Genomic DNA, 245,347 nt, shown 5'->3' with positions numbered 1-245,347 from the left:
GCATTAAGGCGAGACATGCTGTCCTGAGAGCAATGGCGTTACTGATTTGCCTCCAACGTAAGGTCTCAAATCTTTCCAGCCTTTTATGTAGGTCATTTCTCCGTTTTTGTGCCATTGCATGCTTGGGGCACTGCAATACAGAAAAACAAATACAATGCTTTTTTTTTTCTTCCCCCCCTCTACCCTCTTCTGCCCTACGTGCATGACCTAGATTAGTTCGCAAGCAAAAATTAGGGAGCTCACAAATGGAAAAGCTGCAGGTATTCTCTGCTTACTGCCTTTATGGACTCACAGACCTAAAGCTTCCTAAAGAGGCTCACAAATCCACATGGGGTTCCTAAACTCTGCATACTGTATTTGGGTCATTGGTTAGCTGAAAACAGTTTTGAAGTCACATACAGGCAAACAGCTTCCTCTTGATTAGGTAGTAGAGAAATATCATATGATGTGTTTATTCCTGGCTCCATATGGGATAAGTAACAAACACTCATCCGGACCTGCTTGGTTGTTAGAAGCCAGCTGAAGGGGTTGGGAGGACGTGCTGTGGCAGGGGGGTCTGTGCAGGGATGATGGAAGTGGTAAAAATGCTTGTAAGGAAAGAGTTCTCCCTTTATGGGGAATCCACCGAGTGGCCCATCATCACAGCACTGCCATAGCCTACAAACTCCTTGCAGTCTTGGCTGCTGGTCAGTCTGGCATGCAGTGTGGTAACGAGTGGACTCATCCTGTCCTTGTTCCTTTCCCTCACTCACACTGCAGGTAATCCCCTGCAGCCAGCTGAACTCGGCAGGGCTCCCTGAATGAGCCTGGAAATGGCTGCTCACAGCTTGGTTATTTTCCATAGCCCTGCTCGTCCTTTGTCCTTTAGCAGGGACTGAAGTGTGATTGTTTTAGAGACTCTTGTGTGAAGCGGGGTGTGATTGCCCTATCTCTAGTGGGAACTTCTTTCCAGAAAGGGGGAAGAAACACCACAGCTTTGTTGTAAGCCCGTATCTGCCCCGTTCATCTGAGAGAAGCCTGGGAGACTTTGTACCAATTTCACAACAACGACAAACCACAGAGCTCCTATTTTTCAGGAGGAAAAAGAGGGAAGGTGGGAGGGAATTTACACCCCAGAAGCCAGGAGACTGCACTAGACTTTGTTAGAATATAAAAATTTGCGATCTTGAGATCAGATCCACGTACAGCAACCTTTTAAAAACGGCCACTGTCAGAAACATTTCTGAAGCACTAAACTATCGGTGACTTAAAGGTGACATCTCACATGCCACCACACCAGAACGCAAACATTTCAGGGGTGCAATATGCTTCCTTTACCCAACATCGGCACAGCGTCTATGCATTCTGTAGGACTGCATTACACTTTTTCACTGCTGTCCCCCTGCCCACTGCGGTTTGCTTCAGCTGTGGAAACAGGAACTGCTGAGTCAGCACGCCGATGAAACTCACACTGCTTTCACACATCCCTGGGGAGATGGCTGCAGCGAGGGGGATGGCAGCAGCTTATATCCTGGAGAAAAAACACACACTAATTATCTTAGAGTTGCCTGAAAAAATAGAATCCTTTTTCTTAAAAACTCTCAAACTGAAGAGAGGTTTCAGAACACAAACACTAAGTTTTAGCTGAACGTTCAAAGCTGGCCCATGCACAGTCATGATCAAGCGTTTGGAGTTTACTGAATGTCATTTTTCTGCTTGTTCTGTTGATCAATTCAATTATGTTTTAAAAAGCTAAGATGCAGCTGGCTGAATAGACAGAATAAGGCCATCAAATTTAGCTCATCTGCCTGGTGCTGACGGAGAACAGCAGCCTGTTCTGATTACAGACTCACGCAGAGGTGAAATTACTCCCTTGGAACCAGTACAAGGTAATGGACTTTTAAAAATTCAAATAATCCCCTCAGAAGGGTAAGGGCTCCTGAGTGGTACGAGTGCAAAAGGGGAAAGAGATTTGGGATGACTGCATTTCGGAGGGTAAAATGTCCGTGGCACAGCAGAAAGTAGCTGAAGGTCAGCTAAAGGAACGTGAAGGGGAAAGTTAATTGCCAAATTGTTTAAAAATTGGAAAGAGCATCAGAGTTAAAAAGATGGAGACGTTCCAGTGGGCCATTCTTTTAAAGACATAAATAGGGTGTTATCCACAAGATCAAAGTGAACGAAACCACCTCTAATAGCAAGAAGACGGCAGTCAAAAGAAGGACAAGGTAACTGCTCAGAGAGCTGTTGCTGTCAAGACGACACCTCACCCAGCAGGCCTGCAGGCTGCCTTGAGTTAAATTAGGTCTGCGTACTGCAGAGCCACGGTACTTGGATGTCATTATTTTTTGCACTTATTAGAGAAAGTTCACAGTGAGTAAGCGAGGCCTGTTTCTCATTTTGCATATCAGTAGAACTGCTAGTCAAGGTTCAGAGCCAAAATTTGCCTACTGAATGCAATGGGGCAGCAGAGATGCACATGCAGGTCACCCAGGTCTGTGAATGAGAAATCGTTAGACAATTTGTACTTATACATTGACAGCAAATTAGCTTTGACAGTGACCAAGACAGCACATATACAAGCTCTGAAGCTGCTATTTTAACAGGTATGCAGACATGCTGACAATTTTAAAAGGACAGTAGCAGATGAGAAGACATAGCCTGGATGTAGGTATTCTGTTTTAATGGATGGATAGCAGTAGCAGGGGCTGTCAGTGGTACCTTAGTGTACCTAGGAAAAACATTACCACAAAGGTGATCTAGGAACATACATTAATGGCAGCCCAGACAGTCTGAGTATTCAAAACAAAAAAAGAGAGATGTAGGTAAACTTCCTCCTGAAGTGTCCTGTTGATGTTTGGAGGACTGTCTGTATGGGAAGTCAGAATACAGTGCCCAGATTCTGCAACTCAAGGAGGGAAGTTGTTTGCTGTTCCTCCCCCTACCCCCAGTGCCACATCTTTTGAGACGTACCTAGTTTATCAAGGCTCAGAGTGATACGAAGGCAGAAGATTTACTGTGCCTCTAAGACATATCAAACTATCACAAATAAAAATAAAATAAATTTCAAAACTTTTTCTTTAGAAGGAAATGACTGACAGGGCAGCTAGTTGTGTATGGAGAGAGCCAGAGCTGGAGAGGTGAGCCCATGCACACAGGCACACAAAGAGATGGGACTGGGGGACCAGTACCCTGGAGGTGTTTCGAGGAAACTGAACAAGCCTACTGCAGATGCTTACCACAAATCTTGTTACTTAATGTTTATTTTTAATGCTAAGATTCAACCACAGGTTCTCCTAAAAGGATTGTCCTGCCACATTAGTGCCAGTCACAGTCTCCCAGTTTAAGCATCATAGGCACCATTACATGGCAACTTAGCTCCTCGCAAGCTGGGGAATTGCTTGGCTCCATCCAAGAGCTGAGAACTTACTGAAGATAAGCAGAGTGGCAGCAGGCCCTCCGTCTGCCAGCAGGTTTAGCCCAGCATACATCTTCAGCCATCGATTACGAGGTTGATGATCATCCACGGCGGCGAAGATTACCAACATCAAAACCGTAAGAGCCGAGCAGAGCGTTACAAGTGATTGACTGACCAGCGCAAACCCTTTGCTTTAGGCAAGTACTGCACCTCACCAAAACATTGCCCAAACAGCCCCGCTGCAGTAAATGAACTATTACACAAGAGCCTAATTTTCCCCATAGTGTGTTTCAAATGCCCGTCCTCCGCAAACATGACACATTCCTGTAGGACATTAACATAATGCAAGTTATTTTATTAAACTCACAGCAAATTATTTACAGATGTTAGCAAAGTAGTCTTATTGGCATGGGCAACCAGCTCGGAAAGATGAGTAACTTGTATTCTTTGCCCCACCTCTGTTTATTTATTTTTCAGAAGAATAGACAGCACTGCTGGAACTTCCACACTGTGTTATTGAAGCAAACATAAGCTTGTTGCCTGGGTTGAACATTTACTGAAAAAAACAACCCTACAATATCAAATGTCTTTGGACAAAAGCAGCACTGCTCGGTTTTGTCACTAGAGTGAGCTGCTGCTCAACATTTGAAGAAAGCTTGGTTAATTCAGGCGATTGAGGGGTGGAGGTCCTATCGTTCTGTCACATGGAGTAGAACCAGTATTCACGCTTTCCATAAGAATATTCTTTGTGATGGTGTATCTGACTTTGATGCTCATGATATATTTCAGCAGAGCAGGGGACAGAGAGTTGTGTTTAAGATGTCATACTAAACACTCAATTTGAAGCTGCCCCCACAATTACTCATCACTCAAAATGGAGAGTGGATACCAAGGTGTGATTGCTCTCTGTCTGCAGCTTATTTGGGTGGCCACAGAGCAGGGCTCAGTGATAAAAGAGGGTGAAAAATCCTCCTCTGCAAGTCCTTTTTATCATGGGCCTGAATAGCAATAAATACGTGCGAGAGCCAACTGGCTGTGGATCCTTCCCACAACAAGGAACATTCCCTTCTCTTTGCTGGACCAGGAGTTTCTGTAGGTAGAGGCACACACGACACTCGTTTCAGGTTTGTACGTGAAAATCAAGTGCTTAACCAAGGAGTTTGAGACATTTCTGCTGGTTACAGCCCATGTTACAAGGAGAGTCATTTGTGACATTGCCAATACAAAAACCACAGAGCAGATATTGAAACCAGCTTGGAAGCTAAAGCTGGATAGAGATTTACTGCTCAGCTAAAGCTTATTACTGCTATTGATGTCACTTGAATTGTGTCTGTGGGTTACAAAGTCAGACAGTCTTATTAATACGTTAACATTTCTAATAAATGGTAAAATGGACCAAAACCTGGCTGACAGCCATTCGGTCTAGCAGTAGCGCAAGTATGTCTTTTGGCAATGAAATGGCACCAAGCAGCAGCTCAGAAGTGCTAAGTATGGAGCCTTACATTTTATTATCCCTGCTCATTCCCAGGGGAACTGAGTCCTGCCTGTGAAACTTCCAGGGGCTGGCCAGGTTTTGATGGTTAAGACGCTTTCAGATGCTTACCAGGGCAGCAAATAGTTTCCATCTGATGTTCATCCTTGCTGATTTAATTCAATCAGGCGACCAGCAAATACAGCCAGTGTTCCAATAATACAGACTAGCATAAATATACCAAGGAGAAGATGATCGATCACCATCGCAACAAACTTCCACTCTTCTGCAGCCTGAGGAAGAAAGAAAGGAGATAGTAAAATCTCTGCAGAAGTGTGCCTGCTGTGGACATTCTTGTAATTTACTGTCTTGAACAATGGAAGGGCTCTTCAGTAAGATCCACTAGTAGGCAAAAAATACTCATTTTCTTTGCAAAATCAGGTCAGTGATTCAGAAAGCCTAAGCTACCTAGAAATACAAGTTTCAAGACTAAATTGTTAAAACGCCTGATAATTTGGTGAACAATTTCATTTTAAATAATGCTGGAAAGCCTAATTTTTAGTCAAATGGTTGCTTTTGAAAGACAGCTTAAAAAAAGTAGGAAGCCAAACAGTTAGTTTGACCCAACTGGCTTTGTTTTCCTATTGCCTTTTCATTCTAATGGGATGCCTAAGCAATTACTGATTAATTTAGCTCCAGTCCCTGCTTTCCATGCCTACCATGCACTCTAAGGTCTGGGACAGCCTTCTCTGCAGCTCCCTTAGTCTTTTTCCCCCTCGCAGATCATGGCACAAACCAGCAAAGGGTGGGGCATGGAGCGCAGCAGGGCCGAGGGCTCGGCATTCCCACCCTGCAACTCTGCCCTACGACCGAGGCGCCCTGGCCTGAGGCACCCTCTTCTTTTGCCTCAGGTGCACCACGAGTAGAAGGGGCTGCTGTGAGTCATCTAGAGGAGGACACTGTTACCAATACCGCTTCGAGGTGGTTCATAAGCAAATGCAATGATGTGACAAGCCTTCAGGAGCCACAGCCTGCGGTTTATTTTTGGAATTTGATTTTTGAAACCCTCTGGAAGTGGTGCCTAGATGACACAAGCAGCTGGGCTCCACTTCCGAAGGGAGCACTTGCCAGTAACTGGAGACCCTCCTTGTAAGTACAGGAGGAAGCAGAGGCCAGAGGCACTGAAACCACGCCAGCCCTGCTGAAGGTAGCACTTTATCTGCCGAGGAGCCATTGGGAACACGAGACTACGGCCGGAGCCATCTCACACGCTTCTGGAATGTGGCCACAGGAACAAACACTGGGGTGTAAATTCTGCCCGAGTGGAGGAGAGGCCAAATTATTGTCCCCAGGAAGTCCCTCCCCATCTGCAGGCTAGCTGTCACCGCCAGACATCCACTTCTCGGCAGGAAACAGCTGATCATTTAGAAAGGTGAGGGACTGGTACTGAGTTACCTGTTCAAAAGCTGTGTGAGCTGCAAAAATTGAAATGAAAGAGGGGGTTAATTGCATTGAACACGCTAGGAGGAGGCAGAGCTAGGTTTTCCTGGGGAACACTGCCATATGTGACTCTACACGCAGTTATCCTTCCTTTGGCTTGCTATGTGGAAAAAGACAGTAATCGGAGTAGCTCCTGATGTGTTTCACTTGCAGAGACTACTTGTAGCTTTCATGGATCAACAGAAAATCTTATCAAAAGGGGAATTATCATTTGGAAGTCACAGTGGCTTCTCAAAACTACATCTGAATTCTGCTGTTGGGCTTGCTTCCTGGCTTGTTAAGATTGCTTACCACAGGGGGAAGATGCCCAAGCTGGGGACAGGAGGGATGGTTCTTGGAATTGCTAACAGTTCTGGAATCTGCGTTGCTACTCACACTCCAGCTCTGTGGCTTCACATACCACATTAAGAAAACCATAGCACTGCTACTTTATTATTTTCTCTCTTTTTTTTTTTAACTGAGATTCAATTGCTATCTGTGACTATTACCTGTAACTCCTCAAAGAGTGAATCAAGGGCAGAAGACTGTCCCCTGCTAAAGCCAAAACAGGGTTTGGAGTGCTGCTTTTTTTTTTTTTTTTTTTTTAAGAGTCATGGATATTTTGCCAAAAAATGAGATGTAGGAGTTTGAAAGCAAGAAATGAATCATGCACAAAGAATGCCTTACATTACTGGATTCTTGGTCCGATTTCATCGTTTCCGCAATGTATTTGATTCCCTCTATAGCATTTTTCACATCTGGATTTTTGGTAAGCGGGGAGTAGAAGTTGACAGGCATAGGACCTGGCTTCCCAGAAATTTCAGAAATATCAATATCTTCTGCAAAAATCCTTTTGTCTGGTTTATCCCTGGATGGTCGTTTCATTGTAGAGAAAAACATGATGTTTGGGATTGTGTCAATAAAGATCTGAAAACAAAGAGGCAGAAGAGGAACGTTTCTGTTTGGAGGGGCTGCTTTGCAGATGCAGCTCTGCAGTAAACAAAGGCAAGCTGCTCAGGTCCCAGATAACTTCCTGTCCTGGGCTCACTAGAAATTCCACTTTGGAGTATGTCACACCACATGCTGCATTCACACTCTGTCTGTGTCATCCGCAGGCCCGTCACATGCTTTCTGGAAGTGATTTTGCTCGGCCGTGTAGCTGGCAGAGGGTCTCCTGGCTACTTTTGCCTGACTTTGCTATTCCAATAGTTTGTTATTACAAGCCTTATAGGCACATGTAATTTCCTTTGGCGCAAGGGAGCCTTACTTCCAGATCAGTTTTAAGCACATGCAGTGTTTGTCATTTGAAATCTCTCTTCTGCAGCGTTCTTTGTGCTGCAGAACAAATCTGATGTAAGCTGTAGCCTTAAAAGGAAATCCGCAGAGCAACCTCCTGTTCATGTCATGGCTTAATATGAACCTAGGCAGGCTTATAGAAGATAAGAATAACTGGCTGGGTCCCCTTTGGTACTGTCTGCCTGGTAAAGAGCTCGCAGTAACGGACACCCAATTATTTCTACACCTCGCGGTCACCATTTAGGCCGGTGTGCAAACATCTCCTTGCTTCCCAAGGACTGCAGAACTATTGGGAAAGTACAGAGGAGACCTTGGCTCTTGCTAAACTGTCTTTTGCAGAACGGGAAGCTGAGCACAGCTATCCCTGGCAACCTTTGCGCTCCCAATTCACACGATCTGACGGGCCTGGCCCTGGGCAGGCAGAAGTGGATAATTAGACTAGCAACATCCCTCGGGCCCAGCTGGCCAGCTTTCTCCTCCCTGTACCCTAGCTGCCCATGCTTTGCCTTGTCCGTTCCCTCCAGGACTTTACCCAGTGGGCAATTCTGTTACGTAACGGAGCAACTTGGCAGTCTTGTTGCCTTTACACACAACTAAGTAGGAAACGCTGGCTCTTGTGCCTGGAGAGATCTAACATGATGCATCTACTTCCCTGATTCATGCTGACTTGTAGGAGAAAATCCTCCAAAAAAAAAACCCCACAAACAACACACACACAATGCTCTGTGAAAACCACAGAACATGCAAAAGCATCGAGCTCACCTTCCTGACCCAGTGCGGCATGGTGTGAGTGCTGGGGGAGCGGTGGTGGGTGTTGATGACGATGACCGTAATGATGATTGAAGCGATGACAAACACCATGGTAAACAGCATGTATTTGCCTATCAGAGGCACTGCGCTGGAGGTGGAGGGAATCAGCTCCACAATGACCAGAAGGAACACAGTCAGAGACAGCAAGACAGAGATGCTGAGAGTCATTTTCTCACCTGCCATGCCAAAACACAAAACCAAACAAATTATAATAAAAAACAATACCACTGCTCTTCGTATAATTCAGAGCTGAGACTGTCAATCTGAGAAGTTCAGATGTGGATGATGGCTATCCACACACATGGATTTTCATGCACCTGGAGCACTATCAGCACTCCCAGCACCCAAAGTGGTAATGAATGCTGCTGGCCAAACCCAACTGCCTCATACAGCCCCAGGTCCAGCAGTACAATGGAAGTCACCAGACATGACTAGGCTGAGGTACAGGTGGTGGGTATGGAAAGCTTACTTGCCAGGAGCACTTTATGAGCTGTGGGATTTGAATGATGGAGTGCATGCACCTGATTAATGCCTGCTCCAGAGTCTCCTGGGGTCCACCTGCCTCAGCACAGCATGAGCCTGCCAGAGCGTAAGTGAGCGGACAAAAAAAAAAAAAAAAAAAAATCACATCTGGCACCAGAGGTCAGCTGCTATGGGGGACATTTCAGTACTTAGGATGTCAGAACTGAACCACAAATCATGATTCACACAGCTTTTTTCTATCCACTTCAACTTTCTGTAAAGTTCTCCACCCAAAGAACTTGCGTTGGAAGTCTTTCACAGAAGGGGCTCAGTGAAATTAAGCAGTATGAGAAGCTGGGCAAGGCAGAATGAACAAAGCATGAGACGTGGTAGCAGGGAGAAAGAGCTTTCTTCAGCAGAGCTGCTCAGCAGGGACAAAGCAGGCCAGAAGAGGCCAGAATTACTCCATGTCAAACAAGCCAATGTGTGCACGCAAATGACAAGGTGGCTGCTCCAGCACGGTGCAGAGGGGCCTCAGGCCCCCCGCTTGCTCACATACTGTGCGACGTACAACTGTACTAAAAGCCTGAGTGACAGAATAAGAAAGTCAGCTAGGCCAATCATTGTTTTGCAGAAGTAAATTAACTGGACAGTTAATCAGTGTTTTCCATAGGAAATCAGCCCAATTTGTCTGTATTAATAGTTTCAGCTTTCAGAGCTTACCTTTTATTTGCAGAATGTTTAGACCTGTTATTTTGAGCTGAAACATCTGTTTAGCAAGCACTACCCCTTGGGTTGGGTAGTGGCTTCAGATGCCCAGAATTTCCCCAAAACTTGTTAGAAGAGCCATCTTTATGGCAGTAGAATGAATAAATTCACATACCTGAATCCGTGGGCAGATAAAAAACCAACCCAGTTAAAAACGAGAAAAGCAGGCAGGGAATGATGACATTGACGATGAAGTAGAGCGGCAGGCGCTGCATGAGGAAGTGGTACGTGATGTCCAGGTAGGGCGTGTCGGGGCAGCAAGCGTAGTAAACCCAGTGCTTCCAGCCCCGGTAGTCCTTCATCACCCACTCGCCGCTCTCCATGAAGTTACTCAGGTCAGGACGATCGCTCTCCTGACAGAAAATAAATAACAGAAATAGAGTATTAGATGTTCTGAACAAAACCTAACTTGGCAGTCACTCAGGAGCAGAATTTCCAATAAGTCAGGCACTTTACGCATCTTTGTAAGCAAAGCAACCACTCTTATTTATGTGATTTTGCTTTAGAACATCATCCTTTGCACAGAGTTCAACTGAATGTTTTAAAGAAGGAATCAGGGATAGTTCACTGAAGGGAAAGACTAATTAAGTATCTACAGGTTGGAGACATATCTGAAGAGACAGGGAAAGAGTCCTTGTAAACAGAAGGTCACAAGCAGATAAAAAGTTATCCCCCCCAAAATAAGGAAAACAAAAGCAGAATGTGCAGCACCATAAGGAGTGGCATGAAGCTGTAAGAGGATAGGCAGGCAGGAAATTTGGGGAAGACATGGGAAATAAGTATACTCAGAATCTGAGAAGTCAAACTGGGCAATTTTTGTGATCGATTTATAAACGGGGCTTCTGTATTATACAGGTAGTGTCTGCTTGTTTTCCAGTCAAAGCACAGTTATTTTCCATTCTAAATCTGAGATTTCTCTAAGAAAGTACCCAGGTCTTTACTGCTTTTCCCAGTTACCAAACTGTTGCTTACCGGGTTAATAACCACCACCGTACCATCATACGTCCAAGTTCCCAGCTTCATGCTGCAGTTCTGCTGGTCAAACGGGAAGTGCGTGACTATAATTTCACAGTAACTTTTAAAAATGGCAGGTGGCGTCCAAGTGATCTTTCCTGTGTGTTCCAGAAGGACTTTGGTGTATTTAACAATGGCAAAATCACCGTCTGCACTGTGAAAGGAAGGATGTTAGCAGCTACCCAGCGGCTTGGGAGCAGCCTAGCTGTCTGTGGAAAGCAGTTGGTGCTCAGCCTCTGGTCCTTGCAGTGGGATGGGATTGCTGTGGGACAGGATTAGAGAGCAGGCAGTGCAAAAACACCCTCCTGTCTCAGTTTTCATAAAGGTTCTACTGGGCAGAGATGTCCTTTCCTTCCTACACTGCTTACTTGTTGTAAAGGACAAGGTCCGGGCGCCAGATGTCATCTGACGGGATGCGGATTTGTTTCACGCCGCCGTAGTCTTCTGGATTCCACTTCAGGTTGACGTCTGTCCATTGCTGCAGAGGGAGGAGTTCAGCCAGGGAAAACCTCTCCCAGCACTGCTTGATACTTCCTAGAGACACCCACCTCCCTAGCTTCGGGTCGTGCAGGTAAGCATCAATATGTGTTACTGGGCCCCACAGATTTCTGGTTGTTTTTAACATTAACTTCAATATTGGTTTAAGACACTTAATCCAAAATAAATATACCCAAAGCCTACTGTTTGAATTGCTATCAGAGAAGGAATATTCAGGTGCAAAATGATTTTCTTAAGGCCACTAGTGTCCAAAGCTTTTTGTTCTTGAGGCCCTCGAATGAAGAAATACTCCACCAGCTGACCCTTTGGTCCAAGTTGCCCCCGAAAGTAGTTCATTCCTGGCTGTCTAGCATATTTATTTGAACAGGACAGAATAGTTAGCAATATTTAGTTACCTGCTTCAGACGTACGTTGGTGGTTACAATTTGATTTACTTCATCCTTAAAAAATAGAAAGAAAGAAAAGGAGACACCAGCAGCAGACACCAGGATTAGAGGAGAAGGAAAGTGATGGCATTTGGCGATACCCCGTCAACCAACAGTGACATGTGCACCGTGCCACACGCCCATACCGTACCACGTTAATAAGCTGAATGAGCTGCAGCCCAACCGTGACGACAACGGCATCCCGATGGTCCTCGACAGGCCGCACGACCTTGTTGTAGTCCCTGAACAGGTCCTCGACGAGGCGCGTCTCATGCTCGTAGCACAGGGCCAGCCCGGCTGCGAAGGGCAGGGAGGTGTCAGCGGGATGGGGCGGGGGACATGCTGTGGGGCCAGGCGCAGGGCAAGTGCCACCAGAAGCTAGGCCCCGTGGCCGGCCAGCGCCAAGCCCACCTTGTGGCTCCTCTCTCAGTTCACCTGTGTGCTGCAAATGCCACCAGCAGGAGCAATTGCTTATCTGACTGCAGGTCAGATCAGGATGAAGGCAGCAAGAGCTGCCAACATGTAGATGGCAAAAACAAATGGCCGTGACTGCGGAAGTCAGACTGTGCTCTAGGAATCAATCCCCTGCAGGCTCTCCCAACCCACGGCTGTGGTTGGGCTCAGCATTTACAGACAGTTTAGCACAGAGGATACCCATCATCAGGGATTTCTTATGTCGCTGCCCGGTCTGTCTTTGATCCTATGGTCCTGCCAGTAATAGTGATGTTAAATGGGGCCAACCTCAGCCATTTGGGTGAAAGCATCATCCAGGCTCTTCCAGCTGAGGCCTACGCAGAACAAGATCCTTCTGATGCCAGGAGCCACTCCGGCAGCACCCAGGAGGGCAGAGAAAGAAGCAGTTCACAACTTGTGCTCATATTTCTATGTCCTGTGCTCCCTTGTCTGCTGAGCCACCTACCCCTCTTAATGACAGCGAGAGGCGGTGGAGAACAGCTGAGCCTCACCACAAGCACGTTTGGAAGATCTCTCCCTTGCCTCTTTGTCTCTCAGTACAGGTCCCGGGCTGTTGAATTCAACAAGAATTTTGCTGCTGACTCCAGACTGAGCCAGGATTTCCCCTTATTTCCTAACTGCCTTTTCACCAGGTCCTCTCATACAGCTAAGCTGAGATGCCAAGGATTCTGTCTCAGCCTTGTCCTGTCACCAGACGCTATTAAAATACCTGGGTGTCATTGCAAAAACCCTGTGTGGGCCCTGCGCAGCCGGGCACTGCTCGCTTCCCGATGGCTGCTTTTGCTTCCTACGCTGTGATCATAGTGTCACAGCTAGGTTAAACGTTTTGCTATGCTTTATTAACCCAATTAAAATCCTTCACACTGTTACCTTCTGGAGGGGCTTGGTAGGAATTTGGTATACTTCTTGATTTTGGTGAAAAAGGTTTAGGATCACAAAATCCTTATTCTTTCAAAGGACAATTTACAGAGAATTATCCTGGTACAACATATACAGCTGCAAAACTATTCTGCATCTTTGTCAGTAGTCCTGAAACTAGTGAAATTTTACACTTCAAAACATGTTTGCTAGACCCTCATACACTGGGAAATAAATTTAGCACTAGAGTAAATGAGAGCATGGCAAAAAGATAGCAAACACACAGAGAGGAAAACAACTAAACACAAACTTCTCATTTCAAACTGTCTGAGGGCTGAAATTAGGAACGTTTTAGCTGCTATCAGAGCATGCCAAAGCTCTTATTTGAGCGATACGGCATGTCATAAAACCTCCTTCTGGACAGGCTGCTCCCAGAGCACATGCATTTATACAAATGCATACACAAAGCTGTGCTCCCGCACCCTCCCAAGGACCCAGCCCAAGACAATCGCTGAACCACGCTTGTTTACCTGTGGAGAATACGAGGAGGAGCACGCGACAGACCTCCATCACCTGGGCTCCCTCCCGCTGCAGCCCCACGGAGCCCAGAGCGCACACAGTGCCTTTAACATCTCCCGGGGGGGGCTGGACGGCCTCCTGCCAAGGGGCCGGATTGATACAGCCACCGAGGTGTTGCCTTACACCACCTGTTTTTGGGAATGACAGCTGAGGGCCACCGCACCGGCTGGGGAATGGGAGCACAATGTGTTTCACCGGTCAAGTATCTCCTACTGTTTACAGAAGGCCATATTTTCTAAGTGGCACTGTGATTTGTGTTTAATAAATAAGAATGGACTGTCTGTAACGTAGCAGGGCGTCACAGCGAGACTGCAGAACCTTCCCAAACTGGAGACCAGGCCATGTGTGCATCACCCTCTGACCGGAGTGACTCGCCAGATTTGGGATTTTATTCCTCTCAGGGAAAACAGCTCGGTCACTTATTTCTGATGTACCCTCATTGGCATACAGGCTGAACTCTGGGAATCGGGCTGCTGTTCCTATTGCTTTACAGGTGGATCTGTGAAGACATGAAAAAATACATTCAAGAGAGATCCATCACCTGGAACCTACTGGGATGTTCAGAAGGTACTGGGTAGTGTCCCTACCCTGACAGCTACAAGCTAACCTAAATAACTTGGAGTAAGAGAGAAAGCCTTCCCATAGGTAAGCTTACTGAACTGTGGAAGGGCAAACGGTAGGGATATGTTTCCATATCTCCAGTCTCCATAGGATTGGTTTCCATAGCAGGGTAGATCCAGTGGATTCCTCCAGGGCATGCTGATGCCTGCTTATTAGCACCATAAATCACCTGGAAAAGGGGTGAAGAGCTAGGTGTTTGCTAATTACAGTGGGAGATATGGGCAAGTAAAGACAAAGACCATCTCTGAAGAATTATATAAACAAATATATAAAATAAACAGTGACTTCCTCCGAGCTCACTGATGTCACGCAGGATCAAAACCACGAGACAGACAGTTCTGTGAAAGGCTCAGCTCGGTGCTCAGCAGAGTGAGGAAAGACAGCCTCTTGGTTCCCTGGAAAGGAGAGGAAGCAACAAGGAAAGACAATGTTGCTATAATCATGGTGTCCTGAGTGCTGCTGGCAGTTCTGGTCCTCTGATTTCAAGGGGAGAAAATTGCAAAGACATCCAAGGCAGTGAATGGCTTCCGTACCAGGAACAAATAGATAAGAGTACGGCCCTCCAGCTAGAAGAGAAGCCAGAGGGAGAAAGGGCTTTGGGCAGGGTCTGTAAAACGGTCTGGAGAAGACAAAAAACCACAGCTAGATCAATTAGCTTCACGCTACTAAATACAGGAGTGATTCCTGTCACAGAAACCCCATCGTCACAAGGCACAGGGGGCTGGCACTGCATCCCGGGGAGCGCTGCTGGACGCAAAAAAGCACTTCTCCCTGGGCACCTGCTGTTCGGAGACGGGCTGCTGGTCTGGATGGCCAGCACAGCCACCTGTACGCAGCGCTCTGAACGTCCTTTTCTGGAAAACATTCCCCACAAAGAGCTTCCTTCGCTTCGCCTCTGGGTGACACCAGCTGCACTTTGTATGTCTTACGGACGTCCTTTGTGCTGCCTGTCAGCTGCGTCAGTGCTTCATGATGGATGCCTTAATTTTATTTTGTTTTATTTGCATTTGCATTTCTTTTTAAATCACTCCCCCTCGGCCACTCTCCTCCGCTAACCCGGCACTCAGCCTCCAGGTTTGCATTTACCCTCCATCCAACATAGCTCGGCAGGGCTCGTGTTCCAGCCGGCAGCTCCCATTGTCCCCGCGATCTCATTTCAAAGGGGCGGCTGGCTGCTCCCCAGCCTTGCCCAGGGCCAGCAGCTGCTGCACAGCCAGCCGCAGGCATTGCGGCGACACCAACAACACCCTTGGGTCCCACGGGCTCCATAACGCAGTCCCTGCGTGCAACGCAGCGCCGGCCCGTCAGCTCCTGAGCAGATGCAGGAGAGCAAAACCACTGCCTCCAGCAAATGGTAGCTGCTGGGTGACACAGGCTCGTGTCCCTCGGAAAGGTCTGGCTGTCTGCAACAAGCAGGGTGGAGAACCTGCAATACTTTATTTAAAATCTTCGGATTATTTATATGTAATTCCCACATAGAATAGCCTTTTCACATACATTTAGCTCCAAGGTTTCTGGCATGGTTTGTGAAGCCCTCCCCCAGATTCCAGGCAAGCCTACTCCTCACAGTGCTAGGGCAGAACAGGTTGCACTCACATAGATTAAAAACAAAGCAAAAGACCCACAACTCCCTGCTATCCAAATTCAGGATATTGCTTCTATAATTTGCACATCAGGAACAAGCTCTGCAAAGGGATGCTGCCCACTCTAGCCTGAAGGAAGCCAGCCATGAACAACCACCTCTGCAGATAAGTCTTTTTGGCAGGGTGACACCACACAGCCCCATTACAAGCGAGCAGAACGCCAAGTGCTTCTGACAGCGAGGAACACAAGATTTTGACTGAAATATTTGTCATGAGTTACAAGCACAAATGCAATTCCTGAGTAGAGTGGGGGAAAGAGCAGGTGCAGGAGGCTCTGATGTCTGCAGGGGCCGCGCAGGGGAAGCGGGAGTGAAGCTAACAAAGAGAACAGAGATCACCTTGAACAACGCTGCCAGTAATGGCACGCTTACACCCCTGTTCCCCACACTGCCCACCCCATTTTGTGGTGCCTTTGTTCATTTACCCTTTGCAGAGGGTAAAGCCACCTGCGCCTCAGCCGTCCTCTTGGGGGTACGTGCGCTGCTGCGTGGGGAGCTCAGCTGCTCATCACGATAGACTTGCGTTTCGAATTCCACTTGGTGGATGTTATATCAGGGAGAGTAAGGGCATAACAGCTGAAAATATTAGCAATATTAGCAGCGTGTTTTATATATCTATAATTTTAAACTTGCAAATACAGTAGTTGCAGATTATAATGCAGTTTGGCGTCAGAAGAGCGGCATTGCTGGTGACAGCAGCTCATGGCCACGCTGGATAGGAGAAGGCAGCTGGCTGGACATCGTGCGGGCTGGCCACGTGCTGGTTACCCCTCCAGCTGCAGGCAGCAGGACACCCATCCCGCTGGGAGCAATCTCCCACAGCCAGTCGCTCGTCACAATCACCACCAGGTCACGACAGGTGAGCAACAAGGGGCAGTGGGCACAGCACCGCGTTTCAGAGGCTGCTGTTGCAAACCATCTCTTGGCAGAGCATGACAGAGGGAGGAAATATTTTCAGTACACTCAAGGAATTAACAAATCCTGAGATCCTAACGGACCGTACTTCTGCTTAGCCCAGTGCACATAAGAACATGCTAAGCATTTGTAGATATCAACACGTATGGCATGTAGGATTTAAATCTACAATATTAAGAAATTCAGAGTTGCAGCTTTCCATACTGAGCCATCCCACAAATGTATTTTATTCCCACTGATGTTTGTAGCAAATTGTTTTCAGTGTTTCTTTTCTTTGTTTTTTACTGCACAAGCCAAAAGAATTAAAATACCAAGAACTCATGTCAAAAGCGTGGTCGTAGCCTCTGTGGTTACAGAGCTGACATGTAGCACAGACACAGTGCACATTTACCTCATCAGAAAGAAGCATGCTTCTGGAAGAGTGCTGTGAGGACAGCAAAGGGCTGACACGTCCCCTCACAAAGACCTTCCTGCACTGCAGGGCTCCTCAGACACTGCTGGTGTGCTCAGGGAAATCTCAGTTATGCTTGGATGGGGTTGGGCGACACCTGTACGAAAGTTATTAAAGTCCCTGCCCCTTCCCGGCAGGGCAAGTCTCCCTCTGGAAGCCTCCTACACCTCTGCAAAATGTACTCGGCCTGACACAAACCACTGCTACCGCCTGTTGCTGCAGAAAGGTCCCACGCAAGAGACTTGTTCTAGAGAGAGAAATACAGAGCAAACCAGCCATTGGATCTGAACTGTTACTCTACGACTGAAGCAGGAAGCCCCTCACCCCTCTGCCCAGAAGCTCTGTTCCTCCAGTGCCCAGACAAACATCACACAGCTGTACAGGCCAGGCCAGCAAGGCAGAAAACACACCCAGGCTTCACTCGATTTAGCCTTATTCGGATCGCTGTGACAAACCGGTGCCAAGCCAAGCTCAGCACCCCCAAAGCCATCCCCAGGGTTTGTTCTGAGCTTCACCTATAGCCACCAAGCAGAAGTTCTCTCTCTGCAGACATAGAAAACCCTGCAAGGCACAGAAGTGACAGACGAAAGTAAAACTGGACAGAGAGTGGCCCAGGGGTGACCCGGGGGCCCAGTGGGCGCTGCCAGCCCTGCCACGTGCTGACCGGGCAGTCACCTAGGCAAGGGTTAATCAAGCGTTGGGCACCTGAGGGCTCTCTGAGATCCATCTGCCTCAGGATATGGCCTTGTATCATTATATTATGTTTTGGGTACATATCTGATGCAAATTTGCTTTTATAAGTACAAAGCTGAGTTACAACAAGTGCCGAAAGCAGAGCTTGGCACTGCCTGACTTCTGGAAATGCATCTATCATCTTACCTGCATGCCACTGCATACAAAAGCTTTCACAAGAAAGGCAGCATTTGACCTGAAGGAGCTCTCTGGATGCTCACATTGACATGTTTAAATACACATCTGTTTTAAAATAAGGATTGATTCTCTGTTGGAGTAACTGCAGTGCAGACCGTTCACTTCAAGCACGACACAAAAGCAAGCTGCTTGTTCAGCTCCTGTGCGACCTGACACGTTTCGGCCCGTGTGCTGTATTTCAGAGTTTTCCTAGAGACATTTTGGGGGAGCTCCACCGAGAAGCCAGTGGAAAGGAGAACTGGCAGTGTGGGAAGCATGTTTCACTGCTTAGCTCCTTCTCTTACCCAGTCCACCAGAAAAGTCACATCATCCCAGCTCCCCACTGACGAGCTCTTCCGAGCGCAGGCCCACAAGGACAGCACTGGCCACAACCATCCCTACCAAGCAGTGAAGCAGCTGGCTACCGGAGCACCCCACAGCACATGTCCCACACGGCCAGCTCTGGCTGGGAGCCCTGGAGGGCTCCACACCACAGGGTGCTCGCGCGCCACAGCCAGAGCCATCCCCATCGCTCCCGGGGAAAGCGCAGCAGGATAAGATTTACAACCTTGCAAAACACCTCTGTGAGCCTGCAGGAGCCCCAGGGCACCTCGTTTTGTGCTAGCAAGTCTTTCATGGCCCGTGTTAGCTGAGTAAACACTGAGCAAAGCACGTCTATTTTATTTTTAGTTCTGAAACTACCTGGCAGAGCACTCTCCCTTCTTGCAAAGGGCTCCCCCTCCACACACCCTCTCTGGTCCCAGAAAGCACGTAGCAGGGATATCTGCAAAGCATCCATCTCACCTACGGCTGCGGGTGAAGGCAGCACCCCCCTCATGGCAGCAATTGGGGCAGGAGGCTCGGCTCCCCAGCCCCGCTGCCCTGTGGCTCCCAGGGGCCGAGCCCTGCTCCTTCCCATGGCAGGCCTGCCTCTGTGGGGTGTACTTCAACAGCCACTGACTCCGTGCCAAAATACGCACTTCTATTGCTTACCTTGGGATCTTTGCCAGTACTCGCACAGCTTTTTGTTGGTAATGAATGGAAAATACTGGCTTCTGTGGTTCCTGTTGTGCAGCTCTCACCTGCCACGCTCCGGGTTTATTTTGCCCCCTTGCAGGCTGCAAGCTCTTTGCCACATTTGTCCTCTGCACTGGCCAAGAGTGAGCTTACAGGTTGTGTTTATAACTGATGAAGGGGGAAAAAAAACAAAACCAAAAAAACTCTACTGAAGAAATGCTTTCAAACAGATAGCCAAAGTGTTAAAAAAAAAAAAAAAAAATAACTACACCATGCTGGAATACAGGCTGCAGTGAGCAGTGGCTGCGAGGCCCGGCAGCCCCATGGCTGGAGCCATGCGTGAGGCAGGGGCCAGGAGGTCATTTCCACTCCGTTATGTCCATGCTGGCTCTCTGTTCAAGAATGCAGCTGAAGCTAAATTCCTGATTTCCCTGCTTGCTAGTATTTGGGATTTGACAGAAGCTCGAAACGCCCCATTCAAGACAGTTGGGGAAATATCTTAGTAAACACCCAATACAGCACGGGGAGCAATAGCAGTGTAACATAAGCAATGCAGGAGCAAAAACAGCACAAGAGAAACTGGCACTGAAACAAAGAGGTTTACCAGTCTGAATAACGTCTGTTTTTCAGATTAGCCTAACTGGGAAGTTTGTCTCCCTAGCAGACAATGGCTGCATCCAAGGCACTTTCTGCCAAAGACTTGGTGGTCTCTCTCCTTTCTCCTCCTCCCACACCCTCTCCATGTGCAGGTCAGCGACACTCGGTGACGGACACCGGGAAGGACGCGGCACTGGCTGCTGTCGCTCCAGTAGGCCATGACAGCACCGAGAGCCTCATTCCTCTGGCTGCTTTCAGCACAGTTACAGTGTAATGAGGGGGAAAAAGGAAAAAAAGTCACTGTTTGTTACTCAGGCCACACTGCAGAGTCCAAGAGAAGACAGCATCTGTGCTCCTGGTTCTTACTGTATCTCTTCACGGAAATAGAAGCAGACAAAGAAACAAAGGTGGCTTCTCTGACTAGAGCCCAGCAAGCAGCAGCAGTTTAGCTAGGCCGAGGCTCGCTGTTGAAGTTGCTCAATAACAGAAGACTTGGGGGTAGATGTCACAGCAGAACAGTTTCGTGCTAAATTCTTCTGGGCTTAGTGAGTGATCTTTCCAGTGAGAGCTACAATACACCACCGTATGAATATCAATGGAAAAAAAAAAGAAAAAGGTAATTTTAATAATTTGGACTGTCCTATTTGCATTGCTTCTTTTTCCATGCTGCATCAGCAAAGAGAAAAAGCTCAAATTTCAAATTCTAAAATTCATAGCAAGAACAACAAATTGCAGGCAACGTAGCTCTTGAAAATGAATCCTGGTTGGCTGCCAAACGTATTTTTCAAAACAATGCCTAATTGCCTCAGGAAATACATTAATCAAAGTGTCCCAGAGGCCTGAGAATCATTTTCTGCAATCCACTGAGGCAGAGTAGTGATAAAGACCTGAGTAATGTGAGGAGCTACGCATGTCCTTGAGACAAAACACTTACGTGAGGGGTAGGAAAGGATGCCCAACTAAGAGGTCTTAAACAAATTCCTCGAGCAGCTCATTGACATCACTCTTCAGAGAGATCAAATAAGAACAAATAGCACTCCAGCCACAAAGCCAGGAATAGAAATTAGAGCAGCTCATGACTCGTGCATGTACAGAAGGTGGCACCAAGAAGCAGCCCGTGCAGGGAGTGGATCAGGCCAGCGCGGAGAAGCCCTCAGCCTGCGCAGGGGCTCTGTAGAGGCAATCAGAGGCATACTGCGGCCTGGTTGGCAGCAGCGGGGAGCCCAACACCCAAGCTCGAGGCTGACCGGGGTGCACACTGGCATGGCCAGCCCCATGCGCTGACCCAGCTTTCCACAGCGTGCTCTCTGGCACATCTCCTCAGCCGTTCGCTTGTGCTGCTGTTAGCGTGCACCCAAGGCACAGCGAGCTCCTTCCTTACACAGCTTGCTCAGCAATCATTTTAATCCACAACATGCTTCCTAACCCCTGTTCTCTTGCATTACATAAGCTTTCTAGGTCTAGTGTGCAGTTGCTAAGCAGTAATTTTGCATGACTAAAAAAGAAATCCATGATTGCTAGGTTTACTAAATGTTTTTTTTTTCCTCTTTTTTTTTTCCCTTGTTGCAATATAATTATAGCCGTAATGCAAACATTGCAGAACTTTCATCAGCAGGCAAAAACAAGGTTGAGAACAGGGTGAGCACATCATAGCTGCCTTGTAGGAGCCTTTACTTCCTACTTAGTCATTGGGGCAGGAAAAATTTGGTATAGCACAAAATCGTTTATGATAGGTTTTCCACCCTGCCAGCTAATCTGGGACAAGCAGTAGTGCCCATCCGTGTGCCAGAGGCAGCTTGCTTCCCCATCCCCCTGGTGCAGGGCACAGCCAGTCCCAGCAGTGTGCATTCATCCAGGCAAGCAGCAGCCCCACACCACTCAGCGTCCTTGGGCACCAGATGCATGGGGACCTCCAAGTTTTCTCCTCTGCTAGGAGCGCCAACCCGTCATCACCAAAAGATGTTTCCTTTCTCACACTGAAGCTCCCAGTTATGCCCCATGCATCGCCCTAAATATTTTCCCCCAATAGTTCCAATATTTATTTTTTATAAGACAAAGTCATTCCCTGCCTCATTCATTTTTAATAATTAATTTTATCTTCCTTTGTCCTCAGTGAAAGGTCTGTTTTCCCTCAGACCCCGTTCAAATCCCTTGACCACTACCACCCTCTTGTACTTGCTTCCAATGCTCCTCATTTCTTCATTAGAAGTCCAAGGAAGGAGTTTTTCCTCAGGTCCCCCCGCTTCCCCCATGCCCTTTTTGGTGCCAGCGTGGTGGCTCCAGCACCCCCGCAGAGGTGCATCCTGTGCTGTAGGCACACACCATGCCATCAGGTACAGGTCCTGCAGCACTGGATACCCTGAAGTCAACTACAAACGCTTATTCATCATGGAAGTCAATTCATTTAAAGAACAAATTGAGTCATCGATGACCTTTGCTTCTTGTGGACCTAGGTTATTTTATCTTCGTTTAAATACTGTGAATACCACAAGTATTAGCTTTCTGTATTTCCTTAAAAAGTTGAATAAGTTTAACTTAACATAATTGACTATATGCACATGCAAAATACCTCCCTGGTTGGCCAAAAGAAGTACTAAGCCTACTGCAACATTTATTTGGGCACTACCTGCTTGAATGGTTACCACTCAGGAAAATACAAAATTTCCTTAGGATAGTAACTAAAATGATAACAAGATTGAAATGGGGGCTCTAACTACACGCTTAACATGAAATGACAATTAAATAAACACAATTACTTTCTTTTTAGTTGAAGCAGCAGTGGATGGGGACACTCAGGGCCATCAGACAACACAGGGGTGAGGAAACACATCCCACGTTGTGGGGACAGGGGGAGGGAACGTGGGGGTGGCTTAGAAACAAGGCAGCAGGGAAGAGATGGGGCTGCTGGAAGGTCCCAGGCAGATGTGCCTGGGGAGCACAGAGTGACAGGGGGAGCAAGGCTGTGGTCAAACCTGGCTGGTATCCAGCTGTGCCAGTCCATTGGGGTAGATAAGGTAATAACGTGCCACATGCTGGGCAGTAGATGAGGTAATGATGTATACATGAGTTATAACAGTAAGTCACTTCCAGTAACACCAAAGATTAAAAAAAAAAAAAAAAAGCTAGGGGATGATACTTTCCATCCTCTGAAAGCCTCTCCCTGCTCTGCCCCTTCTATCAGCCCCACAGCAGCCACCCAACCCAGAGCACTGCTCACCATGCGCTTATCCTTGGGCATCCCCAGCTTCACCCTCTTCCTTCTGGAAGCCTTCACTGCCCACTTCCAGGAGGGCTGCTTCTCCCCCTTCCTGGCGAGGTGTGCACAAGCATGGTGTGGTGCAGAGAGGCTACTTACTGCTCACAGGAAGGGAGACCAGCTGGTTGCAATTACAAACTGATTCCTCCTCCTCCTGGTGTCTGAGGGGAGGGAATAGGTGAAACCTCCGAACAGCCTCACCTGGCTGCTCTCCTCTGGAGCAGGTGTTAGGGAAGGTGCCCAACCAAAGCATCTCCCTAACCTAGGATCTCATTGTGTCCTTCTTCCACACGGGTCCCTGCTTATGTGCCCCAAACTGACTCACTCCTTTCTCCTTTTTCTCTTCCATTATTACCAACCCTTCAACCTCGGGCTTTGGCTTCCATGTTCCTGGAAGCTGCTGTTTCATCCTCACCCCAACTTCAGTGTGAAGCAAGTACTCTGTGAGGTATTACATTTGGAATTCGGTGCTGTATCCATCTACTCAGGGCATCTACGTAATGGTAAACTGCAATGCCAGTTTGTATATAGTTAATTACAGCAGTATACATCATTTATGAAGGAGTAGATGGCTTGATGGTACCTTTTTTTTTGGTTTATTTAAGAATTCTGAAGCATTCTGTAGAAGCACCCTGGACAAAGAAGAAAGAAAATTTCAAACGAAATATAAAGAGAAATTCCTGGGAACCTTAACGAAGCATCAGGCTCTGAAGTATTTAGAGCAGAGTGGTCTTGACAGAAATTGTAAAGACCTAACTTGTTTCTTTTAATTCAGAGGCTGTTCAGTGTGAAAGTTATCAATGTGAACAGTGAAACAAACAGTATTTTTGAAACACGTTCATTAAGTAAAAATAAATAGCTTGGTGTTAGAGTTCTAAAAGCAAAATTTAATAAATTAATATATGCATGCCAGATAAAAATACAAAATTACAATTGAAATAGCAATCATAATAAAGGAACACTGCTCAGCATTGCAGATTTCACTGCAACCACCATAAACATCATGGAGAATTACTTAAAGTAACATTTAAAGTACATGTTTTGTTTCTGTTAAAAACAAATTACTATATGATGAAAAAACTGAACGAAACCCAAGAACATATCAGCCAAAAAAGTGGCAGAGAATGATATGAAGTGTCAATAAACTGCCAGAGGCTCAATTTCACATAAGTCGGCCTTCTTTTTAGTATCAGAAACCAATTACATAGAACATAAAAGCAAATTCACAACAGGTTTACACTGAGAAACATGCTGAATTACAACCACAAACTATCCAGAACAAAGATGCTGCACCAGATCAGTTGTTTTCTTCATGGAATGATTCTCACCAGAGCAGGGAGAACAGGGAGCAAATCATGCAATAGCTGTAGGCTTCTTGTTTTTTATTTTCACATGATAAACACCCAGGATTACTAGTACTGGAAAGTATGTGTTAACCTTTTTCAACATCAGCTGAATGGCACTACAGAAATGACAAAGAGTTCCTTCATTTTTATCCTGAATACATCGAAAGCTCTAGCAAATATGGAATTCAGCGACAAGAGCCATTAAATTACTTTAAAATATTCCTTCATCCATAGAACACTGTTGCTTCCTTTTTTATTACAAAACCCCCAAAATATTCAAAATAAAATGTCTTCATTTTTTATAAGCATCTCCACCACAAGTCTCTGATAACGGATGTCATTCAATGCAGCCATCGCATCCAGTTCTGGCGCTCTCATAAGAGTTGGTCCAAAAACTATGCCCAGGTTCTCTGCACTCATGAGATTTTCCTTTTCATGAAGTGTTACTCTGTAAGAAAGGACAGAAAAGTGTTTTTCACTGACTGAAAGACGCCTTCTGTGCCAAATAGTACCTGCATAGGCTTGAAAAAAAAATGGGGAGGAGAAGCTGGAAACATCTTTCTGCCCTTCTCCCAGACCTGCAGATATACGTTGAGTCAGACGTCTGTGTCCTCCTACCAGGCACACAGACCACGCTTACCTCCAGAAGGGTTACAGTGTACTGAGTGAGGGGGCTGATGACTGCTTTCAGTCGAACTGGGACCATTTTGCTTTTGCTCTTTAATCTGCAGCACTTGGAGGCTGCTCCCCTGGGAAGCAGGCTGTGCTCCTGGAGAGCCTCTCAGAGCTGCTACGTGAGCAGCTGAGCTCACCAGAGACGCATGATGTGACTCCATGCCACGTGGTCACACTGCCGCTCCCTCACGCGTGCAACTGCACTGCAGGCGAGGCACGCGTGAAGGCACTGCCTTTACGCATTACACGCTAACTGCGCTAAGTTGGCCTGAATGCACCTCATTCCCCTCCAGTACAAATTACGTCCTGTGGCTTGTACTAAAAAATGAAATCATCACTTTGGGGTGGCTTTGAAACCATGAGGATCTCACTAGAAGCTCATTTTCACAGCATCTGCCGCATGCTATGAAGTCTGTGCTCTGACAGGCCTACTCCCACCCCCCCGCCTCTTCTTCTGTGGACCCTAACATCTGCCAAGCAGCTGAGCCCCAGCCCATGGTGGGCTCCTGCTGCCCGGTCTCCATCTGCAGAAGAGGAGGGATGGAGGGAGGCCACGTTTTGCTGCTCCACAGGAACCTGACCTCATCAAAGCCGTGGGCTGAGGCCCTGCTTCTGGGCAGATGTGGAGGCTGCCTCCAGAAACTAACTCCTGGCCAAGAACCATACCCACAGGAGAGGCATTCTCTGCCGGGGCCAGTGCAGAAACACGTCTGCTCAGCCAGTGCCAGCAGCGTCACTGCTGGACAGCTAGGATGGTCTCTGGGGTCACAGGATGGTATTTCTTAGTACAGCACCTTGTGCTCCTCTGTGCTGCTCTGCCTCAGCATGGGCAGCATCGGCACCACGAGGGGTGTAGGAGGAGAACGGCCTGGCCCCGAGCGGCCCATTACTGCTGTCCGCTGCAGTGGGTGCGGGAGAGAAAAGCCTGTCCCAGAGCCGAAGCTCCTGCCTTGATCCATCCTGGTGAATTGCCTCAATTGAGGAAACAAATTTGTATTATGCAAAAGTTTAAATATACACTATTGTTTTATACAAAATGAATCTCCGTAAGGATTCCCAGAAACAACTACGTATCCAGGGGCAGTAACTGAAAGCTTGGTTATATTATTTCTCTTTTCACTGCTCTGGCACTTCTTTTGTTGCATGAACAAATCCGTTGGTGTGTATACATAAAGACAAGCTTTTTCTCCCCTTTTTGTCTTCTGCTTTAATTTTTATTTTAAAACAAGTGGGATTGATGTTTCTAAACTTCTGTGTCTTCAACTAGTAGTTATCTCAGGTAAAGGAGCTGTGTCTGATTACCTGAATTCAGTAGCAAGACAACAGCTTTTCCAGCACCACAGCCCATTTTAACAAACATACTAAGGGGAAGTTTAAAAATGAGTGAATTTTGTCACCCTTCTTCCTTATTGTTCACCTATACCACAAATATGATGTGCCAAAGAAACTTGCTAACTGGAGCAGCAATTGCAACTCTTGAACAGGGTAAGGAAAAATGAACTTCATACTTGACAAGCAGTAAGCAGTGTTTTTTTTTATTTCTCCCTAAGTCTTTCATCCCTCTGTCTGTTCTAAAAGATACATTTGAAATGTCACTGAAATAAATGGACAAATCAGGCAGAAACCCTGTAGCTGAATTTTGCCTGAGGTATTCAGCAGAGTCAACGTATTCCTACTTGTACAAGATCTATAAAAGGAAAAAAAAAGAGCTTAAAATCAAGTCTTTTTCTAAAGAAAGGGAGTAATTCTTATATATTGCCAATAAGTTTGAGTTATTCGAGAAGATGAAATTGATACCCTAACACGTCATATTGATTTTTTCCCCCTACTTTCCTGAAATAAATAGGACCTTTGCTGCTGCACTGGATATTCATCCGTCAATCTCTATCTAGCAATTTTTAAACCTACTGACCAGTTTCAATCACATCTGAGGGTGGTGGAGAAACCACACACAGAACTGATGTTCCTAGTTTTGAGAGTGGCATCTGGCATGGGGGTATCCATGCTGGCAAACCCCACTGCACCTGGGGCTAGATGGCCCTCTGTGCCCAATATCCACCATGTTTTTTAGGGTGTCAGGGATGATCAGGTTAGATGAGACAGCAGAAAAAGCCACCAATCCATAGGCGTTAAACTGTATTATTTCCTTGCCCGGGGAGTAACTTATTACTCCCAGCAATACTAAAGACTATTTTTTTCTTTTTTCATAAACATTCACTAACTTTAAACATAGTGCAAATTTGTTAGGCAGGTGACTTTTGTGCTTCGAAACTGTGGGCTTTTTTGACTTATGTCCTTCAGATACTTTGTGAATGCTTAAAGTTGGGTAAAAAACAATGTTTGGGTATTTACCACTGTGCAGTCTATCATTCCCCACCACAGCCAGACTCCAGGAGCAACTCTTAATTTGCTTTGCAGAATTTGGTGGGCCTTGCCCAGGCTCTTCCGAAGGTCCTAACATGAACTTTCCTAAGAACAAGTTTGGCTTAGTTCTTTCCAGACAGTCCACCTACCTCTTCAAATGTGCCATGAGATACCTTAACGTTTCACAGTGTGCAGGCGGCAGCAGTTTCAGCGCCTCATGGAGAATTTCCAGCTGTTCATCCGGATCGGTGGTTTCTGAAACACAGATGTTCACGGTCACCACATGTACAGCCCGAAGTCACGCATGGAAGGACAAGAATGGTGGCCTGCAGAGGAGAGCAGGACCTCACAGCTCTGTTGGATTACTTATTTACAGAACCTATCCAAACCTCTTTGTGGAGGATTTGCCTATCCAAAGGTGCTTAGAGCACGGTCAGGACGTGATTGGTTTTAGACAAAGAAAACTGCCTAAAAATTACACTCCAAAGGATTCCCTGCAGCCTACTAAAAAAATTCCCCTAGCAGCCCCTGCTGACTGGACTAGTTTTGCACAAACAATCTACAGGTGCAGCCCTGGAACAGCAGAAGGTACTGGGAACTTTGCCATCAGTTTCCTTGGTGGTGTCCACACTGCTTGAAAAGAGCCTTCTCCAGAGCAGTGCCAAGCCCAGCATCTGGCCCTTCTTTTCTACCCATGGCCACCCCAGACCTCTCGAGGCGTGCATGGTGTGCCTGTCGAGTCGCAGAGCTGCTCCAGGCAGCCAGGATGCTTGGCAGAAATGTTCCAGCTGGGCTTACTGCCATGCCTGCAGAGGCCAGCCCTGACAGTGGCCTTAGGATGGGCACTTATCAGCTTGTAAAAACACTCAAAACGGACATCTCTAGAAACAAGTGGCTTATCTTATTTCTAAACATTTTCATAAATCACCTTTCTAGCAAGACAAAAGCAAAGACTTTAAATGTCACTATCCAGTATTAGGGATTCACACAACACAGGCAAAACAATGCAATCCATAAATGTGAGGAAAAGGAAGCGTTCCTGGTGACAAAGGGGAAGAAGAATGTACCCACAATTGTGTGGTACCATGTGATTGTGTTGTAACGTGCAGCACATATTTATTCCTTGATCCTTACTAAATAGAACATGCAGCAGAAGAGTTGCTGGGACAGAATATGTCAATAGGCAAGTCGTGCACAAAAAGAAGAAAAGGATGAGAATGAAGAACAGGAGGAAAATGCGTTATACATACTTGCAGACTCTATAAACTTTGGGTAGGCATCATACGTGATGAGTGGAATTGGCAAATCCCTGAAGTACAGTTTAAGTGCACCAGTGATAATATTGATATCTTCATACATATTCACAGAAATATCAGCTTTCTCCCCATCTGTGTGGAGAAGGCATTGACATTAAAGCCTTGGAAATGTAAACAGATGTAAAATAGTATTCAAAACAAAAATAATACCTTGCTTAAGCAAACATTATTAAACTAGACACGATTATACATTTTGGATTTATAAGCAAAACAGTGCATTACTGGGCTGTGAAGTTCATCATTTCACAGTTAAAACCTCAAGCCTTTTTACACAGAAACTTATCCTTTCTTCATTTCAAATGACTATAGAAAATGAAGTGTTCGGTTTTTCTAGGAAAAAACTGCTTGCCTCCTCTAGCAGTATCTATGTTGTAGAAACGTGTGGAAGTTTAGCTATTTCTGTACACATTGCATTGCCAAACAACACGTTTGTCAGCACTGCATGACAAATTAGGGAAAGTCTGAGAAAAAAAAAAAAGGTAAAGGAAACCAACTTTGTCCACAGCCTCCCTGTTTTATAAGAAAAACATGTGTTCACCATTTAGCTACAGCGTACTACCTACTCCTGACCGCAGTGGACATGGATTCAAAACTTGGCTTCTCCAGCACATCCCCACCCTGCTAAGGCTGCAGAGGAGGCAGATGTTGTGTGAATAGGTCCAGTTCTCTGCTGAAACAGGAGAGAGAGTTTCCAGAATGGATTTTGGCCTTGATTTCTACTGGGACAGGGGGACTGCAGCTGGAAAGCCTTTAATTTTCCTACTGCCTTTTGCCAGAGAGAAGAGTCTGTTCTCACTGACTTCCTTTAGACTGTAATAATTCAAACTTTGCGTGATTGTATTTACCTTATTATTTTGGAGCTTTCATCCAGAAAGATGAATTTAAATTGCACAGTCCTCTTAAGGCACTTCACTGCTTGCCCTATCCTTCCCCCACCCCCCCGAGCGTAGTTTTACTTGCAAACCAGGGCAGTAGTTCAGAAAGCTTTACCCTTTCCTATGTACATCATCACTGAAGCACAGACACTGATGGAAGGAGAAGAGCAGATTTTGGTAATAAAGGCCAAAGAAAAGCTGATGTGCTTTTCTGATGGGGGAGACTCCCCCACTCTTCTGCCAGAACAGCCCCCAGACTCCTTCAGACCGCCTGCGCAGTGGAGCATGAGACAGGCAGGGGCTGTGCAGAAAAAACCGTGTCTATTTAACACAGCAGCACGAGGGTACAGCATGCAGGAAAGAACGTACCTCTGTCAAATGCCATTTTGACATCTTCAATAAGATCACTAAATCCTGAGACTCTGTACAGTCCCTCAGAATTAAGACCTGCAATGAACATTTTAACAAGATTAAAATCAGTATTAATTTTAGTTTCCTTCTACCCAGTTCTTTTTTTTTTCTAGGTTCTTCATTTAAGGGAGAAAAAGCAGACCGGTTTTAAAAGCCTTATCAGGCTTTCCTTTCAGAATGAAATCTCACCCTGGCCTTTTAACCCTGACCCTTGCATTAGCTGCCTTGTTAAATCAGCACTAAATTATGTTTATGCAAATGATTTCAGAGCTGAAGAAACATATTAAGCCAATTACAACGGATTTAAAAATAACTGAGATTAGCATGTGAGATGTTTAGTCATCATTTCAGAATGAAAACAAATATTCTAATTCTAGAAAAGGATATTCTGTGTGCTAGGGGATCTAGCAAGAGGAAACGTCAATACTAACTGGCTTTGCTTTAGCACATTCACTTGATTTTTTAATAAAAATATTACTGGAAAGATAGGTGCCATGATGTGACTATAAAGCAGTAATTGTTCATTAAGCAATTTCTAGCAGAATCTATAAAAATTATAAATGGGTACGAACCATGAAATAATACGAAGTATAATATTAACAGTGCAGGGTAATTGGCAGTCATAAAATGTCTTGTGCAAACCTGTTTTGAGCAATCATACACTCAGCAGAAACCCAGATGACCCAGATCAATCTAAACGGATTATCAGTAAAGCAACGAGAGCCCATTAACTACGCCTTACCTCGGGATTCAATTTCCCTAATGCACATGTCTACTACCATCGGTCTCTTTGTGAAGTGTGCTTTTACTAGCGTGGTAAGGTCACAGCTGTACACTTTTTTGACATGCTTCAGGTCTGGCTTGCAGTCATTTGGGACCATCTTGGAACACTGCTTGTGCACATTTAAACCACAATCTGAGAGAAAAATGAAAGGACGATTAGGCTGGTGTTTGGTGAAGATGTATCCCGAGGTCACCGCTGCTGAGTGCACGCAGATCCTGACGCCATCCTGCAACTACTACTTCTGCAGAGACCTCTTAACGACCAAACGCACGAGGCTGGGACAGACTTAAAGCAACGTATTTTCTACCCAAGACATTCCTTCCACGCCTCAAAGATCCAACATGAACCGATAAACTTTCCCCAGGGCTTACCGAATCAAGGTGTAAGAGCCAGTCGTGTTCCCCACCAGTATTTGTGTTGCTACCATGACCTAAACTTTCCTTCCAGGTCGTTGCGGATATCCAGGCGTGACAGCCCAAGCACAGCGTTGCTGGTGACAGGGCCCTTTCCCCGGCATGGGGAGCAGACATGCAGCCGCAGAGTCTCCGTGCTGCCGGGGGCATTTCACGAGGACTGCTCTAGGGCTGCCCCTCTAATACAGGCTCATAGGCTGTTTGTGAAGCAGTGCTGGCAGTCACCAAAACAGTTCTATGTATTTTAAAAGTGGCTTCGGGAATATTTGTGGGTTTTGTTTTTTTTAAGCATAAACAAACAACTCCACACCTTTATTGCGAACATGCTGAGAATGAGATTTAGTTTAAGTGAAACTTAATTGAAATCAGATAATCAGATTAAGGAAAAACGTTTTCTCTCTCCAAAACCACACGAAACATACTAATCAGGGTTTGGAAAAAAAAAAAAGTGTAGGAAAACAACACTAATTACACAGTGAAGATGGGCAGAGCAGTGCAGTCCCTTTTAAGCTAAGCACACACTGCCACCAGCAGCAGCCCTGGTGTGCCCGGCCAGCTCCTGCACTACCCACAGAGCCAAGGGCAGTGCCCCCATTTTCACTACAGTTTCTCCTGTTTTGTAACAAAGACTCACAGACTTCTGTGAGAAAACAGCAGCGGGCAAGAAGCATGGCATGGTGTGGTCAGGATGTTTGCCATGGTCTAACCTGCACTTAGCATTCACTGAGACTCCAGCCCTGCATGTCTCCGGTGCCACACACAGCCCCCTGCATTTCCACAGCAGCAGAATTAAAGGATGTAGGCGCTTGAAGGATCAATGGAGGATCAATGGATCCTTGATGGAAATCCATAACTTCCCACTGCAGTACTGAATAGCTAGCTGCGTGTAGAGATTCCCTTTGGATTTTTGCCAATACCCATATTTTCATTAATGCTCCATAGATTATTTGACTTTGATCTTTACAAAACAGTAAAGCCCAGAAGTTTAATTTCCACCGCGTCAGCTGCAGCCTGCTGCTAACAGCACTGTGTTAACTCAACGGGCCTGTAAAGCCACCAGCACTGTCACTCGGGCTCCTCTATAAAGCATCCCCTCTCTGCTTGCAGTTCAAGTTTGGCACGTCACCTCAATCACCTCAACCAGCCCTGGGCCCCAGCTCCAGCCTGATTAAAGCTCCCCTCAGCTTTCTGTGCAGGAACGCCCCCTGCCCTGTGAGGGTGACTAGTGCCGAGGCCAGGGAGCTGCCAGCTCCTCATTTCACGCCTGTTTGTCGGTTTGTGTGGCGAACACACCTCGGGCAAAGCCATCAAGGTGAAACCTGCTCCCTGCAAGCAAGCGGCATTACCGAAGAAACTCTGAGGGCACGAGTCAGCGGTGGCAAGGGCGCCTCTACCCATGTTTAAATACCACCAGCACTCCTTGTCTGAACTCTGGAAAACCAGGTCCCAAAATTCTTTGGAAACGTGCGACTTGAATCCTCCAGCATCTCAGTGCTTCAGCTGTGAAATGGGAAGGAGATGATGTTCCAGCTTTCTCTGCTGCTGTAGAAATCCCTTAGAGGTTTATGAGAACGCAGAGGAGAAATTATTCATCTTTGGAGTACGGTTTCAATACTGTGCCCTCAACAAGCCCAAAGGCTACACTTTTAACATCAAGGAGAAATAAAAAATACTAAGTAGGTGCTGGTAAGCAAGTACCATCCGTTCTGCTTTCAGACCAAGGATGAAGTGGTGGAGTAAAAATAGCATGTAGCCAAATAATTAGGGGCAATATCTCAATGCACACACAGAAGGGAAGCGAACTGATACCCCAGAGAAAATCCTAATTCTTGATTTCCTTTAATTTGAAACCCTAAGTTTGCAGTAGTAATAGTATTTATGAATGCAAATTAATTATTGCACGTTGATTCCTAAAACCGCTGCAAGAAGCACCTATTCCAGCACAGATGAAAAGTTTGAAATATTAAAATATTTATCAGAAATGCTCTAACATGTCTATCAAAACTATTGTCTACAGGACTGAAATGGCTGCATCTTACAAGGACTCACTAGTAATTTTGTGAGTACAAATTAGCCACTTCACATAGATAGCAACGTAGCTCAGAGTTACATCTCTGGGAATCCAAGGCTAATTAAGACCAAAATATATAAAAATAGAAAAAACATGCTTCCAAGTATCTTATACTTAAAGCAATTACCACATTCGCTGAGATCATCCTAATTATATTTATATACAAGAAAGTTTTATTTCATTAAAATAGCTAACTTACAGAGATGTTTCCAATGTGAAAACCTTGCTTCAGAAAATAATTGTGTTGTTGCTAATCCTACAGATTCAGATTGGCTTTGGATCTGACCTCATTAATGCCAGAATAATAATTACAAAAGAAAAAGTCAACTTTCCTCTGCTGTCTTTTGTTCTTCCTTTACACTCGATTGGATTTTATGCACCATCCCACTGCTTAAGGGCTTACAAACACTCCTGAGAAACATTTAAAACCTAGAAATATTTCAGATAGTTAATGCTTACAAAATGCATGAGCACTATGTTTGGTATTATTGGGCTGCGCGATACCTTTCTAACAAACAAGGCTCTTTACCTCTTACGTAGGAGATCACCTTACCTTAGCAATTCAACATCAGTATACAGTTCTAGGAGATTTTGGTGAATTTGCAATAGGAAAATAGTATTTGCTTCAATAAATAAGCTGAAATTCCCCAATGCTATGATTTCTATGAGGTGGGTCCCTCTCCTGCGCTAACAACAGTCATGTCTCAGTCACTAGTCCCTGACTAAGCTGACAAACAGAGTCACATGCAGATGAAGGATGATCACCTGTCTTGCTAATGCAACGGTAAAAAGCACGCAGCCAGGAGGTCAACCCTCTGCTCCACATTGCTGCGTGGAACCTTCTACTCTAGTGATATCCAGCTTACTTGTTAGTACTAAAAGACAGGAACTACACCGCAAATAAAAATGCCCTCTGTTCTTATTGGAGGATCTTCATGAAAGCTTTGAAACCCACTGTCTGAGACAGTGGAACTAACACGGAACAGGAAAGCCTCGTCCCAAATCTTCGTGCTTCCACATAGTGAAGCCTTAGGACTGTTTGCTTCCTTCACATGTGATCTTCATGATTTGGCTGGGTTCACTGAGTAAGACCAAGAGATTGACTTCAAATCTAAGACCTATTTACTTTCAGTTATATCAAAATAAATCCAGAATAGCTAAGTTGGCATTAGCAACTTTACTCCTGATCTACTCTAATGTAACAAAGAGCCCTACCCATTTCTTACAGAAGTTCATCAGAGCCTATCCCCTGACTGGCTAAAAAAAAGTCCCCCTAAAGCACCATATCTGCCGATAAATCCTATAATAATACAGGGCAGATTTAAAAGATCTCTCATGACCTCTGGCAGGTCAATAGAAAAACTTCTGCTGACTTCAGTTAATCAGAATTCCACCTTTACAGCGATGATTTCTCAGGACTAGAACTGTAAGTCATGCATACCATTCCTTTTTATAGTGCTATCAAACTGTGGCCACCTTTCAAATACACCAAGTATGGCTAAAAAAATACAGCCATAAATTCAAAAGCATATAGGAAGTTTGGAAATCTAGCGAAAAAAAAAAGTCATTTTAGATGACAGCTTTAAAAGTCTGTGATAAGCTACCCTTACTTTAATAGCATATTGATCTAGAAGCTCAGGTGGGCTGTGACATTGCTCCTATGAGAGGTATTAAATTTAAAACCAGCCCGACAATACTTTCTTATGATGCCCAGAAAAAGGTTTTGCAATGTTTTAGAAACAGCAAATACTGATGTTCGTCCACTGAGCTGAAAGACAAGTAAGGCATTCATACAAACGCATGAGCAGAACCAGAAGATGTATGTACTTTAATACTGCCCCATGAGCACACATTATAAATATTTGCAGAGTCTAAAACACACTTAGCTGTCACTTTTTGTTATCCTGCTGATTTGATTTTAGGCAGTTTTAGATTTCCTCTGGTTTACAATTTACTGGTTAACATGGCTGCTGATCATGCTCCGCTGGAACAATACCATATGCTATATACATCACTCTAATTGTGTTTTTCAATTATCCCAAAGAAAAATTCATGCATTTGATCACTCCGATGAGCAGCTTTAAGAGCTAAAAGGTAGACGTACATTATCTGCAAAAAGCATGAAGCATTCTTTAGAGATTTACGGCAAGCGTGGGAGTGGTGGGAAGCGCAGAGCTGCTGGCACTGGAGCAGCGCGATGCCCTGGGCAGGACCACCACAGCACCCGACAGACGAGACAATGCTGCTGCCTTTGGTAAGTTACCCAAGATGCGAAGATGATGGCTTCTACTCGAGCACAAATTATTGGTGTCGTTACTTTTGCAAGGGTGAAAAGGTTAGAAAGGAGTTTGCTCTCATAAATCAGTCATGAGCTAGTAACTTCCCTTTAATAATTTAATGCTCTTCTCTGGAGTGGAGAAAGCAATGTTTCCTATTCTCTTGGACCCAGTGCGTGTCAACAGGCACGCTAATGCAGTCACCCCAGCGGCACCACGAGCTGCGCTGTGTGCTTCCAAGCATGTGGCAGGGCTGTGCTGTGAAGGTCTGCCCTCTCCAGGAGGGCCGTGCCAAGCAGGTGACTGGCAGCCACGCTGGGCTGCTAGCCTGCCTCACGCATGCCTTTCGTTAACCTGCAACTCACATCTGGGAGCAGCCTTAGCCCCACCACAGTCCTGAGCACTTCATTACGCAATGTCATGGCAAAACTGCTTCCAAGCACATACACAGGCTCCCCTAAACCTGCTAACAGCCATACCACTACATCATGCACGATTGGGTACATGATTCTTTAGGAAAGAATTTCTAGAGGTCAGCTAGTTACTTGGCAACAAAATTTCTAACACTACAGAAAAACCTGGGCTTATGAAATACAATAAGAAAAGAAGCCTCCTAGAACAAGCCAATTCCCCCTTATTCCCAATGAAAAGAACATGTATTTCTGTGCCTCCAAGCAAAATGTTCTTTCAACAGAATATATCTGGTGGAGGTGGTTTGATTGTATGGTAGTTTTGAACAATCACAGATATAAGTTTGGTCAGAAACTTCCCTGGCTCCCTGCCACGACACCTGCCTACCTCCTCAACAGCTCCCTTAGTGGGCCACTGGCTTGCTCGAGGCTTCCAGGTCTGTGTGGGCTTGGAGATAAAGACATTTTTAGGACTTACAGTTTCAGCTTCCCCATGGGAACGGCTCTGAGGCACTGCTCCACTGCCTGATTAGCATTTCAAAATTTTGGAGCTCATTCCTCACAGGAACACCACCAGATCCCGAGCTGGTGGAACAGCCTGTCAGGCGGTGTGCATCTCCTCCAACAGCGTCTCCACCTGCCTGAGGTGGGCAGGGGCTGTTCTCCTAACAGTCCCCTTCCCACAGCCCCTGACCCTGAACCCTGCCTCTGTGGCTTTGCTTTGCTCTTGTTCTGGTTTGGGGCTCTGTCCATGCTTTACACAGTCAAGGAAACCACTAGAACCTGGGTACCCGCCTCAGAAGTCTGGATGTGTTTTTAATGAACAGGTGTGGGTCTGTTCTAAAAAACATCCTGACTAAATCATTTCTTAAGAACAATAAGCAAAAGGGTATAGACGAAGGAGGTAATTATAGAGAGCATTGAACAATTCTGATGGGCTAAGGAGGGGCAGGAAACCCGCAGCCCTTGACAAGTTGACCACCCTGCTGGTCTGTGAGTCTACTTGGGCCATGCACCAACACAGCGTGAATGCCCTGCTCTAGGCTCTGATAACACACCAGTCTCCATTAATGTTTCTGAGTCTTAAATGCTTATATCATTCATAAAAGGAACTCCCTGGTGCTTTCTTCAACTTTTCTTTGGATATTATTCTAGTCTCTTTCCTGAACACATTCTGGGGAATGGGATGAGCACTGTAAGCACAGGGAGCCTTGCAAAGGGGGCTTATATTCTTAAAAATGTAATTAAGAATACTTTATTTTTTATTTTTTAAGTTTATGCATTGGATTTGGAACTGAGCTTCATTAGCTTCTGCTGAGCTTCAATGTTTACACAAGCTGCTGGCATTATAATTTCAAACACTTCTTCAGTGATTTCTACTTATGGCAAAAGCCCAAAGGAAAGCATGCTGGAGATGGAGCACAACATCAGAAAAGGCAGATTCCTTGCATATAGATGAGCTTTCAGCTCAAAGCAACTTTAAGGGCCTGTGGCTAGGATGTAAAAATTGGAAGCATGACCCTCTAAGGCAGGAGGGCTGATGATGCCTGTGATAAGGATTCACTCTAATATAAGCAAACCTTGCAAGCAAAAAGACATACTCTTCCTTCTTTGTCTGCCATAAAGCCTGACCAAGTATGTGCTACGGACAGCCCATCTTCCGGAGGCTAGTTATATGGGACGATGCCCAACACGGCACTGAACACACTCCAGGCTGTATTTTGGCTGAGGGGACACATTCAATCATGCTGGCCTGTGACAAAGCCCGAGTCAGGGCAGTTCAAGTTGCTAAGGCATCCTTGCTGGTTGCTATTGTGTGGGTATGGTTCTGAGCGTTTGCTTCTGGTTTATTATTTTGCAAAGGACTGGCTTGCTTGTATAACAAAAGCCAATCTACCAGCCATTACAAATAAGCTCCACTTTTTCCTCCAGCTTCCCCTCTTCTGCTCTGAAATGGATGACATTTATCTCTGTTGACCAGTCTTGGACTGTCCCACATGCCTATTCTTGCATGTTTTTGTGCTTCTGCTGAGAGGATTTTGTGCTTCTGCTGATTGAGGAAGAGCTGAGTGTAGCCCAAACAGTAAGCCATTATATTTGTTAAACTTCTCACTTCTGTACAGCTAACAGATTCCTCTTGAGATGTGCAACTGTCTGGTATAAGAGCAAATACTTTAGAAAGTCTAAAATTGCATACGATCAGTGCAGTTTTGCTCATAGGTATTCCCAATAACATGATTACACAGACCACAAAACAGATCTTGTGGATTTCCCTGGAGTGACGTCAAACCCCATGTGAACGCAAGTGAGCTGCCTCCTGCTAAAAGCTGTAATTTTTTTGAAGTACGTATCTTCTCTGGAAAGCAATGGCCTCGTGTGGCTCCCTGTGCACAGTGCCTCACTGTTTCCACATCAAAATGGCTCAGTTCAGCAGCAAGATGATTACTACCTTCCCCCCCCCCCCCCCCAACATGCAATCTCACAGCCAAAGCCACGGCCCCCAGGCCTGGGCTCTTGCACACTGCTCTGGGTCCGGTGGCCACCTAGGCCCTGCCACACTGCGTGTCTCTGCCCTCATACCGCCATCTCAGTGCCGCTCTGGTGGGCTGTGCGGCCTGGGCTGGTGGGCCTGTGCAGTGCTGCGCGTCAGGCACAGGAAGAAACACGGCAACTCAACCATCTGGGTGACACAAAAGAGCACTAAAACAAACTCAAAAATCCAGCCAAAATCCCATCAAACGAAACGCTAAAAACCTACAATCTAGGCTAAGCCATGCTGATTAATCAGCCCTCCTCTGCTGATCTGCAAAACAAAAACATGGAACCTCCAAACCAAAATCTCCTCTGCCCAGCTGCTGAGCTTTATGAAATGTATGAGAATAAAATTATCAGCGAAGCCCCTAATTCTCTGTCAGGTATTGCTGAAGTTGGCTGGCAGCTAGAAGCTAGCCCTGCAGTGAGGGGAGGACAAGTGAGAGGGCAGCCCGCTGGGTGGACAGGCTGCAGATGACGTCCTCAGGAGAGCTGGTCCCTCAATCCCAAAAAAGCCATGCAGGCCACACACAGGAACCAAATCTGCTAGGCTGGGAAGTGCAGCCTTCATAAATCTGCTCTTCAGAAAACCATGCTTAATTAGCACTTTTTTTCATGGAATTTGAAAGCATCTCCACACCCACAATGACACTCAACATGTGTGCTGAATGCCCTGTTGCGTTTCCTCCACATAAAGCTCTCCCATCTCAGAGTGTGCCTTCCCTGGTCGCCACTCATCACACTGAGGAGGACAGGATTTGGCCTCTGCTCAAAGGACACGGGCCCTTCAGTGGCTGGAGGGCTGGCTGAGCAGTACCTGGGCCACCTCTCCCACCTCAGTCACCCGGCGCCTCAACCCCCACAGATGCTTCAGCAAGCAAGCGTGGTCGGATGATGTGGGATTTTAAAATATGAATAAGATCATCGAAGATGCTGGAAGCTACCAACACCGATATGAAACCTTACACAAGATAGAAAGCCCTAATTATAGTTTCTGAAACTATGAAGTCATCTAATACACATATGTTCCTCTAGACTGTCAAGGAGGAAAAAAAGAAGGCATGCGGTACTTATTACCATTCCCATAAGCAGGAAAGAAAACCAGTCTTTGGAAGTTTTTAGAAAAATCTGCATAAAACCAGAGAATCAGCTACATTATAGTTATATTTAAAAAAAAAAAAAAGAAGCAGCACAGAATCGTAAGCACTTCAGATTTAATTACAAAAGCAGTATTATTTGTTCATTCCACATTGCCATGTAGCATTGTGAGCCTTCATACTGTTTGGTTTTATTGATCTTCTGGATCAATGTTATTTATCAAAAATCTGAAAATATTTAGTACTTCTTCTAAACACCAAAACTGGGGACTCTACATCAGGTGAGAAAGGAAGATGGCACATTTATTGCCTCGTGTCAACAAAAAATAAATGCTTTATTCAGAAAATGATTCAAGAACAAAATCAGGCTTCCTCTTTCTCTTCTAGCACTGTACATATACCCCGTGCAACATCAAATGCAGTAACTATTGAGTCTTAACTCATCAGTGAAGGATATGGCTGCAACCCTAAATACTCAGAACAGGGAAAATACAGAGGAAGTAAACGCCATTTTTACATAATCTTCTCTTAAAACAGAGCACTATTTAAAACACAGTCTGGACAGTGCAGAGCCTATTGATAACAGAATACTGCATTTCAAATAATTCTGATGGAAGCATTTTAAAATATTTCAATCACAATTGGCTATATATTAGTTTAAATTTTATCACAGAACTGCAAATAACGTAAAGAGCTCTCTTATTTGTTTGAGACAAGATTTCAAAAAGCTTTAGACAGAGCAGATTTTCTTAAATTAGCTTGAAAATTCAGTTTCCAGGGCAACATATGCAGGTCTTTATACATCAACATTTCTTTGCACCATTTATATAAATGTGGCTGCTAGAATGTCATAAAATACATTTTAAATACAGTAAACTATTTTGATCACTTTGATCCTTTTTTGCCTTTGAAAAGAGAAGACTGTCCTTTCTTTTCAGAAGAATCACATCAATAAAACTGCCGAAGTGTTTTACTTTGGAGAGGCTTAATCCTAGAAATGCCTACAGTGACACCCATGCGTGTCATACATTTATATCAGCACCTGCATATTTATGCAACATTTCTGTACACATCCCTTATTCATCATCCTCTTTCTTAGTATTATTTCAAGTTTGCAAGTTTGGAACATGATTTAGGGTCTATGGCACACTGGGAGTTTGCTGGCTCAGAAAGAAAATGAACCCAAGTGTCTGTTTTCCAGCCACAATGTGAAATTTGCAGATTGCCCACCTTGCACATTGAGACCCTTGGCGAGTCTCTCACACCTACCAATACATAGTGCTATACAGGAAATAAAGGTAATCACACATCTACCTATTTTCCCCTCCATTCTGAAAGCAAAAAACCAAAAACAATCAATGATTGCTGTCATTTCCCCCCAAGAGCACTCGAGAAGTGCTGTGCATCCCCACAGCGATATTATGAACATGGGGACACCAGCAGCAGAGGGAACACATCTTCCTTGATTTCAACAAGGGACAGATCAGACCCTTGCTGCATGGGTTTACAGTGGAGCAGACAGCAAATTCAATCGTTACAACATTGGGAGTGACTTAGGAAAAGAAGACAGAACGAGTGTTACCTGCACATTTTACTCCCTGAGCAATGAGGCCCCACATAAAGTTGGCGCAGTATTCACACCAGTGCGGGCCCCTGAACGTATGCACCTGGAAGACAGTAGCAGAAAGGAAAATTATTGAAAATGACCCAACTGTTTCACAGACATCAACAGCAACGTGTCTAAACAGCCAGAGCTCCTCTTCTTAGAAGGCACTGCATGCACATTTGCTGGAATTTTACCACTGCAGGAGAGGAAGAAAAAAAAAAACACAGAAAGATTTAATTGCCATGGAAAGGCGAGTTGTCCGTTCTGCGTCATCCAGAGCAGCAGGACTGGGACTGGGGTCTGCTCCCGCTCTGTGCTGCTGTGGGACATGGGAGCAATTGTGGTCGCAGCCCCCCTCCCTGCTCCCGGCACCCCTCTGCCTGGACGGGATTCCAGCGCCAAGACAGCGATGGTTCAGGAGTTCACCTCTCTGAGGTACGTATGAGGTGAAGTACGTCTCTCTGCTGGGCACTGTGTGACTGCCTCAGGCAGAGATGGTCGTGCCAGCAAAAGCACCAGTGCTGCACAGAAGTCCTGGAAATGCAGCTGGGGGCTTTCCAGTTCAGAATGACTCTGAAAGGAAATTAATTCTCTCCAGACTAATGCCACATATTGAAAATATAAATGAATCTAGTAAATGGGAACAAGAATCCACTGACCCAGGAAGAAATTCAAAGCTAGGGAAGAAAAAGCCAGTGCTGCTTTCAGTCCTGGCTTGCACATGAGCTACAAATCCTTCAGACACCATTAGCTGCTCGGGATTTTATTCTGATAAAGCGCGTGCTGTAGGAAACCACAGGGTGCTTTGCAGAGAAAATCATCGCTTGCTTAAGCCAGTGTACAAGGCTTCGAGTGTCTGTTTAGAATAGACTGGCAAAAAAATTGGTAACTGGTGATCATAAAGTAATGAAATTTGCAGTGAAATGTAATAAAAATGCTTTAGGCTTAACTCAGCCAGTTCTCCAGTCACTCAGTGGTACCAGCACAGGCAGTACCCTCACAGGCATGCAGCGTCCGGTCACACCAGCGCAGAACAGAAGAGGAAAAGGGCTGCCTGAAACGTGTCTGTGTTTCTGGTTTTAACCACAGTGCTCTGCTAGCAGAACGTGCCGCACCTAGCTGAGGAGGTGAGCGTCCCCTCTGCCAGCTGTACGCAGCAGCTGGATCCCAGGTGACACCTCCAGCAAGCGACAGCCCGGAGCAGCACCTAGCAATGCAGGCAGGGTTCCAGTTTTGGCTACAGGAAGGTCTGCAGCCTCCCCTGAAGCTCTGCAGCATTTGCTGCCCGTGAAGCAGCAGCAGCAGGCAGATTGCTGCATTAGCCTGCAGAGCTGCTCTCAAATGCACCTAGTCGTTCAGGTGGTGCCCGTGCTAAGCCAGGCTTACAGTTGCCTCTCGCCCTACGCTGTGCCATCTCTGGAGGGAGCGGAGGGGTGCAAGGTGCTGCTTTCTCACAGCCTGGCACCGTCCCCGAGCAGTGCCAGCTGCCACCCTCACTGCCTCCCACTCCTCTGAAGGTGCAATGTGCCCCCTTCTCCTCCCAGCTCCAGCTGACTTCTACGAAGCAGATGATAAGACTGTCAGCAGCTGCAACCTCCATTTTCTTGTTTCTTCCTAGCACAAAGAGATTTTTCACACTTTCTTCTCCATTACCCACCTGCACTACCCACATCCTCTTGGCTTTCTTCCTCAGCCCTGTGCCTTTTTTTTTTTTTCCCTCCAGGTCTTTGGCAGCTTTCCCTTCCCAGAATAAGCACATTCTAATATCCTCAAGCAAAATGCTGTGCTTTAATGCCTGCAGGACTAACACAACTTCTGCAGGAAAAAAAGAAAAAAAAAAAAGGCTCCTTTCAGTCACCTTTTTTTTTTTTTTTTGGTCAAAAGAACATTCCTCCAAAAACACTTCTTTAAAATACTTCTCAAAACTTCTGTTGAGGAAAACTGAAACAAAAATGATGATTCAAAAGTTTGAGTAAAACCAACCTTTTTTCAGAATTATTTTCAGTGTTATAAAATAATTTTTATATGTTTTTTATTATTCTGACTGTAAAGGATTCAGACTTTTGTCTTGTTCCTTGGAACGTTCTGACACTTTTAACTACTTTCTTTCCTAAATAAAAAGAATAAAAGAATCTTTCGCCAAAATGACGCTAGCCTGTACTTCTCCACTCACTGCTCTCCATCAAATTCATGGAGCATGCCACATGCAAATGTGTTCCTAACACCTCCCTGGTGCTGGGGCCCTGCTCTGGCTCCCCAGGGCTCCCTGCAGCACCGGCATGCCCCGAGCCCCACCAGCAACTTAAAAGGGCAGGGACAAATCAGACTCCCCTCTTCCCTACCAGTACTGCATGTATAGGTCACTCTTCACGAGACCAAGACTGACTTTGCTTTCAGGGTCATTGTCTCACGATCCCCATTCTCTCATCCCCTACATCCCAGGCTCCATCTACACACAGAAATGCCTTGCCACATCGATTTCTTAAGAAATTAACTTCTCGTGTGGAACATTTGTCCTGAGATGGCTTAGCTTTACACTGCTCCATCCAAATTACTTTCTTATCCACTACTCTGATTGCAACATTTAAACAAATTAAAAGCTACAGGTAGTTTTTGCTATTTTTTGTAATGCTTTATCTTGCCTTGACTTTTATCTGACGCGCTCTGGGGATGTTCTCTGGCAATATTAATTAGGACGCCCAAAGGCCTATGATGTCCTTCCATCCCTAGTATCTGCAACCCCGCGGGATCAGCTCTGAAGCTGCTTCTGGGGTTTGTAAGCAGTGCTGTCTTTTCACAGAGCGTGGTGGTGCCAGAGCGTTAATCTCCCCACTGCCACAGAGCAGAACTGGACAGCTCTGAATCTACAGCACCTCTGGAAATGAAATCAGAGTAAGTGAGCCATGCCAGAAAACTGCAGAAAAGTGGCCTTCAGAGGTCAGAACAGCCCTCTAATCCCATTTCATCCTGCAGAGCAAGGCCTGGCAGCATGCTAAAAAGGAACACGTTTGCATCCCTTCGCTAGTTAGAGGGCCAGCACCTGCAAACAATATTGCATTTATTACATGACCCTTTCATACAGCACTCCGATTTTTATATTCAATTCCCCATTCTAAAAACCTGCCAAGTGGCTTGCTTATTTTCAAAACTAAAAGATGCTTTCCCAGAAAAATTTCTGAAAACACACCCAGCAGAATTTCAGAGATCCTGACTTAAATTACAAGGGGTGTCTTTCTCCTTATAAAAAGAGCATCTGCCACATGCAGATTTTACTGTCTTATAAAATGTGAGAGCACAGAATTGCCAACTGGGGCTTTATATCTCCCACCCCTTCCATTCTCACTCCCGCCCCAAAACCATTTTTCTCTCTCTCTTTCCATAAGGCTTCAAGCATACGTGATTTTTTTTTTAAGAACGTGGAAAATGGGAGAGCAGGAGAGCAAGATAAACTTAATCTTAATTTGTAAAATTCCAGGGGAAATATGAAATTTAAAAGAAAAATCTAATTCTAGATAATTTTAAAGGAAAATACCTACTTCAAAATCTAGATAAAATACAACTACTAAGCTATCCTGCAAGCCTGCAAGTCTGAAATAAAAGGACAGCCTCACATTGGATTTACACCTTGGCATTTCTATTTTGAAATCTCCCACAAAATCAGCAAGGTATAAAAATAAAGACTGTGATCTTATGTAGAAGTGGTTTTTTTTAGGTTTAAAAGACATTTTCTTATGCACCAGGAAAATGTGTTACCTCTTGTGATTAGTAACTATGCATTACAGAACTGCATTTAATTTTGTTCTGAATTTAATAAAATATTGCTTACAAAAAGAGACAAACTTTTAAGAGAACCAAATTCAAATGACGACTGGCAATAGATTATACCACAAGCTGTGAACTCCTCAAGCAGATCTCTCTCAGATATTTCTCAGACTCTGTAAAGGTCACTGCTGAAGTTACCTGTGTATCTCGTAAATCCACTTATTTTTAATACTTTTTGTTTTTACTAGGCAGTTCTTCAGCTAGCCTTGACTGCTATCTGAAAGCCAAGAATGAACCAGCAGATAATTAGCATTCGTAACTGGGAGACCTAAATTATGTAACTTGTCAAGGCAGGGAGGAGAAGAATGAAGGAACATCAGCAAAGTGCTTTGGAAACGTGATGTGAAAGAACATGATGGATCTGCAGAGCTTCCACGCAGCCACTGCTGTGAAGAAAGCAAGGCTGGATCTGACAAATTATGTATATGCAAAATAAACACTGAACACAAAAAACAGGCCTTCTGACAGCACACACACAAAACTTTCCCTATTTAGAGGCTGCTGCCATGGTCTCCCCGAATGGCAGCTCTAACAGGACCCATGATCCATACAGAGTAGCGTAGCCTCTTGCATGGCCCTCCACGCTGAGCTGCTGGTAAGAACAACAGGTTTTGGAAAACCTGTGCACTACCACCTGTGCTGGGATGAAATATATTGACTAGAAAAAGGATGGGAAAAATGTTGCAGCTTTACCTTCTTCCAGAGTCCTACGCTCTGAGTAGGAGCCTCGGTGGTGCTCAGGGAGGAGCCCAGGCCGGCTGGGGACTGAACAAATGACACGCAGCCAGCACTCACACCGCGTGGCGCCCCAGGGGTGCAGTTCTGCTGGCTATGCCACCTTTCAAACTCATGCCTAAGGATCATGGGGCACTGCTGATGGAGCCTGTCAGCTCGGTGGTCCTCACTGATCTGCAATTCCATCAACCGAATTCTGCCTGCTGGGATTCTACCAGGGTTTTAATTAGATATGGGAGATGTTGTAAGTCTCAATTAAAACGATGAACTCAGCCTGTATTATTAATGTCTGTCTCCACTGTCACTGTTGATTTTATCAGGCAGTGAGCGTGCTCATGCTGGCACCCAGTAGGCATGTCCTCTTTATCCATCCCTGGTCCAGACACATTGCCTGGATGTGAAGGGTACAGCAGAAAGATTGGTGAGGAAAATCAATGGACTCAACTATCAGTTCAGCCAATGCTTCATTTCAATCTTTACACATATTATGATGATTAGATAGGTCCTCTAAAACAAGAGTCTCGAGCGCTCCAAATATTACAGAACACGACTTTCCTACTGTGAGACAAATACTGCTGCTGATGAGTAATCTCAGAAGCAAGACGACTGCCATGACAACACACACGGCAGCGCCGCAGCTGTAAGATAATCTGCTTTCATGTGAGGATGTAACAGAAAAGAGAGTAACTGAGAACATTGGAACAGATCTTCTCCAAAACCAGAGATGATTTTGCCTAAACTAGATGTCGTGTTACCTGTGGGGGGCCAGTGGTAATGACTTTGTCCAGCAGCTCAAAAGGGGAGGACACTGATTCAGAGCACCACGTACAAATACCGTCATTACCGGCAGCGAATACACTGACACAAACGTTGAGCAGGCGACCCTTCCTCCAGGTCCTCGCTTGCTTGGAGCCAGAAGCGCTGTCACGTCTTGTAGACTTTCTGGTTTGAGCTGAGCATGTCAGCAGAAATGAGAACAACTGGAAATTGGGGTTAGGTTGTGCTCTACGAGAGCCAAAGCAAAAAACAGTAGAGGAAGCAGCAGGTTGTAGGCTTTTCTTCCTTGTAAATTCAATGAAAGTAGTCACCTTTCTTTCAAGATGGAATAGCAGATTTTCTTTAAATTGGTATCTAGAAACTGGAACATTGCCCATTCCATTCCATATACATGCCATATATACTACACGTAATGATATAAATATAATACAAGACCCTAATAGATTCCTAAGAGAAATGCTTTTCTAATGATGCTACAAGCTAATTTGGAAGAAAAAGTGTTGATGATGGGAGTGCACAAGAAGCACTGCAGGCTCGCGAAGGCAAATGCCCAGCCTGCCCCAGCAGTGCGTTTCCACCAAGGTCATGAGCTGGTTCACCCTTGGGGCTGTGCACATGGAAGACTCATGAGATCCACATCTAAGGACTTACAGAACTACTGGTAAGGTGGGAAGGAATCACAGCTTAAATAAAGAATTAGAGAAAAACGTTTTTTTTTTAAACCAAGGAAATCTTGAATTCAGGGACTAGCACTCAGAAACCAGAGAGGGTTAAATAATAATGGACTATTTGGAAGCTGCTTTGGAAAAGCCAAGGCTTTTCCACAAAAATTTTAAAAGTAAAAGTAACATTAAATACCTTAGGAGAAAAAAAAATCCATCAATCCCTAAAAGCTTTTCTGGCTTGAACTGCCTTATACTACACTATGAGTTTCAGGAGCAGCTGTGCAGAACTGCTGAGATCTTCTGAGAAGTTTTGTGGAGGCTTTTCCTCCCCTTTTGTTCTCTAGATATTTTCCATGCCTTTGAACATTTTTCCCCAAGTATTAGGAGTCTAAAAGAAACCTAAAATTTCCTGAGGTTTTCTTATCTCTGAGTACATGCAGAGGCTCTCTCGGGGGAATGTGCTAGAGGCACCCAGTTCTCCTGCATATTCATTTGAGTGCAGTGACTCATTTAAAGATGTTTTGAAAATATGTTCATTGCCAGGGCTGGACTTGATGAAAAGTGGCACACTCTTTACAGTGGAGCTAGACCGATTTGCCCCAAATCGGCACTTGCCCCACTTTTCAGAAGATCAGAAATAGAAATTAGTTCATCTCACAAGTCCCAGAAAAATGGCTCTGCTCAACATTAAGAGTTTGTTACAGCTTTGGGTCTTTTTGCAGCGTTTCTTCTGCAGTGTCCATCTTCCGGCTCTTGGGGTTTAGGCACAGCTCTCATGAGCAGCTCTTGTTAAAATAACACCATTTGGCGTGGAATTAATTTGTTACGACTTTTTACACTGGTAAAACACCTAGTACAGATGCAATTACATCAGCAAAATCTGGGCCAGGGCCAGGTTAGCTTACTTGTTTCCAAGAAATAACCCTCAGTATCAGCAGCGTCTCCACAAAAGTGATGCTCGAGTCTTTCTATACCAGCAAAGCCCATCTAGCAGAGACTGCTCCTCGACGAGTCTTTGCTTTTGCACAGACGTAAGGCAGCTCTGCCCCTTGCTCCCTCTGGCAAAGCTCGCTGTCTCTGCTCCACAGCGCAGCGCCCGCCCTCCCAAGGGGGTCACCCTCCAAGAGGCAGCAGGAGACTGCTTCAGCCCAGCGGAGATGGGCAGTCATAACAAACAAGGCTAGTCCGCTGGCTTGGCTTAAGCAGCAGTGGAAAAACATCTCTGATCTCTGTAAGAAGCGCTGGTTCAAAAGGGAGATACGTTCTGAATGTTCACTGGTTTACCAAGCAGCCTCACAACTGTTATTTATTACAATTAATCAACTGTGCCGCTTCGGGCGTTAGTGAGATAGCGACTAAGAAACAGTGCGGCAGTGCCGAATGCTGCACAGAAAGGCAGCAGAAACCAGACTTCCGGGGACATACAAATTATATGAGGTGCAAAAGAGAAGCAAGACAACATCCTAGGAAACGCGATGCGAGGAAACACGGACCTCAGCCCAGCTCTGACAGGCGCAGACACCTCCCTGCTTCAGCGAAGCGCTGCGGTGCTAATCCAGGCAGGAGAGTGGCTTCGTGCCCGGGACTGTCGGTGGTTAGGAACACCTGCAGAGCTCTGCTGGCTGAAGCCCCTAGGGCCGGCGGCGGCTGAAGGCACACCAGCAGCCAGCCACCACAGCAAAACAGTCCCCGGGGCCGTGAGCCACATGGGCTGGAGCTGGGTAAAGACCTTCAGGGTGCTTTGTCCACGCGTATTTTACATTTGCCAAGTGATGGAGAGGTTACTGCGCTGACTAAATTTCACTGCCAGGAAGATTTCCTGCTGTTAATCTCAATTTTCTTCCCTTTTCTCATTCGGTGTGCTGGATTGCAGAAAAGCAGAGTATGAAGAGGGAGAGCAAAAGAAATGAAATACGCAGACAGACAGACCCAATCAAGTCCCACTCCCAGATCTAGCTCACCTTCAGATCCTGTTATTCAGTTAGAGCTAAATAAAATGTTGTGTCAAACAATGAAGACTACAATTTCTATCAGCTGGTATGTTTGAATTAACAGAAAATTAAATTTTTATATTACATTTATAGAGGAGGTTTTGTTAGCACTTAAACACTAATAGAAGCTTTTTATAAATTAGAAAAAAACAAATACACACAAAAAAAAAGTCAAATGTTTTTAATGTCCAGCTCTCATCCTGAGGAGTATGCATTAAAAAAGTGGTCAGACCTGCCATCTGCAAACCATCGTCCCTTTCCTTACTTATGGAGATGAATTTAAGAGAACCCAGCTGCTGCGTGTCCATGCTCGAGACGTGCTCCTGGTGGCCGAGCGCTCCCCGCCAGGAGAGCATTACGGGGCTGAGGAGCGTGCTGCCGGCCAGCCCTGCTGCACGTGCCTGCCCACCCCGGCCAGGCAGGCTGCCCACGCCAGGCAAAAGGCACCTCACGTGCCAGCAGATTTAAATAAGATCAAAACCTCTCAAAAACTACCAACCCTGTCAGCACCCCTCGCAGGACTGTCCTTATGTTCTTCTTTCAAACAGCCCTCTGAGCAAAACGTAGCTGAGCAGACCTGTTAGGACAGCTCGATGGCTTCAGAGTTAAAACCAGCCTTCGTGCTCACCCCTTCCCTAGGTGTTCCTCTGCACCATGTAAGGTTTGCTGGACGCAACAGCCGGAGGGTTTAAAGCCCCCCCATGTCCCTGTGCCTGCTCTTTCCCTGGCCGCCACTGCCCATGGGACACAGGGTGCAGAAGCAGAGGATGAATTTGGGTCTCCTCATCTGTGCCCAAGCCCCTCTGGCACTTGCTAACCCAGACCTTCTGCAGAGCAGCTGCTCCTGTCTTCTCTTCCTCAAGACCCAGTGCTAGTTGCTGTACATTAACGATTTTCCATTTCTCCTCCCTCTACCAGGATGCTAGAGCATTTCCAGTACAAAAGGATTTCTAAAAGCCCTTTATTTGCATGGATAGTGATGTGACTGACCATAGAAGCAGTCGGGAAGAGGTTTGAGGTCCCTCTCTGCTGCCTTGTGCCCATGCAATGAAGAGGACATCGGCTGCGGAAGTACGAAGCAGCGCACGTCCTCCTTTTTGCTGGTGGAGCCCCTGGGGACAGCAGTCACTGTTGGTTAGCTGAACCCTACAAACTCATTTCACCCCACCCCCCCGAAGCTTAGCTCCAAAGGAAGGCCTGGAAAGGATTCTGGGACTGACATTTCCTCCTTTCCCACATGGGTGGCACATTTGCTGCTTGGCAGGCGACCTAGGATACTTATTTAGACATTTAAAATGATGACGTCTATACATTTGAGAAGAAAAATTTGACAGATGCAAGGAGCAATAAAGCTGAGAATCAATGAGCCACGCTCATTTCAGGTCCGTAACCCAGAAGGGATAACCCTGAAGGGCTTATGGTTATTTCTCAAAAAAGGGACGGGTGCACGGGTAGAGCTTGTTAAGGCAGCAGCACTCCTTGGGCAGGCAGGCTGGCTGCTGCACACCCCTTGAGGTGCAAGGTCCCATTCTTCTCTTTTACAGCAAAAATTATCTGTGCAAGCTGACTTCATGGCACTGACTTGAGAAAACAGTTACTTTTAAAGGTATATTCTTCTACCAGCTGTACGTAAAAAGGGACTACAGTACAACCATTATAAAGAAAATAATCAGTGTGCAAAGTTTGTGCTGTTTGTGCTGTGACCTTGGATCAGACATGTTTGATTTTGAAAAAAGAGATGGAAAACTCACAGCTTCAAAACTTTCCAGCAACAGTTTTGGGGAAAAAAAACACAAAACCAAAACCAAATGAATGAAAATTGAGTTATTGGATTATTTTCAAAACAGATTTGTTTCAGACAGCTAAAGGAAAGCAACTAACAAGTACAGATGTATGTAAAATTAAATACATACTATCCTGCACAGGCTGTAGCATATGGAAAATCGCTATCTACTGGCATCTACAAGAATTATCTTTACATTCTAAGGAACGATTGAAAGTTGCAAGATATTTCAGATCTCTATGACACCTCAGGATCCTGTGGGGAAAAAAACAACCTCTGCATTTAACTGACAGACGGCAGGATTAGATCATGCCAAGAGTTCATATTAAATGCTACTTTCATGTAGCATTTTGTACATGGTTTTCAAATTTGTGCTTTTATTAGAGAACTCAAGTCAAACAAAACATCCTGATCATATAAGCTTTCCATTTTTTGTGATCTGCACTGAAAAGACAGAAGGTAGTTTAACCAAACAGCCTGTAGGTAAATATACATACGTGCATGCATGTGTACATTCACACATGCACATGTGTGATGGAAATGAAAACTAAAGATAATTAATAGATGCTTCTATCATCAGATACCTATATGATATTAATGATTTCCCCTTCTGCTAAAATAAATAAAAGCAAAAGATATAAAGGGAAAAAAAACACATTAAAAATAAAATCTGGGCTTCAGGTACTGTATATGAAGTTTGTGCTGTCATCTACAGGAATTCAGCATGACATCAATTTGCTTAGTATCTGAGAGATACAGGCTGTGTATTATGCAATGCATTTGACTGCCAAAAGGTTGAATTACTGAATCTTTACTGGACAGTTATTACAGATGTAGACACGAAACATGCATATGCTGTACTGACGTGTCCTAATAAAGAACATAATTTATTTTAAAAAATTAAAACAAGAATTGGAAGCTACATAGAAGAGCAAGTAAATTTTTATTACAGCACAAGGTGGCTAATGTCAGCAGCTCCAGCAGCCCCACGGTAAGCCATGCTCCTTTCGTCACACTCAATTCATTAACACAGGAGAAAAGCCAGAAACGAAGGGAAATGCAGACCATCTGCTCGATCCAGATGCAGCAGAACATGCTTCTTACCTCCAAAGCTATTTACCAGCCACAAACCGAGATAAGATCGCTTTAATCCTCTAATCACAGATCTAAACGATTTTTCACCATCGCATCGTCACAAGTAAAACTGACATACGATCACCTGAACTAGAAAGAAAACTTTGACAGCTTTTCTCACCATCAGCATGCCCTGGTACGGAACAAGTTTAAATAGAACGGATAACCTAGGTGTGACAAATATTAGCGAAACAAATACATACGTGTAAGCGACCCGCAAGGTCCTCATTCCACTGCTGATATGATCCAAGGACGCCTAGTTGGTCTAGCTGGCCACGGGATTTAACTGAAGTGTTTAAGTTCCCAGGAAGTCACAGCCTGCACAGGTACGACTCCCTTGCAGTGCCGGACCCGTTTTAAAATAAATACATCAGCCTCGGCGCCGTAAAAAGCAGCGAGCAGCGCGATCCCTTACCTTGAAGTTATGAATCTTCTCGTATTTCGGAACATGCTCGTTTTCCTTCAGCGTTGCTCTTCTGACAAGCGACGTCAGCTGCGAATAAGCAAAGAGTTTAAGAGGTTGCCAGATCGTCACGGACGACTTCTGAGCCCCCAGCTTCATCCCCAGGGCCGCGAGCAGCAAGTCCTGCTGCCGCCTCTCCTGCTTCGCGCCGGGGACGGCGGCCCGGGGAGCTTTCGGCCCCGGCCAGGACTCTCCGGACGGCATTTTGGGACGGGAGGCTCCGGGCTGCCGTCTCACACTCGCCCCGCGGCCGCGGGCAGCGGCATGGCGGGCACCGAGAGCGCTCCGCGGGCCGGCGCGGGGGCGGCCGCGCAACTTTCCGCCGGCGCGGCCGAGAGGCGGCTGGGCGCCGGCATGGGGCGAGCGGCGGGCGGGGAGGCGGGCGGGGAGGCCGGGCCCGCAGCCTCGCCCTCCATCGGCGCCCGGCCGCGGCGGGTGCGGGGCCGCGCGCCTCCCGCCGGCCCGCGCGGGGCGGGCGCTGCGCCGGGCGGGGGCGGCCCCGCGGCCGCAGCCAATGGAGCCCCGGCGGCGGCTGAGGCGCCCCCCGGGGGGCTGCCGGGCCTCGCTGCGACGCATCGCCCCCCCCCCCACCCCACGTTATTTAGGATCTGGGATCAGCTCGACCCTGTTCCGTTAGTTACACCTTCCCCTGACTTTCACGCCGAGGACGCCCGTCAGGCTCACGCCGGGCAACGGCCTCCTCTGCTTGCAGCACACGCCACCAAAAGCCCACCGCATGCCCCCTCCTGCCAAAGACCCCAATGCCCAGAAGCTGCGGTGCCCTCCTTTAGGCCTTCGCGAGCCCGGACGGGAGGCGAATGGTGGGGGTCACCTCAGGCTGGATACCACAGCCGGGTCTGAGGATGAAGCGAGCACAGCACAGGATGACCTGGTCCTGGCTGCCCCTCGCCCAAAACGAGGACACACCATCCCACACAAGCACCACCGGCACAGTGCAGTGCAGCCCCAGCATAACGGGACCCCCACGGGGTACCACAGCCACCCCACTCCTGCCCTCCTCCTCCTAGTGCTCCCCAAACATCTATGAACAATTCGGAAACGGCAAACCCAGACTTTTGGTCTACCTACAGCTGTGACCCACACCATGGGGCTGGCCACTGTCACCCCTAGGCATTTAGGTCCCCTGAGGACCACTCCATGGGCACAACCTGCCTGCGGAAGGGCCCAGCCCTCCCTTCCCTTTGCACAGGCTGCAGCACCGCAACCGCTCTCCCTTCTGCAGCAAAGGTATTTTTATCTCTCATGACTCAGTGACAAGCAAAGACGAGCACAGTTTGTCGCAGGCTTCTGGGTGGAATTGGTGTGTTTTGCAGCTGGATTGCGGCGTCACCGTTTAGCTCAATCATGAAAATACAGCGAGAGAAATGCTCACCATGAGCCTCCCCTGTTCCCTTGCACAGCCACCGCTACCCTCCCTCCAGGTTTTAGTAATCTGCTGTCTTTCCACACAGGAGCAAATCGCAGAGATTAAGGTCCAACATACGTGCTTCACCAACCATTAATTTGCATTGCAAGTCAATAGCTAATAACTGAAACCCTGGCTAGATACGATACAGGGTGAAGCTGTCAAGCGTTAGTGCCTTACACAGGCCTTAGGAGTACCCAACTCACTTCACAGCCCCATCACAAACAGGAGGCTGCTCAATCCACCTTGTTAAGAAGCCATTTTTCATCAGCTACCTCAATCTGCCCGTCCCGCTTTCAACCACTCATGTCTGCAGCAGGTGAGTACCTACACGTCCCTCATGTTTTCTTGCACGTCCCTCTGGTAAGTGTAAGTGGCAATACGAAATGAAGAAAAAAGAGCTGAGCAGGAAGAGAGCCCCAAAACTGACCATCTTGTTTATGTAGATGTGTGAGAATAGCAGGGACACAGGGGAGGAGGAAGCAGGCCTTCAGGCTCATTCAATCCTTTCTTCCTAGCTGAAGTCATTTCATGGTTTCATTCCCAAAGACTACAGCAGGCAGAAGTCCTTGTGGAACAAGGTGGACCTAAACCTGACCCAGAGGAGCTGCCCTCTCCAAACTGCTTCAGGTGACAACAGGCTCAGGAAGCAAATTGTGGAGTTTTGGAAACACGCTTTTGTTACATACTTCCTTGGAACCCCAAATTCCTCTTCTTTTAAAGGGAAAAAGAATAAATCACCAAAAGTTGGTACTAGGAAATAAACCCTTTGAAAATTTAATTTGTTGGAAATAAATAACCCAGCCATTTCCAAGAATACATTTACTATCAGAATCAACTCATATTAGTTTCTATATAATATCACTTAAGAAGCAAGATAAAGCATTCTGAATTTTCCTTTCAGTATTTTTTTCTTCTTTTAACATGCTTATTCCTTAATTGTCAGCTTTCTTTTTCCTAATTCTGAAGAACTGATTTATTTTCAATTGCACTTTAGAGTCACATTAGTAGAAACCGATCTCTGGATCCTGGAAAATTAAATCTTAAGATTGACAATAAAAGGGAAAGCAAAACTACCCAACAGGGAAAGGTCATATCTCATGGCTGTAATTATGAAAACATGTTATAATCTGAAAAGTAGTTATAAGATTATGAATTTTAATTCTAACATCGCTACGTGTTAGAGTGATCTAACAAGGACTGCTTATTGGTTTTACATAAATCAGTTTGCCACTGTTCAGTAGAAAGCATTTTCTGCTGTACACAACTAAAGGACTACTGCATATACCTACACTTACAGCCCTTTTCATGTGTTATATGCACTGTATTTGTGCACACCAAAAACCTGGACTGAAAGAGAGTTAAAACCATAAAGTTTTTTTTAAAATATATATTTTTTAATGAAAATTAATGAAAAATAGAATGTTATCTGTTTCTTATATTTATTTCCCCAACATAAACTAGTGTTGTAGTTAAAATTCATCATCCTAAAACTGCTTTCAGATGACAAAGTCATTGAACACATACATCATTCTTCTGCCATTTCCTAACTTTGGACGTTTGCTGTTGCAAGCCAGTGCTCTTAACACAGCCCTCTTCCTTTGGTTTGAAAGCAGAATTGGAAAACACAATTTGTTGTATACACCTAGCTGGCCATCATTTGAGTCCCCAGGCAGGTCCAGATCTTTAGATTATCTGTTCATGAGTTACTAAAGTAGCAGGGAGCAAGTCCCCGTCCTCCAGGTGCTCTAGCCACTACAGGTGGGTCAAAACCATTGAAAGCACACGAGAAATAAAGGAGCTGTGGGTTCAGCTCAAATCCTTGCAGGATGCAATTCTCTTCTGAGGCTCTCGTTGGCTCTGGTCACCCTATGCTGTCCTCATTCCCAGCCTGCAAGCCCTGCTCTTCTTACATCCTTGGCTGGCTCCTGATTCAACGCCTGCTCTGTCGGTGGCCCCTGTACGCCCCACCTACCAGCCTCCTCGAGCACTTCCATTCTCCAGCAGTTGTCTTCAGAGTTTGCTCTGTCGGAAGTCTGCCTTAATGGGGACAATTATTAGAGACTGTCCATTACACATGGGATGAAAAAGAGGTAGGAATGTAAGGAGGAAAGTCTTCTCCCTTCCACTTTTCAAAGTAAAGTCCTGATTTTATGTTACTTTTTAATTGGTTTGTGACAGACATGCAATCATTGCATGTTTAGGAATCAGTATACTGGGCAGATCACAGGAGGAAGGGGACTGTAGGACTTTTTAAAATTTAATTTAAGGACATGATTTCACAGGGTTGAGGTAAACCAAAACCAGAATGACTGGAATTAATAGCCAAGCAAACTCTCAGCAGAGCACGCAACTGGAACAGACTCCCAGTCCTGTACATTTTAGTGACTTAAAAATCAAACAAACAAACCCAAGCCCAGCAAAATGTCAACCTTTAAACCAAGACATCTGTTTAGAGGTTGTACATTGTACATATGGACTAAAGGGAGGGAAGAAAAAACAAAACAAAACAAAAACCCCAAAGACTATAACCTGCTGTTTCAAATGTTCTAATTTGTCCTAAAACCTCAGCCATAACAGTGGTTCAGTCTGGGGTCCTACTGTGACACCGCTTTCCTTTCTTCCCCATGGAGCACTCCTTCACATGCAGTAGAAGCAGCTATTTTCTTGAGCACTATTTGTTCTCGGTGTTATTTGGATAATATATGCATATTTTATGGTACTAACCTCACAATCAGTAAGTCTTATTATGAAGACTCCACAGAATTGATTTTAAAGTCATTCATGGCTTGCAGTAAATTCCAATTAGTCACTCTCTGAAAGTCACATTATGCAAGTTTAATCCAGTCATATAATTCAGTCAACATCAGACAAATTATCCTTCTAAAAAGGCAAATCAATGCCTTTCCCATTTGTTGAGTAATAAACTAAAATTACTCCAGGGAAAAAACAAAACAAAACAAAAAACAACAAAACCCTCTGAAGATTAAAGCATCGGGTTAATCTCACAAGTCCTAAAATGCTCATGTTAGGCTTGCTCAGACATCCTGAACCCCATGTGCATTTCCAGCTTAATATAGCGTTTTGTTTCATGAGCACCTGGCTCCTCCCTCAAACACAGTTTCATGTTTCCTTCAGTCTTGGAAATGCACGTGCAGTACACCGCAGGTTTTTTGTTCTCATATGGCATTGTCATGCTGCAATGACTAAACATGCCTTCATTGTTTCAGGCTTTATATGTAATACAATCTCTTCCCTCTAAGGAATGCATCTTAATAACCGAATTAACCAGCAGTCATATTGCATGCATTTTTTGAAAACCAAAGACGATGGCCTATTGTATACATCTCAAGGAGCAACATATTTGAAAACCGAACCTGGTTTTCTATGCAGTTAGCCACTGTGTATTTTGTCATGCTGTTTCAGTGTATAGTTAACCTAGCCAAATGTATACGCTCAGAAAATCCTTCCTTGCCTGAGCCCTTTATGAGAATATTTTATGGGCTCAATATACAGTCTACAAAACCTAATCAGTCAGATTGTGAAACTGAGCCCAATTTCCTCAATACCGTCCTCGTTGGGGGAGGCCTGTTCCACGCTGCATAGGTTGTTCCCCGTCATATCTTTTACTGAATTATTACTGGGGGAGGAGGGAAGCCCCAAAATTTCCCTTTTTATTTAAAATTGGAGACATTTAGAATTGCAACACAGCACTCAGCCTGATGGAGACCCTCGTTCAATGTGCATCCCCCTTTTCAGTTACCCACAGGTGAGTTTGTGTTTACGACAAAGTTGAATGATGGAAAACTACTGCTGAAAAAATCTATTTTTCATAACAAAATTCTCCAAATGGACTGGCTTCTAATTAAATCAGACTTTTTTTTTCCCCCAATATGCTTACTGCAAAGCTAAAGAAATGGCTATTTTTTAGATTTTAATGATTTTAAAAATTATGTTGGATGATAAAAGCAAACACTATTTCCACAGCAGGTAATGTTAAGAAGCATTTTTATATCTAGAATTATTTCAGAAGTTAAAAAGAAACACAAAATTTTAATTAAAACCTTAAATAAATAAATTCATACAAATCTTTGGCTTGGTTTAAAGTAGGATAGTTTAAAAAAATATCTAAAGTTTAAATTAGGGGAACAAGTTGCCCAATGGATAAGCTGATATAAATTATCGCATAAAAAGTGAATTAGCTTGGTCCCGTATTGTGCAGCACAGAGTGCAGCAGCATTATTTGCGAAGATTTTATGTTTGTACTGATGTCTTTCCAGACACACCCTGAAGGCCTTGTCTTCATAACAAGCGAGCAAACTCTTAAACAAGCGGCGAGACCTCTGAGGAAGCCAACAGAGCCACTCTTTGGCCATAGCCTCAGTCCTACACCTGACCAGCCACTGCGCCCGATTCGGACCTGGGTCGGCCTGGTTACTCCTCGCTGGTGCCCCAGCTGGCTGTGGATCTGCTTCCCACAGCTACTGATGCGGGCCTTCTGGCAACGGTACGTCGACACTGCGCACCAGCGAGAAGTGCTGCTGTGACCATTTATCTCTCAGTAACTGACAAGACAAAAACAACTAACATTGTTGGTCTGGATAGCGATGCAAGCAAGGCACTTTTCAGTGGCAAACAACACATTTCTTTTCCTAGGGAAAATTATGTACCTACTTTGGTGTATAATCATGGATCTATCAATGGTAAAAATAATAAAAAACCAACTCGGAGTACCTCCAGAAACAAGCTCAGCTCTTGTTCTGGTTCTGGAGGACATTGTTAACATCCTAAAACTTCACATTTAGCAAGGTCAGTAACCAGACCCGGTGTCCACTGAAGCAGGAGGGTTAAGACTAGGGATTTTCTTCATACTCAGTAGGTATAAATATCCCCAGGGCACTATGTTGAATATGTTTAAAATTAATGTCACTCAGCGCTACAGGGGCACATGTGGACACGTGCGAATGCACAGGCAGGGACATGGGTGCTGCAATGAATAACAATGCTAAGATGGGTTTTGCAAGCACTAGCCACAACTTTAGGTATGTTGTAGAAATAGTAATATGATTCCTGACGGCTTGTGTTGTGGGTGAGATGGACTGACCAGTCCTCCTCTCCTCCCGGGGCTCCTGCTTTGCCTTGAACTAGCTGAAGCCCCAAAGCTCTTCCCTGCAAACACTGTCCCCACTGCCCTGACGGCATCTGATAAAGTAATCAACTGCTGCAACTCTTTCTGTAAAGCCAGAGACCACCAGCCTGCTTGGAGGGCCAAGATAGTCCTGCATGACAAAAGCACAGCAGCTACCATGCTATGGGACACTGAGGCAGGGCACGTCAATCAAACACCGTGACAAAAGCTCTCCAGAAAGCCAAGAAACAAGATCTTTTCATTCCTGACTCTTACCGAGGTGAGGAAGCAGGCTCCTCATGACAGTAAGCTCCTGCTGAGAAATCAGCCTCAGCAACCCTCTCTCTCCTTGCTCTGCCACAGCTCTTTGCCACCACCTCTTTTTTTTTTTTTTCCCTCAGGAAAACAAGATGAATTAAAAGGGGACTGACCCCAGGCAAACTTGGTAAGCACAGAAGGGGAGCAAGGGCAGGTAGAGCCCAGAAGGTACCATCTCGCTGTCCCAGGAGGCTGGCAGCATCAGGGAGAGCACGTAAGACAGCTGCAAGAGCGAAGAGAGGAAGCATCAAGAAACAGAAGAATTTGTCTCCAGGAAATCCTACAGATGAAACCTCTCCTTTCCAGCTTCGCTTTTAATCCTTTGCATCTGCCCTCCTGTCCTTCACAGATCTGGTTGTGGTCCATCCTATCCTGTCAGAAGCCTGGGCCAGGGAGGTGGTGAAGTGGATGAAGAATTAATGCAGCCACCAGCATCGTGTGCCCCTCTCCAGGGGAAAGGCAGAAGCAGAGCGACTGCAAGGACTACTCGTGGGGTTTCAGCCTACCTTTACACCAACAGGCATTGCTAGATCAGGGCTAGAGCGCAGTACATCTTGCAGCTATGAGACCTGTAGGAAGAGGACTTGATGGAGCAAAGAGGTCGGCTTGTGGCTCCTTGCTGGCCTACAGGGAGCTGTGCCTTTGTGACCAAGATGTTTACTGCAGCGAGGCTTCACTCCAGCAAAAATCTCTTGACTTGTGGCACTTTTTATTGCAAAAAGAACTTCAAAGTCATTTACAAATGCTCCAAGACAATGTGCTTTATAGGAGTGATCATAGTCAAAATGTAATGCAAATTGGCAGCTGCATAAATGTTACTCTTACGGCAAATGCTTTTTGTTACTAATATACTACATTTAAGTATCGTAAGGAAAAACAGGCTGTTAGACTAATCTTCTGAAGCTACAGTTAGTTTATTTCTTATCTGACATAGACTGCTATGAGGTTTTCCTCAAACTGAGAGAGAGAGAAGGCACATAAGAGGCTTAATCAAACCCTTTGATGTGGGACCTTACCTGTCTCCTAGCAAGGGAATGTTGATGGTGGCTAAACTTGATGAAATAAATAATTTACTACACTTCCTTTATCATACCCATTTAAGAATCATATTGTTAAAAGTAGGTTTCAAAATAAATCTTTGTATCTTTTTGTATCTGAAAATTCATACCTTTAGGGATAATCATGAAATCCACAAGGTCCTTCTATTACCATATTTATAGGGTTTTTAAATTTATTTCTCATGGAATAGGAGCTGTGGATACTGGTATGACATAGGCAAGCAGGATGGAAATTTCTTTTGTCTGTAATATTTTCTTACCTGATGTGTAATATTCATTTCACATTAGTCTTCTCTGGCAGTCTAATGCCTCTAATATTAGTATTTTTTTTTTAATTCTACACAGTAATGCAATTTGGAATAATTCAATATATGTTGTAATTAAAAACTGCAGCTCATTAATTTTTAAACACTCTTTGTATTTCAGACCACACCTGTTCCTCTGGCACATCCTCTATTTTCAATTCATCCACTTCTTCCTGAATAAGCTATGTTGCTATGATACATGTGCTATCACACTTTCTTTCTTCAACATACTTCCACCAGACCATAATCATACTTATTTAGCAAAAATAAGACTGAAAGTGCAAAGCGTCCTAATCTTTCTTTAATTAACACTGTATTCAGCTCCGCGAATGAAAGGTGAAAACATCTTTTACTCTGAAAGAATAGCAGAGTTGTGACATTGAAAGGAAACATTCATGTAAAATTTGCAATGCTAAAAACCTACTTATGGACAACCTCACTGCAGAAAAATTACAAAACGTGGTAATCCTAAGTGCTAATTAGCACTTCTGGCAGACCCCTATCAACAATTTTCTAGGTGCATGTATGTCCATGGGCAGAGCTGCACCATTGCAGTGGGTCAGGGTCTACTTTCATTTTATGCGATGTAATTAGGCAGAAGGAGAAAATAAGGAAGGCTGATCATCCTTCACATGAGTCTCTCATGTTGGCTCCCAGTTTCTTTGCATAAATAACTATTTAAATCAGGACTGATTTGAAACCTGCAATGAATGAAACCAGAGAGAAATTGGTAGTGGAATTACACTCTGAAAAGTCTCAAAGTCAAATGACCCGTTTATTGCCACTCATAAAATCTTTGAATCCCTGGTTAGATTCTCAGAAAATAATTGGTTTACATCCTGTTGACCAGTGTTCCAATTTTCCCATTTTTCCTTTTCCACATATGGTTCATCTTTCCTATTTATTCCCTCTAAGTTTCCTAATCAACATTTTTAAATGCCTCTGTCATGAAAATTTTCATGCAAGGGCAGGAAGCATCCCATTTCCTATAGGAAGTTATAGCTGTTAAAATTTCTTACTTGAGAGATACATTCAAAAAAACATTGTCTCAAATGGTCAAAATCATTCTGAATGTTTTACAGTGGGGTTGGCAATGCAACTCCCCCTCATAAATTTGGGCTACATAGATTAGTTACCTTTTAGGGAAGAAGCAGGAATCAGCATGATACAGGTTATACAACTTCTGTTACAGAGGACAGACTTTGCTTTATTTTATTTTTTATTCAGCAAGTCCAGCAGTTTTTTGCAACGTAATTTTCAGCTGATCTCTATTTTCAGTTGAAATATGCTGCTCCCAGGTCCCACTCAGTAAGTCAAAGATCTGACAGTTGGGATTTCAGAGGCATATGATCTTTGGACAGAAACTCTTCTGAGTATAGGGTATGTTAAACTTTAAAAAACAACTAAGTTGGGAGTATATTTCAATTTCTTAAATTCAGTTATTGACAATAGACGAGGAAATCAAATTATTTACAATGGCAATGAAATATTTATCCAGTATAACTGCTTACTTCTTAGTCACATTTTTCATCTCACCTTAAGGGGCAATTTTTTCTTTACACTGCCACCCTCATACTACCACTTTAAGTGGCACTGCTCAGAAGATTTCTAACGTTGTTTGTATTTTCAATGATAAGAACAGCCCAAGAGAAGGCCCACAAAAAGTTAGCCTGTAAGCTCCCAGTACTGCCAGCCTGCTGAGCAGAGAGCCTGCCTTGCACACCAGCATATGATAAAAGTGACTGGCGGTTTCCAAGCACCAGGCTGCAGCTCTGCGACAAATGCTAGCAATGATTCGGAGGCTAGAGTGAATGAGAAGCTGTCACTTAAGAGACTGAACGCTTCAAACTCTGCGAAAGATAAAAACACATGATACTTTCTGCAATTTTTGTGCATTTGTATTAAGCACATTGTTAGTCTAATCATCAGCCAATTCACAGAAATGCCTGAATGCAAATGTAATTCACTATCATATTAACTTTGGTAAATGCTTCAAGACTTTTCCAGCAATGCAAAATCACCAGAAATCTTCAAGCAATAAGCTATTTGGTACATGAAATAAGGCCTAGAGCTTTTCAAATGTTTTACCATTACATGCAGAATAGAAATTGGGAATAGCCTTCCATATTTTCACAGTATTCATCTCCTCTCCTCTCATTTAGGAAGGGGGAAAAACTGCTTGCCTTTAAGCAGCACTACTAATCTAATTCACAAATTGGAAGCCATAAGAAAATGTACTAATTCAGATAGTTTAATAAGGTTTAATACAGGACATTATACTTTGCTATACTAGCTCTAATATTCCTTAGGCAAACTATTTCAACTGCTTTAGCTCTATACAAATGCAATAAAAATCCCCACGTAAAACAAGATAGTCTAAGTGTATTATAATATGGTCTGTTAGAAACACACCATCCCGTAGTTATCTTTGAAGTTGTGAGGATGTTGGAGGAATACTAGTGCTAAGATGACAAAGTACAGAGCAACAAGAGATTTTTCAACTTGATGGTTCTCCTGTTGCATAAACATTAGGACTGTAGTAATGGCGAATGCCAGAAGCAACACTGTTTCTAACTGCTGATGCCATGCACAAAAAATGTTAAATATGGAAAAGTTTAATGTTCTAAAAGTTAATGATCTAAGGAAGACTTTGCAAGACTGTCAAGAGTTGATGTCTTCACTGATGACTAGTGTGACAGGTTTGAAGCAATAAGAGCAAGCAGTTTTTTGAGCTTAGCAACAAAACTGAATTTGAACAAAGTAAGAAGAGCAGAAGAGAAAAACATTCAGCTAGAGGCTAAAACTAAGCATGAGGAATTTTATCTGAAAACATCTTTTTTCTTGTGAAAGACTGGAAGTAAAGAAAGAAGGGTTGGAACAGATCAACTTCTGCAGCATTAACCACAAGACAAAGGACTGCTCTTTTTTTCTTTCATAGTCCAATGCTTCCAAATACTTCTAACTACTTCTCCTTCTGCTACCACCTCTAAAACACGCACTTCACTCTTCAGCAGTCTTATGGATTTGGTAACCACTTATGAATGGGCAATTATGAGTGCAGCAGATGTGCCTGCCTGTCATGGGACTGACTATCCAACTGAGCAGGGAATGACACCAGACCTCCACGGCTCCTCGCCCTTTCAATCTTTGTACAGAAGTCATCTGATATGTATATGTACTTGTGAACACATAAACACTGACCAATGCAAAATGTTTTCCCCCCGTCATCTAACTAATAATAATAAAAAAAAACAACAAATAAACCACATCCCCAAACAGCAACCCTAATTGAATAGGGATGGAGGTAAGTGGAGAAAATTCCTGGTAATCAGACCCTCAGCACGGAGTCATGCAGGGTACACAGAACTGCAGAGGGAATAAAACACAAGACATCTTGGATATTAATTCACAGCAAAAGGTGCTACTAACACCACTTCCTGCAGCCCCAGCGCTGCCTTGGGAGTCTCATATTCAATGAGTGACCAGACCTGACCTTGCCTAGTTTATAAGATTAGACACAATCGTAGCCCAAGGTGATTATCACCAGCTATACAGCGTCACATTATAAAGTCTCAGTGAGGTAAGAAACTTGTAAATAACAAAATTATCCTTTTATAGGTCTCTTAATTCAACAGTCCAGTCTGTTTCCTGTAGAAGTGATTAGTAATAGAAAATAATTAGGAGATGCCAGATGGGAGGAGGAGTTTAAAAAAAAGACCCAAAACTCACACAGCTATGGAAACAGAACAACAAACGGCAGAGCTGCCAGCTAACAACCAGCCCACTGCAGTCCCTCACCGCCCGGCAGGCTTGTGGCATAAATAATAAATAGCAATCATGTGCCTGCTCTGAGAAAGATCCACCAGCTCCTTTCTGTAACCACTAGAAAAAAAAGTTGTGAGGACACATAAAAAGTCAAGGGAAACATTTTTTATTTTTTATCTAAAAAAAAAGGCCTTAATTTATGAGGGGTTTCCCTGCTATACATCTAGGCGGTCTTTTTGGAAATCACAAGTATAAGGCCCACAGTGATGGGACGCAGCCCTACTCCTGTTAGGGCTGAAGCCATGAGCTCTACCTCGCTCATCAGGAGTTGAGCTGGACCTCTCTATTTCCACGCCCCACACCGTAAGGTCCACCAGAAAACCTCTCCCCCCTTGAAGAAAGCCCAGACAAAGCCATCCTCTCTGGCTCTTCACGAGCTGAGGGAGGTTCCTCCCTCTGCTTGGCTATGCCAATGAAAAAGGAAGGAAATTTCTGTCAGTAAACAAAAGAGAAGCTAAGGCTAGATGCTAGATTTTAGAAGGCATTAAAAATGTAACCAGATCCAAACCATCAAACATCAGTGACCCTGGAAAGAACCGCATTTTACTGGTGGGGGCTTCACACAGACTTACCTCTCACAACGCTGAGAAACGCAGAAAAAGAACAGCACCTTATTCTTTGCTAATGGCTTCACTTTATCAGTAACAACACAGCCAGTATTCTTCAGGCTTAATTGCACAGCAATCATACTGCTTTACAGCCTTTTTAACAATTTTGTTCAGTATTAATTTTACAAAGGCTTGAACAGGCACGGGACACGCACCGAGTGCCATTACTCCCCACGCCTTTGCTGAGGGTCTGGTCTGTGAGCCTGAGGGACTGGCCCCCTGATTTCACATGGCAGACGGCCACCTCGCTGTAAGTAAGCACTGGACTTGACAAAGACTCCACCTCTGCGTATAAATCTCACATGCCAGACCACGAAAAGCCACACTTAAGTGACAAAGCAGAAGGTAATGTGGAAAGTCTTCTCAGCAGGCAGTCAAGTGACTTGCACCTACGAAACAAGGCTGAAGTGGGATGCTGATCCTCAGCTGTGTGAACCCACAAAATGGTAGCAAACATCTCTGCAGCACAGTAACATGACAGGAGATGTGCTGTGTGCATTTGAAACACAACCTGACCCAAACCACTCTTCACTTTCTGAAATTTGTGCAGCCGTATTTATTTTTAACTTCATAATACTAGACCAGCAGTATGCAGTCGGCTACCAACACAGGCATATGACTTTCACTCCACAGTAATCCCCCGCATTATTGTGTGGGCATTAAATTAATGTTCTTTGGAGGCACAGGCCCACACAGAGCCAGCCAGGCAGGTGAGGTCCTGTGAGGTTAACTGGAATCAGCTGGGATGCCTTTTGTAATGCACAGGGACTAATAGGGCACAGCTGAACACTGACTGTAGTGGAAAGGAGAGAAGAAGAAAGGGTTTGCCCTGGAAAACCAGGAAAGCCAGGGAGCCATGTTCAGCACTGGAGCTGAGCCACAGGTCCAGCTAAAAACCCTTGCAATCCCAAGGTTTACCCTCTGCAATCACGAGGCACTGACAGGAGAAAAGCTAGATATTCTGTGACCTGGGGATTCAATTAGCAAAGTTTATGCTTCATTTGGAAGCTCTGAATCTTAAAACAAGATCAGTTTATATAATCTTTTTAGTATATCAATTTTACTGCCACACTGAACATAAATAAGGCCCTAGGTTACTCTCAGCGGCCGTGAGAGCAACAAGCACTCTGCAGTTTGTAGAAAATAATCCTCTTTGTGCTGATGTTTGCACGCTGGACAGCGCATACAATTAGCTTGCCTTTCTCAGGTCTTAATAAACATATAGTTAAGCTAAAAACGAATGTGCTTACAAAAAGATACCATAAGCACTTGCAGTCTAATTTTGAGCTGCATGTGCCATGTATAATGGTGTATGTAATACAGCAGTAGGTCCGTACTGCCAGAAATGCCAATGCACAGAAGAGAAGACGAGGAAGACTGAGGCAACCTCTGCGGAGTACAATGTTGCCGACATGCTGCAGCAGCCACCTAAAAAGCAGACTCGTCCTTCATTCTGTTAACTTCCTTGGTATTGACAAAATTGTCTGTGCTTTGAAGTGCCTGCTGAAAGATGGTCTAAGCCCAGAAGAAATAAATAGAAGTTTTTGCCTTCAAACATAACACAGAGTTATGTTTTATTTATAAATTACATTAAACTTACAGAGTGATTGTCATGGACACCCGCGCAGGGACTGGGAAGGCACATTTGTGAGAAAAGAGTTGACAATCTCCTCAAGTTAACCCCTGGGAGTCTTCAGTGCTCATCCTCACGTGTCTTTAAATGTACTTCAAGGTAAACATTAATAAGCAGTATGTTTAACAGCATTATTGCTTTGTCACTATCCTTGTTCTAGATACGGCTTGTCTAGAGTTTTACACCTTACACACCCATCTTTTCTGAAAAAAAAAGTTCATTTGATTAAGTGGAAATATTTCAAACAGCCTCCAGAATCAAGATTTATTCACTCCCAAAGCACACTTTCCTCTCTGACCATTAAGATCCTGTCTTCTTTCCAGTCCTTACTGCTCCCCATGTTGGCATTACTGGGTGCCAAATCACATTCAAAGCTGTCTTCCTCCATCACAGACCTCGCTAAGGGGGATTATGACAACAGACTACTCTAACTTTCTTGGCTACATTTTCTGATATCCTTTCCCTGAAGATAAAACGAGTCTTGGAGAAGGAAGATTTTGAGCAGATCTCACCAACATATTTCACTGAGAACAAGAATAGAAAAGTATTAGTGTCCTTAATGAAGGTATCAGTATCACCTCAAGGTTGGGAAGTGAGACCGGTCCCTCTGGGAACAACAATAACTGTGACCCTTGATTTTCTGTGTGGAAGCTGGTATGAATCCATTAGAAATGTACACAGAAATTGCAATTAACTTTGTGCTCTGGATTATCTTTGGAGGCAGGCTTAAAAGCATGTTTCCTACTAAAATGACACAGATTTACATTTCCAAATCTCCTTGAACAGAGTTGCAGACAATCAGCCTTCATTACCACGGAGGAAAAATGGTATCACCACTCAGACCATTAAAAATAGAACAAAAGGGTGCTTTTGTTGGATGACTGCTGCACAAACCTCTTCTCAGTTCTTTCCATCTTTGGGAATTGAACTGAATGTAGTACAGTCTAGAAGGGGGTTTTAATTGATTTGCTGTTACTACAGTTTCTTGAAGAAATAGCACTTGTCACCAGTGTAAACAAGAATAAATGCGATTCAGTTGCTATCCTAACATTAACCTCAGCACTTCATTCTGAAAGACAGGACAGATCATAACTGATCATTTTGTTTTCTTATAACAGATGTTAAATCTTGGATAAATCACTCATATACCTTCTTACATTAATATCTCAAAAGCATGTCAAAATCAAAAAAAAAATAATTTCATGTTTTGCAGGGCTTTCATGAAGGGCTTTGACATAGATATCTAGATATTTATTAATTTTCGAGAGCTACCGTTTTTATAAGGTATTTAATTGAATCAAGTCATCTCCTCCAAGGCCATAATTACCTTTGAGAGAGGAAAACGTTCAGAGATCCATCAGTATTCAAGGCACGGGAGGAATAGTAAATCTTGTGATAGTGGGTATTATTTCCACCTCCACATTAGGCCATACAGACTGAATCCACATGGGAAGCTCCCTTTCAAACGAATCTCAGGCCTCTGTCTTAACACACAGACCATGATAGCTGCACAATTGAGTTCTGAACAATCTGCAGACTGTTTTGGGAACCAGCATTACCTTTTTAGCACAGCAGCTAAAATATCTATTCAGGGCATTGGAGCTTGACAAGCTCTTTCCTGTTTTCAATCTTTACTCCTCCAGTTATCTCTGACTATTTAATTCTTTCATAGCTTATGGAAATCATAAATCATTAAGCAGTAATTTTTATTTTATTTTTAATATATACTCGTACAAGGTAAGCAGTCAAAATCCTTCTCATAACCAGTGAAGCTCATGCTGGGTAGTGGATTATATTCTCATGTTTTCCCTATTAAAAACTGCATCTTAAATCACACCACAATATGGTCTTTTGCAGGACTAAGTACTTAGGAGTATTGTGACTTGTGTCCTACAGCCCTCATCTAAAAATTGTGTAATTTTCGTCTTTTAATCTTTTGCGGTCTATAATCCTTCCCCTTTACTAAGGCTCTTTTTTAATGTATTGCATATGACAAGTCATCCAACATACAATAAATTCTTTTACTATGGATTAATAGCTGAAATGTAGTATTAGTGCATACCAGGAGGCATCCAACATACATTAGTGGCATTCCCTGCCACAGCCCCATACCAAATTCAAGGCTAGGAGAAGTGCTCTTTAATATTTCATCCTCAAGCTGGAGGTGTGTTCTCTGGCTGCCCAATTTCCTCTACTTGATTTTATGTCAGGAAGTGAAATTACATTCCCACCAGCTGTTCCCCAGTCAGCGCCTGTGTGTCTCTCCTTTCCTTCTTCTGAAGGATTTATCTTTTATACACCACTCACACAGGACTGGGGAACAATCACAAAGCTTGGATTTGAAACTGAACAACCATTCCTGCAAATCTGGGAATGTATTTTGGCACAGGGTGACCAATGCCCAAGACCCAGACTTTTTCCTCTGTTTACAGAGGAGGAATGTACAGTGAAAAATTAGGGAAAATCTCCCTGACTACTGTATAAAACTGATAAAGACGCATTCATTGACAAATACTGTACCTTGCAGAAATGTTCTTTCTCATCATCCCTGAGCTAACGTTGTAGCACACAGATTTTGCTATTTGGATGATAGGACATGCTAGGACAAGGGTGTTTTTTTTCCTTGTTGGGTTTTGGACAATTTTCTTTGTATTCTTTGTTAGACTTGTCAACATTGATTCAGTGATATTCACTTCATATTGGACAACAGGAATTATTCTTCCATCCCTCTAACCAGAGACAAAGAAAAAATACTTGATCTATTAATCAATGTCCTACAAGAAAGCTTTCTTACACCTTGGTTACATTATTCAAATGACTGTTCATAATAAGGTAAGTAGTGTGTGATTATAAATTGAAGTTTTCATGTAAATATCAATAAGAAGCAGCAGCCTACACAAGAAGGGTATAATGACGTTCCAAGCAACTTAGTAGAGGATATATGCCTTTTTCTTATGTTATCTATAATTTTATCAACAAAAAGTTTATGATCTCGCAAAGAGATCCGGTATTCTGTTTAACTGCATCCTTGCTGCTAGGCTGTTACCTTTTTATAGTAGGGAGGCTTTTAAAAAAGTCAAGACAACTATTTCCTGCCGTACAGTATCAGACTCTTGCTTTAAATGCAAATTATGTCATACAAATATCCACCTCATGATTTTAGTGTTTTTTTTAATCAAATTAACTGAGACTGGAAAAGTCCCACTAGCTGTGATTCAGTCACAGGGCTTGCAGCCCACTAGCTTGCCACAGTCACATTCGCCCCTCCAAACCTGAAGCAGCTCTCCCAGCTTGTCGAGGGGGCGGCTTTGGTGGGTGTGCAAGTAGCCAAGCCCCCTGCAGAGTGACAGGAGCGCTTGGGAGAGCCCTCCGAGGTCTCCTCTCCCCACCACTCCTATGGTGCGTCCTCCATGAGCCATCCGGCAAAGCCATCACCACATTTTCCCCCCTCCCCACTTCCTACGCCTTACAGAGGAGGGAGGAAGGATTTGGCAAGCCTTAGCTGGACCCTGGGGCTCATTTGAAGTGCTGAGGTTGCTGCCAAGATCAGGTTCTGGTCATGGGATTTGCTGTGTGAGGTGACACTCAGGACTCTGTGTCATCATCCAGAAAAGGTGCTGAGAGGTGTAAAGGCTGCAAAGATGTGGCCTCTGCACCACCCCACAGCAAAAGGGCCACACCGTGCCTTCCCTGTGTAGCCAAGGGTAGCAATCTCAGTTGGTGATGACTTTAAATTAAATTGAAATCTCCACATTTAACTGCACTGTGATGTCTGTGTGCCCCACTGTGTCCACATCAATACGGTTCCAAGATAAATACAGTGAAAAGATTCAAAAGCTGGGCTTCAGGCCAGTAAACACCACTGCAGTTTAACTGTGTTGCAGATGAGGCAACTTGAATTGCTTATAACTTCCAAACAGTGTGGGATGTTGCAATTACACAGCTAACCTCTGCAAGGAGTTTTCATCTACAATCTCAGCCTGTTAGATATACTTAATAGTTCTTGAGCTATTTAATGAAACATGCTTCAAAACTATTTGTATACTTTGTTGACATATCATACTTTGACATAACACCACGTATTCTACAGAAAAAAAACCCACAATATCCTTCAGTAATAATCATCAAAATCCCTTTACTACAAAAACTTATTCATTAGCCTAAAAAATGTGACAGAACAGTCGTGTCATCACTTGAAAGCTACCAAATGCAGCAAGAGTTAATTCTACCAAACAAACCCGAAGTGGTGACTTACAGAACTCTGACAGATTTTTACGCAGGTTTTGCATTGCAATGAACCCTCCCTGATAACAAGCAAAGAAATCCTTTTGAAACAGCATGCTGCAAGTCAGCGGCTGCCAGGAACTGTCACACCTCTACCACTAGTACTTAACAGGCAACAAATTGAATATTTCATGTGGTCAGCTAGCACCAATATGCCTGCCAATATTTCTTTTGTTGCATGGTCTGATCGCAGGAGGACAAACAGTGAAGATTCGTGCTTTAAGCTAGTTGGGTGCTTCATCTCTCAGCAAATTCAGTCAGGTCTGGTGCTCCAGAATCTGCTGGAGAAGGATTTGAAGGACCAAAGCTATGACCTTCCCCTCTCTGTGGGCTCCGTAGGGAGTTTGGTTTCTTTAAGATGGTCACATATGTTGGGAATCGTTAGTGAGACCCTTCCTTCCCCTCAAGACAAACTGAGATCACAGACATATTTCTGACTGGAAAAACAAATAAATGATCCAAACTGAGGTTAGTATTTCTTGTAAGCAATATAAGCATATTAGATACTCCTATCATCACTGTGACGTTAGTGAGGTAGCGGAGCATATCAGAGTATTATACATGCATTCACATGTAAGCCTATGTAAGAGTGCACTTTAAAAAGACTTTCACATGCTAGCTTTTCAATAAACAAAGTAATTAGTTTAACATGACAGAATTTACATTGTTTTCTTTAAGCTTAGTCTCTATCACATGAATAAATGTTCAGGCAGCTGTTTTGTCTGCCTGATACTTTCCCAACCTCCTTCAATATTCCTGTTGTCACTGGTTCTAAGATTTCTTTGTTGTTCGTTTTTCTCTTTTAATCCAGGACGCAGTCAGTTCTCAGCTGATAACGCAACTCTCTGAAGAGAGCAATCCTTCTTCATAAGTCTGGCTGAGGCCAAAAATAGCTCTGTCAGCTTCTGACAGGCTGAACTTAGCCAAGTGAAATGTTTTAACATTTTATCATCTTAATGAACAGGCTTATTTATAATGTGGACAACTTTACTGTCATTGTATGCAGACTTCTGAAGAGATTATGGAATGCATTTTGTTTGGGGAATAGAGAATATATTAATATTATTTTTTTGACCAACAGGCACTTGTTTTAGACACTGTAAACAATTTTAAGACAAAATAGCCTTTTTGACATAAAGGAGTGACTTAATGGCAACATCTGTAATTGTGAAAAAAAATGAAGAAAGGAACCTTACAATGATAAATAACAAATCTCTGAATGAGAAATTTGCAATATGCACAAGTACCATTAAAAAAAAAAACTACAACAATTTAAAATATTACTATTAATGCAATACTGGAAATAATTATGTAGACTAAGTATCTACAGATACTTTTAGGATGTGGGGGGAGGGGATAAAATTACAAAATAAAAAATCTATCAGAAAAAAAAAGAGCGTGGGTTAACAATTGCTTACCCTCTTTTCTGCTACCTCATCCTCTCCTGTAGACTCTTTGCCATCATGTGCATCTCTCAGGGTTGGCATATGTTTTTTGTGTGCTGGCTCTCTGTTTAAAGTTGTATATCCTATGTGTTCATAAATTGGATTTATTGTCATCTTGGCAATGTATTCTGCTGCCTTGGTTTCAATATAAAGAGTAATCAATCCATCTGTCACCAGGTCATGGATGGACTCAAAACGTTTCTCCCCAACAAAGTGCTTTCCATCGTAGTAGAGTCTGAAGTTTCTGGTTTGACTTCCAAATCTGCCTCAATGAAATGGGAAAGTATTTTTTTTAAAGAACAGTAAGCAAGAATAAGAAAGAGTAATCAAGCCTTTGCAAACAATTAAAAAAAACAAACACAAAAACTTTATCACTTAAAGCTGTGACTATGCCCTGTGTTCAGTCCAGACGCGACTGAAAAACCTCAACTACTACTTAGCACAGATAGGAAGGGGAGATTAACAGCTACAGACAGATAGCCAAATCAGTGACTGTCCCAGAAGGAGCTGTTTGTTCCTGCATTCTTTTGGCCTCTCCATTATCCTGTGGAAAAACTGAAAATTACTTCACACTCTTTATGGCTTTTTTTAGTACTTTACTACTGCATCGCTGTAGTCAATTTGCCTGGCTCTGATATGAAGAGTTCTCATAACAGGGCCCTCTATTACAGCTGATCAATACGGAGTTTTGATGCAGTCTCAGACCTCTGCACCCCTGCTTTCTTGCAGGAAGAGGCCATTCAGCGCTCAGCTCAGCTTCGGTGCCAACAATTACACTGAAGCAGAACTGCTGCCAGCAGTGGAGCAGCACAGGACAAAATGGCACAAGGGCAAGCATTCTTTATTCCTGGCTGAAGGCCAAGGACTAACTCTTCAAGCTTTGTACAAAAGTCCTTCTGTGTTATGGTTGTTAAGTCTTGAGCTTCAAGCAAAGCTTTGTAACGTACAGGACATGTAACGCATAAGCTATCTGATGCTAGCAACTCTGCAGCCTGGGTGGAACAGAATTTTGACAGTCTTTAGGCAACCATAAGCAAGAACACCAATGCTACCTGACCATTAGCACCTTTTCAAAACCTACTTTGAACCTGTAACGTTTTGCTGCCTGAAAGCAATCTCAACTTGTGAGAACACACCAGTGCTTGCGCTCGGCAATAACCAACACGTTTCCTGCAGAGAAGATGGAGGCAAAGAGCTGCCTTCACAGCTCGCTTCTGGGTCACTCCCTGGTCAGACAGCAGCAAGGGTGGCTGCTCAAGGCATCGGGCCACTTTGTGAGGTCAGATCAGCCAAATGCATATTAAAAACTGAATTTGAAAGGATGAATTATTTTTATTTCACAATCAAAAGCTTCATAGGAGATGTTAAGGAATAAAATAAGCACTGGTGCTTTGCTGAAGTGATTTCTTTTCAATGGGGCACTGCCCAGTAGCAGAAAGCATATTATTAGACCTTGCCTCAGGTGAAATACATGCATTCTTCCTGCAAATATGGGCAAAATCATTTGTCTTGGGATGTATATTTTTTTGGGATGTATATGTTTTTCAAAATGCCAAACCAAACCATCCCCCCTACCAATAACCTGACAGCGACTGTAATTTTGGGAGGTGCTATTTTTAAAGAAAACTTAAATGTGAAGCAACACACTCCTGGGGGGGCTCTCAGGAATCCACATGTGGCTCACTAACAAAAGAGGACACCATGTGTAGAAACTGCAGGGGCATTTTTTTGGAAATGAATTGGTACTTGTATTCGCATTTTTACACCATACAAATTAGAAGTTCACTGAATCAAACCGAAAAGCAAGAAATTACAAAACAACAGGAAAAAGAAGCATTTTTACCTGATGCTAATTTGATCACAAGTTGCAATCCAGAGTGAACACAAGTCACTGAGAAAGTAGAAAGGTAGCGTGCTAACCTGCAGCCTAAGTGGTAGGAACGCCTACCTACCCCTCCTGCTGTAAGTTAGGACAAGTGAGGGACTAGGCTATACTAGATATACTAGAGTGGTATGGCAACATAATAGATACAGCAACATAAATACTTTACTGTACAAAGTGGCAAAAACTAGTCAACTTAGTATGTGGCAAACGAGTTTTCACCATGAGCCATATTTCTTGCGTGTCCTCCACTGTCAGTAAAGTCAATACGAGCTAAGAGTGCTCAGTACCTCACGGTGCCAAAGTGAGCAACCTTCACTGCATCCTGCTAAAGTCAGCGGGAACAATGCACACGGAGAACATACAATGTTAAAATTTCACAAGAAAAACAGAGTGAGTCTGAAGGTGAAAAATAATATATCTAAATGATAATATGCAATAGAGTGATTTTTATTAGGAGATGCATCAGGTGAATTGCTGTTCTAATCAGTAACATATGCTCTGACTACTTACAGCAGTTTTATAGAAGCAGAAGGTCACTTATTATTCTTAGCTTTCTCTGAGAGAAAGTATTATACTAATCTTATCAAGGGAAGATAAGGCACAGAACAGCTCCTCAGGGCCTATCACTACACACGTTGTCTTGATTTCAATAACATCCTTCCAGAGTCTAAAACAAAGTTCTCAACAACAAGACGGCCAAATGCAGAGAACCACTGAAAGTTTTAAAGGATTTATTCTCTTCCCATCAGGGTCAGTAGGTGGTCCTGCCCCAGCAGGTTTTACGTTGTACATCTATTCAGACTGCTGCCCATAAAGCAGGACAGATATTACAAGGAATAGGATTCCCAAAAGAACATCATCTTTATCCCACACTCCCAACCCCACATTTCAACAAATATCTCATAGAAAACATCCCACAGTTTTAATTCTTTAACAGCACTCCATGCCTAAACTCATCTTGTAAACCTCAGACTGAACCTTCTTCCTACTCGGATCTGGGGAACTGAACATCAATTTCTTTCTGTACACATAGCCTTCTGAAGGCCACATTCCATGTTCTCAGTTTAAAATACATTAAGATAATTTAACAATTAGTGCTTAAAGAAAAGTATTTAAACAAACACGTTACTCTAGATCAGTGCCATAATCACTTGGAAAAGGTGCTGCAAGGGGTGAAAATTGAATGGTTTGCCTTTATCTGTTTTTCCATTTGTTCCAGATCGAACCGTTTTCTCTCTATTCATTCCTTATTGGATATGTTCCGGGGAAATGTATTGTTTTTCAAATTGAGTGGTATTAGCAACAAGCAAGAAAAAAACCTCACACAAATCAATGCACCAACAATCTCTAACAAAGATTGTACCATCAATACCATGTCTAATAATCCTCCATTTTATTTCTTTCAAACTCATTTAAATTTCTGGCCACACAATGGTAATATTTTGATCAAATTACAATATAAATGCAAACATACACATCCATTTGCAAATAATCGATTCAAATTTAATCTTCAGTCCCTTCAGTCTTATTTAATATTATGGTTTAATTTTTTCCATTAGCAAGAGGACTTCCTTATGTTTACCTTCTATAACGTTACTGCAGCCTAGCTAATTATACATCACCGTGGAAACTAAGTAGAGCCAAGATTTGATATTTCAACTTCCTGATAGTCTCTTCCTAAAGGCAAGCATTAGTACCAGCTGTTTTTTGTTTAAGAAATAGAAAACAGGGCACAGATAATGTATGTTCTCTTTTGGTTTAAAAAGGGGAACATTAGATGTTTTTCCAAGAAAGAGAGATAGACCTCTGACACATCGAACGGTCTCATTGTGTCTATTGTCCATTTGTTTGCAAGCAGCAGGGCTACAGATAAAAGACTTTTCTTATTCCAAGTTGTCTGAAAAGCAATCACTCTGTCTAGTCCCCTTGGTTGCCAGTGGGGCAGAGTGGATAACAACGTGGGAAAACGGATTAAATGGTAGAGCAAATGCGGGTAGTAATAAAGGACTGAGGAGCTGAATTAGGTATCATAGCATGAGAAAGACGGGCTTCAGACTCTGCCACCTACTCTGTATGCAGCATTCATTGATCAAACAAAAGGAAGAAGTGAAGGACTGAGAGCCCATCCGCACTTTCTTACCATTTAAGAAGATGGATTTTACAGTCCAAATAAAGACTCATACAGTAGCTATTCACCTCTTCCTTCCTTCACAGGCTATTTTATGATCAGGAAAGTATCTAGCCACAACCTAAAGACAAAGGCATTATTTAAAATGCAAAGCTGCTGTGAGACCACAAAGTTAACACCCCACAGGGCTACTCATATCCTCATAAGTTGTGAGCATCTTCATACTTTGAGCTGGGAAATCTTAAGTTCTGTACATGTGCCTGAAGGTCACTTAGACTTCATCTTCCCTTGGAGAAAAAGTGTCTTAACACACTTTGAGGCCAGAAGGTAGAAATCTCGCTTAAAATTAGGTGTCATAATTTCAGCTATAACTTCTGAAAACTCTCACCAAATACTTAAGACTAGAGTCTTGACACTCCATAAAAAGCTACAGAAATGTAAGCAATGTTGCAACCAGGAATGTCTCCTGATCATGCTGTGTCCATGCAAAAGAAAACAAACGATCCCACAGATCCTCTTTTGGCCATTTTCCGTGTCAAAGAAGTACAAGTATTGCACGCTGCCAAAACCTACACATTTAACCCAGAAGGTCTCTGACTCCTGAGAGAAGCTTACTTTTGGTTTTATTTATTAATGATTTCTTATTAATTGGCAATATATTCCGAGGATGGCCAGAGGACGGTGGGACTTGCCATCTTCCCAGGGTACCTGCCTGAGGAACGGCACTTGCTCCGAAACCTGAAAGTCAGCAGTAGCTTGCAAGAACACGAGACGTGTAAATGAAACCAAATACATTAATTCTTAAAAGTAAAGGTGCATTTTATAAAAAGTGGACACAAAAAATCCCCATTGTCTGATAAAACTGGGATAAGTGGCAGAGTACTGTGGCCAGAGAGAATTTTCCTGTGCCATTTGGAAGTGCAGTATTTACTGACTGACTTAAGTATGGCTTGATGAATATTAATTAGGTGTAAAGTTACCCCTAAAACCTCATCAGACCCATGGGCTGGGTGAACGTATGATAATTAAGTTTAACGTGGAAAAAAAAATGTGGCATCCTTCAGAAAAAATAAATAAATCTCAGATTTGGAACTGAAACGTGGCAACCCCATGCCAACGTAGACACAACCTCCAACTCACTTGATCAGGTAAAAAAAATAAATCTGAGCTGGTGCTGCATCATTGACAATAACCTCCCAGCAGCCTCTCTCAACTGAGACTGAAGGCTGTTTCACTGCATCATTCCCCAGACTTCCTTGTCCAAAAGGGAAACAATATTGTGCAAGGAGGATGCTGCAAATAGCAGGCAGGGAGGACCAGAGCAATGGCACCTTTACGTAGATGATGAGCAGTGTCAGGGACAACACAAGTGAGAGACAACTGCTGTACGGCATCAGCTGCTGAGAACAATGAAGTCTGGAAAGATTATCAGCCCTTGGTACTGTAGTGGTGTGCTTTGTAAATAAATCTAAGAAAATTAAGAGAGAAAAAAAATTGTCTCAATGTCTTACTTTAACAGCTGATTTTAACCATCTCAAATTGTGAACAAAAGTCAGCTGATCAATAAATACGCAGTAAGACCACTTAACACTTTGGATCACACAATGTTTTTGATGAGTGATAGATCATTTGAAAATAACATCCGGTTTTGAAATGAAGCTCCTGTACGATACATTCTTAGTACTGTGCTTGCATGCCCTATTCCATTTAAACTCGTTAAGAAGTCCCTGGGATTGCTGTGATGATTGGATCAGAATCAATACCAATATTTTGGGTAATGTTTACTGCCTTCTCTACCTGATAAAACCTTGGAGCTTCCTGGGAAAAGAATCATTGTGGTTAACGATTAAGACACGTTTAAGCCTCTCTATATATACATACATGGGAAAGCAATAAGAGCCTAATATTTTCTCTTTAAAAGAAAGTATTACTTTAGAAACCTGTTGACATGCGTGAAATAAACACCTTCTGGAAACGTTACTAGTGGGAATGTTAGTAACTTTCACAGCTTCACATTAAGCAGATAGTTTTGTTCCTTTAACAAAAATTTTGAAAAAATGTTCTCTATGAGTTACTTCTACAGCATGACTCCATGCTACTGAGATCTTTTGTATTCCTTTAAAGCAGAACTGGGTTTTAATTTTTCTAAGCTAAGCTATCAACTCTCACCAGTGTCTGCTCAGTAAATTCTAACTGTGCATGCAAATTTTACACATCCCAAGTATAACATTCTTACTGTAGGTTATACCCAATGTTTCTTTTCTGGTAAATTTAGAAGTAGAACAACGTCGGGTCTGGAATGGAAATTTCACTATAATCATTACAACTGAGAGAGAACTGCCACAACACAATGCTCAAACACGATCATTTTGGTTTCATTTACAACACTTTTTTGAGGCTTAAGTTACTTATGAGCCCCTTAATTCTTTTTGCTTGTACAGATGCTCTCATACTAAAAGTAACTTGCTTTTAATTGATCTTGACAACACAGTATTAATATTTTTATTCAATATATCAAGAAAACTTGAGTGCAAGACATCAAGTGAAAACCCAAAGAAATCTTATCATTAAATAGCTTTTCAAGTGCAATTAACTTACCAATACTTATGCCATTCTGTTACCCTCCATTATCTGCTAGGATGAAAAAAAGACTACACTTTTCTGGAGAGGGGAGTGGAGAAACATTGCTTTGTTATTGTTCCTACATTGTTTTTGTCTCTAAATATAAACTTTATAGGATATTATTCAAGAACTCAAAGTTTATATTTAAAAAAAGGGGAGGGGGGGATTATTTTTAAGTTTCCTTTAGATTAAAAATAACTACAGGAAGATTTCTTTTCCAGAGAAATTTTGTCAAACCTGATTTGTCTTAAACCACTGTTGATCCCAACCTTCAAAGCAGGCTTACTCAACTTACTTAAAGCTATTACACTATTTGCTACTTACTTAAAAGCTGTTTTCTCAGTGTGTTCTACCTCTGATCTTCTGGTAATCACTCACCTTTTTTTTTTTTTTTTTTTTTAACAACAGTGACATTCACCAACTGCTTTCTAAACTGATTTTTCCTCAAAGCTACATTCCTTAACGATGAACAGGCATAAATATACAAAATGAAAAATTCACCAACATTTCTAAAAGGCAAAAAAGTGAAGCTTTCTTATTGTCACGTGTAACAATGCAACCTATAAAACAATGTTTGTGTGTATGATAATACAAAAGATTCACCAACCTAACAAACTATTAACTGTACGGTCACTGAAACAACTAAAAAAGCCATAGGTGACTCACTGGCAGCAACATATACAATTACTCCTAGGCTCAAAATCTCCCATGAAGATCTTTTGACACCTATGGCAACATCTGATGGCTCACAAGGCAAAAATCCTTTGTGGAGAAGACTTGTGAAGACTGGATTGTACAGAAAATAAAAGGTGTTTAAGTCCTAAAATAGAATTTTTTCATCTACAGATTTCAGTGCCTGCTGCCTCCATTTTCCCACAAAGAAATGGAGTGGTTAAATGAATTGACCACAGTGACAGGTGGGTCACCAACATCACAGTGCAGCCTCCCTGGTTCCCACACGTGCAGTAAAGTGCTGTTAGACGTGCCCAACCCGTGGTGCACACGTACAACCACTGGTACAACCACTGGCACATCCAGGCAGCAAAGAGACTTTGGTCAGAGCCAGGAACCAGTTCTCTGATTTGTTAGGGCACGACAGTGCACAGAGGGAGGCAGCATATGGGGCACTGACTGCGTATTATGATGTGTAACATGACATCTGCATGCAGTACGCTGCATATACTACAAAGAATTTAGGACATTACGTGCTTGACAGTTGTTCAAAGGAGTATAAATTGTCCTGCATAGTAGCTGTTAAAAAATAAAATGCTTTATACTGGGAAATCTTTTCAAATAAAGTTTCATTTGAATATACCAGACTAAAATCTGTAAACTTTTTATGGGAATGTTTTCAATGTTGTGTTATTTTCAAAACAGCGTTGTGTTGCTAATGAATAAAAATTAACTGTTCTACATGGGCAACTCCCCTTAATGTCTCTTGACCATGACTACATAAATAAATGATAGAAGAATAGTTTATTAATATATTGCAGCATTTCCCCATCTATAAGGATTTAGTTCTCTTAGGGTGATGCCTGATCTGCCATTAAAATGCTTTGTGAATTAACAGTGGGAGAGAACAGATGATAAAAACTCATTGTAAAATAATATTCCCACTAAAATTATGTATCATACCATGGATTTTTCATTTTAATAGGCCTCAGTGAAACAGAATAACTTTAAAGATTCCATCCAGCTGCTGCCCTACCTTTCTGAAAATGTACATAATACATACAAAAAAATACATGTGCACACACACCTAGTTTGTGTGTTTAGGTATTGCCCGAAATAACAGAAATTTCTGGGCCACTAATAGATCAGACTAACAACTTTTCTATTTTTATATTCTGGTTTTCTAGAATATAATTTCATCCTTGGCACAAGTGCAGTCGTAAGTGGGGCAAACCTCAATTTATTACTGAAACTGTTAGACTCCATTTACTCAAGTTATAAATGAAAAAAAAAAAGCTTGATGCTCTTCCTAGCACCTATGAAAACAGGACGAACTACACTAAACTCAGAAAAGTTACATCAAAGTAGAAAAGAGGGAAAAGGAAGAGGAAAAGTGGGACAGATAATGTTTATTGCTGTCAGTTCTTTCGGTGTTTGAATAATTCATAAATGTTGTGATGAAAACAATTATGAGATTAAACAACAATATGAGGCTATTGTGTGTTATTTTGAAAACCTATTTCTAAAGCATCCATAGTATCTACAGCTGGAGGACTTTTTATGTTTACTGATGAGGCACAGGAAAAAAGTTGTTTCTCAAAGCACAAAGGTTTATAAATATGTATATCAAAAGCATACAAAAGAAGAAGCCAACCAAAGGACTAACTTGAAGATAGGCTTCTATCACTTTCTAAGAGCAGTAGAGCAGAAAGGCACTCCAGTAGAACCTGTGGATGACAGAAAAGAAATGCATCCTTTTGAAAGGGAAGGAATGGGGGAAAGGAGGATCGAACAGTGTATGCTATGGACACAGATACACAATTTGATTTTCAATTGACCGCATTATAATTTGAAATTTTTGCTTCAAGTCTGATAGCACCTAGAAGCTTCAGCCTGGGCAGACCCTAAGAACAGCACAGTACAATACAGGTTCTTGCTCAGGAGCTCTGACTGAGGGTGGTCTGGGAGATGGGGCTCAATTTCCAGTTCTTTGTCTAGGCTATTTTTAAGAGATCCTAGGCTGATGTACTGAACAAACATGTGAGACAACACAGGAAAGAAAATACTCTTCCTAATGGAGAAGGAAGCAAAGCATGGAGAACAAAAAAGCTTTGAGCTAGGTCATATGTGAAGCCAAGAAGTGAACCCAGATCTGAGCTCCATGACGGTGCCTCACCACAAACCCAAATACCTTCGCTGTACACCGGGTTACAATAGATCTTCGTGGCTCAGCAGAAGCTACAGTCAGAGGTGAAGGACATGGCATAAAATGAACATGAGTTACATGCACTGAATGCAGACAGCTCTTGGACAAGCTACCAAAAAGTTCACTCCGCTACCAAAGCAGTACTGAAGTACCTCTGAGAAGTACTGAACTTATACGAGCAGGAGAAAGTCTGCAGCAAGCTGAATTGCCAAAGATAAATTAGACACTCTAGCCAAAAGAAAACAGAGCTGACAACAACAACAGATGGGAAGAGGAGGGAAGGAGAACAGGAACACAGCAAGAAGACATGAACCATAAGGAAAAAAGCATTCTAATCTGTGGGAAGGCCTAGGTAGCCAGTTAATTACTCATTAAGGTTAGTAGCTATTTATTATTATTCTAAATACTTAAGCGAAGACATCTCGGTAGTGCCCAGCTGCACTTACATAAGACAGACAGCACACAGGACAGCTTTGTTATTTACTGGTAGCTGAACATTCCACTTTACTGACAAAGTAATAGAGTATATTATTCAGTACAAAATTTTATATAGAAAAATAAACTTCTTTTACATGGAATATCATTTAAATAGAGGTCCAATTGTTTTATTTCAGAGCATAAAAGCGAGCTCCAAAATTTATCAGCATGCTCCTTTCCCTGGGGCAAGCTCTAGCTCATACGATGTTTCCAGCCAACAGGATGACAGCTTTAGTTTCAGTAGAATTTAAGCCTTCATAAAAGAAATATTTGGCTCTTCACAAGGAAGAAAAAAAAAAGCCCAGCATATCAGCTGGCATACCTGCTATGTTAGCCTATTAAAATAGCTTTAAGCATAAACCGTTTCCTCCATCTAAAAGAAGCTTTAGATACCTTAGTGGCCAATTTTTGAAACACTCACCTGAATTCTGTGCCTATGCAAGTGTAACGGCCTAAGCCTCCGGGAGAAAGAAGAGTTCTTCCCCGAGAGCTTCAGCCCGCCACAGAGGAAGCACTCTTTCATCATTTCACACAGAATAAAGAAAAATGATCTGATTAAAATGGGCCAGGCTGAAACAAACGTACCCCACAGATATGTTTGGTCAGGTTTTGGAGCAACTCTACTTAGCCCAGCTAAGCTTTAAGGTTGTGTGTGTGCACGTGTGTGTATATACACACAGACACTTATGTGGACATAGTTTCCCATGTTTCTAAGCTGGGGACCAAGAAATTTTGTGTAAATATTCTAGAAAGGTTCCTAGAAACTGAATTCAGCCCTTGCTACTGCCAATCAATGCCTGGTGCAGAGCTGCAAATTGGGTAAAAAACATACAGAGATAGAAGGATGTGCAAAGTTTAGCGTTGAAAAGGGTCTTTGTATTTTTTTTTCCTACCAAGCGACATGATGTCAGAATACTGTTACTAAGGTAAAGTGAAGGGATGCAGTCAGCTACCGTTTTGCTGGGTTCCCTCTCTCAGACTACTTAGAGATCATCTCTGGATTCAGGATAAGGTATGACCAAATTTTGCTACATTGATAATTAAAAAAAAAAAAAGTAATTCAGCTATTAGCAACGAAAGTTTTTTCAAACATTTCTCTTTCCCCAATTTCTCTCCTGTGTCCCAGCCTGTATAACTAGGCTTCCTAGCAGAATGCAGGCATGCAGTTTTGACCTCTGAAGTCAAGAAGCCTTTTGCAGATGTTGAATTTTAGATGGGTAAGTAATCCCAGGGCAATCAGTGTATGTTCTGGAAGGGAACTACACACGTGTCCCAAAAGAGCCCACTGAAAACGGACAGCATTCAGCTATCAAAGCGATTGTCCCCTGAAATTAAAAAGGTTCATTTGCAGCATTATACTCTAATAGCCTGCCAATTATGACTCCTTTTAAAATATTAGTGGCTAGTTTCTTAATGCAATTTCATAATTTAGGAAGAGAGGATATATGTATCAATTTCTTGCACAATACATGCAGTTGGTTGACTAAAATAAGGATTACTAATTTTTGACATTTATTTTGCCTTAAGAATTCTCTCTTGGTGCCACATAATCTTTAATATGCCCTAGCCCCCAAACATTAAAAAAATAACCAAAAAAAAACCCATGACTCATAATCACGGCTAACATTATTACCTTTTTTTAATCCTGCTGCAGAACCTTATTTCAATTCATTCTCAGTATCACAACAATAGAATTTGCAGGAAGGGAAACCATGGTAACCAACTAAACGTGCTACAGCAGATATCTGCTCAAAAGAACACGCAGTACCATCACACTTCAACGCCTACCGCTAGTACAATCTCTACCCATTTCCTCTTTATCCTCATCCTAATTATTAAACAAGCTCTCAACCACAAAAGGCTACATTGCAAACCATGTCTTATTGTTACTGTCATTTGCTATACGTCTTAGCATTAAGCACTGTACTACTGTTTTGCCACATTTAAAAGCAGATCTAATACCTCCAGGAGTTAATTAGGAATTTTCAGTTTTCATCCATTTGGAACATCTAATTAACAATAAAATGTATTTTATACGTTTTATAGTCACAGAGATGTCCGGATATATACGGACACACGTGTATATCTAAAATAATCTTATGACAGTCTTTTTTTTTTTAAACCTCAGGGATGCAAAAAATTTTCATTAGCATTCTCTGATTAATTAAATAGTAAACATTGGTGATTTCTGTTGTGCCTTTTTTTTTAATAAACTGCAAAAAAAATGCATTCATGATTAAGTACATGCGTTAAAAATAGGGTGCCAATCTGATGCTCTCATTTGTGTTTACGTTTCATTCTATTTCATTCGGTTTCTTAACTGATACAATTTCACTGGCCCTCTTAGGCCCTGCACATGAATTTTATCTGAAGGACAGCTTTGGTTAAATATTCAAACTCACACATTAAAAAAAAAATAAAAATTAAACTATCATTTTCTTTTTCCATAACAACATACTTCTACCTCTGTTACAAATTTTGAAAAATTTGTTTTCTGAAAACTTCTTTTGTTTTCTGAAAACCTCTTTTGTTTCAAATTTTGATTTAAAAGGTACTCTACCTTTAAATCATGAAGCAAACTAATTGCACAATAACGGTCAAAAGTGGACAAAAATAGCTCATCAGATGATCAAACTGCAGCTTCTTATGTAAAAGGCAAGCATATTTTATAGTAACTCACAGGCAACATAACTGAGAAGTTTTTTTGGGGTGAGAATCACTTGTTCTACCCTATTAAAGAAAAATAAATATTCAAAATCTGAACTCAGTTAACCATTCCACAACACTGCACTAAGAACATCCGACTGACTTTGTTAAACCTGTGAAAGCTATTATTTGTCCTGTCCTACATGAGATCATTTAATCTGTGCTAGGCTACGTCTGTAGCTACTGCAGCTCAGGAACAAGTCCTTTAGATTTACTAAAGTTAGTTCTATAAAAGCATCAGAGCCTAATGTTCCATAGTGGTCCAAAAAATCATTTGGAAAGGCTTAGAGAACAAAGAAAGAAAACTTCACAGTCCACTTCATCCTGAACAGGATGTGCAGTTCTGGTCCCCTCACCTCCAAAAGATCATCACAGAGTAAGGGAAAGGCACACAGAAAGATGAGAGAGATGATGAGAGGTATGGAACAGCCTCACTACAAAACTTGAACATATAGCCTCGGGCTCATTGACCTGTCAAGAGAAGAATAAGAGGGACATGACTGGCATGGAAAAAGTAAATGGGGATCAATTGTTCACTGTTTCTCATAATACAAAAACTAGGGAGCATCAAATGAAGTTATGAGATGGAATCCACAAAAAAATGATGCTTTTCCCCATCAAACATAGTTAAGGCATAGGACTTATGCTACAGTTGCGGACAGCAAGATCTATGAGAGTTAATGCATTCAGAATGCCACTATACCAAAAAAATAAAAATAAAAAATCTCCATCGAGATCCTGAAAGAATAGCAAATGTAACAGTTCTGCTCAGAAGTCCCTGAACAGCAATCTTCAGAGACTGAGAGGGCACAGCACACCAGAGAACTACTACTATATATTCATCTTGTTTGCATGCTTTTCTTTCAACATCTGCTGTTAAAAGGTATTAGAGAGTGGATACTGGACTGGACTATGTACTGTATCCAGCCCCGTGTATTCATAGTCAGAGAACTTGCTGATATAGTTACAAAGGTGTGTAACTGGGGATAAACTCTTTGCAAAGAATTAACCAGATCTCTTCTCAAATCTGCTCCGTTTATGATGACTTAAGGTATCCCTTAGAATAAGCTAAAAAAGTGAAATGCAGAAGAGCTACGCTAGGAACGGAACGGCACCTCAGAGAGCTTCATGCACCAACTGCATTTGGATTCTGAGCTCTTTGGCTGTAGCTGAGCGCTGCAGCTTCATGTGATTGTCCAATCTGTTCCAGATTTCACAAAAACATGTTTTTATGTCTGTGAATTCTGTCTGCCTACAAACGAGTTATGATTTGTGGTGTTAACAGTTTATCCGTTATCTTCTAGAAAGATTAAAGCTGTTTAACAAGTGGAAGTCTTCAGTGCAGAGCAAAGACAATCCAAGTACTTCTGGAAGATGCCCACGGTAAGTACAGTCTAGAAGGGAGCAAGCAATGAGGATAGACACAAAATAAGAGAGAAAGTGGGTGTTTTTCCCCTAAAATATACCCCTCTATTACATGATCTTGTATAGTAATTTCAGAAGATAAACAACCACTTCACAAAGATGAGCTAAGATACATTAATCTCTATCAATTTGCAGCATAGAGAGTAATGCACTCAAAAATATGTTCGGATAGTCATAATAAGGAGTCCTACCTCTATCTCTTGGTGTAGCTTGCTTTGTAGCCAAGATTTTATTTGGTGTTTTTTCTAACTTCCAATTAAACTACTTCAGTAACTTTACCCATATAGCAGATACCTGATGTTGAAGTAGATTAGGTATGATGTGTTATAAAATAAGTAAATCAATCAAACAACAAACACCAAGGTATTTTTGACAGAGTCAGAACCACGCTCATTGGGAATATTGTTATATTCTGAGTATCTAATTCCAGGGAGAGGAAAAATGGAACCTCAGCAAAACTCTGCCTTCAGCCAGAGGGAATGCAGACTCATGCCATACTTCTCAGTAGAGAGAAAAAAGAAATCTCTCTACTGCAGTTCACAGAGATCTTCCACCTAAAGTATGAAAGCAAACAAAGACCCTCACTCATAGATGTTAAAGGCCAACAGCAAGACAACACAGCACTACTTGCTGTGAAATGGAAAGCAGCATTCTAGAACACAACCCCTAATATATGTGTAATCAAGCTCGAGTAATCATGCCTGTGCTCAAATGTAATGAAATGGCTACAGCGTGTTGCAGGTTCAGGTTGAGGTGTTTTGCCAAATGCTGAACTTCTTCAGAATAAGGAAGTAACAACACCTTTGCTATCATTTCAAACTATTTCCCAAACTGATCACCAACAGCTATACATTCTCTATTATATTGGCTATAAAAACAGTTTTTATGGCTTTCAGAAGGGTTTTCCGGTTTGAAAAAGATACCATCAAACCTAGAAAAGACCCGTCTTTTGTCTTGCTGGACTGGAGGAGCATTTGTAAAACAAACTATGCTAGTGCATCCTGCAAGATGCTCAGTAGCTTCACCAGTCACAGGCCCTGTGCCTTCTGTATCATCACCAGCAAACAGCAGGAGTTCTTTGCCTCCAAGATCAGTGTTAAGACAACTGTTTTCTTTTTAGTTGTGAATGAATATTGTAAGAGCAGAAGTAGAGGTAGTATTAGACCCTAATAAGCAATACCAATTCATTCACATTGCAAATGCAAATCAGTATGAATGTTAATAATGTTTCTATTTGGAATCTGAATACTACAGAAACAAGTATCTTGGTACAACATACATTTTCTTTTTTCTGAGAAAGAAAACTAACTTATGTCAACTTAGTATTCCAGGATATTTTTATTTTAATCATAATCTTATTTTACCTACATAAAGCTTTCAGTAACTGTATTTTCTCTTTCAACGTTTTCCTGTACTACTTCAATTTAAAACAGTGTGGAAAAAAAAAACATTTCCCATTTGACAGCTCAGACCAAAATAATCTCAATTACTTTAAAAGTAATTATACTATTTAAAATTTACATATTTTAAATATGTAAATATTTATTATCTGATACTATCTGATCTACTTGCTAGAGTTTTGCAGAATGAGGAAAGAGATCTGCAAACACTGCTAGTTAAGAGGGGTTCAGACAAAAAATCAACTGATTTATTGGCCACTCTGTAGAGGGACTAGAAAGAACTAATTGTTCTTCAGCAACAGCTAGCTAGCTAGCTAGCAACCCACAGAGCCGACCAGTCATGGGATCTCATAAGATTCCTTCTACTTCTCAACTGCATGCTCCCTCAGTGTCTACACATGGGGTCTCATCTGGAAGGTACATGGAAAAAAGCAAAATGAAGGACAACCAGCAAAAACACAACTGCTATTATCTTGGCAGTGCAAACAACAAGGAACGTTAGCACTTCATAAATGACTAAAGCACTTCAGAAAGCTAAAGATACCAAATCTGTAATAAGGGTAAAAAAAGGTTCAAGTTCATTAAATGCTTACCATGATTTAAAAAAAATATTTAAAAAATCATAAGGAAGTTTAAGCATTAAGGCCAACACAACAGTATAATCTTTTAAATATTTTATAAATTTTAAAATGAAATATTAATTACCAACCTTAATGCCAAAGTGTAGGTTCCAGGTTGCCGTTGGCTTTCACGAATGAGATAGCTTCCCTCTGCAACACTTAACAACTGGTCAGCTTCCTCCCTTGAGATCATGCCATGGAATCTGAGGAACAAAGGCATTTTGAAACACATGCCTTTTCACTTTTAAAACACCTTTTCCTCTTCTTGTAAAAAAAGACCAACTATGGTATTTAAAAAAGAAACTAACATAAAATGATTGTTTTACAGGAGCCTACATCTTAAATCAGCCTCCCTTCTCCCCATATTTGAAGTCACTTTAAATGGTTTAGGAAGGCTTCTCTTCATCTATGAAACAAGTATATTGCTTTTACAATCTGCAACCATCTATTTCATATGTAGAAACAAGCCCATTTTCTCCTCTTGGCTTCACATGCTTTGTGCCAGAGGCATGCAATCCAGTGCTTCTCAGCATTCAGGGATATTATGGCAACTTGCTAAAATGTTAGGGATTGCATATAATCTTAGCAATTACTGGTGTAAGAACCTAGCAATGCCACACATCTTTTATCAAAATATACACATCAGATCCGTTTTTTTCCCCACACTAAATCTAACCATGTTTGCTGCAGCATTCTGAAGACAAATACACATATAAATGTTACATATATATTGCATTTGTGTTTCAGATTTTTTTTTTCTGCACACACACATCTTTTGCAAAAGTCAATTGAAGGGTGGCGTAGAAAGAGACAACCCTCTAAAAGAACAGAAAAACATCGTTTTCTCACTTAAGGAATCACTCGATAATATTTATAGCCATCAGAAAACGCAGCTGCAATTTTAGGTAGACAAAAATGCTGCAATAATAATCTGATGCTCACACAAGACACAGTGCAAGGAAATGGAGCAAAGCCCCTTGTTGCAAATGCGTAAGGAGCAGCCTGGCAGAAACAACAGGGCTGAGGTGCAAATGCAGTTCTGCATTGCAGGACTGACTTTTCATGGTTCACCCACCAAAAGGCAACTCCTGACCTTGCCAAGGTCCCAAACAGAGACAGCTGAGCAGCTACCGGAGCAAAGTACTGCAAAGCCACCTGCTGCGAAGGAAAGCTGCCTGTGAAAGGGACAGCTGTCATGTCAGGCCCATGTCCCTCTCTGCAAAACAGGCTGAAGAAACAATGTGCCCACAGCAAACACTTTCAACCTTTTCTGTAAATATTATCCACCAACATGTGGAGATAAACCACGCTGAGATGTATGTTACTTACTCTCTTCCATAATATTTGGGTCTGTTCTCTACCTAGAAAAAAACAAATGGAAATTGTAATGTTTCACGTTGACATAGAAAGCACACTGTAACACAGAATTAGAACTAGGAAGTGAAGTACGGATCAAAATCATTTTCCACCCTAGCATTTCCCATGTGAGTGGAACAGAAGGAGAGCTAAGGCGGAGCTTCAGGAGAACACTGCACTTCTGAATGGTTAAAATGAGGTGAGAAAGAATGAACAGCTTGGGTTACTTGGGCAGCGAGCATTGCTTGTGCAAGCTGTCAAGAAATGAAATAAAAGATTCATTTCACATAAATGTACTGTATTAAGTGCATTTACACAGTGAAACACCTACAAAACTCTTAAATGTACAGGCTATCGTCCATCATAAAGCTGTTGCTGTCTCTGCTGTGAGAAATTCAACCACTACCATATCCCATCAGAGTGAGGGCAAGAGGCAGATTAAAGGATCATTAGCAAGTGCCTAATTATGCACTACTTGACTTCACTGAAATGTGTGATCTGCAGTATCACCTAAAAGACCTCAACATCACATATGCATATGTCATGCTATGTAACAGAAGCCAGTCCGTGATCCAGAGATCGTACAGTGTCAGGGTGTCAGAAGACAATTTGCCTGCTATGTATTTCAGATGAAGTAATTCATTTGCAATTGTCCAGGAAGATTTCTGACAATTGCGGAACTACAGAACTCCCACAAATCAGCACAATACTCTAAACCACCATATTATCCTTCTTTGCTAAATTTATAGGCTGAAAAATTGGGGGGAATAAAATTCGACAATTATACAGCCTGAACTGCAAGAGTCTAAAATGACCCAGCTATAATAAAATACAAAATACTTACAGTAAACTGCCACTTCAGTTCCCTTTTTCCATCTTTTCAAAAGATGCCTATTAAAATCAGCACTTCCCTCCAGTTATCTCAGTGGAGTATAAAGATTTCAGATGTCCAAAATGTCAAAAAATATAACCCGATCTACAGTCTAATGACAACTCTTCCACACTCCCAGCAAACAAAAGTTGTTTTGATGGTTCATCATTTTTGAAAAAAACATTCAATCACTGGAAAGATTAATCATGTTCTAAAATATTTCCTTTTCCCACATGAAAACAAACAAGAGTTAACCAGTGTGAATTATTTTCAAAGGTCCTGAGGAGACTGGATCATTTCAAAAAAAAAGAAAAAAACTCTTACATATTTCTGTTAAAATCAGACTAGTTAATTAATAGCAAGACAACAATATGAAAACAGAAAAAGTGAAAGTATTTTATTATTATTATGATATAAACTTGCAACAGTTCCTATCTTTGCACAGCTAACTTTACAACTCTCAAGAAAACGCAACATTCTTTTTTAAAAACTGCCTGAGACTAGTGTTATGAATAAGATTTTGATGTCTGTCTGTTGTGATTTTATATTTATCTCAGCAATACAGCGAATTTATATGATAGAACTAGAAAATATACATAGGCAAAAGCATTACATTTCAGCAGTGGACTAGTAATGTGACAGGTCCCACTCAGAATACCTGGAAATCACACGACAAATTGTAATACTGCCCTCCGTGCAAATGACTTGAAAATGTGAATTGGCAGAAGACTGGGGCAAAGCAGCAGAGCAAAGCTCCAATGGGCTCCGAGGTGATTTTAGCTTGGTTTGCAGCTCGTCTTGGTGGATGATGAGTTAAAGAGCAAAATAACCGCTTCTGTTAACATCGAGTCTCTCCTGATCAGTTTTACAAACTGTTCAAAAATATCTATATAAATGTTGATGTGCAAAATGGTTAGTTTGTATAAACCCCTGCGCAACAGGAACCCATTTCAGACTGAGGCTAAACAGAATTCACTTAGTTTTATAGCCTGGTTTTCTGTATTTTATTTTTCCATAACTTTTTTACTTTTCATAATATTAGCTTTTTGTCACCTAGATTGAATGTATGCATTTAGATTCGAAGGCAACTCCATCTGAACTCAGCAGGGGCCTTCTCATTCACTCAGCACTAGCTGGGCTACACATTTAGTGCAGTCCATGTGACCTTACAAAAACAGAGATCCTGTAGGCCAAATTTATCATGTAAGACAGTAAACACTGTGCTTCAGCTTTCTACAACGCTCCCTAGGAGTATCGTTACAACAGCTTTACTCATAGCAACTTAGGCATAAAAGAAAGCGCGCCATTTGCTCTTAGTTAACAATATGCAACGTTTCTGGTTTTTCATGTCTGTTTGGACTTCCTGCCACACCATGTATGTAAATTACAGCTGCAGGTACTCGCATATCTTCCAGTTACACGTGAGCACCGAAAGCCAAAAGAAGCCAGCACCGAGGCTTTGTTAGCCCCTGACCCACACTGGGTCAGCCTCAAGCTCAGGACACAAAACCAAAACATCCAGCTGGACTGGAACTAAAACCCACCTAAGGAAGGAAATATGTTCTGAAATAAAATCGAAATAGCAAGAAAGCGGTCATTTTAATTAAAGCTGTTAGCTGAAAACATAGCCCAATGTCCTCTGCAGTTTGTCTGATTTGGCAGTGCTTTTGGACCAGAGTGTTGTTAAGCATGAGTAAAAGCAGCCTTAGCTACTTCATTTACCCTGTATGCAGCAAAGACCAGCTGAATGCTATGTCCTTGGACTTCTCAGAAATTTTTATTTATGGGAAAAAAATCCTATTGCTGTTTGTTTAGCCTATGTTTGGCACAGTTTTAATATTGCTTCTTACTTAGAAGAAAAAAAAAAAGCCCTTATTCATAGGGCCTCACAGAGTTATTGGAAGTTTCACCCACAAGTCGGATGGGAAGTAGCTGCATTAACTGTGAGATACTGGCTTTCAGTTTGCTTATTTGTATTGTACGTGCACTGAGGCCACAGGAAAATGTCAGACCTCTCTGTGATACCTGCAAGAAACACAAAGGTGAATGAAGTTATCCACCATTGCTTTGTTTCTGATTTTTTTCCCCACAAACTGAGGTGAAGCCAATAAAACCAAGTGAATAAACAGATAAGTGGGTCAGACTTGGCAAGCACCTTACAGTAACCATTCCTTTAGAAAAGAGTCTCCTTACCATGAAAGCTGGGACGTTGTTCTGGGTGAATGTGACATAGATTAAGCCATCTCTGCAAAGACCTCTAACAACGATGTGCATTATATATGCCCAACCTCTGCTGTGCTTCTTGACCGCTCACAGAGGCCATTTTCACGAGGCTACGCAGAGATGCTGTTTAACTGCTTGTTAACTGCTTGCACTGGATCATGATGAAGCCTTGTTACAGGGCAAGAAAGGGCAGTGATTTTAACTGCCCCCATCATCTGACTGTTTGATATTTTTTTCTACACATAATTATTTAAAATTTATCACGGAATGCCTTCAGATGGCAGTCAAGGATACCCTCAATATGCCTGTGTGCACACACACATGTAAATAAAAGATTATATGCACAACAGACAGAAATCCCAGGGAGGCACTACAAGATTAACTGGACAAATGGCATCACAATATTGATGGAAGTCTCACACAGAAATCCAACGTTCTTCAAAGCTGATGATTCCATAACATTCTAAGTTTACAAACGAGCATTATGTAGTGTTAAAAGCTTTGGCTCTACTGCATGTTCACAATAAAAAAATTCCCAGTGGATGCACTGTTCTTTCTAGCTCCATGTAACTCCACAGAACTGCGCGTTGCTCTGATACAAAACTGGTGTAGCAGAGCAGAAACTCAAATCCTCTGTATTTGAGAAGCATTTCATGTTAAGTAGGTCATTCTGTTGAATACAGTATCAGCACTCGTACACCACGTGCCTTTGCACCTAAAATAAAAGACTGTGTGGTTTTTCTTTTTTGCTGTTGTTTTTTACGTTGTAACTTCCAACTATTCTTTAACAAGTGCTTTTTCCTCTAATCATCACTCTCACTCTTGCTTATTTCAATAAGTGGAATACAATAATGCAAGGGGAGCAATTTAGGTGCTAATATCTTACCAAATTACACGTTGTTCCCTCCCACTGACCTCTTTGATGTTCTCTGGACCAAAATTCTCATCCTAATATTTATGAATTTGTTTATACAGCTGGATAATTCAACCACTTAGGAAAAGACTCTGCTCCCCACTGACTCATGCATGGCTGCTAATAGAAACCCAGCTGAGAAAGAGCAGATCACAAAGCTCAGCACTAGCAGGAGAGGCTGAGACCACAGAGAAAGGTTAAACATGTTACTGCTCACTGAATATATTTTCACATCAAATCTGAAGCAGCTGCATAAATTGTTCAATATTTATAATGAAAAACACTTATCTGCATTGTAATGTATTATTTCATTTTTACCTTTATTAGGTAAAAATAAGCTTCAAAGACTTTTTATATAAAAGGATACTTTAATGAGAAAATGTGTACTTAATCTGTTCTGCAGCAAAATGTTCTGCAGCTATCTGCAACTGACTGATTTTTTCCACATCTTTTACTTAGTCCAATTCTTACCAATTTCTAAACCCTGTAAACCACCTCTATCATACCTAACAAATTTTATTTTTATAATTATCAGTATTAAAATTAAGATGAGAGAATTACAGTGGTCAGCGTAACTTGTATTTGAAGTAGCTTTATACAGATGCTTTTGTATTTGCCTGACATGAATAGGTCTCTTCTCTTGTTTGAGAGGGCAACCTGGATCTGATGAACAGCTGAAGGATCTCCATCAGTCCAGAGGGAGGAAACATTTTCAATATGCAGATCCTATATATATATATACACGTTTATACCTCTGCTTATTTGCCTGGATAGGCTAACAGTATTCTAAGAATACTATGATGGAGAACTCAGTATAAAATCTGCTTGTGATTTCATATCACCCAGGGCAAAAAGACCCCAGAACAACTCTCTGCAGTTAAACTAGTCTGGGATAAAATGGCAAGAGATCTTATTAGATATGCTGGACGCCTTTATGATTTTACAGTTTCTCTCTGAATGTCAGGGACATATGCATTGTGCTAGACAATAATTACAATCATGATGTTATCTGCTGTGAGATTTCCTTAGTACAAAAGTACTGATATTTTCCCACTCCTTACATTTCTTTTTATTATTTTTTTCCAAAGAAGCCAGGAAGTATATAGAAAAATGAAGGTTCTAATTCTGTAAGCATTAAAACCATCACACCTGCAGCTCTCAGAGCATCTAACTGAAGAAACTGAAGAATAGCTGCTGGGCAGAGGGCCCAGCAGAGGGCCCAGGCAACTTTATGAGCATACATTATGAGAAAGGCTGTTGTTACAAGTAAATAACAGCAGAGCTTTGAGATAAGACTCAGCAAATAAAAGACTGCAGTGATTGCAAAGGCATAGTGTCAGCGCCTCGCAAGGAACAGTGTCAGAAGACTACCAAAAATCCTTCACACATTTTAAAGCATGCATATATACATATACATACACACATACTAGCAATTCTTCCACCAGTGAAATACTTTTGGACAGAGGAAATAAAAAGCAGCTATTCAACCACACTCAACAACACTAAAGACATGGGAGGCAGGGAGTTAAGAACTTCATCCTAGCCAGGTGAGCACAGGCACGATGGAGTACAAAGGCAGGTTGCCATCTGATCGAGCCACAACAGGCTGGCACAGCTCTCAGCACTCTACTTTCTGTCAGCGTTTTTGTAATAATTGTCCTCTGAAACATCCTTCTGCTTTCTCAAGAAAAAGTGCAAGAGGGAAAAGTGGGAGAAGAATGACAATATGGGCCATAATATAGAAAAATAAAGAAGAGAGAAACAGAAAATTATGCCCCCCTCAACAGTGTGCAAAGTTCCAGCTGGCATGGGGTCCATGTCCATTTTGCCCAGCGGTTGGCCTGGACACGATAAGATACAACAAAGCTTGCGAACAGATTGGCCATGAATAGTCCCACTGAAGTCAATGGGAAAATCTCCATTCGTGCCAAGTTATTACTCTGGAACTGGAAATAGTCCTGCTGCTAAAAGTGGACATTCAGCCTCCCTAGAATTACAAGCCCTTATTACAAGACTTCAAATATTTTGTATAGCAATGTAATGGAAAACCCTAACAGAAAGAACGCACAAAATAGAAAATAACCTTCATAACGACATTGCAATGTGAGTAAAAAACTTTTTTCACAGCTCAGAGCTTCTACAGATCTCTTCCTCAAATCTTCATCCCACCTTATTTGATGTACGAAAGATATCTGCTCAACAACCTTAACAAGAGTCTCCCTGCTTGGACCCTCATTAGCAATGGAAACATTAGTTAAAGGGAAACTTTTTGCTACAATGCTTCTTGTAAAATTAATGTATTGTTCTTTCCTACAGCTATGTCTTGCTTAAGTGCAATCAGCTGTTATTACAACTTTAATAAAAATACAAATCCATCAAATTAACAGAAGACAAGAGTGCTTCCTCTAAATGAAAAATTTCATTTCTGTTAAATCTCTGCCTCTTATCTTAAAAATTGACAGACTACTTTGTAGAATCACAATTGGGCATTTAAAAAGATGACAGCGAAATGCCTGTTTAATTGTGTATAGTAATCCTCTTTCTGATCTGAACTGTAAGCTATTAGTGTTCCCGACAGTGCTATGTCCCTCTATATTTAATACTACGTCAAAATGACTAACATATTTCAAGGATTAATTCCCTTTCTCTTGGCACATGATAAAAATGCTCAGGTTTTATTGCAGCGATGTAATAACTTCCAGTGGTTACGCAGTTGTGTTTCGTAACACTGTTTGACATGTTGAGCCTAACGTTTTGGCATTTTTGTAACCGAAATTAATGTTTCCCAGGTTCCTAACTGAAGCTGCATGAGAGATACAGTTCTAAACAGACACTTGCTGGCAGGGGTGTTCGGTACTGATGGCACCCGCCAGCATCACAGCCCCAAAGAGGTGTGGGTCTGCTGCAACAACGAGCAAGGCACCTGGCCATTCAGGGTCTGCCTCAGCACCTGGCCCCGTGAGCGTCTATCTTGTTTTTACAAAACTCAGTGATTTGTATCACTGCATCTCAACAGGGTCCCATTGTTTCTGTGCGGGTCCTTAAAAGCTGTGGCTCGGCATAGCTTAGCTACTAGAATTAATGAGTTGTAAGTACTAAGACTCAAGTAACAGAATGAGAAGAGGTTTCAGTCTTCTGCCTGCTGATTTATTGCAGGCATCTAGCAGCAATGTGCGTAACAACAGGTGCGTGTCCCCCCTCTACAGCTCTGCTCTTGCTTCTGGGAATTTCTGTCCCCAAAAGGAGAGAAGAGGCATGTTTCCGTTTATGTAGGAATAAGTGAAAAAACAGCAAATGATTCTCAGGTATATACAACAAACTCAAAATGTATTTTAATTCTATTTTTAGATGAAGTGCCTTTCCAGGCACCACTGACCCCCAAGGCTACTTACTCTGATCACAGCGCCATACCTGCCGTGGAAGCACTGTTGGGGTTGCACAACACTGAGAAGAGACTTGGAATTACTGGACTCTATAAAACAAAATGTTTCATAATACCTACCTCGCAAGTGCAGGTAATTCTTCTAGGATGGGGAGCTTCCTGTTGCAACTGATACACTGAGAGAAGACAGAAGTTAAATTTTGATTAATACAGAATCACTACATCAATTAGCCATTTTAACATTAAATTTTTCTGTTTAAAAAAAAGACGACTTGCTGTGAGATTTAAATGCGAATGTACATATATCAAAAATTACTTACAAGATGTCAGAAAAGAGAATGTTCCTAGCCAAATCAGGATCATTGATTATTTTTACAATTAATTGCTCAAGTACTAGGGAGTCTCTGGCCAAGCTTCCATCAAGCAGATCGGAAAAGGAATTAGGATAAATGCAAATTAAAATTTATAATATGTCAAATCAGGCAGCTAGCAGTTTTTTTTTCAGTAAGCAGACGGAGTCCCATCCTACTATGCTGGGCACACTTGGTGACCTGAAATATGAGAGCTTACAGGAGTCATTCAGAACTTTGCACAATCAAACCCTCTGCTTTTCTCACTACTCAGTGATGACCTTTCTGAACAACAACAACAACAAACAGACCTTTGCATTTACAGATCTAACAACATCAGGAGTCTAGTAGCAGTTAAGTTCCAAATTACAACCTAAACTTACTACTATCTTCCAACTTTTTTTTTTTTTTTTTTTTAATATAAGCCTTATTAAACCACTATAATTCACAGGAGCTAGCTGTAAATTTAATGGTATTAATGTATGGACTTTCTTGTTTAGTAAGCAGATGGAGTGACTTCCAACTCCTAAAACAAAAAGAGTTTGGTTTGGCAAGTCACCTTCAAAACAAGGCTAACAACACCACCAAATTAGTAACTGAACAGTACTCTAGAACAAATAAAATGGGCATTTGGAACTGTAATCTTTTAAAATTAAATTATCTTTCAAACATTAGTACTAACACCAAGGTCTAACAATGTGTGCTGTCACCTTCTTCAGGTAATAAAACCACACATTAACTTACCCAATAAGATCTGACTTCATTACACTTCTCATTTGATGATGAGTCTTCCCCACTGAGAAATACATTATTTATGTGCTAAATTACATGAGAATGGAAAAAATGGCAAAATGCCCAATGATATGGCAATCACAAGATCGACTGGAAAAATTTACTCCCTTTGTTCCAAATAAAAAAGCCAATGTTTTTTCCTGATGTTACTAAAATCAATCCTGACCATTCTCTATTGGTATTACAAAAATGATTTTTGCAAGTGATGAAAAACAGCATACACATATAAAATAGCAATCTTCATTTCAAGCATAGCATGACCATTTATTTGCCTAGCGCACAGATCCTTTAGCTTCCATTGTAAAAGCCCTATTTGATGGCGCTGGCCCTTGTCCATATCCAATTCTGAGAACTGTAGAGTCAAGTTCAAATGAAAAAAAATCACAAAGCGAAAATGGATCTCTCTGAGTTTCACAGAAGAGCACTGAAGAATCACAATCAGCATGTTCTGCAGAAATTGGCCAGAAGTTGAGAATTGTTTCCCACCTTACTTCAAGCAAGGTCGAAAAGATTTTCTGGAAGGAAATTCCTCTTCTCAGAAGACAGTACCTTTTGTCCTCTTCCAGTCAGAAGCACAGCAGGTAGAACAGTTAAGTGACAAAACAGGATGCCTATTCCTCCTCCTCTAATTGATGTGTGCACTTCAATTTGTTCAACACCAGTTCCTTCGCTGCACTTATCACCAGGGAAGTCAAGCAAGCCATTCCTCCTGAGCAGTCAGGAGACAGAAATACAAGCAAACCCCATGACCGCAGGCTTAATTCTGAACTAGAGGAAAGGCTCGCCGTGGTGAACCACGGTGGTGCAGGAGAGTGGGTGCACACACACTGCATGCACCCGAGCCTTCAGCTCCTGGCAAGCTACCCATGAAGTTCTGGGATTAACAAAGACCGGTCGCCCCTATTCCTGATCGTGGCATGGAACGAACTGCCCAAACAGGCAGCATTCCCCGAGTTCACGCGAGGTACAGAACTGGGATTCATATCCAAAAGCAAAACACACAGAACTCGGTAACAAGCACAAAAACGTATTGCAGTTGTGACTAATGACGTTTAATGCCAGGCAGCAAAGTGTCTCAATTTTATCTTTTAGCCATCCACTGCAAGAAAAAAGCTTGCTCAAGTCACATTCTTTACTATTAGGCGGCTGACGTGGCATACGACAAGCTACTGGTGCTACACACAGTGACTCAAAAGGCACAAACAGGCTCTGCCACTAGATTCAGAGACTCAGGCCCCAGCCATCTCTGTTATATGACAGTTGGTAGGAAACCAGGTCTTTCTCATCAGGCCTTCAGAAAACATAATTTTGGTTTCACGGTCACTCTGGGCCACACAAATGCTCTCATTTTACTGCATCAGCAAGTTCTGAGGAAAAATGATTTCTTTTGAGTTTTCCTAACCAGTTCCAGTCTCAACTCTACTGATGCAAGTTACTAACACAGAGGAGCCCTAAAAGCTTACCAGTGTAACCTTAAGGCAAGAACGGCGTTTGTGCAAGCCCCAGCCTAGGCAGCCCCACCAGTGCCAGCCAGCCCCACGCAGGAGCACCATCCCTCGTGTCAGTGAGGTGCAGGGAACCTGCCCCATCGAATAATCTGCATTTGTTAGCCTTGAGGATAAACAGCTGCATCTCTCTCTAATGGTAATGAACGCTTTCACTTCTGATGCTGGTAAAATCACAGTCTAGTGAAAAGAAATATGAGTCTTTTTTTTTTTTAAAGCACCACACTGAAACTTTTTCAGCTCTGACTTAAAGAAGGAAAAAGAAAAAAACCCTTGAGATACTTACAGTAAGATTTCCAAACCGGTGGTCTGTATTCATCAGTATCTGAAAGAAAAATGTCAATTTTCAGTGTTGTGTTAGAAACGTTTTAAGACAGAAACAACCCTCCAGAAAGCCCCTGCAGATTTATTAAGATAAATACTGCACCTAAATTCTATAACCGTTTTTAATAATGAAGTACAGAGCAACCTATTAAAAGTTCCCCCTCCTTACTTAAACAGAATACATGAAAACGTATTTTCTTAGAAAACCATTTGCAAAATGTGAAGCCAAATGATTGGAGGAGGCAAGTAATGCATATTATTTTATTATGTACATATTTTCAATTCCTTTTTAAGTTACATTAGAAAGATTTTTTAATCTCAATTTATACTCTAATAAATCAGTCTTCATCCAACTCACTCCTGCCGTTAGCTTTTTCCTATTCTGGATAGCAATTAACAACCCCTAAAAAAAAAAAAAAACAAGCATGGAAATACTATGCAATGTTTTGCAAAAAAGGAGGGAGTTTTTCACGCTGAATACACACACTGCTTGGAAGTGGTCAGTGGGTATTAAAAGTAACAGTGTATTTCTAATCCATAATTTTAATACTAAAAAAATAAACAATAAAGAGCCAACAGTGTTTTCTGTGTCCCTTATGAGTTGCTGACAAAGCGATCTGACATATTTGCTCAGGGCTCTGTCACCAACTCCATCTCTGATCCACTATTTTACTTCGACCAGCGTCAGGCCTGATTCTGCAGGGTACTGAGGCTTCCTGCAGGGTGCTGAGCTTTTCTGTTACCTGCCCTGAAGTGAATGGAGTTACTCAGCTCTCGCTGTATGAAAATGAAAAAGCCCAGAGCGGCAGCGGCCGGGCAGCCAGGCAGCCAGCCTGGCTGTAGGAAATCTTCTCACCGAGGTCTTCAGTTCTGAGCTTTCTCTGCAACCGTCTGCTGCCTCCACACAGCCCCGATTTGTACTTTTTGCTGTGAGGTTATATAAATGTCTAGCAATCTGGGGACCTGTTCCTTAATTTCAGCCTGTGACACATCTCCATTCCAGAGTCCCTAACGCCTCCAAAACCCAGCCTGAAGCTGGGAAAGGCTTTTGCTCTGCCACCCCTCAGGGTAAAGCAATCTGCCCTCCTCAAGCTCTTGTCTTAGCCCGTTTCTCCCACCTACAGTCATGTCCAAATCTCTCTAAACCAGAGCTCAGCGGAAGGAGATATTTTCCAGTTTAATTGGCACAGACCCTCCCCAGGCCCACCCCAGCACGCTCGCTAACCTGTCCGAGCTAGCATTTTGCTTGACTTTTTACCCTATTATTTCAGTGGTGAATGGAGAAGGTGCAGTCCTTGCGGACTGCCTCGGCGTTAGCGGGGTTTATAAATACAATTCACTATTACTTTAGCATTAAGGCGGCACTCGGTCAAACTGCCACTGCCCAGAACATTATTTTTTGACCTTTGGAAGGCCCTGCAGATGTGCCACCGTGTCCTGGGGACCTGGCACACACAGAGATCTTCAGCTGCCCACACTACGCTAGCTCAGTGGCAGAAAATCAGCAGCGACAGATGCAGCAGTGGTTACTCACTCCTACTTGCATATTTTTAATTAAAGCGCTGCAAGTAGATTCATTTCAGAAGCATTGCAATGTAATCCCTTCGCACTGTAGTGCCACAAGGAAAAATGGCAAAACTTGAAAGTAAAAGTAATGGGTTTAGTCCCAGAAGAGGATTCTTACCCCACCAACTGAATTCCCTTTTGCTGTGGCTTATTTTTGGCAACGTAGGCACCAGTTGGATTTACAAATAAATAACTTAAGTGAAGGACAACATGCACCGTATTTGTAAAGTATGAGCTGACTGCTATGAAAATACAAATATCTTGGCAGTCTAACCCATATTTGCTTGCACTCAAGCCATATAATTGTTACGGCTAAAGGCAGCACGATAATAAAACTGAAAAGCAACAATATTTGTGCCAAACAAAAACCAAAAACCAAACCTTGTTAAAGTCAGACAAGAACAGCAGTAACTTTCATATAACTAACATGTAACATTCAGAAATTGGAAGGAATGATTTATGTTATGCAGCTGTGCACAAGTATTTTGTTAGAAAATCTGTCTGTAAGCTTTACTGCCTTACCAGTGTTAGAATACCCCCAGGCCATCCCATATGAGCTAATGAAAATACAAAAGGTCATTTCTATTGTGATTTAAAAAAAACGTTATCTGATACAAACACTGTAGCAGCAAGTACAGGGTGCAGTAACAATGGTGAAGGAAGGGGCTGCAGCGCTCCTTTCTGAGCAAGGATGTTTCTAGTACCCGAATCACTCTGCTACACAAGGATAAAATAAAACGAGTATAGGCATTGGATTGGTCTGTTAACTACCTGTTTTTAAGTACTAATTGATATGGTCCCGTCTACCAAGTCATCAGCATTTGGAAATGCATTATTATGATTTTCAGACAGTACAGGCTTCTGTGTACAGCATCTCCAATGAGGTGTCCAAAGTACCCGAAAAGCACTTTAAGGCATGATTAAAAAACACAAAGATGCTAAACCCAAAATACATTTTCTCACTAACGCTGCACCACCTCCTAATTAACACAATAAACTCCACACTGACGCTTCTCAGATTTTTATACAGCTCCCATCAGCACGGTATCTCAGCTCTGCTAAATGCTTCCATGATAAAATTGAATAATTTTCTTTCAGATGTGCATAGTGTTTTATCTTAACTGTGTTTTCTGCCTTAAGCGAGATGCAATTCAACTTAAAGCTGCTCTTCTCCCACAGTCTGGAGCACTGCGGAAGACATAAATGCATAAACCGATGCTGCCAGCTCTGCCCAGATGCGATCCTACCAGCATCGGTGAGACTTCTGCCAGCACGAGGGCCACTCTCACCAGCGAGGACATTTTCAGATCAGGCACACTGTCTGTGTACAGAAACAGCAGTTTCAAACTTGAGCTGGCAGGTGCTGGAGCTGAACAGTCTCCCCAAACTTTAAAAATGAAAATGTTTGATAATTTCCCACTATCCCAAGCAACGACAGCTCTTGAATTCTTCAGAACTTTGCTTTGATTTGAAGGGTGTAAGATTTTAGTTTTATATCATAGGACTTGTTCAAATTCTCTACCCTGAATCCATACTGATCTTTAATAATTTTCCAGCCTAGAACAGATCAGGAAAGAAACAGCTGCCTGCCCCAAACCTGTACTTTTAAGTTCATCAGAAGACCATCAGAGAATAAATATATATGTATATGTAAAGAAAAGAGTAAGAATATGTTAAATTGATAAAGCACTTTAAATCCTAAAGCAATAGGCAAGGTAAAAGGGTACAGGGAAGTAATGCTGCAAGATATGTGAAAATAAATGCACAGCCCTTTACCCTGTAGATTGATTTTTACTCTCGAGCCAACAGCAAAATCATACTACTCTGCAAAGCCAGCACCTCGCTGCAGACCTGTAAGAGCTGGTGAGTCCTGAGAGCTCGCTGCGGTGCCTCTGGTTCAGGCAAGGACCTGCATCCCCTGTGCACCCTAGTGTCGTGCTGTCTGTCTCTGCCTCTCAGCGCATGGGTTGCCGGCCCCCCACTCTCTCTCCAGTGGAGAAAGACAGCAGAGATCGCTGACTATTTCTGCTGCCCTGCTACGACTCACCCAGCCAGCCCGCTCTACCTGCTCAGCGACTCGCCTCCCCTCTACTCAAGGCTTCCCTGAAATTTGCCTGAACTCAGGCAGAGAGAAGAAAGGCAGAAGAAGCCAGAGCAGCCCAGGCAGCAGACCCTTCGCAGGCAGAAACGTCTCGGTGGAACAGGAGTATTGCTGTCTGGGCCCGGCCTACCCTCCTTGAAGCACACTCACTAATGAAAGAAAAAGGAAACTACCCAAACTTGTGCATGAAACACCTGCAATCCAGAAGTGAAAAGCACAGGATGACTGTCAGAAACCCGTGCTTGCACCAGAAAAGTGTTTCTGCCAATAGAAAAACATGCAGCAACTTAGGAGAAGTTCATATACAGACACCAGTGCCATGAAAGCATCTCTGATTTTTCCATAAACATAGATTTGACTAATTGTGGCATTACAACGTAGCATTTCCCTTCATTATTTTCCTCTTTCTTACCCACTGCCATTTTATCCATTATATAAATCTGGACGACTTTAGTACTTTCCGAGTGCACGTTTTAACTGTAGAAATGAAAACTGTTACTATTGCCTCAAACTGTTTAGACTGCTTGTCTCTGTGTATTCCTTTTATAGAAAGAATAAAAGTGTTTACCTCTGCTTGAAATGGTTCTTGCTGTCTCCCCACTGCAGACCAGCCAGCTCTAGGGCAGAGCAGCAGCAGCGTAACCATGCATGGTAACCCCATAAAGCAGTCAAGGGCTTACTGTGAGGTTTGCTACAGGGAACTTGATTTTGGTTTTCTTTTACCGTATGTCATTCCCTGCAGCATGGTGATTTGTAACATCATGCTGGAAATTAGTTTAATGCTGTCTGGAAGGAAACAACCAGCTCTCTGCTGGCACAGCAGCTCTTGACCCAAACCTGGGTTGTATTCAGCAATATCCCTGTCAAACACTGGTGAGGCCTCCCTCAAAAACCTTGTGGAAGAGGCCGATCCTTAGCTATGGGGACCAAACCTCAGCACGATCAGGAGAAGTAAATCTAATTTCAAGTTTTCTGAACAGCTATAGGACCAAAGAATAGCATAAGTCATAAATAGGAAAAGATGCAAGAAAGTATAAAACCTTCTTCTGTATGCTATGGCCTAGTAAGTATTAGCATGTGTTTTTAGATGCTGTATCTTGCTTTATTTGGCAGCAGCATGCATCAAATTTGAACTCCCGGAGAGATGGATGACAAGCAGCCATGGCCATTTGCTGACCCATACAACAGACTCCTTCTTGTGCCCAAAAAACAACTTCTAGAAAATCCCTCCTCAGACTAAAAATGTTGCTTATTAGCACCTTCCATATGCCCAAAGGGCTCACATAAGAGCACTTGACTTACAGAAACAAAGCTATAATTTATATTGCTGGTGAGATTCTGGAGCCACAAAAACATCAAAGTTGAACAGAAAATGTCATTTCATCTCTGTTTTCAGAGAGCAAGTGCCAACAGCATTTCAGAAACTAAACTCAAGCCATCGCAAAATGTTTCAAGCGTCAGCCAAACAGGCCCCAGCATTTAGGGCTTTTATGCGCTCCAACCAAAACACAACTCAAACAGCATCAAGGTAATTAAAGGATGAATGCAGCCACCGCCCGAGGCAGCAGTAGTAAAACAGATGGACTACAACACCACCGTTTCAGGGTAGATAGGAGACGCAGGTCTCTGGCTGCGCCAGCACAGAGAGCGTTTTGCACAAGTCCTCGTGTGCACACTGCGGTACGGAGGGAGCACACCATGGGTCCTTCGTCACTGCCAGGTGAGACCTAGGGACCCGCAGCTTTTTCCCCAAGGACCCCATCCCTCCACTACCCCCCTGCTACCCGCAGCCGCCTGGTGTAACCAAGGGCAGAGCTGTGGTGCGAGGAGCCAGCCGCAGCCAAAGGCTTCGGGGGCAGCTGCTGCAGCCCGTGGTCAGGCCTCGTGCCTCGCGCCAAGTGTTCTCCTACGGACAGAGACTTCTTCAGCATGTGGCTCCTCATGCCTTTTAAGAGACCTCAAGCAACTTTTTGGTAGGTTCCCTGTCTCTTCAAAACTACTATGTTATCATGTTACAAGAAATGCTCTCATTTTATTTGGGGCTTAAAAGTGACTCAATAAAAAAAAATGTTAATCTAAGAGAAATGCTGCTCTGTTAGTTCCTAAAAGCAGACACAAGAACAAGGACCTTGGGGTACAGATGACCTGTACCCACCTGGCAAACACAATGGGTTTCATGACTACTGCAGCAGGGCATCAGAGGATTTGCCAAGGGGACAGGAAGATCACTGCAGGGCCGAGGCTATTCCTGGCATCTTCTCATCTCTCCAGAATATCCAATACGCTGTTTGACACTCAGCCACGATGACTGACACTTCTAGACTGTTACTGACTCTTTGAAGCTATTTTGATGTTATTCTTGGCAGACTAATTCTTTTGAACTAAGAAAAAAAGAAAAGCTTAGAAAACTTGCAGACACGTCTTGCTCTTCCCCAGGCAAGGCACTGTGACGTGCTGAAAGGAGCCGCAGCGCAAAAGCTCCTACATAAACCACCATCGTTTTTCTCCCTTCCAACACGCCTAGGAGGCCAGGCAGCACAACACCCCATGGCGGGGAGGTGGGCTTCAGCCTGCATGCCCCGTCCGAGGAGGAGCTGCTCCTGTCTCACACAGCTCTCCTCCCACGGGACGAAGGCCTGGGCAGCCGAGTTGGCCACAGCAAAGCAGTTCCAGGCCTCCGCTTGCCGGCACGTGCCCCAGGCCGCAGGGCAGCAAGCAGGGGCACTGGCAACAACTTGCTATCTGCAAAGCCTTTGCCTTGATCCCCAGCCCATCAAACCCCACGCACGTGGGCAGGTCTGGGCTGTTAAACTGTGCTTGAGTTACATAAGCAAGAGAACGGAAACAGCTGAATGCATTTTCTCCATAGTTCCCAAAGGCATTCCCGTCTGGGAGGAGCGTAACAGTACAAAACAATTTGAGGGAAAGTTACAAACAAGTGAAAACTGGAACTCAAAATAAAGCATCCCTTTGGCTGCAGCATGGCACCAAGTCACACAGGCTGTGCCCTGGGAATGTTTTAATGCAACAAAACAATTATCTTCCTCTGCCCTTTTGTCCTCACGTGTTTTTGCTCATACCACTCCAAACAAGTGTAAGTAGGTTTCTAATTTTTACTAGAGCAAAAATGATTATGACAAAGTGAGTGTGAGCAATACCCAAGGAAGCCACAAGGGCTACTTCCATTTCTCTAATGCGACCAAGTGATTGCTTTACTAATTAAGCACTCTCAACAAAAATGAAGGGGCTAAAAGAAGGCTATGCTCTGAAAATTGCATCAGCCTTGATGGTGGGGGGGTGGGGAATCACACTACCATCCTGGTGTCTCTTCTGAAGATGATAAATTCAGTGGAAATGCTTCTAATGGGGTTGAACGAGACATCCACTGAACACAGCTAGAGTTCAGTGCATTTTATTATCAGGTCTCCTATTACTGCCTCTTTATGAATAATGGGAAAACTTTAATGAGTAATATTTTGCCTATCATGGGCACTGCTGCTGTTAAATGAATTCATCTGCTGTGTGATTACAACAGGCTGCAGCTGATCTGTTTCTAGATCTTCACTAAACTGAAGCAAGGGAAGCAAGTACTTGTTCTTCCTCCTTTTTGCCAGACAAACACAGTCACATCTGACTATAAGAATGACATATAACAACCAAAAAGAAAGAAAAATAACAAAAAAAAAATAAATTTTACTTAGATGTTTTTAACAGCTGGAATTTTCATGTCTGCAATAACAAGCAAAGTATGCAGTTGCTGCTTTCCTTTTCTTGACTGAAGTTTAATGGGGGAAAAATACACTTCCCATGAAAGCACGGTTAGATGACTGTTTAAGAAAAGTTCCAAAACCTCTAAAATTATTTCTCAGCGTTGCTGTAAGCATAAAAAAACAGGCTTCAGAGAGGTAAAAAGATGCCAAGTGCCACCTTGTGGACATTTAACAAACACAGAATTTAATTTTGATTTCAATTTACAGTAGTCTCTCTTCTGCCTTCAGACAACAGGCTACAGGGAATTTACAGCATTTCTGGAAACACCATCTTCTCTTCTCAATAATAGTAATTTTTTTTAAAAAGCCATACAATGGGAACAACTACCTAACATGGCTGTGGGTGCTGACAGGGGTGCCTGACCACCAGTTGTCCCTGACCCTCCGATCTGTATCACCATAAGGTTGATGATAGCTCTACAGACCCATAGGTATCCTGAAATGTCTGGCTTACATGGCAGACATCTCCTAATTGGTAATGCTATCAAAATCAAATTTGCCTCTTTAATTTCTCCATTTCAGAGAAAAAACACCTGTCAATTATTTATTTAACCCACTGAAGTAAAGCTGAATGCATTGTCTGCAGCCCCAAGGCACTGGAAAAATGAGTGGGGCAGTTCCCTGTAATTCCCTAGGGGTACGTGAAAGGTCTTCTGCAAACAAATTTTGCAAGTTCGAAATTGAAAGAATAGCCTCTCTCGGATGAATCACATCTTTTAGATTTGACAGATGCTTCGTTCAAATAACTTCTACATTAGGACAGTAGAGTCTCAGAGCAGTTTCGATTAATGCCTGGTAACAAACTCAAACACTGTAGTCAAGCTTCCCTACTGTAAATCCAGGCTGGTTTTCATTATAGACACTGTTTTGATCACGGTCAGGTAAGTTTGCTTGGAAATGAGCACCAATACCTGTCAAAGCTATCACTCTTACCCAGTTTTCATTCCTAGCAGAGCGAGTCATAATGTAGGAGAAAATATTTGCCCTTCTACTTTTCCTTTCATATTCTTTGTTTCCACAAATCCTCCTTTGTCCCATTTTAAAAACGTTCCTGCACAGAGACCAAGCTCATTTCCCATCACTTGTTTTAGTTCTTCCAAACATTAATAGCACCAGCAACGGCACATCAGTTTTACTCTAACTTCCAGCCAGTGACAACTTCTATAATCACAGCCTAGAGGCATTCACAAAAATACCTTTTTGTCTCCATTTCTCTAACATATCCTCCAAGAGGGAATTTTGAGTGGAGCTCGATTACACAAATATTCTGACCGGTCACCCTAATAATGAAAAAGAACAATATGATATGTTATAAAAGTGTCTTCTAGCCGTAAATTAATCCCTTCCCCTGAATAAGAAAACTGTCCAGTCAAGGTTGAGCAGAGGAGACCCTAAATAAAGGAAGAGCTTTCAGGCACTTTTGAAATACAACCCCTCCATCCATTGCATAATGCCCTAATTTACTGAATGGGGAGGAATGTTTTATCACTTTTTGCTTGGATGCTTTGAATGTTTTTCACATCCAGCACCGAGATAATGAACATACATTCACTTTCCTGTTCTAAAAAGCATTTTTAAATACAGCGTTGTGGTTTTACTAAAAGCTGAACCACAACAAAAGAGCACAATGCTGACCCTGCCTCCCCATGCATTGGTAAAAATCTGCTGAGAACTTGTCCTCCCTTGCATTTCAGACCAAGATAGCTGCTGTGAATTCATTAGCCTCCTGTGGGAAAAAACAAACAAAACAAAACCACCCATTAGCAGCCCAGGCAAAACCAGAATCACCCCAGAGAAAATTAAGAGCAGATCTGATTTCTGACTGCCATTACAAGCAATCTCAAGACAGACTCAGTGCTCCAAAGCATCTCTCTCTCTCTCTTTGTCATGGTCTAATAGACGCTGTTGCCTCTCCTTTCCCAAACTTGACCCATTTACATTCTTAGACCATCAGAGTTATAACAAACCAATTATGATTCTTATTACAAACAGATTTTTCATTTTCTAAAACAGTCGTCAATAACACAAGCCATTGCTTATGCAAAAATATGGCTTGCATTTACGTCCTTATTTCCAGAACAGATGCAATACATCAACACTCACGGATGGAAGGAGGAGGACAGACTACCAAGTAAAGTACCCTTGCCTGGAACCAGCACTGTTTTATAGTATTATGAAGGAAACTCCTAAAACACATTATTGGCAGGGTCAGAGGAAGGGAAATGGACACAATGTGGTGGGATGCCTTTTCTTGAGTTGGAATTAGGTTTTTACTCCAAATTTCATTCTCCGGTTGCTGCGAGCTATTCCCCAATCCAAAAGCTGGAGGTGTTGTTCCTTACCTCTGTTCTCATATAAAAACTTCAAGAGGCCTCCAGCGACGCCAAATAGGATGTTCCAGGTAGAACAGATAAAAATCTCACATTCCTGCTGGGCAATTCCATGGCTTGCCAATGTAACTATAGTCAAAGAAGTAAGGCAAAAAATATTTACCCATCAGCCTCTCCCTGTTTATAGCATTAAATACTTCTTTTCATAAATCTTTCCCTCCTCTGTAGATACACCTGCTGCTCTGCAAGCCTGCGAAGCACGAGCCTGCATGGGCTCTGCATTTGTCCTTGGCTCCAGCTGTGCTCCCGAGGATGAAGGCTGAGCTCTGTGAGCACGGAGCAGGCTGCGGGCAGAGGAGCTCGGCACAGAGCTCTGCCACTGCCCGGTGGGAACAGGAGAGATGTCGGGAGAGCTCCGTATGATCAATGCTCGAAGATGACCCTCAAGTCCTTTCCTGGGTAACTCCTTTGTTTTTTGTTTTTTTTTTCCTCTCCAAGTACTTAATTCCCATGGCTTTCTTACCTTTGTTTTGACCTTCTTTCTCCCTTTTTCCACTAACTACAAGAACAAGAAATTGGTCACCAAATAATGGGAGCTTGGGTTTATCACCTCTCACTTTACCCCAGCACCGTGTTAAGCAGGAGGTCTTCAGCAATTATTAGATGCATTTCTGGGATATTGGCCCATCCTCAGTGGAGCTGAGAGCCCATGGCAATGTCCACAAGCAAAAAGGAGACTGTGTCCTACAGCACATGATGTCTAAACCGAAAATACAAACAGCTGCTGGCAACAGCAGCAGAGGCCCGCGTAGATGAAGTCACGCTGTAGATCAAAGATTGGCATCTCTGTTCCCCCGTCTTGCCAACCCAACAATCCCCTAGGCAGCACTGCCTCTCTGGGTAACAGCTCTTTGGGTGTATTTAGCTCTACTTTGGCTTTACAAAGAAAGCTTTATCGTGGCAACTTGCAGCCTGGGAAAACTCGAAAAACAGACACTTGGAAAGCTGTAGCATGTGACTGATCAGGACTCCAGATTATAGTTTAAAAAATGGTTCTGGACTACCTACGTGACTAGATGGGGACAGCTGCGAGGCAGAACGTTCGTGCAACTGTCAGAGATTGTGATCTACAGGATTTCCGTACAGAGACAAGGGCAGATGTAACACAGCTCTGAGACATGGCAAGTCCTGCCTGGATCTTCCATGCCTGCTTTTGCACAGCAAAAGGAAGAAACCTTCCAAAAATAGCTTTTTTACTTTTCAGAATGACAACTAATAGCAGGACTAACCCAGCAAAAAAAAACTTAAAAAAAAAAAACAGAGAAAAGCCCTTCCTGCTCCTCAAAGGCCTTTGCAGGAGGTGGAAGAGGTGCCACCAAGCTCAGCAGTTCCTCACACGTGGGCTCTCCATTCAAGCAGCCTGCAACCCGCCATCCCAAAGGCTGCTCTGGCAGACCCACCCGTGCCACATCCCAGCACCGCCATGTCCCCTGTCCCTGCCCCAGCGCCTGCTGTGCTGCAGCGTGGCAGGGACACCCAAAATAATCCAGGGACACCCGAACAGGGACCCATGTCCGAACCTGCAGAGAAGCGCGTTAGGGCAAGGCGACCGTCCTGAGCTGATGCTGGGTCAGAGCAGGCCTGTGGCAGGGATGTCCTCTTGTACGGGGTAGTTTCAGCAACAGCCAGGGGATAAGGGATGCTGCACTGAGTTATGGACGAGCTTGCTGCTCTGCCACCGGGGAGGGAAGGGGCTGTGACCACAGCCAGCACCGACACCAACAGCAGTGGGCAGATAGGTGGTGCCGCCAGCACAGGATCTCACAACGGGAAAAGCCCTCGTTAGTTCTCTCTCCTTCCTCTGTTTTTCAGGTCGGTAATTCTTCCTTACATACTTGCAGCCGTTCTTATGCTACAAATGTTATTTCTCAGATAACAAGTACCTGATGTAATTCCTCTACCATGTAGATTTTGGCATTGAAATAATATTTAGCACAGAATTTCCAAGTATTTTCTCAACAGAAAGAAAAATCTCTGCTTTATTTTGAAATATATCCCTGCTTCTGTTAAAACGCTGAAGGTTGTTTCAACACCTTCAAGTCACGTTTTGAAACATACTCTTTGGAAAACCTGAAAAGGAAATCGGTAAAATTAATTGCTGTGTCAAAATCATGCTTCCTTTATTGTGTGCATGTTCAGTCCGTAAGGCAGAGGCAAGGAAGAGCTACATCCTGTTGTGTTTTTTTTCCCCCCCAATGAAAAATGATCCAACATTGCACTGAAGTATTGTGTCCAGATTCATATGGAAGCCATAAAGCACAGATGAAAACGTATGGAAGATTGCCCCTACCAAATAATTATCAGCAACTTTTATAGTCTGCTCTGGACTGTATACTTATCAGGTACTAACTCAGCATTGAGGAGACTGAGTTGGACCCTGCCAATGTGAGAGCCAGGAGCTGTCAGGTACTGTGCTAAAACTGGGTTTCCTTTTCAGACCTCTTCCATTACTCCATTTTTCACAGTCCACCAACTGCTCTGCACTCAGAATAATTTGGTAACTTTTTCCACGGCTGCAGCAGTTCTCTAAGACTTTGCTACGTGATGCCTTATTGCATTTGCTGTTCAACTTAGATTGCTGCAATTGCAACTCTGCCGGCCACTGCAGCACACACCAAGCAGCGTGCAACAAAAGCACCTCCTGTATTTAGGAAGCAGTCTTTTACCTTTACTTTTGTAGCCAGCCCCAGCCACACGATGTCTTGGGCAGAGCCCGCTGCTGCCACCTGCACCAAAGGTGAACGCGACCGGGGGCTCCCCACAGCGGCGCCTGGGACCCCGAGTGGGGCTGCCTGCTCGTCGTCAGCAGCGAGGTCTTGCCTGCAGCCCGGCCAGGGGGGCACGAGCAGAGGCTGCAGTTTTCCTAACACATTCTCCCAGGGGACCGACACTTGGGCATGCAAAAAGCCAGACCACAGCACCACATCCTATCAGCATTAAACACAATTGCAACCAAAAGCTCTGCCCAGCCCTGCCTGTCACGGCAGCCTCAGATCTCCCCGCAGCGCTTATCACAGAACTGCTAGCCAAGACACAAAAATAGATTGGGGGACCAAGGTATCAAAACATGTCGTGGAAAACAGACTCCCACAGGAATAAATAGGATTTTGTGAGCATGTTTTCCAGAAATTCTGAAATCACTTCAGAAATTCTGTGTTTTTTTTTTCATTCAGATATAGGTTGGGAAATATTTTGAGTGCTGGAAATGTCAAATGTCAATCAGCTCTTTCACATTCGCAGAGGCTGTCACACATCCAGTGAACACTGCAGGCTGTCCAGCGGGGTGTGCCCACCCCAGTCTCGCACTGGGACAGTGACCAGGGCTCCACCACCCATCTAAACCCTTGCGACCACCACGGAGAACTACGGGAACTCCTCCCAGCACCTTCCTGCATCTGGCCAGAGGGGATGCTGCAGTCCCAGATGTCAGGCAACTACAAGGTCCTACTAGGATTGTTAAACGCTTTAGAAGACCAAATATTTCTGTGACTTTATATTATGCTTTTCTTAGTTTCAGGACAGAATTGAAAAGGCAAAAACTAGAGGGCTATTTTTCTGCCATCATTTACGAAGATGTGCAAGGCAGAATCTATCAGGCCGAAATGACAGATTCTGAATATCTGCAAAATTCTCACACAGGGACCTTCGATTTTTCATGTGACATCAAGCTAGTTTATGATTATATTTGTCAAATAATTACAAAACAGCCCTCTGGCCAGCTCCTGGGTTTGCCTTGTTCTGCTTCATCTGCCAACACGCGTCTGCAGAACTGCACGATCTGCCCACAAGGTGGAGCAGCTAAATAGCTCGAGATGCACACGCTACGCCCCAAATTCACAGAAAGAAAAGAAAATCATCTGACAAGGAATGGCGCTTTTTTTTAATTACCTGTGCCTGTACTCTGGAAGGATTCTGATTAACATGCTTGTATTTTGCACAAATAATATGGTCTTCCAAAAGGTTTGTACTGCGTTTATGCCTTGAGTTTACTGATTAATACGGTATTTAACTATGGTACTCCTATTATTATGTAAACACATTCTTGACACTGAGACACGCTTTCTATCATATGGAAATCTTTTAATACATCTCAAAAAAAGCAGCTAAGAACTCTCGGAGAGAGGCAGTGAGAAAATAAAGTCCCCAAACCCAACAAGGCAGAAAGATCAGAGGAGTCCAAAACAAACCAGGAACACCTATAGATACATCAGTCCTCAGCTGCGCTGGAGTCTGTGTCAGTGAAGCCTGGGAACTCCTCCTTGATCCTCTGATCCCAAGGACATTTCACTCTGACACTGTTTGGTGAGATCCCGTGCTACGCAGACGTCTCCAGGTCCAAGCGGGTCACCCAGCAGCAAGGAGGAAAGGGGTGCGTGTGTCCTGCGCTGTGCCTGAGCTGGCTGCATCGCGGGAGGGTTTCTATCAGATAAAAGGCTGGCTGCAGACAATTGTTAGGAGGGGACAAATTCAGAGGGCTCGTGCTGATGCTGACAGGATTTTAAATCTTTCTGTGCTCCATTTTAGTTACCCATGTACATCTTCCTCTCTTCCTTATTTACTTTCCTTTAGTAAAAAGAAGGCAAATTGTTTATTACACACAATTCTTGACTTAATTCTAGCCTACGGTTCCTGGGCAGGTGTTTTGATACATTCCAGTAAGAACAGATATATTCCTGGAGAGCACAAGGCAAACCAATAACATACTCTATTGGTTAGTAGAAATTTCTCTCTCTTTGGAGAAAATTCCCAACCCCCATATTAATTACACGTGCCCACAAGCTTTCCAGCTTCAGAAACAATCCCCACACCTCTGCTTTCTCAAGATTATTCTACAATATTCACAATTCATAGAAAATACGATTTTATACTAGCCATTGCCTCAAGCACTAAGCTGAGAAGCCATGACTGATGTTTTTCAACCTCATTTATAAGTGTTAGTGTCACTTCTCTGATATTTTGATCAATTGATACCAATTTGCCAGTTAATAGATCCATCTTCTTTTTCTAGTTCCTAAGCAGGTTTCCCTTTCGATTTTTTCTTGAGACTGCATTGCCAGCAAAAGCTTTTCAAGGTTGCTCTCCTTATTTGCTTCATTAGGTTCTGTAAATTAGGTAAGGTTAGGACAGCAACTAGGAGAAAATAATCTTATGATTCTCAGCACTTGGCCACTTTCCATCCCAGATACATGAATGGGAGTTGGAAGATCAAGCTCACCTCTAACATGGTTTCCGTCTGCGCTCAACAAATCACCTTCACTTTTAAATCTTGCTTAAAAAACAAAACAGAGAAAAAAGACAAAAAACATTGCCCTTACCTATTGTTTTGTTTAATTAAAGTATTTCAAGTTCTCATGACGACTAAATGTTAACTTGCTTAAATCTCCCTTAAAATTAGTCTGTCTACTATTCCTATAGCACACCACACATATTTCCTATAGTGCCAAAAGCCCTATCATAAACGCACCAATGCTGTAAAAAAACGTACATCTCCTATTCCCATGAAGGAATAGGTTCAAAAAAATATTCTTCTGGTACAAACTGTCCCTTTGGTTAAGTCGCTCTGTTGGTAAACTTTTACCATCACAGCCAGCCACAAGTTTTAAGAGAAGTTCAGGGCTACATCTGAAAACAGAGAGGGGAACAACTTGAATTGCACGTGAACTGTTTACCTCCCGTTCTGTACAGACAGCAAGAAGTAAGCAGATCCACTTCTGTGTACTTCCTGCCTGCAGCGACTCCACGTGTTGGATTACGTGTTGGTGAGCTGCTTTTTAGAGGAACTTTGACTGGCCACGTTCCTTTGACTAAGCCAGCCAAGCACAGTAAGATTTACAAGTCTTCCCCAGGCAGGCAAAACAAGTATTTAGAGAACTATGGCTGATTTCACTTCTGTACGATACCTTTACTTTAAGGCTGTCCCATTAGGAAATACGTGCTCGTGGCAGCGTAAGCACAGCCAGCTTTTCGAAGCAGCAGTGAGACAGTCCTGTTTGGTGGAGAACAGTAACCACAAATGCACAGAGCTGAACACAGCCAGTTGTTAATTAGCATTTCAAGTATGGCAGAACCTATTTCAGAGGATTGCCTCATACCCACGGCAATAGATAGATTAATAGAAAATTACTTTTGTGCAGCAATACACCAGAGCTCATAGTTGTGGAAAAGAATTCTGTTAAGCAGGCAAATTAATACTTGGGTGCCTTTTCAACAACCTATGCGCACCCGAAATGAAGGCATAATCAGCTGCATTGTCCCTGCCCTTCCTGACTACATTGCTTTCTTTTCTTTTCTTCTGGTATTTTTCCTATAAACTTCTCTTTAAACTGTCCTTGTTCACCATCTCCTTAACTAACCGTATCTGTCATTCTGACTACAGCTCCGTCTCTAATCCCATTCATCTGCAGCCACTCATCGGAGAACAAGCACTTCGCATATTCAACGGGAATCATTTCACTTCTCATTTCTTCCCACCAGTATGCAGGAGGGAAGTTTTCAGCCACGGGCGTGCTCTGAGCAGGGAGGCAGTAGCATGAATAACTAATGATACGTATGGTCACGAAGAGCTCTCCTGGCCATTTTGAAATGTCTTCCTTTGTTCACGCAAGACAGCTGATGAGCAAACAAACAAACAGAAAGTGAAGTGATAAGCACTGAAAGCACGACGAAAAAACATTTTTCTTTCAAAGTACGATGTTGACTTGCTTTAAACACTTCTCAGGACACCCAGAAACAAAACCCCTCTTAGCAAACAGCTGTAGCAATGGGACGACTTCCCCCTTTTTCCTCGACATTGTTATCTTTCCCGCCCTTGAGTTATCCCAGTGGAATGACAGCAGGCTGGACACGAAGCCACTGACGGTGGGCTGAAAGGACAGGGATGGACACAGCTTGAACTCCGCTCCAGCTGCTGCAGCAGGCAGGAAGAAATGGTTACGGAGAGAAAAGGGGCTACATGTTCAGCGACCACAACCTGAACGTGTGGTGAAGCTGCCGCAGGACGCAAAACAACACTACATTTGCACACCCACTCCAGTAGCCAAGCTGGCTGACAGGTAGTAGCGGCATGTTCTCCGCCAGAAACTTCCATGCCTTCTCCTCTCCGACTGCTTCCAGCAGGGGCTGCTCTTTCTCCTCTCCCTCGTAAGGTGCTGAGGGCTGAAGCTGCTGTACCCCACATCAAGGGACTGCGGGCAGCCCCCCACCGCCACCCACACAAGCAGCAGCGAGCGCAGGACACCCTGGAAGGTCACAACTGGGTGGACAGGACAGGATGAGGAGAACTTTAAAGTAACTAAGGCTGAGAAAGTGACGGGTCGTCACGTTTTCTTCCCATGTTGCATAATAATCTGGACAACTAGATGTAACTGCAAAGGAAGAAGTAGTCAGGACAAGGGAAACAGCCTCTTCCTGGGGAGGAAAAGCGCTGCTGATACACCAGGAGCTCCTCTCACCAACCAGCCTTCCGAGAGCCACGGGGTGCTGCCTTGAAGGTGCCAACCGCAGCCAGTAGCCCAGTGGCAAAGGGCGATCTCCTGCAGAAACAGACAGCTCCCGACCTCTCTGCCAAGGATAAAAGACGTGGCATGCCCGACCTCCCAGCTGCCTGATAACCAGGCGTCCGTCTTCATCTGGAGCCCTGACAATGTCACCCTGCTCTTGCCCTGTCCCCTCTCAGCACAGGCTTTTGACTATGCACTGAAACAGCCATAAAGCATCGGGAGCATGGAGAAAGCACGTTATGACACTTCCCATCCCTCTCCTCTCCCTCTTGCTGTGCTGACACGTTGAGAGGAACCCTGCAAACTTGGTGGATTTTCCTCCCCAAGCTGACAAGGTAATTTATCTCAAGTTTTATATGCTTTATAGCACATCCTATTACAAGCAGACGCAGAACGTCTGAAGTTTCAAATATACCATTATGGGTTAGAGGAAAAAAGGTGCTATATCGAGCCTAGAGTTTATGTGAGCGCACAGAACCAAAGCGAACAGGTCCTGAGGGAGGTGTTTGCTCAGGACAGTTTTACTGGTATCAGAGAGGTGTGAACTTAAAAGAGCACAATTACAGCTGTTTAATCTCTCAAACAGATATATTCATTCAGGTACATTTTTTTCCCCGCCTCTTCCCACACTTGCTGATGTTGCTTTGGAATAAAGAGGCTCACGATGAAACTAAACAAAAATATTCTTTCATGGCTCACATGTGCAATGAGTTACTACGGGTCAGCCGCGGCGTGGTAACTGGAAATGTGCCCACCCATAACCAGCCAAAATTCAAGATAAAAGCTGAAGGCTGTTCTTTAAGTCTAAAGCAAACATGTTTGGTCTGTCTTTGTTGTACACTAAGAGGCAAAGTGTGGCAAGCTAAATCAGCTCAGGGGACACAGAGCAACACAGGAAGCCACGATAACTCAATGGTAAGTTAATCACAACTTCATCTGCAAATACACTGCGTGCTTTCTGCCTTCATGCAAATCCCACTCAGGCTCTTGCATTCACGGTTTAAGGTGTACTCCAAAGGTTTTACGTTTATGAAGGGTTTCACATTAATTTATCAGCAGAGGTTAGTCTTATTTGCTGCATCATTTTATTGTAACTTTTTTTTTTTTTAAAAGGATGAAGTCCTGAGTGTTTTTTTTTTTTACCCTTGGCAAGACTTTATTCAAAAACCAGGCACAGCAGGGCACCCCACTCCATCTTCTGTTTGCTCATTAGCTTTTACATGCATCAATGTCATTTACTCTAACAGCAGATGTGATAGCACACAAGCATCTGATTCAATTTACTTTGTAATGCAAATTTATATTAATAGAAAAACGTCATTAAGTAGATAAAATGCACATGAATTAAAAGCTGATCAGGTAAGCCTAGAAAACAGCTACCTGACTTATAAACGTCACGTTATTTAGAAGCTGGCGTTAAAACAGCCTCAGTTTTGCAGCCGAAGATCGCAGTGACACATTAGCTACGCACAACAGAAAAAGCGCGTACGTTCAACAGCATTTGGGCTTTTTGTTCGGAAGAACTACAGCGCTTGCCCTGAGCGGCCGTGTAAGAAGCCACGCTCTGCCCAGCACGCCCAAGCTCCAGTGACACGACACGGCAGGCTGCAGGATAACCGACACCCGCCGTGGGAGTGCCCTCTCTCCGTTCACTCGCGCTCCTCGAGCACCCGCTGTGCGCAGGGCCCCGAGCCCCCCGCGGCACGGAGCCGCTGCCCGCCGGGGGGGAGCCGCTCCGCAGCACGTGCCGGGACGCGCACAAGCGGCAGAACAGGTGGCAGCTTCCAAGGGGCAAGAGGCGAAGCCGCGCTAGTTCTCTGAAGGAACTGCACCAGCCCGGGGACCCCGAGATGGGCGAAAGCCAGGCGGCCGCTTACGGAGGGGCGCCCCGCCAGCCGCGGGTCCCACGCAGCCAGCACACGGCCGGCCCCCGCAAGTCGCTCCCGGTGCCCGGCCGGGACCTGCTGCCGGCGGGGACCGCCCCGAGCCCTCCGCCGCTGCCCGGCCGCTCCGGGGCAGCTCCCGCCGGCCTCCGCCCGGCCCGCGGACCCCGCCCCGCGGCAGACAATGGGCGCCGCGGCCGCTACTCACCGAACAAGGTCAGAGCCATGGCACCGGCGGGGGCTGGCCGGGCGGCGCGGGGCTGGCATTGGCGCGGCGGCGCTCACGGCGCGGCGGCGGCGGGCGGCGGGACGCGCCCGCGGGGCGAGGCGAGGCGAGGCGAGGCCGCGGGGCTGACGCCGCTGGGGCCGCCCCGAGGGGGGGGGGGGGGGGGGGGGACGCGCGGAGCCGAGGGGGCCGCGGCGGGGCCGGGCGCGGCCCCGCTGCCGCTGCTCGCTGCCTGCCCGCGCTCTCAGCGCGGCCCGCCGCCTCGGGGAGCCATCTTGCGCCGCCGCTCGGCCCGCCTCCTGCCGCCCGCCCGGCCTGCGCCGCCGCCGCCGCCCGCGGGACGGTTGCCGTGGCAACGCGGCCGCCGCCGGGGCACAAAGGGAAGGAGCCGGGAGCGGAGCCCTCGGGCCCCCCCGGGCGGTCGCGGGGCAGGGGGGCGGCCCCCGGGCCCCCGAGGCGAGGCGAGGCCAGGCCGGGCCGGGCCGGGCGCTGCCCCCCCGTTATCGGCGCTGCCCCGTGAGGGGAGCTGATGGCGGGGCCGCCGGGCACGCCGCGGGCGGCGGGCGGCCTGCGTCCCCTCAGCCCCCTCCTGAGGCACCGCCTCGGAGCTGCACGCACCCGGTACAAAAGAAAGAGCAGTCTTGTCAACAACCACCGCTTTCTTGTGAAAAAACAAACAAACAAACAGCTTTTTAGAGCAGGGTGGAAGGCCAGCGAGTATTTCCAGTAGCGTGACAGCGGGTGCGCGGTCCTGGGCGGAGAAGGGCGCTGTGGAACCCCCCCCTCAGAGCTGTTCAGGCACAAGAAGTTTCAACCAGCCCGGCTGCCATCGGCTTTCGCTGCCCACGACTGTAAATCCTAGGAGTAAAACCATTTGAGTGAAAAGAGAGCATCACGCCCGGTGTGACGCTATGCCACAGTTCGCGTGTTTAGCCCGAAAACAAATGCTTAAAGCAGCAGTTAGCACCCGGCAGACCTTCCCCAGCATCCGGACGGTCAGAGCTGCACGACGCGATGGCTCCCGACCTGTCGGCATCGCTTCGCCATGCAGGCACAGCCGGCGTGTGCTGAGAATTCAAATCCAGCCCGGGCGTGAGCAACACAAAAAGTTTCCCCAAAGCCAGTTAATTACAGCTGTGCAGATCCCACAGCCCTCAGGGGAAGCGTGGAGGCAGCGGTGAGGGCACTGAGGAGCAGCGGGCAGCCTGCGGGACCTGTGCCGGGACCTGCAATACGTTTTCTTTCAAGGAGGTGACATAAAGGTCTGTCTGAAGTATCAATGCTTTGTGCAGTGAGGCACACGTGGTTTTGTCACTCTAAATTCTACCTAGCCCATTTGTAGAGAGCAAAAGGGAGAGATTTTGTAGGAAAGATGTCAAGATCTTTGAATCTTGCTTTAAAGGTCATTTGAGGGCAGTCAAAATATTTGAAAACGTGTTTTTTTGGTGATATACTTTGCTTATCGTGCAAAGTTTTGGTTTTTTTTTAAATAAACATTTCATCTCAACGCAGTCATTTCCTCCCTTTTATTTCTTCCCAAATGAATAGTAGTAGCACGACAGACCTGATTTCATAAAACTTTAATTTTGTAAGTATAACGTGTGAAAGTTTGTTGAGCAGCTGGGCTACTGAGAAATAATGAGATTAAAATAGATGGAAAATGGTTTGGAAGAAGCAACACAAATAATCTTTGCCATTCTGCCTCCACAATTCAATCTTTGTATGCACAGAGTGTTTTGCTTTCCTTATTTTTGAAAGGAGTTAAACCTTCATACTTTTTTTTTTTTCCTACATTTCCTGGAATTAAATAGCAAGCTTTCATGTTAATTTCCCTGAATTAGATAACCAGCTTTTATTCTTCTACTACTCCAAAATCTTTATCGCTATCTTGTTTACATTAGAAATGTTTTCTTGTCCAGAGAAAGTAATACTGTTTTTCATAATAAGCGTTATCAATACTGCAGTTGTTAAGGTCAGCCCGAGTAATTTGATCAGTCATTTCAATTGTCTAATCAAGTCTTTGGTATTAATGCAGTTATGGCTAAGATTTAAGGAAGTGTGTTGGTCATTCCACACTTAGTTGCTATCATCATATTTTACTGTGCCAGGAAGAGTTCTGCAGCTGATCTGAGTTTTCAAAACAAATTGAGCTGGATCATTATTTCTTATTAAATTATTTGCATGGCTCAGGAGCGTGCTTTGGCGTGCAAAGAACAGCAGCGGCTTTGGAAGGGACTTTGCGGTCAGCCTCGTACCCAGAGCTCTCCGCCTGCCCTGGTAGGTGGTGGCACGGGCGGCGTGCACACAACGCTGTCCTAAAACTACATCATGCCTCACCAGGCCAGCACATCTTAGCGCACCCGTAATAAAGTTTTAACAACTCTGGGGATTTCGTTAGAGAGCTGGAGCTCAACTCACTCACTGTCTGCCGCTGGGGTGAGGAGGGGAGGAAACGCTGAAGCGACCCGCACAAGGCCCCCTCCTGCTGCCGCCCAGCCCCAACGCTGCGGCTGCTCCCTCACACAGAAGAGGACCCAGTTTGGCACTACCGAGTAGTTCGCCACTGATTTAAAGGGAAGCAGTGACGACCTGGGTGTTCTGTTCCCCTCGATCTGCAGCCCTTGAAGAGCCCTCCTTTTAAAAACTGGTTTGTTAGCATCGCTTCCCATGGGAAAAGCATTGTTACACTTGCCACCTGGTAGGAGTGTTCTGGGGTGTATTTACTGAGATTGTACCTAAGAATAAAGCCTGCAGAAGAGTAATAGAGATGTGAGATGCTATCCTCTGGTCTGCTCGTTGTCTTTCAGTTGGTTTCTTGCCTTGTCCCCTAAGCCTCATGGCTCTTTAAATCCCACGGGCAGTTTCTACTGCTTCACTCTCCGTGTTAAATTTCCTTCCTGGGATTTAGGGCTGGTTTCCAGTGTTTAGATCTTCATCTTGGCCCCTGTCCTTGTGCCCCCTCACTTTCGATACTGAGCACAGAGCGCAGTGGCCCGCTACCCACTGCGGTCTTCCTTTGATCCATCACCTTGTCTGAGGGTCTGGTACAAAATTGCTTCTAATTACCAGACATTTATTCTTCAAACCTTAACTAATTCACTAATCATATGTTGATAAATGAGATTTTAAAATTAATTACTGACATTTATAAAGATTTATACACAACTGTAAAGAAAGGTTTCCAGTTTGTAAATACAATATTGTGTGAAGGAAAAAAAAAACATAAATTAAAGCTGTCCAGTATTAATGGGAAACAGTAAAAATGAAGACGCGGTGAAATGTTACCTGAATAGGGGTAGCATCTCATCACAGTTACTGTCTTCGTGCAACAGACCCCCTTGACAGCAGGAAAACAGCTCCGTAGAAGCCTTGTCATGTGCAGAATTTAATTTAGCTTCTAATGTGTAATTGCTGGGAGTGCCTGGAGCAGGCGGGGAGCAGCCAGCGGCTGCGTTACTGAGCGCCTTCCCAGTTCCTCTTATTTGCAACGCAACATTTACTCCTTGGAAGACAGTGAGGCAGATTTCTACCACTTGCTCGGTAAGATAAATTCAATTGTTCTATCTAATTTAAAAGTCATCAATAAAAAGTTGGAAGACTGACTACCAAGCTTTCTTAAGCTTTCTAGTTAAAATTAATGTTTGTGTAAGCGACAGCTACTTCGACGTAACATCAAGCCTATCGCCAAGTACAGAACTGGCATTGCACGTTACCAGCATTTTTATGCCACTGTTGTTCATTACTAATGGCAAAGTCGTTTAAACCTAACATTATCCAGCACTGTACAGGCACACAGGGAGGCAGAATCCCTGCGCCAAGTACAGCAGCCACAAGCAACCTTTGCAAACCAGACGTGTTCGGCGCCCTGCTCGGATTTGCGCCAGTCTGTAGATTTCTGCGGCAATAAAATCTTTTTTCCTTTTTAAGCTGTCAAGATATTTTTTCTTTTATCTGCAGGGTGCAGACGAGCAAAGTAACAGTTACAGGGAGAAACCTGCTCGTTGAATTTGATGATCATTGCCAAGGAAAGCAAGATACGTGCACCATATCCACCGTTCTTTCTGTTTTAAATCACAACCACAACATTATAAAATCACTTCTGGCATCCTGTCCTAATCAGTAGGCATTGCACTCTATCTTCTAACAACTTTACAGTGGGTGATGTACTTCAGTGAAGGGAAAAATGGGCTTAACAGGACTGCTTTTGGCTCTCTGGGTCATGAGAAATGTTTAACAGACTAAGTGACATCAGCAACCTTTAGAACTAGATTTTTTTTTTTTTGGTTACCCCAGAAGTGAATGCCCCAAGATCTAAAGGGAAGCAGCACAGGAACATGATCCTAATTTCAAGACTGAACTAAACATCTTAAACTTAACATCTAAACTATTTGCTGTGTTTAGATTGCTGCTATGGGACATCACACCATTTTTGACTGACTTTGACAGCATCAAAGGAAAAAAGCTCACTCTTCTCTATGCTGCCTGAGCAAACCCCTTTTCAAAATAATTCTTAAAGACTTCCACATTACGGCTCCCACTTAATGGGATTTCCAAGGCATCTACACAAATGTGATGAGAAATACATCAAGAAGAGATAATATGGATAGTAAAACTATCTATGGATCTTGAGAAAATCCTATGATCTTAATCTTTGATGTAATTTCCTTTAAAAAGAAAGCCTGCGTCCGAATTCCTCTTCATAGCCAGCTTTTCCCATGCAACAGATGGAAACAGCAACACCTTACAAGAATACCCACCTTTGCCCCCTCTTTGCTCTAACACCGCTGACGCTGGAGCACCAAGGATGCTGGGCTGGCTGGATCTGAAGTATGCCTTCTTTTGCTCTGAATTAGGTGGCTACCTACAGCTTCTCAGATAGGTAATTCTTCCCTGCCATCCAGTTCAAAGGTTGTTTTCATATCAAGAACAACCTCATTCCCACTTTTTCCCCATGCTTTCACCTTCAGTCCATTTGATTTTAAGAGTGCTGTAAGGGTGAAATTAAAGGTGATTGTCATGCATAGGAATTAATGAGGCAGAATCCTAAAATGATCTAAATGTTTTGGGTCTCTCTATTCAATAAGCATCACCCAAACTCCTCGAATACTTTCAAACGTGAATGTAAAAGTACTTCCAATACTACAGCCCTGCAGAAGAAAGATGGCTCTTTCTAAGAGCAGGAGCTGGAAAAGCATTGAAAAACAAAGTGTGCTATATGGAAAGAAAAAACCTCGAGCTACCCAAATTTCTTTTATAATTGCTATTGCATAGATTGCTAGATGTGACCAAAACTAATTGAGACTTCCCTCCCATTAAGCTATGATCTCCCTGCGGGTGTAAGCACACGAACGAGGTGCTGGAGCTCTCACTGGGAAGGCGGTTGCGCAGCGTGTTGGTGCTTGGAGCCCAGAAGGACCGACGGTGGCACTCGGAGCTTCACTCCCACGCCAGTTTCCAGGTGACACTGACAGCAAGCGGTATGAGAACGGGCAAGTGACCAAACTACTTAGAGCTGCTAAATAGTATTTTTATTTGTGGTCTGAATGTACTTTAATGCTAGACCTGCAGCAAGCTTTCTTATTGCTTGTGTGTACACTAAGTTACGTTTTTAAGAGTTCTGCATACAAAACCCACAATATGTTTTTGATTGCTTGCTTTATTAAGTGAAATGAACAGGGTAATTAAAGAAATTCCAGGAAGTTTCTGCTTTCTGTCTCCCAGGGACAAGCTTCAAGTGTCAAAGGAGATAATACTGATGGCTGTAAAACACCCAAGTGTGTTTATATTGCTTCAAAAATGCAGCTTGTAGCTTCTATTTAACTTTCATAATATTTCCTTTTTATACCATGTTTAAAAATACATTTTAAGGCATTAGTTGAAATAGAGCTTATATGTATTTGAAAAAATCTGGTAATCACAATTTAAAAAGCATAAGGCAAGCCATTTGCAAAGCAGTCTTGGGAATAAACTGTTATGAATATAATTTTATCCATAAACACTGAAAATCAAGAACAAGCAAACCATCAGAAAATCTTCAAGATATTTCTAGTCTTGACTTTCAAAACATCTTTAACCCCGAGCAGATGAGCTCCTACTTGACACCATAAACTATGCCACAGAATCAGCAGTGGTCTCAGTGCAGTAAATCAAGACTTCTAGATCCACTGCATGGCTCTGAAGAATTACTAAAGATATTAAACTTTATCATAAGCAACCCAGACCTGCAGTTCTAAAGTGCTGCTGCGTAGAACATCCACAAGGGAGAATTATTTTGTACCAGATCTTCAACTTGCAGCTTTTATTCCCAATAAATTATGAAAAATTCTGATTACTCTTTAACTACTTTAAGACCACATTCTTTAAAATACTTCTTAGTGCAATTATTTGATTTTCTAATACCAGAGCCCTCTAAATTATTTCTACATTCTTAGATAATCTAATATTACCAAAGCCATTCAAAAATAAAAACAGAATGTTTTTAATCAGGGAATTAGTTATCTGGCAGTTCTCATGCATCTTGCTTCTCAGAGCTGCATCGTCTAGGCTACTTAGGGTTCTTTGAAAGAATGTTCAAGCTTAAGAGCACATGGAATGTGTAAGGGTATTTTAAAGCTCAGTAACTTGCTCTGTATGAATAAGGGTGGGTAGGCCCCGGCAAGGCAAAATTCAGCTCCTAATCTGACGCAGTTTTTGTGGTGTTTTAGAAAATGGTCTATATGAGTGAGTATTGAACTTTAGAAATGTTCTGAGAATTTCCTACTCTATTGAGATATGCAATCTAGTTGTCAAGTGGAAACATACAACAGCCCTTGTAGAATGAACTTTAATGGGGTGAAGATGCTCCTAAGTTCAAATCTCAGAGTGTTTGGATAGCAAAAGCCTTAGATAACTAATTTGTAGTTCAGCCGTGTTTCCCATACCTTCTGCCAGGAAGACTTTCGAAGGAGAATATAAAATCTTTCAAACTGAGCGAGCAAGCATATGCACTGCTGGTACCGTTCAGCTTTACTGCACTTATCACAGCCAGCTCTGCAAGCACTCAGGTAACAGCAGCAGAGCACAAAGAGAAGCACGGAGTAACACTGGAAATAGCTTTCAAGACCAGCATTAGCTCTTCAGGATCACAGGGAGATGACATTAACCAAAGCAACTTCAAAGAGCTGAAATAGATTAAAGTTTTTCTCTTAATGATTTTAAAGTGTTATTGAAGGGATCAATAGCTTTTCCTGTTAAACAAACAAGCTGTTTAAATCAAGTATTCCTGGAGAGGAGACAAACCACCCTTGGAAGTAATAGTGGGATTTAATTAGGATTTGAGATTTTCACTGTTCATTAATTGATCTGCCAGTCTCAAAATAGTTCTAGTGAAGGCGAGTTTACAGCAATGATTCCTTATGAAAGGACAGGATTACCTGATCCCTTCTAAGCCCTTTTATCTGTGCCAAAAGGCATGATTTATCATGTGCTTTCCATAGAGAGAAACTTTGCTGTAACTGATGCCACCGTTTTGCTGGGGAGAGGAGGGCAGAGAAAGGGGAGAAAAGAGTGTTATTTCCCCGTCCTTTAACAATAAAACAGTTGCATCCCTTGACTGCGAACATTTCGCTCATTGTCAACTAAGACATGTGAAAAGCCCCTCACAAAGCAGAACTAAATTAACAGATATCCAGGTCCTAAATTGGCAGTGCCAGAGACAATTACTAAGACTTGGTGTGTTATTGATTCTCTTTATAGGACTATAAAATGTATCAGTTACTTGGACAACTCTATACAACATGAGGAAAGCGTGGTTGTTGTTAGATGCAAGAACAGCTGGCTATTGCCATGACAATCTGTGCGTTACCAGAATTGCAAAAGAACGTGAGGATTTCTGTTCCAAGGCGTCAAAGCAACGCACTATGCTACAAGCAAGCCCTGTAACTAGCATCCGTCCCTGTAAACTGATCCACCTTGCTCTTTCAAGGAGGTGGAATTGTGCTGGAAGTCTGATCCTTATATCCAAGGTACGCCCCGTGGGGACCAATGCAACCAAGTAATGCCCACCCCAGCACTGCAGGTGGCAGCTGAATCAAGTTCAGCTCTGCAGCTGAAGCTCTCCGGACCTTTGCACTGCAATTGCAAAGCTCATGTGGGTGGAAGGTGTGGTATGGGGCTGGGACAGACCCCTCGGAGCTGAGGACTTTGACTCTCGTCAGCTGTTACTGCCAGGAGCCAAGAAAATGCCATGTGCCTGCTTTTTCTAACACAGTTTGCTTTGTACCTGAAAAATCTTCACCAAAGAAGGAGGAGAGAAATAGAGACAAGAAGTGTGCCCGTACAGGCAGGGAATAGGAGGGAAAGGTAGGACCCCCCCCCCCCCCCCCTTTCTAATGCTGAAATCCTGGTTCTTCCTCCACCCCATCGCCTATAAATGACCTCCCATTTCCCACACGGAGATCCTGAGCCCTCAGTTCTCTCCAGCTCTGTCATCCCCAGGCACCGCTCCTCTGGCACGCCAGGAATTCTGACCCCATACCTGGGTGATGGTCATATTGATTGGTGAGGAGAACTAAAACACACAGCAGGCACTAGCACTTCTGTTGGCAGGCCTAAAGAAGCTCATCTCCCACCTCAGTTTGTGCCTTTCGCGCTGTTGGGGCTGTTTTCTCTTCTGAACCCACTTTGGCATTCATGTGGCTCACGAGGTGAGGTCTGAGGTTTTCCCCGAATTCAGCAGCCGTTCGGTGTACTGCTGGGCTGGGATGCTGACCACAGGCAGCAAGAGGTCACCGTGTGTCTACAGGCTCCTCGCAAAGGCAACCCTGCCACCACAGTCACTTAGTTTCGCTCTTTGTTAGGAAATTCCTAAACTGCAGCTGGGTTAACCCCAGGCAGGACAGAGTTCCTCACACAGGGGGTGGAGAGGATGAGATGCAGCTGGCTGGCTCCTCTTACAGCTGTGCATGTGGCAGTTTTAATTTAAGCAAAATCAGAGGTCAGCTTGCACAATGGGTCTTGTGATCTGCATATCACTACACGAACCTCAGGCCTGTGGCTACATCCAGGACGCACTGCTAACAGGAATTTTGGGCAAAGTAGGGTTGGTGGGGCAGATGCTGTGAGCATCTTGTGTTGAGACAGGGTAGTGTGAACCAGTAGATGGAGAAATTCAAACTGGAAAAAAACAGATGCATTAGCAAAAGCAGAACCCGCCCCAGTCACAATGAAGCACAAAACCACTGGCAGATGAAAGACTGCAGCTCTGTCTTCAGTCAGCTCTGCTTCTAACATGGGAGTACTCCCATCAATGGGCTCAAACCACAGGCAGGGTATGACTGCTGGGTCCAACCTCCAGCTCACATTCACAAATGCATTTAAATATAATTTCAGGGAAAAAAAAAGTATTATTTTTTCATGCTGTGCAAGCAAAGCCTGCTATTCAACTCCAGCAGTTAGCTCACAGCAGCAACAGCTTCCAGGAGTGTATTTGAGAGGCTAAATTTCAATTTTGATGTGTTTTAAAGCTTATATTCTCTAAGGAGCCAAGTAGGCAAATTGTGCTATGAAGGGGCTCGTACAACTAGCTAAGAGGGAACAGTTTCCCCTTACCTCCTTTGGGAATGAAGAACCAGAGGGAAAAGCCCCCTACCAGCAGAGGGACAGGTGAGCGTGGAGTCGGCAAAGGCAGCTTTCAGCTTCTCTTCATACAGCATCAGCCAAATTAATGTTTTGTCTGCTACTAGTTAACAGCGAGATGCAGCCTGCCAGCTACGTCTGAAAGTTTGTCCAGCCCCTAGCAGGGGAAAGCCCGGCTGCCTGCACCAGGAGCAGAGGAAGGGAGGGAGTTTTCAGCAGCGCAGCCCAACGGGGGATGCAGGCGCAGACTCATGGGAGCTGCGCCTTTCCCCAGCCTCTCCATCTTCCTCTCTCAAGCGCTTTTACAGCTCAATGTGCTGTAAAATGCAGGAGATCAGCAAAAATACCTACACATTTTATGATAATGTAAAGAATGTACTTGCTCAAAACATTTAGCAGTTACCACTAGATGGCATTTCGTTCCTGAGAAACTGGAAACTCCCAGATTTTGAATTACTTGTTACAGACAGCAGGAAATAGTATAAAATGGAATTACCTCACTCCGTTAATAATTCATTATCCATTGTCTTGTATAAGCAAGACATCACTAACACAAGATAATTTTACTTGCCAACTTATAAATCCCCTTTGTTTAACTATAGATTGCAACTCCTCTCTCCAGCCCCCTGCTCGGTAGGCAGGGAGCTGAGCTGCAGTCAGCACTTACCAGTCTTCTTCACATTTTTAAATGAAAGACAAATGTAAGCCAGTTCACAGACTTGGAGTGTGCCATGGACAACTGCCAGAAATGCTTTGCTCCAGTAACTGTGCACTGTATTTCCTGTGCTATTTTTGGATAAACCCTCAATACAGACTGCAGTAGAAAAAGTAATTCCCATTCAGGACTAGAGCTGTTACAAGCCCCAGTTATGGATATTATACTTTGTGCCAGGACATTTTAATTTCAACATGTACAAGCAAGCTGTGATGTACACGATGACATTTCCATTCTTTGTCTCCGCATGGTACAACACACCATACTCCGAGGTGCAATCAAGTTCTACTTTGCACACCCTGGAGTTGTACGGAGGCGTCTTGTTTAGCGTCTGCAAGCTGCTCAGTACTGGATGAGAACAAAACAAGCAAGAGGATTTCCCTTACTGTGCAGCAAAATGGAAGACTGAGAGGTGAACTATTAACTTCTAAGGAGTAAGGGACTAGAGCACAGTTAATTTTTACTTATGGAAAGTCAAAACAGCTCCAATAAACGTACTTATTTAATTTTGCATTTATACAAATCTACATATGTGGATATTTTTTTCTCATTAGATGATCGTTAAGTACCACTGCTCCAAGTATATAGGAACCTGGTCAACAGTTCATCAGAGCAAAATTAACAATCTGAATATCAACGTAACACCCAGCACTTTTATGAGAAAACGTGTGAAAACCATCCATGTAAGAATGATTAAAAATACCATTATTTCCATTTTCTAAGGAGTACTGCAGGGTCAAAAATGGGATTGCACACTGACAGGGTGATCTGCATTAGCATACTTGCATACAAGAGGCACAAGCTGTGCTACTTGCAGCTAAATGCTGAAGACTAGAGACTTGCATGTCTAGAGAAGCTGTTTTGAGATGGCTCTTGCACCATTACAGAGATGACAAGACTAGAAAATGTATTTGCATCCTATTTAAGCTTCTTTGTTTATGGTTTACTGCTCTGTGCCAACTTTGTACACTTTTGTGAAATACTTGCGCAGTGCTGCAGATCAGTGGCACAGGACTTAGCTTGAACTAAAAGCTTTTTCTTGGTACATGTTGTGAGATGGACAACTGAAATTGTAGGTTTTTTTGTTTCTGTTTTTGTTTTTTTTTTAAGAAGTTATTTTCAAGTTATTGTTATCCCAAGTACCTTGATTCTGATCATTGTGAAACCAAACAAGAGGATTCAGTATGAAGGCCAGCACACTGACAGCGCTTTAGGAAGGTCAGAAAAACTTTGGAGAAGATTCTCAGGAAGTCTTCACCCCTACCTTTGCAGTGCAGCACAAGCACTGCTGGAGGAGAGCCATTCGATGACGACGCAGAACCCGCAAAGGAAAGAAATGCAGCACGGGACAGGAACAGGAGGGCTGCTGCTGGAAGCCCAGAACTAGCTAGGCTGCAATGAGTTACCAGGCAAAATTAGGAGAAAAAAAAATAATTTTCTGGATACAAAGCATTTTAAGCAAAAAGCAATCCCCAAACCAAACTTTTTATTGACTACATAAAGCGTTGTAAAGACCAAAGCCTAGGTTCTCCACACTGTAAAGACCTGCTTAGGCACGTCTTACATCCTTCTGCTTACGCCCATTGTCCCTCCCCAAGGCTGTGCATCTGCCCCATGGAATTGCCTTCTGGTCAGCACAGTTCCTAGTCCCATTTCTGCAGTTAACTTCATTTTCCACTGGCATTCTGAAAGAAAAGCCAGCCCAAAAAATTCCCAGACAAAACCCAAAAGATACTCCACATATGCTCTGTGAAAAACAAGTGAGGTTCCTGTGTAATGTAAAACTGCATACCAACATGCTTCAGAGAAACACTTAACTCTCAGGTGTTTTTTGATATATACTTAATGTATCTAAAGTATACGTCTCACACCAATGTCTCCTGCTGTTAACAGCTCTTCAGCTCCACTGGCAACAGCCACAGTAATTGCTGCTTGCCACGGACAAGGGTCTGGATGGCTGTGGCTAGATCAGGTGAGTTCTCCATACCTTTCAGGGTGGAGCCTTATGGCAGCATTCAGAGAACCCACGAACACTAGTATCATGGATTTTTGAGCAGCTGAAGATCTGAATTGAGAAAATATTCAGGAAAAAGCTTCCCTGTTAGGCTAAGCTACTGCAAGGTGCTAGGTATGACAATGACTTCAGAGGAACAATTTCAGCCTTGGAAAGATGCAATGTTGGGTTACAAGAAAAAAAAAAAAAAAGACACACGATCAGTAGGTCACAATACACAGAAATAGTCATTTACACTCACGTTTCCTTTGACTAAATTATTGTTTACCAGCAAGACAGAAGCATAGATGGTGATTAGCAGCCAGCTAAATCAGATTCTGTTCTCCTATTTGGGAAAGCCTGATTACAGAAGGTGCTTTAAGTTTAATATTTTAAGATAATGATGTACTACAGAATTTTAAGTGTCTTTTTGGTTTAGTAAGTATATATTTTTTTTGTTGTTGTTGTTTTTAAATTTAGCTTAATACTATTATTCTCAAGAAACATGAGCTGGACTGAAATAAATCAGCAGACATCAAAACTAAAGTTTACATTCTCCAAAGCTGTGTGTTTATGCCAGTTTAACTATGTCAAAGTAGCGACGCTTTCTTAGGTAGACAAGATCCACGGTATCTTAAGCTCTTAGTGCCTGGCATATTTTAACAGCCATTTCTGTTCTGTGGGTGTGTGTACGCTTATCTGATAGGTGAACACATCAGGAAAAAAAAAAAGTAGAAATAAATATACTTGCATAATCACAAGACTTTTATGATTAAATATTAATTCTCAGATTAAATTCTGCTATATGTAGTTTATTTTAAAACTTAAGAACCTTCTCTCTCTTCTTCCCCCAAAATGAATAGGAAAAAAAAGTGCTTGGAAAAACATGCACCATTATAAAAATGATTTACAGTAGACGGACAGAGACTTTGAGTAAGATTTAAACTGGATCAAGTTTACCTGTCTTGTTATTCTACTGACAGCCATGCAATCAGATTGCAACTAACCCCCTGCCTAGGAAATGGGAAGCTCTGAAGGTAGTTGCACTTTGCACAATTATGAAGCCATCAGCATACAACCTGTGCTCCCTAGTAGTGCTCCTGACTTCTGCAGAGCATCTCTAACTTCTTGAAGTAAAGGCTGCCATAAAAAGCAAATATAACCAGGGAGAAAGCAACATGCGAAACCATGACATTCCACACTAAATACATATATACACTTTCCTGGGCTCACCAAACAGAAAAATATTTTGGAGAGGAAGCAATTGAAGAACAAGAGAGGTCATGATCTTAAATTTTGGGAGAAAAAAAAAAGTCACATTAAAAGCTGGAGTTAAAAGGACGAGAAACTTTTTTTTTTTTTTAATAAAAAGATTTTTGTCATCTAGACCTACCCCTACACAGTGTTATATAAGACAGGTTAAATAAATCATACCTGTACCACTGTTGGCACAGTGGTTAAAAATAAATGTAAAGAAAATACTACTCTAAGGTATCTTACACTTACTGCTCTGCAATGTAAATGAGTGCAGTTCAAATTATTTCTCCACTGAGGGAGGCAACAGGCAGCACATAAATGCAAACAACCTTCATTAGACACATTGTCATGAGTATATTAATCATGTCAAGAAGCATTGCTGGAGTTTCCTTCAGCATAATTTAACATACCTTACTTTATTAGGATGCACTTAATTTCACTATGTTTTCCCCTCATTATCATTTATGATGACCAATTAAAATGTTTGTGTCTGTCTCTAAGCAAATTACTTCTGTAATTCCAGTAGCTGAAATCACCACTCATCCAACACTTGTCATCTAGTTCCATCAGTGTAATATCTTCATATCTTTATTTGCCCAGCCTATATTAGCATTTTAAAGAGAAAAAGCTTACTTGGATTGGATATTTACATATAAAATGATTTTTTTTTTTTTTTTTTTTACAGTGGGGACGGTTGGTTGTTTTCTTCCCCTGCTGCCCTGTTATGTAGCCTTCAAGCCTTTTTCCTCAAAATGACAAGCATAACTCATATAGTTAGGAAAAGAAAATAATGAAGGAACAGTGCTTGGGCACTATTCCTATATTGAGCTTACAGTTGCATGCAGTTTAAATTTAATTTCCTTTGGTCAATACATGCAATAATTGCATGTACACAGCAACTTTACCTCCTTTTTCCCCAAAAATCCTCCACATCAGAGTCTAGCCAAGAGCTTTTCAAACGATAACAGGATATAGCGCCTCACAGATCATGCTTTCTACATTTGTAAGGCCAAACTACTTTTAATATTCTAACAAACATGAGGGCATGATTTCTTCTCAACCTTTCACAACAAAACTACGAGCAGTTCATCTGACTGCATCTGTAATTTCCTAGCTTCATCTATATTAATTTGAGGTTAAGATACTTTGAAAGTTAGCTGGAAATGTTGATTACACACAACACTTTTGCTGTGGCACTCACTGTAATCAGAAAAGGCTGAGCAAAGCTTGTGATCACCAAGCTGTCTGTGAACTCCTTCTGTGGATCACCTTAGGCTCCCGGACCTGAAGACCCATGGCTAACTCCCCAGAAGGTGCTGCATCTCAACTGCAGAGCAATGGGATTAGGCTTAATTTCTAAAGAATCATACGTGTTTTTACACACATAATGTTATTTTTTATATTATAGTAATGACTTCCAGAAAAATGCTGATAATGGCAATGATGAAGAAAGAAGTCCGAAGACAGCGCTGCCTTTTAGAACAATTATAATTTCATTAAAATAGGAACATAACTTAAAGATAGATTTTATTCTCTTTGATGATTTACTCATGCAAACTGCACATAAAAGAAAACAGTACAGTTTGTGAAACATGTCCAATGTAAAGACCCAAAATGCTAAGTACAGAAGTAGTGTGACATACGTCTCGAAACGGAATCCATGGTAGTACGACTAATAACTTTTCTCTATTTGCTGAACACAGATTTTAATGGTTCTTTTTCCAGCCCCACTGTTAAAGTCATTAACTGTTTACACGTCTCCTATACACTTATGTACTTATTATACAAGCGCGACAGCTTTGTTATAAAAAAAAAAAACTCCACTTATATAAATATGGTTTAAAAAGCCTTTGTGTTTAGGAGAGCAAATTATAGCATAATCAATGAGGCCTTATCTAGTCCACCAAAACTACAATGAAAAGTGACTGTATAGCTTTCTTGCAGAATTCACATTTTGTGCCTTTGCAATTAATTTCCTTCTCACAAGATGTCCATTGTATTCTACCATCCCCAAAACACTCAAGAAGTGTTATTTTTTTTTCTTTGAAATTGGGAACATAAGACTTTAAAAGACACGAGGTTATCAACTCAACTTTGTTTTAAAATACAAAATATTTAGAATCCTTATTATTTGCATGCTTAAAGCCCTGCAATGATACACATATGACCTAGATATTTCTTTGTCCAGTTTTCATTATAGCATGGTTGTATATATATTGTAGAAATTATGATTTTTCCTGTGGATCAATTACATTTTTTAGATTTAAAATTGAATCAAATAGAAATTTGATGGCACTGACACTTAAAAACACATAGTATAGTGTGGAGAAGGAAGAGCAAATGAACTACACAACCCATTATAAATGCATTAAATCTTTGTTATATACATAATGGAATCCTGCTTTACTGCCAGTTGCTACTATGCATCTGTTTTTGCTATTATACAAAGTTTTCCGACCCGAAAGCACACATCTAATTTTTTTTAAACAACTTAATCTATTGTAAAATATTGTACTGTATTTTGAACATGAGTACAGAATCAAAATAGATAATGGCACATTTAAAAAACTCAATATCCTACAGATGATTGGATAATGAGAAAAAGTGTACCTACAATCATTTCATCAGAAACAAACTACATCATGGAATGTTAGTTATCCAAGTTCGCACAGTAAATAACATTTTAAAACTGCAATCACCTATCAGCCAGCATCACATTGAAGGCATCTTTAAACATTCAAGCAAAAGACTGCTGGCATTAACTACTGAACCATTCTCACGCACACACCACACACACCACATTATAATTACATTGTTTCCAAGATACGGTAGATACTGATTTTTTTTTCCACAAGAAAGGTATCAAAATTTTTGCTACTAAAAGATGACAGTGCTTACACAAGAATTAAGTACAAGTTAGCTTGCAAATACAAGACAATGACAAAAAAAAGTCTTGAGTTGTCTGAAGAAGGATTTTAGGCTTTTCTGGCATCCAAAACCATGAGTAAACTCAGTCTGCAACTCAAAAATCCACAAAATATCAACCTACCTTGGAATACTAAGTATTCCGTATTTGATAACCCTGTATTTTACAATATGCTTGCTTACTGGTTTCAGCCTAGCAACAAAGGGTAGTTACAGATATCTAGCTAACTGGAGAAATAAAGCTCTCCTCCTCCCCTAATGAAAGTGTTGGAGGAGGAAAAATAACCTGACATCAATTTAAAAAAAAAAAAGGAAAAAAAATCTATTTAGTAATGATCCTCACCTAGGATAGGTATGTGCATAAGAGTACTGTATCTCATATACTGTACTGGCCCTATTAAACAAATTAAAAACCCCAACGGTTAAAAAGTCAACCAAAATGCTATACATAAAACAACCCAAACATTTTTCTCCCAATGTTCTTCCTCTCATAATGTGCAAAACAACAAAAAGGCAAAAAGAATAAAAGCAAATTTACTGTTACTGTCTTTCTCTTGCCTAGTGCTTTATGACCTTGCTAGCATTGCAAAGTCAATAGGGACTATGCAGAACTTTGGTATAAAATGTCACATAATATTACTATCACAGTCTGGGGGATGACCTTTAGTATTTCACCCCAATGTTTGTTGAAATAATACCAAATTAAAAATGAAATAAACCACATTGTACTGTACACACACTTTACACATTAAGCACAAAAAATAACTAGTAAACCTAATACTTCAAAAAAAAAAGTCTTTGCAAAGAGACTAGTAACTGGTGTTCTGTCTCACCTTCACCTGCCAATTGTTAAAGCCAAATTTGGGTTTGATTTTTAAAAATGACTAATTTTAAGCTACAATTTCTCCTAGAAGGAGACTGGTCTTTTGTTGATTTCCCTTTAAAGTCACAAACGTATATCTAAGAAACTGATGCAATGCAAGTTTTTAATCAACTTCCTGACGGCTGCGACTGGGAGGGAGGCGCCATGACGATCTGGGAAAGCACTGGCTCTGTGCTCTGGTCCGCCATCTGGGTGAGAACGGAGGTGGCCACCGCTTCGGCCTTGGAAGTGGAGCTTACGCCGTTGGAGGTGCTGACAGAACTGTGCTGAATAGCTTCCGTGTGTGGACTGCTTGGCACCGATATGTCTTCTGAACTGTCATCTTTATCTGCAGCTTAAGAAGAAAGAGTTATTTATTTTTGCCCCCTCACGATGCATACTACTTCCAACGTAACAGCAATCACCTCCCAAATAATTCAAATTCACAGTATGACGTAGTGCAGCAAATTGCAAAACAATCTTACTTTCTTTTTTTTTTTGATAAAACACTACTTCATAAGCAAAAATATGGATTGCATTATGGGGTATTCAGGAAACAAGAACATTTTCACATTGTCAAAATCACGACTAATATTGTCTGATGTCCCCCCCTAGTACATCAGTAAATCAGCTGATGGGTGCGACGCCTAATTCTAGTGATGAACGCTCATGCCAATAAGCAATATTTATAGATTAAAAATACTACCAGATCTCCTAGTGCTATATGAATTCGCTTTAGATTTTTAACAAGTGCTACTTACTGCATTTGCTTAGTAATCAAACAAGAGGCTAATTCTATGTTCAATAATACTTGAGATTGCGAATACCATCTCTGGAAAAAAATGTCATTTATAGCATTGTATTAGTTGGACAATACTTCCACAAGTTTTCAACCCACATTCTTGTAACACAGTAAAAGTTCAGTAACTTCTTTAGTATACAAATATCGTTTAATAAAATTTAAAATTATTTTTAAGATCAAAGTTGTAATATCTTTAAGAAGGTGTTCTCCACAAAACTGAGGTGAATTAGCCCTTCAGTTGCATCATGTTTTCTCATGACAAGAGTTAAAACAGATAAAAAAAATTATTACTCTACAAAATTAGAATATACAAAATTAGCATAATTTAAAATGTCTGTCACACAAACATCCTAGCCACGCTAGCACATTCCAGTCATCTTTTTTGCCCACCCTGAGAACTGCAAAAGCTAGCCAAGGCATTATGCAAACACTGACAAGCAGAACTCTGAATTAAAGACTAAAAAGCAGAAAGAAATACACCGTTTTTCAATCAAAATTAAGTCTGAACACCTAATTTAATTATAAGTTTTCTGTATCGCTTTATGCTACTTAGTGTTTTTCAAGGCAGTGTATAAAACTTTTGTGAAAAATACTTAAACCAAATATATAGATGGAAGATGAAGTCCTTTTTAAAACACCACTGTCCACTGTGTAATACAACAACGTAGAAAGAGACACACAGACATAGCCAGGAGACGCACAAACCATTTCTGGTGACATAGCAATAGAACACAGCTTGGAACACTACACTTGTCACTATGCGGCAATGGAAGACTATACTAGTCTTTGCAAACCCTTTCAGGTTTGCTTGAGATTGGCCTACAAGTTCAAGTTATCCAGAGAAGAAGAGAAGGGAAAGGATGACACTAACACTAAAAGCTATCATAGCCTCATTTCCATACAAAACCAGGCTAATAGCAGTAACTGAACTGCATACAAAGCAAGAAAATACAATGATGAAATGAAGTTTATGATGTACTGAGGTTTGTAAGTCATACTATAAAATTCACTCAAGTCCACAACATAAAGATCTTCGAAGCAACCCCACGTATACTAAGAACCCACTCCTCATCATAGCCTGAAAGTAACAGTTCTATTATTGACTGTTTCTGGAAAAGAACGGTAAGGTCAAAGAGGATGTGTTAGTCAGTGAAACTGCATATTTCTTTCGAAGGACTACTGCCTAGATGGACAAGGTAACAATTTCTCTTATAGCCCTACTACAAGGGCAAGTACACAATCATTTGAAAGCATCATACTATTCTTATCCACAAGGCTAGCTATTTTCCAGATTTATTTATTTTTTTCTCCCAAAAAAGAGATCTTTCAAACTTCATATGCGTTAGATAGATGATATTGAGCTAGGTCTGCTGACAATTACCAAACCTTAAGATTACATAGCAACTGAATACAGCAAGAAGAAAACTAAAGTACTTCTGAAATATGTTTGTAATCCTTAGTAGGATTTGTCCATTCAAGAACAGAAAGAATATAAATGAGTGCCAATTCAGCTCACATTATTCAATAGGATTTCACGTTTGCTACACTTCTACTGAGACCTGCAGGATCTGATGTGAAAATAAATAAAAAGGAACACAAGCAAACTTTCTTAAAAACAGAAGAACTCTAGTGCCACTTCCTGAAAAATACTGAATCACTATGAGAGCAGCATATTCTTCCCCTAAGACAGAAAGAAAAAGTACTGAGTGGGAAATCGTGTATCAAACAGTCTCCCCACTATCACATCTTTTCCTCCTCTTCAATGCTGTTCTCCTATGAATCTCAACCTAGCTGTTTTTTGCTGTTTGTTTTTTTTTTCCCCGATTCTTGTTGGCCATATCATCCTTATCCTCAAGAAAAAGATGAGATTTAAACGCTGTAAGCCAGAGACAGAGAGGAAGTAGTAGATCACCTTTCAGCCAGAGAAGGAAGATCTTCCATTATTCTATATCCTTCAACATATACATTATTACCGCAAAAGAAATTTTTGTAATAACATCACAATGACAAAAAACGTGAAAAGGGCTTGACTTCCTGATTGTGCTCGGCTCCAGAAGACCATACAGACAACAGAAGAAACAGTTATGAGAATACTCATGACCACCAACATACAACAGAAGATTTTTTTATCATTAAGCAGATGAACATACTGTGCTGAAGAGATAAAAGCACGTCATTCAGGTATTTTCAGATGCTGGGGTTGTGGTGGTGAGCCTACAGCAGGCAGATGACCATATGAGATACAGACTTAACGCTAGTTTATAATAATGGGTTTGACTGAAAGCGTAAATACTTGCAATAAATGCGAAGTAATATTTAGAAACAAGGTGCTACCCTAAAGAATAGCTGGTGTGATTTCCTTCATAGTCCTAAGCTTACAGGAACAGCAGCCAAAAACTGAATACAAAACTCCATTTGAATACAGAACACCAAGCACTGACATAATGGGATCCACAATTCCTTTCGGTCCCCTGATACCTCTAGAAAGGAAGGCCCATGGTAATTGTCAACTACAGAGGGACTCACTGGAAAATTGACATTTCTAGGCTTCAGTTGGCCTTTGTGAATACTCCTTGCAGTTGTTGAAGGACTGTTGCCTATCTAGAACAGGCTGTAGGAACACAGTGGTTTGAGTTACCTGAGGTCTGAAACTGGTTAGTCAACTTCTACTGTTTCTTTAAAACTAACTAGAGAAAAAACACAAAAACACTTATATAATACCACCTGCACTACAGCCTCTATTTATCTTCCTTTACATTAAGTTTTGTACACCTGTTCTTGAAGATTATGATGTCCTTTTGAAAAATATCTAAACCATTTTTTTTTGCAACTGGAATTTTCACAACACATTTTCTTCTCATAAGTTTTCACCTTCTTCCTGCTCTAAGTACAGAAAAAAAATGAGAAAAAAATGAGTATGGCAGATGAATTTTAGAAATAATCTGGTATTGAAGAACTCAAATGAAAAATAAATGAACAGCATTTAGATTCCTCCTACATATTACATTACATGACACTCCCCCCCCCCCCCCCCCCCCCAAATAAAAGAAGTGTTAAAAGATAAATTCAGAACCAGTACCATTCTTGCTTTGGGAAATAAAAAAAAAAAATAAAGTATCCGAAAACTCAAAAACTGCTACAGAATTTCATTCATACTGCTTCAAAGCGCAATAACCATTTCTCTATTTTTTTTTCCTGTCCTAATGATGCACTTTTTTGAAGCAGGCTTTTGAAATAATGAAAATATGACTCCAAGAACAATTTTCAAAGAAAGGATATCTTCATTGTTGTGCTTTTTACTTGCCCTGAGGCAAAAACATGCTTGGAAAATCCAGAAGATCTTGAAAGTTATGTAAGTAGGTGCCAAAAATACCCTGCAAAACAATAGATTATTTCTGCCTATTTAACTGCACCATAAGTGAAACCCCATTAAATTGTGGACTTAGCAGCTAAAAGACAGTCTGCATGGTATAAACTAGCACCGTCTCAGCAGTGCACAATATTCAGCACTGCAGGAGCTCTGTAATCTGGTGTCTTCAGTTTCTTCCACAGAGACTGTTAAACCACTTGGTACTTTTCCAAAGCAATTGGACTTACATGACATGATGAACATAGTATCTTTATTTAAAAATACTTTCTTTTAACAGTATTTTCATGAACGTATTATCTGAAACTATTATTTCCTCTCATAAATTGTACTGTGGGTAAATCAGTCAGCCAACGTGTTTTCCTAACAGTATTCACATGAAGACGATGTGACAAGATTCTTCCAGAGGGATGTCATTGCAACTATCATTTGTGCTGAACTTTGACTTTCAAAAGGCTTAAAAAAAACTAGGTGAGCTATGCCTCCAATTTTGTTGCTTACTATTATTGTTTTCTAAAATATAGGCTTTTCCCAGTGATATGTATTTTAGTACTTATTCATTTTGCTTTCCTTAGTAAATTAGGAATGTCATAATCCTTTTCCGAGGGCAGAAAATAAACACTATTACTAAACTGTCTGCCATTAGTACTTCAACAAAGAAATCCTTAGCATATAATTAGCTTGCCAGACTTATGTTTAAATATTTTTTATGCAAATTCAGGAACATGTATCCTCCAAACATCAACGTTCAAGAAACCTGCATTTTTTTTATTTTAAAAAAAGAAATCCTTGCATGTATAATGTTATTCCCTAGTAGCTTCTGTATGAAATTATGTTGTTCTGTCAGATGGGAGCCATAATGGCCTCATCCCTGCAGCAATCATTGTTAATATAAATCCCAAACATATTTCTATACTGTTCCAATTTACTCCAAGATGCTATTTTCTGTCTTGTCAAAATGACTGGAGATCAAAGGACCAAGATTTATAAGCTCAAAACTGACAAAATCAGTATTCTAAATATATATGGCAATAGAGAGTTGCTAAATCTCCTGAATCTTTTAAATTAAAAAATATTGCCCATTCTGATGAAACTGCTTACAATGACTACAAGTAAAGATGGTGGCCATTAAGTTTTATCGCAAGCACCTGAGGATCTGTTTGCATGCAATACAAAATGTTCCTTTATTCTCCTGAATTACTGACACTAGCAAATTAAAATGAAGTGGCTACATATGGCAGAAACAATCTTCACATTTACAAATATCCTGAAATATCACTAAATCATAAAAACGAAAGCTGTGGGTTATATATTATGAATGTTGCCTAATGCATTCCCGGCTCAGTTATTTGTAACAAATTTGTGTACAATGGACAAAATTGGCCATTTATTCTACAGCAGCAGCAGCTGGTTCTGGCACTGTGTATCATATCCAAAAATGAAGTTACAAGTCAGGAAAGCATAATTAACCTTTAAAATGCTGGAAGGATAAAAATCAAATGACCAACTTTCAGTAAAAATATGTTTGAGAAAAGAAGCATTACTGAAATTCTCAGTATCCCCTTCAGTATTGCAACTGCTTTTAAAATACCCTGTATATAGAAAAGTAGATGCTTAATGTGGAAATAAAAACAACCTAGAAGACATTGTACAGTACGAGCCATGAACCTGCATCTGATTATTTTAATAGCTTGACTGATCCTGGATGTTATGGTAAATGAGGACAGCTGTTATATTACCTCTACTGAAATCTCATTACGATAAAGAAAAAACCCACAAGGACCTTTCACTGTACTAGGCTAAGTATAAAAAAAAAAAAGCTTTATCATGTGCTCTTAATACTTTAATCATATTTTCCAAAACAGGTGTAGTAACCTATAGTCTGTAAATGCTAATTACCATATGCATTTATTAAGCCAACATAAAATCTTCAATGATATATAACACATCAACTGAAATGATTTAAAAATATATTTCTAAATATCCCATATTCATTCCTGCCTCGCAGTAACCTTCGAGATTTTTTTTTAAATCTTTAATGTAATATTAGAACTGCACTTCTCATTTTTAATGCTCATTCGGTTCACTTTGGCAGTATTTCATTGATGCAGCCTAAGGCTATAGGTAATGGAACATTACTCACTATGATAGCCAGATTTCTTCTGCATGGCGGTTACAGGGCAATCTTTATGAGCCAGAAGAAGCTGTTTCAGCTGTGCCACTTCATTTCTCAGCAGGGTGACTTCATTCTAGAGGAGAAGAAAGTTATATACTTTACCAGGCTCAAACTACATACATTTTGAAGGTAAGTATTAAGTTTTATAAGATTTTCAGTTGTTCATTTAGGGGTAAATAAAATTCAAGAAGTTTCCATTTGGTCTCTATATAGCAAAAACGTATACATTTCTTTTATCTTAGAATATTAAATCTTATCTAAAACTTGACTAACTTTATTTTATTATTTTTTTAAAATTAGGAAATGCTTTTATGGAAAATACAACATTTACAGTTTGCAGATGCAGAGTCTACAAATAGTCTCATTCACATGATCCAGCTACTGTAAGACTCTTCTATAGGGTTTTATGAATTCTAATCAGAGTAAACCTAGATTTAGCTAGCCACATTTTAACAGATGCCACAGCCAATGATAAAAAAGTTAAAAAAAAAAAAAAAATCAGCCAATGCAGAATTGTTTTTTGGGAACTATATTTGTACTTGGACTTTGGAAAAAAATCTCAAGTGGTGGAGAAGAATTTGGAAAATGTCTGTTGATTTTTACGTTTCTCTTTGGCAACCATGCATAAACCAAGTGTTGTATGAAGGAAAAATTAATAATGATGACAAAACCCTGAAGTGTCAGTCAATACCACTAAAATGGAGTGTAATCCAGGAGACAGCACTTGCAGAATCTAGTGACAGGGCTCATTCCCAGGCTGTGCCTTTCCACTACCGGGTGACCTTGCGCAAGGTCATTTTTCTTCTTGGCACTTCAGTTTTCCCATTTGTAAAATGGAGGACGATACTTACCTTCCCTGTAAAGCTGTTTGATATCTACGGATGGGAAACAGTACATAACCGCATTGACAATCCATACTGAGAACAGCATGGCATTGTGATAGATTCATTTTCATTTAGAACAGTAGAAAAGCTTTAGGTATCTACAGAATCAGCTTATCTGAAATGCTTTTTGGTCCCCATATCTTGTCATGATATATGCTTTTCACGGGTTAATTTCTTTTAAATCCAAGTCTTTTCCATTGGTATGAAATACTTGAAGTTACTTAAACTGTAAGAAAATCTACATGAGTGTAATACATACCACACATAACATAATTGGTAAATACATATGTTTATGCATTTGGGAGCAAGTTAAAGAAAAATAAACATACAATAATTGGATTGAAAATACAATTATGTAGGAAAAAAGATAACTAAAAAGATTCTAAAATAATGAAAATATTTTTAAGAACAGAATTTATTTGGTTTAATTACACTAAGTAATATGATTTATAAATACTGTAACTGAACTATCAGATTTTCAAGACAAAGCTTCTCTTCATGTCCTATCCCTCCATTTAGAGGACAAAAATGTCAAGCCTTTATACTTGCAAAATCCTCTTAAAAAACTATTAAGGGCTAATTTTCTGTTCAGTCATTTTATTGTGCCAAATATCCCTTGTTGAAACTTTATATTTAAAACAAAAACAAGAGCTGAAAGAGAGCCAAAAAACTGACTTCACTGATGTTTCTAATAAAAGAGAACTGTGATTACAAACAAAAAAGGTCACAATGAAAAAAAAAAGGAAAAAACCCCCACTCCCAAAATCTCTACCAGCTGTAATTACATATCCTGAAATCTTGGTTTGTTAAGGAAGCACTCTACTTCTACCTCCAGCTCTCAGTCTCATCTTAGTTCACCATGTTATTTACTGAGGAGCCACAAGTCTGGGTGCCAAGGAGGCAGCTGCACAGAACTGACATGGAAAAAAAATGCTGATGTAGTTTTGAGACACTTCTTAATAACGTACAGGAGCAGCAAAGTCCAAGAATATGAAATATACTTCTGTTAGTTTATAGGAACATTGGCAAAATAAATGACCAAATCAGGAAAAAAATTTCAGAAAGTTTCTACCTTCATCTCTCCCATTTAAGGGAGAATTTTATACACAACAGGATATATAAAAATGAAGTAGCTGTTTACCACTGCAAATAAATCTAGTAATTATGAAAAATGGTTGAAAAGGCAGCTTATAGATTAATCTCAGTTGTATTACAAATACTAAGAATTTTGCTAACAAGAACATAAAAAGCAAGTATATTATCTTACATTAAAGCAAATTTGAAAAAAAAATGGAACAGCATTGCTATACTAAGTTAAAAAGTGTTGAGGTATACTCATTAAATACATAGCTAGGACTGTTAGCAACATGAACACTGTGTGCCAATAGTGCCATATTCAATTCACAAATGACTCCTGGAAGTAGAAGCAAACACACAAGGTATATGCAATGTCACAGAAAGGCAAGTCAATGGTCGCCATTTACATGTCACCAGCACGGGCCGCTTTTCACAGGTCATAAAAGGAGGTTGACAGAACCAACTTCCATATACTTTGTAGTTTTCTCATCATGTATGTGACAATATTAAGTCTCTCCAACTCATTCAAAATACATTAACGTGATCTTCTTTACAGAAAACAGGCTAACAAGAAGCAGCATATGGAATTAACAATTCAACAGTTGGCATGAAGAAAGATGTAGAGTTTTTGTGCAGGACAAACAGTCCCCTTCATTTTTCAGAAATCAAGTCAAGAGTAGTCATTAATGTTTCTTTAAACAAGCATGAAATATACCTCACATACTAAAGGACTTTTTATGTTCACACGTTTCAACAGCATGTTAACATTAGAAGGCAGGTTTCTGGAGGAAAGCATATCTGTTTTTACCTGTACTCCATTTTTCATAAAATATTTTCCCTTCTGCAATCTAACTAAGGTATACCACGCTGTGTACAATATGTTTTTTGTATCTGCCGTTTTTTTCCTGGATTCAAAATGCACTTGGAATCAGATTAACCCTTACACTAAGCAAGGTGTTGGGCAACATTTTGAGGTATATTTACCAAGACTGTTAGCAGAGACAGGCAGATATGGGGATAGTGGATCATCTGCAGCTGAGCTAAACACCAGTCTTCCTGTTTCTTTTTGGATAACTTCAACAAGATACCCCTTTGTGGGAAAGGACCTTTACTTAAGTGCATTTCTTTCTTAACCTAGCTTTCCTAAAGCAGCTTCTGCAGCATTGGTACAAACCACCACTGACTGCTGATAACAGAGGTCTTCTAAAACCTGAAAAGACCTCCTAAGGAAGACAGGGCATTCTTCTAGGATGCTAAAGTAACAATAACTAATACTTTGCCCTCTAAAGTTACTAAAGCAACAGTGACCAAATAGAGACCATGTTGCACACTTCAGTATCTGACACTGCAATACAATTGGGTGGCCACTGGGGACACATTGCCAACAGTTCCTTAAGAAGGTGTTACATAGCATACCGTATCTTGCACAAAGGCAAGACAACAGGGTATATAAAATTTAAGATCAATAAACAAATCAACATATGAGTAGAAAACAGTCCACAAAATGCAAACAGTAAATAAACTTGAAAAAGTTGGAAGCATGAAGTAACTTACGTAGCGTATAGTAAAGACCAGTAGAGGCCAATCTAACCTACATACGCTATTGACAGGACGTAATTGATTAAAATTATCCTTTAAGCAAAAAAAAAAATGCTTAAAGAGAAAATCACATTCAAAAAATTTAAAGTAAGGAGCTACACTTTTCTCATACAGAATTTCATCTACAGAAAGCTGAAAACTATGGAACAGAAGAATATACATAAACCAAGTAAGGCTCTTCAAAATTGCCATGTACTATTAGAGAGCTTCCAGTCTTAAAAATCTTGACGTTTACCTTAGAACCTTTGACACAGACATTACAAGAAAACTACTGTATGGAAAAAAGTCAAAAGTGTTGTGTGAAGCACTGCAATGCAATTTCTAGTCATTTTTGTATTAACCTACTTTTGGAAATACAACATCTCAGCAAATTCAGCTGAGCAGGTCGTTTAGATATTAAACAAAATATGAACTGCTAAACCCTAACACTCAGTCCATAAAACTGTACTAAGGCAAAACTCCAAACTTATTAAATTTACTATTAAATATAACATAAGTAAGCAAGCATGGGTCATTACTGCCCACTATGCTGATCAGCTATGTTAGCCTGTCAAGTGAAGAATTATTATGGAAATAGGGGATTGATTAATGTTTTCACATAAAATACAATTTAATTATTTCTCTGACATTCAATATTCTTTACAAGTCATTCTGTTCTTCACAGTTAACAGCCTTGCTTTTGGCAGACTGTGAGAAAATTCTTTTTTTTTCAGTTAACTATTCCTTAATTAATGCTTGGAAATCTGGAAATCTTTTGGATTCCAGATATGTAAACAAATAATTAAAAACCACAATTAAAATTTAGATGCAACTATAGGTTTAAGCAATGCACACTGTTAAATAGAACAATACGCTACATGGACAGCCAGTTATACTAATAGTTTAGGAGACATTTAAGATCACTGTCAGTGTTCCATGATGAAATCATGTTTTAGTGTCTGCTGTGAAATGAAGTGTAAAACCTGATTTCCTTTCTGACTTTAGATTCTAATCTCATTCTTATTTCAGAAAAATACTGTTTCTTATTTCCAGCAAGATTCCAGCAAGATTGTCATGGCTTTGGTTGGAATACAGTTAATCTTCCTCACAGGGGCTTGTATGATGCTTCTATGATGGTGTTTTGGACTTCTGATGAACGAGTCAAGGACTTCACTGCTTCTTTTGCTGCCCTGTCAGAGAGGAGGCTGGGGGTGCACAAGAAGTTGGGAGGGGATGTGGCCAGGAGGGCTGACCCTGACTGTCAGCATAACAAAACAAACAAAAAAAACCACACAAAAACAGTACCTGCTACAAACAGCAACAGTAATTTAGAAAAACCACAACTGTTATAGAGGCGAAAATCTACGTCCTTCTTTATGGGACAAAGCTTTTTTTTTTTTTTTGCCTGTGCTATTAGTGCTGCTACTGCATTTCTTAAATAAAAGACATTAGCTTTCTTCCTTGGCATTATCAGGTAGTAAATTTGCATACCTCTAGATGACTGCATTATATTAAAATATCTACAAACAACTCTAATTCTATATTTGAACATGCACAGAGTATTAAAAAGCTGGATTCTTTTTCTGCTAATTAGAAGCAAAAGACTACTATGCTATCTTGTAACTAAACAATATTAATATTGGTATTACAGTAACAGCTATAGTAAATAAGGTGTGTGACAATTTGTTATCCATTACAATATAGTACTTAAATCATTTTCAGTTAAAAAAAAATAGATATTCATAAGTTAAAGGCAGCTCCTATCTTACCAGAAACTACTTTCACTAAGAAAACCGAAATATGGCCAATCTTTTTTGTTCTTTGCTTTTCTTCCTGTAAGTCTACGTTCACTTGTTTCTTAGATTTAAGTTATAGTGCTACATATCATTTTGTAATTAATGGATTTACAGTGAGGGCTGTGACTACATTAAAGGAAAAGTCCACAGACTGTGAACAGGTATGAGAAGACTATGTATTTGCAAGTAATTTAAGTAATGCTATGATGTCATGTCAAAGGTCATGATTCTTAGAACACAGGAAATGATTTCACCTTGTGTACTTAGGTACGAATTTCTCGCGTTTTACAGATTGGGATGCTGAGTAGTTTTAAAGATAGACTAGATATTACGAAAAATTTCTTTACTGTAAGGCTGGGCAAATACTGGAACAGGCTTCCTAGTGAGGTGGATGGTGCACCAGGCCTGTCAATGTTCAAGAAGCATTTGGATAATGCCCTCGATAACATGCTTTAACTTTCGGTTAGCCCTGAAGCGGTCAGGCAGTTGAACTTGCTCTTTGTAGGTCCCTTCCCACTGGATTATTCTAGTCTATTCAGAAAGCTAAAGATGATTGATACGTAGTAATTGTGGTTACACAATGAAAAGTAAGCTTGCATGCCCTACTCTCCCTGTTGGTTGACCTTGGATGTCTTCATCAAACAGCATGAAAGAATACAGAAGATCTATGAATACGACTCACTGAACAACTCTGATGAAACAGCAAGGTAAACTTTAAAATATCAAAAATACTTTCCACTACATTTTCTAAATGAATGTTTCATTTAGGAAATGACATCAGTTTCCCTTTCTTTAATTCTCAAAATACAGCTTTTAAATTTTTTATTTTGAAACAATACTTTGTGCCAACTCTTGTGTGCTGCTGGAAAACATTACTACTAAATGTTAAAACATATTTTCTTAATTTAAACAAAAGGGTCATGGATTGTTTGAAACAGAGAAAAATGTGTTCACATGACAGCTTTCCAATGACTGATAACCTCAGAAGAGGTGGAAAAATGACTGGCAACATACACTAGACTACTATCTTACAGTATACATCCCTCCCTATAGGGTTTATGCACACTCAGAGGGCAGCGTGGTGAGATTTGCACTGCCACTGCCTGTGCTGTACCTGTTCTGTGCACAAAAGAGGCCTTCAGTTTCCAGTGATGTCAATCTGGCACCTTTCACGAGCACTACATTCACTTTAAAGGAAAAAACAGTGAAGTTAAAAAGAACCAAAGGAAATCAAACCAAATGTTATTTAAATAACTCAGACTGTGATAGAAATTAAGAGCAAGGCATTTTTTAAGGTAAAACTAGTAAGTGGGCTATTAAGCCTTTTCTCAACATATCTTGTCATCCTCATTTAATATCACTGTCTGAAAGTTATTTAAAATTGAATAAAGGATAAATGGGCATGATCCTAAAGTTTACACATCTAAAAATCTGAATATTCTTTTATATTCTTATTTTGCTGGTATATTCAATTTAATAGTGAATTTTCAATTCTTATGTGACCCATAAAGCCATTTATATTTCAGATTTCATGCAAAGTTTAAGTTCCATTGATCCACAATCACTGTCCAAGAATGGTAAAGTTTAATCATTTTTACTTGTAACAAAAAGCATACCTGTAACTGGCCATTTAGCGAGCTCAAGTCCTCAGCTTTTTTCTCCAATGACTGTACCCAGACTTTCCGCTTCTGTCGGCATCTGGAAGCAGCAGCCCGGTTTCGCTCCAGAAATTTCCTTCTTTTTTCATCAGGATCTTCATTAGCAGCTCTTCTTCGCCGACCACCTGTATTTGGCGTTTGTGGTGTAGGCTGAGCTGGTGATGCCTGAAAACAGTAAAAAGCATTCAAGAAGTTGTCAGTGTAATACTACTCACAACTCAAACTGCAGCACCAGTATAAATACACAGCACATCTTAAGAAAAGCATTCATGACACTTCTAAATATATTCAAGTTATACAGATTTCTTTTGCAGAAAGCTATGTAATTTACTGGCACAACCATGGTTTAAAAACTTTTACTGTATTTACACTCCTTACTTACCATGTAACATTAACATTTAACATCTTAATTGTGGCTTTATTTTTGGTTTAAAAATTGCCAATGTCAATCACTTCATGAAGTTAAATTTATGTGACATTTACATTGGGCATATGAATAAAGCACAGAAGCAATACCAGTTTAGATGGACTCTCTCTTTACCAATTTTGATGACACATGATGACAAAGTGTTTACAAACAGTCAACTTCTTAGAAGCCTTTCACCCATAATAAATTTGAAAAGTTAGATTTGGCAGGAAATATATTCTCTACTCTTTACTTTTCCCAAATACCCTTCACTAAAACTTAATCACAATTGAAATACCACAGAATTATTTATTTCCAGTACACAGAAACTGCCTGACAAATGCTCTCAGTGCTGACAGTTACTGATCCCTAGATCTCCAAACAGCCATTTCCTATTTGTTAATGTAGTGTTCCCAACCACTGCACACCAAATTCCCTTATATCCACCCACATACAGTGACAGGATCAAAGTATTTCATTACCTTAGACTATATATTATACTCCCTTCATAGGCGTAGAGAGACCCTAGACAAGGATTTAATGAATTATGGTAACAACATAATGGATCTTAAAATTCTTTCAACAGATAGGACAGACAGAACATAATTGTTTATATGGTATCTTCACAGCTGTACCTGTGCACCTGTACATTCAGTACAGCACAGTAAGAAAGTTTTAATTTTAACTTAAAACAAACAAACCCACAAACATAGCATCTGGCATATCAATTTGCCATAAATTCTAGACAGGTAACAAAAACTCTGGGAACTCCTATTAGATTTTTAGGAATAGAACACTTGCATATTTATTTTTTTTAATACTAGATATTAAGTAACAAAAAATAAGTGAATAACAAGCTTTTCATTTTGAAAATGCTGCTTCAAAGTATTATGACAATATTCTTTTAAAAAACTTCAGGTAGTAGGGGAAAACAATAGCATGAAGAAGGGAATCATCTTCCAATGGCTAATATCTTTCCCTCTTTTGCTCCAAACATTTGTTTTGATATATTATTTGATTACACTGACCAATCTATTAATCTACGTGCTTTCCCTGCAGCTGCAATTTACACCCATGGCTACAGGCATAAAAAGGTTCAGTCCTTCGGTTTCTGGGCCAAGTATATATAGGTTTTATAAAATTGGTATTATAGAATCATAGAATTACTTAGGTTGGAAAAGGTTCTTAAGATCATCAAGTCCAAACATCAACCTACGACTGCAAGTCCACCACTAAACCATGTTCCTAGGCACCACATCCACATGTCTCTTAAATACCTCCCGGGATGGCGACTCACCACTTCCCTGGGCAGCCCCTTCCAATGCCTATCCATCCTTCCTGTGAATAAATTCTTCCAAATGTCCAACCTACACCTCTCTTGGTACAACTTGAGGCTGTTTCCTAGCATCTTATCACTTGTCACCTGAGAAAAGAGACTGACACCCTTCACATTTATCTTATTGGTCTTTTACTTAGGAGTAGTGACTACTTCCACTGTCACCCATAATTACTTTCTTAAGAAAACACTTTTCCAACAAGTTTCTTAGAAGCAGAACAGCTGCAGTCCTCCAGGATTCACTCCTGGAAACAGCTCTTTTCTCCAGCAGGGTTCCCACTTCTACTCTGAGTCAGACCTCTTGCCCTTTATTCTCCTGTTCTCACCTATCACCCCAAAAGGGGAAGACTACCAACCCTAGCCTCACAACCCTCTTTTCAGCACCTGGAAGGACGTTCTGAAACTATTCTTGTAGCAGAGCAGAAAATATCCCTCAAGCAAAGTAACACAACCATGATCCCTGAGGCAGTTAAAAAAACACTAAGAAGAGCGTTTATGATATAAAATATTAGACAGATGCAATATAAATGCAAAATAAAGTAAGATTTCTTCAATTATATATCAACCAGCTGTACAGTTTTCAGTTACCACAAGATTTCCTGTTAATGCACTCCAGAAATCATGAGTTAGTTCTAAATCTAAACAAACAGATAATAACTATTTTGAAATTATCATCTTGAATGACACGTTCTAGAAATATTTAAGGACATCACAACAAACATTCTATTGCTACAGAAATATTGAGGTAATACGCCAGCAAAACAAAAACAGTATAGACTTAGCAACCTCTCAAAATTATGTATAGTCATAAGCAGATAAAATACACCAAGAAAAAACAGTCTGCTGCATAACTACACACTGAGATTCTGCCAGCATTTTAGCAGGGCAGTCCATTGCTCCCTCAAACTTCTAGGTCCTTTGAGCTAGTAGTCTGTAGCACTTATTAAACTTTTCTGTCTTTACTGTTGATTTGTAAAGTAAAGATCTATTTTTGCATAACAATGAAGGAGGCAGGAAGTACACATCCACTGTGTTGTCATACCGGTGTTTCAGTTGTTGAAGTTGCAGGCTGTTGTAGTGATTGTGGTCGTGGTTCCTCTGACTGAGTCCTAACCAGCCCACTTGGATGTCCCTTGGCAGTGTCTCCATTTGTTACCTGAGGGTGCTGCTGGGTCAAGGCTGCTTTCAATCTCTGAAAGAAAAAAAAACAAACAAAAAAACGCATTTTTTCCCCCACATCATGGAAATACTGTAACAATTATAGCATCACTGGAGGAGTTGTGATGTATGTTATTAGTTATTTTCACTTTGCCAACAGGAGCTCCATCTCTAAAATAGCTGTATGCCTTTTTATAGGCTTTCAACAGTGATCTAGACATACACCTACTAGCAGATGACAACTTGCAAGCATCATAAAAGCATCTCAGAAAGAAGAGGACCGTATGCTGCATGGAGAAGTAAACAGAAAACTGTCTTTGTGATGAATCTTGCCCACAAACAGGTGACTTGAAACCATGAACAAATAATTGTTGAAACTGGTATTACGCTTGCAATGACATACATAAAAATTATATGAACCCCTGAGGGTACCAGGAATACCAGCATAGTACTCAGTAAGCCATGATACTTTGGTTTGAAGCTAACAAATTTCAGTTCCTTACTTTAATTTTTGAGAATTTAATAAAAATAACCATTTTCTTCCACATCCGTTACGCCAAATACATTTGTGTGTAGTTTTAATTAACAGCAACATTTAACTGTTTTTTTGATGAACTCTTGTATCATCATGTTTTAGAGTATGAACAAAATATTGACAAAGTACTAACTATTAATAGAGTGTCTTGATAATGTTAGAGCTAGGCTGCATTTGGCCAGCTCAAAATAAGCAGAGGACTTTGCATCCATTTATGTAGATACACCCTATCAACTACAGCATTCCAACAGCTCTCAGCAATTAAGCCACTGGAATATAGTGACAGCTCTCTCCTACCTTGACAGGTTTCCCTGGCTCCTGTTTTACAATTAAAACAACAGATTGCAAATCCACCTCTGCCAGAACTGCAAAAAACCTGTGTCTGTGATATGGCAAATTGACTCTCTCTATATTTGAATGTAGCATCTAATCACCCACCAGCAGACGTCCCATTTGAAAACTACACAGAGAACCAATAAAATCCTAAAATTCCTCTGCTGGTTTGCTGGTAGGGAAGCTTCAGACAGTGACTTCTATACATCACTGTACTAAGTCTCTTCCATAGTGATTGCTCTATATTGAATGGGACAGCACACATTACCCCAGCTAGGAGCTGCTCAAGTTCTAAGTGCTCTTCTCAAAAACAGCAATGTAAGAGATCCCTATAGCCCTGTATGGCCACTGTGTTCCCATACATATATATATATGTATATACATCCGTATATATCTTCATATACATTTCCATCAAAGAGATGGTTGGCTCTGACTGATAACCCTTGAAGTGAAATCAATAAGTGGAACTTTTTCAGGGCTTTTTTTCCCCTTTAAGAATACAGGATGTTATATACTAGCAAAATATAACATAATTCAAAAGCTTGATTTTGCAAATTATCAAGTGCCCACAAACTCAAGTAAACTCTCTTTTCCCCATGCATTGTGAGAATTTCAGATTTCAAACAACTTAGATTTTCAAACAACAAAGCCAACAATACAGAAGTATAGAAACAGTAAAGTTGTGGGAGTTTTTTTGTTTGTTTTTTTGGTGGTTGAAGTACTGGAATAAGACATTAGTTTGTCTACAGACTTGCCAAAACTTTCTTAAATAATGCTGGTTGGGACTTAACATACAAAGGAAAAGAGAACAGGTGTACATTACGTGTGTAACTCATAATGATGGCAGTTTCTAAACACTGAAAGGTTTGTAATAATTGACCTGGCAGCAGCACTGAAATAATTCTGAATACAAACGTGTACATAAAAATTCGGTGTTAATTAAGTTTTGTTCCACACTTCACTTTGTATTACTTTTGTAAGTTTCCAAGAACAGGAAATGAACATTTAGAAAACACAAGAAATTTACAGCAATTCCCCCAGTGCTCAACTCTAACTAAAGGAATTTAGAATAGTTGCAGACTTTAGGGCAAGATAACAGCATTTTAAAAGACAGTTAAAAATTTTAAAAAGATGGATAATAAAAATGCATTTTAAAAAAAATATACCTGAAATTCTTAGCATGCAAACAGTACACTGAAATTCCTAATGCCACAGATACCTCTTAACGTTTTCTTTACTGCAGTAAAGCAAACTCACAGCATTCAACTTATACCTTCCTTGTACCTTCCTAACTCACCTCAGAAAAACAACTAATGAAAAAACTCAGTCCCTGTCTTCAGTTAAACAAGAGCAGAAAGGCCCAAGTGCTTTGTTTTTAAGCAAAATTACTATACCCAAGCTCTATGATCTAAGTACAAAACTGGAAAGGTTGATCTGATGATTCCTCGCCTTTTAAAATTCAAACTAATTCTGGTCATTAAATGGCATAATTTCCATAATTACTACCAGGACTACCACAGAGACACATCACGTGCAAATCACTTTTTTTTTTTTTAAAGGGAAATATAACGTATTTAATGTTTTGTCGAATATCCTTTCCATAAGTTAGCACCTGTTTTTTTCACAATATATTTTCATTTACTATCTGAATTACTTCAGCAGTATTTCTTGCATCATAACTTGCTCTTCAGCAGGACACAAAAAGCATACAGTCAAAATCAAGACTAGGGAGTTACAACAAATTAGTTACGTTGTCTGTATTTCAACTTCTACTGAGGCTTTTAAGGGCATGATCTCTATTTCAAGCCACCACATCAGCAGGTTCTGAAAAGTTACATCTACCAAAAATTACTCAGCCACGACATAGCAACTTATTATATATAGGCATTCTCCTCTTCCACTGCCATGAGAAGTAAAAAGAGTAGATTTCATCCAATTTAACCAGCTATATACGTAAATTCAGTAACAACTAACTCTAACCTCTAACCTCTTAGAGGTTAGCTAACCTCTAACTTCATGGCACTGGAGCACAAAGATTTACACAGTATCAGTACAGCCAGTGTGCCTGTTCAACTCTGCTTGCGGCTCTGTGAGCAAGCCTTGATAAGCATCCTCCACAACAAAACGAAGTCCATGAACTGTTAGAACTACTTTATAGTATTTACTTAAAGCCAGCTATTTTATAAAGTTTCATTCTGCATATCCATTTCCTTAGCGAAACAGTGTGCAAATTCAGAAAATTTGGGAGATGAAATAAAATTAGCACTTGGGTGGTTTTTGGTTTTGCTTTTTTGTTTTCCCCACATATGGCAAGTAACTTATTGTCTAGGTCCATTCTTTCTATCTCTTCATTTCTGCATTACAGAAATATTTGCAAAGTTAAAAAAAGAGGAATTTAATGCTATTATATTTATCTATTGTACGTTTAATTTGAAAGTGGCAGAAGTGAAGGCAATACCACAATACTACTAACATTATAAAACACGTATCAGGCATAATGGATGTGCAAACAGCTGAAATAGGACTTTCCACTGTAATGATAACATTTAAAAACTACAGTTTTGTACATTTCGAAGTAAATAAACTCCTTTTGAAAATTAGATTGTTAAATCTAAGTGTAGGTTCTCTGGAAACTAATGCAAAATAATTGGCTTTAGTTTTATATCATGGTTTCAAACTTAAAGTTTCAATAGTTACGATTAGAACTAACCACAAATATGGAAATACCGTGAAAATCAAATATTTTTACAGATTTGCACAAGGAGATATTCAATGAATGTATTTTAAAAGATTCCTATCTCAGAAGGCAATGCTGTAGTAAAATACTACATGGATGTTGTGCTTCCTGTGAGTAGTGAGATAATCACACCAAACACTACGGGAATCTCAGTTTTAAAAATCAAGTATATTGAAACAAATATTAGAATAAATGGATATAAGGATTAATATGCGGAGAAATTATGATAACCAAGGCTTGACATTATTTGCCTATTAGAGGCAAACTAAAAGTGGTATTTTCAGATAACTTAATAGCTTTTAAAGTCTTTATTAGCAAAGTTTTATTGTTCATGTATATCCTTGAAAACAAATCCTCACCGCATCTGTCAAAATTTGGTAGGACTAGATCATTCCATCAAGAGCTCACAGAAACAAGACAATATTCTCCAGAAACAATTTATGAAAAACTCAGATCCATATTTCATATCTGCCACAAAAGCTCATCAGAGTAATAACCCTCCTTCTCCTGGGTGTTATCCTACCATCTGCTGCTCTATTACTTATCTTTATTTTGCAACTAATTAACAGCATAATCTTCTAAATTCAGCAAGTTAATTATCATTATTGTGGTCTTTGCAGCATCATCAGTCCTTATGAAGTCTTGTCTCTCCACCCCCAGAGAACATATGAAAATGAAGTAGGTTGTGAGAGGGTCTGTTTCTTTAGAGTAGGCTCATTAGGTGTTTGCTGATTAGCTCGGCATGTAGAGAGACAGGTCAGAAGAATTCTGCTGAACACAAGGTCCCATGCCAGGCTCAAGCAAGTTAATGTAGGTTTCTGAACATTTGCCAAGCTGCCCTCTGTCAGCCCTCAGTAGAAACCTCCTGCAGAAAGCCTCTGGGTTGCCCACTGTGTGCAAGGTATTTCTCAGTTTGTGACAAAAGGTTTTATATGGGGAAGAGGAGAAGGCAGGGGGAACATTCAGTGTAAGTTAAAACATTTTTTAATTTCTTAAGAAACTTCTGCAATCCACACAGAAGGGTCTGAACATTAAGCTTGCATCCACAATCCATACATTCAAAAAACAGAGATGTGTTACAACTAGGAATAGTTCATGGCTCATACATGGAAAGCAGGTCTTCTCACAAACAGATTAGAAGCAACTCTGTAATACTTAGAATTATGCATCCTTATCATAGAATGGTTTGGGTTGGAAGGGACCTTTAAAAATCATCTGGTCCAATTTCTGACCACCCCCTTCCTATCTGAAAACATTTTTTTGTTAAACAGAACTATTACATTTACTTTTAAGACTCTCTAAAATACCACAAAACTGATCTATGTGTTTGATTTTAATAAAGTATGTAGAACTTAGTATCTTCAACACAAGAAATACAGAATAGTGATAAAAACAGATAATTTATTTTAAGTGTTCTGAAGAAGTTTGGAACTCATTTTCACTCCTATTCTGCATCATTCTCAGTAAAAGATAAAAAGATATAAACAAAAGAATACCAGTAAAAGACAGTTGTGCCTGAATGAAATCTCTAGTCATATCTCACTTGAATTCTGCAAGCAACAGGAGGAAAAGGATCCAAACACTTTCAAAACTGTAGTTAACAGTGCCTGAAAACGTTCTCTAGGAAGGTGTCCCATGCCCATTGCCAAACAAGTCTGCCAGTTATTTTACACTTTAGCTTTCAGAAATCATAATGTCAATTTGTTTTTACTGAAGTTCACTCATAGTTTTAAATATAAAACCGCAGGGTGTTATATATACAATTTGGTATATGCAAATCACAAGTAATTCATCAAAATGGAAGAAAATTGTGATTTTTTTACATTAATAAAAATGTAGAGATTATGTCGCCCAAACCCACATTTAAATAATTAATCATCATGATTATCAGGAAATAATAGCACCACAAACTCTAATTTTATTTTTGTAAAGGTCAAAGTTCTTGCCTTCACTTTAAAGAAAAAAACTTAGGTCTATATAACAGTAGCCTTTTGTAAACAGGTAAGAGAAACATAATTGAGATGAGGAATGAAATCAAAGTACAGGTTACTTTTCTGATGACAAAACTCTAAAACATGTTAGAAATCAACTGCAGAGATGGCTTCTATAAAGAAAGGCACAAGGTACAAACGAAGGGAAGTATCTGTTTCCCTTCTTGGTTTGTACCAGGTATTTCATCCAAAACATACAGACTTGTGACTCCTACTTATGACAGCTCTATATCTGGTAACAATTCAGCAATACGGGGTTATTGCATCTTCAAGTAAAAAAAAAAAAAAGTTGTTTTAAACAGTTCAAGAATTTTATTCAATCTCTGAAGCAGGTAGATCTGTCTTTAGAATACCTTGAAATAGTATTGTCATACATGTGACAGCAGGAAATGCAGAATACTGTATTAGGAAAGAATGATCTTTAAAGAAAAGAAGGGTTTAAACAATGATGACCAAAAGTGTTTATCACAAAACCCTCTGGAGTTAGAAAACAAACAAACAAAAAACCACAACACATAAGCTTTACAAATATTGTATCCCCTATATTATAAAGCTTACCTTAATATCTGAGGATGTTAAGAAACTATCTGAGCATGTTGGTTTTTTTATATATATATATTTGTTACATACTCTATTTCAACATTTGATAATGCAATATGAAAAAAATCTGAGAGACTAAAAATATATATCTATAAAGAACAGCAGAAAATCTCCAACTAATAAATAAAAATGCAACATCCAATTGAATTCCAAAGATCTAGATTGCTGAGAAGGGAACATCACAGCTCCCTCCATTCAGTTTTCTGCTCAAAAGACAGTAAGAATACTAGGCTGACAAACTTCATCCCAAAATGAAGCAGAAGAGAGAATACGGTACACCAAAGGATGTAAGAAGTGTTCCTGCCTCGTGTTTGTTTAAAACATACTAGTAAGTCCAAAACTGCAGTCTCCTGTAAATAGATGGAACATCTATTCCATCAACAAATACATCATTTGTTTGGTTATTAAACTTAATTCAATAAAATAGCTTGTATTTCACCTTCAGAAGTGAACTACTAACGAAATAAAAAGTAAACAAGTAGCTGCAAAAAAAAGATGTCTTCTTTTGGCATAGCCAAGAGCACAAATGAAAATAAAACTGATTACCACACCTTTGCAGAATTTAGTATATAGCAAGTAAAAGTATTTTTCAGGAGATAAAAAGGATTTGGCATTACCAGAAGTTTAATTTTTAAGATTAAATGGAACTTTACAGTTAATAAACCATGACATATATATCAACAATGTATTACATGGCATAGTGAGTTAGTCTTTCTTTTGGAAGCTTTTCTGCATAATCATTAAGTTTCTCATTAAACTGCTTTTATTTTAGTAGTGATAAGAAATTAAGTTTTTTATTTTTGTGGATATGCACTATATAAAAGTAAATGAGCATAAGAAATATACATAATTCTGATATTCTTGAATTCTGTTCATGCTTTCTATTAGGAGAAGAGGGAAATAAGAAATACTGCAAATACACTTTTTACAGTCTCGTTTAAAAAAAGATAGGCAATCACTGAAGTGCATATATTAGCTAAATTCTAACGAGAAGACTAATGAGACTGTTAAATTTTAAGTCTAATGATCTTTGTTTTTCTTTGCATTTGAGTGATTGATTCTTCCAACGTGAGATCAAAGTATTCACCACATACATGTGTCTACTTCTCCTCTTTAAAACTCCGTAAGAACAGACCACTCAGTAATATGCTTATGAACCCAATTTCCTTCCCAACTTAGAAAACACTACTTTCTCCTTGATTTCACAAAGCAAAACATAAAAACATTACCACATTCAACCGAGGAGGAAAATGAAGGATAACCTGACAGAACTTGGAAGAGTCAGTGCACTGATGACTAGCTCTTCATAATACTTTTACTATGTGGTGAATGTGGAGTAGTGCTACCACTATACTGGAACCCCATTACTCCAGAGAATAGATGCAAGCATTTTGTCAATATGTAATTATTGTTTAATAATAGTTTCCTATTGCTTCAGAAAAGTTGGAACAAACAAACAAAAAAAGACAGCAATAAACAGCAAAGCAACTACTTAATGTAGCAGATTTTTTTTCAAGTTAATTCAAACTACCACCTTATGTGATCACTAACTTTTTTTAAAAAACCTCTGCCTGTTTTAGTCATGATTTTCCCAAATTACTCAGTACCCCACAGAAACAACTTCCACACAATACAATCTCTTAAGTATGCCAGTAATGCTAATTACAGAAAAAAACTTGCAAAATGATCTATATTTGAGATAAAAATACAGACAAAAAAAAACACACTTTTTTTTTTTAACATCACATCATTTAGGAGCAACTATATTCTGCTTCTTTGAAGGTGACATTCACCACTTAAAAGCTACTAATCTTGTCTTTATTTTAACTGTTTCCTACCCTTTTATACAAAAAGCAAGAAGAACAGTTGAAAATCTAGTTCACTTAAAAGAATAATAAAAAAATAAGACCAAAACGACCATTAGCAACAGAACTAACATATGCTGGAATCTGAAATAACTATAAAATAAATGCAGCTATTTTTCTGCTTTTATTAAATTTGTACTTGCAGACTTTAGACTAACAAAAGAAAACTAAAGCCATTCTTAAGAAGCAAAAGAATTTAATTAATTTCTCAAGTTAGTCTTCTTGAGGAATAATGGAGTTTTTCACTTACCAATTTAGCCTCAGACTGCACTGGCTGTGGGGAGGAAGGCCCTGGGATTCCTGGGATACTAGGCACCATGGTGACAGGTCTAACAAGCTGACCAGATAAAGTATAAAAATGAAGAAAACCTGAGTATGTTATCATAATACAGAGCATATGACAGCACTACCCTCTGAAGCCAAAACAGCTGTTTAAAGTTCTATGCTGCACTTATGCAAACCTGCTAAACTTTCAAATTAATATAGCATCATGCTTACTTACTGGAACTGCAGCAGGGACATGCACATTAGAATTTGTGATAGATGCAGGAATAGCAACAGGCATGGTTTGTCCATTAGGAAGATGTAACAGCAGAGGAAAAGGACCTGGAACTGGACTGAAAAAGGAATGATGTATATAAAAGAAAACTTATCCTGAGAAGAGAACAAGCTTTTATATTATATAAATATATGTATATATCTATTTTAAAACAGTTCTAATGTAATATTTATTTAGCAATTAAAAATATGAACTTAGTGATGTGGAGAACATGGAATTATATTTCACATGTAGTGAAAGTTGTATATTTTGTATGTCGTGAAGCACCACATTACACTAAAGCACCTCAAAGTTGTACATTAACTCTAGAAACAGTAACGGACAGTAAACAAGACAAAACAGTTTCAGAAGCTGTAAGAAACTTGACTGAGATTTATGTAACTTACACTATTGGTCTGTTAGAAGATGGAGCCTGGGTAATAACAGTACTAGATGTTGGTGATGGTATTGCCTGCTGAATAATAACACTTGAGTCAGAACTTGTAAGCAGTACATTAGGAACCTGTAGCGATGCTGGACGAACTATTGTTGATGTAGGCTGTGCAGTCTGCTGTAGTGACACTTCCTGAGGAAAAAACAAAGATCAATGAGTTTGTAAAATACAATTATTGTTAATTCAGACTGTGAAAGGAAAACAATAGAACAAATGCATAACATCATGCAAAATCAGTTATACAACTAAAAAAAAATCAAAAAACCCTTTGGAAGAATCATTTACGCCACCAAAATGAAAGTGTTTGTGTTATTTTAGCTTTATGAACTATCCTGACAATCTATAATAAGGCTACTGTTACTAACAATTCAATTTTGATCAGATATTAAGATTTTTTAATGCCAAGAAACCCGTGGCACTATTTGCACCATCATGGCTACCTAAACTGAACAAAGAAAACATTTTATGGTGTCTTTATGTACATTTCAGTTTCAGTCCATTGTTGCACATTTAAACAAAAACAAAATAGGTTTATTTTTCAGTAATAAGGAAAAAAAAATCCCTCTTCTTTAAGCCTCTAACCCTGACTTGTATATACTTAACTAGAGTGCTATTACGTAACTGATGCCAAGAGTGATAGCTTTGCAAAATATCTGGTTATCCTGATACAGCAGAAATGATGTGAGCACAGAAACTGAATTTCCTCAGTTGCAACTAAACAGTAGACATAACAGACTATAATTCTTAGCTTAGCAATCAGGTAAAGTACAATATGAATTAGAATCTAGTACCTGTATTTGCCGTTTCTGAAAGCCTATTAATGCCTTACTAAAAACAGTGCTCTCCTTCTCAGGAAACCCTTCATATTGACAGACTTCAGATTTACCTTCACACAGGATTTTTCCAAGTTATTTAGTCCTTTGACGCTAACTACTGCAATCAAAGGTACAGAGCTACGATCTTGAGACTAGCATTTTTAGTTGCTCTATCGTTAAACAGCATTTTCCAATCATTCCTAATCATTTTCCTAATTATTTCCAATCAGCATTTTCCTAATTTTCCTAATCATCCTAATATCCTGGCAGGAGGTTTAGCTTGGATATTAGGAAAAACTTCTTTACTGAAAGGGTTGTTAGGCATTGGAGTGGGCTGCCCAGGGAAGTGGTTGAGTCACTATCCCTGGAGGTCTTTAAAAGACGTTTAGATGTAGAGCTTAGTGATATGGTTTAGTGGAGGACTTGTTAGTGTTAGGGCAGAGGTTGGACTGGGTGATCTTGGAGGTCTCTTCCAACCTAGACGATTCTGTGATTCTGTGATTTCAAATGGAACATATCATACTTGTAACACAAGTCTACCTCGACTACCATTTGTACTGAATTAAACTCAAGTTTTGAGTATTTTTGAATATTCATCAACAAAGCTTTAGGTTGTAGGATCTTAGCTATCTTGCAGATATCCACTGGAAAATGAACAAGCTCCTCTGAGCACTCCACAGAACTGTAAATAGGCTGGCAAATTCTGGGCTTTAAAAAATATAGGTCTTCGGCTGATAAAACTTGTTCCCCTCAGAAGTTCAGAGACTAGATTTGTCATTAAGGTTTATTAGTTTGTTCAGGTTTTTCCCCAAGGATCTAAAAGATTCTATTTACACTGAATAGAGCTTTTGGAGAGTAACAGAGAACTACACTGAGAAAGCCAAGAATTATTTCTTCAGTATCAATCTAGCAAAATTATACGTTATAACATTTGAACAGAGTTCCTAGGATTATGGATGAGCGTACAGTCAACAGAAGAAATACAGCATGGAATTGCAGAAACAAAAAAATTAGAGAGGTGACTAAGGCATATTCTTAGGACAGGATTAAACGCTCCTTTGCAAATAAGAAATCTGGTGTAACAGCTATACAGGTCTTACTCTGTGAGAAGAGTCACAAGAAAAACATAAAAGAGACTGAACTTCATGACTGAGAAATTAGAGGAAGGCATACGGAGAGAATATTTGCCCTGAATCTACTTTAGCAATAGTGAATTGAGAAATGAGTATTGTGCCATTCTTCATTAGTTCCAGCTTCACCCTTTCCTTTCTGCTGTTCGCCACTATTACCTGTTATTGTTACTGCAACCGAGTAGGTTAGCATAGCCACCAGAAAGTCCATTCCTGTTGTAGGGATCTGAATCAGGAACACCCATGTTTGCCCCTACCAGGGCCAACATAGTTATAAGAGCGTTTTTTTTTTTTTTTGTTCTTCCTTTCATGTGAAATATTTACATACATGTGGCAACCACATACATATGTATAAAAATAGATGTAGATATGTGAATACCACAAATTGAATATCCATGACACAGTAACGCCACTTTATATAAAAAGGCGGAAAACCCAGTTAGCTAACAGCAGCCACAACGCCATGTGTAATAGCTTTAAGACAAAAATGTAAACTAACCAGACATTCATACATTCTCAACAACAGTAATGCCAATACAGCCCCTTCTTTATGGGTTTGTGTGAGCAGCTTTTGTAAGTGCCTGTGTGAGCAGAAAGGACAATAGCAACTAGAATAGAAAAGGCCAAAGAGAGAAGCATGTGCTGAGAGGCAGCATGTGAAAGTCTCCCAAGAACTGATAAGTTCCAGTGAAAAAGGGCCCTGTTGAATTTGCAACAATGCGTGAACTCTGAACACCAGCTGAATCTGTACATAGTCACCAGCGTGCACACACACGCAGTCAACATGCTGTATCATTCCAATAGCATCCAAGAACACAGTGGCTGCTATGTGCAAGCCAAGACTACAAGATTACATACAGACTTGCTGAAAGAACAGACTCCCTTAAGGACTTTCCAAGCACCTACCTAGAACTAACTGGCATGTCAGCACAACCTCACATTTCTGAGCAAACAGCTGGGATTGGCCTCTCAACTTCTGCTTCAACCAGGTAACTATGTGTGAGTAAGTTACAGCGCTGTGTGAATACTTATCGGCTATGAATAACAAGAGCTTCATTAGTGAGTGTTCTAACAAATCTTGCCTTTGAACTGAGTCTCTCCCTGGCTTGACCCCCCACTTGGAGAAAAGTAGTTTGCAACTTGTACATGAAGTACTCCATGGTAAGCATATTTCTGTGACTGTCAGAAGATTAGCATAGTAACATAACTTCATTTTGTAGTATTTTGAAAACAGAATCCTCACATGAATACACTTTTTTCTGTTTTTATTAAATACTGCATTTGCATTTTGTTTAGAATAGAAATGATCTCCAAACATCAAAAGAATAACACATTTATTGACGAGTGTTTACTCAGTTGAAAACAAATCATTTACAGCTTCCTCTTCTTATACTAACTTGCTGTATGCTACACTCTGGAAAATGTTTGCATGTGCTAATTATTTCGACAATGTGGCATTAACATAAGCTGCAGATTTAAGTAGTACTGGATCTAAAGTACTCCACCGTAAAGTATCATTTTATTAACATGTAAAAACCAACAGGTACGCCAGTCCAATAAAGATTGGTCGAAGAATTGTTCTTATGAAAGTGTACATTTTGTCTAAAATAAGGTAGTTCGTAAATATATTCTGCTAAGGAACAAGGACAAAAAAAATATATATATATAAATTGGCAGAATCATGACCCTAACTGATCTTACCTTTACAAGAAAGAAGTTTAAGCCCATTCAAAGATATTAAAGACTTACTGAAAGGACCTCTCCAATCCTTTTATTCTTGAAACTAATAACCACTGAAGTTCAGAAAATATTTTACAGAAGATGATTGTTGCATTTTTAGATTTGTTTTCAGAGATGTATATTTGCAAGTATTTTGCATCTAAAAACAAATATCATGTAATAACTTCCAAATGCAATCAATGAACACACGGAATTCTTTACACAGAAGCGAAGGTTGACAGGACTGTTACTGCAATTGACTACTATCGTAAGAAAACAATTGGTTTTAAAATAATTAACTTAGGGAACTGGCTATCCGGCAACAACTAAGCAACAACTTGTGAAACTCTGAGGGTTCTCTTTTAAAATATTGTTAACAAGAAACTAGGATGAGCTTTAAAACTCTCAACAAAAAAATTAGGATTCGACTGCTTATTATTTTACAGCTACAAGGCTTTATAAAATTCTAATGATATCTTGGTCTATTCCAAGCAGAACATCATGAAGCCCAATGGAACTAGGAGAACTCTAGCAGAAAACTAATAAAAGAATTAAGCATAATTTTAAAGTCTCTAAGAAATTCCTTTGACAACTACAAAGAAAATGAGAACCTTCTTACACATACATGAACAGGCTGTAATCATTTAAGGCTACTAAAACATATTCAGCCAATAAAATAGTTACAGTGGCATATATATTTTAAAACCAGCTATGCCCTGAAAAAAAATATAAATCAAACCTTCCCTCCTTCAATACACCTATAGAAGGAGAATATAAAAATCTAACTGAGAAAACAGCAACACTCTGCTCACATTTCTCAACTTCTGCAGGCCACATTCAGCAGCAGCATACTCCAAGCAGCACCCTCATCAGCATCACCCTCAGCTTGTCTCTACAATCAGACATCAGAACAGCATTAAGCAGCAGCAGCTTTTCAATTCAGCACTGTTACAGTGACAACACTGAAATTACACCATGAATAAGTTTATAAGCACTGCCAAGCATTTAGATACAATTTTAACTTGTAATGATGCTAATGAGATACTGAACCACTACTGAAAAATATTTTCTCTCGCCAAAATCTGAGTACTTAGAGTACGTATTTGCAGAGAAAAACAAACTAACCTCTCCAAACTATGAAATATAGATTTAAGATTTGGACTGTGATTTGCTTGACCAAAGTAGCTCTTTACATGTATTTTTAAACCATTTTTACTATTTTTGACTATGTGATTGCCTTGATTAGCTATGATTCCTCATCTTTGCTAACTTACAAAACTCAGTACAGCTTTCTGAAGACAAATACTGAAAACTGAAAAAAAAACAAAAACCTGAAACTCCCTTGATTTTTGTCACACACTTAAGGCTCTTCCCAACTGGTGCCTGTTGAGAGGACAAGAGAAGCAAGTTCAAACAGAAGAGGTTCACACTGGATACCAAGAAAAACATTTCCTCCACAAGGACAGCCTGGCATTAGAACACATTGCAGAGACATTGTATAGTCTAACTTTGAAACCTCCAAAGACAGTGAATGCACAAATCCTTGAGTTTCTTGGTCTGATCTCAGAGCTAAACTCTGCTTTGAGCAGGAAGTTGGAAGAGAAACATCCTGTGGTCCCCTCCAACATGAATTATCCTGTGATCCTGAAAAGTCCTGCTAATTTTGGGAATAAGGTATCTGAGTTCCTCAAATGCAGATTGCCCATTAATGATGCACATAGAAAAAACGGACTAGAGCAACCATATTGCTTACTACTCTCTGCTCCTAATATTTTTTTTATTGAAGTAGAAACAGAAATAATTAATGTTTCACTGTTTTTGCTTGGTTTTGTATTTTCTAAGAGAACTCCATTTGATGAAAACACTGTAAGTCACATATTGAACTTATTAAAACATTTATTTCTAGTACTACCAGAGCAGTAATTCTAAAACTAGTTTTATCATAATGTTCTCTAGTGACAGACAATACCCCAGGAATCCAGCCCTCTGTGATACGCAAGTAAACATTATACAAGAAACTGCTCATGATCACCACTTTTGGACATACTGTTGACGCTTATCAGTTTTGTAGGTTATCAATCTTGAAACAAAATTATTTCATGCTTAATTGTGAAAGACAGCCCATTCATCCATGTACATTTTTTGTAGAACATCCCCTTATGTTGTACAAAACAATTTATGAGAAAACATAGAATAAACACAAAAGAGTACGCATGAAGAGTCTCAAACTGTTGAAATTGTTTAAAAAAAATAGAGAAACTACACTTTGTTTTTTCATGAATACTACCTGATGATGCATAAAACAGAACAAAGAGCCCTGTTAGCCTTTTTTAACATAGTGTGAATATTAATTTTTATTTTCTTTCTAGGTTTACTGGATGACCAGTGTGGGGTAAAGAAATAATTGTGCTGGCCAAAGCTAACTAAAGAATTGAACAAAGTAAGTATGTATCCAACAAATCTGGTTAACAGGAAGTCTTTTACTTACATCCAGTAAAGTAGTGTGGGTATAAACACGTACAAGAAACCTACAGACCATCAGATTCAGATAATGAACTCAAAGAAGAAAAAAAAAGCATTTTCTGACCTTTTCATCACTGGTAGTAGACTCTGGATGAGGTAAAGGACTATCTTGATGAGTTGTTTCTACAACAGAAGGTTCTTCAATTTTATTTCTTATAATTGGTGTTGCAAGAGGAGACAGATCTAGAGGCATCTAAGATCAACAGTATAAAACAAAATTAGTCAATCACTAAGAAATTCAAATACGTAAGAAAACATAAGTAACTAAGGAGAAAATCAGTCTTATAATAACAAAGACGTGCATTTGGAAGATCTTGATACACGTACGTTACCAGTCAAGTCTATTTTTTCCAGCACCTGCACGAATACCAGTCTTCAGTAAGACTTTGCCTTTCAATACCCATTGCTAGATAAAGCACTTCTTTTTGAGAATTAAAATCCGTTTTAGAGTTTATATTTTCCAAGTTTCAAAGGAAAATTAAACTTCACTTTCAAAACAGAAAAGCTACCGTGGACTAGTCATTTCAAGCTTAGAGCAGCAAATAATTACTAAAAAAGCAAGTTTTGTATTGTTACACTGCTAAAATCCACCAGGACATCTGAAATGCCACAGAGAAATTGAGTTACAAAAATACTTAAGCAACACTATAGATTTGAAGGCCTGTACTGCTGCCTAATTTACTGTCCAAATACCTTTGGAAGAAAGTTCCCCCAAAGCTCATCTTCCATTTATATTCTTCCAGATGCTTTTTCTACTTAATCCCTAGTTTTCCTACTGAATATGCTGTTAAAGAGGGAAGATTGTTAAAGGTGGAACCTCTTTTCACACTACAGCTGAATATGAAACACTACAGAAAAAGCTGAAGACACCCCCTTCTTCCCCCTCAAAAAAAACAACCCCTAGGAAGTGTGTTATTATGGCATATTTTCCACCCCCTAGCAATGTTTGCTTATTTACGTTAATCGACCAGAGATATATGGTGTGACTGTGTTTCTTCTTGTCAGCTTGGATAATGAGTATCAATTCAAAAAGCTGTTGAAATGTTTTAAATACTTTGTGATACCTACAACCTCCTCTAAGACAGTGGTGAAGTACACAGAAAATACAGTATTGGTACTAGAACTGGTATTACCATATGTATAGTTTTAAGAAAAGCTATAATGCTGCAGTAAAAAAAATATCATTATTTGGCATAGCTGTAGGAACAAAGCACAGGTGAGATGTTTTGTTTTTTTTGGTCAGGAATGGATAACAATACATCTTATTTGTAAGTGCATACTAAAATCTTTACCGGAACAGAAAAAACAGATAGAGACAGATTCTACAAAATGTGTACGTATGAATATTAAAAAAATGGGTTTTGTTTTATATCACTGTCTATTGGAATCCACCCGGTAATCAACCAAAGGTAGAATTAATTATAGGGGATATTGAATAAAAATTTTCATTTGCAGAACTGTTAAAATGTTTGGGCCCTAAACCAGCTACAATTAGGAAGTGCTAAAATAAATAGAATAAAACACATTTAAACATATGGGAAGTTCCTCACAAAAACATGAAATTGTTGAACAGATACAGTACAAATTTTGCTTACATTTTAACCTGAAGTAAAAAAAAAAAAATTGTAGATGTTTAGATTGTTGTAAGTAATTTCTAGGTAAAAATGTTTACTTAACTGACAAAGTGAATACAATCATAACCAAATTAGTGACACCTCTAAATTTAGTGTTTTTGCTGAACTTTGTCAGTGTTTAATCTCATTATTGTTACTACTGATTCTGAGAATAACATTGCTATTTTAAATCTAAGTGCATTCAAAATAGTCAGTGTTCACATACTATTCTTCTCACTTTTTTCTTTGCAAATATTTTTCTTTCTCCAAAAACTCATTACTTTTCAGATATTTTTTGCTTATTTAGGGACTAATGAAATTTCAATCAAGCTAATAATTAACTTAAACAGATATAGACTAGATACTTAAAGAAGTAAGACAACGTCATTATGCCCCACTGTCCATTCTATCTACGTAAGTTCAGGTAAGCCAATCTTCAGAAGGGTAACCTTAAATTTGTATTCTCTCCATAGAACATCTAAGCACCTGGACAATGATTACTGGTATAATTTAAAAGGATATATATAAAGTCAAGTTTGCTCTCTTTCTTAAATGGAACTTGTGATATAAAAGCAGCAGAAGCCCTGAAAAGAAAAAGTATTTGAACATACTTTCTTAATGTCATCTTCAGAAGCCTTTTTAAACTCATTTTCAAAAGGACTTGCTAATTCATTGAATAAGCCAACTTCTTCACAGTTCTTCAAGAATCGAGTTGGTGTTGGTGTCTGATCTGAAATGAAATTTACAAAAAACCCACAATTTTATTTTTAAAATACTATGGTGAACATATGTATTTTAAATATTTTCCAGAGTAAAAGCAGAGAGCACCAGTATACTATCGAGATACATATTCATATAATTACATATCAGTAACTCTCATTAAAACTAACCCGAGCTAACTAAGGAACAATCAAAAAAAATCTGAATAAAGTGAATTTTATGTTACAAAGGATTTCCTTTAACTTCATTTAAAAATAATATAATCATAGCAAGGTAACCTATAAATTTAAGAAACCTGTGTTTAGCCTACACAAAGATGGTATCAACAGAGTTAGTTACCTACTCTAAATGACTTTATAGTAGATCAGTGTGAGTATTAACACTTGAAGGTCTTTAGCAATTGACTTCAAAATTACTTCACTTTCTGCAGAAAACTACGTGTAGAAAACAAAGTAAGTATTTTTGGATGTCTGGGGTGCTCCTACATTCCATTTTCCTGTAAAATGTTAATCAGCTAAATATTTTGAAGTCTGATTAAAAGAAGAAAACCTTAAAGTTAATACTTAACAGATTTGTTTTGATTTTCTCATGATGTACGTTATAGTAACATTCTCAAAAGATGAACTACACAATGAAAAGAATGCCAACAGAAATTCTCTATCGAAGTACTTCAGTGCACCTACCTGGAATTAAAGTCATAAACCTGTAATGAAAGTCATTAACCCCAAATCCTACAGTTGTGATAGAATGGCAGTTCTTTCTTTTCCCCCCATCAGCCTTTCACAAAATTTGCTCATTTCAGACAGAATTATCTGGTCTCTTAGCCAGCAAGAACCATCTAGATATTAATAAAAAGCAGCCAACAGAGAGAAGTGAAAGATCACATACATTATAAAACATAGTAATATATGGCATTTACATTAATATTCTTAATTTTTGTAAGCTGACATTCATTTGTTATGTTGATAGACAACTAGACTCTCAATTAGATACAGAGAAAACTGTCTCATTTTGAAGAATACAGATATGGGGGAAAGAAAAATGATGTGGTTAAGAATTCTGTTATGTCTTGAAAACACACTTTTCTGTCTTGCAGGAAAACCGACCACAAGCCATACTCCACCTGCTGGAGACAAGCAATTCAAGTCTGCAAACCACTAAGCCCCTTACAGTGCTGGATGGTTAATAAAGCTTTTCTTCCATCCACGTCCAGCGACCAGAGGGAGCTATTCTCAAGTGCCTAGTCTACCATAGCAGAGCACTTTGGTGAGCTAGCAAGCTCTAGTTACAAACAAAGATAACGCTTACATGAAGGCTTTAATAAAAACAAAAGTCTATTTAAAGGTCACAGACAGTTTGCTTTTTTCTTCTCGTATTGTCAAAACAGCAGTGATTACTCTCAAATGTGTGGAACACACTAAAAAGAAGTGTGATATTGCAAACAAGCCTGTACTGGCTCCTATGATGGCCATACGACTGAGCTGGAATCAGAAGAATTCTGGTATTTTGCTGATTACTGCCAAGACATTTTCAAAAAGGTCTTTCTATGAAATTTTTGGTACTATGTAAATTCCCCTTATATCGCTATTATTATCTGGTCAAAGATAACCGTATTTGCTGCAAAGTAACTGCATTTGAAATATCCTAAGTGGTACTATACCCATCTTCACTAACATAATGTAGCATTTATGACTACAGATTATACACTAGAATGTGGTTGCAAAAAGTTGGAATGACGCCATGGTTTCATTCTCTCACAATTATTGACAAAGTCCCTTCCTTATGGTTTAATTGTTGAGGATCACGTTTAGAACTTTAAAACATGTAACTGCTGGCTTAAGAGTAACTTCATTTTTGTCTGCTCATCCTAGCAAGTTAGCCATGTAAAAGAAAAATGTTCTGAAGATGTCTGAAAACCTCTGCAAGTCTGTTTAGGCTCTTCCACCACTGAAAACAAACAAACAAAAAAAACCACTTTGACTATAACTTTAGCATGATTAGCACGTGCTATCTTCATTTAAGAGCTTTAAAGTATAGATCGCAATGATCCATTAGCAATTACTTCTGATCCTTGACAAAAAAAAAGGTACTTACAAATGACCAAGAATACGCTATGAATTCAGAGATGGAAATACAATAAAAGTAGTTGAAATTTAAACTAAAAAATACTTCAAATAATTAAAACCAAAATTGTTATTTTTCTTCTACTATTTCATTCAAACATAATAATTACTGGTTCATTCTCCTAATGTCCTAACTGATGAGTGGAGGGGCAGGCGCCAATCTGTTCTCCTTAGTGACCAGTGATAGGACCCGAGGGAATGGTGTCAGGCTGCAACAGGGGAGGTTCAGGCTGGATATCAGGAAGAGGTTCTTCACTGAGAGGGTTGTTGTGCACTGGAACAGGCTCCCCAGGGATGTAGTCACGGCACCAAGCCTGTCAGAGTTTAAGAAGTGTTTGGACCGTGCTCTTAGTCATATGGTCTGAATTTTTGGGTAGACCTGTGTGGTGCCAGGAGTTGGACTCGATGATCCTTGTGGGTCCCTTCCAATTCGGGATATTCTATGATCCTATGAATGTCATCACAGTATGTAAAAACTCCAGGGATTTTAAAATTTAAGAGACATGTAAACTCAGCGAGAAAGTAAACCTTAAATACGGCATAACCTAGTTACAGACCCTATTAGGCGTAGCCTTTATTAGATGGTGTTCTTACTGAACGCTTACTACACAATTTAATTAATTCTTAAAGAAATGATTATTGAAAAATATTCAATCATGTATCAGATCTAAATAAAGTTACTTAAGTAGAATAACTGGCTTCAGATTTTAACAAAATTGTGAGAAAACATTTACTAAACATGATGCAGACAACTACATTGAAGAAAATACTACACAGTGTCTTAATGTAAGTCTATGCATTAAATACAGAAAATACATAAAATGTATGCACATTCCACCAGAAAAGTGAATAAACTAGTTATAAAAGTATATACTAACCAGCCACAATGACACTATCATTACGAGCCGGACCAAATTTCAGTGTCATCTCATGTTTATGTTTATGGACAGCCAAATGATCCTCATTGGTAAAACGCTGTGGCAGAAAGTTTCAAGAAATAGTTGTAATTTTGAATGTGAACACAGTAAACACAACTCTACAGAAAGGCATTTTTACAACATGTAAAACAGTTTTTACTCTGTTAACAGACAACTCTTAGGAAGTTATAGCTTGTTACTTGGTCAACATTACCTTGCAAAAAATATTATAAAACTCAAATAATGTTCACAGTAACCAAATAGTATCAGAAACAGTGAAATGGTAGTATAAGTACCTGCATTCATCAAAAGTCCATGATAAAGTTGCAGAGTGCTGCAGACTACATCAGCCATTAGCAAACAGCCATTTGCTATACTAACAAATCTTGACTATGTTTAGTAATTATCACTATTTCAATTCTGTATTGTTTGTATTATCACAATAAAAAGAATTATCTGTAATCACAAACACAGACTTACTGTATTTAATAGCATAAAACCAAAATAAAGTATAGCTCCTGCCCCTAACAGCTTACTATATAACGTAAGAGGCAGACAGAATAGGAAACACTGGAACATCAGACAACTGAAAGGCTGTGAATGAACTAAACTTATCAGTGATTTAAAAAGCAATTTAAGAACTCTCAAGTTTTCAGACGCATCCCAGCAGTTTTTTGCATACTTCCTCCAAAATTTAGAGTATACTCTGTGAAAGAAGCAGTAGGTAAACAAACTATGTGCTGAAGATTCTTACTTCTATTAACCTGAAATTCACTATGTCTCTGTAATTGTAGGTAAAGTTAGTGTTTCACTTGAGATAATCTTAAAAAAAAGGTTTCCCCAGATACAGGCTTCCTAATAAGAACACATCTACAAAATATTCTCTTACTTTCCTTTATGAGCATTTGCAACCCAAATTATGTTTCTGATTTTTCCCCAATCATTCAAGTCACTCCACATGTGTCCTGTATGATACCCATCAAACATCATTTTTCAGAAAACAAAATGGAAAGCTTAGTTGACCTCACAGCACAGTTATCCAGAATATTTCTGTGAAAAAGGACATGTCACGTGGAGCTGAAAGGGGAGTTAAAAATGCAAGATTACTGAAAGGCAGTATAATACAGGCCAGACACTTTTTTTTTTTTTTTTTAGAACTCCCCTTGCCAAGGACTCAATGTCCAATTATCCATAGCTCCTATGTTTTATGTCTAGATACAGCATAAGCCACAAATATTGCTGTTTATCATAGTAAGCCTCAAATACATCTGTCCGCACTATGAGATAGAAAGACCCCTCTGGAGGGAACAGGTTCTCCATATTCAGACTCCCTCTCTCTATTCTATAGCATGATCTGGCATCTGGAGAAGCTTTGCCCATTCTCCGGTACATAAACTTCCTCCTTCACTTCAATCAAAGATTGCTGTAGCCCCATGATGGTTCTTATATGAGATTTAGTTGGCAAAACACTTCTGACAGAGCTTACATCAAAATGAGATTCAAATAGAATGAGGACAAACGTTGCTTAGGAGAAGGCAGTCCTCTTCTGTTACATGTCTCTGAACACATTAGACATAAGAAGTCTTAGTTCTTTCCACTTTAAATACAAAATGTTCTATTAATATAACATTAACACTGTCAGTCATCATAAAAACTATGTTTTCAGAATAAGAATAGAAATATTTTGAACTCAAAATCCAAATAAGTCCAAGTGCACTAATATAATGGAAAAAATCCAGCTTAAGAAATTAGTTCTCTATAAAGGCAGCAGGGATGTCAATCTCATGCAGCAGATAAATGTAAATTCATTCATTTTCAGGTTACTAAATTAAAAGTGTTAAGACCGCTTCCTTTTAAGCAACCATCTGTTAAAGCATTCATTAATAGTATTTTTTATTTTCTGCTCACTCAGTGCTATATCTACTAATGCTATTTAACAGAATATGTTACAAGCCCTGTAGGAATCAAAACACATTTTGTGGCATGTATACTTCTAGCATCTCCCATAAATAAAAAGATACATAAATGAGAGTTATTTTATATTTGCAGTCACCATAGATGTGAAGATTAATCAAAATATTAAACTACTCTGAATTGAAAGAAAATTGACATTTTTAATAGACTTAAGCAGAGAATGCCTGCAAACTTCACAATGAGCTTCCCACTAACATTGAAATATTCTGAAAAATGCAGCTTACCTAATACAAATTACATTTAGTGAATATGAAAATGTGTGTGTATATATATATATTCATGAAAACGAATAAGGCAGGGTTAACAAATGAAATTGTGTTCAGCTCTGAAAGGGTAATTTAATTATCTTTTCCTTGTATGTATATTTTGTATGTATGTATATTTTTCTGAATAAACACAATTAAAATGCTAGAACTTCTTGCTGTCATCTGCTTTTCAGCAAAACTGGAAAACATGATACTTTCTACCAATCATCATAAACCCCCTTTTCTTCAGTCCCTTGAAATACGTTTCACTGTTTTACTTTTTCTTGATCAATGTTAATAAGTTCAAGTCAGACCATTACCTGGCCACATCCAGGGGCAGTGCATAAGAAGGGTTTGTCATCACTCATATTCCACAGGTCGTTGTGCTACCTGTATTAAAAAGAGTGGAAAACATTTTACAAATATCGCAACAAGTTTTCAATACAGCAACATCCACAAGAGATTTTAATATTCTAGAACTTCTGCCTTCTAGCTGCACTAAGAATCTAAATAACCAGGACATAAGTAGCATCTGGACTCCAAACTCTGCAAGGTACACAAAACCAAATAGAAACATAGTAGGTCTAAAATGTGCATCTCAGTCAGAAAGGCAAGTATTTGTATGCAAAATGATCAATTGCAGAACATATCTGAAAACACAGTAAGACAGCTTGCTACTGAAATGAAAATACACTGTGATCACTACCCAATTCCCTTCCCCCAAAAAGAACAAAGCAGCGGATAATACTGAGTACTCAAGCATACACTGCCAACAGATGAAAGCGATTGATTCTGTCGTTTTTTTCATAATCTGTAATGCAAAGTTAGCAGATGCCCTTTATGTCATCTTTTACAAATACAACTACAAAAATGTGTACTTCAGTAACATCACAGCTATACAACTGAATTACTAACAGACTAAAAACATTTAAGAATGAAGTAATAAATACTAACACTCTTATATTTTGTGCTGATTTGCATACTTACCACACATACTGATACACATACCTGCCAGATTTCACATATAAACCTGTTTCATAGGGCAAGCTATCATATCCTCCTTTTCATGGCAATGAACTGTAATTGAAAGAAGATATTAATTACTATGTCTGTTAAATATGCAACAATCCATGATTTTGTAATGATAAATGACGTTATAACAAAATACAACAGTTTTTTGAAGAAACTGTTTACCTCAACAGATCCACCGATTAAGTATTGCCTCTCTCAGAAAGAAAAAGGTGCTTCTACTATTAATTCTTTTGGACAAACTACTTCATTTATATTCTTCTAATAAAAAATTCCAGTACCCCTCATTTTTGAAGTGTGAACTCCCATACGAAAGTAAAAAAAGTCAGCCCTCATATTAGCCGTAAAGTTCAGTGAGGGCAACAACTAAACTAATAAAGTTTCAAGGATACCACCAAGAAGAATTAAAATACTTACGAACTACAGATTTTTTCCAATTAATTTATATCATAGCTGGATGCCTGCAACAAATTGTTGCATCACAGAAGTTTTTACAAGCAAAGAAAGTCTTTTCAGTTCAGATGCTCTAACTTAGGTAAAATGTTATAAATTATGCAAGGAAGCTTTAGGTAGAGAATGAAAAGAAATACGTTGTTTGTTCTCATACCGGAGCAAGGAAAAAAAGTCACGCAGATCTGCTGTCCCACCCTCCCCTTCCACCTTGGTGAGACCAGGACACATCTGTACCATATGCCTGGGTACCAATGTGGTGACTTATTTGAAGTTTTCACGATACCAGTACAAAAATGCCTTGTAATTCTATGAAGCGCCAATGATATTGTACTAATTTTTTTCGAATAAGTGGTCAAGGTGGTTTTAAGAAGCTGTGGCCAGGAGGTATAACTGTCCCTCATCTCATAATTTTGAGCTCTCTGCTCCTGAATCATTTGGCTGCAAGATCTCTGAAGTTCATACTGGGCTCTACTGCTTTTTAATACTTTCCTGGTTACTGGACCTTACTGTAGCATGAGCCTTTCCCTCAGCCCCTTCCTTTTCTGGGTTCCAGCAAAGCAAAATGAATCCACTGGCTCTGTTTTCTGGGTTAGGGAGAAGGAGAGAGGGCGGGAGAAGAGAAAGGAGAGCGCATTTCTCAGTTACACTCTCATTCTACAAGCAAGCATCCATCCGTCCACTTTGGGAAGAGAAAGAGGGACATGCATTAGGACAAGCTGTGCTAGACAAACATAATAGTAATATGTAGATAGTGTGACATCAAAGACTAAAAATAATGAAGTACTGGTACAGCAAACATATAAAATTATGATACTGTCACATCAGTAAACCCAACAGTGATGAGTAACTATTCACTAAAGTTATCTCATTTTAAGGTCAAGTAACAGGAGGGGAAAAAAAAGCACCGATTTATCTAATTAGCCAGGAGATGACAAGCACTCTTAACCCATCCGAAGGTTTACTCTGGAGGAAACACGTTCATCTCTAAGCATGGGTATTTGTATGGAGATCTAACAGCGTTAGTTCTGACCTCAGCTTGGCTTGATGTATAAAGATGTCTTTGTGATTAACGATCATAAGCAGAATAAATCCATCTCTCCCCCAACAGAGTAGTCATGAAAAGTTGTAAGGCTTTTGAAAGCTGCCTAACCATACTAAGAATATACGCCATTTAGCACTAGGCACAAAACAGCTCAAATAAGCCTAAGCAAACCATTTAAGATGTAATACCTCAGAGATTCATATCTGCAGGGCATATATTACCTGATCCTTTTCTCTAAGACTATACGGTAAAAACTACTGCAAAGGATATTACTTCAAGGAGAAGGAGAGCCCAGTGTCCTTGGCCATGGGCACCAAATAGCAAAGAAGCAAAACATGGTGGGGGGGAGAGATTCCAGTGTCACTTCTAAATATATACATTCAACAGAACGAGGATACTGAGACTGAGATCACAAGCCAAGAAGAGATGAATGGCTGCCAGAAACTTTAGAGTCTTTGGCACTGACAACTCAGGGAAACATTTATGTCCTGCAGACAGGATGCCAAAGCAAATCAGGGATGGAGATTGCTCTGCTGTTCTTTGCAGAGAGTCCATAACCTGTCTCAAGTTTCTAAAGAGGTGAAATATTTCGTGAACTGCTAAAACTATGAACTTGGTACTACCACTATTAAAGAATATTAACAATGTCATATGCAAAATTAATACTCATGACTAAGACTTTAGAATAAAAAATAAGGTTCTTCTCAATGAAGCTTTAGGATTCCACCCTAATTACCGTACATTATTTCAAACTCCACAGGCACTTATAAGCCATTCCATAAGCACTTGCATTGTTCAGCTATGCAAAGCAGATTATTTTTTTTAATGCAGGTTCAAAAATAGCAGGGTCAGTCTCCTTTAGGTCTTGAAAGGAATTAGCTTTGTTAAATCTTGATCGTGGGGCACCATATAGTGAAATATGGCTGCAATACACACATATAGATATACACGATGAACAGAAGAGTTATATCCTTATCAGAAATGGCTGAAGATGATTTTTTTTATTCCAAAGGATGAAGATTTTGATTAACAGAATTGCTTACAGAGCATTATATCTGTTAATATAGCTCGTTGTGCGTCTTTGACAAGTGCATAGTATCAGCCATAAAAATCCACTACACCCACACTGTTAGCATTTTTCTTAGGTCACAATCTATAAAGATGAATTTTTCCTGTCTGTCCATTTTCTCTTTTAAACAAATATTACCAAAGCATGCATTTGCATATGAAGTAGTTACCTGGTTTCATGTTTTAGTTTGTGAAGCTTGTGAATTTTGAATATCCTGTTTATAAAGAAAAGAAAACAAAGTGTTGTCCTCCTGGATAACTTAGTGGAAAAAAGTTGGAGAAAAATTCATGTCCTGAACTTTCTAATATTACTTGACTGCAGACCACAAGGAACTTGGTGAGATACTGCCTTGTAAAGGGATTCCAGATAACATCTGAGGAAAAAAAAGTCTCTTGAAGCACTAAATTTCTTGCACATAAAAGAGAAAAGTTCACTCATGCATTCCAACAAGACCTTGGACATTATAAATCTAAATAGAAACCGGATCTGACAGGATGGGAAAACAAAGGGCTCACATTCATTAGTCTAGCCACATCAGTAAGGCTTGTATTTACCTATTACAAAGACAAATGCAAAGCTCGCACCTAGAACAAAATAATTCCATGCAACACTACAGGCTGAGGGCCAAATGACTGTCAAGCAGCTTTGGGGCAGAACCTGTAACTCCTGGAGGACAACAAACTGAACTCGATTCAGCAGCATGTCACTTGCAGCATTGAAAGCTAACAGCATCTTGGGCTGAATTAGCAAGAGCATTGCAAGCAGATCAGGGAAAGTGATTATTCTCCTTTATTTGGCACTCACGATACTACAGCTGGAGTACTGTGTCCAGCTTTGAGCCCTTAAAAACACGGCAGATGACAAACTGTAGAGAAACCAGCTGGGGCCCCACCAAAATAGTTAGGGGGCTGGACTATTGCATACTAGAGGAGTAGCAGGGAGCTAAGTTTGCTCAGCATGGAGAAAGAAGGCTAAGGAAGGATCTAGTTTCTTTCTCTCATACACTACCTAATGTGTTATTATACCGAGGACAGACAAATGGCATCTTGAAAAAAGCATTACCCTCCCAACCCACACGAACTTCTAATCCAAACGCTACAGATAAACTATACACATCTTCATTTGTTAACCAAGTAACAAGCAAACACCTTGTCACCCAGAAGAAAAAGATAGCTCTTGAAGCAATTCCATCTGAAAATGAAACTCCAGCCTTAACTTTATCTCTTCAGATAAACCAAATACTTCAATGAAATAATTATTATTACAATCCACTGAAGTACAGCTTTCTTCTACAAGCCTTCCAATCCTAAACTCTTTCAGTAGCATAAAGAAATCTATAAATTCTCAGTGCAATTCTCAGTGAGAAACAGAATCAGAGCTGAACAGGAAAAGCATCAAATAAGCTCAGCAGTATAATCAATTTTGATACTAAAATCAGAATGCAATCTAACATTTTTGGTGTTCATTTGCTCCATATTTACAGTACAAAGAAAAACCAGATTGAAGTCAAAGTACTTTAAAATGTCATATGCCTCGTCACTCATTATGTGGAAGGCAAACAGCACAGTAAACTATATACTTGTAAGTATGTATACATGTTTAAAATGCATATAATACAGAGAGAAATAATAACAGCAAGGTTTGCAAACATTTTACTAATATTTAAGACAGCATGCTTATTTAAAAAGTAAAGGTGTTTCTATGACACACCGCACCATAGTTCATCTACGCGTGCCACAAAAATAGCTTCAACAATCATTTGTATATTTTTATAAGACTTCAATTAAACATCTAAAGTACACCTTCTGGAAACTATTACTGCATCCTCCGAGGCTTGCTTGTAAAATATGTTCCTGTAGACAACTTGTAAAAGAAGAGAATAGTACACTTAACCAGTGTCTTGTTGGCTTATTTTACTGCTAAATGTTCTGTTTTCTCTTAATTCCCTACATATCAGAAGCATGGAAAACCCAACTGACACCTCATTTCAAATTTTTTCTATTAAACATTTAAATAGCTGTTTAAAACGTATACATGTATATTAATAATTCCTGTAAAAACATCTCCAAATTTGCTGAGAAAAATAATTCACACATACCTATAAATACTTGTCAGACTTGCTCCTAAAGCCTCTGAACACTTTATCAGCATCAAGCATGCTATATGCCAAAAGACCTTTACGCCTTAACTTGTTCCTGGACTATGCAGCCTTACCCCGTAATTTCTTATTCTAAACCCTGTAGCAATAAACTGCCCTCCTGCAATTTCAGAGTTGACACAAACAGCACAAAAGAAAACAACCTGAACTGAATATAAAAGGATGGGATCTGCTGAGAAGACAGACAACTATAAACAGACAAGATCTGGAAGGAAAAACAAAACAAACAAACAAACAAAAGCACCAAAAACCCTTAGAATTTTTCTATTTCAGCATTCTTCTGCTGGCCTGCAAGCAAGAAAGAGCGGACATTCTCTCGAGTGTCACCCCGCCACACGCACACCTGAACTGGACAGTCCATAGAGGACAACCTGAGTCTGCCAGCTTACATGTGTTGCAAACCCAAGTTTCGCAGCTAGGCTGACCACTTACAGACACATCTATACATTCTGGTTAGAAAACACAATGAGCAAGTGGGACTTAAAAAAAAATGTATTAGATTTTGGACACAAATCAGAATGATGGTAGCCTGTTAGCATTAAGTCTCTGTCAGCATTAAGTCCCTCCTATGTCTGTACATCGCAGAGGGCTTAAGTTAGACCATCAGTGATGTATTTTTCTACAGATGCTTGCATTTTCTCAAGACTAACCATGCACATTCAACATTTATTTTTATTCTTTACATTTGATCTGGGATTGTGCCCCTTTTTACTGCACCATAAACTTTTAGTGTATAGAGTTATTAACCCTCTGTAAGCTTTAATGTAGACCTCATCACAGCATGCAATTGCTTTAAGTTAATAGCATAAGATTTTTTAGATCATACTCTAAAGGTTTCATCTTATAAAACAAAATTGTAACATAAAAGGGCAAGGTCAAAGATTTTCAAAGTCTTTATCAATCTACGATTTCTACTTGAAGTGCGTAACTCTTTCATCTCCACATTCGCTTTTAACTGAAGTCAAGCGGACTGAATATATTTGTCACAGTCAAGAGCAACATTAACAGTTACCTGAAGAACTAAATTTAGTGACTTGTTTGGCTCGACGCAGGAATTTTGACAGAGATGCCTCTTTAGATGAGAAAAAGAAATAGCTATTTTTGTTTTCCAAATTTAACCACTCCAAAATTAAAAGCACTGGCTTTCTCATGCAGCCAAACTAGTCAATGCAAATCAAAATAAACAGGGTACCTTTTATACTTGCAATACTCGAATACAGCATTGTACAGCATAAATTTTAATCACCTTCCATATCTGATCTTCATTTCTAGTTTCCTATGGAGGCAGTCAACCTTGCAAGTTTTGCTTTCAGTAGAAATCAGATGTTTATGTGTAGAATACATCACTTACAAGATATAAAGTGAATAAGTAAAAGTAATACTTTTACAAGAAATAAAGTAAATAAAATCAACAACTCCATTTTGGAAGAAAAAGTCATCACTCCACTTACCCAGAGAGACTGGAACAGCTTTTTGTTATCTTTTCACTTTCCTGTAATGCAAAAGAAGAAAGATGAAGCAAAAGTAATTAGTATTTCACCATTAGAGACCACTTTCAAAAGTGTTCTTATCAACTGTATTTTGGTAATGCCACCATAGAATTTAACATTCATAAAAAAATAAAACTGAATAATGAAGAGACTGAAGGAGGAAAAAAAAATGGAAAGAATAAAACTTTCCTCCTCATAAAGGAAGCAGAATCACCAGAAAGTGACTCAGTAGATTCTGCAAGAGAACTATAGGTTGTAGTCCAGAGTATTTGAAGGCTGTAAGCCCCAAAAACTGGCAAAGAGGAAAACAGGAACAACTTCTTCACTACTGCCACTCCACTGCTTACTAGAGTGGTTGTTCCGTTTCCTAGAAGACACATGGTCAGTTTCAGAGTTCTAGGGAACAATAAGGAAGAATGCAAAACCTGCAGCACGAAGCTCTGATTCTTCTTTAAAAAAGCCTAATGCTGAACACTTTTTCCTGATGCCCTAAGTTATGTGTTTGTAACTGACATCCAAGACAAACTGAGGAAGGTATGAAATTAACTTAGAATAAACAAGAAGGCAGCAACTGTGTAGGAGGAAAAAGGTGTGAGAAGTGAGGACCGATTGACTCAACAAGTTCAAATGAGAACAAGATGTCCACGGGCCACAGAGTCACGTGTACAGAAACAAAACAATGAAGTTCCTTTGGTTTTACTAAAGGATCAGGCTTTCTGCATAAGCAGGTACAATTCTGGTAGACAGGGAGCACTGACTGTGCTGTGAAAGAAAGGTCCCTAGGCCTAATACTTCTGGATGGCAGCTCCTACATCAACTTCCTGGCTTGGATATTTTTCATTAATCAACTGCCTTGATTAGTGGAAGTTCATGCTATGTGAACGCAGCTCTTATAAACAAGTCAAAAGCCAGTGAGCCTCAGAGAAGAAATATAAAGAGTTAATATTCCCCTGATCTTTTCGCAGTTTGCTTAGTGAGATATTAGGACCTACTTTCATCAGCTCAATTACCTACGTGTGAATGCTTTAATACTGTATATCAACCTAACAAACATTGAGTACAATAATTTAGAATTCAATTAAGAAAAAAAATCCTTAAAATATTAGGATCATCCCCCTACAGGACTCCCACTGCGCATTGAGATTTACTGATTTTCCCCCCTATAAGCAACAAAGTATATGACCATTGGCATTTACCCAGAAATGGAAACACACTGCATTGCTTGGAATAACTTAAGACAAACACCAATTTGAACTGAAGCTAACAGAAAAATTCTCAGGTTGAGTTCCTGCTAAATTGCAACTGACAGAGAATACAATTGGAAACAGCATGGCACCGACTTGCAGAAATACGAGCTATTGTACAGCTATTAAATATCGGCTCATATTTCTATCACTAACTCTGTTCAATGTCTTCTTAGAGTGCACCTTATTGATTTGAAACAAACGTGGTTAAGTTATGCAGGAGGACGTGATAATTTGAAGGCTATTCATTATTACAAAGAAAAGTTAGTACTACTGAATCATGTTTATTCCTCTGAAAATAGGTAATACATTACTTCAAGATCATTTTAAGACATCATAAAAATGTTCATATTAGAAATAACAGATACTCTTCAAATGTTAGTAAAGCTTCCCGAAGCTGTAAACACGCATTTGTAGGTTTAGTTAATGGTTTGGGGAGAAAAAGAATAGCTGATGAGAGAAGAATGTTAGGCAATAGATGCACCCAAAATTTAATTAATAGAATTCAAAAGAATAGCATATTTCAGGCCACTCAATGCTGTCACAAAAACACAGTAGCAGCATGATAACAAAAATTATTCATAGAAGTATGCGTGATTAAATTTAGGACCAGAAAGCACCTTATGTTACATGTTGCACAGTCAAGAAGTTTCTGGAAAAAGATATACCAAAGATGTTCACATTTCTAGAATTCAAATCAGAACAGAAATATGACTGTACAGTGAAAAAGATCACAGACTCAACTAGTTGATTAAATATTAGCACGGCACATGAGTAGTAAAACAAACTCATAATGGATTTTTTTAAAAGCAGCTTCACCCCACGTGCACATGAAATTATTTTTATTTCACATTTCTTTTGATGCATATTTTTAACTAGCAGTTCATGACATGACAAAATTGTTGGTTCTTTTAATATAACAAGTTTCCAACTTTGATTCTTCCAACTTTGATTGGAGAATCTAAGTGAATGCCTAACATGACTATAGCTCATCAATTACGCCTACAGCTAGAGTTCCATCAATGGGCAGCGATGTATGTTTCAATGGGAAGTTGAAGATGCATCCAAAACACTTACTAGAAGCCCTGGACCACAAAAGAAAAGTTTTCCTCATCCTTGAAATGAATGTTGAATTTAGCATCTAATACCATCTCATGTAGACACAGCAGTAACTTAACCTTAAGTTCAGCAACGTTTGCCTTTTTTTTAATAAAAAAAAATGGCAACTATATGTAGCTTTACATTCAGCAAGAGCTTGGGAAAGGCCATTCACAGCTGTGAATAGAATAGAATACAACAAGATGAGGATAAAGATACTACTTTGAAAGGTGAAATAGAAAATTCAGTCTTAGTTATTTGCAAAGTAGTGGATGAATCAGAATTTCTGCCTCTATTAGAATTTTTCACTCCAGCATGAAGAAACGGGTGGCTACCTTTATTTGAGGAGAAAGATCGTTTCTGGGAGAAGGTAACGTAACGAAAAGCAAGTGTCACAGAGCCTGCGGCGGGGGCATGGAAGCACGCTCACGGATCCCACTCCAAGAACGGGGCTGCAGGTGGACAACACCGCAGGAGCAGCACGACAACACACCCCCGGCCCCACACCGGGGGGATAAAACCCTTGTGCCGAGACACCGCGCAGCCACCCCACACCCCGGTGCCCGCAGCCCCGCTCGGAGGCCCGCGACGTGCCGCTTCCTTAGCCGCACGACAGCCGCGGGACCCGTTACTGCGGCGCCCCGGGAGCCGCGCGATCCGGCTCCGTCCGGCCCCGGGCGGGCCCACGCCTCTCGCCTGCAGCGGGGCGCCCCGGCCGCCCGCAGCCCCGCCGCCGCCGGGCACGGCACGGCCCGGGCCCTCCCTCCCGCGGAGCCCCGGGGCAGGGGCTGAAGGCCGGCCCGGGCCCCGCTGCGGCCGCCCCCGCCCCTACCTGCGGTCCCGCGGCCCCGGTGCCGGCCCCGCCCGGCTCTAGGGGCGGCGGGAGCCGCAGGCCGCGGTGGGGGAGGGGGCCGCCGCCGAGCGGAGCGGCGCCGCCATGTTACCGCCTCCCGGGCAGCCCCCGCACGGCGCCCGGCGGCGGCGCTGCCCCCGGGCCGGGCCCGGCGCTCCGCTGCGGGGCGGGAGGGGGGTGCCGGGGCCGGGGCCGGGGCCGCTGTTTACAAACTCACCGGGCCCGCAGCGCGCGTTAACGGCCGGGTCCCCCACAGGCTTCCGTCGCCTCTCGCGAGAGCGCCGCCGACATCTCCGCGGGCGGCGGAGGAGCGCGGGTCACGTGGCGCCGAGGGGCGGCGCGCGCCGCCGATTGGGCGCCGCCGGCGGGGCGGTCGGGGCCCGGGGGGTGCCTGTGTGGCCGGAAGCGCCGCGCGGCTGGGTGTGGCCGCGGCGCCGCCGTAGCTAAGCAGGCGCCGCGCGGGCCGCGCGCGGATGGGTGACCGCAGGGGCCGGCGGCGAAGGCGCTGCCTGCCGGGCGGTCATCGAGTTGCTGCCCGGTACTGAGAGCAGTAAAACCCACCTCTGCCTCGCCAAGGATCTTAAATGGCTGCCTTAAGGCCTCACCGGCCACATCTTGCACAACACAGGCCTGGGAGCCAAGCCATACGAGATCCGTGCCCCCTCCTGCACAGGGGGTACAGCCACTCAGGGAGGGCTCGTGTGGAAGCGCTGGCTGAGGAGCTGTGGTGCAGCCCCGGCCCTGCTGCTGCAGGGTGGCTGCAAAGCGCTGGGGGCTCTGCTCAGCAGACAGTACTTGAATCATGTCACATCCATGTTTCGGACTGCTCAGACCTTGCCAGGGCTATGGTCCTTGGGATCCCCCCTCTGGTGCCCTGTGGGCAGGAGCTACCTCGTGCCTGAGGCCACAGCTCTGCTGAATACCTCCAACTTACCTCTCCACCGAAAACACTGCAGCAAAGCACAAAGAACGTAAAACATAAGCAGCTTCACCTAATTTTTACACAGAAGCAATTGGAAACATTTTGGATGAGTTCAAAAATATCCTAATCACAGACATCAGCACAGTTTAGCTGGTGTGTGCTCTGAAGCACAGATTAAGTTTTAAATTATCAATCATTTCTTCTGAGACTGATCAAAGTCCTGACCTGATACTATGAACAACAACAAAAAAATCTTCAAAAGTAAAGTATTAGTTCCAGTAGCATAAGCAAATTCTACAGCATGTAAATGCCATTGCCTGTTTCCCTGAACTTGCAAAAGACAACAAGGTATGTTTCATTTCTTGTCAACTGCTTTGGTAGAACTTCACAGAAGTGCTGTACAGTGCCTTCAAGATAAAGTGGGATAAAACAGTTTAATTAGAATTCTTCTTAACTAAGTATGCTGTGAAGGGCTCAAACAAGAGATACTGCAGAGGGGAACAGAAATCTTATTTCTATGCAGTTCTGAACTTCCTGCACAGAGCAACTAAGAGCTGTATCTGAAACAGGTATTCAGTTTCAGATCTACCTTTACGTGGTATCCATCCTGAGTCTGAGCAGAAGGCTCAACTGCAAGTTCTTTGCCTTTAGTCTGAAACTGCTGCAGAAAACATATACAGAGTACAAGCGGGGAAAAAACAAAGAAGCGGGTCTGGAAGCATGAATCACTTGCCTGCAGCAAAAACATAATAACATAACTGGTTAATATAAACATTTCTTTCACCACACATTAGGATAATACTTGCAGACATCACTTTCAAAGGTGGAATGATATTGGATCTACTGGAACAGCAAGCAGAAGTTAAGAGACAGTGGAGACCTCTGCTGCAGCTAGCTCCATCCATGAAGAATCCTTAGTTTGGAGGATATGAATTTTTCCAAACTGAAAGCGCAACGAAGGTTTCAGGAAAAGTGAAGTCTCCTGTTGCCTCAAGGGACTTTATGTCTGGCTTCTCTGACCTATGAGAGATGTTTCTTGATGTAAGCTCTTCTGGAGAAGGTCAAGTCCTTTTAGATAGATCACTGCTGCCTAATCACTACAGAGGTTTTTTTTTTGTTGTTTGTTTTGCTAAATGTGTAGACAAATGTATTTTATAGTTGTCTCTTTTGTGAACATTTTAGGAACACATCATCTTTTTGGAAGACCACCCAAACTAACTGAGCTGTTGAAGTGATCCAATAACCAGTGAAACCAAGCTGTTTTTCAAGAACAGGGAAAATGGAGGAATAAAGGGAGTCTACGTGCCCTAGGATGTGGAAAAACCCACCCATTCTTCATTGGCTAAGCCTCTTATTGTCTATAAGGAGGATAACCCTCCCTGCCTGAAGGTTTGTCTCCATGTTTTGAAAGAGCTGGATTAGTCTTTATCTGTAACACTGACATCCAACTCTTCCAAAGTTAGCAGAACTTAACAGCAATTTTGCTTGGTTTTGGACCATGTTAACCAGTGAGTGAAGAGTGATTCAAAAGGTGTCAAGCTTGGGGAGATGCTACTACTAAGATGGACAGGTTTCACACCTGACATACGTGCTGCCTTTCAAACAAGGCTGACCATACAGAAAACAGTACATGTTGACAAAAGTGAACCACAAGGGAAAGGACTGGATATAAGTCCAGTAATTGCGGTCACTCAGCTTTCTTATTATGGTTCCAGAACAACTGCTAGCCAGAACACCCTACACCAAGCGAACAATTATAACTCAGCAGAGCCATTTCATGTGCAAACCAACTTGTAAGTATTATTAACTGATCCAGAGCTAGGTTTAACCAAGTTTGAAGTTACTTGTTTGGCCAAATCCCAATGATACAGAAATCTTAAACCTGAATTAAGCACTCTCATTGAAATTTAGAGTGCTATCAATTAAATGCAACTTCAACACAACTCTCATTAATGACTGTAGAACAGACTAGCAGAGTTACATGTACAGTTAAAACAATTACCCAAGTCTGAAGTGATGAGAAAAAACTCACCGAATTGTTAGTTCATTATATTCTTCATTGGAGAGCAGAAACTAGAGAGGAATTTCCAGTTAGCTCTAAATACCATAGAATATATATATATATATTTAAATCCACTAATTTCATTTTTATCTGGCATTAGGTAGAGCTGGGAGTGTAATTCAGCCTTCATACCAGCCTAGACCAGTCCAAGATATTGGCAAATGCAGACTACCACCTTGGAGGCCTGCAGATATTTCTACAGCACTGAAAGAACAGAAGATTAAGATTCAGGGAGAACAAAGAAATACAGGTAAGCAGATGTAACTACTGCCAGAAGGACAGCAGTACACAGATGAGCTTTAAGCCATAATTCTCATAATCATTATTTGCCATACATCTAGGGAAAAAAATCCCCAAAGAGAACCACTTCTAGACCTCGTCACACAGGGCACTACTAATACCACGCTAGATCTGAATACTTAAAGATACTACACATTTTACACTCAAACCTGCAGTTAAATAAAAGGTTGTTTTCCGTATTTCTAGAGTGACATTTAATCCTTTCGCAGAGATGACTGTTCTCTCCAAAGAAGATAAGGGAGAAGTAGCCTTTTATGCTAGGTTCAAGTTAGGCTACGTGAACACCATTTGGTATTTAAGCTCAGACTAAAACAAAGGCCTTACCTCCATCTCACACCAATCTAAGAGCCATGAGTGAGTTTCTCCATTTCCTGAAGGACAGTATACTTACAGGTCACACTAGATAGTTCCCTCGATTCAAGTGAGTAACAGCAGGACAAGGCAGCTCTTAAACCTACTCACCTTCTTCCAAAGTTCACTCTATATTTGAAAGATCAGATCTATTATTTAATATTCAAAGCCCCCCACCAAGTTAGTATGTAAGAGCACATAGTATGCTGCTGTATATGTAGATAACTTAAATGCATTTAGGTTATTAGAAGACAGATGCTGTGAGAAGCAAAGGCTGATACTGCAGACATTTTGTTAAAGTGCTTTGATCCTACTGCTATTAAAAAAGTTTGGAAGAAAACACAAGACTGCCTTTACAAAATTAGGAAGCTGGAAGTTCTCCCTTTTAATTAGGTGATGCTAAGAATGCTCTAATTAAGTAAGAGAATAACGTTTATTAGCCACAATTAAATGCCTTTGACCAGTAGTTTAGTTCAACCTGGACAGTCGTCAGAACCAAGCAGAAAATTTGTTCTAGGGTGATCAAAATTCATCGTGTAACTGGGAACAAAGGTAAACAGAACTTTCCTATGACTGTGGATTGCTTGGCTCCTTCTATCAAGCAGTGCAAAAATATGCTGTGTGCTAGCTAGTCTGAGGAAAAAAAAAAACACATTGTGCACAGAAACAGCTCTGGGTAAGTTTGAAACAGGTAATGGAACAAGGCCAGCAATATAGCTTTTCATGCTCTGTCAGTGTATCCTCTGATTTCCCTAAGATTGGTCATATTGATTTTTACAAACACGTACCGCTCCCACATATATTAAAAATGTTTGACTTGAAGTCATTGTTTTAAGGGTCCTATGTGATACATCATTATCAGGACAAATCCCCAGGGTCTGAAAAACAAGATGCTGTCTTCCAGATATCCTAATGAGAAAGATAATAAATGCAAGCGACAGGTTGACAGTTGTTAAAGTTGTTATCTTTAATGAAATGACTTTGGAAATAGCATCAATTTCCATGACACCAACATTTTGGGAGTCCCATAAAATATGCAGAGTTACATTCCAATGCCAGTATTACAGGCAGATCTCCTTTCACATGGCAAATAGGATCAAGAAAGCAACCATCAGACAGAAGAGACCCATAGCTTCAGACAGGGCGAATCCCAGGATAGCATATGAGAACAGCTGCTGCTTCAGAGAAGGATTTCTAGAAGAAAGTGAAGGTGTAAAACCTTTTTATCTTTATGTTTAAGATGTTTTTCATACACAGTTTAATGTACCTGACAGATCCAAAAGCTCATACTTCCCTTCCGCAGATTCTATAATAGGAAATCCAGTAAATCCATGCACAAATTGTTATATTTTTTAGCAAGGATTTCATTGAAGACAAGTGTCTTGGCAATTAAGACTAAATTCAGGTTATGCAGACTGTATATTCCAAAAGAACATAGCTTTTATGACTATACTCAGCCTTTGAATTTACTTTTCCTCCCATGCAGGAACCATTATGGTTTATAAATTTATTTCATATCTGTAACATTAGAACTCTATTTCAAAGAATAGTTTGTGTGTACAACATTAAGTAGCTCACAAACAAATCAAAGAACTGAAACCACCTAGAGCAAAGAAACAAGTATGTAGCAGTTTGTTACAAAAAGGCAATGAATTATCCCTACATGAAGTGGTGGCAGTGATGTTGGGGAGGTAGGAAAACCCTTTATCATAATATCATTAAATAATCCACAACCTCTATTGACATGTTCATGCCAAAACCAAAAAAAACCCTTTAGCTTTGTATGGAAAACACTTGTGTTTCTTCAAGTAGGTGAGCCTCCTTTTCTTCATTAAGAAATAAGATATAATCAAGCCTTAACTGGTTGAAAGAGTAATGAAGTAAAGCTTATTTTATGCCTGTTTCATTCAGTTTCTCTTTAGGACTTCTCCCCTCTTACGGAAAAACATCCAGGCTAGATTTTGAATTCCATTCTGGAATGGAATGCTGGAACACTGAACTTCAGTGACCATAACACTGACCCAGTCTAATGATTTCATTTCTTCCATGTCTTTTCCAGGTAAACTGTACCAAGTTCTGAATTTATCAGAGCCATCCTGTTGAATATACTGCAGTGTCACGCTATTTAGCCGTGTTTAACACTAGTAATTATTAACAGAATTTATTACAGTTCCATGATCCTTACTACAAGTTAGCTTATCTGCAAATGCTGCATCAAGATACATCTGCACATAAATCAAGACTTTTATATGAGAGAGATTGATTACCTGGCATAGCCAATGATTAGACTACCGAAGACTGTTCCAATACCAGCACCAGAACCAGCCACACCTACTGTGGCAGCACCAGCACCAATAAATTTGGCAGCAGTGTCAATGTCCCTGCTGATAGCACTAGTCTGGAATTCTCTAAGTGCTAGTTGGGAGACAGTGTTTTGGGCCCCATTAAGTGTTGAGTTGCCCTAAGAAAACAAAACATGAGAAAACATTATATTCAGACACAGATCATTTTCCATGACCAGCTTGATACAGTATTATTCTGCAGTTACAAAAGTTGCATTAGAACCAGAGACTAGTTACTCTTGCAAGGGATGAGACTATAACTAAGAGTTAAAGACTTCAGAATGTTACCCGTTCACCTGAAAGCAATCAATGTCAAACACAAAGGACTTTTCTCAGGGGGAACAGCAAGACAGCAACAGATGTTATTAGGTGTTTGATTTAAAGCAAGTTTCAAAGCAGAGATTTTTGAGTTAGTACAAGTGAACTCTAGGCTGAGAACATTCAGGCTCACCAGGTAATTTAGGAAGATACAGAATTTTGTATATAAGGTACCTCTCCAGTCCTGACCTCTGGCCTAGAAAACACAGATGCCGAAATTGGTCTGTACAAGATTCTTGATCCAGCACGGATCTGGAAAAGGAGGGAAAAAGTTATAAAGAAGAAACACTTGATTACAGTTGTTCCTGTAAAGTCTTATTTAAGATTTTAAGACTATCATCTGCCAAGCCATTTGTCTTAATGGAAAGACAAAAATCTTTGCACTGCTGGATATACAGTAGGTCATACAGAAACAAGCGCTGCCACGCAATTTGATAGCACCGTTTTCAGATGACATTTTGTGAATAGCTAGATTATTCAATGAACCTATTCCTACTGACAGGAAACGTAACAAAACAGCGACCAAGTAAAGAGGAAATCGATCAGCTGGCAGCGATATGTGTTTTAAAATGAAAAAATAAAAGACTTCAAAACGAATTTCCAGGTTGCTAAATGCAAGGACATAGCGTAGACATTAAAGCCTAGCAAGGCACAAATGAATGAATCCTCCTTCACGAGAGGCCTGCGTATGTCCTTGGGCTTCCAGCCGCCTAAGGTCATCCCTGCTCTCGCACAAAGCTCTTCCTGCAGGCCATGCCGTGCCCGCTGCTTGCGAGAGGGGATGTTCCGCAGGCCACAGAGGACGTTTGGAAGGAGGTCAGCCCCTTGTCTCCACAAGGGCAAGAAACCCCCGCCCCGCGCAGGCCGGGCGCTGCCTGGAGTTTGACCTACAGCGGGGCGCTGCGCACCAGGCCCAGCCGCCGGGCGCTGCGCGGCCCTGCCCGCCCGCCGGGGCCCTTCACCTTGACGAGGACCCCGGCCCCAACCGAGGCAGACCCCGGCCCCGCCGCCCTCCGACCCCCCCCCCCGCGCCCCGCGCCCCCACAGGGCTCGTCCTAGGGCAACCCCCAGGGCCCCTCCCGGCCCCCGTTGCCCCGCAGCCGCCGCCCGGCCCCGCCGCAGCCCCGCGGTGCGCGGTGAGGAGCGGCCGGGGCCTCCCCGCGGGGCCGGGGGCGCCGCACTCACCAGGGCGGGCGAGGCGGCGAGCTTGGCGCAGGCGAACATCTCGGCGGGCGGCGTCCCCGGGGGCCACAATCCGGCGTCTCTGCGGGGAGAGCGAGAGGGTGAGGGGGCGGCCGGGCGGGTGGGCAGGCGGCGGCGGGCGGCGGATGGGGCGGATGGGGACGGATGGAGGCGGATGGCGGCGCCGCCACTCACCCGGCTCCGGCTGCGGCTGCCGCTCCTCAGGGCCGACGGGCTGGGGCTGGGGCGCTGCGGGCGGGGCGGGCTGTGCGCAGGCGCGGCGGGGCCGGCGGCGGGCGCCCGGATGCAGCGCGGCGGAAGGGGCGGGGGGGGAGCCGCCAAGGTCACTTTGTACCGACGCCATTGGCAGCGCCGGGGGGCGCGCGGCGGCCTCCTCCCCCGCGTGGCCCCGCCCCCGGCGCTCGGCCCCGCCCCCAGCGCTCGGCCCCGCCCCCGCCGCGTCTCCTCTACGCGGAGCCTCAATGGGGCCGCAAGGCGGGAGGGAGGTTGTGGCCTTGCGGCCTTGCCCTGCCTTCAGGCTAGGAAAAGCAGATATAGGTTGCCTGCTTCTTTTTTTTTTTTTTTTTTTTTCTATTTCACGACCTGCACCCATGGTTTGGGAACGGAAGTACATGGGCAAACACCAAGGAAGACATACGTGACAATGGCAAAACCTTTAACAGTTAGTCAGAACTTTTCTTGTTGAAAAAAATAAAAATCCACCCACGTGCCGCTGTGGTAACGAACCTTCCCAGCACCACAAATAAAAAACCGTAAAGCAAGTGTGGGTGCTGCCCTGGTGGAATTCATTACACGTTGCTGTACTATTGATAAACACCACACTATCAAAGGCATAGCAGTGAATATTTAAATTCTATTCACCTCAAAATAACTGTATTTATTACCCATCCAAAAGTCCATTTTATATCTGTCTTCTGCATCTTTGCCAGGGCGATCTCACATCTCCTAACTGAGATTGTGCTTTTTGTTCTCAAGTCACATATTTTCCTGTCAGTTCCTAAAATCAACCTGGAGTCTCAGGAGTGTTGTGCATTTTCTGTCATGATTCCTGCTCTGGAATGCTTTGCAAAAATGCATTCACAAGCTGTTTGGTCTGAGCAACATCAAAACCACCATTAAACACTTGTTTATTGTTGCTTTTAAGGCATAACAGCTGATATTATATTTTACATGCAACTCAGTTGTTGCTTTTAGGAGGAGTCAGAAGCACGGTTATTGATCTCTGGGGACCATGTTCAGCTTAATTCAAGCAGTTCTTCATAAAGAAAGACTTCTGTTAATCTCACTCTGTTTCCTGTCGGTTTGACCTGCTGCTAGGTCCCCAGAGAAGTTCATTGGTGCCCTAAGGAATGGTGTAATTTCCAATTCATAGAATATCCCGAGTTGGAAGGGACCCATAAGGATCATCGAGTCCAACTCCTGGCTCCACACAGATCTACCCAAAAATTCAGACCATATGACTAAAAGCACAGTCCAAACGCTTCTTAAACTCCAGCAGGCTTGGTGCCATGACTATGTCCCTGGGGAGCCTGTTCCAGTGCACAACAACCCTCTCAGTGAGGAACCTCTTCCTGATATCCAGCCTGAACCTCCCCTGTTGCAGCCTGACACCATTCCCTCGGGTCCTGTCACTGGTGACTAAAGAGAACAGATCGGCGCCTGCCCCTCCACTCCCCCTCGTGAGGAAGCTGTAGGCTGCGATGAGGTCTCCCCTCAGCCTCCTCTTTTCCAGGCTGAACAGGCCCAGTGACCTCAGCCACTCCTCATACGTTTTCCCCTCTAGGCCCTTCACCATCTTTGTAGCCCTCCTCTGGACACTCTCCAACAGTTTCACGTCCTTTTTGTGCTGTGGTGCCCAGAACTGCACACAGTACTTGTGAGGCCGCACCAGCGCAGAGTAGAGCGGGACAATCACTTCCCTCGACCGACTAGCAGTGCCGTGCCTGAGGCACCCCAGGGTACGGTTGGCCCTCCTGGCTGCCAGGGCACGCTGCTGGCTCATATTCAACTTGCTATCAACCACAACCCCCAGATCCCTCTCTGCGGGGCTGCTCTCCAGCATCTCGTCGCCCAGTCTGTACGTATAGCCAGGGTTGCTTCGTCCCAGGTGCAGGACCCGGCACTTGCTCTTGTTAAACTTCATGTGGTTGGTGATCACCCAGGTCTCCAATTTGTTGAGGTCTCTCTGCAAGGCCTTTCCACCCTCAACAGTGTCAACAACTCCTCCAAGTTTAGTGTCATCGGCAAATTTGCTCAAAACACCTTCTAGTCTTACATCTAAATCATTTATAAAAACATTGAAGAGGACTGGCCCTAAAATGGAGCCTTGGGGGTCCCCATTGGTGACCATCCACCAGCCTGATGCGGCCCCATTTACCACAACCCTTTGAGCCCTGCCCGTCAGCCAATTGCTCACCCATCATAGGATGTTTTTGTTTAGTTGTATACTGGACATTTTATCCAGTAGGATACTATGGGAAACTGTGTCAAAAGCTTGACTGAAATCCAAAAAGATCACATCAGCTGATTTCCCTTGATCAACTAGATGGGTGATATTATCATAAAAGGAAATCAAGTTAGTCAGCAGGACCTACTCCTCATGAACCCATGTTGGCTGGGACCAATGACTGCATTGTCCCTCAGATGCGCTTCAGTAACTTCAAGAATAATCTTCTCCATAATGTTACCAGGCACTGACGTGAATTGCTCACCATGTACCTGAAACGCTTAAGTTCGACTGAGAATGTCGTCTCACACTCACAAAATCTCCTGAAAGAGATCCCTGGCTTTCCAGGGGTCTCTCCCAGAGAGGGTCAGTTAGGCCCCTTCAACTCAAACCACAAAGACTTCTCCTGGTCACCGTGTCTGTGTTTTTAGGTACACCACGGGAAGACCCAGTCTCACTTTGAAGCCCTCAGTGGTTTGGTATCTGCACATTTCAGACCGTGACTGTCACACAGCGTAAGTGTTGGCAGAACACATGTTGTGTACAGACAGAATTTTTCTGGTGACTTCCTGAAGAGGTCTGGCAAGCCTTTCTGCCTGCTCAGTTTGCCATGCAGGAATCATGTAGTAAGGAAGCTGGCCATGGTGCTTGTAAACTGGCATTTCTGTCTGCTATGTACAGGTTGGTCTTCCTTCAGACACAGATGAATTTGGGCAATTGCAGAGTAATATGTATCTAGAAATTCAACAAGTAAAACACTGTACAACGTTCAATAAATGGCTCTGTCCAGAGTGCTTTGCACCAAAGGCTCTGTCAGTATTCTACATTCATTATGAAAAACTTGTAAAAGATGACTATATGTTCTGTATTTGCTGACAGAGAAATCTTAGCTAATCAGGAGAAATCCCATTGTTCAAAGTCTAAATAGATAGTTCTCCTAGATCAAAACCTATTCTTTCAGGCTAAATTTTACTTCCCAGCAGAGGATTAGTACCTCCAAGCATATCACACACTCATACTAGTGTTTCTAAAAGTTCTGTTTTGAAGAGGAGATATGTCTGGAAAACCAATATATTCCAATAACCCTTAGTTCTTGGAAGAGCCCCAAAGGGGGTGAAATTGGATCAAAAGCCTCCTGAGAATGTCCTAATGGTTTTGAAATGCTTTAAAATGTAGAGTGGTGTTATTACCTCAGGGTTAGCTCTCCAGAACTTCCAGATTTATGCTGTACTTTGCATTGATTGTTATTGATTTACAAAGTCAGGGTTTATCAGTGTTTTCCACTGCCTGGGACATGTTTCAGCACACAATATCGTGCACCTCTCCCATTCACTGCTTCATGGCTGACTTCCCAATCATGACCACCAGATAACTGGAGCAATTGCTTGTGGGAAGAAGCTATATAGAGCAGAATTAATAAGCTTTACAATATTTGAACTGATTTAGCTTTGGAAAGAAGGAATGAAGCCATAGTTATATGTCTCTGCTTTAAGGAGAAGTTCTCTTGGTAGTACACTCTTCATACCTATTTGTCTTATTGATTATTGGTAGTTGGCAAATCTTGCTATAAGTAACTTTGAAAGTTTTAATTGCTGACTTGGCTGGATTGCACGCAATGCTTTACAGGAAAGCAGATGACGGAAGCCTTTTTCTCATCACTGTAAAGTTGTCTTTTACAGGGGAAAGGGAGAATCTGTTTCTTGAGTGATCTTTGTCCCCCGGAGTACTTACCCAAGCTATTTTTTGCTCAGATTCATTTTCTTTTAGTCTCCATTCAGTAAAGAGCTGAAGGCAATTAACCACATAGGACTAATTTAGGCTATAGAGCATTCTGCTCAACTATCCATTGATTATTTTAACACCCAAGTGCTAGAAACTGATGGCATTAACCACAGAGACAAACAGCAGACCATGTCTGTACTTAGCAAAACTCTGAAGGTATGCAGATACTATTGAGACTTTTGATGTGGTTTGAAGCAAAAATCGTGGTAATCCCTGCCGTATCATTTTTGGTTCTCTAAGATCTGCTTTAAATAACAGAATGATTATATGCATATGTTCTACTACTACATTAGCCATTATACATCAAAATGGGAGTATTGTCAAGAGGGAAACTACTCTGCTATGGCAGAAATTAAGTAAGGGAAGGAGGTGTTCTCATCTTCATCCTAGCTACTGGATTCTGGAGGAAAGTGAGACCAAGGCTCCAAAGCAGCCCTGCCAGGAAAGACAAGTAGAATCACTCTCACTCTGGATAACAAAGCCCTGTTGTCCAGTGTTCAGGTTCTGCTGGTTGGTTTCAGGATGTTACACAACAGTGTAAATATGTAGTAATATAGCCACTCTTTTGTGAAGCCCAGCATGACATGAGGTCAAAGACAATCTTCTGTTTTTGAAATTCATTTTTTATTTCTGGAAAAATTATCAATCTTCTAAAAAAAAAATCTCCGATGCCATATTTAATTTATAATTTATTTGCATTTGCAATATAAGTCTAAAATGAAATGCTTGACAGACTCTCAAATAGTTTCGCTTTATGCTTCCCATCTATAGCCGCATGTGCTACGATCGCCACCTTCAGGACGAGGTTCCATGTATTTAAACATTGCTATGTACCTACCCCAATACTTTTTGGAAATAGATTTTTGAGAAAAAGCAGTAATGAAACAATCTATTGATGCTTAATCAAATTATTTATTATAAAAACACAGAAAATACAGAACCTGGGGAATTAGAGTACCTCTTCATTTGTTACTTAAGAACATGAACTCCCGTGAGTGACATGTTTTACTCAGATGATTCACGTTTCCCATGGCTGGTTCAGGTGGTCTCTGTGCTGTGGTGCAAAGAACAGCCAATACCTGAAATGATCAGTCAGGCAATCAGATAGCACACACAGACATTGCTAGTTAACAGACACTGGAATTAAATTAGAATAAATTCGGCAATGATCTTTATTCTTATTAACAGCATTAAATATCTTTTCTAACAGAAAACAGTGTTCAGCTGGAGGTTGACCACATTGGCTGCACTGTTTAGAGCACACACCTGGCAATGCAATTACAACACCGTTCACACGATACACGCTTTCTGCTAAAACAGACATCCAGAGAACTGCACAGACAACCAAGATTTTGGCCACAGTAGAGCCATCATTTCAAGAAATACCCATAAGCTTTGGTTGCTGAAGTCAAAGACACCCCCAAAATGTAGGGATGCTTCTTTAGTGGCCTCTTGAAAGCACAGGCTTTTTGTGCAAGGGGTATGGCAACAGCAAGGTTCATGGTGTTTAAACACTAGTACCTAAGCTATGTTTATGAGATTTTTTGGACTTTTTGTTTCTCAAAGTAATGTAACTGGTTCTGGGCAAGTCTTTGTGGGAACTATATTTTGGCTGTTGACAAGCTGCAAAGAGAAATAGAAAAGGTAGCTGTCTGGTGCTCAAAAAAACATAGGAATTAATAATTTTTGTTTGGGGATTAAAACACTTTTTTTTTTTTTTTGTGTAACTGACTTGTTATGTCTATTTGTGCCTTGTAAAGAGCAAATGCAGGGTACACATATGTATGCCAGGATTGTGGCAGAATGATTTTGTCTTCCTCCACCCTCTCTGGAGAGACTATAGATCCAGTTTGTAGTCTCTGGGGGGAGGAGAGATGGAACCATAGCCATTAATACATGCAAGATTCGTCTGCTTAATTGTAAGCGATGTACCTTCCAAGTATGAGTCTAAATTCTCACACACTTGCAAATTGCTTTGGGATCACTGCCCAAAAGGTGCTGTATAAACGCAGAATGTCTGTTATCATCCTGAAGCTCCTCGGTCTGCCGTGCTCAGCAGAAAGCCTGTGGGATGGCGCCGAGCCCGTGCATGGTCCTGCCCTCCCAGACCCGGTGACAGTCTGAACCCAGGGAAATAGCTGTTCCAATTCAGGTGGTGAATGCCATGCTTTGCGTGTCTCAGGCAAGCTATTTTTAAATTACTATAATTAATTTTGCTTATGGTTACAAAGGAGGTTGTATATTCTTATGCTCTGCACCTAAAGCCCAGAAACTCTGGACAGCCTGCCATGTCGCAGCTCTGTCCCCAGCAGCCAGACCCGATGAACACGCTGGCTCTCTGGCACGCCTGCACTCGTTCCCATCTGCTGTGCTGGCGCTGTTCCCACTCAGAATTAGCTATGCCGATTTCAGCAGGGCATAGGTGCTAACCAAACACGGTTTTAGAGGGACAGCTTTCATAACACAGCGAGTGCCATCCCTTTTGCCAGCAAATCCTGCTGTTTGCAAATAATTCCAGCTTAAGGCCACGTGCTTCATTACATGGGATTGCATCTGTAGATGCTTGTGGGCATTATAAAAAATAAAATAATAAAAAAAAAAATCAACAAATATGTACTGTAATTCTCTTTCAGTTTGGCTTGGTGGTTGGAATTTTGCATGTGGAGAACGAATGCTCTGCACCTTGTTAGCAGGAGAGAGCCATTGGCTGTTACATACCGCGAGCAGACTTAACGGGTCTCTGCATGAAAGCCAAGGCAGCAGACTACAGGATTTTAGCACTGCTTTTACAGGTGGCCCTTGACTGCTTTGTGTCTGAGGAGAAGATGACAGAGCATTGCCTTTTTGCACTGCAGCTTTTGCCTTTCCAGATTCTGAATAGACTTGTGCAAAAGGCATATTTGGCCCCTACCCAATTCCAAAGTGGCATATAAGTAAGGCAAAATTAATGCTGCTTAGTAAACATTATATACGAGGGGTCTGTATATGATCTATAAATACTATAATAATATATTATAAAAACAACGTTAATACCATATTAATATATTATAGCTGCACTTGACTCCTGCTTGCCCCACTGAACAGATTACATGTATTAGCAGAATTACTCTGTATATAAAGCTAGAAATGACTTAGGAAAGAGCAAAATCTGTTCCCGAGCTTCACCTCAACAGATCACTGTTCTCAAATTTAAAATATAATTTCGTAGCTAAGAATGTTTTGCGCAGAATTCTCAAAAATATTTGAAATACTGGCAATAAATTAAGATTTGGAACAGATAATTTCCAACTGGACATTTCCAGTCATAGCTACTGAGTTTTAGACATTTTGCTGTCCAGGCGGGATCCTGGGGGGAAAAAACAAAACAAATAACCAAAAAAAAAAAAGTTTTTTTTTTTTTTTGAACTAGCAAAGCACTGAAGGCTACTTAAAAATAAATTTTACATCTCTCTGAAAGAACACTGAATTTAAGAACTTGCAGAAAAGTCAAAATTTTAAAGGTCCTAGCCTTTTCAAGGATGCATAGTGACAAGTAGACACCTGAATACACTGGAAAATCCTGTTGAGAATCAAGGTCTAAAATTACTAAACTTTTGTATGAGTACATTTCAGAGTAGTAGTGTGTATTTCTAATCATGTTTTCTTTAATGTAAATTTATGAAATCAGGTAGAGTTAACAAGATTTCAAAGGCTTTTAAGCATACTTAATATGCTTTTCCTATGATATTGAAAAGTCAAAGACCAAAATACTATGTTAAACTCAAGAAACAAAAATAGCCAGTCTCATTTCAGAGCACATTGCTGTACCCTAATCTTTACCTCCTCTTACCTGTCTTCTGTCCTTAGTCTTTTTGGCAGTTAACCTAGCCTTCTGGTTTAGAAGCACTGATTTGCTTTCTATACCCCTTGAACTCAGAGATGCTCACCTTTTCTTCCTTCCCCTAGCTCCTAAAAGCACTCCTTCTTAATACTGTAATGGCCTGGCCTCCCCACAGTTGTTGACATTCCCTGTTAATGAGACCTGCCACACATGCTGGTCAATGCTACGTTCAATTATTAATTAGCCTGCAGTTACTTATTTTGTATCCTTCTATATTGATACCACAATTAGGAGGTGCTCTTCCCAGCAGTGTCCCATCCGGTGCTCTTGTTTACCATGTTCCTTGGAGGTCACCTGTCCTGTGGAGGGATCTGCCGTCCTTTGGGGTGAGCCGAGTTTTGCTTGCTCAGCACCAGCCACAACAGCAAACAAATGGTACCACAGCTTCCCAGTAAGGTCTCAGCTGTGAGAGGCTGCAGTGAGCATCTAGCCCGTTATCCCTCCACCCAAACCTCAGCTCTTTCCCACCAGATATGAGGTGGGCCGCGGCATTCCTGCTGGGGAGCACCTAATGGCAGCGCAGGCTGGGTGGGCAAGGGACCCGCCAGAAGAAGTGACCTGTATTTGTACAGCCCCTGAGCACTGCCTCATTGAAACTGCTGTCTCAGGAACACCAATAATTGGAGATACATATGCTTGCTAATTTGAAAAAGGCATGGCTGGCTTGTTCAGATTCATGGCTGGGTTGTGTGTGCTTTTGATGCCTCCAAAATGACTAATAGTGTGTATAAATAGTGACATCCAGTGTTCAGTCAGATCAACCACAGGTCCGTGCTCCATAAGGTCATTCAATTAAAAGATTTATTACAGACTCTGTTTAAAATGCCTGTGTAAAGATAGTAGGCTAATTTGAATATTAACTACCTGCCAACTTCAACACACCTCCACAATAAAAATTTCCTTCCTGACTTGTTGGGGAACAAAAATGGTGTGGCTCTTGTATAATGCTTTAACTTTCTCTTTTATGACAGCAAGCGTCTGATTATTCCCAGGTGCTCCTGGTTTCTTCTTTCTCTGCTCCTGTTGCTGTGTATGTGGCCATTAGGGCAGCAGTCATAAAGGATGTGTTCACCACTTCCTTCTCTGTCTGTCTCTTAACATAGCCACAAGTCCACCGTCTTCTATCCGCATTAATTCCCTGAGGTATCCACACAGTATTTGTGTTGACTGCCTTAATTTTGATCTTCTCTAATCATTCCCTGCCAGATGGTAGTTAAAGTTTAATGGTCCCTGTAAAAATAGTTCCCTTTCTTCTTTTAATCAGTCACGTGTGTTTGCTTAGCTAACTGTTAGATGTTCAGAAAGCATGAAGGGACCACCAACACAATTAGTTCAAAATACACATCCGTGTTGGGATTTCAGTGCTATGTAAAAGCAAAGGGTTACAGGGTAAGCGAGATTCCTGGAAATTAGCATGGGCTCCACAGCCCTGATTTGCTGTGTTCCTTTAGATGTATTAGAAAGAAAAAAGTAATAATTTGTGACATTTCCTATAATTGAACGCAAATAATCTTTACCAATTTCTAGGCTGCCATGTTTGTATATGCTGTGCTAGAAAGCGTATGAGTGTTACGTTTTTAGGGATCGCTTGAGCAACGCACTTCAGCAGACACTTAACTTTAAGCAGATGGGTAGGGCTAACAATAACACTGTGTGCAGTGAGGTACTTGGCATGTGCTTAATGTTAGGCTCCCGAGGAGTTCCCCTGAAGTTATTTACCTCCTTGCACATTTAAGACTACATATCAACACCTAATGCCACGGAGCCTGAAATTCTCCAGTATGTATTTATTTGATTTAAGCCTATTAGGGGTTTGGACATTTTGCTGAATCAAGAATTTAATTCAATTGCACATTCATGCTATGCCTAAGTAGCAAATCGCTTTACAAGCAAATGGTTTAAACCGTATCAGATACCTATGGAGTGCATAGGTATTATTGCACCGCTGAGGAATATGGAGAGCCTGGGAAAGTGATGGGCTAGAGGCTGAATCTAGCTCACGGTGCTGCCAGAGGAAAGATTGCTGCTGAATTAAGTAGAGGCTGGATCAGGCCCTGAATGCCTTGCCTAGAGCAATACAGGAAATATGTAGCAGAGCCACTAACAGAACCCAGATCTCCTGAATCAAATTAAGCTTCTTTTGTATCCAACATCTGTGTGTGCTGCAACTGGATGTGTCACTGCAGCCTGTGTAGGGGAGATTCCGGATTAGGGCTCGCGTGAGAACGCCTGAGCCTGCTGCAGGCATCGCACCACCTACGCGCCCCAGAAAGATGAGCCCAGCAGAAGTGCAGAGCATCCTGCAGTTCCCTCGCTGGTGGAGGACTGAGAAAACAGGGATCCTTGCACCTTCTTCCAAAGGACGTATCAAGAACCACCTCCAAAAGAGGGTACCAGATACGACAAAGTATGTACTACAGTAGTATACCCCACCCAATTTTTTGTTGTTTTAAATGAGAGGGAACTCAATTATAAGGGCATTGTGATCACTTTAGTGCTCTTTCCCTTGGCCATGGATGCCTGGAAGCTGGACAACAAAGGGAGCTGCTTTAGCTCCGCTTCTTCCTGTTACACCTTCGTTAGCGATGAGCAATGTGGTTATAACATAAAAGAAACAGCCATGACATTTTGCTTAAAATTTTGACTGGAAAGGAAAATTTTCTGTTCTTCAGCTAAGTATTTTTCCTCAGTTTCTTTTTACATGCAGCTTCTTTGGGTAAGATCTAAGCCAGAGAGCAGAGGCGTAGATGGGCCTGTTTGTGTTATGATAATAACTGGATGACCTCATCGAGATCAGGGCCTCAGGGTACTAGATGCTGGGAAAAAATGTCATAAAAGCCAGTCTCTGCCCAAAGGAACGTGAAGTCTAAATACTCAAGCTATTTTGTAAATCTGGGACACAAGAGGTTGATTTGCCCAGTGTCAGGCTGTGGCAGTTGCTAGTGACTCACTCCTGATCTCTTGTGCCTTAGCCAATGGCCTTAGCCCCAGCAGCATCCTTCTTCTCTATTTATATTTAATTAAAATGGCAGCAGAGCCCAGCTTTGCTGAATTTCCATATGTCTCAGCTGTAAAATCTGTCAGCTGTGGAAAAGTGGACATACCTATATTTTTTTCTCCCCTGGTTCCCTCTCCTGTTTCCACATCAGAGAAACATTCACCATTTCCTTCCCTGCTTGGCTAAGGACTGCAAACATATAAATGATCAAAATAGAGCTTGCTGGGCTGATGATGGCTAATAGCAGGTGTCGAAGTGAAGGCGTTCCCCCACGGACACAACCCATCATGGTTGGGCTGGTGCCCAGCTCGTAGGAAGGAACATGAATCTTTCACGTGGAAAGGGAGATAAATTGCATCTAAACACTCTAATGATGATAATGTAGAGAGACAGATGTGGTAACTGAGTGCTAGAATCCCTCCATACGCTCTTTACTTCTATTATACTGTCATATTGTATACTATTGACTAGTATAAGCCAGATGCAAAAGCAGAATGCTGTCTGAATTTATCCTTTGGAATTCTCCAATTTGTGCCATTTATAGATAGAAATATGGTTCAGTGGTGAGCTGACACAAAGGCCATTTCTATAAGCTCATGCAAAGAATGCAGTGGAGAGCCCTCACCAGCCTTTGTTCCAGCTGCACAACTTTTGTTAAAACACTGGCACTACAAAAACCAAGACAATTATGGCTCAGAAATCCTGGTTCTGATTCCTTGCCCCACATGTGGTCACTGACACCTTTGCAAGGAGGGTGCCATAGAGCGGAATTGTAGCTTGGAAGTGGTTTGGATCGGCTTTACCTAAATGTAAATGCCTTAATGATTTCAGAAGGTGAAAGGGAGCGTGAGGGGTAGAGGGGGGGAGCAGCAGAGGACTGCCAAGTCAAAGCGTGGAGAGTATGTAACAACTGCACAGAACATTTATACACCTGATATAGCATACACCAGTTGTTAAGGCAGAAAGCCAAAGGTAATGAGCACTCTGAGAATTATGAGAGCTCCTTCTTGGACCAGCTTCTTGCCTGTAATTGAAGTGCTATCCTCTACTGATCCTTCAGGTGCTATCGGAGTGATTTTCTCCAGGCTTCAGGAGAGAACCAGTCCCTGAAGAGTGGAGGAAACTTTCTTTACATTATAGCTCTGCGCTAGAAGAAAGCTATGGATGTGACTCATGGGTATTCTTAATAGTTTTCATAGAAAGTGAAATTCCTAAGTGAGGTTTTGATTTTAATTTAGAAAGTGATTTTTACGTGTGCTGTAAGATGAATAGAAAACCATATGTACGTTTACATATTTGTTTTTAGAACCTGTCTATCATGAAATGTACATTAATCTGTTTCTATTGCATTTATTAATATTTACATTTAAAAATATTTCTGTAGATTTTAAGAAATAATTGAGGCAAATATTAGCCATCCAGAAGCACTCTCCATCCGCCTGCAATCTCCAGCAATTTTAACAGTATGCTATTTCTTTTTCTATTTTTCTTTAACCAGCTTCTAGTATATTCACAGACAATGAGTGGTTATAAGACATTATAATTTTATTCGTGAATAATGGACATCAGCTTTGTTATCTTAGTGAGCTTCTTATCTACAACATTGAATTTCAAGGAGTTGGTGGCTACTCTGTGATGCTGAAAACTTCTATGTCAGTTTCCAGCCTTGAAATCTTTTCTAAAGGATAATCTATACTTCAGATAATCAGACTGAGAAATCAAACACCAATGAACTTGGCAATCTCATTAAACAGTACATAGTAATCACTTAGCTTACCTTCCAAATTCTGTCTTCCTTTCTATGTTTTCACTTCATTTACAAACTGTTTAGGACCAACACTTGCTTTTACTTTAGGCAGGGGGCCTGGGACAATTATGTGCTGCCTAAATATTCAAATCTATTTTTAATCTATTAATTTTATGGTTTAGTATGGGGCATGTGAGTTCAGCATCATCCTTCAGAAATGTCCGCTTAGGACATTCCCCACATTTTCAGATAACTTTAAAGAGGTAGCCATCCTGGGAAGCATTGAGTGTATAATTGACAAATCAGAAAAATAAGGAAAAAACAAAGCTTTAGAGAACATGCAGTATACAGTTAACTAAAATTAAAAAAAAAAAAAAAGAAAAAAATCACCCCAAAACCAAACAAAAATTATATATATATATATATTTTTTTCTGAGAGTTCAGTGATGTGCTATAATAAAAGTGAGAAATTGTTAATTTAATTTGAATAGGAAATGGAAATTCAAAGTAATGGACTCTACTACAAACTGGAAACAATGGAAAACCGTGTTATTCATTCTTTGGAAACTAGACAAGGCAATGCACTACACTTTACTGCACACCTGCGAGGATGAGACAGTGTTGTCTGTATTTGTTCCAGCTAACATTGGTCTGGGAAGACACATATTTAATAGGTAACATTAAATGCACTATTTCTGTTACAGGCCAATGGATATATCCGCTAGACAAATTATAGGAAGGACCTCCTTTGGCAATCCATAACTACTTAAGGACATGACATAATTAATGTCTCTGCTTATCAGGAAAACATTCATTGAAGCATACAACAAACAAGCACACCAATGGAGTTTAAAGAAAGTAAATAAATAAATAAAATTGAATGCTAATTTATACTTTATGAGTAGAAGTTGACTAACAGGCCCAGTATGGAAGAAGTTTCCATGCTATATGGTGTCTTTCTACTTTGTGGTAGCAGTAAGAAATAGTTTTTTATCAGCATGACATTTGCATTTAGTTTCCATGCAGAAAACTTTTCTGAGGAACAGAAACCCAAACTACAGTACCAGCTGAGAGAAGTACAGAGCAAAGCAAATCCATCCTTCTCAGAAGAAGCAACGTTAGAGAAAAATGTCTAGCTGACATACCACTGCTTCTGCCAGAGTCCATGAGTGAAAGTTACACTGCCGTATTGCACTGGAGCTCACAGGCACTGATTATACTGCACCCACCTAACTCATGAAGAACACATAAGAACATTAAAGAACTGTTTTTGCACCTGTTATCCTTATATTATGCTTTGCATTTTTAATGTTGAGCAGAAGCTGTTAGTGTTTTAAAATCTTCACCAAATGTATCCATGCAGCGTGGAAAAAAAGCTGAAGTCATTAAACTGCATGTCATACAAAAGAATCATCTTGCATTTAATTACTAGATTGCAAAAGCAATTACTAAATTTGGCCCAGGTGCCTGCCTAGAGGGAAGCCAGGTTTTTCTTCCATTTTGAGAAATTAGCCTCCCTTATTTTCTCCCTGGATGAGGAGCTTGCAGCAAGAGCACTGCCTGGCACAGGTGGCCAAGAGCATACAGGATGCTGCGCAGGATGGCTGAGCGAGGCAGGAGCTGTGCTTGTAGGAAGACCCTTCATGACCCAGAAGGTAAAGAAGACAGACTAGCCTTTCTGCAGGAGTTACAACAGAGCCAGTTTCCCCTTCCCATTGCATGTAACTATTGGCTTCTTTACAGAGGAGTCCATATCCCTGACATTTTCTCATTTTTCCTACATGTTTCCATGATAACTCGACACAGAATAAATATAAAATGTGTTTAACTACAAACAGGCATTTAGTAAATGCCAGAAATAATTGATCACTGACATTCTGGAAACACATAAACAGCAGTCACAGTAAAAGTGTGCTAAAGAAATAGGCTCATCTAATTTAAAACAGTAAAATGACCAAGTTCCAGGGCTGAAATGCTCCCTGAGGTAATACCATGACTTCACTCAGGAAGCATTACTCAGTGGGATTATAACTGGAACATTTTCAACCTTAAGGATTCATCTTCAGAAGCATCATTCTTGGAGTGCAAAATATCCTGCCCCTCCCATTGCTAGCACGGGGTTCCATTCATAACTCACATTTCTGTATATCACAAACATCCATCTGCTCATGAGTCATCTTGCTGTTCAAGAACTCTATAAAAAGTCAATTTTACATCATTAGGGGTTAAGAATCCAAGGAATTCAGCTTTCATTGAAATGAGTGATTTCCCTACGCACTCCTGAAAATCCTGTCTCCAATATGAAAACACTTAACATTTTGTCCAAAGGAGAAAACTTCATCCAGTTTCTTCTGACCTTTCCCTGTAAAAGGAGATAAGATACGTCCAGAATTGAGATAAGGTGGTCTCCTGCCATGAACTGGACTGTTCAGTCTGGTGAGGAAGTGAAGTTGGTTTTATTTATTCATTTACAAAAAGTACACAGAGATTGACATCTAATTAGAGTTCAGGTGTGCAAAGCTGCATGACATGAAGATTTATGGGAAGTTTTTTCCCTCAGTGTCTTAGCCAAACTGTGGAAATTTCTTCCCCAGTGAGATAAACTAATGGATTGACAAAAATACAAACTCTACCTAACAGGCATTACGGTAAAGCTGTGTCTTAGTCCAGAGTACAACAGAGGAAAGATCACTTTCATAGTATCGTCTCTCTCTCTCTCTCTCTTTTTTTTTTTTTTTCTATTACACGAGAATGATCAGATTCAGCAAGATTGGTCTAAGTTCCACTCCTAAATAGCGAGCAGAAAACTGTCTTCAAGCTTTTATAATTTTGGTTTATTCTGGTAAAGGAGTAGGTGGTTTTGAATTGTTGATAAATATTTTACCATGAAAAAAAACATGTGAATTAACTTTTATTATACTAAAGGTTTAACATCAGTTAATCTTATTTATTGTTTCTTTAGTGTCTGGCATTCTTCTCTGATTGTGAAAATGCTCCCTTTGGGGATCACTGCCCACATGGAAATTGCATTTGAATTAGGTTCATGTTGTTCTTTCTTATAAGAGGAAAAGTCAAGAAGCTGGAACTATGCTATCACTTTCATTGTATTCCTTTTCAAAAATGCTGTCACTGCTGCTGCTGGTGTTTTTTGCTGGAGTACTAGTATGATTTATGAGTCATTGGAAAGTCTTTTTGTATTTGTCAGAAAACTGTATTTTAATGTTAGTAGCTCAGATCACTAATCTAATACTGGCTCCTTAGGTACCCGCATGCAATTGTATAGTCAGCACTCCTATTATCATGCCACTGTATTCAACTGTACCCTTGACAGATCAGAGCCATAAATATCTCTTGGGATGAAAGTAATTTAGTCATGTAGGTCTGTGTATTGTTTCAGTCCAAAATGCTCATCCTCAATAGAGACTATCAAATGAGTTGAAATGTTTCTGTAATATGCACTGATGTGAGACCAAGAAACCTATTTGACTTAGATGCATTAAGTGGACCCAGATCTTCAGTTTTATCTTTGCTGTTACATTTTCCTGAAATGTCACTTATCTGTAAAAAACAAAATGAGGGGAAATATATTTTCCTGTGATCTAAAGGCATTTAGCTGTAGTTACATATTTTCTCCTGGTTAGAGAATAATGACAGGGCAACATAGTTATACCTGCCTTATGTTTGAATTATCAAAACTTACACTGTAATATGAACGTGTAAATACCAGCTGTGTGACAAACACTAAGCTCAGGATCAGATTCCGCTTTCATATACATACATGGAACTCCCACAGTAGTCAGTGTAAGTTGCATACACAGACTACATGCTAAAGTAATATGGTATTGCATCCATTTACCTTGGCAGATAGATTTAGTTCAGAGAATTCTCAACAAACTAATTCAGTGATTTAGCTTTTTACCTTATTCATATTACAATGAAAAGAAGATCTTTCACTCATGTGGTGTAAAGGCAGATTTAGCAGGAGGTATGGAATCACCTTGGATGGGAACACATATGAATACAACGTAGGTTTCAACACATATCTCCTGAATAAGACATTTGTTGTTTCACTTACTGTACCCTGAACAATTTCTGCTAGGAAAAGGATAGTGGTCATACATTCACAAAGTTTTGGGCAGAATCCCTCATGGAAGCTAGTTTACATCCTGAACTTGATCTAGTGTTTGCTTCAAACTATGGATTTTTCCACGTGAGGTAGTATAGTACTTTAGAAAAAGAATCGTTTTAGAAAATAGATGATGACATTGCCACACTGAACAAGTCAGATGAAACATATCTCATTCTGATGAAAAAAATGATAATGTTGTGGGTATTAGCTAACTTGCATATAGGAACTGTGAATATTTTTTTTTTAATATTATGAAACAGTCATAAATCCATGACATTAATTGCAACTTTACTTTTCTCCTTCACAGCCAGCAGAGGGAGCACCAGTGACAAAGCTGCGCAAACCTGGCAGTCTGCACACTGATACACTCCACATCCTCCCACGGCCAAATTCTGCCTGCAGACACCCAGGTAGAACTTCGGGTGCTGTCAGCAGGAACTGAGGAAAGATATCTGAGGCTACGAGTGATCCTTGCACGCGACTAAATATTTATATATTCTTCAAAATAAACCCTCGTCCACCCAGAAAAATAAATGCCACACAGGAGTGGTATTTGGAATAAGATTTGAGACCTGGCTATGCAAACCATGGACATCAAATTTTGGAAGCTGAAGGCATGCTCCAAAGATGTTTAGCAAGCTCTGTTTCTTATTTTGCAACGTAAACAATAGTTTTGTGGGAAAGCACATTTCAAATATAAAACTATGGTTACTCAAGCTATGATTTTGAAAGACATTGGAATTCATTTCAAAGTTACCATGCTTTGCAATTGTCTAATATACCATACTGAATTTCAGACAGTATGTAAAAGTGTCAGAATTATTATATCAGTCCTTAACGGATGTTTTAGCATTTTCATTCAGTCATCAAATCTCCAAAAAAAAAAAAAAAAAAAAAGGAAAAAAAAGGACTTCACAGCTGTTGAAAAAATATGTAAAAGACAATTGGATATAAAGCAGCCTAGCTCACCTCCAGAGCTCAATTTTTGTTTATTTATTTTATTTTTTTCTGGAGTAAAGCAGCATAGAGGATCTCTGTTAAAGAACCCTGAGCATTGAGTCTTAATATGTCAGAGAACATGGTAGGTTTTACTCATTTCGGCAGCCATTTTTACCAAATCTGAACACCTATACAGTTGCCATATCATATAAAGTAAAACACATAGCTACAAACACAGAAAAAAAAATCTTACATCAGCTGGGATTTAAGCTTATTCTCCCATATTTTTTCACAACAGCAGAAGTACCTAATAGCGAAGAATTTGAGAGCTAGGCCAGTGTATACGCTCAGCCAACATATCCACCCCAACAAAGACATTTCAGGCTGGCTAAGGAGGCTGTACACATTAAACCTTTTTCCTTCAGCCCTATCAGCCACTCTAATTGAAGATACTCTCTCTCTTTACAAAACCTTACCTGCTTATAATCCTAGCAGTTCATCTCAAAGACAGATGCCGAAAACTGAAAACCTAACTGCGATCATTAGCCTGACTTTTACTACATGATTCCTAATGGATGCAGAGCAGTTAAACTGAGAAAAATGGCAGCTATGGAGACTTTATGTTACAGGCAGAGACAAGATCCAGAGTTTTGCTGGTGGTCTTGCTTGAAAAGAAGTGAGGGATCCCAGAGTCTTTGTGAGTTCCCCCATCACCATATTCTCATACTTCTAGCTTTATAGAAAGTGCCCCAAAACATTACTGCATGTTACTCTCAGCCTATATAATCCACTAAGGATCCAGTTAAAATGCCTGGCATGTGGGAGGTGGACACAAGCTGTCTGAAGCATCCAGTATTGTATAAATTATACTTAGTCACCAAAATCCAGTCCACACATCCACTCCCTTTTTGTCTACATGCTGTGGTGACTCCTGTACTCTTCACTTACTGATTGGTGTCAAGAATTATGACAAAATTAAATCTTCTTATCTCAGGTGGCATTAGAATGACAAACCACTCTTCAGTATCCAGGCTGCATAGTCTTACCAGTTATTTATCTGGTTGAAGGCTGTACATTGTACCTGCAAAGAACGAACTCAAACATTCATATCTTCCCCCCACCAAAAGTTTCTCCGAGAAAGGTCAATGTTACTGTGTCCACAGGGCTTATTCAGTGTGCCGTACTGCTGCATGGACTAAGCAAAAGCACGAGGCTTTGTTTTGTTAGACAAATATCATTTTAGCTAGCTTTGAAGAAAGGGCAGAGAACGGTTAGCAATGTAACTGGAGCATGTTTTCTGTTTACCACCTTTACAATACTTCATCATTCTTAGTCTAATTAATTAAATGTTCACACTTTTCCAAAAAGATATTCCTGAAAACAGCAGTGCAGTTTGGTTTGCCGCGTGCAATATCATTAATTAATACGCATTCATACTCAAAAGCACTTTGTCACTGGATTCTTTGAAAGGTGATTTGGGGCATATTTTCACTGTGTATTTGACACATACATTTTCCATTTTGCTATATCTGATTCCTTCTGAAAATTATTTGTCATTTACCAAGATTGTTTACCATGCAAAAAGAAAGCAAAGCAGAAAGAACCAACAATTTCAGAATTCTCATGGCTAATCAAGTGAGTGGCTCAGTATTGTAATGGAGTAACTTTAATATTGAGTATTTCTCTTTCAGATAGCTCATGTCACTGGATGTTAATTGCATGATATTTACTAATGTAGCTAAAATGGGATTCCCTTTACAGCAATCTGGATTGTTCAATATATAAACTATTTTTGTCTGCTTTCCAAAAAGAAATGGTGACTATTTCTCTTAAAAATGTACCGCTCTACAACATTGCTTTCTGATTATGGGGTGTGTTGCTCTCCTTAGCTAAATCAGAAACAAAGAAACATTTTTTGCCACTAATACCGAATAGTTAAAGCATGGTTTATTCATGCTTTACATGCATACATATGCATAAGTAACATGGTTGTTTACTTCCTATAGTTTAATTTGCCCAAATATAGAGAAATTTTCCCCAATGATTTCATTGAAAATAACAAATAGAGAATGATACTGTAGATTGCCTGTTTTTTGTTGTGATCCATAAATGTATGTGCCATTTAACAACCAATAAAATATGACAGGCATATACAATTCTGTCTGAGCAGGAAAGGAAATTTTATTGCTTAGGTTTTAGTCACACATGCCCTACATAAAGTTGTACAGTCAGATCCTTATTTTATTGTTACTTACCATATGTGGAACCCCTATGTCATACCCCTTAGGCATGAAAGAGCAAGTTAGACAGAAAGCACTAACCTTATCTGCAGAAAAAGGAATTGTTTCAAATGAGTTTATCATAAAAAAAACCAACAACTTTATTTGGAAACAAAACAAAAAACTGGAAACAATTATCTCATATATCTCAGAGAAGAAGAGACCCAAACTTACAATCTTAAATTCAGCATCTTCTTTCTTAAACACCTTACACACTGAAATCCTTGATGATGCACTACCATAGTCCACTGAAATCAGTGAGTAAACTGCTATCTGCTAATCCTTCATACCCACCATATCCCCCCAGAACTTCTGGTATTCAGGGTCTTCTCAGCCTAACACAGAGAAAACATTCATAATCTGATGTGGCTATGTGCATGAGTTTGTGCATAAAACTTTGTCAGAATTACCAGGTAGGTTGCAGAGGGCTAGATCAGCTGTGAGTAGTGAACGCAAAAGCATACATTTGCTCTCTGTTCGTGCTTTTCAGGTTCCTTGTACACCCCAGTGTGAGAAAGAAAAATGAAAAGTGGTGACTTTGAGGCATGTCTGCAGCTAGAAAAGGGTTTCAGAGCCAATTCCACTGGCTTGTTATCTTGGAATACACAGATTATATTTTCTTTAATACACATATAAACCAGAATTTATTTTTAGTGACGTACTACTACCTGTGTTTATCTCCACAAGTTTAAACAGTATGTTAAAAAACTGCAGTACATTAGAAGGGCAGGATATGAACCTACACAGGATATGAATTTATAAATGCCAAAGGAGCATAGTAGCAGCAACATACAAGTCAGAGTTCATAAAGCCAGGAAATATCTTTCTTTAGATCAGCTTATACGGAGTAGCAATTTATTTACTGTTTAGGGGAAACAGCGAATACTTTTGTGGAAATAGGCTGAGGGACTGAATGATCTGCAGTCACTGTCCTGGCAGGGATACATTTCTGATGGAAGAGAGGGAGAGGAAATAAGATGTATTTCAGATTCCAGCAAGCGATACACCAAAAACACTGAGTAGTCTCTGAAAGCCAAATAAGAAACCTTTTCAGCTTCTTTTATTGTTCTTTCTTTTGGCGCTTTATTTAAGACAAATAGAAAGAAAGAAGAGCTACCAGGTAATAGCTTGGGGATATTTTTTAAGCAACATGGGCTGAAATAATGGAGGAATGAAGAAATAGCACCAAGAATCTTACAGATATTTTTCCTGGATAAAGTTGCTAACCTCAAGCTTCAGATAAACTAATATAGTCCCTGCCCAAGCAAAACTTCTGTACATGTTCTTTAGAAAGTAGGGTAAAGTTATATTTTCTCTGCTATCACATAATCACACAGAAATATTTGTATATGTATTTAATGTTTGATGGATTTATGACTGTCTGTAGAAGTCTGAAGATTACAGAATTACAGCCTGAAGAGCGAACCCTTGTATGCAGCTATCCAAGTTGACAGTAACTTTTCAGATTTTATTTATTTTTTAAATCACAATGTTTTCAGTCTCCCAAGAAACTACACATAGTGAGAAACAATCTGTTTGAAAGACTGGAGATTATAAGTAGAAGGTGTTAATTACAGCTAAATGTTCAATTCCCCTCCCCCCACCCCAGGCTTAACTCTAGTTTTAGGATGCTTTCATTTTAGTAACCATTTGATCTTTCCCAGGAGAGGATTTGGTACTATTTCTTTTAATCTTCTCTGCATGCAGTACAAAACTGGCTCACTGAACTCAATTTTAAGTTAGTGTTTGTGTTTATGAGCAAGAGATTGCAGGATCTACAACAAAACAAATATGTCAGTTAAAGAAAACTGTGTGAAGTAAAGTTTGATGCATCTGATTTAATGACACTGTTACTCCCTCTGCTCACTAGAATCAGCGGGGAAAACAATTTAGGAACCTCAGACCTTTGCAAAGTGTGATAAACTTTGATCAGAATGCCTTTTCAGCTAGTGAAAAATCTAGCAAATAATTTAAAGATATGTTGAAAATAAAACAGTCTATGCATATGAATATCTCAGTGACTTCAATTAATTAACCAGACAGAACAAAGTTAAACAAACACATAAATCTTTGAAAGGTAGACATTCTATGCAGTAAATTATGCAACACTTCCACTGTCATCAGATAATGTGCACTGATCTAAGTCGGTGAAATAACTTCCACTGAGCTAGATTTTGGCACTAGCATCAGTGCCATAGATGATGCTCTTGCAGCTCTTAACTTCTATGGATCAAAAGTCTCCAGAAATCAGAAGTTCTCTATTTAATCAAACTGGATGGGATTTAGGTTAAAATGAAAAAAGGTCACGCATTCAGCCAAGAAATTGCAAAATGTGTTTTACCCACCTCAAAATATTGCTCCATATCTCATTCCTTTTGTAAGAATGTATATAAATCCAAAAACTTATTTTCCACATTCATTGTTTTAATAAAGTTCCAAAGAGACATTACTTTCCCAACCTCCTTCTGGCACTACAACAGCAATACATACTGCTGGTGTTATCCATAGCCAATCTGATTTCAGACATCGTGACAGATCAGCTCTATAACCCACAATGCACAAAGGAGAAATTGCAGCAATACCCTAATTATGCTTACAACAGAAAAATATACTGCCAAAAGTATTCAATAAATACTTGAGAAATTAAGAAAAATCAAGAAATAAGGAAAACAAGAAGTAACAAAGAAGAAGAAATCTAGCACAATATGTACTGGTCTCGACCCCACAGAGTAAGGATATCCATGCATTAATATATCAAAAACAGAGTTACCAATCTTATTTGTACTGGCTTTACTTTTAAAAACCTAGTGAGGCAAATTTATACTCTGGCCCCATTAAAACCCACTAATTTCAGAGTTGTTGAATTTAGGAGCATTGCATCATATAACTGGAAGCAGAAGTTAATGTACTGAGTGTTGTTTCACTGAGATGAAATATTAATTCATGCTTATTTTGAATGTTGATTGTTTTAATACCCTGAACTTAGCGACAGAAAATTAGATGTAATGGGTTGTTTCCATATGTCACAAGTAAACCAGTTGCTTTTTTAACTGTAAATTCTGGATTATTTTTTTAGCTAGCAGTTCAAGAAAATGATTTAAAATTAAACTATTTTCCTCACACCTGTAAAAACGTGTAAATGATAGAACTGGCAGTATGATGATTGCTTTACAGATAAGCAGTTTCTTCATCATCTTCAAGGACATTCAGATTTATGATCTAATCATTCAGCCCTTTAACAGGATGCATTTGAGTTTGATTAAAAAAGAAACAAATAGCAGTGCAGATTTATTAATGAAATCTGCGTGACCTTTTCACATAAGGAACTCTCCCAGAATAGTGAGTTTAAAGTGGAGTATAGCTTCCTCAGCCTCTTTAGCTTTGCTTGTCCTGGTATGCAGTGGTTTTGGTGTGCTTTTTCCACATTGGCAAGTGCAAATTTTGGAAAGTTATCTCTCCCTCCCCCTCCTTGAACTTTAATTGCTTAACCTACAGCCTAATTCAAGTTGCTCATAAACCTTAGCCTTTGTTGTAGGTCCGACAGCTGCGTTATGTCAGTAGCAAGTAAAACCTTCACAAAGTTCCGGAATGCTGCAAGACATTTTATAGGTGCTGCAATAAAAGGCAAATTGAATTTACAAAAATGCATTTGTCACTGATTAAAAACTTACAAAGTTAATTGGAAACACTGTGTAGGTGTTGCCACACAACTAGAGGTGTAACTGGTGGTTTTAATTCAGCTGGAGCATGGGGGATAGTAGTCATTCACGTTAAGGCCAGCAATCTTATTCATATTTCTTTTCCCTTGAATAAGCAAGGAATATTTCCTGGAAGATCTGCATGAATGTCAACATTTAGCAGCATTAAGGTATTAGTTGAGGAGCAGTGACCACTTCCTTGTTCAGTCTTCAAGGCTGTATCAAAGTAAAATTTGCAAGTATCATTTAGTGTCTGATAGTAATTGCTGAATCCCTTGGGAAAGTTTTCTAGGCCTTTCCTCTCCCCCTTGTCTTACCTTGGAAAAGTTGACACCACCACAGCAATCATTGCTTCAGCAAGTGAGGAGGGAGGTAACCAACAGCCAAGGCAATCAGCACCCTCCCCCTGGAGCTGAGTGAATTATCTCCATATAATCCACTTAACCTTTGCCATTGCGGGACCTGGGAAGCTGAAGGTATTTTTAAACCTGAGTCTTTTAATTGCCAGTTTATAGTGTCACTAGTCCAGCTCAGCTGGAAAGAGGATGATTGGAAAATAGTTCCATGAGGCAATAGCTTTTCACCTCGGCCAGGAGTCCTAATTATTATTAGTTTTGAGGCTCACTGTCCTCCAAGTCCACGTAGGCAGTGGTCTACAATGAATCCACAGGTGATGGAGTTTCTCTAATATAATATTACTTCTAGCTAAAATGTCACAGATTTCAAATTACTTACAATGGTGAACTTGAGTGAAATATTGTCATTAATTGTTAATATGCAAAAAAATCCAAACATAAAATATAACGGGAACAATTCTGTAACAGAGTTGAGTAATATAAGAAAACTGCTTTGCTATTTCTATTCTTAGCAATCTCCACTTGCTAAAATAATTTCTTAAAATTCCACTTGATTCCCTTATCACACTTTACAGAAAACAAACAAAAACTCTAGCAAATGCTGAAGGATGCTTGTTGATAGTTTTCAAAAGACCAGCTATGGAAAATTTAATTAGCAAGTGGTTAGTTCACCACACTGCAATAGTCTCTGAGAGCTTTCTGATATATTTTTTGAATAGCATTTACCTATTTTATCGGTGAATATTCCAGTGTGCTGGACTGTGTGTATGTCCATGTTTCAGTGATCACTAAATCAAGCAATTAACTTTGCATGTGGCCTTAGCAGAGATACCATGAAATGGAATCTGTACCTTTTCTTGAGCTGGAATTTTCAGTGGAGCCCCAAAGAGTTGAGCCCCAAAGAGCTAGGCATTAACAAATTCTGGCTTCTTTGAAAACCTAAATCTTAGATTCCCTGAATCATATAAGTCTATCATGTTCCTTTAAGATCTCTCATAAAAATGGAGTGTTAATACCTTTTACAAATATTCAGCCGATCCTCAGATCTATAGTTGCTCATTCTCTTCACAGTTCTAAGAGAACACAAAGATGTCCTACAGTGCTGGTAGCACTCATACTTCAAGTGTAAGAATATGTCAGTCCACAGCAGGCCTACAATGCTAGTGACTTTTCAGCAATGCAGATAATCATGGTCCAACATACTTATACTGTAAACACCAATGCAAAAAACCACAACGGTACATACTCCCAAAGACCTTCTGAAGCACTGGCTGCTAATTCAGCCATCTCCTTGGTCTGTGTTCTTTCGTACATACTCAACCACAAGAAAACCTGCCCATGTGATACCTTAGAATCAATAAATAAATATAATTATTCTGGGAAACTGATGCTAAAATAGTATTAGCATATTTTTCACCACAGTCTTTGCCATCTCCTTTATTTTTATTAATAATACGGAAGCTAATAGTAGTCAGGATTCAGAAGCAACAGCAAAGTTGATCCAGATATTTCTTTCCTACTCCTGCTATTCTACAATTCAGCACTGTATGATGGGAACACCATATTACATTATTTTTACTTGTAGACTAAAAACTTCAAAACAAAACAAAACAGAAGATTTCCAAGCCTAAATGTATAATTTTATCCAGGCCTACTAACAAAGAAAGAACATCTATTCGGCTTTGTTGGGCATTCCTTCTCACCTTCACTCCTAAGTGGTTCATGACTTAATGACACTCTTTCCAGAAAACTTAAAAAATTGACAGAAACGATGTCCTTTAAGATTTTAGGAAGCATCATGTGTCCGTGATTTAGCCAGATTGTGCATCTGGGTAGTTCTGGGCTAGTATTTCAGCAGTATTTCTTGGCCTATATACAATGAGCAAAGTACGTGGCAAAGAAAGGATTAAATAAAAGAGAAAGTGTTTGGGTTATTTTTCTAATTTCTCTAGTTAAGCCTTTAATGAAATGATCAGCAGTAATATGACATTTAACTATTAAAGAATAGGCAGAAGGAACAGCTTACTGGCCTTGGTGGAAAAAGAAAAGCAGGAAGCATAGCAGCCATACTTTTCTTTCCTCAGGACAGGTCCCAAACGTAAAACAAACTAAAACAAAAGTCTGTTTACATTGGTGTTAGGAGCACTCAAAACCAATTTAAGGATCTACTTTGGTTTGGATGATAATGTAAAAATTTTAGATGAGGAAATCCTCAAAAAAAAAAAAATAAATCCAAAACAGAGAGAGGTTTTACAAACAAACCTGAGTTTTTCTCGTTTTTGTCTCTTTTATCAACCTCCCTTTTCTGAGAGATATAAAAACCTCAGAAAGAGTTTTCAGTTTATACTTGGAGGACAGCAGAAACTGAGATTCCTCCTCTGAGAAGAGTATTTTATGTGAGGCTATCGCACTGTGAAAATGTGTCCATTATGGACAGATGTGAGCCTCCTGTACCTTCCTGCCCCACATTACAGCAACTTGAGAGTAACAAAGAAAACTGTGGTAGTGCCACCACAGAAAAGCCACTAGGCTGACAGAAAGAGATGTCCCGTTGTAGATTACAGAGATTAACTGCTTGAAACCCGCTGGGTATTCAGGGGGAATCTACTCTGAATTAATTTGCAGATTAATTGACTTTTCTTGTGAAAAGTTTTTTTTTTTTTTTAATTCTTTTTTTTTTTTTTTTTTTTTTAGGGAAATGTTACTATTGGACATGGGAAAAAATGAAAGCCCAGCACACTGTGCACAGATAGTCTAGTTAGGAAAAGGAAACGTAGAGGAGTTTATTCTTGGTTTACAACTGAGGTGAATTCTGCATAGACCCAGCCATTTTGGTGGGTGGCGCCAAGCTCCAGTCTGCGCAGCTGTGTCACAAAATGGTGGTCAGGAAGGTGCAGCCATGCCGGGGATCCCACAGGCAGTGACTACAGCGTTAAAAGCAGGGAAACTGCTCACCCAGAAACCAAATAGGACACACTGAATTATTTTAATCTGTTCAGTACTATTTCACAAACATATATTTACAAGCCTAGTTGGGGGGTGGGGGTTACAATTCACTTTTAAAATGAAGAAATAGAGAAAAATGTCCTCCTGAGCATTACAGTCTCTCATGACAAAATGTACTATCTTAAAGTCTTCAATGGACCCATACGTGGGGTATGTTTGTGTTCACACAGGAGTGATGGCTGAAATGTGGCACCCCCTGAATGGTAAAGAGTTTTGCCACTGCTTTCAGCTTCTCATCTTCCCTGAAGAACTGTGAACATGTAAAATAGATTACCTTTATGTTTCAATTTGTGAAAATGGGCAGAGAGAGAAAATGCTGTCAGGCCTTTACTAGAAGCTGCTGAACACAGGAGATGTTATCTACCATAATACTTTATACAGCTGGAGGAAAGTTCCTTTTATGTAAAAGTTCTTTATAAGTTTAGCTTCTCTTGCAGCTGATGAGATAGGGCTTTCACCAAATCACAATGAAGTTGTTATGTTTTCAGTCATATTTTTCCCCACAGAAGAAAAAAATGCCTTTCCTCTGTCAGCACAGCGACTGTAACTCCAGATTAGAGATAAAGCACAGGAACAGAAATAAAGCCTCTAAAAGAGCATGGTATCTCTCTCTGGCCTGTAACAGCCTGCAGCTGACTGACCTGCAGGCAGCCAGCTCCTAAAATAGTACATGTGGGTTATACCGTAAACTAAATTGGAAGTTATGTAACCACGCACCCTGCTGCTTTCACCTCTGTCACATGTGAGAGTGTATTACTGCCTTTCAAGGAAAAAGATTTTGAATTTCTTTGATATGATTGAAAATACCAGACTGACACAGCATACTTTGCTGAAGCATTTATCTAACATTTCATTCGTTCATCCTCATCAATATGACCCATGGTATTACTGTTGTTAATTTAATAACAGCCTTATTAAAAGGTAGTAAAAGCCTTATCACTGATGTCTGATATCAGGTTGGGGGAAAACAGTTCACCCATTCCTTACGTGAAGCTTATAGTAAAATCAGATGGCCAGAAGAGGCCTATATTTTGCAAGTTCACATGGATGTGAGCTCAACCAGTTTTGATTAATGAATCCATGTCACGAACTGCCATCCCCTTTATATTCCCACTGCCACTGTAATTATTACAATTCATATGCTTCTCCCATGTTTGTGAATATATGTATGCAGTGTTTGCTCATCTAGCTAGGCATGGCATGTCATATGCTAACTATTTCTCTTGGGAGGAAAATTGTCAACTGCAGAAAAAGTTCACAGCGTAATTAAGAAATGAAGTATTTTTTTCATCTCGTTATATATATATATTATATCATACTTCCTTCTTATCTGAAAGATATTGCTGTACTGATGGAGGTAGATAGAAATTCTGATTATGTTTCAATGAGTGAGGGCATATATCACATATAGATTTATTTTTATTTGCAGAAAGGTTGTGTGTCACCCCCCATTCCCCCAATATCTACTTTGATATATGGATTAATGGGGAAAAGAAATAAAGGAAACAGTGAAGAGACATGGCTAATACACCACTACTGCACCAGTTGTTAGAAGGGTGGAGAACTGCATCCTGGAAAGGGGGAGCTACAAAGATTTGGAAGATATGACTACAAACCAGCAGAAAGGATCTCTCAGAACTCCAAAAACAGACCTAATGTGATTCTTCAAGATGTAGATGGAAATACAGAGAAAAATGTGGAAGTCCACAACAATAGTGATATAAATGGCATGAAGTCTATTTCTGAGATAGGGCATTCAGCATGGGATATACCTATGCTTTGGAAATATGTTGACATATCAGAAAACCTCTGAGCAAAAAACCTGAGATGTGGGAACCTGCATTTCCATAGCAATTTGGAATAAGTTCAGTCTATTTATTTTAGCTGCAGTTAGATGAGAGATAGTTTGGTCATGGTCCATAGTTACCTACAGTTGGAGAGATTTGCTACTTATAAAACAGTTAAGCTGGTGAAATACCCATAGCAAGATATAACAATCGGAAAAAAGACAGGGAGACACATTTAGAGCAAGAACAAAGTGCAAAGGGTACTTATCCACTACAAATATTTCCACATGGTAGATGCATCTTTATCTGAAAATTTTATATCATGCTTAATATTTGTCTAAAGAAACAAAATAGCTTTCCAAAAACTTAGAAACTTGATGCATGGATTGTGAGGTGAATTTCTACTGCCCGTTTCATCCAGTATAGGTAATACCAGATCAATGGAAGGTTGCTGTAGGATTAATAGAAGCTTGTGATCATTGCTAAGGGTGAGCTCCTAGAGAATGAGTTAGGGACTATCTATCCATATCAAGATTAAGAAAGGATTTTGAGGATGTTTATTGTTTTTTCTTAATGATGCGTTGGGTCAGTTATAGCCAGTAAAGCTTCTTTTAAATCAGAAAACAAGGTACACACTGACCTATTCTTAGCATCGGTGTGAAAGTCTATTGGCAGGAGACAATGTCCATAAATTGCACCATTTTGCCTAGTCCATTTAAAAACAATGACAACAGCTCAAAGCTACATACCTTAAAAATGTCACCTCTTTCTTATTTGGACAGAATCCTCATCTGTGCAAGCTGCTTCAATATGCTGACCTCCTAATAAATGGAGAATAAATGAGCAATATTCATTGTGGAAGCAAAATACATGTATCAATGCATTTTTATTTTGATTAGAGCTCAGGGCTCTGTTCCTTGAAAAGTCATTGGAGATCAGGGTTGTCAGTGAAACTTAGGTTGAGAAAAGTTTATTTATACACATACACACATATATAGATACATAAAAACCAGCCACATATAATAATGTTTTAGAATTATGTGATTAATTTAACTGGTTTTATGTTGACCCTTTGACAGCTTGGTCAATCTGCAACTGGTCCGTCAGAATAAAAGTAAGACCCTCTTGGATCACACCAAAGTTTCACCACAAATTCTACTGCTCCGTATCTGGTGGCTGTTTACAGGAGATATTTGTGATCTGTCACGCGGCAGGTCCATCTAGATGTTTGACCTGGAGAATGCATCTAGATCATCATATTTCCTAGACACCAATGGATTTCTCTTTTGCAAATTGTCTAACCCCTTTTTGAGTCTGTTTATACTTTTGGACTGTGCAACATGCCATAGTAAGGAACTCACAATTCAACTTGTTTTTATTGCCTATTTTAAACAGGCCATCTCCCTGTTTGAATATAGGCTGCCTAGTCTTCCTGTTATGAGCAATATGAACAAACCTTACTTCCTTCATAATATATTTTTAGAATATACATGAATATATTTATAAAAATATATGAATATTTGTAGACTTTCTTCAGCCATTTTTTAAGGTACCTTTTAAAAAAAAAAACTTTTATAAAGAATTAAAAAATTTAGAAGTCCCCATCTAGTCAGTTATTTGCATGGAACTGCCCTGTGTCTGATCATCCTGCTATACTTCCATTACCTTCTAATTCTGCTGTAATTTTCTGTTGTACCAGAAAAATAAGCTGCATCCAAATTACGGGCACATCAAATACCTAATCAGTTTGCTGTTTTGTTTGAAATTTCTTTTGGAATTATTCTTGACAGTATTTACTTTATGGAAGCTGAGAAATACCAAGTTCACGTTTTAATAAAGCTACCCAGTGAGTTCTCTTTCTTGAGTAGCAGTAGCTTGCTTAGAGCTGATTTCTCCATAAACTACTTTTACCGTGTTATTTTGCACCTAGCAATGCGAATTTCAGCTACAATTTTATTGCCCAAACAGTTATTATGGAAGTCATAGGCAATTTCTACTTATGGCTTTAGTTTTGACTACCCTGCAAAATTTTATATCATCTTCAAAATTTGTCATTTGACAATATACATCCTTTTCCAATTCCACATTTTGCTGAAAAGAGATGGGGAGAGAAAAAGAGAGAAATCTTTTTTTTTTTTTCCTTAATGGTACAATAGAAATGTATCCATTTTAACATCATTTAATTCACTACTTTTCTTTTAATTTCTCACAGATTTTTGCTGTTTTGTGTTATAAAAACTTCCAGTCTGTGGGGAAAATTAGTGATACTAAAAAATATTTCTTTAATCAAATTCTGAGCGCTGGTAACGGTATTTTCTAAGGTATATGCTATCTAACAAATCTTACATTTTATTGGCTGTCTCATTTTGTTCGCTTTCATATTTCACATTTATGATATGCTCAGACATACCCCTGTTTTGTTGAGCAGGACTCTGTGTGGTCTTTGATGTAAGACATAATTTATTTGACAAGGAAATATGAGATGGTGCCCTGAATCTGCATTTAATTGATGGATTGAGAATTTTTTGCATTGCAACAAGACAGATTCTCATCCAATGTGTCATGGAAAGAGCATTCTTTTAATCTGTCCTCCTGTGAATTAAAATACATGTATATATATTTTGAGGAGTAATTTAAAAAATTCTTTATTGAAGGTAGTTAGTAGGGTTTTCATACATGTCTGACATCCAAATACTAAAAGTGATTGATGCTATTATCTGTTCTTAAGGATATTTTTATATCTATGAGAAGTGAGTGCTCGATTCTGACAAGTCTTCAGTGAATATCACTAGCATTACAAATGAATACTAGCTCTCGGTAATGCATTAAGGCGGCATATAAACGCAACCCTTTTTCATCAGTGCAAACTTGCTGTGAGTTTGTGCTTGTAATTAAATCTTCTGCCATTTAAACATCAGGCAATCATCTCCATTTAAAAAACTTAAGTGATAATTAGATTGTTCTTCCACATCATTTTGCATAGGACAATGTAGCACACCAAAAGCTTTCAGAGACTTCAGTCAAGTGCATAGTGCCTCAATATGCCATCTCATACCATCTTTTACTTGTTAGTATTTTTGTTTATCATCTTCATACACCTTCCATCTACCACTTAAAGTTATGGGACACCCTCAATCTGAGACAATTGTCTTAAATTAATAAATTAAAATAAATCACTTATTGTTGAAGTCCAATGTAATGCCTTTCTGCTGGTGGTTCTTGTAACATTTTCATATGGAAAACAAGGACATTTTTGATCACCTGCAGGATTTCTGCTTCTAAAGTTACGTATTAAAAGTTATTTTAGAGCTACATGAATGCTGGCAAGTTACCAGGTCACTGAATATGCCTCTCTGCTTTTTCTCTTAGCAAAAGGAAGCTTTAGGTATGGCTATTAAATGAATGCTAGCATTTAGCCTAAACTTCTGCTCCCATAGATGTCAATAAAAACACTGCCATCAACGTTAGTGGCAAACGGATTTGGCCACAAAATCAAAACAGAATTGTTGACAAAGAGCCTAACCTTCCACCACTGAAAAGGAGTATGAATCAGTAGAAAGGGGATTGAGGTATAATACCTTTAAGTTGATGCCCTTTGTTTCACAGAAACAATAAAACTAGATTATAAACTGCATATTCAATTTTGCCTTATTTCACATCATGATAAGTTGAGAAAAATCCATAAAGCAACCCATAGATATTCTAGTGTCAGCATAGTTAAAGTAAGAGATCCTAAACACATTTGCTCCCAAAGTATCAAGATACATGTGTGCTTATGTATATATTAGTTTAGGAGTACTTTAAAATCATTTAATCTTAAATCAGAGGATAAATTATTTTAATTTGTGCAATTCAAGATGTTGAACACATACATTGCATTTGACTAATTTTCTGCTACTAATGAAGGAAAACCACTTTTCATGTTTTTATTGTTTTTAAATTATTTTTCAATTAAAAAACACTTTAAAATTAGCTAAGTACTGTGGTTTGTTTCTGAGAAAGGACAAAAATTGTCAAGCAACTGCTGATTTCTCATAGAATATCAAATGTAGGCAAATATCCTCAGAAATACAAGAAAATATGATAGCAAAGTTTATGAGGTATTGCTGTCTTCATGTTTTAAATATGTTCTTACATTTTGTTACCCATATGTAGGTGTTGAGGTAAAAACTATGAATTCAGATGTCTATAATATTTAGAAAATTCTGGTCACTGAAGGTTCAGATTATTAAGTTTTCATTTTACATTAGGCAAGAAAGTATCATAGCTACAACAGCAACAGAATTGGAGAAGGTAGGGCATAAGCCCTAATTTCACTGATTATTGACTTCTGATTTCATTCTCCCCCAATTCAGACAGACTCATTCTTTCCTTCAGGATTTTAACATAATGCTTGTAGACCATAGTTACTTCCTTCATACTTTAGTTTTGTCTTCACCACCACTGTCTGAATTAGGTAAATTTGATTTTTCTTAAGTAACCCTGTTGATTATCACATACATCAGAAGGCTCCCCTTTTCCCTGCAACTCCTATTTACATGCTGCAGAAGTTTTATGACTATTTATCTGTTCCTAGGACTGAAACAAGAAGACACTTACACATGTAACCAATGGCTTCACAGGGATTTCTTAATTACATATATCTTATTTTTCAGGCCCTTTAGCAACATAGTGAAATAAAACACACCTTCCCTTCTTTTGCCTCTGGTGCTGATAAGACTGTCTCAGTAATTTGAATTTGTAGTACATGTATAACCTGTATCTTGTCTTTGCATGCCCGATGGGAACTCTCCCCTCCCATTATCAAATTATACTCCCTTTCTTCCATTTCATCCAGGTAGAATTCACTAGGAAAATGATATTTTACTAGTTTAGGACTCCTCCCCCCCCCCCCCCCTTTTTTTCCCCTTCCTCCTGAGCATACATTTGTGGCTGCTTTAGAGAAGATCAAGTTCTGTCTCCAGTACTTTTCCATAATTACAGCAACATTAAATGCAAAACAGAAAAAAAAAAAACCAGCAATGGCATTCCTCAGAGACTGCGTCATGTCAACAGCTGTCTAAAAGGGAACAGATACAGCCAGCAGCAGCAGCATTACAGCAGTCCTCAGATGGCCCTGCAGTGCTTGGTGCAACACCTTGGTGCTGCTTTGGAGACTTGAAAAGGCAGCTCAGTCTCCAAGGCTGACAGTCAAAAACTTGATGGTGGACATGCAGCATCTCCACAACCCTAGCAGTACAGTGGTTACAGCACGAAATGATTTCACATAGGGCCATTGATTAAGCACGAAGTGGTAGAGACTCTTGCACTGTCCTGAATTCAGCTCCAGTAACGTGTGGGTGAAACACGATGTCTCAGTACCATCACTCCCTGCACCATCACATTCATACTATGACCGTGAAGCTCTGGGGAGAGGTAGACATAACATCTAGGTAGCATTTTTTTTTTTTTTTCTGCTGAGAAACATGGATACGTTTTCTGATTTCCAGCTTTACTGACATTGTCTCCTCCAATACACAACAGGAGTTAGTGCCTCCAGCTACGACCAGAAGGTACATGGGCAGGCCCGCTGGGGATCAGCCGCTCTCCCCATGTTGAGGGGTATGCAGGAGGCTGTGGTGGAGTAGTCCACATCTTCAATAGTCAACATCAAAAGGGTGTTTACTGACTAGCTAGGTCCTGAAGTCAAAGGAAGAGGGAGATGACATTTATTTGCTAGTGAGACGAGTGCTAGCAAACTCTTCCAGTATCCCCTAACAAAGGTAATATGTGTTACAACCAGTATCAATACTATGCTTTTAAAATTTTCTGAAAAGCAAATTTTTTCTGTTTTTGTGATGTCTTACAGAGCCTTCAGAGACCAGACTAGTGACCTGGAAAGCCTGCCAGTTTTTGCCTTAACAAAGGCTGCAAAATCAGGTTCATATTAGAAAATTAAAATAAAAATAAAGGAGACATAATATACAGCAATAGCCTCCTTCAGTTGTAACAACCTCTCTCATTTTTACCTTGCCTGCAAATTTGTGTGATAAAATAATCGTCATTTTTCATCATTATGTCTTTATATCTTTCATAAGAGAACCACTCTCCTTGTTATCTTTATTCGCTGCTGTAAAGAAAAAAAAAAGATAATGTCCCTTACTTCATAAAACAATGCTGTTTTAAAGCTTTCATTTTAGAGCTAGCGTTAGGCCATGATGAATTGCTGAATGGTTGATTTCCTGACACTCTTTCTTACTAACCTTTCCTGACAGCTTCTGGATTGCTCTACCTGGTAATTTGCACTATAATAATGGCTACAGTGAGATGTCTCTTAACTATTTCCTTTATTTTTAACAAGATTCTTAACACCCTCTGTAGGTGACAAAATGCAATTACAGACGTGTAGTGTCCCCCTGAGGCCGGTTGCTCGCAGATGCCACCAGTACTTTAGTAGCGCAACTGTTAAATGAAACGAAAACAAAGAATCAGATTCTCTAAACATCCACTTCAAATAAAAATTTAATTAAAAGTTATGAAGGCGTTTTATTGATTAACAATCTTAGTAATTAAATAGTGTAGTTGACTTTTTTTTTTGGGGGGGTTGGATTTGTTCTTCCTTGGAGATCTCTAATTGTTGTATGGCTTTACATTTATTGATAACTCTGTTTGATGAATACAGATGCCACCTTTTATGGTAGTCGTTGACAGAGTAATCATATTGTGAGAAACACCAGGCTTATGTAGTAACAGCTGTTGCAGTTATACATGCTGATATCCATTGGGAAAATGTGTTTGCTGCTATCATGGGTACACAATAAATGGAAGGTGCAATAAAGCACAAGCTAACATTTTGAAAATCCTTACAACTCTAGGAACTTTATTGCAGATTACAAGCACTTTGATCTCTGTCCAGTACTTAAGTCTTAATTATCAGACTAATTGCACAGACTATGTTCATTTTCAGTGGTAATCCTTTCGTGATTAGCTTCTGTGTTCAATAACTGACTTATCCTTTAATTAAAAGGACTATTAACCTTAAGGCTGCTGCTGTGGTTTGGGATTAAACCTATACAGAGTTAATATTTAATATCATTGTAAAAGCCTTTGGTGAAAGGTATAGAATGAAAATATAGTGATTCCCTCCTTTACTGTAACTTGCTTTAGGAGAGAGCTTCATTATATATCAGCATAATGTATTTTCCTTTGACATACTACTAGCTTAAGTCCATTAAGTAAATGCAAGAATATGTATGCACTTTGAGCCCTTTTCTCATTTACAGGCAGGGCATACTTGCACTGGATATTTCCCAAGTCATTCTAAACAGTCATGATCAGCGGCTGATCTGCAACACGCACACAGAGACAGGACAGGAGCAAGCATTTAAGGTCCTCCTTTTTACAACATTGAATTATTTTTTGTATTAATGGACTAGGCAGTATTATTTTTGCTTATGTGGCAGTGAGGAGTTTATTTAGGAAAAGGGAAATGCTACGTGAAATGTGCTATAGAGGAAAGGGTTCTACCGTTTTGCCAAGGGCCACTGCGGTCCAACAGTTTGAAAGACTAAGAAGCAAATCCACAGTCATTGATGCCCAAGTGCGTAGGCTGCCAAAAAGCCAGATGCTGCTGTGGGAATCACTGTGTATCTTCTAGTTTGGCATCTGGGTCCTGATATGAGCATCCATGCCTAATGCCTGCCTGTGACTTAAGGTTCTACTGCTACATTAATATCTTTGCTTTTGTTTTTATTAATTTGTTTTAATAACACCTTCCCTCTTTAATGTAGTCAAGCACTTCAGGCAGATTGGTTGAAAAGCAAGCTAGGTGCAATGTCAAGTATCTGCTCTCCTCAATAGCCTCATTGACTCATGGTGTGGAAACTGTTGCTAACTCTACCTGGTCAAACTAGACTTGTTAAAGACTGTCTTCGTCACTGAACTTGTTTGCTTACTTTGTATATGGTTAATTTGGGGTTAAGACAATTATTAGCTAGTTGTCATTAATGAAAGCTAGTATCTATTAACCAGCTGCTCAAACAACTTACAAATTGAGTAGGAAAATGTATCATCTCCCACTCACATTTAAGGTAGTGACAATATCTCTATCATTTCAATGGGACTATTATTTCATTTTAAAGGGAAAAATATTCTTCTTTTTATGCGCACCGCTCTAAGAATATAAAAAAATGTTCCCTATGTATAAGAGTTTCCTTCAAAACGTTACCTTCCCTGTATAACTCAAATAATATACATAGTGAGGGCGACCTGACCACATGCTTTCCCGAATGGAGTGAAGACAAAAGCACTGTATTTGAAATCAAGAGGTGACTTTTGGCCCATGATGGGAGTGCCTGGCTCCAGAATTATTATATGGTGTTAAGTGCTGACAGTGCAATAGGATTTTCACAAGACATAAATACAATGAAGGATCTCCAAGCCTAGTGCTAGCCTGAGAAATGAGCCTGTTCGGGCTGCCTAGATAGAGCATGTTGGAGAAACACAGCCACAAACAAATATCTCGTTAGATATAGAATGAAAGGCTGAAGTACTTGGCATTAAAATATTTCCACACATGCTATTTTAAGTACTTTAACTGAGCAACTCTGACAGAGTTCAGAAAGACAGGTGTGGAGACTGGACTCATATTCTGGAAGTTACTAGCTTTCAGAAATTTGGGGATTACCTTGCATTTAGCTACAGTACTTTGATGATTCATAGCAATTCCCTGTTTGGTCTTACCAGTCATGTTAGCAATAGGACTGTTAATATTCATTGTCTCTTGCATAGTCAGTTAGCAAATTTTTATCTGAAGGCTAAGAAAAAATAATGGAAAACTCAGGGAGAATTGAGACTCCTGAAATATTCACTTAACAGCTTGAGAAATAGGAACTAAACATGGAAGCTAACTCTCCATTTTCACTGGCTAGAGAAAAGATGAATCTGTCTACATTAAAGATGGTCTCTCTAAAACCCCCTTGCTTTCTTCCTTCTTGCATATGTCATTGACATATAATACATTCATTTGAGCAGCTGTACGAAGACATCTCTCAAGGAGATAGCAACCCAGGCAGGGTGACTGTAGATACTGATAGATACTTCTGGTATGTTCAGAGACCCAGAAGCAGTAGGAGAAACATGGCATGGCACACTGGTATGAAGGCCATCACCAAGTCTATGTTTCTGAGTCATGTTTAAGGTTACTATGTTCCATCCACTCCTTTAGGATAAAACGAAGTGGATAGAAATGGACATGTCAACTTGACAGAAAGGTAGTCACAGATACCATCACAGGTATATATTTTGTAGGAATAGTTATGTGAGTAGCAACTTTATCTTTTTCATTCTCACCACAGAGCATGATTACACAGTTACTCATTTCTGTGAGCTTTCATATCTCTAACCTGACATCCATTTAACTATTTTAGTCACTGTACAGCTCTGTCCTAGTAAAGCAGAATAGTTATGGATCCAAAACCCCAATTCAGTATGATACTAAGAATATGCTTAACTTTGAAAAGGAGTGTGTATATACTAAAACTCTGCTACAGGCCTAATTACTATAGCAAGTCAACATTAAAGTCTCAGGAATACTAATGTATTTCAATTAAAAGTACAAAACCCCTATAATCTTATTAGAAGTTTAAAACCATTATGAAATACAGTTAGAGCATGTCAGAAACTACTATAAATATAAAAATTAAATAAAGGAATTAAAATGAGTGGAAAGGTTTTTATCTGGAAGTCAGGACTGAAGTTCAATCTAGAAAATATTAATAAAATCCACATTTAAAACAGGAGGTATTTGTCATAAACATGCTGTTTATCTACTGAAGTTGGTAAATATTGGCTATTTAATAGCTTTAACTCCATGTTCTAATAGATGATAATCATACATTTTCATCTAGATGCTTCCACATCGAGGGTGGCTCCTGGGCAAACAGACTTTTGTCAGTGAATTCTGATCGCCAATTTTCAATGGCTGGAACGCAGTCTCCTCGTGTGTACTAGAGCAGACAGTTGCCTATCATGTTGTTCCAGTTGCTGCCAGCTCTTTGCTGATTTGTACAATAATAAGCGCCTATTTCCATCGCTATTGGTAATCTTGTCATTTTTGTGATGTCATCAGCGCAAGTCAGAACAGAAAAGGTCAGTGGTACAATGATGTACTGTATATAAAATGAGCCATTAAGAGAAAAAAAACGGTTAGACATTTAAATGACCAAGCTTGCCAAGGCATGGGAAAATATATACTGAGATGGTCAGGATAGCTATATTTTGCAATTCCCATAATAAGTGAATAACTTCACCCCCACTATGTTGGCCTAGAGCAGTATGTACTGCACAAGACAGCCTCGAGCTATGCCTGGATAAATATATATTTAATGACTGACACTAAGCATATTTAGTAAATCTTGAGAGTGTCCCGTATTCTGCCCTTTAATTTATCTAGTGTCTATACTATAGAAATATATACAATTTGAATATAGTGTGTAGATGTTTACCATCTTCTGTATTAAAAAAAAAAAGTGACCAAGACCAGTGTAACAAAACCTTTTTGTACCACAAATGAAGCAGGAGATAAAGTCAAAATTCAGACAAAGCATGATGCTAACAAAACATCTGAAATGAAGTTCCTATGCCTATACAAAACACAGAGGGAGGAAGGGAGGGAAGAGGGGAAAAAGGGGACCCTGGGCTGCAATGAGGGGCTCCTGCTGATTGACCAGGTAATCCCACACAGAACAAGAGAAACACCTCTTTGTCAGGTCTTACACATTGCTTAGGAACAGAGCAATCAAGTAATTCCTAACATTACCAGCTACTTTTCCTTATTTTTTTTCTCCACTCTCCCTCTTCAAAAATGTGACTCAGGTCCTTCCAGCCACCTTCAGAGCGCATCACCCTGCTCCACTCAGCCTACAGCTCTCTCCAAACAGAATCAGCAGCATTTGGTATGCTTAGCATATACAAGTGTATCATCAGCAAGCATTTTAAATTTGTGATAGTCACAGTTCTTTCTGGGTTTCCATCAGCACTTCTTACAAAAGTAGCAATAAGATAAGGAGAATGTGGGATCTGAGTGGCCTCTGATAAATATTTCTCTCTGATTCATTGCTGCATTTTTACAAGATGCTTTTGCTGAAGTTAGGAAGTGAAAGACCGAAAAGCACGGTTGTTCTACATCAAAACTGAGGGACAACCAGGAGTATGCTGTGGATAGGAGCAAACAGATGTTTGCTCTCACAGCTAATGGTGGCACAGTAAGGGAGCAAGTGGTACTGCCTGAAGGCTGTATTGTGTTGCCTACCATACTTCTCAGTGATCTTTGAACACAGGCAAGCACTGAGGTGATAAAATGACTAAATTATGCAGCTTATCGAAGACCAGAGAAGGCTGTGAGGTTGACAGGAACCTAACTCCTGATAAGCAGATCTCCTAATAGGAGATAGATACACAACAGCAGATTAAATTCAGTGCTGACCAGTGGGAAGCAGTGGATGCAGAAGAGTTCTGTGAGCATCTTACTATTTAACACTGGTCACTTAGTGATCGACAAGCTGACTCTGTGTGATAAAAGCTAAGGGACTTCCTCCACACGGGCCTCTTAACCACACAGTCCTCTGAAACTCTAGGTTTTGGCATCTCTTGTAAGTGGGGTATCAGAAAACTGGTTCCTTACAGCAACCCAGTCTCCCCCCCGCCATTCTTCAAGTTAAACATAACTGCTTTCATATCACCATTTGCATTTTTCTATTTAAGATGTGGGGAAGTCATGTGATTTTTATGAAGACTACAACACCAGTCTATTCGTATTGTATTTTTAGAGACATTGTATTGATTGAAAGAGAATGGGCTAACCTGAGATGTAAACAATGACTGGCATTGGCCTTAACCCATGTGATTAATATCACTGATTTGTCATGCTGAGTGATGTGAAAAGAGAAACGATTGGTTGTTGATTATTGAACAGCTCAACACAGGGCACATTTGGCATGTCAGACGAGAGGCTATTCTAATGAGCTAGAGCTGCTGCCAATTACTTAAGAACCAGCGCCTCCTCCACAAGCTATTTCATACATCTTCAAAATGTTTAACTAAATTCCGGCTCAGTAACAGATTGCAAATAAGATGGTTAGACTCAAGAACCTGTGCATATATATTCCTTTAGCAGGCAGGTGCACATGAGATGACGCTAATGGAGCCTTTCATTCTCTGGTGATAAGTAATTAACATATAGCACAGCAGTCAGTTTAAGAAATGTTCAGTTCTTTGTAGAATCTGACAGACCAGTGTAATTGAAACATCCCCTCATAATTTTTATTTACTGGATTCAGGAACAAAAATTATCAGTACTGAAAACTATTAGAACAAACTCTAGGAAGACAAACTCTAGGAAGAGACCTCTGATTTTGCATGGCCTGCTGTAATGACACTCTTAAATACCTAAAGCTTTGGCCAGAAAGAAAGCAAAATATGACAACCAGTCACAGAAGGTATAAATATTTCTGTTACATCAGTACGGAGCCCACTAATCATAAATATCAGCTAAAACTTCTATTTTATTTTTTTTCCCCCTCCATGGATGTGTGATCAAATTCCTCTTTTTTTTTTTTCAGTAGCATAGACATTACCCATGTTCAGATTTTCCATAGTCCCATTATAAAAAACAAACAATACTCTGGCCATGCCCATTCAGCTACTGAACTGCCTCTGCTTAGAGCATACACAAGGACACCTGATTTAGAATAAAGTTCTGACTATTTAAGTGTTCTTCGTTTTAGTGCTTTTACATTACAGAATTAAAATACTTGTCCCAGAAACTCTAGAAGCTCCTTTCTCTGTAGTTTTGGTATGCTATCCAGAAATCCAGACATAACAGAAAATAAAGATGTCTTCATTCATTTTGAGACACTTTTTAGTTTAAATTCTTCCTATGGCAACTACATTGTTTTCCACTTAAAGTGTATATAGATTCTAACTGTAAATTGAATGTTGAAAAAGTGTGAGCTTTTGTGAGCCAGATGGATCTCAATAGGCTCTGTGACCATGAAATTAAAGGTACGTCAGTATTGTTTCTGGTTTAGGCACATGTGCAAAACAGCATGCATGATATGTGCTAACATGCACAAGAAAACGCATATTGAATGCCTCTCTCCTTTGATGAGATCAAATGTGTTTTACAACTGGAAGCCTATTTTAGTTAACTCCCACTGCAAGCAAGTTATTTAAGGTACACTAACACCATAATTATTGCTATTAAGATTAATCTTTTTTCCCCCCTCTAGATACTTGGCATATGAAAAACTCTTAAAAACCATGTTTGTAATAATTTGTTTTGGGTTCTGTAGTTGAAGCACCTTTATATTTTTCCTCATGAAATATTTGCTGCCTCCAATCACCTGGGGAACATTACCTTGATGAAGCCACTGAAATATGCTCCATCAGTCTCAAAGGGTTTTCCTAGCCTACTTTTCACCCCTTCTTGCCAATTAAGCTGCCACATTATGTATGATAGTGAGGGTCACTTGTTTTTTCCAAGTGATATTCTGAATTGGTGAAGATGACAGAAGCATACTGGCCTAGTGAATAATTAGAGTGGATCTTAGAGCCCCAAACCCCCATCTTGCACCGCCACATGCTAACTATTTTTAACCTCAGCTCATCTCCTCTAGCAGGATACATGTGTTTTTGCCAGGAAAAACTACTGCAGTATTCTGCACTGGGTGTCTGTATTTTATATTAAGAAATTAACAGATAAAATAACTAAAGAGATGTTGAAAAATATAAAATTTGAAGAAATATATATATATATGCAACACAAGGCTTACTTCCATGAATAAGACACAATGTTGTTGTCGGACCACATAACATTCATTACACTGTATTTTGCAAATATCTAAGCAATTCTTCGTTCATTCACTTCGAGTTCATGCATACATCAGTTTATAGAAAAAGTAAAAAAAAAAAAAAAAAAGCAATCCTTTATGTTATAAGACCAAAAAGTGCTACCCTATAGTTCTAAAGCAGTAGTCTCCATTGTAGTCAATGAAATAAATCATCAGGTATAAAATGTTCAATCAGAATTTCTGTACAGTTTTGCCACTGCACAATCTCCAAATAATCACAGGAGGCACAGAACATAACAGGATTTAGTAGTTTCATGCAGAGACAAATATTTGTGATTCTAAGTCAGCCTTTCCAAAAGGAAGACACTTACCTTCAATGTTCAGGATTAATCCACTGCCTAAGACATTTAACAAAAGGGCTTAAAGGGAGAGTTACTGACATTGGATGAAGGTTTTAGTGAAAGAGCAGAGATGCCTTGGCTTGGCTAGCTTCCCTCATATAGCTATTAACAAATTTTACTGCAGTAGTGATCACCAGAAACAAAGGAGCCAACAGGACAGTAACGCAGGGCTGAGTAGTGACCTTTCTGCCTCCTTCCCTTCATTGTTCAGGTTGGAACAATGATGCATATTGTGACCAAATTCCTCAGCTGAGCTCTAATTGTGGACAGGGTGCAAGAACTAGAAGATTTGCCATTTGGAACTTGTAAAAACAAGATTGAAAAAAAGATTCAGTCTTCAGGGAGTACTCAAGAGGTCATCTCCTTTTAAGATGTAACCACACAATTGTATAAGTTCTCCAACCTCACACTTTTTGTTGCTCTGTCTTCCTTAACCTCAGAAAAATCTTCCAGCTACAAGAAAATGCTGCCTTCTCAACTCCACTGGAAACGGTGCTATTCACTACTTGCACAAGTGGCTGGGAAGCAGGAAGTAGATGCCCCAGATCACAAACAGAGATTCTGGGCAGTTTACAGCAGAATTACAGTTTAGACCATGGTCCGTGCCTGTTCCAAGCTATTGAGAGCTCCACCAACTCACCCAGCCCCAGATATGCAGGCGAAAAGATCCTCTCAGCCTTAACAGCATAGTACACCTTATATTTCAGTGAGTTTTTTCTTTCCCCTGCAGCATGAAAGTTTTTTGGCTAAGCATCCTTCTAATCAGGACATTTCAGAATTGTTTTCTATGCAGCACTTCACCTTCTCTACCTAGGATTGCAGTTAGCAATTTTGTTTCCCTCTGTCTTATTTCATACAATTTGCTGAAAAAAGAGTGGCAGCAATAAAAATTGAAAAAAATTGAAAATTGAAAAAATTGAGTGCAGACCAAAAAAAAAGGAAAAAACACAAGAAACCCACATCAGTGTACATATGCTGGTCCTTTAAGATATTCTGAAACAGCATAGGAAGGGCAGTAGCAAGCAGGTAACTTGGATATAATGTTTATTTTAGAGTTAGTGATAAATCACTGTGAGATAATAATGGGAGCATATGTCTCCAACAGCTTTTCAGAAAAGGTGTTCTATTCTAAATGTAAACTAGTGGACCAAAGAGATAGTGAAGATTTATTTCCTCTTTCCTGGCAGAAATAGATTTCTTTCCTTAGCATATTAATGATGATGCATTAAAAATGTTTACAAAATACCATCACTTGAAATTATGAAATGAATGTAATTAAATCACCTACAAGCCCTTAGGGCTGTGAACACCAGCTTAAGCATTAGTGAGACAGATTGCAAGCTAGGATTCTGGTTGTTTCTCTCATGCTGGGGAGAAATGGAAATAGTATTGCGACTGATAGCCCTACCACTGCACAGAATGTAACACTGGAGCACAGCAGAGAGGAAAATTCCCAGTGATAGCTAGCACCAACTGGAAGTCCTGCCAACAAGAACAGCACTGCCAATTTGTATCTCTGACCAAGGTTATCCAGGAGAACATTTGCCATCATCTATTTTCCAAGCAGCTTACTTTGGAGTTGCTATGGTTAGGCTGAAAATGGCCTTGGGTGAAAAAGAAACAAAATCAAACCAGGGTGGCAGACCTAAAAGGGATCTTTGCCTGAAAAAGAAATTTTCCTAAGGAATGGTATCACCTGAGCATACAGTTATCCTGAGGACAGGACCAAGCTCTTCCAGTAAGCCTGTGAGACCAGACTGATGGGTACCTGCATTTGTGGTCACCCCTCTCTAAGGCTTCTGTGGGTTATATTGATTGCTGGACAATTATTAACAACTAGGCTCCATCACCTACAAAAACAAAACAAAACAAAAAACCACACCACACCACCACCAAAAAAACAACAATCCATCCACCCCCTTTATTCTACAGCTTTGAAGTGGGTTGTCCTCATCCATGTTAAAAGCTTGAAGTTAACCCTGGCAGAGCAGCTCACGTGGTGAAAGATAGGGCACAGACATCTGTGGGCCCTTTATTTTAAGCTTCCACTGTCTCCAGATCTGCTGCGGCCCATGCAGCATATTGTACAAAACATGAGTAGCTTTTGCTGAGTGGGAAGGGGTAAAAGATCTATTTGTCACTCTAGACTTTCAACTGTTCGATTCCTCCTTGGATCCAGAAGCCTGACCAAGAGTGCATGCCTCATGTTCAGTCTGGTCAATTTTTTAGCTCAGAAGCTAAAAAAACATGGAAATCAGGAAAGAGAAATTGTTTGTACATGATAAATCTACTTCTCTACTGTATGCAGAAATAGTCTCACTTATAGCACCATTTTTTTTTAAATCTTACAGTATATGTTTTGATCAGAGAAACATCTGGCTCAAGCAGTCCCTTTGCTGTTTAATTTAAGGGAGAAAAAAACCATGAAATATTGTTTGAGTCCATCTTTAAAAAAAATTTAAGTTGTATATACATGAATTCTTACAGACATGACCTATGCTAGGACATCTCTGCAGAACTGTGCAGTAGACAACATTTAGAGAATATCTGATTCCCTACAAAACCTGGATTAAGTTTTCTACAGAAATATTGAAGAGCATGGTCTCACAGTTAACACAGTTGCATATGACATATTCTATCTCAGTTTGATAGTTATCTCAGCAACAACGCAAATGACTCATAGAAAAAGTTTTCCACAAGTAAACAAAAATTTCTGTTCATCACTTTTCAATTTTTCCAGGTCAGAAACCATGCAGATTCCAAAGGTGTTAGATATATGTACAGTTGGAGCCAAAAGATTTGCAAGAAGGGCAGGAAGTGCTAGGAATAGGAAGTCTTGAGCTTAAATTTGAGCTTTTGCTATGTGCTTATTGTATTCTTCTCAATAATTCACTTCATGTTTTCTTTGTACTCTCATGCATAAACTGAGAAAAATAATCCTCATGAACATGTACTTCAGAAGTATCTTGCAGCTTAAATAATTGATGCTCCAGCAGTACTTTAAAGAGTCTAAGTCTTTCCAAAGGTTTGCTTAGAGAGAAGTACTCTACATTTTCTGAGAATGACATTTCTGAAGTGTTCAAAAATTAATTCAGATTTAATCTCCCTTTTTTAGCCTATCCACATATACAGTGTAAAGCAATTTTGAAGCTGAACACAGTAACAACAGCAAGCAGTAACTCTATAAAACTCCTATGGCAACGTTTCCTTCATAAGCACTTGCCCCAGTTCTTGGGAAACATCCACCCAGTAGGATTGGGGTTCTGCGTAAAAGTTATGTGAGATAACATAGTGAAAGATTCTATTATATAGGACATGCCCCCAAAGGGTCAGATTTACAATACAAATATATTAGCAGTAATAAGTTGTAATGCTCTAAAATCCCTATTACAATGATTCCTTATTCAGTTCAGGAGGTGAACATCATGCAGACTGACGATTGCTCACACAACAAATGGCAAGGATAAAAGTGACACTGAACCTTCATCTTGGTTCCTCGGAACCATCCATCCAGTGATATTAGGGATTCACACAAGACATATGTAAGAAAGCATCATGAAATGTTACAATATAAGGTTCTACTACACGGCACAAGCTGAGAAAGGGTCAAGTTTACCATACATACATCACCAACTTCCAACTGCATACACTAACTTCAGGAGTATGTGAACAGCTAAGTACTATAGGCAAACACTAAATACATAGAGCATAGATATCTACATAGGCATCATGTGTAATACACCTTTCCGTAGCCAGTGTTCATCAAACTGGTAATGTCTTCCTGTTTCTTGGAGAAGAGGTTTCAAGTACCCTTTCCACCTTCTTCCCACAAGCTCTAGGGGCAGTGTCCATGCACTGACAAAACCTTGGACTGATGTTACCCATGGTCACCAATAAAATGGGCATTTCAGTGTTTTACACCATGCTTTTTCCAAACTTAGCTTCTAAGCTACATCTCCCTGTACACTTTACTGCTTTCGAACATGAACTGTCAGGGTCTTCACCAGGCACTACATGATGCTGGTGTGCACATACCAAACTGCAGAGGCAACCAAAGAAACACAATCAAAGGGTGCATATATGACAAACTGAAAGGCAGCTCCTCTTATTTGAAGAAAGAATGGCCATATTCTAATTAGGAACCACACCTAAAATTCCACCTTCTAGGCTCAGAGCTTTCTATCCCTGTAATCAGGGCCAGTTTTTATTAAGTTTGTGAAAACCACTGAGACACAGGAGATGCATCACAGATTCTACAGCTGCTGGTACAATGTAGCTCCCATCCGAAGTTATTACCGTAAGGCAGAACATCCAAGAAGTATTGAACTTCATAGAAGCAACTGTATCCTAAGCCAGTATTACAATTTATGCATTAGATTTGCTACTATGAAGACAAAAGATGAACACTTCACCAGACCCAGCGTCTTACCTTACACTGCTCTTCTGAAATGCACAAGAAGCCCTTTCAGCACGTATGGGCAGATCTAGCTCAGTGGTGAAGCCTAGGATGTAGTTGCTTTTGGCCACTTATCACCACCTTCCTGAAACGTTTTTACACTTAATTAAAGGCAATGTCAAAACCTGGTGCTCTCCTTTTTACCGAGGGCAACCAGTTGGTGTTGTACTGAGAGCGAGTCCCAAAGGGCACTTTTCAATTAATAGGGGTACTTGCCACAGCACTGCAAAAGGGATGGCTTTTGCTTAATAATGAATGCATCAGCCTACAGCTAGTGAAAAGAGAGTGAGATTAACACTAGTATTTAAGAGGTTTCTCACATAAGCAGCAAAATTAAGGAGAAAAAAATATCACTTTGTTGCTTTATCAGTTCAGTGCTCTCCTTTAATCATTGTTTGAAGTCCATCTTTTTTTTTCTTTCTTTTTTTTTTCTTAACCTTTGTGGGTTGCAGGAGCACTACATGCTGTTAATAATAGCACTGTGTTGATTTTCTGTGTTACAGCAATAGCATCTTTTAATATTTTTTTAAAAGATAATGTTAGGGTATGTTTCTCTTATTTATACAGCTAGCTTCAGCAAGACTATAAGAAATTTTAAAAAGGATAGAAAAGAATATAAGATAACTTGTGGAATTAAAAAAACAACAACAAAAAAAGCACCCTTACCAATCTTAGTCCTCAGAAAATAAAATGCTTTCAGACTCTTCCAGGCATGTTAGAAACATTTAAAAGCACTTCCCAGAGCTCCTGAGAAGTACACGTCTTCTGTCAACTCAACACTGCACAAACTGAGCAGGAAAAACTCCCTGTTACTCCTTCACATATTTCAAGGTGTAAATGGAAAGGTACTGTGTCTGAAGTCAGGTGGCAGCACTTACCCTCTAAGACAGCTCCTCCCAAGACCAGGTTTTACCTCCATCTCCATGGAACCAGCACAAAACCTCAGTGCATCAGGTTCCAGGGAGTGACCTCAAATACTCATGTCTGCCGCCTATTGAAAGGCATGTGACAAAATTATGAGCTAAGTTCTGTTGATAATCAAACTGAAAATGAAGGTAGTTGCTCAAGGCCTAGTCTTTCTGTCCTGTACTGGTAAGGTGATCCAGCTGACTAGGCCAGAAGAAAGGCACAACATTATGGCCTCTGAGCCAAGTCTTGAACAGACTATGGAAAAAAATTAGTTTAGCTGCTCCAAAATGGGAAGAGATCCTCTTGCAGCAATGCAAATGGGTTGATTTCAGATCAAACAGCTCAACATTTATGGGTCAGACCCCTCTGAAGGAAGTTAGGACACCCACTCAGGGTGCAAGCACCGAACTGTGCACTTCCCTGAGGTGACTAGTTTCCTGCAATTTGTGTTTCCCAGGCCTTAGTGATACAGCTTTGGCAGCTCTAGAATTTCAGGACTCAACCCTAAAACCAAGGTATAATATTTCCGGACTCAGCCCTAAAACCAAGGTATAATATCTATGGTAGCTCAGTCCAACATAGGCTAGCTGTTGCTGGAAGTCATTCCCTTTCCATCTCTGTGTGGCAGGAAACATTTGGACATCTCATCTCCTCCATGTAAAGCCAGGGGGCAGGTCTGGTCCAGGAGGCCTGGTGGGCCAAGTACCTCAGGGCTCCGTGCAGCTTTCCTGCTCTGAGCATTTTTTGCTCTGCTTTGAAGGTCATGTTCCTTGGAGATCATGTTCTGTGGAGTGAGTACCAGAAATTAGACATTACCTCTACAAATGCGATGTCAAACCACCAGAAAATAGTTATCTCCTTTAGAGAATATAAATAGTCCATTTGGAATAGAATAGCAGCAGCAGAAAACAGTTCATCTCAGAATAACCTTACAGTGGTGGTTAGGTGCTTTCCTGGAAAACATTTCATTCTTGAATAGCCAATAAGGGAATGTAACTTAATCTCAAGTGAGAATTTTAGCTACTTGTCTATAGGATTTAAAAAAAAAAAAGAAAAAAAAAGAAAAAAAAAGAGTTCCTCCTCCATTTTGTGACCTCACAATGAAAAACATGGCCAGTCAGAAGTATAAGAATGTTTAAAAACAATCCACAAAGTGTTTCAGGTTGACTGGAAAAGCTATTTTAAAAATAAAAATAATTTACAAGGCCATAAAAATGTACCCTATCCTGTGTGAGTGACATGAAATAAATCTATGGCTCATCTATATCAAGCTTTGGAGATGCTATACAGAGGGTGTTTGTAAGCAGGCATGTGTATTTTCTGAACATTTGGATATATATTTTTGATCACAGTTGTACCTTTTTCATTTTGTGTTCCAATGCTCCTTTGAGGCTACTCATGTACCATACTGGCTTGAAGTGGTACATCTGTTCCTTCATTATGCTCTGCTCAGGTCTTTAAATACCTGGAGCAAACCCCAGACTCCAGATTTACCTGCTATTTTAATATAGCTGAACTATCTCTTCTCTACTTGGCAGTCAGTGTTATTGCACAGACTGTATAGTTGAAGATCATAAATTTTTCTTTGTGCCCAATAAATGCACTCTTTCAATAGGTTAATGCTTCTATCCTGCAATTATTTCAAACAGGTGGGCACTCTGACACTTGCCATTAGCCAGTCCGCAACACACAAATGTATTGATCAAGTCAAAGATGCACTTCTGACTTGTGCTAATCAATGTATCAGTTCTCCAAGGGTTTTTACAGTGTAATGAGCAGGAAATATAAACACCACTGCTAAGTTTCTCTCTCTTCAGGGAGCAACTGAGTGCACATATAGAAGAGCTGATGTACTGATTCACAGCAAAATAAAATGACATCTCCAAATAAAATTTTAATCTTAAGCACGTAGGTAAAGTTTTGAGGAAGACTGATAGGTAAAGTTGCAAAGTTTGCAGAATTAGAGCACTTAATATACAGCTATGGAGCTACTGTGCAATTGTACCTTTTGTTGTAAGTTTTCCAGAGATAACCAGAGCTTGACCTGCCTTTAGGCGCCCCAAAGAAGCCAAATGATGTGACAGGGAGTGTTTTTGATGAGGAATTAGTAGTTTCTGTCCCACTAAGCTAGGGCCAAACACATTCCTTAGGGTGTTCTTGGGATTTTTGCTTTTGGAGGGGATATTCTGAAAGTCCCTATCAGTGGATGGTCTTTAATTTACCATGCTTCACCTTCAGTCTTGGAGTTGCAGCTCTATGTTGACAGTGCCATGCAACAGCCATGCATTTTCTGTTAGTCCAACATTGTTTACAAAAATGAACAAATGCATTCTGTGCACGCAGTCACTGAAGTAAAGCTTGCTGAATGCTGGCATCATAAACATATTGCATTCAAATTTAGTTAAGGTTGGAGATTTCTTTTTCATATGAAATTTGTTGAGCCTTTCTCTACTGGATCTTTCATTAAATAATCAGAGAATAATACATCGTCTCTGCAGTCAGTGATACCATTTGCCACCCTCAGTAAAGT

The 245,347-nt window shown here is 40.7% G+C and overlaps 4 protein-coding genes and 4 long non-coding RNA genes across 19 annotated transcripts; 3 read left to right on the top strand and 5 right to left on the bottom strand.

Annotated features, from left to right (window-relative positions):
- Positions 1–3,728: 3,728 nt before the first annotated feature.
- Positions 3,729–13,604, bottom strand: CHRNA1 (cholinergic receptor nicotinic alpha 1 subunit). Of its 3 annotated transcripts, XM_048061499.2 has the most exons (10): positions 13,480–13,604; positions 11,769–11,914; positions 11,588–11,632; positions 11,063–11,172; positions 10,653–10,848; positions 9,796–10,033; positions 8,403–8,626; positions 7,032–7,271; positions 4,998–5,158; positions 3,729–4,484 (listed from the first exon to the last, which is right to left on the bottom strand). In XM_048061499.2, exons 1-9 carry the CDS (start codon positions 13,517–13,519, stop codon positions 5,027–5,029), a joined length of 1,371 nt encoding a protein of 456 aa, XP_047917456.1. In that variant the 5' UTR covers positions 13,520–13,604; the 3' UTR covers positions 3,729–4,484; positions 4,998–5,026. The 3 variants fall into 3 exon arrangements, with proteins under 3 accessions (XP_047917456.1, XP_066855887.1, XP_066855888.1); XM_066999786.1 differs by having other exon boundaries at positions 3,729–5,158; XM_066999787.1 differs by lacking the exon at positions 7,032–7,271 and having other exon boundaries at positions 3,729–5,158.
- Positions 13,605–23,802: 10,198 nt separating this feature from the next.
- CHN1 (chimerin 1) lies at positions 23,803–119,917 on the bottom strand. Of its 3 annotated transcripts, none has more exons than XM_048061498.2 (13): positions 119,787–119,917; positions 100,332–100,370; positions 97,519–97,574; positions 89,983–90,014; positions 88,743–88,856; positions 72,486–72,774; positions 52,435–52,512; positions 41,089–41,173; positions 30,666–30,839; positions 29,882–29,959; positions 28,572–28,709; positions 27,471–27,576; positions 23,803–24,730 (listed from the first exon to the last, which is right to left on the bottom strand). In XM_048061498.2, exons 1-13 carry the CDS (start codon positions 119,803–119,805, stop codon positions 24,559–24,561), a joined length of 1,380 nt encoding a protein of 459 aa, XP_047917455.1. In that variant the 5' UTR covers positions 119,806–119,917; the 3' UTR covers positions 23,803–24,558. The 3 variants fall into 3 exon arrangements, with proteins under 3 accessions (XP_047917455.1, XP_066855885.1, XP_013027021.1); XM_066999784.1 differs by lacking the exon at positions 119,787–119,917 and adding an exon at positions 109,003–109,042; XM_013171567.3 differs by lacking the exons at positions 72,486–72,774; positions 88,743–88,856; positions 89,983–90,014; ... (1 more) ...; positions 100,332–100,370; positions 119,787–119,917 and adding an exon at positions 54,339–54,357.
- Positions 49,269–52,427, bottom strand: LOC136791133 (uncharacterized). The gene is made up of 2 exons (XR_010832486.1): positions 52,223–52,427; positions 49,269–52,109 (listed from the first exon to the last, which is right to left on the bottom strand). It is a non-coding gene; the product is annotated as an uncharacterized lncRNA (long non-coding RNA).
- Positions 54,114–60,470, top strand: LOC136791132 (uncharacterized). Of its 2 annotated transcripts, XR_010832485.1 has the most exons (4): positions 54,114–54,227; positions 58,189–58,415; positions 59,150–59,316; positions 59,438–60,470. It is a non-coding gene; the product is annotated as an uncharacterized lncRNA (long non-coding RNA). The 2 variants fall into 2 exon arrangements; XR_010832484.1 differs by lacking the exon at positions 54,114–54,227 and having other exon boundaries at positions 58,036–58,415.
- A 42-nt stretch (positions 119,918–119,959) lies between the features above and the next one.
- LOC106030017 (uncharacterized) lies at positions 119,960–132,923 on the top strand. Of its 2 annotated transcripts, XR_010832483.1 has the most exons (4): positions 119,960–121,066; positions 121,995–124,683; positions 125,122–125,262; positions 127,539–132,923. It is a non-coding gene; the product is annotated as an uncharacterized lncRNA (long non-coding RNA). The 2 variants fall into 2 exon arrangements; XR_010832482.1 differs by having other exon boundaries at positions 125,122–132,923.
- A 1,971-nt stretch (positions 132,924–134,894) lies between these two features.
- On the bottom strand, positions 134,895–187,023 carry ATF2 (activating transcription factor 2). 4 transcript variants are annotated; one of them, XM_066999781.1, is made up of 15 exons: positions 186,895–187,019; positions 183,444–183,484; positions 180,004–180,048; positions 177,250–177,318; positions 176,562–176,631; positions 173,984–174,080; positions 170,874–170,992; positions 168,714–168,842; positions 162,416–162,594; positions 161,973–162,087; positions 161,721–161,807; positions 153,294–153,443; positions 150,468–150,674; positions 143,484–143,589; positions 134,895–137,526 (listed from the first exon to the last, which is right to left on the bottom strand). In XM_066999781.1, exons 5-15 carry the CDS (start codon positions 176,607–176,609, stop codon positions 137,300–137,302), a joined length of 1,464 nt encoding a protein of 487 aa, XP_066855882.1. In that variant the 5' UTR covers positions 176,610–176,631; positions 177,250–177,318; positions 180,004–180,048; positions 183,444–183,484; positions 186,895–187,019; the 3' UTR covers positions 134,895–137,299. The 4 variants fall into 4 exon arrangements, with proteins under 4 accessions (XP_066855882.1, XP_066855883.1, XP_066855881.1 ...); XM_066999782.1 differs by lacking the exon at positions 180,004–180,048 and having other exon boundaries at positions 134,895–137,520; positions 186,895–187,023; XM_066999780.1 differs by lacking the exon at positions 180,004–180,048.
- LOC136791131 (uncharacterized) lies at positions 143,535–172,544 on the top strand. Of its 3 annotated transcripts, none has more exons than XR_010832480.1 (5): positions 143,535–143,645; positions 148,085–149,558; positions 153,608–153,752; positions 168,496–168,566; positions 172,079–172,544. It is a non-coding gene; the product is annotated as an uncharacterized lncRNA (long non-coding RNA). The 3 variants fall into 3 exon arrangements; XR_010832481.1 differs by lacking the exon at positions 143,535–143,645 and having other exon boundaries at positions 147,593–149,118; positions 149,497–149,558; positions 172,079–172,543; XR_010832479.1 differs by lacking the exon at positions 143,535–143,645 and having other exon boundaries at positions 147,593–149,558; positions 172,079–172,543.
- A 4,231-nt stretch (positions 187,024–191,254) lies between the features above and the next one.
- On the bottom strand, positions 191,255–194,408 carry ATP5MC3 (ATP synthase membrane subunit c locus 3). Its single transcript, XM_066999788.1, has 5 exons — positions 194,350–194,408; positions 194,158–194,236; positions 193,147–193,224; positions 192,580–192,773; positions 191,255–191,506 (listed from the first exon to the last, which is right to left on the bottom strand). Exons 2-5 carry the CDS (start codon positions 194,194–194,196, stop codon positions 191,392–191,394), a joined length of 426 nt encoding a protein of 141 aa, XP_066855889.1. The 5' UTR covers positions 194,197–194,236; positions 194,350–194,408; the 3' UTR covers positions 191,255–191,391.
- Between the last annotated feature and the right edge of the window lie 50,939 nt (positions 194,409–245,347).

This window comes from Anser cygnoides, chromosome 6 (assembly GCF_040182565.1).
Source record: "Anser cygnoides isolate HZ-2024a breed goose chromosome 6, Taihu_goose_T2T_genome, whole genome shotgun sequence".
NCBI lineage: Eukaryota > Metazoa > Chordata > Aves > Anseriformes > Anatidae > Anser > Anser cygnoides.
Note: the sequence above shows the minus strand (reverse complement) of the source record. Positions and strands in the feature narration are given on the sequence as shown.

Bases quoted from the DNA above. Each gene is read 5' to 3' on its own strand.
- CHRNA1 (XM_066999786.1), bottom strand. From the start codon at position 13,519: ATGGAGGTCTGTCGCGTGCTCCTCCTCGTATTCTCCACAG. The intron at 11,173-11,587 runs GTAACTAAATAT...CTCCCTCTGCAG, and splicing joins CCAACGTACGTCTGAAGCAG to CAATGGACAGACGTCAACCT. The intron at 5,159-7,031 runs GTAAGGCATTCT...TTTCTTCCTCAG, and splicing joins CGGACCAAGAATCCAGTAAT to GCTGCAGAAGAGTGGAAGTT.
- CHN1 (XM_066999784.1), bottom strand. From the start codon at position 109,027: ATGTTAGAGAAATGGAGACAAAAAG. The intron at 100,371-109,002 runs GTATTTTTGTGA...TTTTTCTTTCAG, and splicing joins AGAGAAATGGAGACAAAAAG to ATACTGATGAATACAGACCA. The intron at 28,710-29,881 runs GTACGTTCTTTC...TTCTCCACACAG, and splicing joins CAAAATGGCATTTGACAGAG to ATGGGGAGAAAGCTGATATT.
- ATF2 (XM_066999781.1), bottom strand. From the start codon at position 176,609: ATGAGTGATGACAAACCCTTCTTATGCACTGCCCCTGGATGTGGCCAG. The intron at 161,808-161,972 runs GTAAGTAAGCAT...TTATCTGGTCAG, and splicing joins ATGTCCCTGCTGCAGTTCCA to CTTGTTAGACCTGTCACCAT. The intron at 143,590-150,467 runs GTATGCTTTTTG...CTTCTCCTCTAG, and splicing joins CGCTAAATGGCCAGTTACAG to AATGAAGTCACCCTGCTGAG.
- ATP5MC3 (XM_066999788.1), bottom strand. From the start codon at position 194,196: ATGTTCGCCTGCGCCAAGCTCGCCGCCTCGCCCGCCCTG. The intron at 193,225-194,157 runs GTGAGTGCGGCG...CTCCTTTTCCAG, and splicing joins TCGCCGCCTCGCCCGCCCTG to ATCCGTGCTGGATCAAGAAT. The intron at 192,774-193,146 runs GTACCTTATATA...TTGTTTTCTTAG, and splicing joins CAGAGGTCAGGACTGGAGAG to GGCAACTCAACACTTAATGG.